At 47.3% G+C, this 269,461-nt stretch overlaps 7 protein-coding genes across 19 annotated transcripts; 3 read left to right on the forward strand and 4 right to left on the reverse strand.

Annotated features, from left to right (window-relative positions):
* Positions 1-18,351: 18,351 nt before the first annotated feature.
* On the reverse strand, positions 18,352-29,619 carry LOC144178739 (uncharacterized). The gene is made up of 3 exons (XM_077706819.1): positions 29,484-29,619; positions 25,934-26,422; positions 18,352-20,514 (listed from the first exon to the last, which is right to left on the reverse strand). The coding sequence occupies exons 2-3, from the start codon at positions 26,322-26,324 to the stop codon at positions 20,072-20,074; spliced, it is 834 nt and encodes a 277-aa protein (XP_077562945.1). The 5' UTR covers positions 26,325-26,422; positions 29,484-29,619; the 3' UTR covers positions 18,352-20,071.
* LOC144179852 (uncharacterized) lies at positions 29,530-84,468 on the reverse strand. Its single transcript, XM_077708279.1, has 7 exons — positions 83,850-84,468; positions 75,393-75,777; positions 74,960-75,047; positions 72,415-72,842; positions 52,987-53,190; positions 39,203-39,414; positions 29,530-30,632 (listed from the first exon to the last, which is right to left on the reverse strand). Exons 1-7 carry the CDS (start codon positions 83,914-83,916, stop codon positions 30,229-30,231), a joined length of 1,788 nt encoding a protein of 595 aa, XP_077564405.1. The 5' UTR covers positions 83,917-84,468; the 3' UTR covers positions 29,530-30,228.
* LOC144179105 (zinc finger and BTB domain-containing protein 8A-like) lies at positions 46,845-67,910 on the forward strand. 5 transcript variants are annotated; one of them, XR_013324146.1, is made up of 3 exons: positions 46,845-46,936; positions 62,638-63,005; positions 66,504-67,910. XR_013324146.1 is itself a non-coding variant. In XM_077707328.1 (3 exons), the coding sequence occupies exons 1-3, from the start codon at positions 47,477-47,479 to the stop codon at positions 66,784-66,786; spliced, it is 936 nt and encodes a 311-aa protein (XP_077563454.1). In that variant the 5' UTR covers positions 46,950-47,476; the 3' UTR covers positions 66,787-67,910. The 5 variants fall into 5 exon arrangements, 3 of the variants coding, with proteins under 3 accessions (XP_077563454.1, XP_077563455.1, XP_077563456.1); XR_013324145.1 differs by having other exon boundaries at positions 46,851-46,936; positions 61,444-63,005; XM_077707328.1 differs by lacking the exon at positions 46,845-46,936 and adding an exon at positions 46,950-47,785 and having other exon boundaries at positions 62,638-62,981.
* A 6-nt stretch (positions 84,469-84,474) lies between the features above and the next one.
* On the forward strand, positions 84,475-110,790 carry LOC144179109 (uncharacterized). Of its 6 annotated transcripts, none has more exons than XM_077707334.1 (6): positions 84,475-85,075; positions 85,888-85,979; positions 95,616-95,801; positions 106,240-106,293; positions 107,051-107,153; positions 110,665-110,790. In XM_077707334.1, the coding sequence occupies exons 3-5, from the start codon at positions 95,746-95,748 to the stop codon at positions 107,148-107,150; spliced, it is 210 nt and encodes a 69-aa protein (XP_077563460.1). In that variant the 5' UTR covers positions 84,475-85,075; positions 85,888-85,979; positions 95,616-95,745; the 3' UTR covers positions 107,151-107,153; positions 110,665-110,790. The 6 variants fall into 6 exon arrangements, 4 of the variants coding, with proteins under 4 accessions (XP_077563460.1, XP_077563463.1, XP_077563461.1 ...); XM_077707337.1 differs by lacking the exon at positions 110,665-110,790 and adding an exon at positions 108,159-110,653; XM_077707335.1 differs by lacking the exon at positions 110,665-110,790 and adding an exon at positions 107,834-108,143.
* A 193-nt stretch (positions 110,791-110,983) lies between these two features.
* On the forward strand, positions 110,984-176,639 carry LOC144179853 (uncharacterized). The gene is made up of 9 exons (XM_077708280.1): positions 110,984-111,640; positions 116,332-116,748; positions 122,076-122,294; positions 125,687-126,007; positions 128,740-128,939; positions 131,765-132,164; positions 135,712-136,037; positions 156,851-157,313; positions 159,920-176,639. The coding sequence occupies exons 1-9, from the start codon at positions 111,523-111,525 to the stop codon at positions 160,318-160,320; spliced, it is 2,865 nt and encodes a 954-aa protein (XP_077564406.1). The 5' UTR covers positions 110,984-111,522; the 3' UTR covers positions 160,321-176,639.
* Positions 150,684-156,169, reverse strand: LOC144179117 (uncharacterized). 2 transcript variants are annotated; one of them, XM_077707346.1, is made up of 4 exons: positions 156,020-156,169; positions 155,537-155,626; positions 154,522-154,645; positions 150,684-150,803 (listed from the first exon to the last, which is right to left on the reverse strand). In XM_077707346.1, the coding sequence occupies exons 1-4, from the start codon at positions 156,065-156,067 to the stop codon at positions 150,754-150,756; spliced, it is 312 nt and encodes a 103-aa protein (XP_077563472.1). In that variant the 5' UTR covers positions 156,068-156,169; the 3' UTR covers positions 150,684-150,753. The 2 variants fall into 2 exon arrangements, with proteins under 2 accessions (XP_077563472.1, XP_077563474.1); XM_077707348.1 differs by having other exon boundaries at positions 150,684-152,583.
* A 38,106-nt stretch (positions 176,640-214,745) lies between the features above and the next one.
* LOC144179121 (ornithine decarboxylase-like) lies at positions 214,746-250,263 on the reverse strand. Of its 3 annotated transcripts, XM_077707351.1 has the most exons (11): positions 250,060-250,250; positions 247,378-247,444; positions 239,628-239,736; positions 236,611-236,707; positions 235,256-235,332; positions 233,795-233,961; positions 226,674-226,808; positions 220,443-220,608; positions 217,873-218,026; positions 216,668-216,771; positions 214,746-215,336 (listed from the first exon to the last, which is right to left on the reverse strand). In XM_077707351.1, the coding sequence occupies exons 3-11, from the start codon at positions 239,709-239,711 to the stop codon at positions 215,016-215,018; spliced, it is 1,305 nt and encodes a 434-aa protein (XP_077563477.1). In that variant the 5' UTR covers positions 239,712-239,736; positions 247,378-247,444; positions 250,060-250,250; the 3' UTR covers positions 214,746-215,015. The 3 variants fall into 3 exon arrangements, with proteins under 3 accessions (XP_077563477.1, XP_077563476.1, XP_077563478.1); XM_077707350.1 differs by lacking the exon at positions 247,378-247,444 and having other exon boundaries at positions 250,060-250,263; XM_077707352.1 differs by lacking the exons at positions 247,378-247,444; positions 250,060-250,250 and adding an exon at positions 241,875-242,144.
* Between the last annotated feature and the right edge of the window lie 19,198 nt (positions 250,264-269,461).

Raw genomic sequence — 269,461 nt, forward strand, 5'->3', positions numbered from 1 at the left:
CCCGAGCCATCTGAAGATCCACAAGCGCATCCATACGGGTGAGCGTCCCCACCAGTGCAGTCACTGTGGCATGGCCTTCGTGTACAATTGCAGCCTTGTCTCCCACCTGCGCATCCATACAGGAGAGCGTCCCTACCGGTGCCACCTGTGCCCCAGGGACTTCGCCCGTAAGAACACCCTGGACATCCACCTGCGCACCCATACGGGCGAGCGTCCCTACCGGTGCCACCTGTGCCCCATGGAATTCACCACGAAGATGTCGCTGGACATCCACGTGCGTGTCCACACGGGCGAGAGGCCCTTCTGCTGCCGCTTCTGCCCCGAGGCCTTTACACACCGCATGCAGCTCACAAGACACGAGGAAAAGGCGCACAGCCACTGCCAGTAGTGCGGGGGAGGGGGGAGCGGGAGGAGGATAAGGGTCCGGACAGGTGTGTGCACCGACACGCATTCCGACGAGACCAGAAGAAGGCGATTTGTTTTTGCGGATTGTTACGAAGCAGTGTTTAGGCCATCTCTGTGCACTCAAAGCCACTGAAGAAGTGGGGTACAAAGCTGCCGGTGTTGGAAGGAAATGGCTGTTCACTGGATATCTCTCCAAGCTGGATATCGTCACCAGCCACCTGGCGAGCAGCACACGAACACTCCTGTCCATTTTCGAGGACATGCGGAAGGAACAAAACAGCAACGCTACCCCGAAAAAACAAGCATGGAAGTAGAAAGACCGGATTGGCTGCAGCCTCAATATGTGCTGCTTTGCTTTTGGTGATGTGATGGCCAATACCGGCCGCTTGCAATCCAGCTCTGAATGGACATTTTTTTTACAGCCAATGCCCCCGCAGCCTCTGGCGGGCATCGCTCGTCACTTCTTCGCTGGTCTTTTGCTGCATGCAGGGTGGCCTTTATGCAGCGTGCCAAAAGGTGGGGGGCCTCAGATTGAGAGCCCATCTTATTGTAGAATGTTATGCTTCGTGTGAAAGCTTCCTCGTTTGCCATTGCCATCATCCTCATATCGTGGCTTACCATCCGGGTGGCTATCACTTCTCGCTAGTGTGGCAGGGTCACTGTGTGTGGGACCTGTGGCGTCCTGTGTCGGTCACCGACATCTCGGCATAAGTGCCTGCTTGAATGTGTGTTGCAACTTTCCAGCTCTGTGCAAGCAAGAAAACACTGCACTTTTTTAAATTTTGCAGTCATCATGCCCCACCATTCCAACGCGTGCGAGCGCACACACTGTGCGTATTTCCCTCTTTGATTGTTCTTTTTGTGTGTAAATAGCAGATAATGTCCAGTAATTGTCACATACTCTTCTTCTATGGATATTTTTGAGGGGAAGTTAGAAACGCTGAAAGAGTGAGGAACCGATACCGTACGCTGGTTTTACAAATCGGCTGAAGATGACGTCACCTCTTGCTTTTTCACTGTTTTGTTTCAATTGGTAATATATTTGCTGTATAGCAGTTGGCGTCAGTTTGTGGCTATGTGTTTTTCCAAAGTCGAAATTTTCTACTTAAGTGTTTTCTTTGTAAAGTGAATCACAAACGAAAAACCTCAGTGGCCACAAGTGTAACTCCTTTCAAAAGTAGAGGAGACAAAACGCCTGCCTGTAGCTGCCTCCCTGACACAGTGTAACCGTCTGTAAACAGGTGTCCCTCTCATGGTGTATTTGTTTGGTAAAAAAAATTGCCGCCACTGCAAAGAGTCAATAAAGAACACATTTGAGCTCAGATGGGTATCGATCGTGCATCCCAAGAATAGCCAGGAGCCAAGTGTTTTAACACCATGCAACATAGCACATTGCTGGCAGCGAAACAAGTGTTAGCCTAGTGCGTGTGGTGCTGACGTATCACGTGATAGGTGGGCGTAATGTCACGTGAGTAGAACAGGTGCACTACAGCCACTGTGAAGAACTTTGGTTGTGGGAAAGCCGTGGGGTGAAGTGCCGCGAGTCTGCTTTTCGAAGTAATTTGTGCCAAAAGACAACTTAACAAAAGCGAAAAAAGAGATTTAAACCCTTCCCAGCTGTGAAGTTTTTGATAAGTAGTGCCAGGCTATCGGCTTCAGAGCACGTTAGTTAAGTGCCCCAAGAAGCCTTTCAACCAGTTTTTTTTTTGTTTAGCAAGGGGTGTCTGTATGAAACTGGCATGAGGCTCAGGCAGGAACAGCCACAGTGAACTGACGTGAACTTGCTTAGAAAAGAATGGCCGAATTGAATTCCTGCCTGTTGAGTGATGTTTTTTGTGACTGGAGCAACGTGGCCCAACACTGGCCCATGTTGTGCAGTACGGAATGCAATGACCAAAATAGCAAATTTACTTGTGTACACTCTGTGCATTTATCTATGCTTTGTTTTGTATAGTAAACCTCCTGTTGTTTGAAGTTGCATATCTTGGAGCTAGACAAAAATTCCCAGTTGGTTAGTTGTTCGCCTTGCCATGATCCCGATTTCTCGGAAGAATTCGAGAAAAAAAGGGTTCTGTTTTGTAATCATTCTTCAAAAGAAGGTTGGTCATTCTGTCAAATGACAGACATTCGATGGCTAAGGGCGGTTCAATAAGAAGGTTGGTCATTCTGTCAAATAGACAGACATTCGATGGCTAGGGGCGGTTCAATGTGGTTATAATTCCCGGCTATCAAGCACTTGGAAGGACACAGAAAAAGTTGCTTTTGGAGCTTAATACCACCGTTTAATTAAAAAATAACTCTTTTAGCTAGTCAAAATTTTATGGAGGTGGCTACTGTAAACAATTTTGGGCTTTTCAATAATGGAATGTGACGTCTGTGTAATTTGGTAATCGTATTTTTAAAATTCGAACCTAGCAAAAGAAATCCCTTTGAAGACAACAAATTAACCGAGCACAGCAGCAATCTCACCCGTAGTTGCCATTGCTGCCTGGTAATGTTTTAAATATCGTATGGCTTAAAGAAACATCGAACCCGGTCATTTAACTTTGTCTAACCACGTACCAGATTGTATTTCGAAATGCATAAGCCATTAGAGAGTTCTTGTCAATTCGCATGCATTTCTTTTAGTATTAGATACACGTATAAAAGTGTTTTTTTTTTTATACCATCCTTGCTTATGCCTGACAACACCGGCAAGTCGTCAGGGGCAATATTAATGGGTCTCGAGCATGTCTGCCATCTGTGCATCAACTAACACAAAACTATGAGGGCACACTACAATGTAGTCAATGTGGAAGCACTATTGTTAGGTTGCCGTACGTGTCCTCTCATCGTCATTTTCTCTTTTTTTTCTTTTCCTGTGTTTTCAGCGCTCATGCCCAATTTGTTGGGACAGTACTATCTGACCGGAAGTTCTACTAAATGGCACAACTGCTTCCTACCGAGCCAAGCAGATATTTTGCTGAACCGCACTTTTCACATTCTGGGGGCTTTGGAACCGACATAGTACCGGTTTGTACTGAAAATTGTGCAATTCTTCTTTTTCAGCTGAATTACGTTCCTTTGTTTGTGAAGGTTCATCTGAGAAATGTGGTGTTAATCTTAGCATTCCTTGGAATGTTTTTATTTCGTTTTTTGAGGCAGTGGATATTTTCTTAATTTTTGGTGGGTCGTTCGTCAGTTGTGTTATGTGCTACCTCTTGGACATGACAGCGCGTGATTCTTGACGTTCCGTGTTAATGAATGCTTTTGCACTCAGGAGTAAATAATAACAAAGCAGGGAAAAGTAGAAATTTTGGAGCCCGAAACAGCACAAAAAACCGCTGCAATTTATAATATGTTACTGAGGTTGTTATAGGGTCGCCGTGCTCAGTGTATGGGATTTCCTCTCCTGCCACCTGCTACAAATAACATGAGACTATAGGCATTTGCTAAACAACCAATTAATTATGCGGAAGAAACTCCTGGGGTAGAATTCTTATTCGGGTCTGTTTCGAACATGCCCATTTAGTGTTCATTTCAGCAATGACGCAATTGTATAATTGCAAGGCCTCTGACCAATATTATTGCCTTGCTTGCGCTGTGTCACATACGGTCGTCTGTCTTCAGCCAATCAGGGCTCGCTTGAAGTGGAAACATTGAAACGGACATGAAACAGAAAAAAGTGAAAATCCGCCCGTGGAGTAATTTCGTTCAGTGTCCCTTTCTGTTCATTCAGCAGGCAACTGCTTCAAAGTCACTTATTCCTGGTATTGCTGACATGGACAGTACATTAGCTGGTTCACTTGCTTAAAGTAGATTAGTGTTTTCTCTGTTAGACTCCGAAACAGGCTGCATAAAAAAAGAATGATATCTAGCATGCAGCATTTAGTCTGAGAAAGTAGGTTGCTGGTGCCAGTAAAAGGGTGAAGTTATTGTTGGCTGAATTTGACAGTTAATGGTTGGAGGAACATGTTCATTTTGTCAGTCATTTTACCAAGCCCTGGCTTGGTGCCACTGTACACGTGCATGTGTATCCCCCATAGAGCACATCCAACTGGGCTGCACATCAACTTGACGTTCGTGAGCAGCCACTTGGCACTGCCGTGCCAGCTGATGCAGATGTTTTGTCACCGGCAAAGCACCTCCAGTGAATAACAGCCCCATGCCTCCCTAGGACAGGCATGAGCTTAGCAGCTGTGACTGCAAAGCACCAAAACAGAGGACACCCATTTTTGTACGAGAGCACTGTAGACACGGTGTTCCTGAACAAGCCTTGAATGTGAAGTTTTGGAACCCTCACGCGTGGAAGACTGCAGAGCCAGCGAGAAAAAAGAGTGCTTGCCTGCGTGGCTACAGAGTGCCCAGGGCATTAGGCAATTACAGAATAACTCGCTTGGCAACAGTGGAGATGCTCCTTCCGCTTTCGTGCTGGTTCTTTCCTGTTCGGCTGGTTCACTGACACCGTCGTCTTCGTTGGGAGGGTTCTCAGTGTTTCCCCTCCCTCTATCGCACGCCCTTCCCCCTCCTCGAATGGGTGCAGGTAGCGGCACAGCCCCACCCTGCATTGTCAGCCGCAGCTGCGCTTCTAGCAATGTAGCTTTGTGACATCGCACCCGAGCCATGTGAAGATCTACCAGCGCATCCACATGGGCAAGCGCCCCTACCAGCGCAGCCACTGTGGCAACGCGTTTGTGCTCAAGTGCAACCTGATGACCCACTTGTGCATTCACATGGACGAGTGTCCCTACCAGTGCCACCTGTGCCACAACGCCTTTGCCTGGCAGAGCAACCTGGCCAGCCATGAGCGCAGCCACAAAGCTGGGCGTGTTTTCCTCTGAGCCTTGTGCCCTGTGGCCTTTGCTCATCACCTCGAGCGGAAGGCTGACGAGGAAAGGAGCACAAACTTTGTTCAAGGGCGAATGAACCCTCACCCAAAGTGATCGAAAGAGTGCAAGCTCTTGAGATGCCGAGCGGAATGTTCCTTGAGAACAAACGAAGCTCGCTCTCCTAGCGCAACTGACAACCGCAGCACCGTGGTGGTGAGAATCTTGGCAGGACGCCTTCTCTCCATGGCCGCAGCGGGGAGATAGGGAACTGCAAAAAGTATCCATAAACTTTGCGCAGTATCAAAGAGACATTTTTAGTGCGAGGGTAGTAGACGTGCTTGATCTATCCTCTGCACATAAACAAGACCGATGGAGCCTTCGGATACAGTGAACTATTATAGTTCCCCTCACACCTTACAACGGGTCATCGTTTGAAAGGTTCTAACATGCCTGGGTTGCGAAATTTGCACTTCTCAACCTGACCGAGCAAATGAAACCACGACCAGCGAGGTGCTGGCTAGAGCGCTACAAGAGTAATAGCCTTATTCTGGACAACAGAGTGAAAAAAGATGTGGACAAAGGGAACGGACACGACGAGCGCTCATCGTGTCCGTTCCCTTCGTCCACGTCTTTTTTCATGCTGTTGTCCAGAATGACGCTATGCAAACTTGCCCAGCTCACCACTCTGTTACAGTAATAGCCTGTCTGGTATGCCATATTACTGGTAATCTCTCCAGCATCATTTTGGGGTTAGCAGCGTAAAAAAGCGTCTGTGCTCTCTGTAGCCAGTGCTCTCATATCAGGTGTCACGATTCAGTTGGCAGTCACGCTCCAAAAAAAAAAACACAGCGTGTCGAGCTGGTCATTGCAGTTGTGAATTGCCGAAAGCAAAAACGATCTGTCAAGCCGTTGTGAATGTACCCTTGGCCTGCTCAGTGGCTTGTAGAATGAGCTTTGTGACTTCGCGGAACTGAAGCGACTTGATATGTGTTGCGTCACATTTGCAGGCAAGAGTCACGCCTGTAAGCTGCTGATCTGCTGGGAGGGAAAGATCGTGCTGAAGAGGCCCATCGTCTGCATTCTGACATGTCCATGATCTTCAAGCTCATTACACCCGATCAAGCAGTCAAATCGTTTCCTACCCCATAGTCCACTGGAGTTCCACCTTGTGCCTGAACTTAGTCATACCATTTGCTAACAAGGACTGTGTCAGCTGTTTAAAGGCCAACTGCACTCGAAATTTCGACCGTGCGAAATCACTCTTCCTGCATAGCATGACTAAAAAGACCGCGATGTACAACGTATGATGCCTAAAATGTGCGTAATTACGCCGCAAGCGACCAGCAAAAATCGACGATTTTGAAACCGAAACTGGGCAAAACGTGGCCATTACGGGGAAGCGGAAGTGACGTATCAGCCGTCTGCGCGAGCGGCCAGACGGCCTGGCCTGACGGCTGACGGCGCGAGCTGTGCGGACCGGCCGACGCGGCCCGCTCGGCCAGCCAGGATGGCCAGGAGGAGAGTGTGAGCGCATGCGTGCGGGGGTGTGGGAGGCGCGCGGAAAAGTGAGCGCTTGTCCCGCAAGCACGACACTATTCATGCACTCCAACAGCAGCACACCGCGTAGGCATGATGTCGCGACGACACTCGAACAGGAGAGAACCGTACATAGTGTATACTGTAAGAAACTCTATGGAACCGTACGGCTAACGAAGCCTCTTCGGAGCCATGAAAGGCAGTCGTACCGGCGCGAAATACGAGTTTCCTGGATTCTGCCGCTGCGAGGCAGGCCGATCGGCCTGGATGGCTGTCATGTCACTTCCGCTAAATGGCTGTTTGCGCGACACTCCGGCAGGTGCTTTGTCGTCTGCAAGGGCGTTATTTTGAGTGCCTGAAACTGAATAACCATGCATTGCACAGAGCTACCGGTCCCGTCGCAGTAGTTCGCATGGTACCTACTACACATTTCGAAGGCATTTAGCCAGGGTGAAATTTGAGTGCAGTTGGCCTTTAAACCAGAAAGGCTTTGCATTGAATGTGGTTGTTTGGTTACAAGTGACAGTTCTGGCAACATTTTTTTACTGTTAAAGGCTGCATATTCCATTGCTGCTACCTTTAACACTGCTTGAGCTTGTCGCGCATGTGTTACAGACTGCGTTATTTCCCATTGTTGGTCACTCATGTCTGTTCAGTGCCCTTCATTTGCCACCTGATATGGCTGCGGTTGTGATGGTAAAGTCTGGTGTGCTCAGCCATGTAGGTGGACTTGTTGAAATGAAGCACTTGGGTGTTGTACAAAGAATGCCATGCATCAATTAAAGTTTTTTTTATATGATACTTAATCATCAAGCATTGCAGCAAGTTCACCCGTGTTTTCTATCTAATCTCTTATAGCTTAAAGGAACTCTTAAATCACCCTTAAACATCACTTTTTTTAATTCATAAGCGCAGGTGTCAGGTTTTGCTGGCAGATTTACATGCATTTTAATGGATGGAGTATAGTCGGAAATGCTGTTTTTCTCTTACTATCCTGCTTACTGAATTGCTGACATTGGCTCTAATGACATTCTGGTAAACACTAAGTGGTAAATTTGATGGATTTATAGTTTAATATGCGCTGGATAAACGCAGAATTATAAGGGCACCATATATGTAGTGAACATGAGTGCATTAATGCACCATTGCCAATCATGTCCTCTCATTATCATTTCCCCCTTGCAACTTTCTCTTTTCCCCTGTTCGTACTGCTCGTGCACAATCTGTTGGGAGAGTACCCTACGATTTCAGGTTTCAATAGATGCCACATGATAGCAGTGTAGTTGAACCCCGAGCAAAGCAGGCATTTTGCGGAAACAAACGTTGTTACTTGTTTCACTGCTAATTCTATGATTAGCATGCCCAAACTAAAAATGTAGGCCTTGGTACGCGTGTTTTTCCAAGTCAAAGACCACAATGCATTGAGAAGATTCTCTGTGAGTGAGCTGGAGCTACTGTAGTGGTGGGGGTGCCTGCTTGTTTTGCATTTCAGAGGTGCCGGGTTTGATTACAACCCACATCCATATTTGCTCAATTCTTTTTTCGGCTCAGTTGCTTTACTCTGCTTCTGGGAGCTTTGCTGAGAGTATGCCGTCAATGTGAGCATTCTTTAATACCTCGGCCTTTTTTTGTCTATGAAGCATTCGTCCACCATGTTGTGTGCTATCTCTTCACCGTTGTGATGCCATGTCTTTCTACTACTGGGTTGACTATTTCTTTTATATTAAGCGGTCCTCTCTAACAAACAATAAAAAAAGCTAAAGTTTTTGAAGGATCGCATTGCACAAAAACAAATAGCAAACTAGTACCGCTTCGTTGAAGTAGTCGAGAGGGTGGGTCGCTGTGGTCGGTGTACGGGGTTTTGTGTTCTGCCGAGGTCGTTAAACACAATTATTCACGTGGGAGATACTTTGTAATGCAGCCACAAATAGGACCCTGACTAATTTGCTTCAATGTCTCCTTAAGCAGACAACAGCTTTGGGTTCTTTGAATCCTTGCATGACTGCAGCAGGCAGTACTTTGGTTCATTTGTTAAAGGTGAATCGTGGACAATTTATTCTGGTGCGCTCTAACACAGGCTGTAGTAATTGGTTGCATATGTGCTTGTTTCACTGCAAATGTCAAAAGACAATAGTCTGCCTTTTCTGCCTCATAACTCCTTCTCTGCTCTCCGCTCCCGCCCCTTGCACTATTCCCTCCCCTGTCGCTTCTGCTACAATGGGTTGAATGAAGGTTTGTTTGGTGCAATTCAATTTTCTCACCTTTGCACCGCTTTTGCTCATTCGTTGGTACACCTCATGGCTGTTTATTTTTTGTTTTGCCTAGAACAGCATGACTGTGAGTGCTGTTCTTGTCAAGCTTGCTTTTACCTTGCTTGTGCTGGAGTTTTTCTGCACCATTTTTAATGCACAGTAAGAACCAATCCAAGGTGTATTCGTGCCTAAAAGAATCCAGGACGTACCTCTAAACACCTTACTGCTCATGCATTGCCACCATGTTCATCGCTGGAAGTTCATCCCTCAGTGTTTCTCCCTCCCTCCCTCTTGCAGGTTCCTGTGCTTCGCCCTCCCCATACGCCCACAGGCATCAGCATCGCCCCAAGACAGCTCGTCGGCTGGTGCAGTGCCAGCAGTGCAGCTTCACGACACCGCACGCAAGCACCCTGAAGAGGCACCGGTGGACGCACACGGGCGAGCACCCCCACCAGTGCAGCCACTGCGGCAAGGCCTTTGTGCAGAAGGGAAATCTGGATGCCCACCTGCGCATCCACACAGGCGAGCGCCCGCACCAGTGCCACCACTGCGGCAAAGCCTTCTGCCATAAGCACCACCTGATCGACCACCTGCGCGTCCACACGGGCGAGCCACCCTTCCACTGCCACCTGTGTCCCATGGCATTTAAGCAGAAGGCCAAGCTGGTCAGCCATGTGCTCACGCACACGTCCGGGCGTTCCTTCCGCTGACTCTTCGGCCCTGTGGCCTTCGCATGCACCTCTTGCAAAGGACGCGCAAGGGGGAATGTAACAGCCACCACCAGTAGTGTAAAGGGAGAGGAGGACCAGGTCTCAGCCTGGTGTGTGCGCAGGCACTAGCTCCATTTAGATCAGCGGGGAGCGGCCGCTTTGTGTAGATTATTACGCAGTGTTGTTCTGCATGCCAAGGAACGGGGGGTGGGGGAGCTTAGAGAGAGGATCCCGTTTTATCCTGCAACGACACCTGTCTCTAAGAGAAAAATTTTGTTGTCGCATCTTGCCTTCACCAGCAAGGTGGAAGTTGCTTTCGCTAGTGTGAAAAGTGTGATTGTGGGTGAGTGGGTGGGTGTGATGGCAGACTGTTGCATCTTCTGTTGGTATGAAGCAACCACCGTAGAGTGTCCATTTGAACATGCTGTGCAGCTTTGTAAACACAAGCAAAATGATGTACTTCTCTTAAAAAGGGGCAGTCTCAATGCCTCACCCTGGATGTGCATGCTAGTGCACATGCTTAGTATGTCCATCAAGCAATTTTGCACTGTGATGGTGCGTTCTGTTGGTAAACAAGTTTACGCCCAGTGCCTGTCCCATTTGTTCCTGGTACAGTTAATAACATGTGCAGAATGATGAAACAGGGCAAAGTGACTCAAACTTTCCAAGTCTGCTTCCACCATTTATATATTGGAAAAACGAGCACACACTGCCATGATAAAAATAGAGACAAGGAGGTGTCTCTGTTCTCAGTCTTTTTAGGAATTGTACGCAGTGATATGTAACGCTGGTTTGTATCTAGATAATAATTCCCCCCTCGCTTTTTCGGTATGATTGGGTTTCTTTTTTCTTTACTCGTTAAAAGACAAATGTAGACTTCAATGGGAAGTTGCCTTCAGTATATATCTGTGTGTGTGTGTATCCCAACAGGAAATGCTAGCTGGTCCCATCTGGGAATTTAACCATAAACGGTCCGGATCCAGCCACATTTTCTCTTGGGAAGCCTCTTCAATGTTTCTACTTGATGCAGATATTTTTGTGATTGTATTATCCAGCAACCTTAGTACCCGCACATTTAGTCTTCAGGGACGAAAGACCTGGGCAATCTCGTAAATGAAAGCTGTTGAGGAACAACTGATTACAGCAAATATAACAGTGTGTCTTGGAGGCAGCTACTGGGATATCAAGCTTGAAAAGGTTAAGGACACAGCGGCTCTTGGTAGCTACCTCCCATGACAGTGTCATCGTTGCTCTGAACAGCTGTCCTCGCCATTTAAAACCTTCCTCAAGTCTCTTATTTCCATCTTGGTATTTTCTTGCTATGCTTCCTCTGTGTCACGGAATGATTTGAATGCATTAAAGTTCAGCTGGCTTTCGTTTCTGAAAAACATTGACGCTGCAATGTTGCATCATATCAAGGTGAAATGTACAGTTCCAGAACTGAAAATAGAAATGTAAAGCAATCGAATAAGCTTGTGGGTCAATACAGGTTCTAACATTGAAATGTTTTGTTGCATTTTTCAGTAAACGTGAACAAATGCTCTGTTCTGGCTGATGAAAGTGTGAGCTGTCATGCTTTTATCCCACCAATCTTCCATGTCTGACATGCATGGAAGTGCGCACAACACCAAAAAAATATGCACAATAAAATTTACTGTGGAGCTGCACAGTTTAAGGAGTGACACTGGGCATCTGCAGTGCCTTCCGAATTTCCCATGAGGTTCAGCATGTAGTTCCCACGGCAACTGTATACGCTTACTTTGCAGAGGAGATTGAACGCTCCTGAAAGTTCACTCTTTTGCGAGGAAATGACACCTGCATGCTATGCGCAGTCATGTGCAAAAAGAGGCAGATGCCCTAGTAAAGTTTGTATCGCCTGATGAATGTAATCCTGTGTTTATTTGACTATACATCACACCGAAATATGCCCTTCCTCATTGTTATAAGCCACACGAGGGCAACAAATGCCAAATCAAATGTATATTCGAGGTCGAGTGTGGTGATTTCATTCAGGCCGCGACCTTCTTTGGTCATGACAGCAGCCTGACTTCCCTGCTGGCTGTGGTATGTTTGAAAAAGCAGTCAACCTACGACTGAATGAATGAGCTATTCATTTTTCAGGTTTTAAAGATTTGTGCCAATAATCAAACTACAATTGTTATCATGGTGCGAAAATGAATGTTTTAACTTTATTGTACATGCTTTGCAGTTAAGGGGTGTACAGAAAGTTGAAAGCTAGGCACTCTGTGCTAGTGGGTTGGCCCACTAGCACACAGTGCCTACATAAACACGCACTACTGCTCTGAACACAAACAAGCAAAACGGCGCTTATTTTTAAGAAAGGCTGCATCTTTTCAGGGGCTATTGTGACACGTCACCATTTGTACGCATGCTAACACAGACAGTGTTTTGCACATAATGTTTCCCACCAAGATGGTGCCTTCTCTTGGTAAACAGCCATTGATGTCCAGTGCTTGTGCAGTTGTGGTCCTTGTACAGATACTTTAGGTGAGCTGAAAACATTTATAAAGTGAGGGAATGCGACAGGTGCAATGTGGCGTTAACTTCCTAATGAACTTTGTTTCCACCGTTGGTCAAATGCATTGAACAAATGAGCGTAAACCGTAATAGAAAGACACAGGATAGGAGGTGTGCTTGATTGGAACAGTGCGAAATTTAGCTTTTTCAAAAACAAAGTCGAAGCAAGAAACACAAGACAATGTGCTTCATCTTGTGTTTCTTCGTCTTTGTTTTTGAATAGTGCCATTCCAATCATGAAACGTATAGCAGCATGCCAAACTGGCAGTTCTTCCAAGTAGAGGTGTCATTACTTTTAAATAACGGATACCAAACATTGGTTTGATATATTATGTCCGGGAAAGTCATGTTCCCTGCCAACACTATTGCGATATGGTTTGTTTCCATTTGTTTAGTATATTTGGTAAAAGGCAGAAGCAGCCTTCAGTGGCCAGCTGGCATCGGCTTATGCTTTGCATGGCAGTGTATTCTCAGGAAGTCCTAAGCATCCCTTGACAAGTTTTCTTTTAAATGCAGACATTTCAGTAACTCACGATGTCACCCGCGTTGACGTCCGTAGTCGTAGTCCGCATCGCTCCCCGTCCGTCTGTCATTGGATTGGATTCGCTTGGATTGGCGTGGCTTGGATTGCATTCGTTTGGATTTGGATTGGATGAAAGTGGATTGTGTTGCGTCATAGCCGCGGCTGGGGGTTCACGGCACGTTTCACCATCTTCCTGCCTCTCGCGTGCTGTTTTAAATGCAGAGCATTTCAGTAACTCACGATGTCACCCGTCTTGACGTCCGTGGTCGTAGTCCGCACCCCTCCCCCTACACTATATCAAAAAAATACTATCCCGCGCCTGGTTTCGATCCCTCGACCCTGCGGGCGGAACGCAATGTACATGGTGTTCTACCCACTGCGCCACAAAGCCGACACAGAATGGGAGGCTACGAACGCGCCTTATATCCTTGACTCATTCAAATTACTGCTGACGAGCGCTCTCTCAGCAGTTGCCACAAGTGCAACAACATTACCGTAACGCAAACTACTTAACGTCGTGCGCCCCCAGAAATGCTCTGCATTTGATCGTGCCCCTCGCGAGGGGGATGTTCCAAGCTCTCACGTGCGCATATACATTTTCCTTCGATATCGCTCTCATTTCCTCCTTTCGTTCGTTCCAGCAGGTTAGAGCTTATTGTTGGCTACTCTCATCCATATTGTGTGCTATCTCTTGGCCAGGACGATGCCTGATTTTTGACCTCCCGTGTTAATTAATGCTCTCGCACTAAAGAGTCAATATAATAACAAAAGAAAATAGAACTTTAAGGGCTGACATATCGGCATAGAACGCTGCAAATTAGTACATTGTCGTTGCAGTAATTGGTGAGGTAGCTATGTAAGTGTGGTGTGCTCACATCTGCTACCCATACTACCTGTCGATCAATTTTCTTCTGTTACCTTTTATTTGCCTTTATTTAGCAGACAGGTGAAGACCTATTTGGCTGAAAACAGTTTGCTGTCATTATGAGGCCAATTGGCATGTCTTACGAGCACACAAAAAACGTCCTCCCTTTACATTGAACAGTTAAATATAATTCTTTTTGAATGTAGGTACACGTGAACCAAAATTTTATTGTGCAGGTGTAAAATCTTTAGACTTCTTTCTCATGCATTAGATTTTAATAATATTTTATATCACTCGGAGCTAGATGAGCTGGCCTTTCAAATCATTTCTATGTGCCTGGTGCAAAGTGACACCCCACTTAATTAAGCCCTGCATTGTCCAAATGTGGCTGCACACCCTGAGGGAATGTGACTGCCACCTTAATGGTTTTCAGTAACTTTCTGTGCACTAAAGTGCATTTCCTGCATCTAGAGGTGAGACAGCTGAATCAGATTTGGAAGAAGTTTTTGGAGCAGCGAAATCTCAATTTTGGAGCAGAAGTACCTTGATTTGGAGCGGAAGAACGACATTTATCATGTCACCTTAAAAGCCTAAAAAATCAAATTTTTGGCAACTCGGGAGGAAAAGTGAAAGTTTTGGCCGGTTTTGAACGTACATAACACCGAAACAGCCTTTCAATAGTTTTTTTCTACCAGAGTATCACAAGGTACGAACTGCACTACCTTACAATCCATTTTTAAATTCTTACGCTATATGCATAGATAGCGTGGAGTGCCGCTGAAAATATAGAATTGAAAAACTAAGCAATCGTAAAGCATTTTTATTGTCATGTGAATGCCGAAATTATTATTTTTGTAATCCCAGAATCGGCTTTACATACAAGTGTGGAGCCATGGCAAAAGTTGCGCAAAGCGAGGTTACAGTCATCGCACCCCACCAGCCCTCCCATTTCAACCCCCCGGTGAACGTTCACTACAATCGTAATTTGAGTAATGTTAGTGTGTTCAGCCACCTCCCTTTTGGCATTAAATTTCGCTTCAGATAGATAAAGATAGATAAACCATTATTACTAGCGTGAAATAATTCGCCGTCCTGCTATTGGGCACTGTTGGAACATTTTGCGGGAATGTAGCCTGCGCCGCCACTTCTGCAGTGTCGCTCGTTGCATTGCCTCCGCTTGCAAGCTCCTTGTCAAAGGCAGCAATAACTCAGTGTTTTATAACACCACAATGAGTCCAACATTTCACTTCAAGCATGCACTGCGTTTTACACTCAAGGCCGAAACACGGTGAATTCACGGGCACCACATTGTTTTTGATGAACTCCCATCTATCGAGTCGCATAACTTCCTGCAACAGATCAAATGACTAAATGTAAACCCAGCCACCCCCATAACCAAAACCACGGTAGAAATCAGTGAACAGCACTCTGCCTGAACCATGAGCGGTCGTGTTTTCCAATCTTCACCACACCAAGATGGCGGCGGTTGTTCGAGAGATGTAGCGCTCCGAAAATTGCCGTCTTTTCATCAACTCGCACAAGCAGTTTGTCGCCTCAGTACACATAAAAAATTTTCTACAGGACTTTGCAATGGTTTTCATTGGGAAAACTTTAAAAACTTGCAGAATATAACATGTGCAACCCAACATTGCAACTTCCGAAAAAAACTATCTCGGGGACAATTTTATGCGGGTTTGTTATTGAATGATCAACCAATTAAACCTTTACCAACAGTATCACCTCGGGGGTGCTGGAAAATTATGCCATCAGTAAGCATTTTCCCCCACTGAAACTGGTGGGAGCATTAAAATCCTTGGCTCTCAGACTGTTCTGGAGCAGTTTGGCGCAGTTTTTGCAATTTTCAAGCTTTTGGAGCACCCCGGTGCAGGAAAACAAATTTGTATCAAAACTGCACAATATGAGCAGCTGTCTCACCCCTGTAGCATCATAAAATGCGTTTCACATATTCGTGTTTGAGAAGGTACAGCAATGTCAGACCTCACTCTTCATGCCATAACTTGCATAGAATTTAGGCTTCCCGTATTCGTAAATGAATTATTCAGATGCATGCCTAATTTCTGATGTAAAAGAGATAATTCCTAACTTGTGCAAATAACTTGTGCTACCTTTGAGTTTTTTCGTGTGAAATTTCAAGTCTGCTTCCGCTAGTGAAATTTATTGTCAGAAACAGAAGTATAAGTCCTGCATGAAGCTATAAAGAACTTTTATTTGTGGTATCACAAGTGCATTGTGCACCTTTTATGTGGTGCATGATTTTGCCTCTGGAGGCTGTTTTGTATGAAATTCGTTCAATAAAAAGGTTGTGCAAGGTTTTGCACAAAGTTCTAATTGTGCAGCTGAGTGACTAAAAAGCTCCATTTCAATAAAATGCTGAGTTAAATCCACATAAATTAAACATGCCTTGATAAGATCCAAGCACCTGTCTGGAACATCCCGACAATATCCTTTCTTTGTTGTAGATTGGGTGTTAGGCCTCCCAGCAAAGTCCTAATCTGGGACAGCTGGGTAAAGCACAGGTGGCAACGGTAAGGTCTCTTGCCAGTGTGGATGCGCAGGTGGGTGACTAGAGGCTGCCCTTCTCCATGAAGACCTTGCTGCATTGGCTGCACTGGAACGGGCACTCGCCCGTGTGGCCACCTGACCACGTGACTCGCCGTGTGCAGGCGAGCTTGGCCATAGATGACAGCGAGGCCACGCCATCTTCTCTGAGCGTTGCGCAAGAGCACGAGGATTTGTGCCATCATCGGCCAGTGATATCTGACCACCCCACGAATATCACCCGGTGGGCTGCTTCACTAGAGAGGGTCCAAAATGCCAAGTGATCAAAGCTAGCATCTGTTATGATTTAGCCCTGCGTACGTGAACCTGGGAGGGCAGGGGTACCCTCCAGCCGAGAGACGACATGCAGCGTGCTGGTGGCGACGGTGACTGACCGCGAGCAGCCGTGCTCAGCGGTGTTTATTTGCCGGCCACCCACAATGTTGCCCACCGAGCCTGGTGGGGCCACTGAACTTAGCGGCCAACGAATATCAGGGTTGGGGGGCGCCACACACTTGTCACACCCCTCACCCCCAAGTTTGTTTGTCCTACACAAACACGAAACAACACTTGTCACTCTGGCGAGTAATGGTCTGGCGGTCTCCGTAGTCTCGCACTCCGCCTGGGCACAGGTGTCGATGCAAGTGTGGCAGCATCGGGTGCTACCTGTGTCACTCTCGCACCAGCTGTCAGCCTTTCTGGTGTCGCAGGACTTGCACGTGGCGCCACAGTGGCGCGAGTACCACCAGCCCCTGGTGCTGTGCTGGCAGCGGTCGGTGAAGCTGCCAGCACAGAGTCAGACATTCGGCTCGGAAAGCGCCACCAGCGGGACCATAACCGTAGAAAAAGGCAGGCTGTGGACGAATAGTACAACAGCTACAGCTAAATCGAAGGTTAACCTAGTGAAACGAAGATCTTTTAACTAGGCTAAGTGAAGCTTTCGCTTTGCATATCCAAGGTTAGATGAGCTAGGCTGCAGCCATTTTTTGTCCCTCATCTCGCCCCTCAGGAAGACGGGGAAAGAGGTGAGAATCCTCCATGTCTAAGGCGTGCTGCTGAGCCCGAGGATGCGGGTTGAATTTTCATCTGTGGTGGCCGCTTTTCTGATGGAGGCAATGTCTAAGGCGTGCTGCTGAGCCCAAGGATGCAGGTTGAATTCTCATCTGTGGTGGCCGCTTTTCTGATGGAGGCAAAAAGCGAAAACACCTGTGTGTTTGAGATTTCTGCGCATGTTAGAGATCCCCAGGTGGCCAAAATAAATCCGGAGCCTTCCACTATGGCCCGCCTCATCGCCTACCCCACAATCAATCAATCAATTGGTTTCAGCAGCTCGTCTACCCGTGCATCTCCACCCCCATAGCAACTGCTTTTCAGAACATCCGGTGTGAGCAGACATGGCTGCTTCATGAAACAGCAGGTGTGTGAATTCGCTGCACAACACACTTTCCCAAGGTCCGTGCACCTCTGTAGACATGTCCAAGAAAGAGCAAGGAGAAAGGAGAAGTTGACTCCTTCTCCTACTCATACCACAAAAAACTACAAGTTGCAGCCACACTTAGTTTGCTGAATATTTCTGCGTAAATTCTAAGGTTTAACAAGAAACATTAGGGAATTGAAGAAACACATAGGCATCCACTGCTTCCAGCTGACCACTACTGCCATAAGCAAAATATAAAAAATAGGAACAAATCATACTGCAAAAGTGTGGCTGGGAACATCAGTTTCCCTTGCACATAAAACCAGTCTTTGGTAACCATATTGAAAAGTAACGACACGTGCCCACCTCTGTCTTTGTTTTAACAGCGCTGTTGCAACTGGTCGCAATGCGTGGCGCATAGTAAATTAAAAATAGCAAGAAAATGCCAAGCGCTCATGAACACGTGCCTCGCGACGACTGCCCAGCGTTCCGGCACACACAGCGCCTGCAGCAAAAAAAGAAAGGCGAGAACCCCCAGGAGCGCCTTGCATTACCTAGCAAGCAGCAATGCCACAGCTGGCACAACATCTGCTCGATGGAACTTTGAAGCGACTCCAGGAACGCCACACACACATGCGTTGTGCATGTACGCGCCACCACTGAACCCCAGCTGTCGTTTTGTGCCACCATGCATGATGTAAATAAAAAATTTCAAACTTGCACAAATACGTGGTAATGTGTCCTTCAGTGCTCATGTAGGAAGAAATCTTGCAAGTTCGCTATGGTTCAAGCCTTGCGCAACTTAGTGCAAGCTCCACCAGTTTTTTCATTATGGTCTGTGCTTCTTCGTTCAATGCATTTGAGAAACAGTAGAAACAAACGTTATCAAGCAGTTGGCATCAGTTTGTGTCTGTCGTGTTCCCTCACTATTTCAATGTTTCCACCTGACCCTTACAACTGCAGTTAAACCCTTTTATAAGAGACACCGGGGAGCAGATTCTGTCTGTTATATGAGAGGTCTCACTAAACGATCTGCCCCTAGTTCAGTGTGGGCACCGTATGACTAAAATAAGCTCAAAAGAACAACACTACAGCATGTTGCAAAAGGTTTATTCTAATTTATGTTTTGCCCCCAGAAGTCATGAAATTTCTTGATCTGTTTGCTTCATGACTATATTTCAACTATTTTTCACATCGGCTTCTATGAGCTTTCTCTTCCGGTGTTTACGGAAGATGAATTGTGGATGTTGAGTTCACAAGCCTGATGACAGCCAGAGCACACAGCTTCTTCTGCTGTGTGCTATGGCTATTTATCACGCTTGCAGAGCTCAACATCTGCGATGCTTCTGTATTGGGAGCTACGCCATTGGGAGAGCCCACTGTGCACTCCCAATATTCTCGGCTTGGACAGAAGCCCGCTTGCGCTCGTACGCATGGCGCTAAGTTTTAACCACTTCTGTATGTCACATTTCCACTGGCAGTGCTTCTCGTTATCGTCTCACAGCTGACTGAACCACCGTGCCTTTGCTGAAGTTATAATAACTCGCGACTGTGGCCACTGCGTGTTTGCTGAAGTCATCATAAATAGCAAGTGTGGGCGTATGTCCTCCCCTTTGATTCCACAGCATACGCAACTGCAGTTAGTGAATGGTGGCAACGCATCTAATGATAAAATGTTTGTTACAAGTGAGATTGTTGACCAAAATTCAAGGATAATTTGTCCTTTATAACCAACTATCTTCTACTTCTGATGTCTCATATAGAAGAGGTCAATTTAATGGGAAAGATAGGGCCGCCATCTATGTGGGTGAATAATGCCTCTTATACCCAACTGTCTCTTACAACCATTCCTCTTGTAACGACATTCAACTGTATTTGCAGAAAAGCACACATGACAAGCACTGGTGGTTTGCAGACAGAAGGCACCATTACAGTGGGAAATTACAAGCAACACATGCGAATAATGTGAGCTTGCACACATATGAATGGTGACACATTGATTCCCAGTCCTTAATAATTTGCGTATCTTCTTGCCTGTATTGAAGTGCAAAGCTGCCGCACGAGTTCAAATAGGCGCTTGCAATAAGATGCCAATCACTGATACAAGCAGCACTGCCTGCAACAGGTCCCTCCAACAACTACATTTTCCACAGTAGTGAGGTACAATTTTCACCCAGCTGGGGAGGCACTGACATGATGACAAACGTAATTTCCGCTCAAAGTGAAGTCTCAACGAAAAATAAAACGGGCTCTTTCTATAAGTTCCTCACCCCCGCACTTGCTGCATAACACTGCTTCATAAGGATCTGCGAACAGGAGCTTGCTTCCGTGCAGTGCCATTGTGCAACACATCTGGACCATTCTCCTCGCCTCCTGCTGCACTAGTGGGAGTGGCTGTACCACCTTCCCCCCACGTCCTCTCCTGAAGGTAGTGTGCGAATGCCACAGGGCCGAAGAGTCACCGGAAAGAACGCCCAGCCATGTGGGTGCGCACATGGCCGGCCAGGTTGCCCCTCTGGGCGAAGGTCTTGGGGCACAGGTGGCACTGGTACGGACGCTCACCCGTGTGGATGCGCAGGTGGACGTCCAAGTTGCACTTCTGCAGAAATGCTTTGCCGCAGTGGCTGCACTCGTACGGGCGCTCGCTCGTATGTGTGCGCTGGTGCCTGTTCAGGTTGCCGGAGGACGGCGTCACGTAGCTGAACTGGTGACAGCGCAGCAGCCGACGACCTAGTGGAGGGCCGTGCTGCACCCTGTGGCCATCCGTGGAAGGACCTGTGACAGGGAGGAAGGGGGAAACAGTGAGAGCCCTTTCACTGATGAACACAGTGACTGTGCACCAGCAGAAAGGACTAGCGCAGAAGAAGGAACAGCATCTCTGTTGGTGCCACACAAGCCCCTCTGCACATTCTGATGCACCAGGCACTGCCTAGAAACGCATACAAGCCCTCCTTTTTCTTGCTGGCTTGGCAGTTGGTACCTCAGAGGGGTTCCCAAAATTTGCAATCACGGCTTACTTAGTTTAGGAACGCCGCTTCTGGAGCCCATGCAACAAATAAATCTCCTCTGACACAGTGTTTGGTCTTGAAAAATGCCCAGCTCATGCCAATGCAGGAGAGTTAAAAATTCCAGGGGTCTCCTCGAACCACATTGCTGGTATCCCAAAAAACACCACCCACTTAGCGGGGCATTGACTGCAACCAGCCTTTTCCAAGCAAGTTCATGTTGCCTCATTGCGGCTGTTCCTGCCTCAGCCACTGTGCCCGACTTCCACGCACGCACACAGAAACCCGGTGAAGGAACAAAAAACAGGTTGAAAGACCTGAAAACAACAGTGTGCGGTGTAACTTAATGCAGCACGGCTGCTCCACAATTTCCACTACACTAAATACTTGCTAGTGTTCACTAAGCTCAGCGTACATGAAATGCTCAGCTAGCAGGTTATACAATTGTCTGATATGCAGCGGAAAAGAAAAAAAGGCAGTCGTCTTCTTGTGCCCCGCCCCTCAACTGCAAACCGTGTGCTGGGATTAAGTTAAAGCAGCCATTGTTCTCCGTCTGCCACCACTCAAAGTAGCCTCCTATTACGGGCCACAAGTGCTACAACATCAACACAAAAAAGGGCAAAAACAAGCAAAAGTATGCACTATAAGGACCATACTGCAGTTTTATGACTGGCCCAAAAGTTTGAAAACTGAAAAGCATACTGTATTCATTTTATCACAGGCTGACCGCGTTTTTTTTTTTTCAATAATAATTCCCAAAGGTGGGTAATTAAGCCTGAAGTTATCCATAGTCAATCCATAGTCACGAATAAGAGCAGTTCGCATGATGTTGCCACTCCACAGAACCTTCCGTATTTAGTTGGTATTTTTTTCACCTTCATGATATTCTTGGCAATGAGGAGGAGCCCATGCGGGGCCAGCATATGTCGAATAAATTAGGAGTACGTTCTTCAGGTGACACATTCTTAAGTAGGGTACGTGCCTTCTGTAACACATGGCCATGCAGTAGCATAAAGGCATAATTTCCTAACACAGCAGACAACTTTCAACAGCGTGCAATCTTCCCAGCAAAGTAGAGAACAACAGTCAGCCTGGTGGGAAACTCGGAAGAAAATGCAAGTGCCCGGTGTCATTTTTAAATCGGCCCATTCCATAGTAAACTTTAATGTGCACGTTTTTTTCAGTGTTGCATGCACCTCCATGCATGTCAGACATGACATATTGGCTGACTGCAAGGGTAATAGCTCGCACTGCCACAAACACAGAACACAGTGTTTCCTCAAGTTTACTAAAAAAATGAAACAACACATTTCAGTATTAGAAGAACCTATATTTACACTCAAACTTGCTCATTCAAGAGCACTACATTTCAATTTTTAATTCGGGAGCTGCACATTTCACCTTCACATGTTTCACAATGCAGCTCAAATATCTTCTGGAAAAGAAAGCAGGCTGAAGTTCTGTTTTCAGACAATTTCGTTTAATTTTCAACTAAGCTCCAAGAAACTTGCCAGTCTCGTTTTTTCGCCAGATATTTCAAAGATGCCATTTTTTAGTCAGTCAATGAGTTTCCAAGATAATAAGAGAGTCTTGGAGTATTCTTGGAGTAGCAATAGACAAAATCAATAGACAAAACACAACCATTCTTGGAGTAACAATAGACAAAACAGTGTTAGTCACAAAACTGTAATCTTCACATTTTCTAATACTATGAACACTGATGACTGCACTGTAGGAAGTGGTTTTTTGATGCATTGCTTGGAACTAATGTTACAGCTCATTAAAATTCGGAGTTTGAAATGACCATTCAAAATGGTTCCTTGCCACTGGTGCCACCAAAGTTTGATCAGCTATAAATTTAGTTCCAAGCAATGCATCAAAAACCACTTCCTATAGTGCATTACAAACCAAAATGTGTAGTAGTTAACACTGAAGGCCAGCTCGCCAAATGTACGCTATGTTTCCTGTGTGAAATATGTTTCGACAGGATAACAACTGGTACCAAAGCGGAACCCATCACTCTGCACCACCATACCACCAACCAAGTTCGAAGGCTGAGGCTCCATGGGACTTGTTCACGTGGAAAGAAGAGAGATCCATATGTAAACTGACACTATTCTGCCAAATAAATAGCATTGGACTAGCCCGTCACTGCGACGACATGTTGCTAGCAATGTTGGCAATGACCTACCCCAGCTTAGAGTTTCGTGCGCTAAATGGACCCAACCCAGCTGTTTCTACAGCACCATCACTGATTCTCTAATTATTCAAGAGACCGAAAAATATTACCCACCCAATCCTCTCATCCACTCATACTGACCACCTCCGACGAAAAAGTACAACCGTTCGTACCGACTGCCTGCGGTGGGAATCAGGCCACATGCAGTGCAGCCCAGGAGAGTTTAAACACTGCCACTCCACTGTTTCCCACAGAAAAACGGTGGAAAGAAAGCTTGAAAGAGGCCCCGATTGCTACCAGCGCATTGGAAAATGAGTGCACGAAGCCACGTAAGCTTTGCATGTCCAGCGAAGGGCACTAGAAACTGCGTCCTAGCAACGGCGGCGAAGGCCGCCGATAGCCATTCATCGGCAGGCAGAGACAAAGCAGACAACAGTAAAGCGAGCAAAGGCAGTTTGCCTTCACAAATTCAAATTTGCGAAGGAAAATACAAACCAATGAACAGGAAGCTATGAACAAGCAAATAAGGGTGGGCTACAAAAATTTCATTTCCAGCTTCAGTAGAAGTGATGGCAGGGACTCTCCTAAACTCTTCTTTTCTCCATACACGGTACACCTGCCACGCTAGCCCCAGCCTTGTGTCTTATATCCACTACAAAATGCCAAAAAGTAACAACACCAATATGTCACCCCTTCAGATGTATTACCGGGCCTTCATGTAGCCCCACGTTCCAGAGAGATATTGCTAAATTCTAATATGCCACCACAGCCTACACCCCTGATACTCTTCGAAAGTGTCTTTTACCCCACAAGCTTCTACCAAGATACCCATACAGCAAGCTTTCTACACAACCCGACCTCCGCCATTTTGTTTAGAACAGCCCGATTTTCACCCCGTGTCGAACATCCATCCTAGCCAATCCCACACAAAACGGATTGCACTTCATTAGACAAAAAGAAGCCACTACATTCTCTTGGATTTTATTCTATCAAGAGCAGCCTGGCATTGAGTGTAATCAAGATCAGCACTGCAATTACCCTACATCTCATAAGACCAAACAATAAAATTTTAGTCAAACGTTAGCAACCTCAAGCCTGTACGGCGTGGCGATGACCCCACATCTCATATGAAGACTAAACAGTCAAATGCTTGTCAAACATTAGCAACCTCAAGCCCACATCGGGTGTGCTCCACAGCTCTTCACGCGTGCACTCCACTTGGAGTTGCCCAAAGAGGTTCACCTTGGGCCTTGAACTCCGAATATGCCTGAACTTTTACGAAAGCCTTCGTGGGATTGAAGCAAGTATGCGACTGCTCTGCGACCAAGTTGCCGCACATTTAGGCAATGCAGGAATTGGCTGGAAGTTCAGTCCCTAATGCCCCATGCTGGAGTGGTTAGTGGTTGTGGTTAACTAAAACATTAGTAAGCACTCATAAAGGTATTGGAATGAGTTGAACTTGGGTTTGAAGAACTGGCTACGGTGTTCAAGGTATGAGCAGTCAGTACTCAAGACCTCCTTTCATCAAAGTGAACACCTGTGTGCTCTGACTCCTGCCAATCTACGTTGTCACAAATTCAAGCATATATGCTGGGTTGGAATAAAGACTTGAAAAATGCCCCAACTACCCTTGTGCTCCATTCAAAAGAAAATTTTTTACAAGGTGGATGGAAGAATACCTATTGAACCTTTTGTAGGCCCACTTCGAAAATAAAACAACCAGTGAAGTTGGAGTAAGGTATGGGGTGCTAGTTTACCAATAGACACCCTAGCAAATGCGGAAAATAACTAGTCAAGGAAGCCTACAAAAGCAACAATGGTTTTATTCCTTCTGCCAGGACCAAGATACAGAATGGATTTGGTAACAATCAGAGCCACACGATGGTGACTTATCCTTTCGAAATTTCTGCTTCGCGATTTTCCTGCAACATGGAATGTGTAAAATCAACCGTTGTCGTACTCATTTGGAGCACGTTACCATTGACAGAAATTACCATTTTCATGTTTCTCCACTTCCAAGCTCGCCCTTTCCGCAGTCCAGCACTAAGTACCTGACCTGGGCAACACACAATAAGTTCCTTTCTTTTTTTGATTAGCCCACTAGCTTCATTTTTCGGTCCCTCATACACAAGTTTGCACAACACAGACGTAAACTGATGCTAACTACCCAGTGAAGTTTCTTTTTGCCACTAAACTTTTGCCACTTGCTAAAAAATAGAAGACATGAAGGGAGTCATGGCAGCTGCCCAGTTTTTCCTTTTTCATAATACAGCTAAAGCTCGTTAAATCAAACTTCAATATTTCGAATTTACGGATAATTCACACTGCACAATTTGGTTCGGCAGAGTCTCTATAGAAGCTTATGTACTGAAAAGCCCATCAATTCGAACACGAAGTGCCCGAGCCTTTGGGGCCTGGCGCACAGCCAGGGAAACAGCCCCGCTGCTTACGCACAAGGCTACGTCCCCTCCTGAAAGGAGAGGAAAGTTCGATCAAGTAAAAGCAATCTCAATCCCCCATGGTGGACGTTTTGGGATGGAGTTCCTTTGCAGACTACGTCGATATAGACAGGAGTTCAGTGTGTTGGGCACGTTGACGAAAGGCATCATTTCAGAGGTGGGCAGTGCAGAACCTAGCTGTCGCTGCTCATTACCACGAAAAGGTGACGGATGAAGCGCTAGTGTGGCCATCACTTGGAAGCATTAACTGGATGGAATGCCGCTCATCTCTTCAGTTGTCGAGTATGTGAAAAAGAGGCCTTCGCTACGTTGGCTCACCAGAGCAAAAAGTAGTGGCATGTGCCATCAAGAATAAAAGGCGTGCTTCAGTCGCATCTTTTTTCAAGCATTCGATTGCTTACATGAACATTGCCACAAGACTGAACATCTCATCTGGTGGCAGAATGAACATTGCCACCAGATTTAATAGTTTGTAAATGTTTTGCCTATATAAATGTCTCCTTCTAGGAAATTTTCACAGAGGCAAGTTTCATCTCTCGATAAAATTAAAAATAATGGGCCCTCTTTATGCACCGCCAAGCTCCCCGCATGTTGGCTACATCGCTTGCATCATAACAGTTGCCACAGTCCCCTCGCTCCCCTCCAGTCACATTGGCCAAGTGTTCACACACACGAACGGTTGCAGTGCTCCCTCTCCTCGTGTGCCTTCTTCTCAAGGCGGTATGTGAAGGCTGTGGGGCAGAAGCGGCAGCGGAAGGGCTTCTCACCCCTGTGGATGCGCACGTGCCTGTCCAGTGTGTTCTTCTTGGCAAAGGCGCTCGGGCACAGGTGGCACTGGTGGGGGCGCTCGCCCGTGTGGATGCGCAGGTGGACATCCAGGTGACCCTTCCGCACAAAGGCCTTTCCGCAGTGGCTGCACTGGAAGGGGCGCTCGCCCGTGTGCACGCGAAGGTGGTCGACCAGGTGGCTTTTCCGCACAAACGCCTTGCCGCAGTGGCTGCATTGGTGGGTGCAATCGCCCGTATGTCTGCGCTGGTGCCTCTTCAGCAGGCTTGGATGCAATGTCATAAAGCTGCACTGCGGGCAGTGCAGCAGATGACGACCCGCAGGTGGGCCATGCTGCTCCCTGAGGTCACCCGCGGAGGAGGCAGAACAGCACGAAGGACCTGCATGGGGGGAGAGAGGGAAGCACTGATAGACCATACCCCGGGACATGTGGTGGCAGCGCATCAACAGCGAGTTAGAAGTGGAAACTAAAAACAAACGCGACTGATTGAATGATTGTAGGGTTTAACAAGCCGATGCAACGCAGGCAATGAGTCGCGCCATAGAGGACGCCAGATTAATTTTGACCACCAGCAGATGTTTAACATGCGCCGAAATCTCGTAGACGTGGGCGTTTTTGCTTTTCACCTCCATCAGAAAAGCAGCCACCATGGTCAGGAAAAACAAGCGCGAAGGACGAGGGCGCGTTTTCATTGGGAACAGGCTAGTGGCTGTGCACGTGCCACAAAACGGGCCCTGCCCTTTTTCGATGGCTCAGCAGTATGTCAATCAAGAGGCTTCACAGGCTTCAGTCTCACAGCCTGCTCAGGAATGGCACATCTAGTGCTTTCGCACTAAAGCAATCTCACCTGGCAACACACTTTGGCAAGATTCCCTTCCCCTGTGTGGACACGCAGTGCCATTTGCCAGTTCACTTCGAATGCGCCCTCTGTTGTGAGCAACTGCTAAAGGTGCTCTGCTGTTTGGACTGAGTACCCTCGGGAATTCTTAGAATCATGGGTTTAATGCACAGCCTGTCTGCGAGCCTCAGTGCCAAAGTTTGTGAAAGGCCCACGATGTTTGCTTATGATTGCTCTCAAAACTCGATTCTATAGACTGCCTTCATAAATAAAGGTGGCGTGGTATCCTTCAGGTCAGTTTAAGAATGAAGCACAGCACATCAACACATTTCCTCAATGTCCGGAAGTGCATGGGAATAGCCTGGCTTTAACCTATCTCAAAATGAAATATCGCCATGCTTTGCCTTGACAGTTACTAAGCTCATGCCCGCCCAAAAATTAATAATTCTCGGTATTTTCAGCCCACACTGCTGCGGCCACGAAAGCATCTCCGACCAAAAGAATGCTGAATACATCCAGCCCTGTTTAAGACACCTTGTCGTAGCTGTTCCTCCCACAAACCGCATGCCAGTCTTTCACGCACACACACCTGATTAAACAAAACAGAGCCAGTTGTAAAGACTTAAAACCAAATGTATGCTGCAACAGAACAAAACACAGCCACTGTAATGCTATGGCTAGGCTGAGTGCCTCAGCAAAGTTGCCCATGTTCCATGTAGATAACATGCACTGTGCACAGCTATCAGGTCATCCTACAGCCTGAGATGACAGTGAGTGGAAGGAAAGGGAAAACAGCTGTCGTCTTCCTGTGCACTGCTTCATAACAGCAAAGCATGCGGTAGCATTAGACTGAAACAGTTACGGTTCTTTAATGCTAACACAGAGTTGCCTGTTACAAGAGGCAATAAATACTTCAACGGCAATATAAAAAACAGGCAAAAACAAGCAAAGCAACATGTTTGCACCATGTATAAAATTATGGTTTGATACTGACCCAACAGTTTAAAACCTGAATAAAAATACCATATGCATGTTTAAAGGTTGACCTGACTGCTTTTGTGGAAAATACCACCCAATGCAAGAGTTAAGCCTCCAATGATGAGCGAAAAAAGTCGACCCATAGTCGCAACCAAAGGACGCCCACATGAAGTTATCAAACCTGGCATGTCCAGTTGGTATTTCTCGCCCTCATGTGGCTCCACACAAGGAGCAGGCGGCCAAGGTACATTCGAAAAAAATAGGAATATATTCTTCAGGTGGCACATGGTTAAGAACCGTCCTTGCAAAAACTATAGCTTTCGGCAGCAGCCAAGCTTCCAGATGAAGTAAGTTTATATAATTACCAATGGAACAACACATGATAAGCCACATGGGAAAATCAGGAGAAAGCAGGTGCCAGGTGTCGTTTTAAACCAGCTCGTTCCACAGTAAACTTTAACGTGGCTATTTTTATGGTGTGTGCTTGTCCATGGATGTCAGACACAGATACTTGGCCGGCTTCTAACGTGACAGCTCACACTTCCACAAACCAGAACAGTGCACGACCTCAGGTTTACTAGAAAAAACCCAACAAATCGTTTTTATGCTAATAGAACCTGCATCAAACTCTGCATTAAGTGCTGCCTTCAGGACCTGCACATTTCTGCATTAGGCAACAACACAGTTCAGGTGTCTTTTTGAGAAGAAAGCCAGCTGCAGTTAAAAATTCATTTAACTCATCGCATATATGACACAGATATCGCATAACATGAAGATATGAAGGTGGAAATGGAGGACTTAAAGGGGGGGGGTGGAAACTGAGCAACGATGACACTGTATCTTAACATGCAGCTACAAAGAGGCCCTCTTCTGCCCCCTTAACTCTGTTCAGGCAATATTTATGAAAGGAAAAAAACAAACACTAGCGGCCATTAAGGTTCTTGGAAATGCATTATACAAAAAAATACAAGGGTCAACAAGAAAAACCAAGGGATTGAAAAACAAGACTCAGAGATGAGTGGCAGCTTAGCATGTCTTGATACAATATGCTGTCTCTTAGAAGGGCCAATCAGGGACAGGTGTATGCAAGGCTAAGGCTGCCTCAGCAAACAATACTGCTCACTACCACTATGCAGGCACACAATGATGCCAACTGCCCCTGATGTGTATTTTTGCCATTTGCCAAATGTGTCAAGGAAATGGAATCAAACCATATCGAAAAAGGGTGGGGGGAGAACATGACTTTTTTTTATCCCTACAGCAAGTGCTTGGTATTTTTAGCATGCACTTAGCGCCCCTTCTCTCTTTTTCTTTTTCATTATGGTTAGCACTGGCTTGTCCGATTCATTTGCGAAAGGCTGGGAACAAACTTCAGTGGGTAGTTGGTCGCCAGTTTGTCTCGTCACTTCTTTATTCCTCAATGTTTCTAGCTGCCCTTCAAAATTATCTTTACAAGTTGCGCACAGCCAGGAGTGAACATCAGCTGCTGTTTACCAACAGAAGGCCCCATCACAATGGGATCATGTCTATCGAGTTCCCTCACTCTGAGTCTGTGTAGCTGCCCCTTAAAAGTATCTGTACAAGCAGCACAAAGAACAAGTACTGGACGCCAGCTGCTGCTTACCGACAGAAGGTCCAGAGGGAAATTACACGAGTCACATACGCATGCACTTATATGCGTATGATTCTCGACTTATCACAATTTCCACCACCTTGCTCGTTTCTTTCTGCAGAAAGGAAGCACCTGTTCAAGTTGGCACTCAGCGCTAGTGGGCCAGCCGCCATCCTGACATGCTTGTGAAGGACACACGATGCCACTGTCTGCCACAGTTCCCACCCACAATCACACTCCCGCACTGGCATGGACCAGTGCATGGCCACCTGGCTGGTGAGGCCACGATGTGATGACAAACGTGGAAATCTTCAGTCGGAGCAAGGTGCTGTATAGACTGGTGACTCATCACAACTCCCATATTATTGCTCAATTGATTGTGCAGAGCAGTAGTGTGTGTTCAAGTAGGCAATCAGCCCTAGAGGGCCAGCCCCCGTCATGAGACACTTATGACCAACACAGGGTGCCGCTGTCTGCCACAGTTCCAACCCACAATCACACTTCCTGCACTAGCATGGACCAGTGCATGGCCACCTGGCTGGTGAGGCAACGATGTGATGACAAATGTGGAAATCTTCACTTTGGAGTCAGGTGCCGTAGTAAGACGAAACAGGCTGTCTTCCTGTGATCCCCCTTCGGTGTGCTGCACAACCCTTCTCTGTAACGACCGGCAAAAAAGGGCTCACTTCCCTCTGACCTCGTTGGAGGAGCAAGTGTCTGCGAACACACCCCACGGGGCCCTTCCCCTCCTGCTTCACTACGGGCGGTGGCTGTGCTCTTTCTCCTCGTGTGACTTCTGCTGGAGGCGGAATGTGAAGGTTTCGGGGCAGAAGCGGCACTGGAAGGGCCTCTCCCCCGTGTGGGTGCGCACATGGTCCAGCAGTGTGGCCCTCAGGGCGAATGCCTTGGGGCAAAGGTGGCACTGGTAGGGGCGCTCGCCTGTGTGGATGCGCACGTGCCTCGCCAGGTCGCTGTTCTTTACGAAGGCCTTGCCGCATTGGCTGCATGGGAAGGGGCGCTCGCCCATGTGCTTGCGCCAGTGCCTGTTCAGATCACCCAGGTTCAGTGTCCTGTACCTGCACTGTTGGCAGTGCAGCAGGCGACTGCTCAGTTGAGGGCCACGCTGCACCCTGTGACCACCTGGGGAGGGAGAAGAGGAACCTGCAATAGGGAAAGAGAGGGAAACACTTAGGGCCTTTCCTTGGGCAAACGCAGTAGGGGTGCACCAGAAGAAGGTCGCAGGGGAAAGGACCAGCACAAAAGAGGAGGGAGCGTCTCTGCTTAAGCCAGCCAAGCCGCTTTCCTCAGACCTAACGTGCCTGGGCGATGCCTAGCAATGCAGGCAAGCCTTCCTCTTTCAGACTGGCTTGGCAGTCTTTCACTCGGGAGTATTTTTAAAATCTAGAAATCGTGGTTCGTTCAGGAATGGTACATTGAGCGCTCGCAATAAAATTTTTCCAATATCACTCTTTGTGCTGAAAGCTGCAAAGTTGGAGACCCGAAAATTCCAAAAGTTCTACGCATTTTCTTGCCACACAACTAGTGTCCCAAAATGCATACCTCACCAAGCAGACACTCAATTCAACAGGCTCTTTCTAAGCAAGTTCACGTCACTTCATTGATATGTTCCTGTCTCAACCTCTACTCCCGACTTCCGCGTAAAATACCTCTCAAACAAAAAAAAGTTTTCAAAGACTTACAAACAGCAGTTGTGACAAAACTGAGGGAAGCATGGCTGCTCTACTAGTTCCACCAAAGTTAGAATTTTGGCAGTGTTCACCAAGTTCGGCGAGGATAACATGCCCATGTATCAGGTTATCCTATAGCGTGGAATGACAGCAAGTAGCAAGAAAGAAGCACAGCTGTTGCCTTCGTGTGCGCTGCTTCTCAAGAGCAAAGCATGCAATACGATGAAGTTGGAACAGTCATTTTTGCCCAATGATCACAATTCTAGTTTGAACATTGCCACAAATGTTTAAAACATGAAAAATGTGTGCCATGTTCATCCAGTTATATGTCGACTGCTTTTCTCAAAGGTACCACAGATAGTAGAGAAGTCAGACTGCTGTCATGACCAAAAAAGTTGACCCACACGAGCAACTAAGAGTGGCCCGCATGAAGTTATTACAACACAGCCCGTCATGTCCAGACGATAATCGTTTACCTTCGTGTGGCTCCTAGCAATGACAAAAGGCCTACTTGGGGGTGATCTATATTTGAATTATACAGGCATACATTAACTGGGGCACATGCCATCTTTCACACATTGTTGCACACACTTTCGCACAGTAGCGTGTAGGCACAGTTTCTTTGGTGTTGCAAAAGAGACTGCTTTCAAGAGCATGCAATCTTCCTAGCAAAATAAGTGTATACAGTTGTCATGGGAACAACAGACAATAACCTACATGGGACACTCAAAGGGAATGCAGGTGCCTGATGTCATTTTTGAACCAGACCATTCCACAGTAAACTTAAATATATGTCTTTTTTCAGTTTTATGTGCACATAAATGCATGTCAGGCATGGAAGAGTGGCACGTTCCAAACATAACAGCTGGCACTTCCATAAACCAGACCAGTGCGAGACCTCAGGTTTCCTAAACATGTGACAAATTGCATTATACTGGACAAAGCTAGATGAACCCACAAATTTACTTCAAGAGTGCTCGCTTCAGCAGCCATACATTTCTACATGTTGCCGTTCAAATGTCCTTTAAAGAAGCAAGCTGGCTGAAGTTCATTGACTATCATTCATGGCATTAATGATGCAGAGGCTGCATAACGTGAATATATGGAGGTGGAAACAGCATAACTGATGGATCTTGTAAATGGTGTAGGAAACAACTGTTTACAGCAATGACAACACTGCGTCTGGGGGGTAGCTACAAAAGACCACTTTGCTACCTTTACTCATTTCAGGCGTTTCATTTATGAAACTAAAATATTTGTGGTCATTGAGTTTCTTGGTTGGTAAATTACTGTACATAGAATTTTAAGAGTAAACTAGAAACATTCAGTGAGCGAAACAACACGACTTTGCTATGAGTGGTGACTTTTCATGTCTTTGAACAAGGACAACCAGCAACAGGAAACAAGAGCAGTTCGTAACAAATGAACAACAAGCTCAACTAATGATGATGGCAGCAATGACACATGCAACATACAAAGTCCTAACAAAATATGCTAGGCAACCGTCAATTGTAACCACTAAACTACATTTCAAGCATGGCCTATTGTCTGTGTTGAACGGTCGATACAGCCCTCATTCGCAAATAGTATGGCTAAGCTCAGACACTTGGTAAAAGTCGAGATGACTATGGGGAGGAGACGATTTGATTGCTAGGTCATGCGAAATGAACTCGAAGATCATGAGCATGTCGGTTGCAGATGTTGGGCCTCTCTAGCCCTGTCCTTTCGTCTCAGCAGAGCAGGGTCTTGCAGATGACACTGATGCCTGCAAACATAGAGAATGACGCACCAAGCCACTTCAGTTTCGCAAAGCCAGAGAGCCTATTCTACAAGTCACTCAGAGGGCAAACATGCATTTACGATGGCTTGTTGAAGCCTTTCGGCTTCCTGCAATAAACAATTGCAGCATGCAGCTCGACATCCCATTCCCTCTGCGCTTTATCCTTTGGGAGCTCGACTGTGAACTGAATCATCGTGACACCTGGAGATAGCACGGTTACGGACAACACAGTCACTTTCTCATTCTTATAGGGCTCCTGCGCTGCCCAGGGGGCACTGCAAAATTTCGACACTCCCGATTGTTTTGCGACACGGTCACCAGCCCATCCCCGACGCGTCCGATCTCTTCCGGAGATGAACTTGGCTTTAGAAAAAAAGCTTTGGAGCGTTAATGATGATGATGAATAAATCTGTCAAGCTGGTGCAGATGTTAGGGCACCCGCTTGGTGGGGGGCTTCCCTATTCCGGGATACCCTGAGCTTGGCTGGCAGTCCAGGCCTTCACCAGCCCACGCTGGATCCCAAGGTCTGGGCTCATCAGGCGGTTTGCCCACTGCTTGTAGAAGGGGGGGGGGTCATTGGGGCAAAGCCTGGGGTCTTCTGGCACTCCCAAATCTGGTGGTACAGTGTACAGGGCGTTGGACAGAAATTGCAAGTAGACGAGTATTTGGTGCCGTAAATCGCATGGAGTAGGGTCCCGTGGGGGTACGTTTACAGCGTCAACAAAAAGTGCTGGGATGGTGACGGCACTTCGCCACTTGCAGGCTCACCGATCAATGGCCGCATGAAATGAAATTTGAAGTAAAAGCTTCTTGTTCAAACTGATACACTTGGAGACAAGGACGTTTCAACAGCATCAAAAAAAAGAAGTAACGGAATAGGCGATTATCGTGCATAAAAGTTTGTGAGTCGGGCGAACTGCAGGCTCATCAGCAGCGGTGCCCCGCGCTTTTGCGTACGTGCATGCGCACTACGCGTGTACTTTCATTAAATGCTGCTGGTTTTCGTCACCGTTATGTCTACATGGTGCAGCGCTAGCTTGCCATTTCATTGCGTGGCTCAGTGAAAAAATGCAGCGAGCGTCAGAAGCGTGAAATCTGTTTTGTGATTCCGAAAGTAGTAGCCGTAAAACAAAGTGGTCGGGAGAACTGAGTGGATATTCCATTTCTTTGTTTGCTCTCACTTTATTTAATTGCGCTCTTGCATCCTATATACCCAATTCACACTTAACAGACTAGAATAAGGGTCGGCAACGTATTCAGGTGCAGTGCTGAGTTGCATGAAGTCGACACGGCGGAGGGCTGGATGGCACATCAGGTGGGAGGGGAGGGGGGCTTTGAAGGCAAACAGAAAAAAATCAGTGGATTGCCAATAAGATTTGACAATAATCTGGAAAAGTGCGAACATGGGGAACAATGCAGATGGAAGCGAACAATTTTCTGCCCTTGTCTCCCCGTCAAACACTATTTCAAGTCCAAACTGGCGTGTCGGATTGTTAGTGACAGGGGAAGGGGTGGGGCACGGAGCAAGAATTATTGAAGAGGCACAACAGGGCTTGCTCCAGCGGCGCGATGAAGTCACGGCGCCGGGCACGGCTCTGGCGTGCCCTATGTCGCAAGGCACCAAATGGTAAAGTCCACCGGTTAAAGATCAGTCAGAGCAACGTGGGCAGGCGACGCCGACGAATGCCTCCCACGACTGGGTTTTCATTGGAGTCAGTTTGCGGCCGAAGAAATCTTTGCATTTCAAACATTGTTGTTGCAAGACGAAGAGGCTTTGATTTTTTAGAACACGAAACCAAGAATAAAAAACTTGTGGTTGAGAATCTGGGTATCATTAGTTCCAGTTATTGATGGTTCTTATCCTCTATATGCCATTAGTTAATATTTAAACTGTCTTAACATCGCCACCCTATCTGTGCAACATGAAAAGCGCGCAGAAATCTGAGAAGCCCGCGAGAGGCGCGAGTGAACCACTCTTGGTGGAAAGGCGGTGTCGGCAGGCATCGTCTGCTCCGGGGTTCCTTCTAGTGCTTCGTTTCAAGCGCGGTACGGCCTGTACCTAAGGCAGTATTTATGAATAAATGCTGCTAAAATGTCTAGCACTTATATTTATTTATTTTATAGAAGGAAATCTGTCAATTTTCGCAATATATTCGATGATATTACGATTTTTATGTGTCACGTCCTTAGAAGAACATGCAAACTATGGGAACGCGCTTGACGCGCCATCTGTTGTGCTGCTCCTCAAGCTGGATTTCCTCCTCGCCAGACAGTGACATTGCCGCGCCACCTGCCCGCACTGTCCCAGCCCAGCAGATTCTCCTCCTCAAATACTTCTTCCTCCGCGGTGTGAGGGTTCTGGCGACGTGCTGGGGGCTGCATAACACCGCCCCCCAGGCCACATTCGGCCCGCTGGCTGTAGGTGTCCGGCTCCTGCAGCAGATATAACCAACACCGTCAGTGACGATCGCATGTAAATAGTTCGGCCGCGCACCACGTATGTGGCTATCTATGTTGTGACCCGCCGCGGTGGCTCAGTGGCTAAGGCGTTGCGCTGCTTAGCACGAGGTAGCGGGTTCGATTCCCGGCCGCGGCGGCCGCTTTTCTGATGGAGGGGAAAAGCAAAAACGCCCGTGTGTACGAGATTTCGGCGCACGTTAAAGATCCCCAGGTGGTCAAAATTAATCCGGAGCCCTCCACTACGGCGCGCCTCATCGCCTGCGTTGCGTCGGCGCGTTAAACCCTACAATCAATCAATTATCTATGTTGTGTTATGTAAATATAGAATTACACATCTCTGCAATAGTTGACATGCAATTTGGTGGTTGTTTTGCGTCCTTTATTGCGCTTAATTTTTTTATTTGACGCTATACATTTTACGGCATCCGATTTACGAACGGCAGGCTACATGTATACAGTCATGTATACAGTCATATAGTCGGGTATTATTCTCCGTCCAATTTATTGACGGGAAGCCGACAAAAATCAACTCGACACCTATGCTGCAGCTCAGGTACGCGAAATAGTGTCATGGTGGTGGAGCACACCCGGTCGTGCTGGTAAATCGCTGTTCGCGGTTCCCACCTGCCGTTGAAACTGAAATGTTTTTTTGAGCAAGCAAACGGCCGTGATATCTTGGTGTACCTAATATGTTGCCCCTACTACGTTGGTAGCAGAAAATAGTGTTATGGGGTGGCAAATATGTCTCCTGTGAATGCCTCCTACGTACGCTCAGAAGTCAGTTGGTTGACAGATTCAGGGAGTGCCTCTGGTTGCGCAGCAGGGCAATTTGCTAAGCATGGCCTCCTGCAGCCAGTGCGTGCGAATAGGAGTTGGTTCTTTAACCATTCCCTGGTATATTCGGTTTAGCTGTGCAGGTCATATACGTCACATGCTCATAAAAGTAAAATATGTTTAGCAATATTTGCCGCCGCATAACACTATTTCCTGCTACCAAAACAGAAGCAATGTATCAGGTACACCAAGATTTCATGGCCGTTTGTTAGCTCGAGAGAACTTTTGCGTTGGCAGGTGGGAACCGCGAACGGCGATTTATCGACACGACCAGGTGTGCTCCGCCACCGCGACACTACTATATCGCTTCCGACTCTCCTTTTTCGCATACCTGAGCTGCAGCATAGGTGTCGGGTTGATTGTTGTTGGCTTCCAGTCGATGAAATGAGCAAAGAATACCTCCAGAGAACAGCAACTTGCGATACGTATTGAGCATGAGGGTGAAAGAGCGCTTCCAACTTAAGCAGTGTACGATCGCGCTTACTCTCGCAAATTTGCTAGGTTCAAAGTCTCTGATTCGGTGCGACAACCCAATCCCAGTGGCCCTCAAGCGACGCTGGAAATTTGTGCAGCGAATATACTCCACACAAGCAGGCACTTTTGTCGTGGTGCACTTTGCACGTTTCTTGTATGAGCACTTTGCGTTTACGCTGATTGTTGGTGCAGCCAACAACAGCGTCATTGCATTGCAGCGTCATTGTACATTGCAAGTAAAGGCAATGACGATCACCCGCCCATAATTAAGAAAATAAAGATCAATTGATGATAAAAAAAGTCGTACGTCTTGCCATGCAACTCCCATCAGAAGAAAGCGCGTGTCAGGTGGCCCACCGCCTTCGCGGGTTGGAAACAGAATTTATGGGCAAACCTGACAGCTTTCGGACGCTTTGAACATTCCTATTAAAGCACTGACAAACTTTGCGCTGCTGACATACCAAATAAATGACACTTTATTTTACGTATTATTTAAATTTTACATATTATTTAAAATACGTTTCTATGGATGCGCAAGAGTATTTAGGGGGGATTTTTCGGCAAAATTAAGCAGTTGTGAGTTTGCGTCTGTCATGGGGCATTTCGTGTGTCATTTTCATATGTATCATTTTCAAATCCGACATGAATCACCTTGTCCAGAAACGTGTCTCACTCAGCATAACCAAATGCCTAATATGATCACGTCTTAACCTCTTAAGGTGGACCTAAGTTTAAAGAAAGAGGAGAAAACACGTAATATAATGCATGTTGTTGCCCACATGTGTGAGGGGTGTGTGCCATGACCCGCTGTTTTTTTTTAATTTTTTCCCACAATGCTTGCTTTCAATACAATTTTGAAAAAGGCGAGCCATAATTCCTGGACAATCCCAGACCAAAGGGGGGTTAATCAGTTTTGAAAATACGTACTGCTTTTTCACCCCTACAGAACACGACGCCTAGTATAGTTTCGATTGTAAGTAATACTGATCACCATAGTTTGGCATTTCGCGTTACATGCGTTCTCTTCTCGCTGCTCCTGCAATGTTGGTAGTACCCCCCCCCCGTTCCCCCCTTTCCGAAAAAAAAACAAAACAGAATTTAATTTTTTGACCAATCCCCAAGAATTAAATGCCAAGGCAAAGGCGATGTTCAGTTTACAAAACAAAGTAGTTACCGGGAACCCGTTGCGCTGATTCGCAATGAGAAATAAAAAGGAAACGTTTCACTACATCTGCAACAGCGCAACTTCATTTATTGCCATCTTTAGGGTTCGTAAGCGACCTTATACGCAAGAATGCAAACACATCTCGCTGTTGCAGGCACCTGTTAGATTTTAAAAGGAACGCAAATAGTCAACAGAGCAGCCGTAACAGAAAATTCATGCTCATTGTGAGGTCCCAGAAGCTTGGTTTGCACACTGTAAACCTGCTTGTCACTTTGCGAAAACCTAGCTAAACATGAGATGTTGATTGTACTGCGTGCATTGACAATTCAATTCGCAAGTTAACTTGGAACGCAAGCCGTAAATAAGTGATCCGAAACCGTTATTCATCAAACCTTCCTTCAGAATCGTTAAAATTTCACTTAAAAGACCCGTAAGAGCAGTTACATTTATATCTCTGCGCTGATCAAAATTCAGTAATTTTATGTTGCCTTTTGAACACAAAAAAAAATATTGTAAGTTATTAGAAAGAATTTCGGGGCAGTTAAGTAGCGTTACCATTTCAGGGCATCCCACAAATGCAAGAATGCGTCATGCTACCAGTGAAAGCGATTGAGATTGCCGTTGTAAACTGACTTTCAGAGATCGAGGCTTCCTGATTTGTTTCTATTAAAGCTTTTATTGATGGCTCAAAGCCATAGTCTGGAAAGATCGAGCTTGCTACGAGCCACAGCGTACAAGTTCATTGTCACAATTATGGCCGTTCTGAGATTCCCGATGAGTCGTCGCTTTTTTGACGTAGTAATGAAAACTGACTGCCACTTCCATGCTATACATTGAACGTTGAGGAACCGAACTACAGCATACCACTCTTGTTTGCACCTTTCGTGCGCACATACGGCGGGAAAAAGGCACGAAGCGCGCCCACAGTGTGCATTCTTACGGGCCGCTCAGCAGAGTATCCACACTAGCAGCGCGACGCTGTCGCCACCTACATGTCGAGCTCGCGGCGAATAGCTCAGAAATGACGCTGGAGAGATTGGTCGCTACAGACACGCCATCACACTTGTTTCGCTCGTACCAGCAACTCACTGCCGGCAGTTTCCTCTGCGCGGTCGTGTTAAGAAGTGCGCATTTCGCATACAAGGCGTTCACATTAACCGTGGTCGAACTTCCCTAAATAAGATTCGCTGTTCGGCGCTAGGTAAAAAAGTCTGCGCCAATGTGAGTCACGGCGATTTGGGCGATTATTAGCGGAAGATTATTAGCTCCACTGTACTGGCGTGACCACCCACGTGCAAAATGAAGGACCCGAAACGTGGGCTGAGCTTACCGACACTCGCAAACTGCGCTGACCAGTGCATCATCTCGCGTAGCCAAATCACCCGAACGGTCGGCACACACACCGCCTGGAGCGCAAACAACTTTCTCGCACGCGTCGAGAACTCGATGAGACCTATCTCCATTGTGTTTGTTGTTTCACCATTCACAGTGTCAATGAAGCGCAGAATGAAACTCCCGTTGCGGCCGGGTAGGACTCGCCGTCATTCTCATGGAGTGCACGCTAATGCACTGCTGGGCTGCTCGGTGCGAGCACGCGGCTTTTTGCTTCCCTGGGTACTTGACCCGCAAACACCGTACGCAAAAAAGAACTCAGGAGTCATGAAACTGTACGAGTTGTCAAACACCGTCAAAACCACCTTTTGTGTCGAAAACCATAGAGTTTCTCACTAGTATATTGAGAAACTCTGTCCAAAACAAACGACTGGGCGCCGCCATTGGTGATGCCATCGTGATATGACCAATACGACTTTGAAAAGAATAAAGAAGACCTTACAATGGATAGTTTGCTAAAATAATAATATATTCTTTACTTTGAACGCGTTTCCAAAAAATAGTAATTGGTACCAAAGTGGAACGACTGCTTTGCGAGGTTCCAATGATATGTATGGTACGAGTCTCTCCACGTAAACGAGACGGTTAAGTCTCCTGCCACGCGCGTGGCACGAGCTGCGCCCCCCTGGCAACAGCTGCTGCCACGCAGAAGTGACGTGAAGCTAAAGTAATCACGTGACTTCCTGTGACGTCACAAAGTAAACGTCATATTTACGTCCTTTGATCATGCCACTTTTTTGTGTTAACGACGACGGCAGCTTCGCGTCTTGTGTCCCGATGTTCTCCGCCCGTGGTTCGAATGGCAGGCCTGACGCATCGTTACGTCCTTATCTCCCTGTAGAGCGGCTGCCTCGCGGCAGTTGTTTCTTGTTGGGAGGTGTGCTTGTAATTATTTAGATTGGGTATTTTTTGTGAACTTGCTGTTGCACGTCTTGGTAAGCCTAACGCATTGTTTTCTGCACGCTGCTTCGCCCCGCTTTTTACATGCTCCTAGAACTGTACTGTTGTCGTTTAATATTTTGTAAGCTTCACGTTGTTATGCCGTTCGCGTGCTATCGGCTTTACGCGCCTGCACTTGTGCCTCGCTTCTTCCATGCCAAGCCTTCTGTTCTGATTCTGGAGTGGTGGCTCAATTATAAAACGTAGGGATCAGTATTTTCCATCGCGCCGTGGCGAGCGACGTAGGTCATGTCAGCGTGTGCACGAATCAAGTGTCGTCAGGTAGCGCACGGCGTCATCGAACGCAATCCGATCTCGCATGTAGCTTCTACAATTTTTCCCCCGGGGCAGTAGTACTGTCGCCGAGAAATGTATCCTGACTATTCCGCAGAAACGATCTGTGCACGTGGCGCTGCAGAATCCGTGCAGGGAGCGCAGTTTCACTTCCGTGGGTGGAGCCCAACTGCCCGTCCAAAGATATATCTATTCAAGATACCACTGAACCCATTCGCTGACTGGCTGGCTTCTTGTGCAAGGAGGCTCAAGCTCCAACTGTGCAAGCATGGGAGAAGTGCAGCCGATAAGATCGCCGTGTGAGCCAAGTTTGGAACTTCTGCTAATAGTCCTTTAAAAGTCTGGTGTGCATAAGGTTAACAAGTGACAGTTCAGTTATTGTTCATCAATGCTCAGATTTGTTGCTTAGTACATTGTGCTTTCAACTTAGGAAGTCTTAATGAAATGATAGGCAAGGCTTAAAATTACTGCTTGGCTTTTATTTCCCTTTCCTTCGCTCCAGTACATTTCGCCTCCTCTAATCTGGTTAGGCAACAGAACTTCCTCCTGCATCTGCTTTGAGTATGTATTTTGATAGGCTCGTTCCTTCTTTACTCTTGTGTTTGGCTTGGTTGGAATTGAACATAACCAGCCACAATACTTTCATTCACTCTCAGCAGGATGGGCTAATGATGATGAGAGCTTATCTCGGAGGCTTGCATTCTATGCACAAATTCCAAGTGGCTGTGACATCTATATGCCCATCCCAAGCACTCTGCAGAGTTCAACTTGACACTAATGCTTGTATTCGCAACTGGTGAAGCGTGCTTAAGCGTCTACTGTCAAAGCCTTTGGGGTAGTGAACAGGAAGAGTTTCCAATTGTGAGGGGGCGTTTCACATTCTATTGCTTTTTAACTCCGCACTGTGTAGACTGTTTTGGAAAATTGCTCAAGTGAATTTACTTAGTGGTAAGGGGCATTATAAAATGTCCCACATTTCGTTCACAATGATGCAAGTCTCGTCAGAAGCCAGCTGCTAGAAAACACATTCACGGGTTGTGTGTTGTGTGCCCATTAGCTGTTTCTTTTTCTTCCACAAAATGTGCACTTAAACAATCCTTTAAGCCAACAGGCTTAAAAAATAGTTCATCAAGTACAACTTTGGGGTAATGGTTGGTGTCGAGCGTGACATTGCCCACTCCCGAGAGTACTTCTTAATACCTTGTACAAGAACTGGAGCCAAGGCCACGTGCGTGGATGTGAATGTCTGTCGGTGTTTGTGAAAGTTGCAGTACAGCTGGAAGGTGTATGGATCATGGGTGGCTTTAACAATAAAATGACTGCTGAACGTACTTTTGCTCTACTATCAATGAGCAGCATGTGAGCATTGATAAGTGCTTCACTGTTGACATTTTTGTTACACAAAAGCAGGCCATGTTAAGGCCCCCTGGCAAATATTCATGAAAAACACTGGACCAAAAAGCTGCCAACACATGGAAACCATGTTGATCACGGCACCTTTCCTAGTACTTCAGTACTGTTTATCAACACTGCGCTTTTTTCCCCCCAACTAGTAAACTATCCCAGCGTTGCACCTTAAGCCAGAAATCAAACACTTGCTTGTCAATGACAAGTGATCTGCCAAACTTGCGTGTCTATGCAAAAAGTGACTGAGTAGCTCTACTTTCTCTGCACAGCCTGTGGGGTGAAGCTCCATTTCCAAACAAAATGCCAGGGTTCTTCTGGAAGATGTACAGCATTAAAACCTCAACAAAAAAGGAATAAGCAAGCGATACTCTCTTGCACTATAGTCACTAGAGTCCTGCGGGAAAGCCAAACCAGCAAGTGATCTTTTTCTACAAAGCGCTGCAGACGAGCCAAGAAAAAGATTCCTTTTTGCGGACACCAAAGCTACGCTGGAAAGCCAAAATGTGTCGTGTCTGTTACTGCAGATTAGCTGCAAGACAAGCATGTTCACGCAAAGATTTATGAACCAGGCTGGCGGGGTAACAAAATCATTGAATGAGGTTACAACAAAATGTGTTATGAAAAATGATACAATACTGTTTGCTACAAATAGCAATTAAAGGTATAAAATGGTTTTGACACTAGTTAAGTGGCCTGTTGGAAATCATTGGCAAAACCTAAAGAACAACATTTCATACAGCTGCAAATGTGAAATAGCAAAGCGTGGTTGGGGCCTGAATCCAGCAGGCATGCTCCAGCTGAGAATGTATAATTGCAGAGCAAAATAATTATAAAGGCCTAGGGAAAAGGTGAGCTTAGTTGAGTTACCACCAAGGTATATGGTAGAGAGAATAAATACAAAAATAAAGAAGCAACATGGGAAGCTTTATTTTCCCTGATTTAAGTTTATCAGCACTGAGCTACATGTTCTGCATGTCCCATTGAAGAATGTTACACCTGCATGCACACGGCACATCACATTTTACGGTATAACACAGTTTACTTCGAACATAGATAAATAAGAGAATATTGCATAAGCAATTCATTTATACGTGAAATAGAAACAGCAGGGTTTTTAAAACGAAGCCCGTAAGTGCTGAATGAAAGGGACCAATGATGAGTTTATGTTGTTACTAATAACAAATTTCAATGACCTTGTCTGAAACAAACCCCTTCTATGGAGGGACTGTGTGTAATCGTACGATTTTTTTTTATAAAAGGTTGTAAATGCTCTGTAAATGTATGTCAAAAGGTATTTTAACGCCCTAGTTGTGGCCTGTGAGTCATCGGCACTTTTTTCTGGTGTTTAGATGATCAAGGGCTGTTGTACGGGATGCACCTTCTCTTCTCACTTTGGTCACCATCTTTCTTCATTCATGTGCTTGGTCAGGGAGCTAGCAAGCGAGGACGAAAATCGGCACCAACTATCAGCCGACTTCCTTCAGGCTGGGACAATTGCTGGAGAGGCTAAACAATGTTTTTAAAATCCCTAACTGAGAGCTTTCACTTTTTGTTTTGTTAATAAAGAACATTTAGGACACCCTTCAAGAACTGTCCGAAATAACAAAAATGACTATTGTGCCCATTAAATAGTTAATCTACGCACAGTGAACGATGGCATAAAATCTATCAATGCGAACCTACCCTTTAACCTGCTTAATATTTAGCCAAGACTCACTCCATTCATTAGCTGTTTTATGGCACTGTGTGGGTGGGCTACTGGTTTCCACCTATGCAGCCTGTGGGCCGCGCTAGTTTCCAGTCGTCCTGCCAAATGTTTTTGGAGACTAGCACTACCCTGCAGTGTACGAGCCATGGATTCCTTGGGTTGGCCATGTGAAATTCTAGTGAATCGTTACAAGCCACCAAAGAAAGTGAGCATTTGTTTATCGACCACTGTTTTGTGGCCACGAAAAGTTTCGTTCATTAATTAAAAAGACTAACAAATGAGATCAATTTTATTGCAAACTTCAAACAAATAACTGGTATTACAGAAAATGTGTAAAGCAGCTGGAGCTCCATAGCCACTTTCCAGCTATTTCTCCAAGAGAATCTTGTTTGTGCGACTAACAGATACCGACCTATTCCACTGCAAAGAAACATAACTGGGCGATTATAGTGGGGCCTCTAGTTCCGTTTGATCATATCACTTGAGTGTTCACGTACAGTTAACATACTGATGACTGTGTTTATAGTGCATGCACATATAACATCAATGTAGTTTGAAATTGGGATCTTTTTCACCATTTCTTTTTGTTAAATTCGCCCCATGACAGCCTTGACATTTGCCTATCAATTACATTTGCACCATGCTCACTGCTTATACCTGTTTACACAAACAATCCGTAGATGCTTTCACGTTCCAGGCACATCTTAAGATTCTCTTTGACGTTGCTTATTGAGCCTGTGCAGAACCCATAGGTTTTCATATGCTGGAGTGCATGTAGGTGTATTAGACATGATGGCCGGCCAAGCGTACACCCTTCCTATTACCGTCTGTACAGCCTCTTCTCTGACCCTATCGTCTGGGTGTGTGCCCTGAATTAACTTCCTTTGCATGAGGGACTCAGTCAAGTCTGGCCAACATAGCGTACACCATGGTACAGTGAGACGTGAAAGTTATACCAGTGCAGTGGCTATGAGATGAAGTGTCTAGCTAGTCCACCTTTTGAAGGTCGCAGGTCCTAAACTGTCATAGAATCATGTATTCTACTACGAAATCTTTGGTTTCTACTAGGAAATCTTTTTAAGCGCTGAATATCACGCAATTATGATCCTTGTGGCGCATGCTCACAAGACTTTTCTGCTCATAAAACGTATCCTGGGTGTAAAACAAATTTCAAGCTACAATTTCGCTCACTAGAAAATAAGAACTTCCCTATTTTCGGAAGTTTTCCTTGCTAATATTTCAGAAGAGGAGATCTACTGTAGTGGTACGTACGTGGTACATGTGTGGGGACACCAAAGATTACCTTTCCTATTCTTGGCGCAATTGTCTGTAATTGTAATGCGCACATGTGCCTAGTAAAAAACGGTTGCCGCCACTACCCTTCGTCCTCGGCACTGTACATTCTGATTATCTTTTGGCGCTGCTAAGTTGTCTTCATTTCGAGAACACACACCGCGATTTCAGGTCGCCCATTTAAGCATTCTGGACTTGCCGTGGTGCAAAATGTTGTTAGCAGATGCCGCCGCGCCGACATGCGTCGGAAGGTTCACAGAATTACGCTCGGACGGTGTCTTTTCTTGTGTGGCACGTAGCTTGTTCGAACGGGGCCAGTCGGCTGTGCGATGTCGTCTCACGTACGCTGAAACTGTACGCAGGTACCATCGGCGTACACCAAGCATAACCAAGCGGTCACAGGTCAACATTACTCGAGAGCGGCTATTTTGCTGCGGTCTGGAAAGGCTGGCTGGGTCCCCACGCAATACATAATCACAAGCAACTTTCTCACGTTTTCAGATAGTGCTTCTAACAGTATGAACTCCGGTTCATCTACGTTGTCGGCCCGAGAAAATCGGAGCTTCGTCACGCTTTCGGATACGCGACTCCATGTACGCCAGTGATGCCAACCTGAGGCAACGCTTTATCCCTAGAATGACCCCTCAAAAATCCCTAGATAGCAAACAAAATCCCCAGATTGCATTTAAAAAATTTTTTTTTTAGTCACAACTGCACTTTCACTCGCGAAGCCAAGTAGTCACTCGTGAAGACACGTTTGGAAAAGTTCCTTTGAGTGTACAGCACACCTCAGAGTTTCCACAGTTGCACTGTAGTTGCACTTCACTTGCGAAGACAAGTTGTCACTCACGACAACAAGTTCGGACAAGTTCCTTCGACAGCACACCTCAGAGGTTGTTACTGCGAGAACCTCGCGTTACAGAACCACAGTCGGCCTCTCTCGGCTTGCACAACACCAATGCTGTTTTAAATGAAAAAAATAGAAATAGCGAAGGAAAGTTAGAAATGAAAAATAGAAATTAGCAAAAAATTACATTCTTTGCAGTCACTTATTGTTGAAAACGCGTGGTTACTCAGCAACACCAGTCACTAAGCTGCATAGCGTTTCATTTCAACAGACTCTAAAAAATCCCTAGATTTCACAAAAAGACGCCAAATCTTTAAAAGAGACAAAAAACCCCTAGATCTAGGGATAAATCCCTAGGGTTGGCATCACTGATGTACGCGATACGGCAGCCGCAGCTGGCAGCAGCAGCAGCAGCATCGCCGGCTGCTCCCGCAAGAACAAAAATTGTTTGTTTAGAAAAGTTTTAGCAGTTCAATGGTGCGTTATTTTGTACTGCAAATATAAAAAAATGTGTATTTTGGACTACACTACACAAAATAATTGGTCTCCTCGATTCGGCTACACTTTCTGCACTAGTTCACAAAAGTGCCGTGCAAGTGCAGCGCCAGTTCTTTCGCAAGCTACACCTTGCACGAGACGAGAACTCGCACAGGGGCTAGTGCAGAAGTGTAGAAGAACTGGTGCAGCACGGCGTCAAATCGAGGGCCGAAGTGCAGGTGGCGCAAGGTGCACTGGCAAATCGAGTGCGCGAGTGCTACACCGCCTGAACTGGTGCAGAAAGTGTAGCCAAATCGAGGAGACCAAATGAGAATTATAAATGCTATGACGTCATTATGACGTCACGCGTGGCAGCAGCCGTTGCCAGGGGGGCGTGGCTGGTGCCACGCGCGTGGCAGAAGACGCTGCCAAACGAGACCGGTGGAGGGCAGAGTAACAAGCTTTGCTTCAGTATCTGGTACTATTTTGGGAAAAAAACATTATCAACAGCGAGAATATTATATTTTTAGCGAGCGTGCCTCAGAGTTCAAGGCTGGACTTTTTGGTTTGTAATGTTTTTTTTTTTTTTTTTTTTAAGTCGCATCACGGTGGCATCAGCAATGGCGGCGCCCGGTCTGTTCTGTGGCCCGGTCGTTTGTTTTGACAATGCCTCTTAAAGGACTGTTTTGACCATGGTTTTGACTAAGGTGGCTGTGTTTGGCAAACCGTATAGTTTCCAACTGTTATAAAGTGGCAACTGGATCCTGATTTTTTTAAGCGTGCAAAGTGTGCGCGTCAAGTACCGAGAGAAACAAAAAGTCGCGTGCTCGCGCAGTGCATCTCAGCTGTAGATCAGCTTGCACTTGAGAATAACCGCAGCGGGTGTTTAATTCCACGCTTCATTGACTCACTGTGAATGATAAAGCAACAAATATTATGACGGCCGGTTAGATTGAGGTGTGGACGCGTACAAGAAAGTTGTTTTCGCTCCAGGCGGTGTGTGTGCCGACCCTTCGGGTACAGAAACAGTAATGCAGTCACTTACCTTGCCCAGCGACACGCGCATGACGTTTGGTGCATGGCGCAATGCGCGTGGCAAGAGCGATACACGTGCGAGTGTAGCAGCGCTTCAGCTGGACGTGGCACAAGTCACGTTGCGTTCTGCGTTGGGTTTGGCCAGGCATCGGTGCTTTGCTGCAGTGTTATCTGTTTTGTTTAATATCTCCGTTAGCTGATAGGCAGTTCCCATGTCTACCTCTTCTCCCGGCCAGGGGTCCTCTCCCTGGTCGGCTAGTCTCTTGGCGCAGGACCTGCCTCTGGATTCCTTCCTGCAGAATGGCGTGACGGCTGTCCCGGTGGCGATGGTCCCGACCAATGGTGGGGCAATCAGGTTAAAAAATTTCAAGACCATCCAAAAAGACCTGCAAGCCGCAAGTGAGCACTTCAGGAGTGTTAAGGAGGTGCGACCGTACGGGAAGGGCGGAATTATCTGCAAGTCATCAGATAAGGCCTGCTTGGTTGATCTGCTGAAGGTCTCGTCGTTTGCTTCTTTCCCGGTAAGGCCTTTTGTCCCCTCTCATCTTGCGTGTACTAAAGGGATTGTCCGCGGAGTTGACGTGGACATTTCCCCAAGTGAGCTCCTCGAGCAGTTTCTGGATGCCGGTGTGATTGCGGTGTACCGCTGCTCTCGTGTGGTGGACAATGTCCGCACCCCTACAGAATCAGTGATCGCCACATTTGCGGGCTCCTCATGCCCTTCAGAAATCAAAGTCTGGCCACTGATCTACAGAGTTGAGCCTTTGTCCCCCCGTCCTCGCCAATGTCAGAACTGCTGGCGCCGTGGTCACACTGCAGGATCTTGTAAATCATCCACTCGCTGCTGCAATTGCGGAGCCGATCATTCCGCTAGCCAGTGTACTGCGGATGAAGTTACATGTTGCCTCTGTCGAGCTGCTCATCCAGCGGACTACTCGAACTGCCCAGCCCGCGCAACGGAAGTCAGGGTCTTGGAGGTCCTGGAAAAGCACCATTGTTCCCGCTCAGAAGCGGTAAATATAGTCAAAGAGAGAGCTTATGGGTATGCAGGTGCTACCGCCCGCCACACCCCAACCAATGAGGCTTCTCTTGCCAAGGCAATAGCGATGGCACTAAAAGAGGTGTTGCCTGAGGTTTCATGGTCTTGTCGGTGACGGAACAGGTTTCGAACCTTTTGTCTGCTCAGACACAAGAAATTGTGCAAGTCCTGTCTTTGCCTGCGCCGGTTTCCCAGGAGCAGGTCTGCTCGCAGCCTTTGTCCACGACTAACAGGGGTCAAACATCCCAGGCTTCAGCGGTGCGAGGGGAGAACCTCGCGAGGAACCCTTCACCGATAATCTCCCTCCATACAGCTACTTCCAACGAGGCTATTAGCCCGGCTCTGATGACCGCCTCAACACACCAGGTTCTGGCTCCTTCGTCTCCTGTGGTTTCACAGGGTCAGGTTTCCTCCCCAGTTCTGGAGTCAGATTGTAAACTTGAAATGGAATTAGAGCTTCCAGCTACTTCGACAAGTAAACGGGCAACTTCATCGCTTTCGCAACAACCTACTTCCCCCACAGAATTGAAATCCAAAAAAGCTAAAAAGGGTCAAAGAGAAATTAAGCTTAAAGAAAGCATCTTGGAGGCAGCCATGGCTGCTATTCACTCCCCCTAATGTCCCTTCGGGTTCTTCAGTGGAATTGTCGTTCGATAATTGCGGCTCTCACAGATCTTAAATGTCTCATTAACAGTCAATGTCCTGATATTATTCTCCTTCAAGAAACTTAGCTGTCCAAGGATAAGCCATTCACTCTTCCGGATTTTCGTGTGTTTAGATTAGATAGGGAGACCCGAGGAGGTGGATTATTGATTCTTGTATCTTCCAAATTTTGCCACAAAGCCAAACTGTATTTTCAGTCCTTGTCACCGGACTGCGAACTGCTGGCGACTCATATGTGCCTCCCTGGATGCGTTTCTTTTTCTTTAGTTAATGCATATTTCCCTAATGGAGTGACTACCACAGGTCCCCTAGATCTTGCTCTTTCGTCGAGTAAGCAACACCTCGTGATCGCCGGTGACTTCAACTCACATCACGTCAGTTGGGGTTTTAAAACAGATACCTGTGGCTGGCGATTATTAGACTGGATGTCCACCAACAATCTTCTTTGTTATAACACGGGTAGTGCGACATTTTTCCGGAGCCGAATGCGATCTGTCTTGGATTTAACATTTGCAAAGGGCGTGTCAGTCTCTTCGTGGAGTACTGTCGATTGCCCGACAAATAGCGACCACATACCGGTAGTTTTTCATGTAGCTGTCTCTCCAAGTACACCGGAACGGGTATTGCGGACGTTGGTAAATTATGAAGTTATGAAAAAGAAATTGCATTCGGCTGTCATATCGCTCCCGAATGAGTCTGAGGAAAATAGGGCTAAGAAGGTAACAGCCGCATTGAAAAACTCACTAAAGAAGTCTGAATTCATTGTTGCTTCTGCAAAGAGAGAGGGTATAAGCCCCTGGTGGGATCAGGACTGTTCTAGAGATTATCGGCGTAGGAAGGCAGCGTGGAAGAAGTTCATTCATAATCAGAGTCCCGATAAGTGGTCAAATTTTAAATATTATTCGGCTATTTTCCGCCGGACAATCTCTACGGCCAAGCAACTGCATCATTCGCATTGTTTCTCAGCACTTTCAGATACAAAAAACAGACGTGCTCTCTTTGCTTTCTTGCGTAACCGCAAGAGTGTAGACAATCGCAGTAACGATGTTTCAGTCGGGGAAACGTCCGATGAAATCGTGAATTCGATCGAAAAGGTCGCCCAGGACTTACAAATCAGGTTCTCATCTACACTATCACCAATTGTCGTAGAAAGTATACCAGTTGTAGACTTCTCCCCTGTCACGATGGGAGAGATGGGGGATGTTATGCAACTGCTGGGAGCCTCCCCGGGGCCAGATGGGGTTTCTACTCCCGCGATAAAACTTTTGTTTGAGGAATCTCCTGATGATCTATTGAATGTTATAAATACTTCATTGGAAAAATCATGGATTCCTGCAGATTGGAAAATCGCAAAAATTGTCCCCCTTCTAAAGAACCCCAACCTAGGTGTTATTCCGGACAATATTCGACCAATTGCACTAACTAGCAACCTAGGCAAATTGATAGAGAGAATTTTGTATGGCCGATTAGCCCAGTTTTTGTCCAATAAAAATATTCTGAGTCCGCATCAAATTGGCTTCCGTCCGGGATGCTCCATTTGGTCCGCCCATGTTGACCTGGAGAGCCGTATTCAGTTTGCGCGCAGAAACAAACAGGTATGCGCACTCGTCACACTGGATGTTGCTAAAGCGTATGACAGCGTGGAATATAGCGTACTGCTAGCCAAACTTAAAGAATGTGGGGTACCCAAGTACATTCTTTCATGGATCCAACAATTTTTAATTGGACGCAAGTTCTTTTGTTCGAAAAATGGCTTTAAATCATCGACTTTATATCAGACAAGGGGCGTCCCCCAAGCCTCGGTGCTTTCCCCCATCCTATTTAATGTACTAATGAGCTCAATTCCAATAAATCAGGCAGTCTGTACTTGTGTTTACGCTGACGACATAGCCTTTTTCTCTGCTGCCCAGGACATTCATGTTCCTTATGAAATGCTACAGGCATATTTGTTTTCCATCGAAAGGTGGTTAACATACATAAATTTGAAACTTAACGTCAATAAGTGTGCTGTCATTGTTTTTCCGGTATCTGCTCCTGTTACCCTCTGCCTGACGTATCGGGAGGCGACTATTCCTCAGGTGGCGTCTTTGAAGTATTTGGGTGTAATATATGATCAGACAATGGACTGGCGCCTTCATATAAACCATATTGCGACCAAAGGGGAGCGGGCACTTGGACTGTTGAGGAGACTCAGCAATAGGAGTTTTGGAATGAGAAGGGACACTTTACTTTTTATTTACAGGGGGTACATGCGTCCCATTTTAGAGTTTGGCTGCGCCCTCTTTTCCGGTTCACCAGATTACAAACTCAGAAAGCTTATTATGTTGGAGCATCGTGCACTGAGATTGTGCCTCGGCCTCCCTAGGTGCGTGGCCAATAATATCTTGTATTTGGAGGCCCGCATTCTGCGCCTGGAGTCTCGGTTTCGGCTACTAACAGCACTGACGGTTATCAGGATTTTTTAATCTCCACAGAGCAGATATTTTTCATTGATGGTTGCTCAGCCAGCACTCTTTTTCAGCTCTTGGTGGCCTCGGTACATTCGACCACAGTGTGTTTATGCCCAGACGTTACTCTCACCATTGAGTATCAATATTCCCACAGTACTGACAATGCCCTGTGACGTTCCTCCTGTGCCTTTAACTTTCCATAATATTTTCCCCAGCAACGCTAAAATGCTTACTTCGCGATTTTTAACAGGAATACTCCACGACCATTTGTCAAGCTTTAAGGATTATGCAATAGTTGCAACAGATGCATCCCAGCGTGAGGAGCGAGCAGGTGTGGGAATTCTTAGTCCACACCTTAACTGGTCAGTCTCGCTGCGTTTACCTGACTTCACACCTATATTTCAAGCCGAATTCCTAGCGATAGTTCTGGCCTTAAAAGACGTACCTCCGCAGCACTTTAACGTAGCAATATTTACTGACTCCTTATCGGTTTGTTCTGCTCTGTCTTCATCCGAAAATTCCGCTCTTAATCGTACATTCAACTTCCTTGTGCCTTCCCATTTGCGGGACATCTGCCTCATTTGGGTTCCAGGTCACAAAGGGTTACAGCTTAATGAACAAGCGGATTCCTTGGCGCGATCGTCGTTATGGCCCTCCAGTTGACCTATGCCCTATTCCCTTCATTGTAGCAGGAGCAAGGTTTCGTACCTACCAATGCCTAGCAGGAGTGCAGGAAGGAATCATCACTAATTTTGAAGATTATGTCCATTTAAAACATAATTGGAATACCCGTTTTTGTGAATCTCGACAATGCGAGGTCACATTGACTACCTTCAGATGTCGAGTCCCCCAACTCAACTTTTATATGCACCGGGCTGGTCTAGCCTCCTCCTCCCGATGTGCTGTCTGTGGTGATCAGGAGACTTTAGAGCACTTTCTATTGCATTGCCGCGGTTTTTCAATGATGAGGCAACGTCATCTTGCCACGCCATTACGACGAATTGGCCTGCCTATTTCCATGCCCGTTCTACTATCTTTTGGGGCCACATCACTGGGATATTGTCACCGAGGGGTGGCTGCAGCCATTCATGCATACGTTTCCGAGACCAGGCGCCTGCCCTGTTAGCGTTGATTCTGGCATGTAGTTTTTCCGGTCCAAAAAGCTCAGTTGTTCTAATCAAAAATCCACCTATAACTTTCAACCAATTCCATTTTTTTCTCTTTCTGCGTATAAATAGAGAGGTGTATTAGTTTCCGGTGTTTTAAGCGGGCGCATTAGCCCTTCTCACACCCGATTCCTGGCCAATCCCCCACGTGGGTATGAGCCAAATCGCCAGGAACAACAACAACAACAACAGATTGTCCCACATCCTCCCCTTTCAAGGAAGGCTAGGCTTGGAGTCCGACGGAGCCGCCTGTCTGGGCCGACTCGCCGCTGCACGGTTCCAGCTCTGCCGCCTCGGGTGCAGCGATGGGGTCGTGCTACTGCTCGTCCGTGTCGCCCTGGTGAAAGCTGTCGCCTCCGCTCGTGTCGTCGCTACTTTTTCTGCGAGCGCCTCCTCGCTGCTACTGCTTGGCCGTCGCTGCGGGTTCCGACAGGGGCGACTCGTTGCTCGGGGTGTAGTCTGAGAACTGGCTCATACGCGATGGTCTGTGCTGCTGCGCTGTGGATGCTCCTCCCATGGCGGCGAGGGCCTCTTCATTATGTTCCAGCATCGTCTCCGTACCCGCCGCGGGTTGCCACTCCAGTGCGCTGGTGGTTCGAAGGAACTCGCTGTCAGGCAGCCAGGAGACCGAAGGTTCGAGAAGCAATTCGCCCCTGCCATTGGCGAAGTTGTACCACGGCTCGCTCGTCGCCCCGGGAGGGTGTCACGGGCGCCTGTCAGCAGGGCTGCCTCGCGGTTTCGTGGTCGCTGGGTGCGGCGGGCGCTGCACCGGTTGGTTGTGGCACGCAAGCTGCTGGAGGAGGTTGCGGAGATTTCCAGCGCTCGGGCGTTGCTTGCCGCGAGGGTAGGAAGGGGCCGCCACGAGGAATCCAGGGCGGCGTCGATAGCTGAAACAGAAACGGGTCCGGCATGTGCTTGATGTCCTGCTTCGACGGTGGGTTTTGACTGTAGGTGTAGCTCATTTCTTCAGGACTCTGAAAGCGCTCTCGAATCAGCTCTGAGAAGGTTTCCAAGCACATTGTCTGAAACTCTGCCTTGGTCTCCTCGTAGAGTGGAAGTGGTACCAACACATTGTTCGTGATGGCTGGTTTTCCTAGTATGGCTGTGCGTAGACCAGGTAAGATGTTGACGTTTTGCACGCTTTCTCGGCCGTTGAGCTTGAAATGAAGCCTTGCTAGCCCCGAGATGCGCAGAGTTTTATTTTATTTCTTTCAGAGTTCTTTCATTCGGACCCTGAAGGCCGGTGGGATTTCGAGCAACATGCTTGAAGGGCTGTCGGAACTTTCGCTCTTGGGTAACAGTCTCGTCCGCTCCCATGTCGATATGGAAGACGAGGGTCTGTGACTCGACGAGGGGAGAGGCCTCCCACCTGGATGAGGCCCAGTAAACGTGGCTCCTGCTCCATGTTTCGTAGGGCATTTGATGAGCGGCAAACGGTTGAGAAGTGGCCCTTTTTCCTGCATTTCTGGCAGATGCCATCTTTAGCAGGACATGTGGCCCTCACGTGACGTTTGTTGCTACACCACCCACACGATGGGATGTTTCCCTTGGAGCCTCTCGTGTGGCGTGCGGTTGGAGGTGGCGTTGCAGCAGGGTCTTTAGCAGGTCTGTTCCGTTGTACTTTTAGAGCATCGAGGTTGACTGTTTCTTTTGGCGTAGCTGAAAAGAGTTCTGCCTGCTGCTGTTGTTCTGCCTCATTCTGACGAGCGATGGTTAAAGCCTTCATGAGGTCTAAGCTGGGGTCAAGCTGCAGAGTTCGGGACAGTTTGTGGTTCATGAGGGCCATGACTAGTCTGTCACGGATTAACTCTTCGCGGAGCTCCCCATATTTTCAAGTCTCTGCTAGTGCATGCAAGGCAGTGGCGAAATCTTCCACAGACTCGCCATCCATCTGAACTCGGGTGTTGAATTTGGCCCGCTTTTAGATGATTTTTCGGCCAGGTATGAAGTAGTCCTCGAAGCCCTTTAACATGGCGCTGAAGGTTTTTTGCTCATCTGGGGAGTGACGTTCTTGAAGGCCTCGATGGAGTTGCATGTCACGTGGACGACATCCTCATCTGGGGTTCGGCCAAGTAGGAACATCACAAGCGACTCCGACGTACTCTCGAGCAGATTCGACACACCGGAGTGTAGTCTGGGCTTGCGAGAAATTCCATGACTACGTTTTTGGGATTAAGTTTTGCCTTGAGACCGATCACAAGCCCCTAGTTGAGCTTTTCGGCTCAAAGCCCCTCGACTACGACGCCTTGTCTAGAGATGATGCGGATGCACTTAATGCGTTATGCATACGAGGTCGTTTATATCCCCGGCAAAGAACTGACCGCAGCAGATGCCCTATCAAGATCTTCTATAAACCACGAGACGAATGAGCTCGAAAAAGAGATCGAAGGACACGTGGGTCAGCTGTTATCGACGCTCCCAATTTCACCACCCTCCTTAGAAGAATTAAATCAGGAGCAACAACGCGACGAACTTTGCCACCAGTTCTGTGCATTCCATGCAGAAGGGTTGGCCGAGCCATCGTGACCTCCAGCCAAACCTAAAGGAATTCTGGCCGCATAAAGACAGCATCACCGAAGTCAACGACGCCCTGATGCATGGCTTTAGGATATTCGTGCCCAAAGCGCTACAAGAGTCAGCTCTCTGTGTACTGCACGAAGACCATTTCAGCATCACCCGCCGCGGTGGCTCAGTGGCTAAGGCGTTGCGCTGCTGAGCACGAGGTCGCGGGTTCGATTCCCGGCCGCGGCGGCCGCTTTTCTGATGGAGGCGAAAACAAAAACGCCCGTGTGCACGAGATTTCGGCGCACGATAAAGATCCCCAGGTGGTCAAAATTAATCCGGAGCCCTCCACTACGGCGCGCCTCATCGCCTGCGTTGCGTCGGCGCGTTAAACCCCACAATCAATCAATCAATCCATTTCAGCATCGACAAGTGCTGTGCTACAGCAAGTACTGCTGTCTGGTGGCCTGCAATTGACACTGACATCGAGGATCTCATGAAGTCCTACCGGATCTGCCTCCAGCACAAGCCTAACCGGAAGATGCCGCTGCAGCCGACACAATTTCCCAAACGGCCTTGGCAGCGAGTCGGCATGGACCTCTTCATTGGAGGAGCATGGTGGCTACATAATCGTTACCGACTACTACTCGAGGTACCCCGAGTTGGCCAACTCGCGAGCCTGACTGGGAAAGCTGTAGTAAATCACTGCAAGTCAGTTTTTGCAAGGCATGGTGTCCCCGAAGTAGTCGTCGCTGACTACGGCCCACAATTTTCAAAGGGACCTGACTCTCCGCGTGCAGCCTTTACCAAAGAATACGACTTTAAACATGTCACTCTGAGTCCCCGGTACCCTCAAAGCAACGGGCTTGTGGAAGCAGCCGTAAAAGTTATCAAGGGCTTCCTCGAGAAGATGGGCGATGCCTACAAAATGCTGTTGGCGTACAGGACGAGCCCGTTCAAGAACGGATACTCTCCCGCTGAACTCCTAATGGGTGGAAGACTCCGCACTACTTTGCAGTTTCTGCGGACAACCTGGCCCCCTGCCTCCCAGACAAATACAAGTTGAGGACATACGAGGCTAATAGCAGGAAGAAGCAACAGTGCCACTTCAACATCCGGCACAGGGTACGGGACCTTCACGACTTGGACCCCGATACAGACGTCTGGATCGTGGACCTTGGAAAATTCTGCATGGTCCAAGGGCATGCTGAGGAGCCGAGGTCCTACTGGGTGTTCGTTCGCCACAACAAAACTCATCTGGTCGCAATCAGTCATGGGCACGTTACCGAAAAAAAGTAACAGTGTTACAGTTACAGTTACCTAACCCAAAAAAGTAACTCTGTTACAGTTACAGTTACGAATTTTCCAAAAGTAACTAGTTACAGTTACTGCAAAAAAGAAATGTCGTTACTTTTCCGTTACTATATAAAACTAAGTAATAGCCAAAAAGATTTGGCTTATTTTATAGAAATGTACGAAGGCATGCAGGTAGTAAAAATTACACGTAGTAAAGCCTACACGAGGGGAACCTACAATGATGCACTCTCATGCCCAAACCAACAATCGTTGTGTACGCCTGATTTTTTTTATTACGGAAGTTTTGCTATCCACCATAAAGAACTTTATTTTTTTTTGTTGCAGCACTCTCGCTGCAAGAAATTCATTAGATGCGACGCATCTGTTGCTCTGAGGCATGTCCCTCCTGCGTCGTCGCGCCGTCCGTCCGCATCCCTCCTGCGTTCTTCTCTCCCACAGCTGTGTGCAACACTCTCACTCCGGCTCATTAGCATACCACAGCTGGCGCGCTTGTTTGGGCGCGCTTCGCTGCGTAACGCTGCATTAACAACTGCTCCGGCGCACGCAAGTGCGCGAATGCACGACTCTCCTCCATTGCCTCCTCTCCTTCAAGCGCTGTGAATATAAAGCGGGTATCGCGCTGCGGCGGTTCAGTCAAGCGCTCGCTCTCGTACTTGACGTGACCTTGCTTGACTACTTCGTGCTTGACTTGATTCTTCCGATGAAGAGGTGATGGAAGCAACGGTGCCTTCAGTGAGTGGTGTGACACAGCAATTACGCCCATCGTCCCGCGTATAGGAACACCCGCATGTGATGGAAATGCATCATACGCGTTCACAACACGTTTCACGCGATTTAGAGAGTCGACCCAACGGAAACACCAATTGAACCCCCCGATGCGTTGCATCACACCAGGGTTCCCTCGCGGGAAGATGGGCGTAATTTTTGCAAACATCATTGTAGCATAGAATTAGTTGTTTTTCAAAGTTGGAATCGGAGAGGCCAAACTTTTACTATACTGAGCTGGAGGACAACACCGCCGAAACAATATTTCAATGTCAACTTTATTTATTTTCGCCTACATTGCCGTCGCTTGGCCGCCCCGCGTAGTGAGAGAGAATCGGAAAAAGGGGGCGGAGGTGGCAGATCGACGGAAGGCCCTTGGAGGAAAAGGGAAACGGACGTGGGAGTACATCGGTTGTCGAGGTGTTTTTGAAAGATACTAAAAAAAAAGCCCTTCGTTAACTTTTTATTTCATACTTGTGGTCGGAGACGGAGACCAATTTGAGCCATTGCCGAAGCGACGTTTGTCCGTGGGCCCTCAGAGTCGTTCTCCCGCCCCAACCCCCAGCCACACCCAACACAGGAATGAGACAAGATATTTCCAAAGTTAATAGAAACTGAAATGAACGCTTTACTGTTTTCCCCCTCCCCCTCCTCCCCCCTGTCCTCACAAAGGCGGATTTTGCGGTCTCTACAGGAAAAAACTGCTCTCACAATCCCACCCTTCCACAACAATCACGTCGCCGATCCCAGGAACCCCTCCTTTCGTTTGCTTTGAGGCGTAGGCCGAACGAAGCTCGCCCAAGTATTCCTTGCACCCAACATTCAAAAGCAGATGTAGCTACTGTTTTCGTTTCGGCCACAGCCCTCGAAACCAAGTCGCGAGGCTTTCCAAGAACATTTCTTCGTGCAGTAGCAGTGTGGTCAGACGTCTGCCGACCAAGATGCTAGCTTTTGTGAGGGCACTCAGGAGCCACCATTGTTGGGGTCATCGTATGTGTGGAGGGGCATGAAATTTATTACTTCCTGGACCTCGTTCGAGCACTTGGTACAGCTCGATGAAGCCTCTAGACCAGGGGCCCAAACGCGTGGTCCCAAATACGGCCAGGGGCCTCTAAATCGCACAATGCTCGCAAGCAACTGTGACTTGTGAATTGAACACTCTACAGTGCGCACAGGGCTGGACGAGCGCGAGGCCGCCGAGAGACTCTTCGCGGCGTTTTATGGCCCTGCAAACGGGGCTGAACGTCGCTAATGAGAAAGCGACGCCCTGACCAGAGTTTTCCAGGCTTCCGCGAAAGTGTAAAGGTTTCAGTGCGTTGTGCGGCGTTTGTGGGTGTTTGTTTTCCTGTTCGCCTTTGTGTCAGACACTTTTACTGCACTCCAGATGTGGCGAAAATGGTGCAGACGCGCGTCGGAATATAGGTTGTGGCGCGTCAACATGCATCCACGTGCGCTTAGGCGCGTGCCGCAGCGTTATTTATGGCCTGGGTGAGAGCGATGTCGCGCTGCTGCGGAAAATACTGCAGCTTAGACTTATAAACGTCGAGCGCTTGTAGACCGCGTGGAACACCATGCACACGTGCACAACTAAACATTTCTAGTCCAGATGTTTTTAACCCATGAGAAGAGCGTGTGCTGGCATAGATGAAGTAGACGAAGGTTCTGCGAAGAAAGGCCGAAAAAGTGAAACGCGCAAACTGTACATCGGTCGTTGATGAGTGTTGCTGTTGGATAATTTTTTTATAGAAATAAAGTAACTGTAACGCTATTTCTCGTTACAGTTACTCCACAAAAAGTAAGTGTTACAGTTACAAGTTCCTCTAACTTAAAAGTAACTAGTTACAGTTACAAGTTACTGAAAAAAGTAACTAGTTATTGGTAACGCGTTACTAGTAACTAGTTACTGCCCAAGACTGGTCGCAATGCCTGAGCCGGCCAATGAGTCGCAGCAACAAGACAGTCCCGCGGAACTTATTGTGCACAAACAGTGGCCATCCTCGCAGCAAGAGTGGCTGGTGCGTAATTCCCAGTCGGAACCGTAACCTTCCTAGAAAGGGGAGGATGTGGGACAATCTGGTGCACCCGCACGTGTAGCAGAGTGAAGAGAATAAAGCGCTCTTGCCACGTGCCTCACGCCCTGCAGCTGACGTCATGCGCGTGTCACTGGGAAAGCAATCCATCTGACATGACCAAGTCAAAGAAAGTATAAAGACGTTTCAGAACCCATATGGGTTCCTTGTTCACAATGCGGCTTAAATGGACGGTTGCGGTGTAAAACTTGAGAGGACTTGTTCTTCCAGAGCTTCCATGACAATAGACACCCCTAGGACGCCACTCTTGCTGACCACACGCCATTTCACGTCCCCCATCTATGCACTCTAATTCAGTCCTGCCTCAGCAACACCTGCTTCACTTACTGCCCGTAGTTCTACTCGCAGACGCACGGGACAGCCATGGGCACTTCCATCAGTAACGACTGCAAATCTTGTCATGGAAGCTATGGAAGAACAAGTCCTCTCAGGTTTTACACCGCAAGCGAAGCTATTCTACTGCTACGTGGATTATTGATTTTGCATCCTGTGGAAAGACGACTCATCCTGGCTTTTACAGCTCTGAATGCCGTCGAGCCAGAACTTATATTCACAGTCGAGTACGAAAAAGCTTATCGTCTGCCATTCCCAGGTGTCTCAATGGAACGCAAGTACATTGAGCTCTCCAGTGTGTACCGCAAGCCAACACACACTGGGAAGTACTTGGACTTCCAATCAAACCACCCGTTCGCTCGCAAAAGCTGTCATTCCATCGCTGGTGACCCGTGTGAGAAATATCTGTAAAGACGGGAACAATCTACAAATAGAACTTAAAATAGTACGCTGGGAACTTTCTGGCAACGGCTACTCTCGATACTTGGTGAAAAGAATGGAGAAGCAAATACTGCAACCAAAGGCTGCCAATCGTAAGGTCCTCACCGCTACTGCCGGCATTCCGTATGTACGTGGTACATGTGAAGCTTTGGCCTGTATTTTTACAGATTTTGACCTATGCATTTTGCACGTGCCGCCCAGCAAGCTTTGGATTGAGCTCGTGGACGTCAAGGACCCGCTGCACGATAATCTTTTCTCCAGCATTGTCGATCGCATCCGCTCGCCGATTGCAACCAGATTTACATCGGCGAAACAGGAAAGTTCCCCAGAAGAATCAAAGAGCACCAATGCGACATGAAAAACCAAAAAGTGACCTCGTATGCGATTGCCGAGCTTGCGCACAAGCAGCAGCACAATATTGACTGGGACAACACTGCAGTTCTGCCGAAAGAACGAAACGTGACATGATGTCTTTTACTGGGGGTCATAGTTCATACAAACGCACTCTGATACGATAAATTGAAATGAAGGGACGTTGCCATTGATATACATGCAGTCGTTGCGTCACAAACTTCACCTTTAAATTCAGCAACTCGTCCATTTTTGTCGCATTGTGAACAAGAAACCTGTACCGGTTCTAAAACTTCTTTATACTTTCCTTGAATTGGTGAGGGACTGCATTACTGTTTTTTCATACAATCCTTACCAGTGCATTTCATCGAACCCTTGACTACGACCCTTCGGGTCATTCGGTAATGCGAAATAACTGGCATATAATGCACTGGTCAGCACTGTTTGTAAGTGCTCGCCCACTGCATTGGTGAGCTCAGATAATTTATTAGCCCATGTTTCGTGACCTTCATTTTGCACGTTGGTTGTCATGTTAGTAGAGTGAGGCTGACACCCGCTAGTAATCGTCCGAATCACCGTGACTTTTTTTTGGCGCAAGCGTTCTTACCTCATGCCTAACAAAGAGTCTGATTTAGGAAAGTTCAAACACAGTTCATTTTAACGCCTGTGTTGCGAAATGTGCACTGCTCAACTTACCCGAGCAGACGAAACTGTCGGCGGCGAGTTGCTGGCAAGAGCGAAAGAAGAGTAATGGCCTTTCTTTGCGTCCTAGTATTGTCGATCTCTCCAGCGCCATTTCTAAGTTGGCAAGTTAACACATCCTGTGTCACCGTATGCTCTCTCAGTAGGCGTCGGGATTCAGTTGACAGTCGCGTTCCAGAAGAAAACACGTCTAACGCGAATGGTGCATTGAGCTGCTTGTTGCAGTTGTGAATTGTCGAAAGCAAAACGCTCAAATAAGCTGTCGTAAATGCGTACTTGGCGCACACAGCGGCCTGTTGATTAAGTTTTGTAACTTTGCAAAACTGAAGCGGCGTGGTTTGTCTTGTTTCATATTTGCAGGCATCAGTCTCGTCATCCAACCTCTGAGCTACTGGGACGAATGAAGAGGCTTACTGTCTGCGTTCTGACGTGGCCATGATCTTCGAGTTCATTTTGCACGACCAAGCAATCAAATTGACTCCTCCCCATAGTCACCTTGAGTTCTTCCAAGTGCCTTAACGTAGCTGTACCATTCGCTGACAACGAATATGCAAGCTGTTGAGCCCATAGAAAAGGCCATACTTGAAGTGTAGTTGCTGGAGTACAAGTGACGGTTCCAGCAACATTTGCTTACAATGCTTAGTGGCGGACAAGTCATTGGTGCCTCCATCAGTCCTTCAGCTTGTCGCTCATTTGTTACAGACCACTTTGTTACTTGCCATTGTTGGTTGTCCTTGCTCAGTGCCCTCCATTTTCCACCTGAAGCTGCTGTGGTCGTCGTTTTGCTGTAGTCTGGTGTTCTAAGTGTGCACATTTACGCAAAGCACTTGTGTGGTGTACGAAGAATGCTTGCGTCATTCAAAATGTTTTTTCCTGGTATGATACTTGATCTTGAATTGTGGCAGTAATTTCAGCCATATTTGCCACAACGTAGCTGTGTATATGCCAGGTGCTTGTGTATTTAACATCTTAACCGTGCTGTTTAACATCTTTGTTGCTTAACATATTTACCATGTTACGGACAATGTTGTAAACATTGTCCATTTTGCATGCATTCCTAAGGGACTACAAAGAAAGGCTCTAACTCTTTTGTTATCGAACAAATCCTGATCCATATTAATGACAGAAAAATAGAGCACGACTTGGACGACACAAATTAATGATTGGACAAGCGCTCCTGTCGTTCTTCATTTGTGTCGTCCAAATCGCGCTCTATTTTTCAATCATCATGCGCCAACTTGCCCAACAGCTGTGTTTAATGAAGTAATGACCATTAGCCAATAGGGCAACTCTACCATTAGGGTGAGTTTCGTTTACTTGTCATAATTTGTTCACAGTGCAGTTGCAAGCGCTACAGGTTCACTGTGTGCTGTCAATGCATGCCCATCTAGAGAGCAAGTATGGTTATAAAAAACGGCTCTAGCAGTGTTATTGGAACTATATGGAAACAAATTATATGAGGATTACCTGCTAAGAACATTACGCACCACACCTTCGCTGGTCATTCTTCTTCACAGAGTGGAAGGGCACTAAAGTTTTTCCCCTCTCTCCCAGATGCAGGCTCTTTCTCCTCACCGAATGGCCACAGGGTGCAGCACGACCCCCAGGCGTGTCGCCAGCTGCTGTGCTGCCAGCAGTGCAGCTTCACGACACTGCGCCCAAGCCACCTGGAGAGGCACCAGCGCATACACACGGGCGAGCGCCCCTACCGATGCTACCTGTGCCCCAAGGCCTTTGCCCAGAAGAGCAGCCTGGTCAGCCATGTGCACACACACACGGGCGAGAGGCCCTTCCGCTGCCACTTCTGCCCCGAGGCCTTCACACACCGCATCCAGAGGAAAGCCCACGAGCAGAAGGAGCACAGCCGCCACCAGTAGTGCCGAGGGAGGAAGGGCCAGGTAGTCAGACACTCACTCCAACGAGTAAGCCCCTTTGTGCGCATCGTTAGGGAGAACGGTTGTGCAGCACACCAAAAGGGGAGGTCTCAGAGGGGGAGCCCATCTTATTCCAAGGGACCTGGCTCAGACCGAAAGTTTTGTCATCACATATTGTGGCTTCACCAGCATGAGCACAATGGGTCCCTGCTAGTGTGGGAAGTGTTAGTGTGGGTGGGACCCTCGCAGACAGGGGTTTCTTGCATTGGTCACAGGTGGCCTATAGCGATGCTAGGCTCACCACCCTAAACTGCGCACTTGAACATGCACTACAGCTTCGTGCACCCCTCTTGAAATGTGGGGCATGCTATGCGTCCCTATTATACATGTGCAAAACGGCCGCACTGTTTCTATGGGAGTCCCGCAATTTCCCACTGCAGTGGTGGCTTCGGTTGGTCAACAGCTGCTGATTTCCGGCGCTTATCCCGTGCGCTTGTACAGGTACTTTATGGGTGCACCTATGAACATCCAGAAAGTAAGGAAACAGGAGAAGACGTAAACTTACGCCAGCTTCCCATTGAACTTTCTTTCCACTCTATCTGAGAAATGAGTTTCGCAAACGAGTGCAAACCATAATAAACAAAGAGAAAGGAGGGGAGCAAATTATGATATTTTAAATAGCTAGGACCGTGCAGCTGGTCTACATCTTACAATAATAACATGTGCCCCCCCCCCGCCCCAATTTTTCGTTATATGCTTTGTTTGAGTGATATGTTTGCTCGATGGCAAAAGTGCTTTGCGTCTGCTTCTATGCTTTGAAGGTGAAAGCATTATGCCTTATCCTGGCAATATTTATCGAAGACTTCTTTTCTGCTCCACCTTGTCTGCACCTCTTTCTTTGCTTTATTTTCTTGGGAATTTGGGGCAATCGCCTCGACAGGCACACTGGTTGCACTTCTGACACCAGTCTAAACTGAAACATCTGAGCCGCAATATTGCGTCATGCAGAAATGTCTGGCTTCTGGGTAAACCTTTGGGGTGAAACTGTTGATGAAGTAACCTTTTGGAATGATGCAGGTTTTTCTAGTTTTAGAACAGTTATTTTGTTGCGTCTTTTAGTAAACCAGTGGTCACGCACTGTTCTGGTTTACAGAAGTGTGAGCTGTTCTATTTGGATTCCGCCAGGTCTCAATGTCAGACATCCATGGACACGCACACGCCAGAACACTATGCAAGTTAAAGGAGTACTGACACGAAATTTCAAAGCTGAGATAACTATGTAAAACGCTTCCTTTTTATCAGGAGATATCTCCCAGCAAGTTTCAACAGCAACCGTTCAGCGAAACATATTTAAAATCCATTTTAATCTTCGCCCGCACGAGAAAGCCCAGAGCGGGCCGACGTGACATCATCTGCTACGTGCCCCTAACTGCCGACGTCGGGGCTCCCGTGACGAAGCCGACGCGCTGGCTGTGGTTGGAGCGCACTGCTCGGGCGTGTGTACACGTCATGGTTTTGGGACTGACGTCATGCTGCCCGGGCCTGTGGAGACGGCGAAGACCTCGGCCGGTCTGGGCGCGTGCGTGCGCTCGCTCGCGCGCGCTTCCAGAGAGGCAGCGATACGGCAAGAATGGTGACGCCATGTAATACATGCTGTCATGGCGGCCGCTCTGCGTTTTTTGTCGAAACCGAAACTGGCACGAATAAACGACGCCGTAAATGAATGTTTACGCTGCGCTCGACCGCCTAATCTGTCATTCTATGATTAGTGGGCTGGTAGGCACGCATAGCAGCGAAAAAAACGTAACATAAAAATTTCGTGTCAGTACTCCTTTAAAGTTTACTACTAGAACAAGCTGGTTTCAAAATGACACCGGCCACCTGCGTTCCCTTCAGAGCTATTAGAGTTATTCAGAGGATTATCGTCTGTTGATTTTGAGGCAACTGTATTAAACACTTTACCAGGAACATTGTGTGCTGTTGAAACTTTTCTGTTTTGCAAGGGAAGTACGCCTGCTTGCTATTGCATGACCATTCACATGGGAATTGTGTTGCCATGTTTATTCAAATGTACGTTGCCCCCCAATAGGCCCGTTCTCATTGTTGAAAGCGGCATGAAGGAAACAAAATGCTATCTGTTTCTGCCAGGTGTGTGGTGACAATTTCATGTGGATGTCCTTAGTTGTGACTATGGGTCAACTTTCTTTTGTCATCATTGCAGGCTGACCTTTCTTGTGTTGGGTGCTATTTTCTCAAATGCAGTCAACTTGTAACCAAACGAATAAACCATATTTTTGCGATTCTAAGCACCCTCACCCACCTGTGGAAAAAAAATTGAAGAGTTTGCTTGCAAATCTAACCCCCCCCCCCCCCCCCCCCCCCGTTCAAGGAAGCAGCAGTTGCCGGACCGCCTAGTGCACTTGGTTTAGTGATATTGTACCCCATGCTTTGCTGTTATGAAGCAGTGCATAGGAAGGGGAGAGCTGTTTTTTTCTTTCCTGCCACTCACTGTCATCTCAGGCTGGCAAATGACCTGATAGCTGTGCATGTTATCTACACAGAACAGGGGCTGAGGCGATCAGCCTAGCCATAGCAGTACAGTGGCCGTGTTTTGTTCTGTTGCGCCACACACTGCTGGTTTTAAGTCTTTACAATGGTGTTTTGTTTAGTTTAATGAGGTGTGTGTACGTAAAATTCGGGCATGCAGTTTGTGGCAGGAACAGCCACGATGAGGTGTCAGGAACTGCTTAAACAGGGCTGGATGTATTCAGCATTTTTTGGTGGGTGATGCTTTTGCGGCCGCAGCAGTGTGGGCTGAAAATACCGAGATTTATATAGTAAAAATTTGGGGTGGGCGGGAGCTTAGTTGCTGTCAAGGCAAAGCGTGGCGATGTTTCATACGGAGACAGGTACAAGCCAGGCTGTTCCTGTGCACTGCTGGACGTTGAGGAAATGTGTTGATGTGCTGTGCTTTATTATTAAACCGACCTAAAGGATACCACACCACCAAAGGATACCACACCACCAGTTAGGAGAACAACGGTAAGAAAACATTGTGGGCCTTTGGCAAACTTTGGCACTGCTGGGGCTCACATCCAGGCTATGTGCATTAAGGCTGCGATGCTCTCCCAAGGGTACTGAGTCCAAATTGCAGAGCACTGTTAGCAGTTGCTCAAAAGAGTAGGAGTGTCCGAATTGGATTGGTACATGGCACTGGGTGTACCCAGAAAGTGGCACTCTTGCATCCACAGAGGAAGGGAATCTTGCCAAAGCGTGTTACCTGGTGAGATCTCTTTAGAGCGAAAGCACTACATGTGCCATTCCTGAACAGGCTGCTGAGTCATCAGGGAGGAGGAGCTCTTGTCTGCGTTGCTAGGGTTTGCCCAGGCATGTTAGACCTGCGCAGAGCAGCTTGGCTTGCACCAGTAGAGATGTGCCCTCTTCCTTCGTGTTTGTTCTTCTTTCCCCTTTTGCCTTGCTTGTGGTGTACTGCCACCCCATGTTCCGGACAAAGGGCTCTCAGTTTTCCCGCTCTTCCCATTGCAGGACCTGCCCCTATTCTTTCGTGGGTGACCGCAGGCAGCAGCACGGGCCCCTGCCAGGTCGTCAGCTGCTGCGCTGCCCACAGTGCAGCTTCATGACACTGCTTCCAATCCTGCCGAAGAGCTACCAGCGCAGACATACGGGCGAGTGCACACACCAGTGCAGCCATGGGGCAAGGCTTTCAAGCAGAAGATCCACCTGGACACCCACCTGTGCATCCACACGGGCAAGTGCCCCTTCTGCTGCCACCTGTGCCACAACGGCTTCACCCGGAGGACCGCACTGACTGGCTATGTGTGCACTCGCACGTCCTAGCATTCCTTCCGCTGACTCACCCCATGTCCTTTGCATGCAGTCTCCAGCAGAGGACGTATGAGGAGGAGGCCCAGGGCTACCCTCAGTAGTACAGCAAGAGAGCAGAAGGGCTGAATTGTGCGTGCGCAAACACCCCAACACAGTCAAGAGATAGCAAGCACTTGATCGTCACAAAGCTGTTAAGGCCAACATCCAAGCAGCGAAATACCGGTGAAGAGAGGGTGAATGACGCTCAGTGGTGACCTCTTTACCGTATGCATTGTCAGAACAGCTACTTGCCGATGATCTGCTTGAGAAAAGCCTACCTCCTTGCAGCAGAAAACTAGCAAGTAAGTGGTGATTGAAGCCATCCGAGTGGAAAAAAACAGCTGTTCACCACCATGAATCTATGCCAGCTGGAGAGAGAGAAACAGCCATGTCATTTTTCGAAACTGGGTTTTAGAGCGGAAGGATGGGCGAGGCCCAGACGGCTTCAGCAACTGCAAATACCCGTGCGGTTAGAGTTTCCCGAACCGTGACGTGCGAGCTCCGCAAGGCCAGTTCCCAGTGGTGGGGGTTGGGGAAGCGGGGAAACGGTCATGTGGGCACTCGCAGAGCGAATGAAAGTGAGTCCGTTTGTGGCAATGTGGTGTTGAAAACTTGTGTGGGTGCGAGCGTGGTTGTGTGGGGGAAGCGGTGCGTTTGTAGGAGGTGCCACATGTTGGAACCTCCTACAGAAGTTCAAACTGTGCTAGTCAAAGTCCCAACTTGGATTGCAACCAATGCATCCGTTACAAGAAAGCTTTGCATTCAACTTCTGTCGTTGGTTGTGTGGGGGAAGCGGTGCGTTTGTAGGAGGTGCCACATGTTGGAACCTCCTACAGAAGTTCAAACTGTGCTAGTCAAAGTCCCAACTTGGATTGCAACCAATGCATCCGTTACAAGAAAGCTTTGCATTCAACTTCTGTCGTTAGATGGAGGGGTGCATGATTTTTAGTTCATAGCAATGAGAGCATGGTTTTTGTTGGGCCTCACCAATTTGTTCATATCTGGTGCAATGCAATAAATACTCTTGTCCTCCATGCGATGATCTCGTAATGGTGGAGCACCTCATCAGCTATGCCCCTTTCTGATCTCTTGCATGCCACAATGACGCACAAATTCATTGCCCTGGCAGACATATTTTTATGGCATTCAGGAAACCTTCCGTATCAGAAACTTGGCATCTTAATCAAAGTTCGACGATCCGATTGCTTGTAGCTGGGTTACTTTTGGTAGTGGCAAGCGATGTTTTATAATAAATCCAGGGCTTTGCTCCTTGGGGTACTTACAATACGCTCACTGACTGCCACTGTTGCTAACTGCAAAGCCACAAAAAGTTTGCAGGAGCATGCGGCACTTGTATTTTCTTCTCCTGGCTTGTTTCCTACGGGTTCAGACTTCCAAGACTGCGTTTATTGCTTTTGATTGGGTTGAAGATGCTTGATGCGTGCCTACTAGGGAAAGTAGTGTAGGTGATCCTCCAGTAACAGTTTGGTGCTCGGTGTACTTTCATCGTGTTCCAGAAGCATTGCGCATCCTTTGACAAAACTTTTTTTTTCTCCAAACAACACTCAGTGAGGCAACATTTGGACTTGCAAATTGCAAAATACACGTCTCACCAGACCTTGCTGAATTGCTGTGGAGCACAAATGGTGTGGATTTCGGGTCGCTAACGCGTGACAATTTTTGACTGGCCAGTCTTCATACGACACGTGGGGTTATTCCGGATCTCGATAACTCTCTTACTGAGAGGCCATATGCGCTCCAATAAAATATAGGAGGTTTTTGTAAGTCTAATGAAGTGCAACTATGATTGAGCGTGGGTCAGACGGTTTTTTGTTTGCTAGGATGGATGTTTGATATTGGGTGAAACTCGGGCTTAGGTATACTCGAGCAGTTCAGAACAAGATTGTGGAGGTTGGGTTGTGTATAACGTATTGCTGTATGGGCATTGTGGTAGAAGCTTGTGAGGGGATCCCACTATTGAGGATATTAGGGACGAAGGTTGTGTTGGCATTTTGCTTTTTTTTTTCGAGGCCTCCACAGAACATAGGACTACAGGCCTGATAGAAAATATGAAGGGGTGAAGACTTGGTCACGTTGCTTTTTGGCTTTCCTTTAGGGGATACGAGACTCAGACCTGTGGGTATTTTGGGAGCTAGGTGTCGCTTCCGTGGGAACCAGTGGAAGGCCGGCATTTAAACTCTCCTGTGCTGCAATGTGTGCATCCTGATTCCTAGTGTGGACACTCGCGTCTCAGCTCGCAGTCGATATGAGCGGCTGTACTTTCTTGTCAGAGGTGGTCAGCATGGTTTGCGCCAGAGATGGCAAAATTACTTTTACAAAGTAATTAAATTACATTACTTATTACTTTTATATAATTGTTTAAAATGTAATTAAATTATGTTGGAAATTACAGGTGGCCGAAAGTAAAGACATTACATTGCTATTACTTTTCAAAAGTAATGAAATTACTTTGAAATTACGTTAACAAAAATTCATCACTCATACTCTACCAACTCAATATATACACTTTATTTACACTCATGAAAAAAACGCACCTTCCTAGCAGAGGGCTCACACCAGTGACCAGTGTAATGAAGCCTTAAATACAATCTGCACGTGTTTATTTAACCCGACTGACTCTCGCCACGGCATTCCCGGAACGCATGAAAAGGGAACGAAGAGGCACGAGAAAGCAGGCAGGGCTCCCATAGAAGCGTTGTTTCCTTTGCGTTCATAGAGTTCCAATGCCCAGAGACCCTCTTGGCATTGGAACTCTATTTGGTCAACTTTTCTTGGTCAACTTTTTGCTCTGCAACCGAAGCGGACAGGCTAATATTAGTCAAAAGTAATTGGGAAAGTAATGAGTAATTTTCATGAAACTACTGGCCTGAAGTAATTTATTACATTACTAAATTACCAAAACTCAAAAGTAATTCATTACATTACTCATTGCAGCAAAAAGTAATTAAATTACTGTAGTCAAATTACTGTAATTTCATTACTGCCAAGTCTGGTTTGCACTTGTTTGTTCGACACATTTCACAAACAAACTCCATTGGGTAGTCGGCATCAGTTTATCTCGTGTTTTTGCACTCTACATGTTTCTAGCTGCCCGTTAAGGCTATCTGTATAAAAAGCACACGGGACAACCAGTGGATGTCAACTGCTGCTGAAGGCATCATCACAGCAGGAAATTTTGACATACACACACTGTGCGTGCTTGCATGCACGTGAATGGTGATACATTGTGATTCCCACTTGCTAAAACATGATGCGTCTTCTTGCTTGATTCGAACTGCAAAGCTGCATCATGTGTTGAAGTAGGCACTGGTCACGAGATGTTGGTGACCAACACAGGATGCCATGGTCTGGCACCGTTGCTTGACTGGGCTATGCTTGAATATACGCCTGCAAGAGCATCGAAGTTCTGTTAAGTCGAAGGATGGCTGTAACTTGGCGAAACACTGTTCTGCGTGTGGATGTACACCGTTTTTTTGCGAGGCTTCAGTTTTATCAAAATTTCGGGACAAAACCCCGAGAGAAGTTATTGAATCATTCCACATTAAAAGGTGTGGGAAACGCTGTGTCAGCGCCCCCTCCCTCAATTTGACCGACAAGGAATACTCCTATCTGTGTCACACATTGCGGAACTAATGCTTTGGTCTATCTAAGGTTGTGGCGCTGTTTTCAGGGTTTGCGTACTTTAGGTTTGGCGTGTGTTGTATCTTATATTTTTTTTTTTCTGCCGCATGTGCCTCGACCGCTGTTAAGTCTTGTAATGGTGTGTATAATGGGGGAGGGAATCCGACCACGTGTACTCTGGATGGTATATATTTGTATGTTTTTCAATAAACGAGTAGTTGCGAGTAAGCGCCGTGTTGTCTACTTCTTCCTTCGTCCTTGTTTTTTTGAGCGCTTCTGTATTCCACCACGATGAACACATACCAACTAGCCCAACTTTCCGTTCTTCTGCCATGGTCTGGCACCGGTCCCAACTGAAATGCTAGTTATGTTAGTGAGCAGCAATAGTCACACAGCTATTGAGGCCACTATGTAAAGGCGACAGGTACGTAGAATAGCAAAATTTTCTCATAATGCCTGGTGTATCATACGATCAGACAGGGTTTTGTTCTGAACACTCCCCCTTTTTCGCGTGCTGTGGAAAGGCCAACCCCCGTACACCAAAAATCCGGCAAAGTGGTGAATGACATCCGGTAGCAGTTACGTGGCCATTGGTTACAAATAATACTCTCAGAAATTCAGCGAATTGTCTACTAATTGTCTACATAGCATGCTAATGCCACTTGTCTAGAGTGCGAGTTATTTACAGCCAAATTTTTGAGTTATTTTAAATTCTGTTTACCAGTTATCTTCACTAACACTATTATGATTACAGGTGGAATTCCTGCCAAATCTGCATTTTTGCGGAAATGCAGGGCATTGCACGGTTCACGAGTTTTCGCTGTTTTTTCTATTGTTTTTTTTAAATTCTGTTTGACCAATTATCTTCACTTACGCTATTATAACGATTACAAGTGAGACTTCCACAAGATCTGCATTTTTGTGGAAATGCGGGCGTTAAACGGCTCCCCCCTTTTTGCGATTTTGTTTCGTTTTTCAAAATTTTTTGACCAATTATCTTCATTTACGCTATTATAACGATTACAGGTGAGACTTCCGCCAAATCTGCATTTTTGTGGAAATGCAGGGAGTTAACGGTTCACCACTTTTCGCTTTTTTTCTACTTTTCTTATTTTTCGGTTTTTCAAAATTCTGCTTCACTGATTGTCTCCATTTACGCCATTAAACGATCACAGTTTGACTTTTGCCAAATCTGAATTTTTCTTGATATGCACGGTGTTACACACTTCGCCACTTTTCGTTATTTTTTCTATTTTTAGGATTTTAAAAATCCTCTAATTATCTCCATTTACGCTACTACAACGATGCCACGTGAAGCTTTACCAAAACCTGCATTTTTGTGGAAATGCAATGTGTTACACGGTCCGAGGGTACTCGGCAAAGAATGGTACACACAAACATGCCATTCAGTGACTACCCATCCAAGTGGATTTCAGGTGGTCAGTGTTCATTGCTGCCACAAGTGGCCAGCTGTACCTTGAGGCTGCAGCTAGCTTATCACCGATTTTTACTTGCGCTTGATCTGCACCCTAGGCTCCAAGCAGACAATCATTTCGCTCTTCTTTTTTCTGGAAAAACAATTTTATTTTCCTTTTTCAACTCCACAAAAATGAACAGGAATGTTTGTCTGCTGTTCTTTGGGCGGGCGGCAGCAAATGACGGCCACCTCACATCTCGCTCAGAGAGACACCCAGTGAACAGCTGTAATTTATTTGACAGCATCGTTCCCACTTCGCTCCTTTTTTACTGCTGGAAGGAGGCTTTTCTCAGGCAGATCGTTGCAGAACAGCTGGCACTTTTTCGCCGCACGGAGTTAGTCTTGACACCACACCTTCGTAGTGATCCACAAAAAAAAGTTGCTCCTTTCCAATTTCTTGAGTGAGTGTCTGCACCCACACACGTCTGGGCTCTTCCCCTCTCCCTGCACTACTGGTGGTGGTTGTGTGCCTTCTGCTCATGTGCCTTCTGCTGAAGGCGGTACGTGAAGGCCTCGGGGCAGAAGCGGCACTGGAAGGGCCTCTCGCCCGTGTGGATGCGCACGTGGGTGACCAGGTTGCTTTTATCCATGTAGGCCTTGCCACAGTGGCTGCATTGGAAAGGGCGCTCGCCCGTGTGTGTGCGTATATGTTTCTTCAGGTTGCCCGAGAACTGCGTTGTGTAGCTGCACTCCTGGCAGCGGAACAGTTTACGACCCAGTGGGGGGCCCTGCGGCACCCCATGTCCGCTCGGGAAGCGAAGAGGGCCTGCAATGGGAGAAAAAGAGGAAAAAATGAGAGTGCTTCCATCAATAAACGCGTTGACAGCAAGGCAGAAGAAGAAACAACAAACACGAAAGATGAGGAAGCGTCTTTGTTGATGCTAGGCGAACTTTTGTGCATGGGCATTATGCACCTGGGCACTTGCCTAGCAACACAGACAAGCAGCCCTTTCTTGCTGGCTAGGCAGCTGATCCCGCAGAACGCTTCACAAAATTTGGAACCGCAGCTTGTTCAGGGATTACCTATGTGGTGCTCTCGCACTGAAGATATCCCCTATCATACCACAAGCTTTGTGTCAAATACTGCCAAGTTCATGCCATTCGAAAATTTCAAATTTATGGGTTTTTTCGGACCGTACCCACATCACCCACCAAGTGGGCAATCGGCTCAATCAGACATTTCTAAGAAAGTTCATGTCAACTCATTGTGATGGTTCCTGCCTCAGCCTCTCTGCCTGACTTCCAAGCATACATGCCGTGTCGAACAACAACAGAAACAGTTCAAAAAGTGTGCTACGTAACAGAGCAGAGCACAGCTGCTCTACTAGTTACACTATACTAAGCACCTTGTTAATGTTTGCTAAGTTCATTGTACATGACATGCCCTGCGATCAGATTATGCGTCAGCCTGAGATGATGGCAATTAGCAGGAAACAAAAAGACCTGTTACATTACTGTGCATTGCGTCACAACTGTAAAGCATGCGGCTAGGTCAGGTTATAACACTCGTGCTTCTTCGCCCGCTATTACTCAAAGATACAGTGGTGAGCTCGCTTAGGGTGAACATGGGAGTGCATGGTCGCCGGTACTATCAGAGCAGCCTACTGCAGGCTGCGCGAAGCATCACGCATGCACTGTGAATGTCGAGCCAGAATTTCCTTTGAGTGCGTGCATAGCGTCATCGGAGTGTCTGTTCGTATTCTGCTGTGTTGCGCGTCATCTCCAAATGGTGTCTCACTTTGAACCTTGAATCCGCGATCGTTGTATGAACATACATAATAAAAATTAGAAAGGTGCTTTTCCACCGTAAATTGAATCAAGGTTGTAGTGGCCGAGCAAACTTCAAGATCTCAATTTATTTCTGATAAACATTGTGCACATGTGCTTTTTCAGTTTCAATGGAAACCATTTAAAAAATAGAGTGCTGTTAAAATGGGTGTCATCTTTTTCGAGTCTGCTTGAAGCAAGCTGTTGAGTTGCGATGTGACGAACCGATTGCATTGCATTCAAGCTAATGAACAAATAACCGCTGACTCGGGAACATTTTTCTTGCCGATTCCAGCTTCCAGTTATTTATACAGCGGACGCTTGCTCCACAGCTACATGCAAGATGAAGTTAGTAGCAGATGACGCTCAGACGCTCCGATGACGCAATGCGCGCGCTGAAAGCATAGCCTAGCTCGACACGCACAGTGCATGCCTGCTGCTTCGCACATCACATGGTAGGCTGCTCTGATAGTACCTACGGCCACGTGCTCCCGTGTTCACCCTAAGCAAGCTCACCACTGCACCTCCTACTACACACAACAAATGCTACAACAGCAACGCCACAAAAATAAGAGCAATAACAAGCAAAAATATTTAGGCACTGTGAGCACCACAGTGGCTCGACTGATGGCCCAGAAGTTTGGTCTGCCATTTAGCAGATATATCAAAGAAATGAACCCCACTATATCATTACATGGGGATGGAAACAACTATCTTGATATATAATACCTGCTTTAGGTATCAGCCATTACAAAAAAGGAAAATCATGCACCTCTCCGTATAACAACAAAGATGGTTGAACGCGAAGCTTTCTCATTACAGATTCTTTGGTTGTTAATAGGACTGAGTTTCATCCATGCCGAAATAGTGATCGGATGGACACCGGATTCATATGGTTCAATTCCGGCCAATAAAGCGTGTTTCTTTTACTTCACCCACGATCATTCATCATTGTCAGAGAAAGACGCCAACAGTGAGAACACTAAAGCTTCGCTTAATAGTGACACTTTTCTCCTTCCACTTTTTCATTATGGTCTGTGCTATCTTCTTCAATACATTTGCCAAATGAAGAAAACATTGAGTGGGTAGCTGGCATCAGTTTTCTCACTCTCTGAGAGTTCGTAGGTGCACCTGTAAATTACCTGTACAAGGAACACGAGACAAGCACTGAACGTGAACTGTTTTTTACCGACAGAAGGAACCATCAGTGGGAATTACATGAGAGACGTACACGCGGCATGTGAATTTGCATGCATATCAATGGCGACACAGTTTTTCCATGGGGGCTGTGTTTTTGCTTCTGCTGGTGCACAACGCTGCTGCGCATGTTCATGTGGGCACTCAATAAGAGTCGCTTAAGGCCAACACAGTACGGCACTGTCTGCCACAAGTCCCACTCACAATCACACTTTCTGCAGTACCGTGGAGCAATTGTCACCTGGCCAGTGAGGCCACAATGTGACGACGGAAGAAAATTTTGCTCAGAACCACATCTCATAGGATGATAAACTAGGCTTTCCCTCTGAGCTTTGCAACTCTTGGTGTGCTACACGACCCTTCTCAATAACGATCCACAAAGAGGGGCTTGCTGCCCTCCGATCTCGTTGGAGCGAGTGTCTGGGTGCACACAAGACTGGGCCCTTCTCTTCTCCCCTCTGCACTACTTGTGGTGGCTGTGCGCCTTCTCGTGCTTTTTTTGTTCGGTGGCGCGTATGAAGGTCTCGGGACAGAAGCCGCAGCGGAAGAGCTTCTCCCCTGTGTGGTGGCGCACGTGGTTGACCAGCGTGTTCCTGTGGCTGAAGGCACTGGGGCACAGGTGGCACTGGTAGGGACGCTCGCCCGTGTGGATGCGCACGTGGTCGACCAGGTGGGCCTTCTGCACAAATGCCTTGCTGCAGCGGCTGCACTGGTGGGGGCGCTCGCCCGTATGTATGCGCTGGTGCCTCTTCAGGTGGCACAGGTACGGTGTCACGAAGCTGCACTGCTGGCAGCGCAGCAGCGGACGACTCTGCAAAGGGTCGTGCCGCCTGTGGCCATCTGGGGAAGGGCCTGCAACAAGAAGGGAGGGGAAAAAAGGGCCATAAAGACAAAATAAGCGTTTGTTTTAGCCAAAAGACTTCATGTTCCATAGTGTCCCCAGCAGCAAACAATGCTTTGTTCACTGAGAAATTTAACTGTTTTGAGCCAAATTTTCGTTCTCCCACTAAATCATGTGTTTTGCGACGTTAGTGATGACATACTAAGGGAAAGTGTCTGAAAAATGAATTTTAGTATATCGACTAAAGCTGCTGCGAATGTTAAAGCATCTTTTGTTTCCTTCTTTAACCTTTGCCTTTATAGATGGCGCAATGCTGCTCAAGTACCGCTGTCCACATTTGCTTTGTTTCTGACTGAATTTGTACCTGGTTTACTTTTGTTACGGTTCACAGTAACCAATCGTTCAAAACGTGTGCTCGACAAACAGGGTCACATAAGTGGTAATGCCACTTATGCCAGTTAGCGTCGTGTCACAAAAGCCCGTGTCCAAGGGGTGTGCATCGTCGGCAAGCATACTGTGCACCATAAGCACTGGTACTTTTACTTTTACATGTTCGCTTGTAACTCGCATTGTTTACTCTACCATTCTTACTGCTACAAAAAGAACGTGCACTAAATTTAAGTGTAATAAGCTCAACCTGCAAGTTTACATTTCTCATTCAATTTGCATTGGATTTTGCTAGCCTCAGCGAATTCCAGCGTAATGCCCATAATACATCATAAATATAGTGCAGAAAGGTAGTATGGTGCCGCATGCCTATTCTGCTTTTAAATGCAGAGCATTTCTTAGCCTCGCCTCTTCCTGCGTCGGACGGTGTCAACAGCTCCGCGTCTGCAGCAGGTGCGCCTCTCCTTCCCTCCTCTCTCTCAACAGCAGCTGGCGCGCGCATGCGTCGTAGTCAGCCCGTTCGCTCCGTCGCGGTCTCGGCGTAACAGGTGCGTGATAGCAGCGCGGTGGGGCATGGAAGGGCGCGCGCTGCTTGCGCATGCGCGCTCTCCCCCCCGTACTGCTCTCCCTCTACTGCGCGCGCTGCAAATATAGCGGCTAGCGGTCGCTCGTGTTTCAGTCACTGCGTTGCTCCTTCCTTCCTTGGTTGACGCTCGTGCCCACGTTTACCCGTGTCTGCTACTCCAGCATCACGGAAGAAGCGATGGAAGCAACACTGCCTTCAATCAGTACTGAGGCCCCAATGCTTTGCATTTACTTGTGTTCCCCTCGCGAGAAGGCGCAGGAATTTTTTTTTTTCACTATACAGCTTATTTCAGTAAAGTTTGCATTGAAAGTGCTGTCCGTGTATTTTAACGAGGCAACTCTAAGAATGAACCAAAACTTGCATTTTGCTTCATGGCCCCTTTAAAGGCAAAAGCCTTTCTTGGGATACTCAAACAAAAAATTGTGGTCTGCCTGTCTCTACGCCGAATCTGCATTCCAGTCAAAACAATTCATTGAACTATTCACAAAACAGAAATATATGTCACCAGAACCATTCCAAACAACAACCTGTGGGCATAAGTCATATATGCCCTCATTATTCACAGCAAAGGAAACCTTAGGCACATTTGAGTCGCAATGTAAATACTTAAGTGGCAGAGCCCATGTTCTTCAAATTAAGAATCGACCTCGGGTTGGTTTTTACGAAATCAAGGAAAAAAAACAGCATCAAAAATGATGCAGAAAGGCTTCAGCACGTGCAAGATAAAAGTACTACAAAAGAACAGATCACGTGTTTGTGCTATTTTAGGCACGGCAAGAAACAAAAGATAAAGAAAAGGGTGCCCGCTGCCTCACCAGATGGGCGCGAGCAGTCTGAAGGTGGGAAAATCGAATTGCAGTAAAAAACAGTTCAACTCATAGCAAGAGCAGAGAAGGAGTTACAGTACAGGCCTGACAGACAACGATCGCGTTCCGACGACATTTGCAGGGAACCAACCAGCAGTAGGGCTAACTTTTCAAACACTGCTAAGGAGACTACCAGAAACAATCGTGTCTCCGATTCACCCTTAACAAGGAAACCCGAATAGTTTCCATCCTCGGCAGTCGTGCCATAATTTAGCAAGCACAAAGCTGTTGTTTGCAAAATGAACGTAAAGGAACAATGAAGCAGGCCTAGGTCCTATTTGTGGCTGCATTATAAGTGTTTTCCACCTGATTAATTGATTATTTAGGGGCCTCTAGAGTCTCCATTTGTAGCAGGTGGCAGAACAGACAACCTCATACGCTGACCACAGCGACCCTATCAACTACCCCAATGACGCCATACTAGTTTGAAATATGTCCCCATGCTATGTCCCCCTTCAGGAGTTTAGCCTTTTCCTTGTGCGTTAGCATGAACTGTTTAATACAAAGGCATCAGTCAGCCCAATAGGTCACAAATCTGGGGTTGCTGCCGCAGAGCGACAGTGCACAACATGGCTGACGGATGGTTCACACACACACCAAAGAAAGGCCGGCTTCTCGGAGAATACCAAAAGTGAAAGAATGCTTGAATTGACGGCATGTTTCACAGCAAAACTCCCGCAGGCGAAGTAAAGGAATTGAGTTGGGAAGAAAATTGAGCAAATAAGAACCTTGGGGCGAATCAATCCTGCAGCCTTTGAAATGCGAGGCAAGCAGGCATCTCCAACACCACGTGGCTCAATGGCTCCAGCTAACTTAAGATGAACCCACTGAGCGCGTTGTGACATTTGACTTGTAATCATATGTTAGAGGAATATCAAAATTTTCTAGGCCAATCCTAAGCCTTCTGGACCACAAAGAATTCAAAGGGGAGCTTTACCTTAAGGTGTGACAAAATTGTTTCATGACATTAAGAAAGGTGTTTTGTCTAACTTTCTGGCACAACACATTTCAGCCTCAGTCGTGACATTACATTGAATTTTTGCGGGCTGTGCACTTTCAGCGTGGCCTAGAAAAATTTGACAGACTGTACGAAGGCCCACATTTCTAGCTCAGGAATGCTAATTACAAAACTAACAATCAAGCAACATTAGCGCACGTTTCTCCAAATGTCGGCTTTCCTTTCGTGTTCAACATTGCCACCATGCGCCACCTACTGAAACCCGCATTCATATGGAATTGTCCCAATCGATGGTAGCAAGCAGTGCAAATTTGAAAAAAAAAGGAGGCAGGTGCAGGGGGAAATGACAATGAGCGGACATGTTTGGCAACATTCTTATGGGACTTGTAACCCATGGGCTTAGAAAGCATCGCGTACCGATATAAGAGGTTTTACAATTCCATGAAAACGTTCCTAACAGCTTAGTTTGCTTCTCTCAGAAATATATCATATATTTACTGAAATAAATGGTTTATCTAGTTTTCAATAGATGGCGCTAAGTGTCTGGCAAGTGAGTCAAGCTAGGCTGCTTGGAGCATTTTCATGGATCTGCAATACTTTTTGTATTGGTGCACTATGGTTTTTATACCCATAGGTTGTGAAGTGGCGAGTCCCACAGGAATGTGAACAGGCGGGTGCCTTTTAATTCACTGCATCATCAGGCGTCCTCTTAATTTCTCATTTGTTCGCTGCGTGTTAAGCACGCTAGCAATCCGTTAGATTTTGCCCTGAGGTCTTGCTAGTGTGTCTTCAAAGTTAAGGTCAGCCATTTGGCAGGAAGGATGGTACAACGGAAGCAGCACTTTTGAGTGCACTGTGCTCGTTAAAAAATGTGCGTAAGTCACCCATAAAAGCTTAAAACCTAGCTTATAAATTGAAAAAGATTATTTTTAAGTGACCCTTTAAACTATAAGGAATTCGAGACTAGCACCTGGATTAAAATAGCTGTGCATTGGCACATACAGGTTAAATTGCTGCCATGCTTGGTGATAAATTATCATACCACACAAAACATTTTGATTGATGCATTGCGTTCTTTGTAGACCACCCACGTGCTACATTTCCCCTTAGCAAGAGCTGAGCACATCAGACATAATGACAACTGTAGCATGAGATGGCAAATGAAGGACACTGAACAAGGACGACCAACAATGGAAAACAGCACAGCAGTTCGTAACAAATGAGCGACCAGCTCAAGCACTGATGAATGTAGCATCAGTGACACGTGCAGCACTTATTGGTGCGACCAAACGTCACTAGGACCGTAACTCGTAACCAAACAACAACGTTCCAAGCACAGCCTTCTGTCTGGGCTGAACAGCTGGCACGTTCCTTCTTAGCAGATGGTACAGCTACACTCGGGCACTTGGTAGGACTAGAGGAGACTGCAGGGAGGGGACGATTTGACTGCTCGATCATGCATAATGAAGTCGAAGATCACGGCCATGTCAGAATGAAGACGGCGGGCCTTTTCAGCACGATTTTCGCCCCAGCAGCTCAAGTGTTCGCTGGCAAGACTGATGCCTGCAAATATGAAGCATGACATACCAAGCCACTTCAGTTTTGTGTAGTCACAAAGCTTATCGTAGAAGCTGCCGTGCGGCCCAGGGGTGCTTTCACGACTGCTTGACAATTCACAATGGCGACATGCGACTCGATACGAAATTGGTGCTTTAGTCATGTGCTTTAGTCATTTGGAGGTTCACTCTCAAATAAATCGCGACACCTAATGAGAGAGCACACTGTTTTGCAGAGCACAGTAGCTTTCTCGTGTTGCTCACTCAGAAATGGCGCTGGAGACCGCTGGACATGTTTCGCTCTTACCAGCAGCTCGACAACAGTTTTGTTTGCACTTTCAGGATTGAGAAGCGAGTATTTTGCAACTAAGTGGGTAAAATTAACTGCATTGAAACTTCCCTTGCATAAAACGCTAGCAACAAAGACAAGGCATGAGAGTCACGGCGATTTGAACGATTATTTTAGCAGGTGTCATTCCCATTGTCTCAGCGTAGCCACCGACATGCAAAATGAACACGGAATGTGCGCTCATGATTTCGGTAAGCTTATGTATGTATGTATTTATCAATCACTAGGAAGAGAGGAAGGTTCCACCAGCAGCCGTAAATTGTCTCGCCTAGAGGCAGACACCGGAACGCCTGCTGGTGTAGGGGAAGGGGGATAGGGAGGAAAGACTACATCAGAATTGAGAGGTTAACAAGGTACAGTGCGCAACACCCTTGTCTATAACACTGAGTTTAGCTTGAACTGGTTATCTCCCAAAACTGCGGACTCAAACTTGCCACAAAAAACGTTGAGGTCAAAATATATGGTCAATACTTCAGAATGACACAATAGTTTTCTTCAAATGTTTTTCAGCCAAGGCAAGATAAGGCTATAAGTACGAAACCTGTGTTATAGACAAGGGTGTTGCCCTCTGTACATATATACAACACATAGGGAATGTTAACAAGGACCACATATAGAACATAAAAGGGAAAAAAGTTAAGCAATTGTGCAAATCGGCAATAGAGAGAGAAATACCATACATATAAACTAAACATGAATGTACGCAAGACAATGGTGTGACATACATGAAAAAGGGACACACATACATGCACCCACACACACACACACACATGCACGCACACACACACAGAAGAGCTACATCAGCAGCAGCACTCCACTACAACCTGGGCGGCTAGATGGTGTTGTAGTGGAGTACACATTGCAGCCCCAAGGCACTCAGGTATGCACCCAGGGCCTCAAGCACGTGGTCCCACTCCCTGGCACTGCTTGGGGGCCAAAGCAGTTCCTTAAGTGGCCGCACTCCTTAAAGCGCGGCCAGCAGCTCTGCCCGCCCTGCCGCAAACTTGGGGCACTCGCACAGTACGCGCGGCAAGGACTGCACAAGGGCTCCAGCTTCAGTAGAAGGTCCAGGCCAAGGCTTACACCCACCATTTCGGCCGTGGCGGATGATGTGGCATAATGCAGCTGGTCCTGCCTGGTGGCCTCCCCCAGCACTGCCACCGTCGTGGCCGAGCCCTGCCGCTGCCGCAAAGAGCCATCCATGTATACCAGGGTGTGGACCTCCAGGTCACCCAACACGACGCCCCGGGCCAGCTGCAGCTGCTCACAGTGCAACGTCCGCCGCTTGCTGCGCAGGCCCGGGATGTCCACGTGCACCTCGGCCTCCAGGGCAGAGGGGTGGCTGGAGTGGGGGGCCTGCTTCCATGGGGGCCACCACCTCCTTGTACAGGTCCAACATGCGCCCCATGCGCGAGTGGCGGTGTGTGCGCAGCCGCTGCAGCAGGTCAATGTGGCCCAGGGTGTGCTGGTCCGCTGTCATTTGGAGCGTCCATGCCCACGCCTCAGCCAGTGTCTTTGCACACTGGGAGTCTCGAGGAAGGCCAAGGCAGGTGCAGACGCCCCTGTGGTGGTCGCCCACCAGCAGCTGCCAGCTACGCTTGTGCAGGGTGACCAGTGGTAGCAGTCCCACAGCCGCAGGGCCATTTGCTGCGAGCAGCCGCGGTCCCAGGCGGCCATCTTTCGCACGGCCGTGGTGGTCATTTGTGCCCTGGCTCGGAGCTCCCTGGTGGCCTGCCGGAAGTTGACGCAGTGGTCCAGTGTGAGCTCCAGGTAGCGCACACTGGTCTTCCAGTTGAGCTCCTCGCCATCGATGTGCAGGCACCTGGCCCTGCGATGGGACTGGCATCCGAGTGCACCAGCATCGCCTCCGTCTTGCTTGTTGATAGCTGTAGGCTAACATTGACCAGCTTGGCACGCATCGCGTCCAGGGCCGCCTGCAGCTGCAGCACGACGCTTCGGCAGCTCCCCTTGGGGCCCAGCACCCATAGGGCAAAGTCGTTGGCGTACACAGACATGTACACCCTGTGTGCCCCTCCTCTCGGCAGGCAGTCTGGTAGTGCCGCCATGACCAGTTTGAAGAGGAAGGGGCTGTTGACAGAGCCCTGTGGGGTGCCCTTGTCCACCGGCCAGGGGGCCAACAGGGCGTCCCCCGCTTGCACCTGCACCGTGTGGCTCGTCAGGAATGCCTCGACAAAGCCCCGCAGCTTGCCTGCAGTGCCAGCCTCCTCCACAGCCAGGGAGATGGCGTGATGCTGAAGGTTGTCAAAGGCGCCCTTTACGTCCAGCAGCACCACAGGTGCCACCTGCTTGGAGGCCCTGGAGTGTTTGAGGGCCACCACCACGTTAGCGATGAAGTCGGCGGCTGTTCAATGCCTCCGGAAGCCCATTAGCTGCTCGGAGATGGCCTCTTCCATCGGCTTCAATCCTCTGCAGCGCCACCCATTCGAGCAGCTTGCAGCCGCAGGATGTGAGGGCCACGGGCCGGTACGCCGTGACTGCCACGAGGCCCTTGCATGGCTTTGGGATGGGCTGCAAGATGACTAGCAGCCACTCAGTTGGCGGCCAGCCCGTGTCCTATGTAATGTTATAGGCGACCAGGAGCCGGCCGAACCCCATCTCATCCATATCTGGTAGGTGAGGCCGTCCGCTCCTGGCACTGACTTATGCCTGCAGCTGCGGAGGGCACTGCGAAGCTCCGTCTCCATGATGGGAGTGTTGTTGAGGGGGTGATGCACTTTCCTCATCCCAGCAACAGCAGCAGCACGCCCTGGTTCCGCCTGGTGTGGCGGCAGGAAGGGTGCCGCGACGAGGTCGGCCAACTCCGCAAAGGTGACCTGCTTGCGGAAGGCCATGGCAGCCAGGGGATTGCAGTTGAAGATGCCCCAAAGGCGGCGGCAGCGTGGGTCAGTTTCCGAGCTGACGCATAGCTCGGCCCAGCGCTGCCGGCTCAGGTGGTTGGCATGACGGCGGCAAGTCGCCTGTACGCCATCTAGTCCGCCCGCTCCCCCGAACACTGGGCCTTCCTCTCCACACGGTTGCGCACCGCCCGCAGCTGCAGCAGCCTCAGGTCTGGCGTGGTGGCCCCCTCGGCTACTGTGAAGCTCTGTGTGGCTTTCCTGACGCAGCAAACGAGGCAGCGGAACAGTTCGGCTCCTTCCCCCAGGTCCTGCTCGGCAAGGCAGCGCCTGAACCGGTCCCAGTGGGTGAAGTGGTGCAGTACGGCTCGCTTGGCTGACCTGTCGGGTGGTGCGATGTGCAGCGGGTAGTGGTCGAAGGCCCACGTGCTGGGCTCCCTCCTCCAGGTGGCCTCAACCCAGGCTAACACTAGGGTAAGATCAATGACGGTGGCTGCGCAATTGCCACGCCGGAAAGTTCTCTCACCAGTGTTCTGCGCACACAGGTTGAGGCGCAGCATGGCGTCCCACAGATGCTCTCCGCGAGGGTCCATCCGGCCATCTCCCCACGCAGTGTGGTGTGCGTTGAAGTCACCACCGGGGAGATGGCGGGCTGCGCACACGGACACCAGCCGATCCAGGAGGCACGCGCTCCAGGGCTGACCAGGGCGCACATACACACTGCACACTGTAATGTCTGTACCACCCGCGCTGAGCCTCAACGTCACTGCCGCGCACTCCTGCACCACTGTCGTCACCGCACTGGTATCCAGCTTTGCGTGCTGCACATCGTTCCGCACAAACAGTGAGGCACGCGAGGTTCCTGGGGGGTGGGAGGGTCGCCACACACCACCACCGAGCACTGGGCACTGTCACACGCCGTGGGCTGTGATAGTCCTAGCTTATCGACGCGTTCAGCAGATTTGCACGCTGCGCTAAGCACGGTGTTATGGTTATCAACGGTCGGCTCTTAAAAATACTGAACTGGTACGCGCCAAAAACTAAATCATATCACTGTTCTTGTTGTCTTGTCGTTCACAGAAAGTCGGTGAAACCTGAAATAAAACAACCATGACGACAGGCGACCGGGATTGACAGCCCGTAATCCTCACCATTCCTCACTAACTGCACGCCTCGCCAGTGCTAGACTGCGCAAGCATACGGATTTTCATTTCCTTGCCCATACGGCCAGCGAACGTCACACCAAACAGTCCTTCAATTTTTTTCGCAAGACTGGTGCACGCAAAAACAGATCGGAATCTACGTCGAACCAAGCGGCCGCCTGGACGCCGCCATCATTGATGCCATCTCGATACGACTTTGAAAAGCGAGACACCACAAAACAAAAAGGAAAGTTTTTTACGCAAAAGGGCACTCACGTATTCGTATGAAACGCACACATTTTCGTCACCTACTTGGATCGCTTGGATTACGATACAAGTTGAGCCAGCGAGAAACCGACTATTCTGTAGAAACGCATCCGCGTTATTTTTTGTTTTGTTTGCTTGAAAAGTTCCATCAATAATGGCGGCGCCCAGCCGTCTATTGTGACAGTTCGCACAACTCGTAGAGTTTCATACAGATAAATAGTGACGACTGGCTCCAGATTACTTTTTTGTGTGTAGCGTTTGCGGGTCGAGTACCAAGGGAAATGGAAAGCCGCGTCCTCGCCGAGCTCAGCACTGAAGAAGCGTGCACTTAGTGCAAATAACGGTGTGTTATACCCGGACGCCGGCCGCAGTCGGTGTTTCATTCCATGCTTCATTGACTTACTTCGAACGAAAAAAAACAGTGAAGACAATGAATAGCGGTTTTATCGAGTTCTGGAGGCGTACGAGTTCAGTTTTTTTCGCTGCCGGCAGTGTATATGTGCCGACCGTTCGGATTATGACAGCCGCAGTGCAGATCAGCGGTACTTTGCAAATGTTTGCCCAAGGTGTCGGTAAGCTCGGAGAATTTATTAGCGCACATGTTCTTTAGTTTGCATATCTGTGGTCATGTTCTGCCTCGCGCCTTACAGCAAGGCTAACATGGTAAGTTTGAACATGGTTCATTTTAGTCTGGGTTGCGAAATACGCACTTATCCACCTTACCGCACAGCGAAACTGCCGCGGCTGTTTCGCTTGCCGGGCAACGAGCTGCTGGTATGAGCGGAACAATAGTAGTGAACTGTCTAGTGCATCCCATTACTGGCAAACTCTCCAGCGTGATTTCCGACCTAGCAGCACGATAAATCTACTCCGCTTTCCGTAACTTATTTATCTCATCAAATATCGAGATCATGATGATAGATCGAGATTCAGTAAACAAGCAAAGCCGAAAGGACTAAAGCAAACGCAACGGGAATCCTGTTCGCAGCGCTGCTTGTTGCAATTCTCAACGCTTCAACAAGTCGTTTTGGAAACACCCTGAGCCCGCTCAACGGCTTTGTTGATTATGCCTTCTGACTTTGCAAAGCTAAAGTGGCTTCGTGTGGCCCCCCCTCCCCCCCCCCCCCTTTTCCCCCTTTTCATATATACTTGCAGGCGTCAGCATCGTCATCAGACCAAATGCAGCTGGGGCGAAGAAAGTGATACTGAAGAGGCCGCTGTCTGCGTTCTGACAATGCCATGAAAAAGTAAGTCCATAGGGCATGACCGTCCTCTTCGTCGTGACCTCTATTTAGTTTAACCAATCTTAGCTTAGTGATACGTCTGTTCAGTGCTGAAGGCAATATTTGAAATGTAGCAGTTGGGTTACAAGTGATGGTTCGAGCAACATTTGGTTACAAGGTTAAGTGCTGCATTCGTCATTGTTGCTGTCTTCGTTAGTGTTTGAGCTTGCTGCTCACTTGTTACAGACTGCTCTGTTGTTTCTCGTTGTTGGTCGTCCTTGTTCAGTGTGCTTCATTTGGCATCTGATGCTCCTCGTGAGAGTTTTGAGTGGATGGTGTTGAACCACGGTCGGCAACCAGTGGCCTGCGAAGCGGTATTATGCGGCCTCCAGCACGTCGTCAGAGTTGCGCCCCTCCCATAGCTCCCCCTGTCACTTCCTATCTGAAGGCTGACACACCAGTTTTGACTGCAAATGGCATTAGACGGGAGGTAAGAACGGAGAATTGATCACTCCCATTTGGCATTGATTTCCATCTTCACACTTAGCCAGATTTTTGTCAATTATTGTCAAATATTATTTTCAATTCTCTAAATTTTTTGTCTGTTTGCAAAGCCCCCCACCTGATTTGCCATCCGGCCCTCCACTATGTCGGCTTCGTGCAACTCAGCCCTCCACCTCCAAAGGTTTCCGACCCCTGGTGTAGAAGAAGTGAAGGAGAAAGAGAAAGTGGTGGCAGTTCAGAATGGCGGCTCTTGTCTCGCTTCCCTTCACCTGGTCGGGTTTGACATTTGGTGTCGAAATCCCGTGTGGCAATGATTGACTTTCAACGGATTGACTTTCAATCGTTCAACGGAGTGGCCCTGGACTATGATGGGAAGGGCGGCAATCAGCTGTCGCCTGCAACGCAATGGAGTGCCTCAAGAGCAAGCTCTCCGTGAAGAGCCAAGAACACGAGGCATGTAAGTGAAGCTCGCTTATTGGTCGAATCTGGATGCGAAGACATCACCAAGCTCACTGGCTTGTAAGATCAGCTTGTCGCCAAGCACGCCAAGCTTTTGAAGATCAGTGAGGAGCTTGAGAACTTCCTCACGGTGGATAAACTCGACATCGAGTTTCAAGCGGCCGAGGAATAGAATGATCAGACCCTGACCACATAGGCACAAATTTACCGCAAGATTGACCTTCGTGAACGAGCCGCTCAAAATGCCCCACAAGCACCAGGCGCCAATGAAGTAGTCCTATGCAGACAGGAAAGGGACCCCGGCGTCCACAGCTGGACATAGCTGTCTTTCAAGGCGAGTCCCAGTGTTGGTCAGCCTTTTAGGAGCAGTTTGAGCAGACCATCCCCAACAATAGCGCCCTTACGCCAACTGCAAATTTTTATTACGCTGTTACGTTACGGGGGAGGCGGCTGCAGCAATTGCACGCTTACCAACCACAGAGTCATGCTATGTGGGTGCTGTACGACTTCTCAAGCAGCAATACGGGAATAAGAGAATCCAGTGTCATCATCTGTCTGTGCTGAGCCATCTTCTGTCAGTAAAACCATCCATCTACTTATCTGTAGGGAGGCTCAGGAGGCTTTGTGATGCGGCTCAGTTAACCCTCTGCTGCTTGAACTCTCTGAACGTCCCAACTTGCAGGTTCACTGCAGTGCCCGTCGATATACTGCATCATGCGCTCCCACACTACATCGTGTTGAGTTTCATTAAAGCGAAACAACATCAAGAGCGAAACTCCTCACCAACTGACAATTGGCTTCCAGCCAGCGGCGGCTGACTCGGAGGACGAACTCAGTCAACTGCTCACCTTTGTAAGGATTGAGTTGGAAAGTTGGAAGCAGTGCGGGGGGTTGCCCCATCAACATTCCTTTGGCGACCAACCAGAAAACAAATGAACGTACTCTCCCACGGCTTCTGATGACCGCAGTGTGTTTAATAAGACTTCGACTGGTGTATGCAGAGGCGAACAGACGGGTGACTCCAGCTACAGCAAACACGGTTTATTCCCACTCAGTGTTTTTTTCTTTCTCCAGGCGCGCGGTAGCAGCGCCGCGGCGGCCGGCCGTACAACATCTCCTTCTGAAAGAAACGAGGCTATGTGGGTTCTCCTTCCGAAAGAACAGAGGCTATGTAGGTTTTCGGCGGGATGCTGCAGCGACCGCTTCGGGTGTGGCCATGCGATGTGTCTTGGCACTGCGTCACTGCACCGGCTTCTTCTTGTGCTTTCTCCGCAGGTGGCGTAAACTCTTGCATTCGTGGCAAGGGTACCAAGTAAGTGCGGTTGTGACGCACAACGCTGTCCCCAGTGTCCACAATGTAAGACCTTGGTTCAGAGGTGGTGTCCACTACCTTGCCTTTCTTCTGCATGTCACTCACCCAAACTTCTTCGCCGTTCAGAAGATCAACTAGATCCCGGACACCGTGACGACTGTTGTAATATTCGCATTGGTTATCCTGGCTTTCTGTTTCAAACTTACGGACTGCGAGGGTATAGGGCGTTGCAGGAAGTAATGCTCTGGTTGCCTGAGATAACTTGGTGCACAAGCGGCGACCCATGAGGAGCTGGGAAGGGCTGTATCCGTTCTTTAATGGTGTTGTCCTGTAGGCCAGCAAGGTAATTTACGGGTCCTGCGTCTTGGACATAGATGTCTTGATGATCTTGATGGCAGCTTCTGCCAATCCATTGCTCTGTGGGTAGTGGGAACTGGAGGTTATGTGTTGAAAACTATAGTCTCGCGCTAAGTCTGCAAACTCGGATCCTCTTACGCAGGAAAACTGCGGGCCGTTCTCTGAAACAACTACCTCAGGAATCCCATGGCGTGCAAAGACTGACTTGCAATGGTTGCTCACCTCAGCTGCAGTAAGCTTGTTCAGCAGCGCGATTTTGGGGTACCTGGAGTAGTAGTCGATGATTATCAACCACCATTTGTTACTTTGGTAGAACAGGTTCATAGCCACCCGCTGCAAGGGCCTTTCGGGAAAAGGTGTAGGTTGAAGCGGCATTTTCCGGTTTGTTGTTGTCTCCACGCATTTCCAACAAGTATGGACAGTTTGTTCGATGTCCCTTGATATGCCCGGCCACCAAACCATATCGTTGGCCTTTGCAAGGGTTTTTGATATTCCGAAGTGTCCGTCGTGTAGCAGACGCAAAATGTGAGGCTGGCAGGCGACTGGGACTACTACTCTTGTTCCATGCAAGAGGAGGTCATTTTCAACATTTAGTTGATGGCAAACTTGATAGAATGGCTGCACCTCTTGGTGTAGGTATCGCTGGGAAGGCCATTCCTTGCTGCAGAATTTCCGCAGTTGACAGCACAGTTGGTCGGCTTTCTGACTATTCCGAAGCAGCTCAAGACAGACTGGCTTGATTGGAACGTTTGCCATGAGCTGGCTGACAAAGGCTGCATCTATTTTCTCAGCCAGTTCATGGGATTCTGCGGATGGGACGGTCAATCGGGGCGGTGGGCAAGAGAGAGCATCAGCAGCTAAAAGCTCCTTGCCAGGTACGTAGGTCACGATGTAACTGTAACGCATCATGCGCATGCGAAGTCTTTGTAACCTTAGTGTGAGGTCATGAAGATTCTTCGAGTTGAAAATAGGCATGAGGGGCTTGTGGTCAGTTTCTAGGAGAAATTGCTTTCCAACGAGGTAGTCAGGGAATTTCTCGCATCCCCACACAAGTGCAAGTGCCTCTTTCTCGATCTGTGCGTATCACTTTTCAGTGTCTGTCAAAAGGCGAGATTCATAAGTGATTACTGCATAGTTCCCTTTTGTTCACCGCTGGCAAAGGACAGCGCCGAGTCCGAAAGAGGAAGCATCTGCCGTGACTATTGTCTCTTTTGCGGGGTCGTAGACGGCAAGAACTGGTCTACTAGACAGAAGCTTCTTCCACTTGTCGAACGCTACTTGTTGTGGCGCACCCCACACAAACTCCTGTTTTTTCGACAGCAGCAGCGTGAGGGGCTGCAAGATGTCTGCGAGGTTCGGAACGAACCGAGCAAGATATGTGGCCATGCCAAGTATCCTTTGTAGCTCTGTTCTGTTTGTGGGTGGGGCCATTTCCGTAACTGCTGAGATTTTAGGTGCGACGGCATCTCATTCACTCGCCTTGTCCCTCCATACGGCGTTGTTGTCCGTCCACACCCCTCCCCCATTCTCCTCGCCGCGCGAGCTGCGCTCTCCGCCGCTCACCCCCTCTCCTCTCCGATAGCGAACACTCTCTCGCGAGTGGCATTGGATTGGATTGGATTAAAGTGGATTGTGTTGCGTCATAGCCGCACCACGTTGCGTCATAGCCGCGGTCGTTCCAGCACCGGCCAAAGAAATAAAGAATACATCATACGCGTTCCTCACACGTTTCACGCAATTAGAGAAGCAACACAACGGAAACACCAAGTGAACCTCCAAGATGCGTCGCATCTCCACAGGGTTCCCCTCACGGGAAGGTGGGGTAATTTTTGGACTCATCAGGCCTGATACCTTGCTGTCCAATCTTGTGTCCCAGGTATGTCAATTCTGTAGCACAGAACGTGCATTTGCTCTCGTTGAGTGTGACGCCAGCTTCCGCGAGCCTCCGCAGTACTTGACGAAGAGACTCGTTGTGCTCCTCTTGTGTGGCTCCCCATACAAGGACGTCGTCCATGTGACATATGACACGGCTCATACCTTGCAGGATGGTAGCCATCTGCCTCTGGAACAGTTCTGGCGCCGAGGCGATACCAAATGGGAGTCGGTTAAACTTGAACCTTCCAAATGGCGTTATGAACGTCGTAAACTTCTTGCTCTCTTCCGCGAGCTGAATTTGCCAAAATCCTGAGTTGGCATCCAGCTTTGAAAACACTTTCGCCCCAGAGAGAAGCCCAAGTGTGTGTTCAACAGATGGAATCGGATGCCATTCTAGGAGAACAAAGCGGTTGAGCTCTGTAAAGTCAAAGCAAATTCGCACGTCTCCTGAGGGCTTGGGCACGACCACCATTGGCGCGCACCATTTGGTTGGATCTTCGAATGGAGAGATGATTCCTATTTTCTCCATCCATTGGAGTTCTCGTTTGGTCTTCTCATACAACGGAATGGGAACCCGTCGGGGCGAGCCCAACGCAAATGGCTTCGCTCTGTCTTGAAGACAAACTAGGTGTTCTCTCTGGATATCTCCGAGACTGGCAAAGAGGGACAGAAATTCTTGTTTAGGCTTGATGGCACGCTGAACGTTATTGATGCAGGTAACTAGCTACAGTTCTTCAATAGCAGGCTTTCCAAGAAGTGGACAACGCACTTCAAGAACGTAGATATCTTGAGTTGTCTGGCGACCTTGATACGATAGCTGTAATCGAGCGACTTCCTGTATTGCCAATGGTCTCCTATCAATCCCGTGGAGCTGTTGGCGTGGTTTAGGCAGAACTGGCTTTCACTCAAGTTGTCTAAACGTTTCAGGTGGTATCACCGTCTCGTCAGCACCCGTGTCAATCTTGAATTTCAGGGTACGCCCTTGCACTATTAGTACCATATTTATTTGAATCTAGGCCAGCCCCGATTTTAAGCCGACCCCCGGAAGTCCGAAGCCACGAAAAAAAAAAAAACTTACCTCGAATGTAGGCCGAACAAAAAGGTGAGGTCAGCGTTCACAAAAAGAAAACACATTTATTGAACATGAAGATGCGGTGTTGTAACTCAATCAGTTTCTCTTCAAAATCACCGGGCAACTTCTGGGCGATTGAGGTTCGACGACGAAGGCTAAAGCCGAAGCGTTTCATGAATTTCTGTAGCCAGCCCCGACTAGCTTTGAAGTGTGCCCGCGATAAGCCTCATTCCCTTGAAAGCTCCCTTGCTTTTGCCTGGAGCATTTCCGTCGTTACTGGAAGGGCAGCTGCTCGCTGCGTCCGAACGAAGTCAGCCAATGCCATCTCCATTTCGTGGGGACGGCCTTCTCGTGGTCCGGTGAATGCCATCCTCGTTGCAGCGCACGCAAATATCCTCTCCCAATGCGTGCTCCAACGACGGACATTTTTTTTCATCCACGCCGAAGTCCTGCCCGGCTTGAACATTTGACGACAACGCCGCGGCTAAAACAACTTTTCTTTAAAAAGCGGCACTATAATGGCACCGCTTGTTTGGTGCTATTGTGCTGTCAAAACCAAACGCCACACCGCACGCAGGCCACTATCCGCACAGTTCAAAATGGCGGCATCGCCCCCAGCTATGGCCCCTTAAGTGGCTACTGGCTCGTCTAGTAATGGCTACAATACTTTCTTTGCTGGGTGTCGCTAGCTGCACGCCACTTCCCTCAATTTCACTTGGAAATTGGCGCGTGTTTCAAAATCCTCGAATCCAAGCCGACCTTGGAGTTTGATATATCAGTATTTCAAAAAAACTATCGGCTTGGATTCGAATAAATACGGTACTGTTGCTTCCCAGTTTTTTGTCGATGAAGAGCTGACCGTGTCCAGGAATCTACTTTCAGTTCCAGCATCTTGAGCTTGAACTGCGTCTACGCGTTTGGAAAGACAAACAGTTGCGTAGTGGCCTTTCTTCAGGCACGACTTGCATTTCTCATTCCATGCTGGGCAAGCAGATCGTGGGTGACTTTCTCGCCTGCACCAATGGCAAAACATATTCACATGCTTCTTAACAAGTGGAGAGGATAATCTAGTATTCTTACTACTAGAGCCAGAGAAGGGCTTCCGAGAGCCTTGAGACTTCTGCTGGTGGGCAAAGCTTACCTTGTTGACGCTTGGTTGGGCATGATTCAGCTCTGCCTGTTGCTGTCACACCGTTTCGACTTGCCGCATTGCGTTTAGGGCTTTCTGTAACGTCAGATCTGGGTCAAGTTGCAACTTCGCGGACAGCTGTCTGTCTCTGATGCCGACGACTAACCGATCACGGATAAACTCTTCTTGCAGGCTGCCGTACTCGCAGTGTTTGGAAAGAGCGTGAAGGGCTGTGGCGAATTCTTCTACAGACTGTCTCCTGTTGTACCCCAGTGTTGAAGCACGCTCTTTCAAAGATGACGTTGCGACACGGAATGAAGTATTTGTCAAATCGTTCCATCACAACGCTGAACGTTTTGGAGTCCTCACCTGTGAGGTTGAAGGTGCCAAAGATGTCCTCAGCCTGGTCACCCATGATGTACAGCAGGGTGTCGACTTGGTGCTCTTCAGGCTGGGCACTGAGACCAGAAGAGGTACGAAAACGCTCGAAGCGCTTCTTCCATTTCGGCCACTCGTTGGGCGACGAGAAGCAAAAGGCTTCCGGAGGTTGTATCGTGAACGAAGCCATGGGCGCTGCTGCTGAGGTGGGTGGCGTGCAGTCGGAGTGGCAGCCGTTATGTTTGCTGCGTTGTCCATGTTTGATGCCATTCCAGGCGGATTCCTCCAAGCAAATTGGCTTACGGATGATCGCGCACCACTTCTGACACCATGTTTAATACGACTTCGACTGGTGTACGCAGAGGCGAACAGACGGGTGACTCCAGCTACAGTGAACACGGTTTATTCCCACTCAGTGTTTTCTTCTTTCTCCAAACGCGCGTAGCAGCGCCGCGGCGGCCGGTCGTACAACAGTGTACCTTGCTTCTTTTGCTGTTCTCAGAAGCACAGCATGCGCTTATGCACCGCCGACATCTCTCTAGCCACTAAGAAAGAGCACCTCACGAGGGACAGAAAATGTTTTAGGTGCCGTCCAAAGGTCATCAAGAGAGAGAGACTGCAGTGCCAGATTGAGTTATGTGCCATGTTAAGGGAGGCATGCAACCAGCATATGCGACCCTTCGTTTAAGAACAGCAGTGCAAGAGAAGGTTTGCCGGGAACTACAGCCTGCATATCAGCCACGGCTCGAGCGTCTGGAGGGAGTGAACAGCCAAACGGTTGGGCTAAGGACAACGGGTTGTACCTGCAGATGTTCCAAGCATAGTTGAGCCACAACTAAAGAAGCCGACTAGTTCGAGGTATACTCAACGGCGGAAACCAACATAGTTCAAGTTTCTCTTCGCACCCAGCACACTACAGATGCCTTCACGATCGAAATGATAGTGGTACTTATCATCTGCCATGATGAATCTTCCCTATCTGTTAATAAAAATGATAGTGGTACTTATCATCTGCCATGATGAATCTTCCCTATCTGTTAATATATCCTTTGTACACAATCTGCGTAAGCAGGGCAAAGTATTCACTAATGAACGGAGACAAAACGTATTCTATGATGAACAAAGACATTTAGGTGGTGATTCGGAGCCCAGACTAAGTCTCCTCATCGGATCGGACTACATCTGGTGCTTACTTACGGGATAAGTTATATGGAGCACTGAAGTTGAAGGACTCGCAGCAGCGAGCACTATGTACAGGTGGGTACTTTTCAAGGACCCACTCGACAGAAGTCGTTCCTAGAGTGTGCAACTCATACTATGGTTTGTGTTTTGCAAGCAAACGGTGTCATAGAAGTCAAATCGGAGTCAGAGAAAGCCACACCCGGTTCCGAGAAACAGTCCAAGCATTTACCCAACGGCACTGTTACTGTGCCACGGGTGAAGAAAAAGCCAAGTGCTTCAATTAACATGGCTATTTGTGCAAAGCTTTCCAGTATATGGCTAGACACACAGTCTTTAAAACTGCTGAAGAATTGGCACCGGTTCATGCGCCCTCGCAGGCAGAGTGAGCAAGCTCTTCAACTGAAACAGCCAGGACTCTAAGCTCACCTTTAGTCGTAAACAGTGTTGGACGTCCTCTTGTCAAGCCTTAGACCTCAATAAGCATCAAAAACGAGACAGTATGAACACATACTTCTTTAAAGAATGAAACAATGTTTGAAGTGAACTCTGGGGAATAAGCTGGACTGTCTGCAGGAGTGAGGGTACCAGGATGCGGTGAAACCTCTCATGTCTTACTAAAGCAGAGTGTTGAGCCGTGAGGAGGACTTGGAATGCTTGAAAAGTTGCAACACAGTTCGTCCGACGGTAGCAGACTAACCAGCACTGCATACATTTCAGCCAAGTTTCCGTACATCACAAAGCTCGCTCTCCAAATGTCAAAGACTGCAGAATTTGACTGGTCAAGCACCTCCATGCTCACTGAAAGCATCAGGCGGAGCATGTCTACAAACATTACGGCTGTATGAAAGGACCTTGTGACAGAAATGTTGTGACACTGTGACGTAAATAATCGACGCATGTAGACAGTAAGGGGCCTGGACATTAAACTTTCGGCAGATAAGACCTGCATCTTCCCAGGGAAGGTTGTGGGAGTCAGGTTTGCACCTTCCCGGGGGGGGGGGGTGAGGGTAGAATAGAAGAATTGAAGAAGGAAAAGGAAGTGGTGGCAGTGTTCGGAATGGTGGCTCTTGTCTTTCTTCCCTTGATCGGGTTTAACAGACGGATTGCACTGGTGACCGCTGTAAACCCTTGGGCGGCTGTACAGAAAGGGGTATACGAAGCCTCCTGAGAGACAGACTGCTTCGCCAGCAACCCTGTTTCTAGGCAATTTCAGCTATGTTGGGCATGTGCAGAGTGGCTTGCCTCGTGCCTACGGAGGCATCCCTTCGTCTTTCATACTCATCCTTTCCTCTTTCGGTTGCTTCGTTTGGCTGTCTGTGCTCGCTGCTAGTACACTATGAACGGGTTTGCTGGTGGAAGGACTGTCAATTGTTCCCCTCCTGCCGCTCGCAGGTCCTTCCTCTTCCCTGAATGGCCACAGGGTGCAGGAGGGCCCCCCACTGGGTCACCGGCTCCTGCACATTAGCAGTGCAACTATGTGACACCGTCTTCGAGCAAGCTGAAGAGGCACCCGCGCATCCGCATGGGCGAGCGTCCCTTCCACTGTGCCCTGGGGCCTTTGCCCAAAAGGTCTACCTGGTCAGTCGTGTGCTCACCCACATTGCTGGGCTTTCAATCCGTGGACTTTTTGGCCCTGTGGTCTTCGCTTGCATCTCCAGCAGAGGGTGCATTCGTCGGGGTGGACGACGGACGTGTGTTCCCAGGGCGGCAGCAACGGCCTAGACGACGAAAGCGATAAGACTGATTTTTTTCCTTTTTCTCTTAGAGGGATAATGCTTTAGAGCGAATAGAAGTAGGTTTAGTTAATTGTAGTAGGAAAGGAGTAGGCCGGTTATATTTAAGTGAACAAACTAGATGTAGCAAGTAGTAACTTAACATGTGGTAGTAGTGAGTTCGGTACATTGTTGATACCGCACCAATAAGGAGAGATGCTGTAGGCAAGCGTCGCACTGTGTTTGTCCTTTCTTTTCAAGTGTAGCGCGTGCGGAGATAGCGGCAGTAATACTTAATAGAAGGCAGTGAGGTAGCTCCGGAACATGCCGCCGAAGAAGCTGAGCGATGCGTGCATGAGGTGCGAGCAGGAGTACCCAGTCCAGGAGACTAGGTTCAGTTTAGTCGAGGAGGCGGAAGGGCAGGACTTCATGTGTAGGATGTGTGTATTGGAGTCGCGCCTTGATCGGCTAGAGGAGGAGAAGCAGCAGCTTAAAATACATGTTGACAAGTTGGTGGAGGAGTTAAAAACCGAAAAGTAACAGTGAGAGGTACTAGAAGGAAGGCTAGCACAGGTAGAGAGTGAGCGTGTGAAGAGGGATGCCATTCCGGAAGGAAATGGCGTACGCCACGGGGCAAGTGCACTGAGTGTGCCTAGCTCTGAGGAGGGAAAACGGGAGATGGACAGGGTTGCCACATGTGAGGGCAATGGTGGTCATGACAGCGTCGGTCACGGAGAGGGGCCTAACGTCGTGGAAGAAGGGAAGGGGTCGTCGCCGGGCAAGAGGTACGCAGAGACAATCAGCGTGGAAGCCAAGGCAGCAAAAACACCTGTCAGCTAAAGGAGCCAAAGGAGCATCCAGTCACCATTGTGGGCGATTGGAACATGCGCAAGGCAGAGACAGTGATACAAAGAGGGTAGGGGAGGACCAGAGAGTTAAGGCTAGCTCACTCCCCGGGAAGAAGGTTGGTTAATGTAGTGATGACAAAGGCGAAAGAGCAGGTGTGGGAGACAATGACGGACAGGCACTTAGTGGGGATAATGGGGGCAGTAAACGATGTGTTTCAGGGATAAGGATGAGGTATAGCAAAGCAGGTGGCGAAGGGAGTCGGTGAACTGAGGGCGATTTCGTACGACGTCCAAATCAGGGTCTCTACGGTGCTGAAGGTTGAAGGTAAAGGAGGCAACATAGAAAGGGCAGTGGTAGAAGCGAACCGGGAAATTTGGACGCTTGCTAAAGCAGTGAACTTTAAGGTGGTGGACCTCAATCAGGAATCGCGCCATGCAGGCCGGGAGCAGGTGTTGGAGACGGTATACATTTCAGTGAGCGTCGAGCAGAGCAGGTGGGGTGGCGACTAGCTGCTCAGGTGGTAGCTTTTTTAGGGGACCACGAGCATCCCAGAAGCTGAACTAGAAAACAGGCACAGTGAAAATGCGGCAGGAGTAAGCGATAGCAATCGAGGTCAAAAGTATAGCGCGAAGGAAAGTGCCGAAGTTAGCATACGAGTGCACAAAAGCTTAGAAAGGGGCATGAGATAGCAATGCAGGCGAGTGAAGAGGTAGGCGACGTTCTCCCGGTGAATGATGCTTACCCAAAACAACGGAAAAGAATTAACCGAAAGAAAAGAAGAGGAGTGGCTAAGATTAACCGCATGAACATGCACGGGGGCAGAGCACGGGAAAAAGGGTTAGAGGTTCAGAGTCAACTTGAAAAAGAAAAAACTGAAGTGTATGGCTTTTCAGAAACTCTTGTTCGAGATTTTAGAAGAGCCACCAGTAATGCATGAATATATGTGGCAAGGCTGTAACAGAACAATAGGTACTAGGAAAGGGGGAGGGGTCGGCATGCTTATTCAACAGGGAACCAATTGGCACACAGTAAATGAAAACTGCGAAGAACATGTGGGTAAGGGCACGATGGTAGGAAGAGAAACGCTGTTGGAAGTCGCCTATCTGTAGTCAGGGGATGATACTGAGGTTAGAGAAAAGAATGAAAAACTGGTAAGCTTCATTAGGTTGGGACCTTGGTCAATCGGGAGAGGTGACTATAGTGGGAAACATGAATGCCCACATTGAGGACCTGTACAGATACACAGACGACAATGGTAAACTTGTACTAGATATTTGTGAAGAACATAATCTTACCGTTGCGCTGCTGAGCACGAGGTCGCGGGTTCGATTCCCGGCCGCGGCGGCCGCTTTTCTGATAGAGGCGAAAAGCAAAAACGCCCGTGTGTACGAGATTTCGGCGCACGTTAAAGATCCCCAGGTGGTCAAAATTAATCCGGCGCCCTCCACTACGGCGCGCCTCATCGCCTTCGTAGCGTCGTCGCGTTAAATCCTACAATCAATCAATCAACATAATCTTACTGTAGTAAACAGAGAGAATAAATGTGAGGGACAAATTACTTGGGAACAAGGGGAAAAGCAGTCCAGTATAGACTACAGCCTCCTATCGGAAAAAGTGTATGAAAGGTTGACTCTAATGGAAATACCGTATTTACTCGCGTAATCCTCGCACTCGCGTAATCCTCGCACCCCTAATGTGAGCCAGCAAAACTTGAATTTTTTGGTTCCTCGCATAATCCTCGCACCCCCAACTTTGCAGCGGCGAAAGTTGCCTGCTCGCGAAACCCGCATGGTGCACACGCTCTCCAACGCGCGCCCTCCCCCGCTGCCTCTCCGTTCGGCGGAGAGCGCTGTGTATCCAAGGCCATCCAGGCGCCCTAACAACCTGCATGGCTACTCCCTAACAGGTGCCCTAACACGTTACTCACACTGTCCTTGAGCCGGTTTCCCGCATGTTTCGCGTGCGCGAAACTAGATGACTAGACGGTGTTCGCACAGCCCGCTGTCGTGTCGTCGTGTCGCCGTCGTGGTCCCGCCGTTGAGCGGCAGCAGTCAGTGAGTCACGCGCGTCAGTGGTGGATAGCTCGCTGCCGTTTTGAGAACTTTTTGATCTAATTGTTTTGTGCTTGGTGCCACTTCGCCATGGGGAGGAACGCCAGCTACACTGCCGCTTTCAAATGGACTTCTCCCTGTATGTAAACAACGTGACGTCACTAAGCGCACGTACACGACGGGTGGCACCTGCTGGCGGCCGCGAAGTGAGGTGGCGGTTGGCAGAAAGCGCCTGCGCTGACGGCACGGCCTGGCCGCGCGGCGCCCGAAAGGAACGATGTGCCGTTGGTTCGGGCCGTCACTGGCTTCCCACATTGCAGGTGGGGGTCTAGCTATCCTAGCTGTGGCCGTCGCACCTCCATGTAGCTTTCCACATCTACAACCTCCGCAACACTCTCGTTTACCGTACGGTCAACTGAACGGCGGCACTTTCGGATAATCAGTGCGCGGCAGAACAGCCTAAACGAGTCATTCTGAAGGTTGGTGCTGTTGCGACGCATCCCAAAATGTTTTTTTTAAGATTCTTTGTGTTCGGACACATACCAAGGAAAGCTAATTTATTGCTGTTTTCGAGGTCCGCTTAAGCTAAGCGCGGTGCCTCAGGCAGCTAAACGCTCCCTGTTCTTGGTCTCTTTGCGTCGCCCGGAGACAGTGGCGTACACACGATTTCACGTCGAGGGGAAAAAGGAAAGGTAAAGCATGAAAGAATTAAATAGTAAAATAAGCAGCAACGAAACAAAAATATGAAGAGCAAAAGGCAAAAATTATTCCAATAAAAATATCGCGATGATGTCGTTCTCTACGAGATTGACCGATTGTGTTCTTACCTTTACCCCAGTGAAATCTCGAAATGGTTCATTGTCATTGTGAGAGTAACATAGCAGCCACATATGGTTAGTGCGTATATCTTGCGACAGTGCACCGAAATATTTTCGGTAGTCATTATTTCATGATAGTTAAAGTTAGTGTCCATGTACGCCCGCTGCATACGCCAGCGTCGGGAGGCCGCAACAAATGAATACATTCACTGAGTCTGTTTGCTAAGGGCAAACACATTTTTCCAGTCGCGTGAGCGGCCCATCTCGCCCCGAAGGCACAATGCTACATGTGAGCACGGCAAGCATCTCAGTTTTCCGGCATCCTCAAGGCAGAATATAATTGATCAAGGTAAAAATTTATTGTACTTACAAGCAATGAATTTCGTTCGTCTTGAACAGATCCCCCCCATAACAAAAGACCAAACTTGACGTTGTCGATCAGGGGGCAGGCGGCTATCGCGGATCCCTCGTCGAAACATTTATTTCACGTCGCCTAAGCAGGTTAGGCATTCATTGTGTTTTTAATACAGTGCTCTACCTCCTCAAAACATGACAATATTTCGCAGCAAGAAAATTTCCGTCTGCCCCCTCCTCCTCCTCCCCCCCCCCCCCCTATTTCACTTGAGCAAATTTCTGCTGGTGCTGCATGATAGCAGATGGTTTATAAACAGTATCATTTCATTGCACGAATCAGCGCGGACTGCCAATGTAGACGGTATGGCTGCGCTTTGGAGAACAGCTGAAGTTCGAGAATGCGAAATGTTGCTACGAGTAAGAGCAGACTATGTCGCTGCTTTCGCTGCCAGCCTCTTCGGCACATTGCGCGCATCCACAATACACGCCGAATTTACCTCTGTGGGGACTCCGAAAAGTCTGATGCCGCTGATTTTGCTCGCAAAATTTGGGTAGCCGAGAGCACAGCAGCCCACCGGCATCAGAAAAGCCAACACGTAAACAAAAATTTCACTTTTGCGCGCGTCTAATGCAGCCTCACTGCATACGCGCCACGCGCCGGTCTCGGGAGGGTTCCCGACCACACCCAGCACGTGCGATTTCCGTGACGTCACGGCCGCCGCGTGACGTACCCCGGGAGAGGTCCATTGAAAACGAAAGAGTTTGCGATCGAACACGGCAACCGTGCCGCAGGCAGGCGCTTCAGCGTCACCGACTTCAACGTGCGTTACTGGAGTAGGGCACGCACATACGACGACGAGATAAGGCGCGCGCCAGAAAGCAAAGGCGGCAATTTCATGATCGCTGATCGACGGGAGACTGTTTACGTTGTAAATAATAAAATAAAAAGAAATAGCTGCTGTTGGCAACACTGAGCTTACCTATACAAAAAACGACCGCTACATTTAGCGGGATCGGCATAAGGGGAATTGGCAACACTGTGCACCGGATTTTTTTTTCCCCGCATAATTCTGGCACCCCTAACTTTGCATTGATTTTTCCGAAAAAAAAGTGCGAGGATTATGCGAGTAAATACGGTAGATGAAATAGGAGCCGACAGCTTAGGAAGCGACCATATACGGATAACTTTGACTTTTGTAAAAATGAAAGGTCAAAACCCGAAAACGGTGGTTCACGACTTGAAATTAAATCATAAGCAGATGGTTAATACAGTCTACGCTCGTTACAACGGACTGTCAACGGACTTTCGGTTACAACAGACCATTTCTCTCGGTTTGTCTGTTCCCCATGCATTTTAAATGGAGTCCACTCACTCCGTTCATAATGGACCCGGCTAGAGCAGACTATCGGCTACAACAGACTAAATTTTAGGCGAAAATTGTGTCGACTGAATGTTTTTGCGGACTTCCGCGGGGCCAGCACGCGATCTGCTTTTTTTTGTTTAGTTTGGCAAGAAAATTGTTATGTCTGGCAACGTTGCTGCCAGCCGGGTCGTTGGCGCAGCCAAGCCAAGTCAGTGCCAGTGGGCCCTTTTTTTGTGCCACCAGCGGTATGAGCGGCAGGGTAGCTGATTTTGCTGTCATATAAATTAAGTGTAATTAACGCTGTTGAACATGGGAAAAAATAGGCCGACGTCGCCAGAAGTACAAACCTGTCTAAGCAGACGGTACACTCTATCGTCAAGAACAAGGCCGCTGCCGACAAACACGACTCCGGTGAGATTGAAAACAGTGCTATACTCGGTGACAACTTAAGAACGGCACCGGAAGTTGCCACTGTGCCTTATCACCGTAGCCGGATGTTTCTCCGCGCGGCGCAAGTGGGGCGTTACTGGGAATATTTTGAACATGGCGTGAGTCGCTCCCGTGATTTTTTGGACTTCATATGCTTATAAACGACTCCAATGACGACAAACAAACTGCGTGAGACAAGGCAGACGATATCACGCATTCATAGCAAACCCCTTTCAAAACGCGCGCGCAGCTGACGTCACGGGTCCGGCGCTTTGGCGGAGTGATACATACAGTACATGAGGTGGTGCTGTTCTTGAGTTGTAACCGAGTATATCAAATACGCAAACTGGTGCACTCGGAGGCGGGTCTGCCCTCGTCAGTTTTTTTTTATGTAATAAAAAACTCTGGTTCAGTGGAGTTCGGTCTTTTGTTCCCAAGCGTGCATCGTTCTCATTCTGTTCGCTGTAAAAGGTAAGAAATGCCTCAAGTAGGGGGGGGTTGGTTCCCATCCATTGTGTGCAATCTGCCGGTAACCGCGCGCAGTCTAACTGGTCTAGCTTTCAATTTCACAGCTTCTCGTCATCAGATTATTTCATAACAACTGTTGGAATGACCAAACTAAAATCGTTAAAAATGTGGAAGCTGCCTTGGAGTAACGTCAGGCAGCGATCCGATTTGTTTGACGAACGGTTTCAGGAAAACCTGCCTCGTCGTGAAGGGATTTAAAAGAGCCTAGCTGATTCTGATGGCCACGGCTGATGTTTTATAGCTGGTTAATAATTGCGCCTAGTTATATACTTGCTTTATTTGCTCAGATTATTATGCGTCTTTACACGCTTGACCTCATGCGCTAGGCCTTTTCCAAGTGCCGGTGCTAAGCTTTGGAAACGGCGTTTATGCGATTCTTTGCCATCGTGCGAACAGTGTGCGGAGGTGCTGCGGGCGTGTAGAATGAACGAAGTCTATGCGTCTATGCATTATGTATATGCAATATCAGTTGAAGTATCCACTTTACACTTTAGGGCTCATACTCCTCCCTTCCGTCGGATACTGCATACTTTGGCTACAGCAGACGGTTTCTTCAGGATTAAGAGGGTCCGTTGTAACGGGCTTTGACTGTATTGCCGAAAGCCTGGAGATGTAAATCGAGAGACAGCTTGCGAAAAATTGGGCAGTGAGTTATTTAGTTTTATTCAAGGAAAGATACAGAACGCAAAAAAACACAGCTACTGGAAAAGAAAAGAAAAGCCAAGAAGCTGATGGAACAAGGAAATTAAGGAAGCTGTAACACCAAGACAGCAAGCATTGAGCGAGCACAGGGAGGCCAAGTGAGTGGGAATGCAAACAGAGGTAACTTTGAAGTGGAATTGGTATCGCCTAAAGAAACTAAAAGTGCAAAAACTTGTACAGTGAAAACTTAAATGAGAAAGTGAGCAGTGGGTCTCAAATATACGGGAAAAGGATAAAGGCATGCCGAGAAAGTTTTGGAACAATGTAAAGCAACTAAGGAAAAACACCAAAGTACAAATCAAAATCGTTGTCATAAACGGTGAAGGCCAGGTATTAAAATGGGAACGGGCACCACATGACATTCGTTTATTCATACAAGTGAAGTTCAGAAGAGCGGAGAGTAGATTACAGCATTTAGAGCCCCGACTGAGTTTCGTACAGATAGAAAACTGTAGAGCAGGATGAAGCTGATCTATAAACGTAAAGGAGACAGGGCTGATTCCAACTCGTACAGGCCTACTAGTTACCTCAGTGGCATACAAGCTGGCAATGCAAGCTATAAAGCGGAACTACAGGCCACGGAGCAAGATAAACAGGAGCGCCGACTTCGCTCTCTCCGGCGGGCCCTTAATGTCCATCACTCGCGGAGCACAATGTAGATGGTGCAGCAAATGGGCGGCCGGCTAAGCGGCCGGCGTTCCTCGTGCGCTGGCGGGCGCGTCGGCGGAACGCATTCTGTCGGCTCTGTCGTCTGCTTCGGCGATGGTTGTTTTGGGCACAGACTGCTTTGGGCCTGCTTTGGCACCGCTTCGCGTTCATTGCACGCCTTCTTCGCACAGTTGATTAACTTGTTCGACAGCACCCTCTGGGTAACCCGGACCAGAAGGAACTGAGTGGCCGTACGGCAAAGATACGTTAAGGATTGGTTCGCATGGTGGGAAAACAAAATGTAGAGACCACATACAAACATATGGCTGCTATGCAAACACTACCTTTTGCGCAGTGCTTGCCGAAAATGTGACTTCGTTTTGTAAATTTGTGAATACCAATTGGGCTGTGTTTTAGCAGGTTTTACAAAAGGCGAAAGGAGCAGCTGGTTCTTATATCACTAGCGATTATAAAAGTTCCCTCAGCTTTCTCACAGTTCTCCAACTTATGTCCAAAACAGAGTGTGCCTAGAACACGGGCCGGCACTTACACGCTCATCAGAAAAGAACAGAAATGCAATAACATCATCCGCGACTGCCTGCGACGTAGCAATCTGCTCAAGATGAAGTCCCTGACAGTGCGGTCTTTTCACAAGCCTTCATTTTGCGATATTTGAATTCGTCTGGACCCTATATCTCTGTGGTGATGACTCACCGAAAGAAAAGGTTTAACGAGCCGGTTGTTTTGCTTGTCAGCCGTTAAAAAAAAAAAAAACGCCGGGAACCCTGGTAGGCCAAAAAATGGCAGCCATACAAATCGCAGCATTTTATTTGGAGTTTGCGGCGTTATCGATGAGATAACACGACCGTAGAGCGACAGTGAACATCGGGCGGTAAGTTGCGGCATGAGTTACAATGAAGATTGCGTTTGATATTCTTGGGTGCCTTATCAAGATGGCAGTGTTTTTGTACACTTATTAGAACTGGGCAGCCGTCCAATTCAGTCATTGGCACAGAAATGTGTGTCTCATTGCCGTTTGCCGATGGAGACCCCGGGCGACCCTTGTAAGCGTTGTTTGTGCGCAGAAGCAGCATAAATAATTAAGCACGCGGCCGGAGAGCGGGCTAACAACAGAGGGTAATCTTTGTGCTGCATCGATTCGTCGTAAGCATAATCACGCTAGACTGTATGTTGTGGCGTTCCATATTACTCTTGCTCATTCTTTGGTGCTTCTGAAGTCGTCGTCGTTCAGTTGCGTCTTACATCTGCTGGGTTAGTACAATATTTTTAGTGGGTCTTTATAATGTCAGAATAAACGTTCCCTTATAGGGAAGAAGCGATTGCCATGTATGCGGTGGCGTGCGATTATCTGCGCCGTCCATTGCGGCCGTGCATGGGTGTTTAAATTCCGCGCGTGCACGCATGCCTCCTGCATAGTAGGACAGGCATAAGACAGACGTCGCTACGAAAGAAGAGATGCCTCTGGGGAGAGTGAAGAAGTGAAGAGCCATGTACAGAGGCACAGCGACGAGAGGGCGAACGAAGGAGGAAGAGAGCAAAGGGAAAGCTGGGCGGCCGACGGCGCGGGGACATTATCAGCCTGAGCAAGAGATTTTTTCTCGGCGACAATCGCCGCTCCTCTTTATATCTTGCTCCGTGCTGCAAGCATGGATAGAGGAGAACGGCATACTCACCGAACTACAAAATGGGTTCAGACGAGGCAGGCACTTAGAGGACAATTTATTTATCCTAAATCAACGTATAGAGGTGTCAACAGCTCAAAGGCGATCATTATGGATAGCATTTCTGGATATAAAGGGAACCTACGACAATGTAGACAGAACTTCTATGGAGCCCACTTGAGCGGGAGGGATGAGGCCAGGACTTTATACTCACTTCACTGGGAAGGTTGTGCACTGTAAAAAGTTGACTCTCTTGCGAGGAAATTATGTGTGCATGCTACTGCATAGCCATGCGTGAGAGAAAACCCTAATAACTTTGTGCACCTGAAAACTGTATTGCTGTATTTATTCGAATATGCGTGAAAACCAAATATTCTTTCCTCATTATTAGAGGACACATGAGGGCAAAAAATACCAACTGAATATGCGAGGTTGTGTATGGTGCAGGCTGCTCTTTGCAGCTACTGTAGGTCGGTTTTTTTTGGTCATGATAGCAGGTTGACTTCCGTACTGCCTGTGTGCATTTAAAAAAACAGTTATCCTATAACTGAATGAATATGGTATTCATTTTTCAGTTTTAAACTCTTTTGTGTCAATAATCAAACCACAGTCATCATCATGGTGACCATTTTAACTTCATCTTACTGCATGTTTTGCAGTTGAGAAGCAGCGCACGGGGAAGTGATAGCTTTTTTTTTCCCTCCTGCTACTCACTGTCACCTGGCTGCCAGATAACCTGATAGCTGTTCATGTTATTTAGTGAACACTGCCGAGATTGTCAGTGTGATGGAACCAGTAAAGCAGCCATGCTGGCCTCAGTTATGTTGCACACTGTTGTTTCTGGGTGTTTCAAACTGTTCTTTTGTTGTTGTTTGACAGGTGCTTGTACATAGAAGTTGGGCATAGAAGCCGAGGCAGAAAAAACTCAATGAGGTGACGTGAACTTGCTTATAAAGCTGCTGTTGAAATGAGTGTTCGTTTGGTGGGAGATGCATTTTGGGATGCCAGCAATGCGGTCACAAAAAAAGCAGAATTTTTGAAACTCCTGTGGAGGCATAAGCTTGGCAGATTTCAGGATCAAGCACAGTATCAGAGGCACATCAAAGACATAAAAAGTGGGCATTCATCATTTAGTCAAATGTTTTCACTCCCTGAATGTTTCTAGCTCAACCTTAAAATTTTTTGTACAATGAATTTTAGCCTAAATTGTTGCAAGTTCTGCTCATTTCAGGCACAAAATGCCTCAAAACAGTAAAGGAGACAAACAGGCTTTTTAGGTACTACACCCTGACACAAAAACATCGTCGTCACCGTGTAGCAAGAAAACCCGTAGAGTTCTTATCATTTTAGGGCTGGCATGAACTTGGCAGCTTTCAGCACACAGAGCGATATCGGAGGTTTTATATGCGAGCACTAGATGCGTTGTTATGAACAAACCATGACCATGAAATTTTCACAGCTTCCTGAGCAAAAGACTGCCGCGCGAGCAAAAAAAAGTGAGGGCTTCTCTGAATTGCTTAGCAATGCCCGGGCACGTTAGGCCTGTGCAGAGCAACCCGGCTGGCTCCAGTGAAGATGCTCCCTTTTCTTTCCTGCTCATTCTTGCCTCTTCTGCCTCCCTGCTGGCGCACTGCTATCTCAGTTGCTGAAGGAACGGCTCTCAATTTTTTTCCCTATGTCCCTTTTGCAGGCTGCTCCTTTTCCTGCCCGGGTGGCCACAGGGTGAAGCAGGGTTCCCAGCTGAGCAGTCAGTTGCTGCAGTCAACGCCGCCTGTATAATCATGGCCTAACGCGTGAGCGAAACATGTCCAAACAGCCACTCTCCTGTTGCTCTCTCCTACCCTTCTCTGCTCCGTAGCCTTCCTGCATGCTTTCATGTCCGCCGGCCAGCGCCGCTTCTCGGAAACTATGCAAAATAGTTTAAAGTTTGTTTAGCGTTCCGCAGGCGGCGCTCCTACGCCTTGTTTTTCACCATGCCTGTCTGTCTTGGTCTGTCCCTGATAAAACCACCTTTGCCTCTGAGCAAAATCGCTTGTGCTGCTGCAGGCTGATGCCGGCTTTGCGGGCTTATCTACTTGAATCGCGGGCCCCTAAATTTTCTCAGTGGAGCATCCCCCCCTCTGTCCCCTCCGCATTTCGGTCTTGTTTTGTCCCTGCTGTTTGCACTCCGCATCGGTACGCACTTTTAAAATTGAAAACTGTACTGTAGAGGCATCCGGACAGCGTGGCAGAACCTTTAGCTGCTTATCCTTATTTTTTCTATAATCTTCTAAACTTTACAAGCACGGAATATTTTTCGAAAGTAATGGTGGAACCGACCGCCTGAATGAAAAATGTGCACGCAATTTTTCCTCCCTAAATCCTCCAGAGATAAAAAAACATCAGTGAAATAATGGTTGCACCATCCTAAAATATCATTTTTCTGTTCACTATTTGTCTGCCCGACAGTTAATATGTTCTTACACTATTTCAGTTCCTCCTCCGTCAGTTATCTTTGGAAAAATGCAGCAAGTATAAAGCGAGCGACACGTTGAACGAGATCCCCAGTGCATCCCAGAACTATCGCCCCATCGCGGCTAAGATGTGAGCGAAACGGCTTTTGAAACCCAACAGGCAAGTCGACAGACACACGTCATAGAAGTGAGTGCAGCGTTCGCGACTCCAGAGCAGTGATGTAAGGCGAAATGTCCATCAGCATGCACCACATAGTGGATGAGTGCCTGAACTAAGCGTCCGTACCCTTCCCATTGCAAAGCGCAACGCGTCAGGCAATGTTTATACAGGCAGCGTTGCTGCAGTGCATGCAGGGCAGGTACAAGACAGCGCACGAGCGATTAAAGAGGCACCGGCGCAAGCACATGGGCAAGGGCCTTTACCAGTGCAGAAACTGTGGCAATGCCTTCATGGAGAAGGGTCACCTGGCAACCCACCTGCACAGCCCAACATGCGAACACACCCACCAGTGCAGCCACTGCAGCAAGGTCTTCATGCAGCAGGACAACCTGCCCACCTACCTGTACGAGCACATTGGCAAGCGCCCCCACCGTGTGCCCCCAGTGCAGCGAGCACCCCCAGTGCAGCCACTGCGAGAAGGCCTTCATTCGGGACAACCTGGCTACCCACCTGCACATCCACACAGGCGAGCACCCCTTCCAGTGCAGCCACTGTGGCAAGGCCTTCATGGAGAAGGGCCACCTGCACGTTCACATGGCGAGAGCTGCTTCCAGTGCAGCCACTGCGGCACGGCCTTTATGAAGAAGGGCCACCCACCTGCACATCCACACGGGAAAGCGCCCCCACCCGCGCAGCCACTACAGCAAGCCCTTCGTTGAGGGCAACCTGGCCACCCACTTGCACATCCACGTGGGCGAGCAACCCTTCCAGTGCAGCACTGTGGCAAGGCCTTCCTGGAAAAGGGCTACCTGGCCACCCACCTGCACATGCACACATGCGAGCACCCCTTCCATTGCAGCCACTGTGGCAAGGCCTTCATGGAGAAGGGCCACTTACCCACACATCCAGTGCTGCTTCTGTCCCATGGCCTTCACATAGTGCCTCCAGCTGAAGGCACACGAGGGGAAGGGGCACAACCACCACCAGTAGTGCAACAGGAGGAGAAGGGCCGTGCTGGGTTTGGTTGCGCAGACACTCACTTCTATGAGATGAGAGGAAAGCAAGCCCCTTTTTGTGGAGTGTTATGATGCAGTTCTGTGCAGCAAGCCAAGCAGTGGGGGCACAGAGAGAGAGCCCATTTTACCCTTCAGTGAGACCTGGCTCCGAGTGAAAATATCCATGTTCGTCGTCGCATCAAAACCTCATCAGCTGGGTGACAGTTGCTGTCTACGTCTTCCCTTGTCCTTGTTTTTTGAGCGCTTTTGTTTTCCACCAAGATGACAGTTGCTCCCCACTAGCCCAGAATGTGTGATATTGGATGGGACCTGTGGCAGACAGTGGCAGCCTGTGTTGGTCGTGTAGTTTGCGCCGAGGGCTGGCCCACCACCGCAGGGTGCCCATTTGAACCCACACTGTAGCTTTCCATACTGACATGAGCAAAAAAGGCACACATCTCTTGAAAAGGGGGAGTAACGATGCATTACCAAGAATATACATGCAAACACGAATACTGTGTGTATATCTTTTGTGTAATTTCTCCCTGTGATAATGCCTTCTGCAGGTAATCAGCAGGTGCCTAGTGCTCTTCCTGTTTGTTTGCATGTTTTGTTGCAAGGTAAAAGAAGTGCGAGATGAGGGAAGTGACTGAGGGAGAGTTGGTTTGAATAACGACGGCTATAGTGAAGCCATCTATGTGTCGGGGCTTTGTGGCACATATGTACGTGCCAAAGAGGGACATGCATATTTACCGGTAAGTGCATGGGCAGGCTGGTACCTACACTCCGCAAAGTGTATGGGGTGTATTTTGTGTGGAAAGGGACGTATGAGGTGGCAGTCTCGGGGGTCCTGAAATAGGAAAGCTTCGCTTTCTACCATTGCCGGGATGCCTATTTGGAAGCAGTGAACAAGCAGTGAACATCTGCACAAGAAAAGCAGTGACTTGTACAAGTACCAACTCAGATTCGTATGCCCATTTTTATTGCTTTTATCAATGCCTAATGCCCGAACAGTATTGAAACAGCTCTTAAAATACTTGAGTGCACGATAATTACTAATAATGGCCTGAAAATCGTCACTTTTAGTTTACATATCTTTATTCCTGGTGGGCGCGTATAGGAGAACCGTGTCATGACCTCTCCATTTTGTGCTGTAACGCTGCGAAGCCTGACGAAGTGTTGTTTCTGCCAAAGCTGTGCCGCCTGAAGGTGTTTGGCCTACTATTGCGGGGTGTATTTGATGACCACTTCCAAGACAGGCGTGAACGACAAAATTTATTGCGATTCTCGGTTATATTTTTAGCCCTTTCTGTGGATGGCAAAGCAACACCAATGATTAACACTTCCGTGGCCTATTTCAAGAGCTTAGCAGTTATTAGCAAAAGCATGGTATCGGGAAAGATGTTCTTTAAAGCAAGAGCACTAAACATGTCGGTCCTAAACACACCATGCTACAAAAATTTTTGCAGCTTTTTAAGTGAGTGACTGCTGAGCCAGCAACAAAAAGGAGTGGTTGTCTACATTTTCAGGCAGTGCTCAGGTGCGTCATTCCTGTGCAGAACGGCTCACCTGGCACCAGCTGAGATGCTAATTCCTCTCTCGTGTTTGCTTTTTCCTCTTCTTCCTTGCTGTTCGTGCACTGTCACTGTTCCTCGGTGGAAGGGCTCTCAATTTTTCCCTTTCCACCTTGTTGCAGGCCCTCCCTCTTGAATGGCCACAAGGTGCAGCGTGGCCCCCCATGGGGTCATTGGCTGTTCCGCTGCCAGCAGTGCAGCTATGTGACGCCGATCTCGAGCCATCTGAAAAGGCACTGCTTCATGCACACAGGCGAGCACCCCTACCAGTGCAGCCACTGTGGCAAGGCCTTTTTGCAAAAGAGCAACCTGGTCACCCACCTACGCATCCATACGGGCGAGCATCCCTACAGGTGTGGCCTGTGCTTCAGGGCCTTCACCCAGAAGAGCACGCCGAACTACCACGTGCACACCCACACAGCCGGGTGTTCCTTCTGCTGACTCTTCTGCCCACGTGGTCTTCGCTCGCCCTCTCCAGCAGAGGACGCACAAGGGGGAAGCACACCGCCACCACCAGTAGTGCAGGGAGAGAGAAGGGCCCAGCCGTGTTGTGTGCGCGGACACTCGGCCCAGTGTGATCTGAGGGGAGCAAGGTCGTTTTGGGGGTCTATACGAATCAGAGTTAGGGCCAACTCCACGTGGCCAAGAACCGGCGAGGGAGCGGTGCACAGTGCTCAGCAGTGGTGTGAAAACAGCTGTTCGCCGACAATTTGCCTGAGGAAAGCATAACTCTTAGCAACCAAAAACTAGCAAAGAGTGGGAAACGCTCGCTTTAAAAAAAATGAACCTTTGCCTTTAGGAAACAGGTGTGCACGAAGCTTGACCTCCAGTGAAAACAAAAATGGATCCCTTCTGTGAAAATCAAAACGCAAGACTATTGGAATCAAAATGCAAAACCATTGACCAGCCGCAACAAAACCATTTCCTTTTGCTGTGCTTTACCTGAACACACATTGGAGCGAATCAAGCGCGGCCTACGCATGCCGGAGCTGACGTTGACCTGGCTGATGTGCCTTCTCCGGATTACACCTGTGAAGTGGCGTGATGTGCTTCGCCTAGTGTGTGTGCTCCAGTTGCGCGGAAAAGCAACAGCTGCAGGCAAGTACGTAGAGAGAGGGGAATCCCAAGGAGATGATTTTGCACTGGTTTGTGAATGAGGGGTGACAGCTGTGGGTGAGGAAGAGGAGAGAGAAAGGAATCTCCAAGTGGGATTAGGCAAACAGCGATGGCGCAAGTCAGCAAATAGAAACTTCTCTGGAAACTGCTGTTCACCACGTATCTCTCCAAGCTGAATATCTGGCTGCTGGGGTTTGTTGTTAGACATGTGGCAAGCAGCAGACGAACATTCCTGTCCATCTCCATGGACGTGAAGGAGAAAAGAATCAGCACCACTTGGGAGAAAATAATGCAGAGCGAAACTTTTTGTGCAATGAATTACAACAAGCAACCAAAGTGGCTGCAAGTGTTACTCTTTTCAGGTACGAGATAAGTGAAAAGTAAAGGAGACAAAGTGGCTCCCACTGCTAGCTGTTTCCCTGACACACTGCCATGAAAATGGCTGCCATTGTAACGAGTCAGAATGAAACATTTCAGTTCCTATGGGCATCGAACCTGCATCTCCAGAGCACAGGCCGATTGTGTTACCACCATGGTACATCAGGACATCGTCAAGGGGGGAATCAGTGCTAGTGAAAATGGCTGCCATTGTAACGAGTCAGTATGAAACACATTTCAGTTCCTATGGGCATCAAACCCGCATCTCCAGAGCACAGGCCGATTGTGTTACCACCATGGTACATCAGGACATCGTCAAGGGGGGAATTAGTGCTAGCCTGGTGCGTGTGCTGCTGACGTCGTACAGGTGGACGTCATGTCACGTGATTGTGGGGAAGCTGTGACGTGAAGTGCCACCAGTCTGTTTGTCGAAGTGATGCGTGCCAAAAGACAACGAAACAAAACCTACAAAACACCTGAAAACCCTGTGTAGGTGTGAAGTTTTTTATAAGTATTGCCAGGTTATCGGCGTCAAAGCACGTTAGAAGACCCAAGTGCCCCAAGAAATTTTTTAAGCCTTTGTACCACTTTTTTTGTTTTTGTTTAGCAAGGTGTGCGTGCATAAAAGTCTGGAACGAAGGCTCAGGGAGGAGCAGCCACAGTGAACTGATGTGAACTTGCCTGGAAAAGACTGGTCGATTTCAGTGCCTGCTTGTTGGGTGATGTTTTTTCTGATTCCCGCAACAGGGCCACTACAACACTTCCCCATGTTGTGCAGTATGGCGTATGACAGCATGCTATGATTGAAATAACGCATTTACTTGTGTACACTTTGTGCATTTTTCTATATTGTGTTACATGTCTTAAGGAGGGAGACTGGTCCTTGGGTTTTTTCTTCATTTACTAACCAGTTTGACTGAAACTGTAAAGCATTATGGAATTTTTTTGTGCTGATTTCAAATCTGCAATTAGATGTATTGCAAGTTGATTTTATTTCAGATTATTATTTGGGGTCACAATTACAAAATAACCACTTCATACAGTATGGCAATTACCACAGGGCTAGGCAGACAAATGACTAAAGAATGCAACGTTGGAGGAACTTTTTTGATTAGCTATTTTTGGTTGTTTTGCAATACACTGAACTTCACTCCTCTGGCTCACAGGTGGTGTCAATTGAGCACAATAATTTATATAGCTTCGATTTGAAAATTTGTTTTGAACATCGTATTCTCTACACATTTAGGTATCAGAAGCAAAAAAAATCCTGGGCTATCTCCACTAATCGGAAACATGGGGAAGGGCAAAGCATCCGGTGTATAAGTGTAGTCTTGGTGCTTTGGCGTTTTTGCCAACGGAGATGAAACCGTTGGGGGGTAGAGGTGTGCAGCTTTGCTGTAAAAATCTCGTCTTTGAAGCACGAAGCTCTCTAGCGTGAGGCGTAAATGAGTGTCTCGGTGTTTTTAAGTATGCGTTTTGAAGTGCTCCAGCACGAGGGGTAAACGAGTGTCCGATGTTTTTTTTAGTATGCGTTACGTTCTAGCACGAGGCATAAACGAGTTGCCTGGTGTTTAAGTACCGTGGCTAGAGGAGATGATGGTTACGATAACAACAGGAGACGCTAACAGCCCCAGCCCCTAAGGGGCTTCACCACTAAAAAAACTGGGTGCCGAGATATCCGTCGGCAAAACGCTAGCTTCGCATTGCAAGAAAAGTGCCGTTTTACCATCCAAATCTGCACGAACTGAGCTGTAGAGTGGACTTTAAAATGCTATTTACGATGAGATACGGAGCCTTTTGGTGAGAAAATTTGCAGGCTGTGGATGCTGAAAATGCCATTTTTCGGAAAATGATTTTTTGACCGTTTTTGTGCCCCAGAGACCCATGTATACCCCTTTAGACCTCCTGTAGTTTAAAACCGCATAACTTGGAGCCAGAAAAAAATCCCAGTTTATTAGTTGTTGGCCTTGCCATGATCCTGATTTCTTGGAAAGATTCAAGAAGAATAGGGTTCCATTTTCTTATCATTCTTCAGGAGAGTGTTGGTTGTTCTATCAGGTAGCGAAACACTTGATACCTAAGGGTAGTTCAACATACTTTTAATTCGCAGCTATTAAGCCCTTGGAAAGACATAAAAGAAGTTACTTTTGCCACTTAAATACCACCATTTAACTGAATAATAATTGCTTTAAGCTTGTTGTAATTTTGCACAGGTGGCTGCTGTAAATCAATGTATGCCTTTTCAATAACATTGAGGAAGGCACGTGACGGCTGCGTAATTTCGTGATTGCATTTTTGAAATTCAAAGTTCTATAGGGAATCATTCTGCAAGTGTCTTGAACACAAGTGTTATCAAGTGCTGCAGGAATTTCACTCATACTAGCTAACCATTGCCAGCTGCTGGTGTGTCTAATACTGTATGGCTTAACGAAACACCCAAGTTTGTTGCAAACACTGTCTAACAATTTCACCAGGTGAAATTTTCGAATGCATAAGCCATGTGTTGACTTTTTCTAGCTGATTTGCACTTTTTTTTAGTAAGAAAAGAGTGTTCAAGAGGGCTGTCTTCCTTATACCATCTTTGCCCGCTGAATTGATGACCTTGCCCCTGACGACACAGTGGCAAGTTTCAGGGCTACATTTAATGGACTGCTAGCATGTGCACTATCTGGGCACGAACAAACACGAAATTATGAGGACACCTTACAATGTAGTGAATGTGAAAACACTATCGTGAGGCTGCCGAACATGTCCCCTCATAACCATTATCTTCATTTAATTCCTCTTTGTGCCTTTTTTTTCCGTGCTTGTACTGCTTTCACGTCATTTGTTGTTACAGCTCCGCATGACTGCAGGTTTCAGTGAATGGTGCTACTATTTCATTTTGAGCAAAGCACATGTCTTGCAGAAACACACTCGGCTTTCTGCCTAATTGCCGCGTGTGTAATATTAACATGCCCAAATTATTGATGTAGGCGTCAATACGTCTCTAACAAAAATTGGCACTCGCATCCGGACACCTTGGATTCAATATAATTCCAACCAGGCCAACAATTGGCGAAGTTTTTTTAACTGTGTTACTTTCCTTTGTGCATGAAAACTTCTCCGAGAAATTTAGTATCAATTTGAGTGTTCTTTCACCTGTGTTGTTTTTCTTTGAAACGGCCTTTTTTTTTTTGTATACCGTCTGTCAGCCATGTTAAAAGCCGTGTCTTGGTCACACGGCTGCAGGATTTTCGACCTATTGCATTAAATAATGATTTTGCACTAATGAGTAAATAATAAATGAAAAAGTAAAAATTTTGAAAACTGACATAGCGCGAATTCATGCTGCAAACTTGTATAACGTCATTGCCGTAGTTGGCGGGGTCAGAGTGTTCAGTTAACCAGATGTTTGCTTTACTGTCAGATATTTATGTGGAAAAAGCTTTACAATGCAGCCACAAATAGGACTTGGATTAATTTACTTCACCTTTGCTAGGTTTATTTACTAAAGTTAATTTACTAATTTACCTTTTTCAGTTCATTGGATGGACAACAGCTTTGTGTTTGCCGATTCCTTATGAAAGTGCCATGGGTAGACCTTCATATGGTGCATTTGTTAAAAGTAAATGGTGATTTTTCTCTTATACGCTTCAGGACGGTCTGCCTAAATGTGAATGAGGTAACAATGTTTAGCGTGCAACATTTAGCCTACTGGTCCTGCCCAGGAAAACAGGTTGCTGTGGTGCCAGTAAAGGGTGAACTTATTGTTGAATGAATTTGATGGTAACTGGTTGAAAGTGTAACGCGTATTCATTTTATCAAGCGCTGATGGATTCCCCTCCTGTAGTACCCGCCACTCTATGCGTGCATGTACAGCAACAGGGCTGTACTTGATTTTCATGACCACTGTGCACATGCACCGGTACGGCCACCTGACACCTCGAGTCGGTTGATGCCAATGTACTGTGGACAGCGAAACACCTCCAGTGATTAACACTACCATGGCTCCCCAGGACAGGCGTGAGCTGAGTACACTTTTGAGGACAAAGAGTGGTAACAAAGACCTTTTTCGTGTGAGAGCACTACACATGCTTCTCCTGAACGAGCCTGAATTGTAGTTTTCGAAGCCACCTGAGCGAAATATCGCGTCAGCAAGAAAAAGGAGGCGTCGCCTGGGCACAGGCTTGTGTGGCTCGCCTGGAACCAATAGAGACTCCCTCCTCCTTCATGCTGGTACTTTTCCCTTGTGCCTGCTACCACCGTGTTCTTTGGTGGTACAGCTCAATTTTTCTTTTTCCTCCCTGTTCCAGGCTCTTCTCCCTTTCCCACCTCCTTAGGTGGTGGCCACAGGGGGCAGCAAGGCTTTCCCGTGGGTCATCAGCTGTTGCGCTGTCAGCAGTGCAGCTTCACTGCACCGAGGCCAAGCCTGCTGGAGATCCACCAGCGCATCCATACTGGCGAGCGCCCCCACCAGTGCAGCCACTGCGGCAAGGCCTTTGTGCAGAAGGGCCACCTGGTCGCCCACCTGCGCATCCACACGGGCGAGCGCCCCTTCCGCTGCCACCTGTGCCCCAGGGCCTTCGCCCAGCAGGCCACCTTGGACGGCCACCTGCGCATCCACACGGGCGAGAGGCCCTTCCGCTGCCACTTCTGCCCCGAAGCCTTCACGTACCGCCTCCAGAGGAAGGCACACGAGGAGAAGGAGCACAGGAATCTTGAGTGTGTGTGAACACTCACCCATTGCGACTGCTGGGGAGGAAGGTCTCTCTGACGATTGTTACAAAGCGAGCACTGTACACAGCATGCCAAGAGCTGGGGGGGCTCATAAAGAGGGGCCATTTTTATCTTGGAATGAAACTTGGCCCTGGGTGAAAATTTCCTCCTTCATTGTCACATCATGGCCTCACCAGCTGGGTGACAATCGCACGTCGCCAGCACAGAAAATGCGATCGCGGGTGGGGCCTGTGGCAGGCAGTTGTTGCCCTAGTGAGTTGCGACGAGGGCTGGCCCACTAGCTTGAACAGCAGCTGCAGCTCTGCGGACCGACACGAGGAACACACCCCTCTTGGAAGGGGAGACACGCGATATGTCACCATTAATGCATGTGCAAATGCTCGCACTGTGTGTGCATACCTGTCTGTTATGTAATTTCCAACTGCAATTGTGCCTTCTGTCAGTAAACAACAATTGATTCCAGTCCAGTGCTTGTCCCGTGTGCTTCTTGTACAGGTAACTGTAAGGTAAAGCTAGAATACATTCAGAGAATGGAGCAGCATGAGAGCCAAACTGATGCCAGCTTCCCACTGATGTTTGCTTTCATTACTTGGCAAATGTATTGGGGCACCTAAAGTTCCTTCATTAGCGTTTCGAGAAAAGAGCGCAATCTACGGTGAAAAAAAGAAAAAGTGCACGTGGGTCACGAGTCTCCATCCTTTTATTTTGATGCGGCTCGATTACGTGTCTTATATTTTTACTAAATGGCAAGAATTAACCTCGGTGGGTAGTTACCATCAATTTATGTGTGAACCGAAAGAGTAAAATTTATTTGCATTTAAGGATGATGAGAATAAGACCTGAAGACAGGAAACGAGCTTCCTGGATCAGGGTACAAACTTGAGAAGAAGATATTGTAGGGAAAAAAATGGGACAATATTACAACTGGTAGACCGCCAGGGTAAGAGCTTGGGTACTGAGAGATGAGTCTCAAAGAAAGGACAGGCCGTTAACTTGATGGAGGTGCAGAATAAGGAAATTCGGAGGTGTAGAGTAGACTTGGGCCTGGGGGGAACAGTGAAGAATTATGGGAAGCACCTTTGTACTTCAGTGGATGTAAATAGGCTGTTGATGATGATGACGTCCAGGTATGATTCTTGATCTTGTACTGCATGAAAAACGATCCGTGGTGTGGCAACGGCAAGAAACATGCTCCGGGGACACATGACAATGGAGGTTTATACACGTTTCAGGCAGTGGAAAAATATCCAGGCACCCGAGAGATAAATGCCCACAGAGCAGATGCCGCGGCATTTGATTCGCCGACACTCACCTGCGCACGTCACTTTGTCGACTGCTGCTTCGCTGCCTCTTTATTCTTTTAGTTGTTAGGGAAGCACAAGTTTGCTCCAATAAACTTGTTTTTTCCTTCAAGACCACTGCGTCATCTTTGGCTTCGTGACAATATAGGGATCGGGCAGCCATTGTATGCCACCATTATCGCTTTAGTGAACAGTGCTGCCCGTGGCCAAGTGCTCGTCAGTGGAATGCCGGTGGCGGTCAGCATGGTGTGCTTGTGCGTGACTGTTGTTCTGCTACGGTGTGGCTTGCAAAGCCTAGATAATTACACGGGCTTTTTTAGATAGGCAAATGTTGAGAGTGGAGGCGACCTTCACGAGGCTTGCCATGTGTATTAATTACCCCCATACTCGGTAATTGCACATCGCAGACGACGCTGTATGCGTGAAGCTGGAAATTGAGCTAAAAGTGGAAGCCTGTTCCTTTGTGCGAACTTTTTATGTACTATATTTCGCTGCGTGCAATTCAGCGTATTGAGGAATATATTGCAACTAATTGCTCCTGAAAGCCAAGTATGCTGCGGTGCTGGCCGTTGGAAGTTTATGAAGAAACGGCGTCATGTACGAGCGAAAGACAAAGTTAATGAGTACCTTTCAAGTTTACGCAAAAGAAAAAGTCTGAGGGACGACGCTATGTAGCTTCGTTACTTACAAAATCTGGTTAATTTCACGGAAATACATTTACAACAACGACTGGAAATCGTTTTCAGAATAAAGACCGCAGGACTGTAGAAAGTTATTGCTTGACGTGAAACAGGGTTTCTTCACGTCTGTTACAGAACTTGGTTCCTGGGTAGCTGGCTCATGATTTTTCAAAAACATAATTGCGTGGCTTAACGATAAGACAGGAGGGTGCCCAAAACCACCCTTCATTTTCACGACTGAAGGCTGCGGTCCCGTTTTAGCACCAGCTGCCACCTACACTTGAATAAACAAACTGCACCGCTTGCGCTGCACTGAAACCACTGTCACAAGTTGTAGGACCAAACAAAACCCACGACATAAACAAAATTTCCAGAAATTTTGAGAATGGTCGATTAATGCGTAAAAATTATTCTTTCGCGGTTTTTCCGTTTCACCAACCTTGCGTTTTCTCAGAGGAAATAAATGCCTCAATCCAGGCAGCTAATCACCCAAGAGCATGGAATCGGAATACAGGTTAATTTGTCAGTTCATTCTCAGTTCTTTTTTCTCTTTTCAGACACGCATGTAAGTGCAGGGTCAAGCAGTACTGCAATTCATAAATTAATTTTCATTATGTTGTTATTTTAACAGCAAAGCTGTTTAGCAAATTGTTAGTTTCGTGTCTGCAGTTAAAAATACCAAGAATATTTCGAGCACGTGAGTGGGCGCCTTGTGGCGACCACCCGGCAGTTAAAAATACCAAGAAAATGCTGAGCGCTCGTGTGTGCGTGCGACCCCCCAGTGTCCCCGGCGCGAGTTTGTCAAGCCAAGTATACCCACTTAGGGAGATTGGCCAAGATTGCAGCGACCTCCCGGCAGTTAAAAGAACCACGAAAATGCCAAGCTCGTGTGCGTGTCTTGCGGCAACCGCCCAGCGTTGCAAGTTTGTCTAGCTAAGAATACCCCCTTTGGGAAATTAGCCAAAAACAAACTCCAGCGTGCCAGTGTTTGCCGTAATCATGGAAACGCTTGAAATGGGAACGACCGTAATCTTGACAACATTTGCTTGGGACAAGAAAGACACGTCATAGCATACGCCCCTTCAAGGTGACTAAAACATAAAAAAAAAGAGGGAAGCTTACACTTATAGCAACATCGATGGAGTAAAGGTCGTTGTGGCAGTGAAGAAGTAGCAAATTTGCTGCAATTGTGGACTTAAACCGTCGTGATGGTTGCGAAGGTTGCGTGCAGCTTCACTACCATCAAGACTTGCACGTTAGTGCGAGCTCCTTCATTTTTTTGTGCGTTTCCTGCAATGGACAATGGGTGCCAGATTTGGCTGTCACTATCCCATTTGGGTGGTGACCTTTGTTTTGTTGGGTATCAATCTTTGTTTTATTTCTTTTAATAATTTACATTTGCTCTTATAACTTTATATGTATTGAGAAGGCACTATACTATACACGTTGAGGTATTCGGTTGAGATAATGCTTGCGCATTAAAAACAGTTCAACGTTAACACTGCCGCATTTTTTAACACCTTGGTCATCCATCAGTGCGAGGCTTCATTTCACAGTAGTGCTAAAATGAGAAGGCAAGAGGGAGGGTTTGCAACTTGGGCTGTTGGCTAGTTGAATTACTTTTTGATAAAATGATGACTGCAAATGCAGGAGTTCCTCTTCAGCTTTCAGGTTATCATGCTGTCACACATGGAAGCAGAAGGCACAAAGCTTACGGTTACAGAAAAAAAAATCATACACTCCCACGTTTTCACGGCCACGTGGTAAAAAAACTTATATGTAAGCGCCTTTCTTTTCGAAGTGGTGCGGAAAACGTAGTGATTGAAACCAGCGGAAATGATTTAAACTGGAAGACAAAAAATAAATGGTAATAATTTAATTCGTATTCAAATCAGGTGGAGGCAGGCATACAGCGCCGCGAAAAGTGCCCATATTAATCAGGCCAGTACGCAAACTCAGAAGCATTTGACGAGTTTATGTAGCGGCTAGTGCATCTAAGAACCCCTCACAAATGCCTAGCGTTCGTTGCACTATACGCTCACAACACCACCTAAACATTAAAAGCACTAAAGAAAACGACACAAACAGCGGAAGGCTGCGTAGTCTAATGCGCCGGAACATTCCAGTAACTAGGGCAGTGGCGAGTGATGGCGCCACCCGTTTAGATTCCCGGTCCTATCGAGACATGGGAGGCAGCCCTTACCAGCTCATCTCTCGAAGATCAGCTACGTCTGATCCAGAGAGCCAAGGTGGGAGCCGTTGCATCTGGAGCCCTCGACGTTGGGCCTCACCCATGAACTCCCTTTCAACTTTTCACCCCTGCCCCCTTCCCCTTTCTTCTCACAATAAAAGTTCTACAACAACAACAACCCGGTCCCTATAACGATGAAGAAACATAACAATCGTTGTGGTAAATTGTCGTAATGAGAGTAACACAAAGTAATACTATGTCTCACGCATAGACTGCATACTAATGTAACAAATATATTAGTATGAAATGCACAAATTTGCGTCACCTCCCACATCACATCACTCTTCTTGTCTTGTGGTTCGCAGAAAGTCGGTGAAACCTGGAATAAAACAACCATGCCGGCAGGCGACCGGTCAGCCCGTAATCCTCACTAGCTGCACGCCTCGCCAGTGCTACACGGCACAAGCATGCGGATTTTCATTTTTTTGCCCATACGGCCAGCGAACGCCACACCAAAGACTCCTTCAATTTTTTCCGCAAGACTGGCGCACGCAAAAAGAAATCGGGGTCTACTTTCCAAAGCGTCGAAAGACTCGAAACAAGTGCCCGCCTGGACGCCGCCATCATTGATGCCACCTCGATACGACTTTGAAAAGCCAGACATCACAATAAAAAAGAAAAGTTTTTGATGCAAAAAGTCACCCACGTATTCGTATGACACGCACACATTTTCGTCACCTGCTTGGATCGCTTGGATTACGATACAAGTTGAGCCAGCGAGAGACTGGCGGTAATATCTGTAGAAACGCGTTCGTGTTATTTTTTGTTTTGTTTGCTTGAAAAGTTGCATAAACAATGGCGGCGCCCAGCCGTGTATTGCGACAGTTGGCACAACTCGTAGAGTTTTATACTGATAAATAGTGACAACTGGCCCCATATTTCTTTTTTGCGTGTGTCGTTTGTGGGTCGAGTACCGAGGGAAATGGAAAGTCGCGTCCCCGTGCAGCTTAGCTCTGGAGAAGCGTGGACTCAGTGAGAATAACGGTGTCATACCGGTCCGCCGGACGCAATGGGTGTTTCATTCCATGCTTCATTGACTTACTATGGACGAGAAAACAATGAAGTCAACGGATAGCGGTGTTATTGAGTTTTGGACGCGTACGAGTTCAGCTGTTTTTGCTCTCGGCGGTGTATGCACCGACCGTTCGTGTACTTCGGTAACGCGCTAGTGACAGCCGCAATAGCGGTAGTTTGCAAATGTTTGCCCAAGGTGTCGGTAAGCTCGGAGAATTTATTCGTGCACGTGTTCTTTATTTTGGACGTGTGGTCATGTTTTGCCTCGCGCCTAACAACAAGTATTGCCAAAGGTAAGTTCGAACACGGTTCATTTTACCGCCTGGGGTGCGAAATACGACCTTTTATACTCGACCGTGCAAACGGAGGTGTCGGCAGCGAGCTACTGGTACCAGCGGAACAAGTGTAAAAAACTGTCTAGTGCAGCCTATGACTGGCGAACTCACCAGCGTCACTTCCGAGCTAGCAGCACGATAAAGCTACTGTGCTCTCTGTTACTGTGCTATCTCCTCAGATATCGAGATTCAGTGGACAGGCAAATTCCAAAAGACTAAAGCAAACACAACGCGAATCCTGTTCGCAGTGCTGTTTGTTGCGATTCTCAACGCTTCAACAAGTCGTTCTGGAAACACCCTTAGTCAGCACAGTGGCTTGTTTGAACATGCTTTGTGGCTTCACAAAACACAGGTGGCGTCGTGTGTCCCCTTTTATATTTGCAGGCATCGGTCTCATTGTCCAGACCATATGCAGCTGGAGTAAAAAAAGGGATACTGAAGAGGCCGCCGTCTGTGTTCTGACAATGCCATAAGTCTATATTGCTTGACCACCTCCTTTTCATCATCACCTCTATTCCTATCAAGTTCCTGTGCCTAGCCATATGTCTGTCCAATGGTGAAGGCCATATCTGACATGTAGCAGTTTGGTTACAAGTGATGGTTCGAGCAGCATTTGGTTACGTGGCTAAGTGCTGCATGTGTCATTGCTGCCATCTTTGTTAGTGTTTGAGCTTGCTGCTCACTTGTTCCGGACCGCTCCATTGTTTCCCGTCAGTGGTCATCCTTGTTCCATGTGCTTCATTTGCCACCTAATGCTGTTGTGGTTGTCATCTTGCTAATGTTTGACGCACTGAACTGTTGCAAAGTGGACATGTTTGGATGAAACAGTCGGGTGGTGTAAACAAGCACCATCAATCACTGAAAAAGTTCTTGTTGATGTGACCCAGTGATTGCATTGCACGACGTGTACGATAATTGTCACTTTTGCAAGGAAATCACCCGAGCATGCTATTGTTTGATTATATGCAAAAGAAGCCCCGTGTCATACTTTGAGGGGCATTGAACTGTAGGTGCAAGTTGGCCTATATTGGTAGATCAGAGTGTCGCGAATACAAATATACCACGTGCAGCCGCAGTTGTTGCCTATTAACACAGAAAATGCCAAATGCATGAAAGCACGTATCAACATTTCATACATTTTCCTGCAGTACAGTTTGTGACATTATTCGCAAATGCACGATGAAACAGGATTGGTGGATTTCGTATAAGCTTTCTTCTAAACCTGACACTGGTACAACACGTACAAATGCAAAATAATGTATGCAGGAGCTTTTGCAGAGCATGTGCTCAGAATAGACAAACTTCAAGTAGCAAATATTACGACGGATACAAAACCGGAGGTCTTATTTCAGCTTATTTCATTGAAACATTTCGCCTTGTGGTACATGCTGGGTTGAAAAATGCATGCAGGTGATTGTGAGAGCCTACCGTACCTGCTTACTACTGGTGCATATATGTATTTGCATACAACAGCCAGCGTCAAAAGTCAGAAAATATTAGTGGGATCAGCTAGCTACAGAGAAGCAGTGGCCACAAATTTGTGACTGAGACGGTAATCGTGAAAATGTGACAGCCATTGAGTAGAACATGTGCTCGTTAGGCGTGGACAACTTTGATTCCAAGGAAGCCACTGTGGGATATGTCATCACTCTGCCTGTCGAAGTATTGCATGCCAAAAGATGAAAAAAAAATGGAAGTGAAGGTGATGCAAATACGATGTAGCATGAGTAGTGTCAGGGGATTCGATAATGCTTTCGCCTTCAAAACTAGTAAGCAAAAATAAGTTGTCCGAGGAACTTTTTAGAACCAGGCGAAAAAACTGCAGTTGGTCAGGTTGTCATGGCTGTTTACTCTACTGTGACACTAGTTTTCCAAAGGGTTCAAAAAAAAGGTTTCCTCCTCCTTACCGTTTCTCAAGAATCAGCTAGGTACAGAAGCGTTTGATTTTATGTGGTTTCAATTCTGTAGCTATCGAGCACTTGAAAAGACACAAAGTAAGTCCTTGCAACTGTAATGCCATCATTTATACCCCTGTCACACGGGCACTTTCAATCCAGATTGAAGTGAAGCAAGATTGAGTTTTCGAGCTCGCTCGACGCACCACCGCTGCTACACGGCACTTTTCGATTCGGATCGAGAAGTTGCACCGGTTGCACTGACGTACGCCAGATGGCGCTAAAAATGTACTTCGCAGCCAGTGTCTGGTAACTTTGCATGGTCGTAGTTATATATAGAACTATATAAATGTTATTTCACGTTTATTTGGGTAAATTTATTTCGTACAATTTGTGGCGTTGGTTGAAGTTGCCACCTTCTGTGCCATTACTCACAGGGGTTGAGAGTATCACCGCTTTCGCCCAATCGCGCTTGAGAAACTAGCCCTAAATTCGGGTGAGATCGGGTTCGATTGCGGTTAAAACTGCCGTGTAGCAGCGCCCGATCCGGATCGACTCAATGGCGATTGAAAGTGGCAGTGGGACAGGGGTATTAATTTAAGGGACAGGCGACCGAATTTTGTTGAGTACATGTTCTTAATCCCAAATGAAAGGGCATCACTTGAAACACCTTAACCTGAAACGGTTTTGCTGATAGCGCCCTAGAACTTCTGGAATCATAATTTTTAGGTCTATAGTACATACGCAGCTTGCCAAAAGGATTGCTGGCAACTGTGATGGGGAGCCTTGCGACAGCATACTTTTATCTGCAAAGGAGATTAAAACAAGTATTTGAAAACTTCTTCCCGGCTAAAACAACAATGTGCAAGCTTTCCTGTTCCATCATGCAATTTTTGAGTCGCGTGTTGAAATCGACAAAATTGTTTGCATGTGTAACGTAGTGTCACGTTTATACACTACATGGTGCCCCCTTTCACACTTCAGAAATTTTAGTGCAAAAAAATTATTCCCGCTTGTTGATTTGGAAATTTTTTGCGGTCACCCTAGTAGGTAAAAACGCTGGCTTTCTTGTGAGCCAGAGCACTCCTCAAAATCGGTTGTCTGCCCCTTTAAAAGCTCGTGAGATTTCTGAGTTGATAGATTGCACGAGGTAACTGTTGTAAGCCCTTGGGTGGCTAACCACACAGGGATATACGAAGCCTCTTGAACGACCGACTGACCCACCAGCAAGAAAGCGGAGGGTTTGTCTCTGTTGCTAGGCAGCTTCGGCCATGTTGGGCATGCGCAGAGTGGCTTGCCTCGTGCCCACAGAGGCATCCCCTCGTCTTTCGGGTTCGTTCTGTCCTCTTTCTGTTGCTTCGTTTGGCTGTCTGAGCTCGCTGCTGTGATCGGGTTTACGGTAAACGGGTTTACTGGTGGAAGGGCTTTCAATTGTTCCCCTCCTGCCCCTTGCAGGGCCTTCCTCTTCCCCGAATGGCCACATGGTGCAGGAGGACCCCCCATCGGGTTATGGACTGCTGCGGTGCCAGCAGTGCAGCTACGTGACTCCGTCTTCGAACAAGCTGATGAGGCACCGGCGCACGCACACGGGCGAGCGCCCTCACCAGTGCAGCCACTGCGGCAAGGCCTTTGTGCAGAAGGCCCACCTGGTCACCCACCTGCGCATCCACACGGGCGAGCGTCCCCACCAGTGCCACTTGTGCCCTAGTGCCTTCACCCAGAAGGCCCACTTGGTCAGCCACGTGCGGAGCCACACAACCGGGCGTTCCATCCACTGACTCTCATGCCCCGTGGCCTTTGCTGGAATCTGTAACGGAGAACGCTGAGGAGGACACAGGCACCACCAGTAGTGCAGGGGTAGAGGAGAGGGGCCGAGTTTTTCCTGTGCACAGACACTCACTCTAACAGGATTGGAGGGGAGCAATGTTTTACAGTACCCAATGTTTTACAAGCGATTTCTATAATCCACAATAAAAGTTAGTGAGGAACAAATCCGGTCAGAAAAGGCGAGTTTGGACAGCGGTCCTTAGTGGGTCGCAACGCCATCTAGGAGGACTGATGATAAATAAGGTGTTGCACCATTTGCTCCAGCCTGAGTCGGCATACTTAGGTTTGCTTAAGTACCTGCCCTGGATACATCATTGTAGACGTCATGAAGCACGATTCAGCGGGAGAACAAAAATTTTGGCTCAAATTGTTTGATTTCTCAGTAAATGCAGCATCGTTTGCTGCCAGACAAGTACCAGGGAGCCCTATAATACAGAAAATCTTTTGAATGAAACGAACCTGTATTTGGTCTTCATGGCTCCTTTAAAGTTTACTGTAGAGTGGGCTAGTTTAAAGAGTGGCACCAAGCACCCGCATTCTCTTCCAAGTTTCCCACGAGGCTTACCGTGTGTTGTTCCTATTGTGATTGTATATGCTTACTTCACTGGGGAAGTTTACTCTTTTTCATGAAAATTATGACTGTATGCTATTGCACGGCAATGTGTGAGAGTAGGTGCACGCCCTACTAAACTTTGTGTTACCAGAAGAATGCATTTTTGTATTTATTCAACTATACATCGCACCCAAGTGTGTCGTTCCTCATTGTTAGAGGCCATTTGAGGGTGAAAAATACCAACTGAAGATTCGAGGTTGTGTGTGGTGACAACTTCATGCATATCGCTCTTAGTTGCAACTGTGAGTCGTCTTTCTTTGGTCATGACAGCAGGCTGACTTCCCTACTGCCTGTGATATCTTTCAGGATAGCGGCCAATCTATAAATTAATAAATATTGTCACGGGAAGAAGATGAAAGCTGTGTGCCCAATCCCCACTGCAGAAGTGGAAGAGTCAGCTGTTTGAGCACTATCATGGTCGACGTTTTGTATACAGTGTAAATACATCACTCGCATCTTCCACGGTTTGTTTCCTGTGTACTGCCGCCATGTAACACGTTTTAGTGGAGGTTGCGGAGTTTATCCCCATCCTGGTTCTGGCTTCGCTTCGTCTCGGCTACTGAACATGGCTCAAATTCTCTTGGATGGCGTCGGCCTACCCCAGCCCCAGTGAGCCATGGATGCACCATTCCCCAGCCCCGTGTCCCCAGACTATAACCTGCCGAGACCAATGTGACCAGCCGCAACGTGACCAGATAAGATATTCCCCTGACCAGATTCCCGGCACGTATCTAGTGGCTTAGGACGTTTCTTTGTGGTGTAGACAGCATCACTGTTTTGGGCCAGTCTTCAGCCAGCTTATCATCGTCATCGGTGGCGGCAAGGACTTCACTGTCGATTATCTCATCTCATCTTCATCGCACCCATCAATTGCATGCGGCATCAACCGGGACAGTCATCATCATCACGGGGGCTGTATTACAAAATGGAAGAAGACGTGACGTATGGTACCAGATACGATCCCAGAGGAAGAAGCAGTGCGTCGCACGAAGCCAGCAAGACTATTTTAAATGCCTTCGTTAAATGTATTTCTTTAATTACTGAGTATACAGTTTCTCTCAGTGAGCACCCCTTTCCTGGCCAATCCCCCTGAGTGGGTATTATGTGCCATATCTTCTGGCACCACCACCACCATCACTGCTGTCACAGCCATGGCCACCATTATGTAAATACAGCGCTTCATGATCAACCATCGTTCGCCTAATTTCTCCTGCCAGCATGTAACAATATGGTATTCATTTGAAAGGTTTTAAACTTTTCTGTCACTAGTCAAACCACAATTGGCATCATGGTGCAAATATGACCGTTGTTTTTAATCATACCGCACGCTTTGCAGTTGAGAAGCAGTGTAGAGGGAGGTGACAGCTTTGCTTTCTTTCCTGATACTGTCATCTGAGGCGGGTGGATAACCTGATAGCTGGGCATGTTATCTACGCCAATCTTGGTGAACACTGCTGATATCCCCAGTCTAGTGGAACTAGTAGAGCAGCCATTCTGGCCTCAGTTACGTCAAAACTGTTGTTATTAGGCCTTTCAAACTGTTTTGTTGTTGTTTGACGGGTGCTTGTACATAGAAGTTGGGCACAAAGGCTGGTGCAAGAAAAGCTCAAGGAGGTGACATGAGCTTGCTTAGAAAGATTCCATCTAAATGAGTGTCTGCTTAGTGAGGGATGTAATTTAGGACTCCAGCAGTGTGGCTAGAAAACTTGTATAGTTAAAATTTTTGGGTAGCATGAAAATTGAAATTTTTAGGACAAAGAGCGATACTGGATGAGATTTAGTGTGAGAGCACTAGACCTGCCGTTCTTGATCAAACGGTGATTTCAAAATTTTCAAAGCCTGTTGAGCAAAAGTTTGCTGAGCCAGCAAGAAAGCCAAGGGCTTGTCTGTATTGCTAAGCGACACCCAGGCATGTTAGGCCTGCTCAGAGTGGCTCACCTGGCACCAGGTGAAACGCTCCCTCCTCTTTTGTGCTCATTCTCTCCCCTTCCACCTTGCTCCTGATGCACTGCTACTGATTTTGCAAAAGGAAAGGCTCTAAGTTTGTTCTGCTGCCTCTCTGTTGCAGGCTCGTCTTTCCCATTCTCAGGTGGCCACAGGGTGGAACACGGCCCCCAGCCGAGCCGTCGGCTGTTGCGTTGCCAGCAGTGCAGCTTTGTGACATTCCTCCTGAGCAATCTGGAGAGGCACCAGCGCACTCATACGGGCGAGCGTCCCTACCAGTGCAGCCACTGCGGCAAGGCCTTTATGCGGAAGGACCACCTGGACGTCCACCTGCGCATCCACACGGGCGAGCGCCCGCACCAGTGCCACCTGTGCCCCAGCACCTTCACCCAAAAGGCCCACCTGGTCAGCCACGTGCGGAGCCACACGACCGGGCGTTACATCCACTGACTCTCCTGCCCCATGGCTGTTGCTGGCATCTTCAGCATGGAGCGTAAAAGAGGAAGCAAACACAGGCAAGTGTTCCAGTGGGAAAGGAGAAGGGCCGAGTTGTTTCTGTGCACAGACTCCAACAAGTTTGGAGGGGAGCAAGGTGCTTTGTATAGATTGTTACAAAGCAGGGTTGTGTGGCATGACCAGTAGGTGGGGAGCTTAGAGAAAAAGCCTTTTTCATCCTTCAATGAGACCTGGCTCCAAGCAAAAAAAAAAAAAAAAAAAATTTCAATTGCAGCACGCTACTGCGAAAAGTGTGATTGTGGGCGGGACCTGTGGCAGAGAGTGGCGTCCTGTGTTGGTCTCCTGCGTCCACTTTAGAACTTCTGTTTGAACATGGGCTGCAGTTTTGCAGGCCGACACAAGCAAGAACACACACCCCTCTTGAAAAGGGAAACCACAATGCATTGCTACTGATATGTATGCAAACGCATGTACCGTGTGTGTGCCTCGTGTCATTTCCAATTGCCTTCTTTCAGTAAACATTTGATGTCCAGTGCTTTCCTGGTGTGTTCCTTTTGCAGGTAATTTATAGGTGCAGCTATTATCTTCCAGAAGAACAAACATAAGTGGGATAAACTGATGCAAACTAAACATTCAAGTTTGTTTCCGCTATTTGGCAAATATAGTGAACAAACAAGTACATGCCGAAAGGAAAAAGCAAAAGGAAGGGGGTGCAACATTTTCTGTCGGTATGATACCTAACACTGGTGCTATACGTCAGAATAGTCATTACCCCTCCCCCCCCCCCCCCCCACATTACTTTTTCGGAATGGTTGAGTATTATTTTTCTGGTATACTTTTTAACCGGCAAAAATAAACCTCATTGAGAGTTGGCATCAGTGTACATCAGTATGGTAGTATACGCCTTAGATATTTCTACTTAAAGCTGAAGTTTCTTTGCCAATGAATTATCAACAACCTCAGTGTCTAAATGTGTTAACCTTTGGGAATGAAAGACCTGAAGGATCTCTTAAATAGAGGGTGGGGGGAACAGCTGATTACAGCAAAGATTGCAATATGTCTTGGAGGCAGCTACCATTATTATTTGCCTGAAAAATTTGAAGGAGACAAAGTGGCTGCCTCTCAGACATAGTGTTACCTATACAGTTGTTCCCAGTATGTAAAAGATCCCTCAAGTCTTCCATTTCTGCGTTCATATTTGCATGCGATGTGACGTGTGTCACAGACACAAATTAACTGCATTGAACTTCAGTCGGCTTTCTTCTCCAAATGATATTGGAGCTGCAATGTGCACCATATCAATGTGAAATTTACAGCTTCTGAATTTAAGAGAAGTGTAGTGCTCTTGATAAGTTAATTTATGCGTCAGTGTATTTTATCTACTATATTGAAATGTTTTGTTGCATATTTTTAAGTAAACCCAGGGAAACGCTTTGTTCTGGTTTATAAAAGTGGGAAGTGGGAACTTGCATGTTTGCACCCTGCCCATCTTCCATGGAAGAGAGAACCGAAAAAAATGCGCACTTTAAAGTTTACTGTAGATTGGGCTGGTTTAAAAGCGACACTGGGCACTTGCATTCTTTTTGAAGTTTTCCATGAGGGCTACCGTGTGTTGTTCCCTACTTTGCGAGGAAGATTGTACAATGTGGAAAGTTGATTTTTTTTTTTAGAAAATCGCCTTCATGCTACTGCTCTGTCATGTGTGAAAGAAGAAGGCACGTGCCCTACTTAACACCATGTCACCTGAAGAATTTATTCCTAATTTATTTGAACATATGTTGGTGCAAAATAGGACATCGGCATTGCCAGGAGCCACTAGAAAATCCAAGAATACCTACTCAATATCTCAGATTGCGTATGGTAACATCATGCGAAATGGTTTTGTTTGTGTCTATGGATCAACTTTTGTCATCATTGCAGGCTGATTTCCCCACCTTCGGGCAGTATTGTTGAAAAAAAGGAACGCGGTAATCCTGTAATCAAATGAATACAGTATGCTTTTTCAGGTTTCAAACTTTTGGGTCAATCTTCAAACTGCAGTGGTCCTCATTATACATAAATACTTCTTTGCTTGTTTTTGTCCCTTTCCTGGTGTTACTGTTGCAGTAATTGTTGCCTGTTGTAAAAGGCTACTTTGAGTGGTGAGACAGTGAACCGCAGTGCCTTTAAGTGAATCCGGGCGAATGCTTTGCTGTTGACAAGCAGTGCACAAGAAGGCGACAGCTTTTTTTCTTTCTTCTTCATCTTGGACTATTGGATAATCTGTTAGCTGTGTATGTCATGCCGAACTTCGCGAGCACTAGCAAGGTGCTTAGTGTTCTGGATATAATATAGCAGCTGTGCTGCGCTTAGTTAAGCCACACACTGTTGTTTTTAAGTCTTTTGAACTGTTTTTGTGTTTTGACGTGCATATGATGAAAGTGGGGCTTAGAGACTGAGTTGACGTGAACTTCTTTGAAAATGGCAGGCCAAACCGATTATCCTCTCGGTAGTTCATTTTTTGGGGGTGACACCAACAATGTGGCCAGAAGACCCCTGGAATTTTAAACTCCTTTGTCGGCATGACCTTGGCATCTTTCAGGACCAAGCACTAGGAGAGTTACTTATTGCATAAGCACTGCATATCCGTGATTCCAAATTTTGTGGAACTTTTGAGGTACCAGCTGCCTAGACAGTAAAAAGGCAGTTTCTAGGCAGTGCCCGGGCACATCAGACCTCTGCAGAAGGGCTTGCCTGACACCAACGGAGATGCTAACTCCTCTTTCGTGTTGGCCCTTTCCTCTTCTGCCTTGCTCCTGATGCACTGCCACTATGTTCACCGGTGCATGGGCTCTCAGTATTCTCGCTCCCTCACTCTTGCAGGTCCATCCCCAAATGGCCACGTGGTGCAGCACGTGCCCCCACTGTGTTGTCAGCTGCTTCGTTGCCAGCAGTGCAGCTACGGGACACTGTCCCCTAGCAAACTGAAAAGGCACTGGCGCACGCACACTGGCGAGCGCCCCCCGTCAGTACAGCTACTGCGCCAAGGCCTTCAAGCGGAAGGAACACCTGTGCCCCAGGGCTTTCACCCAGAAGATAGGCCTGGACATCCCTGTGCGCACCCACAGTGCTGGCCGTTCTCTCCATTGACTCTTCTGTCTCATGGTCTTAGCACACCATGTCTTTCAGAGGACTCACGAAGAGGCACACGGCCACTGCCAGTCGTGCATGCAGCCGGAGGAGAGGCGAAGGGCCCAGCTGAGTGTGTGCAACGCAACGTGATTGGAGAGGAGCAAGTCTTTTCTCATGATCTTTGCGCAGTGTGAAGGCCAATTCCATGTGGGGAAAAACCGCAAAGAAGTGGTGAACACTCGGCAGTGGCCTAAAAACAGTTGGTTGACAATCTGTCTGAGGAAAGCATACTTCCCAGCAGCAAAGAACCACCAAAGTGGGAAACACGCTGTTGGCATTAGACCAACAAACCCCTTTCTTTCAAAAACGGGTTCCCGCAAGGCAATTGACCTCCAGTGGAAATGAATCCCTTCTGCGACAGTCGAAACTCAAAGCTATTGACCAGCCACAGCAAAACCATTTCCTTTCACTGAGCTTTACCTGAACGCATGGCGGAGCGAACCAAGCGCAGCCTGCCCATGCCGGAACCGACAGTGAACTTGCTGGTGCACCTTTTCCGAATTGCCGATGTGGCATCATGCGTCACGCATAGTGTGCATGCGCTAGCTGCGGCCAAGAATGGAGAGAAGGGAATCCTAAGGAGCTGGGTTTTGCACAATGACACTCACAGTGCATGCCATTGTGGCGTGATCTGGTGCGCACTCGCAGGCCAGCTGCAAATGAGGAGCAACAGCTGCGGGCAAAAAGGAAAGGAGAGGGACGAATCTCCAAGCGGGGTTTAGGTGAACGTCGCCACTAGCGCAAGTCAGTCAACACAAACTTCGCGTGAAAACGGCGGTTTTTTTATTAGCAGGATGCGTGCATGTCAAAGTTTGGCATGGAGGCTCAAACAGGAACAGCTCACAATAAGCTCATGCAAACTTGCTTAGAAAGTTTGAAAGAGTTGGTCGAATTGAGTGAGTACACTCTTATTGTGTGATACTTTTTGTGACTCCAGCAACGTAGCAACAATGCTGGGCCATGTTGTGCTGCCCGACATGTGATGGCATGCAATGACTGAAATGATCCATTCACTTGCACACTTTGTTAGCCATGTGTCTCGAGCCTCCTGTTGTTTAAAACTGCATTAGAGCCAGTAAAAATTCCCAGTTGGTTAGTTGTTTGCTTTGCTGGGATCCTGAATTCTTGGGAGGATTCGAGAAAGAAATAGTTCTGTTTTGTTATTCTTAAGGCAGCATTGGTCATTCTGACAGGTAGACACATTAAATAGCTTAGGGAGGTTCAGTGAAGTCGGAAGGACTTGGAAGGACACAAAGAAGGTTGCTTTTGCAGCTTAATGTCACCATTTAATTAAAAATAACTGCTGTAAGCTCGTCAGAATTTGGTGCAGGTGACTGCGGTAAACCATTGATTGCCTTTTCGATACAAGTGGAGAAGAGATGTGACGGTTGTGCAATTTCATGATCATTATTTTGTAACTCGAAGTTCTGTGACAATGCCACAAGTGTCTTGGAGACAACGAAGTAGTAATCAAGTGCAGCAGCAGCCATTTCACCTGCCTTGGCCATTGCCAGCTGCTACTGTCTTTAATATCGTAGAGCTTAACGAAGCACTAAAGTTGTAAACATTGCCTAACCGTCTAACCACCTTACCAGATTAAATTTCTGAATGAATAAGGCATGTTTTCACTTTGTCTGGTCGATTTAGTCATGTTTTTAGTAAGAAAAGTGTTCAAAAGAGCTGTTTTCCTCATACCATCCTTGCCGGCCGAATTGCTGTCAGTGTGCTTGACAACAGAGTGAGAAGTTGTGAGGGATAAATATAACGGATTGCTAGGATGTGTACTATACCTGTGCTCTGACAAACACAAAGTTATGAGAACATTTTTATGATGCGGTGAATGTGAAAGCACTACTGTCAGATTGTCAAACACGTTCTCTAAGTGCTATCATCACTCCTTTATGTGACTTTTTTCTTTTACCGTGTTTACGCTGTTACACTGCTCACACACCATTTGTTGGGATAGCGCTGTATGATTGCAGGTTTCACTGAATGGTACGTGCCACTATTCCGTACCAAAAAAGCAGAAATTTTGCAGAAATGCACTTGGTTATTTGCTAATTGCTACTTCTGTGATTAGTGTGCTTAATAACTGATGTAAGCGTCATTACATGTCTAACAGAAATTTCAACTCTCGCATTCCAGACACCCTGGGTTCGATAAACCAGACCAAAAAAGTTCCCAATTTTTTTAAACTCAATTACTTTCCTTTGTGTATGAAAGCTTCTCTGAGAGAAATTTAGTGTCAATCTGAGTGTCAGTAACCAGTTTTTTTTTTTTGTTCTTTGAGGTGTTGGCCTTTTTTATTTTTTTTGTGGCCATCCATCGATTGTGTTGTAAGCTATCTCTTGGCCACGACACTGCCAGATTTTTTACTTGCTGCATCAAATAATGCTTTTGAACTAACAAGTAAATAATAAACAACGAAAAAGTAACAATGTTGAAGGCTGGCATAGCACAAAAACACACTGCAGACTACTACTATAACGTCATTGTGGTAGTTGGTGGGGTCACCAAATGTTTGCTGTACTGTCAAATATTTAATTATGTGGATGAAACTTAACAATTCAGCCACAAATAGAGCCTAGATAAATTCAGTTCAGTTTAGCTACTTTTGTTTACTAAAAATAATATACTTATTTACTTTTTCAGTTCACTGGACAGACAACCTTTGTGTTCTACCGTGGCTAGCTGCCATGGGCGGAACTTTATCTGGTTCATTTGTTGAAAGTAAATCGTGATTTTTCTCAAGTGGGCTCCAGAACAGTCTGCTTAAGTGCGAATGAGTTAACAATACCTGGCGTGCAGCATGTAGCCTGCTGCTTATGTCCAGGAAAGCAGGTTGTTGGTACCAGTATAGGGTGAAGTCATTGTTGATTGAATTTGCCAGTAACTGGTTAAAAGAGGGTGTAGAGTATTCATTCTATCAGCCATTTTAGTAAGATTTGGCCGATTCCCCTTTGTGGGTCACTACGCGTGCATGTATGTGTCCCCCCGTGGGGCACATCCAACTGGTCTGTACCTCTACTTGATCTTCGTAAGCACTGTTCGCATGTACCGGTACAGCCGCCTAGCATCGCCGAATCAGTTGATGCAAATGTTCGGTGAAAGAATGACACTGATTACTACTTCTGTGGCTCGCCAAAATAGGCATGAGCTTAGCATGCTTCTATCACAGAGTTTGGTAACAGAGGAGGCCTTTTTTTTTTTTGTGCGAGAGCACTGAACTGTTCTTGAACAAGCCTCGATTGCTAAGTACCACAATCCTCCTGAGCAAGACTGCCGAGCCAGCAAGAAAAAGGAGGGCTCGTCTGCATTGCTTGGAAACGCCCAGGCCCATTAGGCTTGTGCCGAGCAGCTTGCAATGCACCAATAGAGATGCCCACGCTGGTTCTTTCATCTCCTTCCTCGCTGTCACTGCGTTCATTTGTGAAAGGGCTCTCAATCGTCTCTTTCCTCCCTGTTGCAGGCCCTTCCCCCTCCTCACGTGGTGGCCACAGGGTGCAGCACAGCCAGCGCCCGGGTCGTCGGCTGTTTTGCTGCCAGCAGTGCAGTTTCACTGCATCGCGGCCAAGCCTCCTGAAGGTCCACCAGCGCATCCATACTGGCGAGCGCCCCTACCAGTGCAGCCACTGCGGCAACGCCTTTGTGCAGAAGGGCCACCTTGACACCCACCTGCGCATCCACACGGGTGAGCGCCGCCCCTTCTGCTGCCACCTGTGCCGTGGGACCTTTGCCACGAAGAACACGTTGGTCAGACATTTGCGCACCCACACAGACAAGAGGCCCTTCCGCTGATGCTTGTGCCCCGAGACCTTCACTCAGCACTTCCAGAGGAAAGCGCGCGAGAAGAAAGAGCACAATCATCGTGTATGCGAACACTCGCCCAGCATGATCAAAAGAGAGCAAGAGGCCTCTAACAATTGTTACGACTCAAGCAAAGCACTGTACACGGCGTGCCAAGAGTTTGGGGTCTTGTAAAGAGAGACCATTTTATAAAATCCGTGGAATGAAACCTGGCTCTGAGTGAAAATTTCCTCCCTAATTTATTGTCACATCATGGCAGCTCGCTAACTAGGTGACAATTGCCCCTTGCTAATGTAGAAAGTGGGATTGTGGGTGAGACCTGTGGCAGGCAGTTGGCACCTTGTGTTGGTCGCAAGTGGCTTGTGACAAGGGCTGGCCCACTAGCTTATAGAGTGCGTACTTGAACATGAGCTGTAGCTCTGCAGACCGACTTAAGGAACACACCCCACTTAGAAAGGGGGCATTGCGGTATGTCACGATTCATTCATGTGGAAATGCTTGTTCTGTGGTATGTCTGTTATGTAATTCCCCACTATGATTGTGCCTTCTGTTGGTAAGCAACAGTTGACATCCAGTGCTTGTCCCGCGTGCTCCTTGTACAGGCAATTTTACGAAACATTCAGAGAATGGAGAAACATGAGAGCCAAACTGATGCCAACTGCCATCTGACGTTTGCTTCCCTCATTTGGCGAAGGTATTGGAGAAACGAGCGCTATAGTGAAAAAAGAAAAATGGGCAGGGGTCTCTTTCCTTTTTTGATGCAGTTTGATTACATGGTTAATATTTCTACTAAGTGGCGAGAATATACTTTACTGGGTAGTTAGGATAAGTTTCTCTGTGTTGAACAAGGCAAAACAGGAACTGACAAATGAAGCTGGTTGGGGAACCAAAGGGAAAAATGTTGTATTTGCGAGTAACAAGGACAGTAGTAACACTTCAGCACAGGAAACAAGCTCTCTGAATAAAGGAGCAAACCCGATTAGAAACTAACATAGTTCATATTAGGAAAAAGAAATTGACTTGCAGCTGGCCATGTAGTGAGATGAAACAGCAACCGGTGGGCCACCAGGTATTGAAGCGAGTCTCAAAGAAGAGGGATGCCATAAACTCGATGAAGGGACAAAATAAGGCAATTCAGAAGCATATAATGGACTCTAACCACGCAGGACAGGAGCGGGTGATGATCAATAGGAAGCACCGTTGTCCTGCAGTGGACCTAAGTAGGCTGTAGATGATGATGATGATTCCCAGGTAGGGCGCTCAATGCTGGACGGCACAAGGAGAGATCCCCAAAGCAAACAAACATGATGATAGAAATTTCTACACACTCAGGCCATGGGAAAATGGCTAGGCAGAAATTTAAGAATGCGAAGCCCCTGTACGGCTCTGGTTGATACCAAGTCCATCCTGCAGCTGGATCTTGCGAGAACAAATGAAATCAGTGTTTTTGTGGACCTCCTGGACTCTAGCTAGTTTCCACATTCGGTGGCATGTCTTGGTGAACTAGCACCTTATTCTTAAAAACTCTGGCTTCGGTGGCTGTTTTCTTCCTTGCGAAGTGCGCAAATTACCGAAGCTTCAATGGGTGTACTCGTTAGGATTTAGAACCAAGAGTCTCAGGAGTGTAGGCTGTGCTTGCAATACACTTATTAACAAAAATCTCCGCAGAGCATGGGTACCTGATAGAAATCCTGAAAGCGGGCATCTGGGTAATGTTGCTTTTCTGTTTTCTTAATAATTGTAGTGGATGAGACGAGCTGCAGGGCTGGTCGTAATGTGGGAGGAGCCTCTTCGATGAAAATCAGTTCAGGGGTGAGGCTTGTTTAAACTCTTTTTTGCTGAAACGTGTCCAGCCTTCTTAATATTCCCAGTGCAGGTGTCCTTGTGTCCCGGTAACCAGTGGATACACTTGGTTGTACCAATTTGTTGGAGAGAGGTCGGTTTAAGTAACGATCTGGTGGATGAGAGGATTGGTTTAGGAACATTTTCGAAGATCCTGAATGGTTTAAAGGGCATCTGCGAGGGAGCCAATTTTTGATGTAAAGTTTATGAGAGACGATGAACTAATGAAGCTGAAGGCACATAGTAGCTTGTAAAAATTCCGTGACTGTGTTAATCAGAAATGAGATTATGCTAAAGATAGGTAGGATAGGTCATTGCAATGTCGGGCTAGTGCAGTTTTACTGTCGCAACAGACAGTAACAGTAAATATCGATCTCTCCATATGACCAATGGGGATTTTGGAAGAGTTGAGTTTGGTTCGGCGTTAGTACCAGGAACTTCCTGTCAGACTTTCCTTTTGGTTGCATGGGGCTGTTGGCATAACGATGAAGAAACATAGCGATAGTGTTAAATTGTCACACTTAGACCTCGATATAATGTAACAAGATATAGTGAAATGATGAATATAATGACGTAAATAAAATTCCCCTGGAAATCTTTATAGAAAACCATGCGTTTGAAACCTCATTGTAACGAAGTAAAATTGACCTGTCAGTGGATATGATGAACTATATTAGCCTCCTCTCCCCCCCTCCCTCCTAAAAAAAAATACCTGACCACAGTGCGTGAAGATTTCTGCGGAGTTCGACACCTTGGTCTCCATGCACACACACGCTTGACGTGTCAACGTATTCTCAGGCAGACGATGCGGTTGACCTCCTACATCGTATCTTCGGTGCCTATGGCAACGGCAAAAATGCCATAAATGCGTTGGAAACCGCTTAAAGGAAGTATTTCGCTTGCAATGTCTGAAACAAAGGAGCATCACGAACTTTTTTCAAGCTATATAGCGAACAATAAAATAGGCTCTACCTGAACACACGTCGGAGCTCACCAAGCGCAGCCTACCCATGCCGGAGCTGACGATGAACTGGCTGACGCACCTTCTCTGGATTGCACCTGCCACGTGGCGAGGTGCGCCACGCATAGCGTGAGTGCGCCAGCTGCGCCAAGGAGCGACAGCTGCAGGCAAGGATGGGGAGAGAGAAAAGTCCCAATTAAGAAGCTGGGTTCTGCGCGGTAACACTGATGACGCATGCCATTGTGGCTTGACCTGGTGCACTACTTGTGCGCACGTATGTGCCAGCTGTGAATGAGGAGTGATAGCTGTGGGGGAGGAGGAACAGAGAGGGAGAAATCTCCAAGCATGGTTAGGCGAACAGTGATGGCGCAAGTCAGCCAATAGGAACCTCGCTTGAAAATGGTTGTTCACAAGCTATCTTTCCAAGTTGGATATCTGGCTGCTGGCATTCGTCATCAGACATGTAACAAGCAACAGACAAACATTCCTGTCCATCTCTATGGACACGATCGCGAGGGACAAGAAAACCACTGCAACTTTGGGGGGAAAAAATGCAGAACGAAACTCTTTGTACAGTGAATTGCCAACAAACAACCTAACAGGCTGCAAGTGTTAGTACTGTTATAAGGTATGAAATAAGTGAAAAGTAAAGGAGACAAAGTTGCTCCCTGCCTCCGTGAGAGACTGCCATGAAAATGGCTACCATATTGTACTGAGTCAATATGAAACACATTTGAGCTCCTATGAGCATCGAACCCGCATCTCCAGAGTGGAGGCCGAGTGTGTTACCACCATGGTACATCAGGAAATCTTCACGGGGAGAATGAGTCCTAGCGTGCATGTGCTGCTGACGTCATATCGCGTTACATGTGATGTCGTGTGTAGAACAGGTGCTCGCCAGCCACGGAGAACTCTGATTGTGGCCAAGCTGTGAAGTGAAATGTCACCCGTCTGCCTGTCTAAGTGATTCGCGCCAGAAAATGATGGTACAAAAACTAAGAGATGCAAGCCCTGTGTAGAGAAGTTTTTTATCTCTCTTATTGACAGGTTATCGGCTTCAAAGCGCATTAGCAGGCTTCAATCGCCAAAAATTTGCAAGCCTTTCGACCACTTTTTTGTTTTTGTTTAGAAGGGGGTGTGCACATGAAAGTCAGGCGGGAACAGCCACGAAGAACTGATGTGAACTTGCTTAGTGATGTGCGCATGCTTATTTGGTGATGTTCTTTGTGACTCCAGTCAGTGGCCACAACACTGGCCCATGTTGAGCATAACACATTTACTTGTATACACTTTGTGCATTTATCTATGCTTTGTTGCGTATCTTAAGCCTCCTGTTTAAAAAGTGCATATCTTGGAGCCAGACAAAATTTCCCAATTCGTTACTTGTTTGCCTTGGCATGATCCTGATTTCTTGGAAGGTTTCGAGAAGAATAGGGTTTCGTTTTGTTATCATTCTTCAAGAGATCATTGGTCATTCTGCCAGGTAGAAAAACATTCGGTAGCCAAGGGCGGTTCAACTTGATTTTAATTCATGGCTATCAAGCATTTGGAAGGACACAAAGAAATTGCTTCTGCAGCTTAATACCATCATTTATTTGAAAAATAACTGCTTTAAGCTTGTCAGAATTTTGCAAAGGGGACTGCTGTAAACCATTGGATGTCTTTTCAATAACAATGAGGAAGGGATGTGACAGCAATGTTATTTTGTAATCATAGTTTGAAATTTGAAGTTTTATCGACAATTATCCTGCAAGTCTCTTGAACTACAGCAATTTCACCTGTACGTATTAGTCATTTCCAGCTGCTAGTGTCTCTAATGCTGTATGGCGTAACGAAACTCTGAAGTTTGTTGTAAACATTGTCTAACTACTTCACAAGATGAAGTTTCTGAATTTATAAGGCTAGTTCAGACTTTTTCTGGCGTATTTACATGTCTTTTTTTTTTAATTCAGAAGAAACATGTTAGAAAGGGCTGATTTTCTCATACCATCTTTACCTGCCGAATTGATAATGTGGCCTCTGACGGCACAAGGTCAAGTTTTGATTGTTTGATTATGAAGTTTTATGCACCGACGCTACACTGGCAATGAGGTGCGCCGTAGGGGAGGACTCCGGATTAATTTTGACCACCTGGGGATCTTTAACGTGAGCCGAAATCTCGAACACACGGGCGTTTTTGCATTTCGCCTACATCAGAAAAGCGGCTGCCGCGGCCGGGAATCGAACCCGCATCCTGTGCTCAGCTGCACAACACCTTAGCAGCAAGTTTTCGTAACGGACTGCCAGCATGCATAGTATCTGTCCGTGAAAAAACACAAAATTCGGAGAACAGCTTGGGATGTTGTGAATGGGGAAGCACTGTGAGGTTGCCGAACAGATCATTAATTTCCTTTTGTGCCTTTTGATTTTCCTGTGTTTGCACTGCTTGCGCACCATTTGTTGTTACAGTGCCATATGTTTGCAGGTTTCAGTGAATGGTGCTACTATTTCGTACCAGCATAGCAGATATTTTGCAGAAGCACACTCGATTATCTCCTTAATTGCAACTTCTGTGATTAACATGCCCAAACGATAGGCCTCAGTGCACATCTCTAAAACCAATTTCCTCTCGCATTCTGGACACTCTGTGTTCGTGTTTTCACTCGATTACTGTCCTTTGTGTGTGAAAACTTCCCCGAGAAATTTAGCACCAGTCTGGGCATCATTTCACCTGTACTTTTTTTAGGTTCTCTAGGCTTTTTTTTTTTCTTTTTTTGTGGGACATGTCCTTCAGGCATGTTGTAAGCCATCCCTTGCCCACTACTACGCTGGATTTTTTACTTATTGCACTAAATAATGCTTTTGTACTAAAAAGTAAATAGCAAACAAAACAAAATGAAAAAGTAAAAATCTTGACGGCTGACATAGCACAAAAACGCGCCGCAAACTAATTGGAATACGCCATTGGGATAGTTGGTGGGGTTGCTATGTTCAATTACATAGAAGTTGAGGCACCAGGTGTTTGCTGCACTGTCAAATATTTAATTACGCATATTAAACACAACAATGGGGCCACAAATAGGACCTAGAATAATTTACATCACCTTTGGTAGGTTTATTTACTTAAAATGATTAAATAATTAACCTTTTCAGTTCATTGGACATGTAGGCAGCAGCTTTGTCTCTGCTGATTCCTTATGAGGCTGCCATTGCGCACACTTTTATCTGGTGCACTTGTGAAAAGTAAATCGTGGTTTTTCATGTTAGGCTCCAGAACAGTCTGCTTAAGTGCGAATAAGTTAATTAAGAACATGTAGCTTGCAGCATTTAGCCTACTGGTTAAGCCCAGGAAAGCAGGTTGCTGGCATCAGTGAAGGATGAACCCAAGCAGCAAAAAGTGCCAAGCCCAAGTATGGCAAATCATCAATGGCCAGTGTGTCCGAGCTTGGCTATACCTTGGCTGCCATTATTGGCTGGTATTTGGTAAAGGTGACGAGTCAGCAATTGGCCAAGCTCTGGAAGGCCAATATTGGACATATTCCCGTGATATGGCCTATGCATGGTCTCTATGCTACGTTCATGCACATTTCTGGCTTTCTGGCCAGTCCTTGTGGCCAATATGCCTATTCTATGAGTTGCCTCGAGGCCCGATTTTGCTTTATATGTGCCATTATACAGAAAATAGTTTAATGCGCACCCATTAAATAATTGTCTGTACAGTGACCTGTACAAAACAGAAGTCAAGCCGCAAGGCACAATAAACGAACTGCATCAACCTGGGGAAGCAATTACGTGACTTCCCAAAAACAATTGAGCAACATAACGCAGCAGATCTCTTTGCTTACTTTTTTATTATGCTCATCAAATTTACAACAACAAACCTGCCTTAACAGTGGAAAAAATACGAAGTAAGGTTGTTCAAAACTTAAAAACGAAAGCAAAACACAAAGACAATAGTAGACACAAAATGAAAAAGCTCCTGAAGCGCGCACCAATCCATGTTTCATCTAGCTGCATGAGATGCCTACAAAACAAGCATTCACACCATGTAGTTCAACAACAATATTGTAGAATAGTTCAGCTTGGAAGACTAGTTCTCTCTGCTGCATCCACCACTTGTCTACAGGAAACACCTTTACGTTGTAGCAACTGTAATAAACGCAAAAAAAAGTTGTTCGCTATAATGGTAAATGCACGCTGCTTCCTAAATACAGCACCTATCACCATTCTTAACGCATGCACGTGGGAAAATATTCAGCCCAAACTTTTAGCTTGTTAACAGTACTCGCACTTAAATATAAAACGTACATAGTGCACTTACTGCTATTTATTTTTCAATACCGTCCTTTGCGATAGCAGTTACTTGGCTCGTTCTTGAGAAAACAGCCCGGAATTTCACCGAAAATAGGCTTCTCACTATGGCAGTCGCACAAGGTAATAAAAAAGTTTTGGAGACAAAGCAACATGCCAGTGGTTGCTTGAAGTCTTGTTGTGCCTACCGTACGTAGTCACACAAGCGATTAATTGCGACAGACAGAAATGTCGTGCCGTCAACGTTTTATTACTGCAATGTTTTTGTTTTCTAACAACGTGGAGTCTGAGACTACAAGGCAACGCACTACACAATGGGTTGGAAACGCATAAACTTTCACATGTTTCTCGCAAGACATTGCCAGTCAACCTGTAGCTGGGAGAGCGTTTTCGGCACCGTTTGAATCTTTGATGTCGCAATGGCACATGACGTCACTTAGTGGCGTTACGTGACATTGTGACAGCGATGGTCGAGTGGTAAAACACTCGTATCGTAAGCAGGAGGTACCAGGTTAGAATCATGGGCTGCCGGATATCCACCGGTTTCTTTAAAGGGTATACAAGCGTCCCCGTAGCGTAACTCGTCTCGACGGTGGAACAAGCGCTGGGAGCTTGACCACAAGCATGCCATGGGAGGCCATGTGGTAGGTCCTTCGAACCCCTTCGGGTGGGGTCTGGGACTGCTGGGCACCCACCAGTTCAAAGGGTACAAGCGCCCCCTGTCTCAGCAGGGGATGAAGGGCTTGGACACACACCACCACTGTGGCAGACATGGTAGGCTTGTCTGGAGCCGCTGGTCACCCACCAGAATAAAAATTGGGACAGGCACCTGCCGTAGGGGGGATCCCGTGTACTGGAAACCATTCCACCAGGTCGGTTTGTACCATGGGGTACGAGAATGTGGGAGGTATTTCGGTACCGCTGGGCCCCAACAAGTAAAAATTGATACAAGCACCCCCCGCACAGGGGATTTCATGCTTGGGAAGTTACCCGACTTTGCCGTGAAATGCCCCGGTGGAAGGGGTCGTAATTTTTGTATGCGGGAGGTACCGGGTTCAAATCCACGTACCGTCGGGCACCCACCGGTTTCTTTAATAGATACAGGCGTCCCTCGTCGAGTGCGGTCCCTTGAGAGGGGAGTTCACGTCTGGAAAGCTGCCTTTACCCTTGCAAAGGGACCCCTGACCCTCCATTTGACGGGGTCCCCCGGACTCCATGCCACATATTGCTGGGGGTGAAAGACTCTGGCGGCATGTCCTTCCACAAGTGGTTACAAGTTGAGCGTCCACTGTGACTGCGGAAGGCACTATGTGCATTCGTGTGCCTTGGTGGCACCGGGCACCTACCGGTAGAATAGGTACAAGCGACTCCCCGCGCTCGGCCCTCATGTGGTACTACAATGCTTGGGAAGTTCACCCGGCTTGCACGGGAAATCACCCCTATGGAATGGGGCGGCTGCAAAGATGCAGGAACTTTTTCTTTGGTGACCTTGGTGACGTCACTTAGTAGCGCCAAGTTTCACGCTTTCAAAGATCTGCCTTCGTGGCTTTCTTGCATGACAACAATGCTGTGCAAAGAAGCCTCGTTTGATTGCTAAAATAGAAAACACATTGTTTGAACGCAATAAAACGGTACTGAAATAAACTGCCCCTTCGATTTTAACTTATGCAGTAGTAGTTAATTTAGCATATTGGAACATCACTTCTTTTGCAACACAACATGCACAAATATAAAGAACTTAGCGATGCTCAATATAACCTAGGTTCAATTTCGATCATTTCTCTCTCAAGCTTTTATAAAACCATTAGTCAGCCCCAGTAGCAGGCTACTTGTGTTTTAACCAAAGGTTAAAACTTCGGAGAAAGGAAAAAACAAGACTTAATATCCCATAAATAAAAGAAGTAGTAGTATCCACTCTTTTAGGGGCGAAACCCCTGTTAGGGGCTGGGGCTGTTGGCGTCTCCTGTCGTCGTCATAAAAGTCGTCTCATGTAATCGCGGTACTAATTAAAACATCAGGAAACTCGTTTATGCGTCGCGCTGGAACGTAACACGTACTAAAAAAACACCGGGACACTCGTTTACGCCTCGCGCTAGAAAGCTTCGTGCTTCAAAGACAAGAGACTTATACAGCAATGCTGTATACCACTACCCCCAAACGGTTTCATCTCCGTTGGCAAAAACGCCAAGGCGCCAAGAATACAAGTGCTGCATGCTTCGCACCTCCTCAGTTTCACGTTAGTCTAGATGGCCTGGGATTTTTTTTTTTCATATATTAACTTTAAAAAAAGAAGTTAAAATTACTATGTAAAGCACAACTTAAGACTAAAAAAAAACTAGACTCTCTCAAGCACCAAAAGTACATTTTTCTTGTAGTACATATGCTTGTCCTGTTGTGGAACATCAATAGCTTGAGTTCTCCCTGAAGTGGCTATATTAACATGCATTAGCACTCTGGTCAAGAAAATTTACCTTGCACGTTCAGGGAAAATCTCAAGTGAGGGAATTGGAAAAAAAGTCATTCAGCAGACACCTGGTTCTGCGCCCCCACACAACAACTTTACAGTGATGACAAGAGTCCTGCGTACTACAGCCTCCGTACCAGTGCTCACCTACAACTGTATGAGAAAATAAACAGTCCCGCTTGTTCTTCATCCACATAAATCAAGCAGCCTAAAATATAGAATCCAATTCGCGAATCAAACAGAAAGGCAAACCAGATTTCGCTCAAATTCCAAATCAAATAACTACCCGCTCTTCATTTAAAATATGAGTTAGAAACAGGCCAGAAAATATTTTGAAGCTGGAAAGACTGGGATCAGGGGAGATTTGAACTAAGACACAGTTTGTGTGGCTGGGGCCCCTATGTGTACACCGTGCTATGAATGCGAATTCTTAGTGTAAGGAAAAATGTAAATTTGTGGACATCCTAGTGATATCGTGTAATGATGTTATAATAACACACCTAGCAGTGATATCGCATGGATGTCCACAAGCAGATGATCTTGGGTGAAACATTGTATGGACATCACATGAATGTCCTGAAATGACATTGGATATTGTGACCATTTGTGGATATCCTATGGACTTTCGTGGCTTGCTGGGTAATGGCGTCTGAGGTATTACCAAGCTCGGACACATTGGCCACTGATGATTTGCCGTGCTTGGGCTTGGCAATTTCTGCTGCTTGGGAACGTCTTTTACACATTGAGGTTCGTATGTCTTCTAGTCATCTTAGTAAAGATGACTTATCAACATCTCACGGAGCTCAAGACGTCTGAAGTCTTGCACAGGTGTCCTGTAGATATCTCTCTTAATACATCTTGAGACATAAAAAATAGACGTCTCATATCTAACTCGCATAGCGCAAGATGTCTAAAACCTTGCAAGACCATGGTAGACATCTATAAGATGTTTTGTGTTCAGTGGGCAAGGGGCATCACCAGGTGCTGTCAGGTGACATTATGATGCAAGACGTTCTAACGGTGCCGAAAATATGCTCTCCCCAATGGGACAGTCGAAGCACCGTAAAAAAGATGTGCCTTGTGGTATGACGTTGCATTGCATCTTGAGTTGTTCTGGCTTATCTGAAGTTTATGTTTTTCTCAAACATCATCACAATCGTGAGAGTACAACGTAATATTTGTTTTAAGGTTTGGAGTGTTTTATTGGTGCTCGTAAGCTCTATCTTATATGCATGCGTAATCCTACAAATGGCTTTTTTTTTTTTTTGTTTCTGTACGAGTATTTTCCGTACTACACTACGCCCGATGTGTCCATATGCTTTCTTCCTTTTCTTTTTACTTAAGTAAATTTGTCAATTAATGTATCAGTAAAGAGACTAAACAAGTCGCCTGAGTATATGCATCGGAGTATGCACTCTGCCTTCACAGTGGCTTCAGAAAAAAGGCGAGCCCCGGCCTACCACGTCATTTGCATATTTTTTTAAATACAAATTCAACTCTTTTTCTCTACCCCTCTCTCTCAAATATACCCTTTCATACCCCTTAATACCCTTTCATACCTTACCTGTGACCCCCCCCCCCCCTTTTCGTTAAGGTGGCGAGAATGTGGGGTTTTGGCGGTTTTGGTTCACACTAGAGCACTGCACGGGCCGCAATTTCTAGCCCGACCCGGCCCGACAGAGACTCGGCCCGGGCCCGGCCCGGGCCCGGCAAATTTTTAAAATATAAGCCCGAGCCCGGCCCGAACGCGACAGAATTCAACAAAATGAAAAAGGCCCCCCTTTCCTGTCAGTTTTCCTTCCTCCAGTGGCGCCTGGCGCATATTCTGTTTACATGATGAAGTACCAACTAGCTCGCATCGACACATTATAAACATAAACTCGAAGAAGTTTTCTGTTACGCGCAAAAAGCCAATACGCTACTTTGGATTTAATTTTTATTTAAAGTTGAACTGAACTTTGTACAACACAAATATTCTCACTTACAAGCTGTATTTACGGTAGTTGTTTAACTTCATTTGTCACTTCATTTGCCAGTCTTCGAAATCAAGGCACACCGAGGATACCTTAAATGATTTAGAGCAAAAGGATAATTTTTAGTGTGTCAATTCTTCAACAGATATTGCGCCTTTGGTTTTTGAGCAGACGATGCGTCAGGTTTGAGCACTTCTTTTTTGTTTTTTCCTCTAGTTAACTTGGCTGCATTATTTCATCTGCACTTCTGTTCTTTCTTGCCTTTAATCATGGTTTTAAAATTATTCTTAACCGAAAAATTCTGGGCTTTGCTTCGAAAATGGGTCCTTCAAACTCTGCACACAGTGCGAAGTCCAGGTCACGTTTTTTCTGTTTTGTTTTAGTTTGAAAAGCAGAGGCAAGAGACCGTCATGTTGCAGTCTGTGGTCGAGTGCCCATGTTTTCTGGCCCGTTTTCTCCCACTTATGCTGATGGGGCCAAAACATTTTTTTATTGATGTGGAGGCTTTCTAAGCGCAATAGCCTTTTTATAACGTCTTTTAATGTCGCCGTAGTGAATTGGCCTTTCGCTTTTTTAGATGCGACGCTGAGAGGAGCATCTCTTGCCGGCGGCCCTGTCCTGCGTCCGTCATCGTCGTCCGCGTCCGCACAGCTGCGTCTCTCCTCCGCTCACCCCCTCTCCTCTCTCCGATAGCGAACACTCTCGCCCAACATCTGCGGGCGCTTGGCGCAGCGCACTCTCACTCCGCCGGTGGGCGGCGCTGCGCGCTCTACGCATGTGCAATACTCTCTCTCTCCGCGGTCTCCTCTCCTTCGGGTACTGCGCATATCCGTCTAAACGACAACAACAACAACGTCTCTCGTTATTCTCAAAATTACGCCCGCATCCCCTCGCGTGGAACCCAATGATGTGATTGAAACGCAATTCACGTTCACTACGCGCTTCACGCAATTCGACTAATCGACCCAACGGAAACACCCAACGGAACCCACTTCAGCGTCGCATCACACCAGGGTTCCCGCGAGGGGAGGTGGGCGTAATTTTTTTGTTTTCACTTAATCTGAGAGATCAACTAGAAAACTTTTTGTTGTCAAGAATTTAGAATTCGCGGCACAGGATCGCCGAGCCAGAGGGTCTGCCCGGGCCAGCTAGGGCCGACACGGCCCGAACAAATTTCGGTTCAAGCCCGAGCCCGGCCCGGGCCCGAGAAACTGCGTGCTACCCGGCCCGAGCCGCGGGCCGGGCCGGGCTCGGGCTTTCGGGTTCGCCCGAGCCCGTGCAGTGCACTAGTTCACACGCCGCCGCCGGACCGCCGCCGGCGATTTCTGACCGGCGCACAGGTACAGCGGAAATAAGTTGGAAATAATGGCGGCCACCTTTATGCCTGTATTTCTCATAGAGTATGAAACTTAAATTTATGGTATTTCTTGCACACTGTACCTGTATTGTGGAGGAAATGGCCTGTAATCAGATCGCTTCGGTTACGGAGCAAGTTATTATAAACGCGTTCTAAACGGAAATAATATCGTGATTTTATGGTGCTAGCATATTGCGTTAACTACTGCACATTTTGGTTTGTGGTGTGTGCTTTTTTTTTTTGGAAAGGGGGTGGGGGGGGGGGGGGGGGTACTTGGAAGTCGCATCTGGTCGCATCACGATGGCATCAATGATGGCGGCGCCCAGCTGTTTGGCATGCGGCTAAAAGGAGGAAATTATTCCACGTTTTGATTGGCTCCTGAAACCACTGTCAGTTGGGGACAAAAGTTAGGGACATTTAGGGAATTTGTTGTTGCAGTGAGCAGGCTTGATGTGGCTTCGCGCGTCGCCTCCTAGGGAATTCCCTGTAAGTAGCTGAGAGGAGGCGATGGCCAGTGTCTAGCAGCAGACGACGCAAGAAACGGCTGGAACTGACGCTTCCTTTTGTAATTACTTCAATTTTTACGGGTGTCTTGCTGAACGATTTTTTTAATGCGGAGCGTGCCTGCCTGACCGTGTCCATGGTGTCGCCCCGAGTTTGTCCTGCGCTGGTTCCTTTATTCTTAAAAAAACTTCAAAATTTCTTTCTCCTCTGTGTGGCCCTAATATATTACTGCTGGCCCGCGCCAACCAATAATCAGATTTGGAGGACGTCTTCTTCATCATTTCTCCGACACCTCTGCGTTTAAGTTTCTGCTTCTTTCAAGAACGATGAGAAAATCATCCGTTCACGGCTGCGAGATTTACTACATCCGCGCGTGCACCCGGGAGAACAGTTATCGCAATAGCAGTTTTACTTGTGCAGTGTGCCACATTTAAACTAAAAAGAAACGTAGGATAAGATACTGCCTTCTCTAGTCAGTTTCCAGATGTGGTCATTCCAAAATGCATATTTATTGGCAATAGATGGTAGCGTAGCTTATTTAGTGGATCTAAGTCTAAACAAATTTGTGTTATTGCAGGATGCTTGATTGCTGACACTAGCCCTTTGTAGTAACCGATGTAAAGCAAGCATTAGATTGCTTCCAACTTACAGGCTTCAAGAGCAGATGTGAAGGCCAGTATTAAAATATGCAAAATCTTGAGAACCTGCTGTTGTAAGAGAACCTGCAGTGTAGCATCTCAATCTTAATGTCTTCTTGTGAAGACCTTTAACATGTTCCTCGGACAAATGTCTTATAACTTTTCAGCTTGAGAGGTAGTAGTAGTAGTATGTATTGTTGAATAAGGCGGACTTAGCCTTGCATAGCTGCCGGCAATTGCTCCGCCTAATCGTCCCCAATACCATATCAAATCTCTCAAAGTCATAACACCTCACTTAGTCCTAAAATAACAGACACGCAATGTCACCACACCTCACTTAGTCCTGTGGACTGCAAGAATCCGAGTAGGAGATGAGACACATCTCTTCGCACAATCCAGTGGTCCCTAGAAAAAATAATGTCCTCCGATGTAGCATGGGCACTCCTACTACTTGAATTGGTTGTGAATGTTGGCTACCTGGCAGTTCGTTTAAACTGCAGCATAAATACCAATAAGTGACCAGGGGACGATGACGTGCAAGTGCTTGGGTATTGTCCTCCATGTTATTTCCACGTTCCTGAACAATGTAAAAGGAATATACCAAATGAAGGAGACAGTTTTTAGTTTTATTTATTCCCAGTTTCACGGCCATAGAAGACGACATATCAGAGGTGCTCAGCACAAACATTGTAGGTGCATCCAGATGCTTGTTGAGACCCCTGTCACTGAAAAGTAAAAAAGAAATAGCATTTTGAAAACTGGTCAAGCACTACATATATTTCCTTAGGAGCCTCCCATTCACAATTCAAATGAACAAACAGCTTAAACACAGTACACTATTATTGTGTTGCTTGCGTGTATGTTTTTTAGTATGCGTGTGGACACTGACGTTTCTGCTGTATCTTTTTTCCTTTATTTTTTTTCTTGTACGCACGTGGCAGAATTCTCTTATGTTATTATTCTTCGTTTAATCTGCTCAGGTACCACACCCCTCATTAATGTCAGTGGGGCCATAAGGGTATCTTGAATAAATAAACATAGAACACCAAATACATGGTGCTACATCTACAAATTAACGTTCCTGTAGCAGTTAAAAATTTATAAAATAAATAATAAAATGGCACATTTCCACACATTTCCTAATACAAATAAAAACACGGCCAACTCCAGCTTTCTTCAAAATTTTGTACTATACCAGTCTCTTTGAACCAGGCAAAAAAACTGTAAGCATCTTGAAAACAATTTTATTTGCACGTAAATTGCAGACAGCTTAAAGGAGCCATGAAGAGAAAACACAAGTTTGGTTCATTCAAAAGATTGTCTCGTTAGAATCATACTGACACCACTTTTAACGTAAACTTCGCTCAAATAAGCTACATAATTACGAAAAACGGGAATGGTCATGCGACCCACCAGCTCATTCCCCGCAACAGAACCTATGATGTCACATGAGCTAAGCTCTGCGATTGGCGGAGGCTGGCAGAAGCAGACACAAATTAGGTAGAGCTGTAATTACAAACTAGACGAACGAGCGATTTGCGCTTAAATTTAGGGCACATTCTTTACAAAGCAATAAGAATGATGGGACAAACAGTGGAAATTATGAAAGCACATGTAAACATAGAAGTACTGATGCATTCTGCTGTTCGTACTGCGCACAGCATGCTTGGTTTAGCAGCACAGCACTACGGGGCTTGGGGCTGTCTCAGAAGACACTGGCCGATTGACGCAAGCAACGGTGTTTTACGTGACCCCATTTGTCGAGCGAGCACTGTTTCAGGGAACGAATATTTTCTCCCAGAACAAAAACAAGCCAGGTTTAAATGCGGGCAAACACAAACCAAACGCTTGCCACGGTATGGTGGCGCCATCTAGGTTACGGAACGTAAAAAAACGCGGGAACAAACCAACACCGCTGTACAGGGGGAGACAACCTTTGAACGGTCCCGTGCCCCCGCAATTGGGCCAACGGGCTCAACGCGTTATTCTTTTCGTTTCCCACGAGACCTAGCAACGCGAAACAGACAATATGATTCAAACTTCTTCAGTAAACCGCGTTGCGGCGATAATTTTAGCGCGGTTTTGACACAATGACTTGCTTCGGCGGCGAGCGAGCAACCGAAAATGGCGGCGCCAGCGTATACGTGTCTCTACCCTGTACGGCGGATGCGTGAATGAAGGTACTCTAGGCTGCAGAGCGGTCGGTTCCAGTGATGTCACTTGGGACCACGAAAACGCACGATTGAGCGGGAAAATAAAATTTTAACCTAAATTGTTTATTTCTCAGTGAATAAAGCACCGTTTGTATCCGGACAAGCGCTGGGGGCACTATAAAACACGAAATCTTTCGAATAAAACCAACTTGCATTTTCTCTTCATGGCTCCTTTAACTTAGGTGTCGCAGAAGCTGTAGTACAACAATGACTTACTTGCTCGTCTCTGTTTTTCTGATTTTGCCCTTCTACGAACAAGTCACATCCTACAGTCGCAATGAGGTTGGTCGACCTGTTAACAGTTACAAAATAGAAAGCTATTGTATTGTGCTTATTTCTAACATTATTTTAAAGTTCTTACTCTCACTCCTGTGACACCTAAGGCTGATTCAGCTGGAGAGCACCCCTATGTTGGCAGCAAATTCTATAGTGGTATGAAGTGGCAAAGATTTGGCAAAACAAAGCTTTTTTTGTGATGTAAGGATGATGCTCTACCAGGTGAGCGCAAGGGTGGAGATTGCTTCACCTTTGCACGATAATGCATTAATCACGACTAAGTTCAGTTAGGTGTCCTCGACATTTCAGAGAAGTGCCGAGCAAAAACTGTTTTGAAGAACAACTCAGAAATACTAATGGCCAGAAATGGGCGGCTGGGCGGCCAGAATGTTACGGTCTCTCTTAACTCCAAACTAAAAACAAGTCAGCTTAAAACAAGTAAAAAATACCTTAAAGGAGTAGCACCACTATTAAACGTTCATAGCATGATTAGGCTCTACTTAAAAGGAGTACTTGAAATATCAAAGCTGAGATAACTATGCAAAAAGTTTCCTTTGTAGCTGCAGATTTTAGTAGCAACCATTCAGTATAACATATTTTAAATCAATTTTAATATTTGCATGCACAAGAAAGCTCCGAATGAATACCCTTTCGACACTGGCATAAGCAAGATACGTGGAGTGCCTCGCCATGCAGTTCGCCCCAAACTGCCGACATTAGGGCTCCAGTGACTCAGCCAACACACTGGCTGCTGATGGTGCACGCTGCACTGCCTTGTGAATCATGTCACAGTTTTGGGACTGATATCGTGTGGCCCAGACGTGTGCGGCCGTGGCCAGCTTGGGCCACTCTAGGGCACGCATCTAGTCTGACCATGATGCAATGAGAACAGCGACATCAAGAGTGCCATTCTCTCATGGCGGCCGCCTTGGTGTTCGTTCTGTCCAAGCCAAAACTGACACGAATAAACAAGGCTCAAAATAATTATATATACTGAGGTTGACTATCTAATGTTCCAATCTATGATTCCTGGGCTGGTAGGCACCCATAGAAATGGGAAAAATGTAACACGAGAATTTCATACCAGTACTTTTTTAGAATATTTATATAGACAAATGAACTGCAAGCTAATGACCCTTTCTGCCAGTTGTTGCCCCCATCTGTCCACCATTCCTCAGCTGAGCATGAAAGACTGGTACAATAAAGTGTCAAGTTTAGATCTGACAAGTTTGCAAGCTCAGTGATTCACATTGAACTTTTTGTGTCCTTTCTTTACAAGGATTTAACCTATAACCACTCCTCCCTGGCTTGGCTCATGTACAATGCTTAAGCTTCACGCACATACTGTACTTGGTACAGTTTCATTTACTAAAGTGAAGCCTCCAGCCTCTCGCTGATATGTCTGTAGTCCACCCAAAATGCACTGCAGAAAGCCAACTTTTTCTAATGATGACGATCGTGGGTGAAGTGAACGCTTCCCGTGATCTGAATTGAACCTGGGTCCCTCATGTTATGAAGCTGACATCTATCCCATTGCGTCATTCCAGCACAGTCGAAGCAATCTGGATTTGCATAGAAGTGGAAAATTACAAAGGAAATGTACACCTCCATCTAACGACAATGGTTGTACACTACAGAAGGTCATGGATTGCCTGCATCAGTAAAGCTCTAGAGAGCACAACTGCAGCGCAACAGACCGTCCCAATAAGAAACAGGTGTTCAGTACTGGGCTGGTTAATTTGGTGTTGGACTTGGTTTCGGAAAGCTTCACATCCCCCATTTTTGTCGTTTCAACAGATGGGCAGTTGATTTTTTGTTAAGTCTTCCCGTCAGTAACTAGGACACAGCTACATATTTGGTTGTCATACTACCAGGGTGGTCTGCGAGCAGACACAGTCTGTCTGCGGCTAATTTCGAGTGTACCACAAAACGACCCACTTGTGGAGGCATTCACCTGCTTTCCATGGGTACCCAGAAAGGATGTAGACCAAGCCTTGCTCTCCAGGCCCTGCACCAACATCGTAGGGGCCAAGTCCAAGCACTTCTTTTTTTCCACTGGAAGCCCTCCTATGCAGATGCTGCAGGAACAGGATTAAATGCTGTGTCAGCACAACTGAAAGTTGGGTAGGCTAATAATACATCTTTGAAAAACAAAATGCGTAAAAGATGGCGACGTGGAATAAGACCACACAGGACAACTGACTACAAGAAAAAGAACACACATACAGCACATTGTCCTGTGTTGTCTGCAAAAGCAGAAGTGGGCAATCTCTGCCGCATTGTTAATAACAAGGATTATTGAAGTAAAGGGAGGAACGAGTGCAGTGTTAACCTTGCGCAGCATTTAGTTCATTGTACGATTGGCATGCTTTACAGAATTCCGTTGTCATGTAAGTCCGTGTATGTGGGCCAGACAGGACGCCGTCTAAGCGTCCATCTCGGAGAGCACTTGTTTACGGTAACGAAATCAACGGGTGCAAATCTTCCTGCACATGATAAAAAGTGTGGGTGCCACCCTTTGTTTGACGAGGCTGTGGTGTGTCCCTCCTGCCTGTACGCATTATTTGTGTGCTTTCAAATTTTCAGTGGCTTTATGCCCTGCCACATCCTATTTGTCCCATATGCAGCTTCTTCCATTCACCTTCAATGTACACTTTACTGACAGTTGCTCCTGGTGCCTCCTCATAAAGGGCCCAAAATGCCGCTTAACCTTCACAGCCCCTTGGACGATCTGATTCTGCCGCTGTCATTTGGTCTATCCTTTCTCTCTCCCTCTTCCGTCTTTTTTGGCTCACGATTTCACGCTTTTGTTTTTCCCTTTGGCCGCGATATCCTTACGTTCTCTGCACAGAAGCGACGTTTTCCATTCATCTCCCGCAACGCAACTTAACTGCCCGAAGAGCTAGAACGTTGATGCGTGCACACGGCATACTCGCGAGATTAACGCTATCAAACACATGCATACTTACGATCGAGGCACTGCACTTCAAACATCCAGGACAGCGCTTCGGGGAGTGCACGCCACCGGTTCGATCAAACTTGAGCAATGTTATGGGCTCCTACACAAAAGGAAAAATGAAACGCTTGAAACTGCGGCCGGAGTGTGAAAGGACATAGCATCGTAATTTGAATTTAGCGTGTGCTGCATATACTTGGGCGAGAAACAGGGAGCGGGAAAAGAATCCACACGTACTACGTTGGATACACGAAGCAGGTGTTGGTTTGCGCGCCAACGTCTGGTTTGTCGTTTTCCATTGTGTCTGTTCCTCGCCCAAGTATGCAGCGCACGCTAAATTTGATTCAAGATTATACAAAAATCGTTAACATCACAATACAGCTAGGAGGCCGAGCTAGGCGGCCACGTAAGCAAGAATTCACGCAGCTTTAGGGTACACAGTACAGTGGTATAAACACAAAAACTACAACAAACATAAAATAGCGATGTTACTGACCTTGCTGGGAAAATGAGCGCATCGATGCCCTCTTTTCCGCTCTTCCATGTCTGTGACTGCAAACGCCGGAGACCGCCATGGCTGATCTACGCTGAGCTCAGGTACAGGAGGCGATGGGCTGCAAGTCTCTGTTGAAATGTCGCACTTGGCAGCAATCAACACTAACACACGCTGGGTACTCAAATCGTTCACTCGGGGGACCCAGGGAAATGCTGCGCCTACTTCGGTGTTGTCCCTAGGCGCTCAAAAACAAGCCCAGTGACGTCACGTTTTGATCACGTGACCCAAGGATTTCTTTCCTCCTTTTAGCCGCTCCGAGCTGTTTGTTTCATGTTTTGACCACGACCGGCTTTGTTTTGACCACAACCGACCAAACTCTGTGGTTTTGACAGTTTGACAACTCGTAGAGTTGGCAACTGGCCCCGTATTTCTTTTTTGCGTGCAACGTTTGTGGGTCGAGTTCCAAGGGAAACGAAAAGTCGCGTCCTCGCGGAGCGTAGCACCGAAGAAGCGTGAACTGAGTGCGACTAACGGTGTATCATACCCGGACGCCGGCCGCAATCGGTGTTTCATTCCATGCTACATAGACTTACTGTTGACGAGGAAACAACGAATGATGGATAGCGGTTTTATCGAGTTCTGGACGCGTACGAGTTCATTTTTTTTTTTCGCTCACGTAACAGCCGCAGTGCAGATCAGCGGTAGTTTGCAAATGTTTGCCCAAGGTGTCGGTAGCTCTGAGAATTAGCGCACGTGTTCTTTATTTTGAACATCTCTGGTCATGTTTTACCTCGCGCCTTACAACAAGGCTAACAACAAATTTTACTAAAGGTAAGTTCGAACGCGGTTCATATCAGGCTTATGACACGCTTGAAAAATTCCTGCTGCCGGCGAAGGGCCCGTTCGTTTCACCTGCACCGCGAGAGCTCGTTCAGGCGGTGCAGCACTTCGCCATTCGTTTCAGTGGTGCGGTTCGCGGCACCTGCACCGCGCCGTTCGATTCATCTGTGGTGCCCCGAGGGGTGCAGGGCGAGTTCATGGCTTTGCCTGCACTCACTGCCGAGGGGATGCAGAAGCCGTGCAGAAGCAGACGAAAACAGTGCAGGTTTCGCCGATTCTGCGGGATGGCGGCCGGAACCGACTTTGCACTGCTGTGAATTGGTTCAGGAGGTGCAGGGTGAATCGAACGGACCGCAAATATCCAATTCCTTCATTTTAAAGGCTAGCTGGGTTGCGAAATACGCACTTGTGTACACTCGACTGTGCAAACGAAACTGCCGTTATCGAGCTGCTGGTAAGTGCGAAACGAAAGTTATGAACTGTCTGGTGTATTCTGTATGCTGGCGAACTCTGCAGCGTCATTCCCGAGCTAGCAGCACGATAAAGCTACTGTGCTAGCTCCCCAGGTGTCGAGATTCAGTGGACAGCGAAAATTCAAAAGTCTAAAGCAAACACAACGCGAAACCTGTATGCAGCCCTTCTTGTTGCTATTTTCAACGCTCCATAGCCCGCACAGTGGCTTGTTGATCATGCTTTGTGACTTCTCAAAACTAAAGTGGTTGTTGTGCCACCTTTCATATTTGCATGCAGGCATCAGTATCGTCATCAGACCAAGTGGAGCTTGGGTGAAAAAAGAGACACTGAAGAGGCCACCGTCTGCGTTCTGACAATGCCAGGAACAAGTCCATAGTGCATGAGCATCTCCCCTTCGTCGTCACCTCTAGTGCTATCAAGTGCCTGAGCTTAGCCATACGTCACTTCAGTGCTGAAGGCCATATTCGAGATGTAGTTGATGGGTTACGAGTGATGGTTGAAGTAACATTTGGTTGCAAGGTGAAGTGCTGCACGTGTCCTTGTTGCCGTCTTCGTTAGTGTTTGAGCCTGTCGCTCATTTGTTACACGGACCACTCTGCTGTTTCCCGTCACTGGCCACCCTTGTTCAGTGTGCTTCATTTGCCGCCTGATGCTGTTGTGGTTGTCATCTTGCTAATGTTTGATGCACTGGACAGTTGCAAAGTGGACACGCTGGGCTGAAACAGTTTAGTGACCATCAGTCACTAAAAAGTTCTTGCTCCTGTGACCCAGTGACTTGACTTGCGTGATGTGCGGGATAGTTGTCACTTTTGCAAAGAAATGACGCCTGCATGCTAATGTTTGACCATACGTGAAAGAAGCCCCGTGTTGTACTTTGAGGGAAACTAAAGTTAACTGTTGCAGAGCATGTGCTTTTCAAAATGGACAAACTTCGGCTAGCAAACCTTTTAATGTTAAAGGCCAACTGCACTCAAATTTTACCTTGGCCAAATTGACCTTGAACATACAGTACGAACCACCAAATCAGCTGGGACATGACTGGTAGCCCCGTTAAATGCGTTGTTAATTAGTTATAAACGTTTAAAATAGCTCTGTCACAGGCGACGGTGCTCCTGTTGGCGGATCACACAAACAGCCATGAAGTGAAAGGGACATTGCGGCCAGCGAGGAGAACCGGCCGAGCTCTGCTGGGCGTGCTTCTCCCAGGACTGCAGTGAGAGCGAAGCATTGCGCACAGGTTTGCCGCGGCCGATCGGCCACGTGCCGCCGCTCACTTGCCGGCTAGGCCGGCTGGAACATTACTTCAGCCTGGCCATAATGGCTGCACTCTCCTCAATTTCGCTTTCAAAATCTCCTATTTTTGAAGGTCGTTTACACTGTGGATACTTCGATTTCATCTGTCATATTAAGTCTTTTTAGGCAGACTATACGGAAATGATGTTTTCAAGAGGTGGAAATTTGAGTGCAGTTGGCCTTTTAATGCAAAATATTTTAGGATGCGTAGCCAGAGGTTTTTGTTTCAGCTTCACTTTCATTGACATGTTTTGCCTCTTGGTACAAGCTGGGTTGAAAGGTGCATGTTGATGATGGCGAGAGCCTGCCGTACCTTCTTAATACTAGTAGATATAAATATTTGCATACAGCAGCCAGCGGAAAAAGTCAAAGTATTAGCACGATCAGCTAGCTAGTGAGTGAGAAGCAGTGGCCACGAAATTGTGACTGGGAGGGTAATTGTGAAAATGTGACAGCACTTGGTAGAACGCATGCTCATTAGACGTGGACAACTTTGATTCTGGGGAAGCCATGGCGGGATATGTCACCAGTTTGCCTGTCGAAATATTTTCTACCAAAAGACGAAGAGAGGAAAGGAAAGAAGGAGATGCAAAAACGCTGTATCGGTAAAAAAATCTTTTGATGAGTAGTGTTGGGAAGCCATAATGCTTTCGCCTTTAAAGCTCGTGAGCAAACCTAAGTTCCCCGAGAAATTCTTTCAGAACAGCAACAAAAAAAATTCCAGTTAGTCGGTTTAGCGGGGCTGTTTATTTTGCTGTGACCCTGACTTTCCAAAAGGATTAAAGAAAGAGAAGAGGAGGCATCCTACTTCTTATCATTCAAAATTCAATCAGGTACAAAAGCATTTGATGTGTATGGGTGGTTTTATGTGGTCTCGATTTTGTGGCTATTGAGCACCTGAAAAGCCACAAAGTAAGTTGCCTTTGCAGCGGTGATAGCATAATTTAATCTAAAGGTCACGGCTTTATGCTTCTGGGAGTTTTTAGTTGATGGATTGCACTGGTGAGTGCTGTAAACCCTCGGGTGGCTAACCAGACAGGGATATACGAAGCCTCCTGAGCGACCGACTGCCTCGCCAGCAAGAAAGGGGAGGGTTTGTTTCTGGGTAGTTTCGGCCACATTGGGAATGCGCAGAGTGGTTTGCCTGGTGCTTATGGAGGCATCCCCTCGTCTTTCATGCTCGTTCTATCCTCGTTCTGTTGCTTCGTTTGGCTGTCTGAGCTCACTGCTGTACACTGTGAACGGGTTTGCTGGTGGAAGGGCTCCCAATTGTTCTCCTCCTGCCCCTTGCAGGTCCTTCCTCTTCCCCGAATGGCCACATGGTGCAGGAGGGCCCCCCAACGGGTCGTGGACTGCTGCGTTGCCAGCAGTGCAGCTACGTGACACCTTCTTCGAGCAAGCTGATGAGGCACCGGCGCACGCACACGGGCGAGCGCCCCCACCAGTGCAGCCACTGCGGCAAGGCCTTTGTGCAGAAGAACAACCTGGTGACCCACCTGCGCATCCACACGGGCGAGCGTCCCTACCAGTGCCACCTGTGCCCCAGAGCCTTCACCCAGAAGATCACCCTGGTGGGCCACGTGCGCACCCATACGGGCGAGAGGCCCTTTCGCTGCCTCTTCTGCCCAATGACCTTCACGTACCGCCTTCAGCAGAAGGTGCACGAGGAGGAGGAGCACAGCCACCGGCTGTGAGCGAGCACTCGTTGAAAGGTGATTGAAAGAACGCTATGTCTGTGACAATTGTTACGAAGCGAGGGAAGTGCGCAGCATGCCAAGAGGGGGGGTGCTCAAATGGAAGGCGAATTCCTTCTTAGAATTGGACTTTGCTCCGAGCTTGAGTTTCTTCATTGATCATCATATCGTGGTCTCACCAGGTGGGCAACAGTTGCCCCTCGCTAGAGGGAAGTGTGATTGTGAGTAGGACCGGTGGCAGGCAGTGGCTTCTTGCGTTAGGTGCATGCGGCTCGGGACAAGGGCCGGCCCACTAGCGTATGTAGAGTGACTATTTAATTGCGAGCTGCAGCTCTGTAAACCGATATGATCGAAGCGACACGCCCTTCTTGAAAAGGGGCAATTGCAGTGCGTCACCATTCATACATGTGCAGATTCACGCTCCTTGTATGTCTGTTATGCAGTAATTTCTCATTGTGGCGGTGCCTGCTCTAGAGAAACAGAATCCAGTGTTTGCCCCTTGCACACAGTTACAGTGAAGCCGGGTATGTCTAATCCACCAGGTTCTTGCAATTGTGTGTGGACGCTTTGCTTGGTGGTATCTGTTCAGTGTGTGGAAAAATTCATAAAATCAAAACCCCCTTTTTAAGACAAAAGGTGGTTAAAATGCGGAGCTTTCTGCCATGCAGCCCGAGTCAAAGTTGAAGTCTAAAATCTAAACTGCTTCAACTGTGTCAGAATAGAGCAATGGGATAGATGTCGGCTTCGCAAAGCGAAGCACCCAGGTTTGATTACTACCACGAGAAGCATTTTTTTTAACACTTAATGTGCCTTCGCTGGTCATCATCACGATGTGAAACCCATTCTCTCTAAAATTGGCTTTCCTGCAGTGCATTTTGGCGTGACATCGAATGCCATGAGTGAGGCGTAGAAAGCTTTGCCTTAAAAAAAAAAAAAAAAAAAAACGGCCCTTCGGTCGTTGTATTTTCACGCGAGATGGCTCATATTGTCCCTGCAAAAACGTCTTCCCTGCAATTGATACACGTGTGTAGGTGCAGCCAACTTTAGTGAACCGATAAGCTTGTTCTTCAAAAGTTGGGTTTCCCACATTGCGTGCTGCACAGGGAAGCACGGCCATCTACGGAGGGAGTATGGGGACAGCCCGACTTTATGGCCGTCTTTACTGCCACTACTTCTTTCTTGAGCCTTGTATAGGTGGTATTCATTGGGAGGTTTGGCTGTCAATGCCCACAGACATGGCTGAAGCGCCACAGACATGGCGCAGCTGGTGCCACTGCGCCCGCACGCTGAAGAAAAGAAAAACACCAACGTGCGACGTCTTCTCCGTTTCAACCCGATTCTCAGCAGTGGTGTCAACAGAGATGTTATTAATCGCACTCACATTGGTCTCGAGGCATTCCTTTGCGTTTGGTGGGGTAGAGTTTGGAACGTCCATCACACGTCATGTGTATAGCGCGGATAAGTACCGCCATCCCGCGGAGGGCAACATAGCCAATGACGGCGCACTCATATGGTCTCCTGCATGCATGCCTCGCCAAAGAATACAAGCTATACTCCTTGCCGTGCATGGCGTGTAGCTACCCCCTGCCATTCTGCGATTCCGCCCGCTCCTCAGTGACCACCTGTGCGGCGCACTAGAGCCTGTGCCGTGATTGGCCTAGCCACACTCCGGTAAAATGTCATTGTCTCTGCCCGCCAGCCGTGTGTGTCCTTAGCCTGGGACGTAGAGATCACGCCACTGTGGCTACAATTCAGCACAACAAATCCCCAGTACAGCTGAATCCCAAGCTGCGTTAGTACGCTGGTTTGGGCTAGCTGGTGCATACTTGACTGAATTCAAAACAGCGCTCACTGGCTCACTGAATTCAAAAGGTGCTGACCAATTGCTAGTCTGCGGCTTGTGTTGCAGTTCCTCGTCCCGTCCTTTAGCCAGGGCTGGAACAGCTGCGCCATTTGCGTCATTGAGCGCCAAACTTGTTTACTGCGCCATCTTGCGCCGAACCGCCCCTGTTGCGCCAAACTCGTTTATCAGCGCTGCCGTGCGCTGCAGCGCCTGAATTGAGCCGCAAGATGCAACCACCGTAGGCATGTGCGAATAGTGATTTTTAAGTTCGAAGCGAATTCGAAGCAAATCGTAAAAAAAAAAAAATCTGCTTCGAATATTTTCGAATCGAATAATTTGAATAGTTGCGAGAAAAATTACTAGCAAAATTTATGCAGCCGCCACATCAAGTTCATTTATTAATTCAGTACAAAAGAAAGGTCAGTGACGGTTTTCATGCAGGAACACGAGCTGCTGCACGTGGTCAGGGAGGAGAAGCTCCCTCTTGCAGCTCACAATGCTTCCTGCACTTGAAAAGAGCCTTTCACTCCTGGTCTGGGTTGCAGGGATCGAGAGGTATCTCCGGGCAACAGAGACCAGGTATGAGTACAGATGTTTTCCCCGGCACCTCCATCATGCCAAGGGGTCTTCTGTGCGTGCGATGAGAGGGGTCTTTAGGTACTCAATACACTTGGTAGCGTATTCATGGCCTGGCTTTTGGAGCGTGTCAGCACTAAGAGTGGAAAAGACATCCCACAGGGTGTCTCCCAAAGAGTCTCCTAGGCCTCTGCTGGTTGCTCGTCCACTGATGCGCTCTCCTCTACAGCCTTTGTGAGGAGTGTGCGTGCCCATCTTTTTTCTGCTTCTCCAGTGTAGCACCCGTCCTTGTACCTGGGGTCCACCAACATTGCCAAGGCTAGAAGGCGACACATCTTCTCATCTGGAAAGTGTATCTTGATGCTTCGTATGAGGCTTGAGGCAACTGATCCAGCTTCATCGGTAGAGTGTCGACCGAGAACAACCTTTTGCACTCTAATAAGGGAATCACTTGGGAGAGGGTCGGGTAGCAGTCTCCTGACAGCTCAGCTGTGGCTTGCTCCAGGGGCTGCAACACCTGTACTGCTGCAGTCATGAGCCTCCACTCACTTGCGCTGAGAGGCTCCACTGTGTCACATTCCGACATCTCTACGCTGACAGGCACGCGAAGCTTCACAAGCCTCTTCATCATAGCGTGTTCACTGTTCCAGCGTGTTGGAACATCCTGCACAACTTCAAGTGGCTCAAGATCCATGTTCTTTTGGATGTCCATGAGACGGCCACGGGCCTTTGTACTCCTTTTTTAGCGAGCCACAATGACTCTGGCTTTCACACACAGCTGCGAAAAGCCTGCCACTTCTTTTTTAGCATCACTGATGCAAAGCTGGAGTGTGTGTCCGAAGCACTGCACACCAGTCCAGGGTGACTGTGCGAATGCAGAGGTGAAATTCCTTGCGTTGTCCGTGACGACGTAAATTGGCACGGTGCCTGGTGCTAGTAGTTCCCAGTTCTCAATAACACTTTTGATGAACTGCCCCAGGTTTTCAGCCGTGTGGGAGACCGTCATGTTTGTGCAAGCTAAAGCGTGCACGTGCTGTTCAAATTCTTTGTCCATCACGTGGCAAGTCACACAGACGTAGCTATCGTTCGAGCACGATGACCAGCCATCCGTCGTGATGGAATAGCATTCTGCTCCGCAACTGAAAATGTCTCGCAGACTCTTCCTCAGTTCGTTTTGTTTTGACTCGTACATATCTGGGATGATAGCCCATGAGAAGGTCGTCCGCAATGGCATGGGGTAGTCGGGCATGGCAAGCTTCATCATTTCAACGAAACCGTCCTCTTCTACAATGCTGTACGAATGCATTCCTTTCGCAATGAAGTTCGCTATCATTGCCGTCATTTGTTTGGCTTTGGGTGCAGTCGGTTTCAATTCGGGCTTGAAACTGTCAGCTACTGACGGCCGATGACTCGGTTTACTCCCGTTCTTCTGCTTGACGGCGCTCCCGCGTGCTTGACGCTCACCTGCGAATGCCTTGTACGAATCGGGGTGCCTTTTCAGGTGTGTTGCGAGGGTCGTGGTTGTGCCCGGTGGAGTTTTCAGCACTGCCTTGCATTTGAGGCACCGAGCTTCATTTCCGGGTGGCACTTTCAAGAAGTAGTTTCATAGTTTCATATCGGATTTCGATGAACACCGGCTTCACTTTCATCATACCCGGCTGTCGATGACCCGTCTGCCATACGCACGAACGCAGAGCTCCTAGAAAGAGCAGTTTCAGTCACACTTTAAAGGGGCCCTGAAAGGCATTTTGAGCACACTAAATTGACTAGCGTAATCGTTAGATTGGGTCGTCAACATCATCTGTGCCAAGTATTACTCTTTTACGCGCAGCGGAAAGCTCACACTTTTGTTGCAAAGTTTGTCGCTTTTTTCTCACCCCTTCCTTCGTGTTTTTGGACGCCGCCATCTTCACATGTCTACATCATCGATTCCCAGATGTTCGTCATGAGCTAGACATCCTGCTATTGGGCGGCTTTTTCACGCACGGCAAAGAGATGAGTCGTCTGCTCAGCGTCGGCTCACCGGCTGATCTGCCAGCGGAGTGCCGGAGTGCTTGGACATTTTACGACAAACGCTTAACCGTTTGTATTGAATGCAACAGGGCCATAACACGACATGAATATTCTCTTACTTGAGTACGTTCCATAAAGAAAGCGTTGAAGCCCCGTGGCACTTCTTTCTTGCAATCGCAGAGAACGCCCTGAGCCGAATGCCCGGGTTTGACGCATACATTTTATTCACCTTCCAAACAATCCAGAAATGCGTTTCGAACGAACACAACGTCACAACATGCGTTGCAAGTCCGAACCGCGATTGACTGACAATGGGTTGCCTCCTCCTGCCCCTCGTAAATTCGGCACTCACCTCGCGCGCGGTTTGCGGGGACGAACAGCAAGTCACTTAACTCTGGCGCACAAGCCGAGATGGCTTTTAGCCACGCACACTGCACATACCCCATGCGAGGTTGAGTCGTACGCCGCTTGAGAAAGATAATCCAGACCATGGGAAGCACTATCCACCCGCAGAAGCACAACGTCGCATTTCATCGCGAAACAAAGGCGTCCACAACACACACACCATCGCCTCCTGTAATGCCAAACGCATATCGCACTTCCAAATGGGAGTGAGTAGTATGCCTGCAGTGCCCATATGCCACGAGGTGGGGCCCCAAGCTGAACCAGGATCACGCAACCGTAACTGACTTCTAGAGCGGTTTGTGCCTTGTTGCCAGGACAACCGATGTTTGATATTGTCAAAGAAATGGTGCTCGCTCCAGTGCGAGGAAGCTCAGAGCCGTGGCGGAGCATGTTTTGCCAACGTTGCCGCTCTCCACCACGCGCCGCCCCAAGCTGAACTGGCGTTTTGTGCACGGGTTCTGTATCGCCGCCGGCAGGAATTACCACCGCCACAAAATAAGACCCGGCACCAGCGGTGCCACGTCTGATACGGCGCTTTTTGGATAAACAGTGCGCTGTGCATCCAAGAGAACGAGCGCAGGATCCTCCCCATGCGGCTGCGAGTTCGCCGCCGATACAAAGTCACGCGCCGCCGATATGAACTTCAGTAACGTACACCGCGAAGGGGCAAGGCCAGGCCGCCGCACACATGGGGCCAGATTTTTCGTTCGCTTTTCCAGCCTTGAGCGGTGTGCGGGATTCATGGTGTCAACAAAGCTTGCCCGTAGCAGACGGCTGTGTGAGCAGCGCGATAGCGGAAGTACGTCACCGCCGAGGAGCGCAGCATCATGGGAGGGAAGGCTCGCTCGCTGTCAACAGCGGAGAGTAAGCTGAACGGAGGAGGAAACGCGGCGCGACGATAATGCGCGGTTTTTGATTTACGATTTCTCAGCTAATACTCATCGCTTCAACAAAATTCTTGCGGGAGGAGATTGCTAATACATTGCTTTATTTGGTTACATGTACATCCACGCATCGGCGGAAGGTATTTCAGGACCCCTTTAAAGCTTTGAGCTTCAACGCACGATTCCCTGGAACTGTTTCGGGTGCGTTGGAGACGGTTGGAGATCAGATTAGATTGTCTTTCTTTTTTCTTACGCCGATGTCGATGCGGCTGTTGTTACGCGACAGAGGACGTACTGGCTACGGCTTGACCTCGTTCAGCCTAGTCAATCCGGCAGCAAGCCACTTTCGTTTGTTAATCTGATGGGCTTGCAAGACCCGCAAGACACATGACTCTCGACTAGTGCCATGCTTCCTGTGCTTCTAGTGCCGTGACAAATCTTCGTCGCCGAACATTGCCAACCAACAAACAATCGTCAACCAGTGCGAAGTGACACTGATTCCGCATCGCAGTCTCCGCCGGTGGGCCAACGGCGAAAGTGTCAGACCACTGGTCAGGCAACGGCAATGAAAGCCGCTCTCATTCGTCTCGTAGAAAGCGACCGACCTCAGTACGGGTTTCCTAGGAAGTTCTCCATTTCCAAGCAAACAGTCTCCGACTATGTAACAAACAACGTGAAGAAAGTACGCCGTGGACGTGCTCTCGGCCATCATCATCCCGTCAGAAACTTGGAAAGAGGTGTCGTCGGACGCGATCCGGAACTGCTTTCGCCGCGCAAGATTTGTCTTTGATGACCACATTGTCCGTCAAATTCTTTACGCGCCGAACGCAGACTCCGAAGACGATGAGCTGTCTGCGCCGCGGTTGTCCGATGCGGAATCGGTGGGAGCACTGATCGTACTTTTGATGTCGTTTAACAATAGAATGACACCCCGTAAAATACAGGCTTTTTGCTGGATATCGATGCGCTTACCGGCCTTTTGCTGCAATGCGGAATAAAGGTACTTATTTTCTTGTGAATCTATTTTTTCGGACTTTTACATGATCCCCATCGAGTTGGAATAATCGGGCGGCGACTATTCGTAAGTCTTGAATACTTCGAATTTTTTGAATATCGAAATTTGGATCGAAGCAAATATCGAATAATGTACTATTCGATCGAATATTCGAAAAAATCGAATATTCGCACATGCCTAGACCACCGTGATGCCCCGTGTCTGAAAACTTGGCTGAAACATTGTGTTTTCGGTCTCATCAAGGCAGTTATGGTTTCGGTTTCATCAAAGCCGGGACCAGCTATGAAAGTTGTCTTTGGCTTAGCCAAAAGGCCGCAGGCTCTAAGCGCCTTCTCCTCCTTTTGCCGGCGTCGGCCGCTGAGCCACAATCAGTGGAAAATGACCAAAAGCAAAATATTTTTGTGGCTTATCGCAAACAGGTAGAATAATATTCACATGAAAGGTTGTAGTTTATTAGAAGTAAATTTTGTCACCCATTTTTGACGATCCTGGCTTTGCTGCCTGCAACTTTCCTTAGTAGCATGTATTGAACAAACAGGTTCTTGGATACTTTGTCCTCACTTTTTAATTCAGTCCGCTTTTATTGCCGCTTTTACTCATTTTGGCCGGTAAACTTTGGGGTTAGCTTTGCTTAGCGGGGGATGGTCCAACATCAGTTGTGCCTCGGTCTATTTCACATAGTCCATGCCGTAAGTTCATGGACTTTCACGACCCTGTGAAAGGAGAGGACAAAACTATATTCAGCATCACACGCACTAAAACCGCTGTTCGATAGAAAAAATGCAACCAAACGCTTTGTTTTACGGGTCTGTTACTTGATCCCCTTTGGCTCTGCACATGACGTTTGACCTTTGAACAATAATAATGAGGCATGCTCGCTGGGGCCGAAGGTAGATAGCTCCGCGTGTTGTAAACCTCCAGGTGTAGTACAAGAACTGCATTTCCGGGCCGGTGTAGGTTCTAGTGGATGGTAGAACGCCTGAGTAGTGGATAGATGAAACGTAACTTGGATGGGGCTGGCACAGAGGCCAGCAGGGAGGTTAGGGAGGCACCATAATGCTGTGAAATGGTGTTACATCTGCTTCAAATTGCATTTCTCGCTGCTCCAAACCTGCTACAAAAGGCACTTTTGCCTGCTCCCAGGACTGCTCCCAAACCCATTTACCCTGTTCCACCTGTCTTCACTGGGTAGACGGGCTCTGATATTTATATACAATTAACGTGCCACTTTGGCCCTGCAAAAGTGGATGACAAGCGAAGCTTTTGTGCTTCTTGTTTTAAGAGGAAACATTCTGAATGTTAAGAAACACAGAGGTACAACTGAAGCCCACTAGGCACTGAAGTTTGTTTCCGTGTGGCAAATGTGTTTAAGAAACAAGTGCAAAGCATGATGAGCGAGTGTGTGAACTTGAAAGGTGCTGATGGTTGGGCGCCTGCCCCGTGAAGGGTCTCCCCTAGTCCGGGAAACCATGGTCCATGCTGGCTGCTTAGGCCCTCTCCACCAGGCTACACTGGACTGAGAAGTCGGTGCTGGCCAGCTGGCCCGCCACTGCCCACAGGTTGGGTGAGGAATGGGGATAAGGGATGGGGTTTTCTGACACTCCCATACCACGTGGTGCAGGATTTCCATCTCTGGTGAAGGTGGATCACCAACCGAGCCGTTTGGGGGTTATTTGTTAGCCACAAACGCCCACTCAAACTGCTCCGTCACGCCGGTGAAGCATTTTGCGGGGTTGGGAGTAGGCTTCACTGGGTGACACGTAGCGTGGGAAAGCTAGCTTACAAAGACCAAGCTTATACCTCGGCCAAAAGGCAAATTTATGGTCATTCCCATCGAATGTCATTCGTTCGACTTGTGGACATCATCCTATCCTTAATCCTTGGCATTAAGGAATAATAGAATGAAATAATAGAATAACGCGCCGTCGTTATTCTCACTGCTCTCGCGCAGCACCGAACTGCCCTGCCGAGAGACTCTGCCCACAACGGGTTCCAGAGCGAGCCACAACTCTCGCCGCGCATGTACATTGTCAGTCACTTCACAAGGAAGCAATACCTTCCATAGTACAGGGGTTTATTACGCGGACAACCACGATACAAACACTACACTGCACTACGCACCTAGCCCCTGGGGCATACACCCGTCAGCGTGTGCCCAGCCCATAGTCGGGCAGCAGTTAGCGTCCGCTATCGTTGGCCGGCCGCAACGCTCACTGACATAGGGGAAGGGGGCTCTCTGTGGCCGCTACACATTTCAAGCTACTAGACTCGACCGGGCGGCATCGGCGCTCGCTTGCTGACCTTAGACGGCGCAAGCTGTCACAGCGCAGACGCGGGGCAACCCACCAAGGAGTGGAATATGCCCGCGGAGACTCGCCGGACATCCTAGATAAACGCACTGACGCAAATCAAGGCATGCGCAAAGCGACACGGCGGGTGCCGTGACCCACGGAAGTGGGAAACAACGGCCAATGCAAGAAACGGCCAAAAGTGGCCGAAGGGCATTTACGTACCGTGCGATCGCTGCGTGTCCCAAGGGCGGTCTCCCCCGGGGAGTCTCCCATGCGCATTCCTCCGTCGCCTCGTAGGGAGAAGAGGGAGGTGCGCGAGGATCGCCCTCGCCCCACCAAGGAGGAGGACGTCGCCGCCTCCTCGCCCCGATTGTAGTTTGGCCCCCACAGACTTAATTCCATTTTTATGATGCGCTGCTACTTGGCCAAAATTAAAGGGAGCCTGCAACACTGGCTATCTACTACTCGGAATGTATTTTAGGGTAAAGTCTATTGTCCCAGCAATCTCCTCCCGCAAGAATTATGAAAATCCGTTCACTATCTCCGAAACTATGCGCGATGAGAAATTGTGCATAATTGTTTCCTCTCAACTCTACCGTGGTCAACGCGGCGAAATCTGCACGCTCTCTCCCGGAGAGGGGGGCGGCCTGCGTCGTTCTCTTCGGCGGCCTTCGACATATCACATGCCGGGGAGTTTTCTCCTTTTCTCCGCAACGTGGAGGCGTCTATTTCCGGTCTGGTGCCACAAAAAAACCAAGCATGGGTGCCTGCTCGCAAGCATGCGCTCAGGCTGGTAGGGCGTTTTCGAAGCAATAATTGTTTGTTGCCAGCTGGCCTCGTGGAAAGGGGAGTATTGAGTCCGTCACTCAAACTCTGCACTCAAAACACAAAAGAAATGTCAAAACTGTGTGTACAGGTTCAGACATAGAAGAGCTTGCTACACAGCGCCGACGATGGTGGATGGTCGCAGGAAATCCCAGAAAAAAGCCGCGAAATGCACCAGCGACAGCCGATAGGACAGCCATGGCCCAAATGACGTCGTTTAGGCCGTGCCAGGGGTGCATAATGAAGAGAATTGAAGAGAGCGCGATTGGTTTTTCCGCGCCCTTCACAGTGATTTGTGCACTTACCGCTTCACGTACACTTGTAGTATTGGCTCAGATATTCCTGGCAGTGTAACCTAAACGTCGCGCAGGGTTACTTGCACTGCACAAAGAGTGTTGCGGGTCCCTTTGTGTCATTTGGAAATGGTGGCAGTTGTGATGGGTAAAAACTTGCATAGAGAAAATATTTTATAGGCGCTTCAATATTTGCGGCAACTGAGCTAAAAGAGCTTAAACACCTTTTGAATGCACTTTAAGTACAGTTACAACAACTTATTGAACACGTATGAGCATCATATAAACAGACATGGCCGCAGGCACCCACCACACTGGCTGAGGCTGGCCTGGTAGCGAGACTCGCAGTTTTTTTTACAACTATATTCTGCATGTTTCATATGAATAAATAGATGGTTAAAAATTATATGCATGTAAAAATATTATAACGCTACCGACGCTTTAGTAATTTGTTTTGGGTGGGCATTCCCACCGTGTCTCTGGTGTCGAGATGATACATTTGCTGGCAGAACGCAGTTGAATGGGTTCTGCAAACTCATTCAGCTCCTAATGTCATTTGGATCAAATGCCATTACATTTTCTCGTGTGGCAGCAAACAAATGTCATTTTGAACGAATGACAATCGATGGGAATGACATTAAATTTGCCATGTGGCAGGGGTATTACTCTGCTTTCTTTAATGTCGGCTCCACTTCTAAGCACACATGCTTTGCTGGGAAGTAATTTTTTCGGGGGGAGCAGTAGTGGACTGTTGGGGGGCCATCTTGTGTCAGAATGTGAAGTGCCGGAAGCAAACTGGTGGCCTAATTGGGAAGGCAGTCCCAGGTGAAGAGGGATGAGTAGACTTCACTGTGCAACACACAACCTGGAAAAGTTAGCTTACAAAAACCAAGCTTACACCAATCTTAAAGTCGGCTTCACCTATAGCACAAGTGCATTGCTGGGAAGACATTTCTGAGGGGCGATATATGCCATGTTATATCAAAATATGAAGCACTGGAGGCGAACAGGTGACCAAAGGGATGGGGTGTGCCGGGGTGATGAGCACTTGAGTGTCTTTTCTTGTCCTACCGATGGGGAAAAAAAAAGAAACAGTGGAGTTAGCCTGTAACAGCCCCGCTGTAAAAAGCAAAAGTAAGCAGAGGTCATGACCTTCAATAACAAATACCAAGCACTAGTCTTATGTGTCAAAAAAGTCGTGTGATGCCCCCTTCTTTCCTCTTTATCGGTATTGTTTGCTGGTTTGCTTTCATTTCTTTGATTTCTTTAGCTAAATAACAAACAATTCTTCAGATAACTTAAGAGTTTTCTTACGTGCTTTGAAGGCAAATACATTATGGCTTCCCCAGTCTATACATGTTAGCAACTTCTCTACTGCTATGTTGTGTTCACGCCTCTTCCTTTCCATTCCTTTGTCTTTGGGGCAAATTACCTCGACAGGCAGCAGACTGGTGTCGCTTGCTATTACAGCTTCTCCAGGATCGGGGAAGCATTGGCGTAGTAGAAGCAGTTGGTGTGGAGCTATGCCAGCCGATGGTGCTTAACAGCCACCAGGTGTGTTGGGCTTGTCCGGAACGACACTGGTCAGCTGGCATAAGCGACGCTGCCAGTGGCAGCAATTTTTTTCATCGGGCAGCGACAGCGCATGTGTTTCACACGATGAGGCATTTAACTCCTTCGTGACCGCGCCTATTCAAAATCGCTCAATTTGAACGATGCCTTGGGAGCCCATCTTCACAGCATTCCAGGTGTTGCTGGAAGAAGTAAAGTTATTTGGAGTTAGCTCAGAAAATGCCCTTTCAAAATGAGTTTTGTTTTTAGTTTTGCAACAAAAACCTGATTTTTGACACGCGTTTGCACCAGCTGGATGTGGAAAAGGGGCGTGGTCATCACGCGTCACTGCTACCAACGAAGAATGCGTTCCACTCATAATTACTCTGCATCAGTGTTTGGTTTTTGCTATCAGGGCACAAATGGTGAATCAGCAAATGATTTTCAATCGTCAGGTTTGCACTCTGACAGTAATATTTTCTGAAATCGGCCGAAAATATCAAGCAGTGCCTGTTTGCAAAGCTACTTTATGATTTCAGGCCGTTTTATTGCCTTTGCGCATGTTGTTCTAAGTTGTGTTGTAGTTCTACTTACCACAGGACCACTCACGAACAGTTTACAGCAGTTTCGGTTTTGTTTCTGCATCGCGAAATTCATATTTGGCGCTACTACGCAGTTACCCAACTTCAAGCCTACCTGCCATGGCGCCTTGAGTGTCCACGACTGGTCCTTGAAAAAAGCATGCCACTCCTGATTTCACCCAACCCTACCCCGATTTCTGTGATAGAACTTCCAATGAACTTCCAATGCAAGTCAAAAGATAACGCCCAGTTGCCAGATACCAGTTCTGACGAGGAGAGCGCTTCAAACCGGCCTTACACTTACACACCGCCAGCTGTTCGCCTTCCAATTTCGTTTGCATACGAGGGTATCTCCGGGAGCCTAGCGTTGCTCCTTAGTTGAACTGTCTATCCGGACGGAGTCTCCAACAGGTTTGGTATCGTTTCTTTTTGAAAATGTTAGGTGGCGCTGCAATGGAGGAAGCTCGTTGTGCTGATCCTTTTTATCGCGCAACAGCTACTTGGCCAAAGTTTGCAGGACACAATTCTAGCGTATTGCACCTCATTCCTGCAAGCAAGGCTACAGTAGTGAGTCGGAAGATAATAAAGTGCAACTTTATGTTTTGAGAGGTAACTGACAGTGAACGTCAACAAGTATCAACCACGGAGTTTCATTTTCAACTTCATGCTGTTTTTCCGCATCGTGTGCTTGTCCCAAATACTGTGCTGGCCGTAAATGTGAAGTCAATCATTGACAAGATGTTTCTACATTACATGGTGGCAAATTCGTGCCTCTAATAATGTCAAACCGCCAGATTTCTTTAGGGAACCACCTGAAATTGCACATTTTTAAATGGAGGTTGCGCTTCACCACATAGCACGAGTACCACGCGTGCTAACATTTTTTTTATATCTGACAAACTGTTCCGCGCAAGTTGAAATTTTTTCTAGGTCATGTTTTTGATATGTTTCTCTGCAAAATGTCTATATTCTAATTTTTTTCTTGTACCGGTGGTTTGTTATATACAACTCCTTTTTTATAATCCACTTCGACAACTGGACAAAAATTTCGATTTTGGTATTTTTTTTCATAACTATGATGTGTGAAAACATTTGAAAAACTAAAGGCCGTTAAATAATCTGAATTTTTTGTTCCTGTAATTAGTGCCTAACTAATTTCTTTTAGCAGAAAAAATGTTTTCTTGGACCCCTAAAAAATAGGTCCATTCTCCAACGGTCATGAAAGAGTTAAGTCTTTCGCCTTAAAGTCAAGTTGGTAGTTGTCAGTTCATGTCTGTGTGGTTCTGCACCCTCTCAATGTTCCTAGCTGAACGAGAAAAATCTTTTTACAGTGAATTAACAACCAACAGCCTCAGTGGCTGAAAGTTTCACTCTTTTCAGGCATGAATTATGTGTAAAAAGAGAGTAAAGTGGCTCCCAGTAGTGGCCTCCCAGACAGAGTGTCGTCATTGCTGTAAACATTTGTCCCACCCCCACCCCAGAATTCTTCGTTTAAAAGATCTTCAGGTCCCCCATACCCCCACCCCTCCTCACCTCGAAAATGTCCTGTTTAAGTTTTGTCACCAGCGCCTGGGCATGCCTGGCAATCTTATCCTTTTGCGGCATTGGGCAGTCTTGTTTGATAGTGAGGGTGTTTCACCAGGGGTTGTCATTTTAGACTAGACTGCTCTTTTTTGATCGACAGTGTTCTCAATGTAATTCGATGGTTCCGGAAAGAATAGTGCTGGGAGACAAATACGCGCAGGGCAAACACTGCAGCATTCGATTCACCGATGCTCGACCATGCAAGTCGCCTTGTTGACTGCTTCCTTGCCGCTAGTGTACTTTTCGAGTTCATTGCGAAGTGCAAGTGCACTTTAATAAATTTTTTTTCTTTCAACAACCCGGTGTCATCTTCGGTTACGTGACAATGTCTTCAATGTCATGCAAACTCTGCTTGCGCGCACCTTACAGCCATAAAAAGTGCACCTCAATAATGTTGCATTCAGAACAGGCGAGCCAAGAGAGAGGTCTGCAAGTTGGAATGCCTGCTCTGAGTTTTAAGTGCATCTTGGTATTTGTCAGTGGATCTGGCTTTTTGGATGGGCTGCATGGTAGTATGTAGCATTGTGCAGCACCATTGCTCCCCAGGTAGGACCTGTAGCACACACGATGGCCCACACTACTGAGGCACATATACTCCGCAATTTAGGGCACAGATCCTCAGGTTTTTGGACTCCAACAGCTACAAAAACAGCTCACTGACAAAAGAAAATGTAGGAGTATTGAAACTGTTTGAATATTGAGAAAAATAAAAATTCACATAGTGCTATTAGGAACCTTAAGTTCCCTGGTAACGTGGTCACACTCCGGCTGCCCTGCTCAACGTTGGATAAGAAAGCCTAGCTACATACTGACATTGTTCCAAAGTCCCCGACTTTCTGGTTAATTGATTCACAAAATTGATCGTTTTAAGACTGTAGTGTTCCTTTTTTTTTTTCTGTGGGGGACATTGCATAAACAGCTAACTTGTCTAACTTCATGCTTGTAGACATAAAAATAAAGGCTTATTAACAAGGATGCGTTGATACCACAGCACTTGAAAAGTTTGTTACCGCGCTCGTGCTAATTTTGGTCTTCACTTTTTTTGAACGTTTATATTAGGCATGAGAGGAAGGTCCTTTGCAGAACCTATTTTTAAGATTTTAGTACCTGCGGGGACATCCGCGGTGGGGGTGTTTTTTTTTTCTTCAATAAAAATCTCACGTCATCAACGGCAAAGGAGCTCGTGAGTAAGTGCAAAGTGGGGATTGTACCAGCATGTCATGAAGGCATGGTGGCAAGGATTCAAATGTGAATTTAATGTATTTTCATGCCTTGTGTTGCTTTGTATGCAGAGTTTACTTTCTAGAATGGCATGAAAGGCCCTGAAACTGTCGTTCAGTATTTAAAAAAAGAGTAATGTGTTCATCTCAGCTTGTCAGAATACCTATGTACCTTGGCTTCATTAATACTGAAGCACTTTGTGGTTGAGGTCAGCACATGCGATTAAAGCTTGCAGCAGCAGTGTCATGTGTCAAGGGCACCCCCCGGAGAGGGCAGGCATCAAAATCCCCCGAAAAAGGAACAAAGAAACGGCCATTTCAAGTGCGCGCCAGGAGCGCACCATTGAGCTAACCTAAACACCGAGGCATCGTGGTCAAATATGCTCAGCCAATCAGAGAATGCCGCGCAGGAGACAAGTGGCTTGATGCCCATATATGGACATAAAAAGGCAAGGAGCCAATCAGAGTATGCCGCGATCAAGCCCAGAGGGATTAAAAGTGGGGTGCACAAGGAGAAGGGGGGGAGGCAAGAAACCAGGAGGCGGTAGGAGCACGTGACCTTCAAGGAACGAGCCAGGGGGACGTGGCCAGGCCATCGACCATGCCTACCGAGCCTGGGCGAGAGCGGGCCAACTTTGCATCGGCTACAGCATCGTAGGCGCACCACGAACCTGTGTCTTCGTGGCCCCAGCGGTGGCGTAGGTCAGGCACCTGCAGCCAACGTCCATGCTCCGTCGACCATCGCTTCGACGGCCCCAAAGGGCTGTGTTCGTGCCGCGACCTACCTGGGACCTCCAGCGGCAGCGGCTACCAGGGGGTAGCCACAGAGGAAACGTCAGGACGCGCGGAGCCCACGCCGTCTAAGAAACGACCGAGCACATCGAAAGCCGGCATCGAAGCAAGACGAGGACGGCTACCACCGAGTTGCGGCCACGCAACGGGTGCGACATGTCAGCGCCGACGACAGCGGGGTAGGCCAGTTCATTAGGGACACAGTCGTAGGACACAACTTGGGAGTTGTGGTAGGAAAGACAATAACTAGGACTCGATGTAAGGAGTGTATATGAACTGATTGTGTAGAACTTTATTGTAGATACTTTTGGGTTTTGCTCTGAATTGTATTTCAGGATATTTAGTTTGAGGTTTGATTGCTATCCGGTTTGTTGAGTGGGTTTATTAAGTGGTTTGCGCTAGGGTTTTTGAGTGTGTATTAAATGTGTGTTTTGTCAAACCCGTCAGCGGCTTTCCTGCGTCCATCTCTCTGAGCTGCTCGAGACAACCTCACCATCCGTTCACGTGGCAAGCAGGATAGCTGCTGTATGTTTGTTTTATATGCCATGGAAAAATTTCTGAAACCTTTTTAAGTGAACAGTTTATTTTTTGACAGGAATTACTGAAGCGTGCTGGAGAAATTGGAAATTATCCTCTTCAGTTCGTCAATATTTGCTACACTGAGCACTTCGTTTAAGTTCTGACGTCCCTGTGTTTCACTCCGGTGTCGTCTGACATAGCTGTGGCACTCGATGTATCCATCAACAGAGGGAACGGTTCAAGTTTATAAAATGTGTTGGAGATACGCAAAGGAAAGAAAAAGTGCAAGACTGACTCGCATTCTTCAAGACTTCTTCCGACTGGCTGTAGCCCGAGGAGAGCTTTGAGGCCTGTAGAAGTTAAAAGTCTCGGCCCATCAGAGTTAGTCCTGTAGTAAACTGTTGGGAAACCAGTGCTGTTGAAACTGCAGCTTTTGACTGCACCATAGGCACCTACCTACATTGTCCATAAGTATCCACTTGCCCACGGATATGCTGAGATATGGCACACCATCCTTGAACATGTTGGGGGGGTGACATGTTATGCCCAACAGAGTTGTCAACTCATCTTGGGGCATCTCATAAAGTGGCTGCGAGGTCGAATATTCGTCGGTGGTTAATCACGGGTCATGATGGTGAGAGCAGTTTACTGTTTTTTTTTTCACTATGTAAGAAGTGCTTGTATTAGTGCTACTACTGTATGCTTGCTACTTGTGCTACGAATAGTGCTATTATATATATTGCTAGTTTAGCAAAAAATTCTTGCACGACACATGCATCTCAACTACACATTCACTGCTACTAGCACCACCACTGGCTTGAATTCTTTACCCCCTTTCGTAAACTTGGAAATTTGTCAAGAAGAAAGTTGACCAGTGCTTGCATGAAAAGAAGACGAAACCTTTAAACGCTACAGGCTTGATCAGCCATGTTTGCTGCTCTAGGGAAAAAAATGTAACTAGTTTGTTTTAAATTTGTCCACAATTTGTCCTTTAAAAGAACCATGAAGACAAAATGCCAGTTTAGTTCATTCAAAAGATTTCCTCGTTAGAATAACGCTGACTTTACTTTAACACAAAATTCACTAAAATAAGCCATATTATGAGGAAAACAGGAATCGGTGTGCGACACCTTAGCTACTTTTCGGCACTGAACCATCCATGACATATTACGGGCAGCGTGTTGCGATTGGCTGAGGCCGTTCAAATTTGCCAATGAGACCAAATTGGCTGAGGCAAGAATCGAAGTTCAATCTGTGCGTGTTTTATTTCCAAATAAAATGCATCTATGTACTACTTATAGATGGTTAAACAGCGAAATTGGGACGTGTGGCCGGTGTTTGCCATTGCCATGTTGATGCTGCTCTGCCCGTACTGCCGCCGCCCTTTCCCGCTGTTGTTGCTTGAGCCATGCATTGCTCAGTGGCTGACTGTGCTCGCGCTCTGCTGCGATAAACCCAGCCAATCGCTCTCCCCTTAAAGAAGCCATGCAAACAAAGCATAAGTTTGGTTCATTCGAAAGATTGCCTCGTTAGGATCATACCGACATTACTTTTACCGTACACTTCACTCTAGTAAGCTATTTAATCAGGAAAAAAGGAAATGGTTATGCGACCCACTAGCTTATTTCTCGCAACAGAACCCATGATGTTATACGCGCTAACTCTGCTATCAGCTGAGGCCGGCAAAAACAAACGCAACAAATTAGGTAGGGCTTATAAGCTTGCCGAGCGAGCTATTTGCGCTTAAATTAAGGGCACATTATTTTTATAGCAGTAAGAATGGTGGGACAAAGAGTGGAAGTTACGAAAGCACCCGTGAACATAGAAGTACCGATGCGTATTGCTGTTGGTACTGTGCGCGCACTATGCTTGTTCTAGCTGCACAGCACTGTGGGGCTTTGGGGTTGTCTCAGACGACACTGGTTGATTAGCGTAAGCTACTGTGTCTTACGTGACCATATTTGTTGAACACCATGTTTCACGAAATGGTTATTTTCTACCTTTTAACAAAAACAAGCCAGGTACAAATACGGTCAAAAACAAAGCAAAGGCAGAAAATGGCCCAACGCGGTATACTGGTGCCATCTACATTGACTAACGGTAAACAAGGCTCCGAATCGGCTGCAGATCGGTTCCTGTGATGTCATTGCAGATGTGAGAAAACACAGGATCTGGCGGGAGAATCAAAATTTTAAGTTAAAGTGGTTAATTTTTCAGTGAATAAAGCATCGGTTCCTTCCGGACAAGCGCTGGGGGCACCACAAAACACGAAATCTTTTGATTAAAACGGAGTTGTATTTTGTCGGCATGGTCCCTTTAATGTCCTCTCCAACCTGGTTTTTTCGTGCATGCGCATGGGGTTGCAGCGGAGGAGCTTCGTGCAAACATAGGACCGCCAGACTTTCCTTTTGCCTACCTATATAGAGCGTCACTTAAAAATTCGCGACAAAACCCGGTAGTGGATTTCTTCAATTGCGTGAGCAGCTCATCCCTCTCCTTCGCACACTAGGGGTGTGGCCCAATGTGCATACCTCACTCCGGCTGCAGGAGCCGACAACAAAACCGGGAAATATTTCGAGATACGCAGATTTTCGAGATAAGCAAAGTTGCGTGAGTTGCCATGAAATATCCAGTTCTTTGCAAAAAAAGCCGCTACTACTTACCAGCTCTTCAACAGCAGCTTCAAATCTTGCTTTTCATAAAGGTTTGAAAGAGAAAAAAACGTACAAAAGATGTTCACTGGCTGGGTTTTGGGGCACTGCAATTTTACTTAGCAGAAAAGAACTGCGTTATGCTTGTCTGCTTTGCGATCGCCCTCGGGCCTAGTGAGGAGTCCTCTAGCCCCAGGTGAAAAAAGCAATTGGAGGCCCAGTTGGACCTGTCGAAAACACAATTGGGCCAAATGGAACCATTCGCATTTTCAAATGGTTCCATTTGAACCAGTTGTGTTTTCAGCAGGTCCAAATGGTCCTCCAATTATTTTTTTTGCCTAGGGCTGCTTGACGCATTGCATGAGCCGATCATCCCGCCGCTGCACTCAACCTTATTTCGCCTGCGCTCCATACAATTTTTTTCATCACAATAGGGACCCGCACTCTCCATCGGCTTTTTCACCGCACGACACACCTCTATCCTCTACTACACTGCACCTCTGCACATGTCTCTACCGTCACATGACGTGCCACAGGGTTGCATGATGAAGTTGATATGCCTCTAGGCTCAGACTTCACCTTCGAGGAAAACATCGGCTTTGTGGTTGGCGTGGCTAAACGAAAAAAAAAAAAAAAATCGAGGGACTTAGGCGCGGCAGTATCGTGTGAATCTTGTGAAACAGTCCGCGGCAGCGAAATTTTCGTTCCACTCTCAGTCAAGATATTGAGATATCTTCAGTTTGGTCCAAAAATACTTCAAAATAAAGGGCAACAAATACATGGGACGTATAGGAAATTGTTCAGTGCCGTGGAAAATTTCGACTTAGCCGAATTTTCGAGATATGCGAGTTCGCCTGTACTGTACGCCGATTACTGTACGCCGTACGATGTGCCAACCATGCTTTGCCCTGTAATCGTCTTGGTGGTCAACGTTTCCTCACTTTCGCAGTTGCACTAGCTGCCTGTACCTCATTTTGCCGTTCACCATATTGGCATTTCTTTGCTGTCACACCCATTACAATTTTTGGACCTGAACATAAGACCGTCTACTTCAGCCCGGCCTGGATTACACGCTTCATTATACCCAACTCCACAACTCGACATTTCTGCGCCGACAGTTCCTTCCCCCACGAATAACTTGTGGTTACTATACGGACTGTTTAGGTTAGGTTTGCCTTTTGACTGCAGTTACCTACCACCCATGAACCCTAATTGACAGTGACTAGTATTCCATCTGCAATATTTAGAATAGTTCTTGGAGAACTGCTAAAGCAGGGGGTAATGTGGTGGGGTATCAGTCAAGTGCAGCTGCCAATCCACCGAAATGATGGAGGGTAATCTACGCACGAGGAATCCCCGCCAAAGAAGGCAAAAGAGGAGGAGGAAGATGACACTTGGGTCGGAATAGGAATATTCAGCCACATTTATCCCAAACTCCGTGCAAGTGGTGCACCCAGCGAGCCGCACTCACTCACACGATTTGGGTTTGTTACGCTTAGCCACGAACTCTTATGAGTACACTTACACATTACCAGTGCGGAGCAGTGGGAGATTTTTGGGCTTAGCTACGACCCCAAAACAGATCAAGGTCGTCCAACTGGTCCAAGATGCCACTTGTGCCCAAGGGCTGCCGCTGCCATCTGAGGGGGAGGAATCCAGGAAGACTTCCCCTTCCTCCTTTCAGTTTCAGTTTTGGGCAAAACAAAGTTATCATCATTACTGCCCGGGGGACTCCCTGCTGACAGGTAAGCCGAGTGGTTCTGTGGCCATGTTGTAGGATATCCAAGAACCCCGTGTTCTGCAGCTGATCAGCTGGCGACCTAATGACCTCACAATGCCGGTGCCTCCCTCACGCCTTTGACGTCCTGCCCTCGCCTAGCCGCTGCTCCTCCAACTGCCAGATCTCCTATTACTAATTGCTGTACTAACTTTTACTTACATCACCATTAAATTTGACTTGATTTCGTGTTGGGAACGGCACTTATGCCACCTATTCTGCTACCCAGACGGCGTTGCCCAGTCGATAAAGTTTCAACTTCACCCACACATTTTCACCATCTACGCCCCTGCTTTGTTATCCTTTCAGGCATCGCTATAAAACCCTAAACTTGACCCTTGATCCCCGTTGCCTCGCCCTGAGTCACCCGTAACGGCATATCACACCTTCCCCTTTTGCCACCCTGCGCTGACTGTGCACTCCATTTTTACGCCTATGCAAGGGGTGAGGGGAAGAGTCACCGTTGAGGTGTGCGAAGAGCCCGTCAAATTACTTTCCCGGTGGGGTTGTTGGGAGGTGAAGGAAGAGGAAGTGAAAGTCTCAATTAGAGTCTTATGAAAACCATTGCCTGCTGTATGTTTGTAGGACCTACTAGGTGTGTCAGACCGCTCTAATAATAATAAAAAAATCCCTGGCCCTCTCCACTAACGTGGAAACCTGGGGAGGGGCGAAGCATGCTTGGCGCCTTGGCGTTTTTGCCCGCGGAGATGAAACCATCTTTGAAAGCGTTTTTGCGCGAAATGGCGGAAAAATCAGTGTCCCGGTGGGTTTTTTTTAGCACGAGTTACGTTCTAGCGCGAGGCGTAAACGAGCGGCCCGGTGTTTTAGTACCATGACTACATGAGACTACGACATGAGACGCCTACAGCCCGAGCCCATAAGGCACTTTGCTGCCCATAAAAGCACCCACGCGTAAACAACTACCTGCAATACAGTGAACTGGATCTCGTCACCCACGATTCGCGAACCGTCGCCGGTTTGGGTTCCGGTTTTGTTATTACAACAAAAATTGAGCCAGTGAGCAACTGACAATATCGGAATCACGTGGAAACAAGGTACAAAAAGAAAGCATGTCGTTTTAGTCATTTTGTTAGTGTGCTGGAATTTTGCGTCTGCTACTTCACTTTTTGGTTGTTTTACATTTTTTTGCTTTGAAAAGTCGTATCACGATGGCATCAACAATGGCGGCGCCCAGCCGTTTGTTTTGATCATGGAGGAAGGTTTTGATTGTATTTGACAACTGGCTCCCAGATTCTTTTTTGCGTGCTACGCTCGCTAGCCAGAACCCAGGGAAATGGAAAATCGCGTGCTTGATCCGCTCAGCACTAGTGGGGCGTGTAGTTTGTGTGGATTACGGCGTGTCAATGCCAGCCGCCTGCCGCAGTGGTTGTGCCGCAGCACTGTGTGAACGAGAAGACAGCGAAGATAGTGGACGGCAGTACGATCGAGTTTTTGACTTGCAGCAGTTTTTTTTTAGTTTTCACTCCTGGTAGTGTGTGTGCCGACCGTTTGGTCTTCTTTCTAACGCGCAAGTGCCAGCCGTAGTGTTCTGTTCAGTGCAGTTTGCAAGTGTTTGCCCAAGGCGTCAATACGATTACAGGATCTGTTGGCTGTCATTTTGCACGTCGGCGGTAACGCTGGTACACCGGGGCTTGCACCCGGGAATAATCGTTCAAATCGCCGTGACTCACTGGTGCTGTTTTTGCCGCAAGCGTTTTTACCTCGCGCCTAACAACGAGTCGTGCTTATAAAAGTTCGATCATAGTTCATTTTAACGCCTAAATTGCGCTTGACGACCCGACCGCGCAAACGGAACTGCCGGCAGTGAGCTGCTGGTGAGGTTAACACAAGTAATAACCTTTCTGATGCAACCTATAACTGGTGGTCATGTTAAATAAGCTTTGTGACTTCGCAGAACTGAGGTAGCTTTGGTATGCCGTGCTTCATATTTGCAGTCATCAGTCGGTGAGCCCATGAGCTGCCGGAACGAAAATATCGTGCTGAAGAGGCCACCGTCTCCATTCTGACGTGGCCATAATGTTCAAGTTCATAGTGCGTGACCCAGCAGCTTAATCGCCATCTCTGTAGTCACCTGTACTACCAAAGGACTGAGCATAGCCATACCATTTGGTTGCAGGAAATTCGCCGGCTGTTCAACTTGATGAAAGGTCTCTACTCATGTTGGAAACGTAGTGTCACCAGTGACGTTCCTAGAACCATTTGGGTACGAGGTTAAGTGCTGTACGTGTCGTTGCTTCTGCTTCCACCTTCATCAGTGCTTGAGCTCGTTACTCGTTGTGCATCACTGTTTGTCATCCTTGTTCAGTGCCCTCCAGTTGTCACTCAATGTTGCTGTGGTTGTCATCTTGCTAATAGAGAGTTATAGCAGAGCAGAGAACAGGGCCGGTATTCTCGAGTTTTGTCTCTTTTGCGTCCCTTGCAAAAGTGTCCCTTTTGGCGAGCACTGATTGGCTAAAAGCAAACAACCGGAAGTGACGTAACGCAAGCGCGGCAAACCTACTGCCATAGAGATAATATACTGCCTACTGCCAACGCCCACTGCTTAAACGGAAGTACGTCACGATGAAAGGGACGCAAAAGAGACGTTTTCAAAAGGGACAGTTACAAGAATACCGCCCCTGGTTTCGGTCCAGTACCCGGTAGGCAACCGCTGCTACGGTGCGCATGTCCAAGTGTGACAGGTACTGCACAGAGACTGGTTCTTCGCTCTAATATAACTCTTTAATGTCTGATGGGCTGAGCTGTTGCAAATCGGAAATGTTTGGGTGAAGCACTCACATTGTGTACAAAGAATGCCATGTGTCAGTTTCTTGTTTCCTGGTAGTCTTTCTTGAGACTTTCTTGATGGGGCGTGGGGAATGAGCTGGCATAAGCTGTAGGAAAGTTGTCACTTTTGCAAAGAATTGACGCTTATGTGCTATTGTACGACCATGTGGGAAGGATGGTGCGTGCCCTGATTTACGTGTAGCTGAGAAATGCCCTGTATTTATTTGAATAGGACCCTCTTGTTATGAGCCACATGATGGTAAGGAATACTACCTGAATATAATTCTGCCGAGTGGTGTGTGGCGATGATTTTATGTAAACCTTCTTTTTTTGTCTCTGTGGGTCAACTTGCTTTGGTCACAATTGCAGGCTGACCTCCCCAGTGTTCAGTGGTAGGCTTGAAAACAGCAACAACAAAACCCAGTCAACCTTTCTTAGGTTTGAAACACTTATGTCAATAATCAAACCACAATGGTCATCATAGTGCAGAAATATTGCTTTGCTTGCTCTTGCCTGTTTTTTGTGTGTGTGTGTGTGTGTGTATTGCTGTTATACCATTTGCTGCCTGCTGTAAAAAGCAAATCAGAGTTGTAGCAGACAGAAAACCACGATTGTTTTAATTTAACCCTACCAGATGCTTTGATAATGATAATCACAAGCAGTGCTCCAGAAAGCAACTTTCTTTTTTTCATTTATACTTAATCAGGGGCCGTCGGATAACCTCATAGCTAGGCATGTTATCTCCACTGAACTTGGTGACCACTGCTGAGATGCTCAGTCTAGTGGAACTAGCAGATCAGCTACGGTTGTTTAAGTTATACCATGCACTGTTGTTCTAAGTCTTCTGACTTGCTTTCTGTTCTTTGTTGTTGTTTAATAAGGTGTGTGGAAGTTGTTCATAAAGGCAAACGGAGTAACAATAATGAGGTGGTGTGAATTTGCTTAGGATGATCTGGTGAAATTGAGTGCCCGCTTGGTGGGTGACATTTTTTGGGACACCAGTAATGTGGCCAGAAAACCCCTAGTACTGTTGAAATTCCTGGGTGGGCATCAGCTTGACAGCTTTCAGAATTTGAAAGCGCGGTTACAGAGGAGCTTTCCTTAGTGCACAGAACATGTGCCGTTCGTAACAAGCCGTGAATACAAAGTTTATAGAGCCTCCCCAGTGAAAGACTGCCAAGCCAGCAACAATGGGGAGAGCACGTCTCTGTTGCTAGGCAAAACCCGGCAGTATTGGGTGAGCGTAGACTGGCTTGCCTGGGGCCAATGGAGAGTTGCCCTCCTCTTTTGTGTTTGTGTTTTCCTCTTCCTTCCACCTCGCTGCTGGCATGCTATCACCAATTTGCCGGTGGAAAAGCTCTCAGTTTTAAGTGCAGAGCACTTTAGGGGCTCGCCTTGTTGTTGTAGCTTGCTCGCTGGACCCAAGTACAGCCACACGGCGTTCTGTTGTCGGGGTGTAACCCAGAGCCTTCGAAAGCCAAGCGGATTATATAGTCATAAGCATTTGAAACTCATGAACCGCTGGCGCTTGTCATACATCTCCCCGTTGCTTGGCGCAGAGAAAACTGGAAGCACATTTGAGGCAAAATATGCGTAATTAACCGGCAGCACCCACGTTCGTTTAGGTAGGAATGCTCGTTGGGTTAGTTTTTATGAGAGTAATTGACGAGAAGTGGCAGTGCAATGCCAGCACGTGCGGGAGGAAAAGCATGCACAAAAAAAACAGCACTCCCGCTGGCGCAGTTTCAGGCAGGGGGTGCGTGAGCAGTGCGAAGGCGGGAAATTTGAATTGCATTGGCTGGTAGCAGTGAGCAGATAACGTCGCCACAGCCCATTATGGTGAATCACTGCTCTGCACTTCCGACAGCTTTCACGCTGAGTGGAATGGCTCTCAGTTTTTCCCATTCTTTCTCTCTCCTTGTTGCAGGCTTGTCTTCCCTCTCCCATGGCAGCCGTGGGGGGCAGCCTGGTCCCCCGCCAGGTGGTCAGCTGCTGCACTGCCACCAGTGCAGCTACTGCGGCAAGGCCTTTGTGCAGAAGAGCAACCTGGTGACCCACCTGCGCATCCACACGGGCGAGCGCCCCTTCCAGTGCCACCTGTGCTCCAGGGCCTTTGCCCAGAAGACCAGCCTGGTCAGCCACGTGCGCACTCACACGGGCGAGAGGCCCTTCCACTGCCGCTTCTGCCCCCTGGCCTTCCCACGCCGCTTCCAGCAGAGAGTGCACGAGGAGGATGCGCACAACCAGTATCGCAGGAGGAGGGGAGAATCGGGGCCCAGCCCCGCGTGAGCGAACACTCACCCCAGTGGAATTGAAAGAGAGCAGGCTCTCTTGGGTGATGGTTGCGAGGCAGTGTACACAGCACGCCGAGAGGTAGAGGGCTCAGAGAGAGAGAGAGCCCACTTTATTGTAGACTGACACTTGGCTCCAAGTGAAAGTTTCCTCGTTCGTCATCACGTTGTGGCCTTGGTGTTCGAGTGACAATTGCTCCACGCTACTGCGGGAAGTGTGATTGCAGGTGGGAACTGTGGCAGACAGTGGCAGCCCGTGTTGGTCACGAATGGCTTGTGCTGAGGGCCAGCCCACCGGCGTGAAGTGTCTACGTGAATGCACGCTGCGTCTTTGCAGTCGACGCAAGTGAAGAAATGCACCTGTCTTGCAAAGGTGGAATCAGAATGTGTCACCATTCATACACGTGCAAATGCGCAAACTGTGTGTAAGTCTCTTAAGAGTAACTACCCTTCTATCAGTAAACAACAGTTCATGCCTAGTGCTTGGCCCACCGCGTGCTCCCTGTGCAGATAATTTTACGGCGCAGCTAGAAACATCGAAAGGCAGAGACATAAACTGATGCCAACTGCCCTCTGAAGGTTGTATCAGACATTCGGCAAATGTACTGGAGAAATGAGCACAACCCACACATAACCAAGAAAGAAAGAGGAGGAACATGTTTCTCGTTAAAGCTCAAAGTCTTTTGAACTTCAATGGTCTGAAGCGCAAGTTCTTTTGAAAATTCTCCTTTTTGAAAATTTTGAAACTTCTTCTTTTAAGCTCAAAAAATGGCGCAGCTCGCACTAGTGGTGTAAGGCTTAAGAAACAGCATAGCTGGGTGAACTGTTCTGCTGTGACCTGAGGCTTACACCTTTTTGTAAGCTGTTTTTAATTTTTTAATCGCATGCTTGGCAAAGAGGTTGACGTAAACAAGGTATTTGCTGAGCGGTAATCTCAGCACGGTGCTTGGGGTTGGCTCGGCGTCGACGATCACATTCCCGCCTAGCAGCACGCCTCGATTCTCCGTACTCGGCTTCTTCCTCGGCAGTGCGAACCTTCTTTGTTCTACCCGTGTGTGCGTCTGGCGCGCCGCCACTGTCACGCACCGGCTTTATACGAAACAGAGGAGCACATGTGCAGTGGCTTTCACGTCTCTCCCTAAGTGGACCACGTTAGCACACACCGGTCAAAGTCCAAAGCCAGTGCTACGAATAACCCAGAGGAAATGCTGTGTGCCTGGAATGTGCGGATAGCTCAATTGGATAGACGCTGGTTGTATAGCATGAGGGACCCCGGTTCGATGCTCACCACAGGAAGCAGTTTCTTCATTCCAATTGGAAATTTTCTGTTCGCATTGGGCAACTTATGGCCGGGTTAAACAGCTCTGCTGTAGAAACAACTAACATCGGTTGCTGCAATCATGCTTGAAAAGAGTTGGTGCCAATCATCTCATGTAGAGCTCGTAATAATGTTTCACATACTGCTTGAGTTCACTGGCGAGGCGTGCATGCAGGCAACCATGTGAGTGAGCCGTCACTCGTAACGTCAAGCTCCGCGGGATGGTGGTACTTGTCCGTGCTAAGCACATGACTGTGTTGCACATTAACAAACTCTACCTCAACAAACGCAAAGTAATGCCTCGAGTCCAATGTGAGTGCGATTAATAACGTCTCTGTTGGCACCCCCGTTGAGAATTGGATTGAAACGGAGCAGACGACGCACGCCAGCGTTTTTTTCTTCAGCAAGCAGGCGCAGTGGCTCAAGCCGCGCCATGTCTGTGGCCGTTTCCAGTGTTGCCAAGCGAAGAAATTGACTGCTAAACTTTTCAACGAATACCACCTATAGGCTGCCCGCTTCTTGACAACTGAACACCATTCTATTTGTAGCAGGTGTAGGGTTTGTGTCCCTGTTAAATGCATGATTAAGACCAACACGGACATAGCAAAAGCTTGTTCTTTTGTGAAGCAGTGCTTGCTTGTGGGAAACTTTACTAAAACCGTGTTCACAGCATTTATGAGATACCGACAATCCTTGGTCTCAATCAAGTGGCCTTTCTGCAGAAGGCAACGGTAGTGCCGCAGAAACCATTGTGTTCAAGTTCCTGTAACTCTTGGGCAAGAAGGACACAGTGACAGTAGTGCGGCCACCTGAAGGCAGTGCGCACGCTTTCAGACTAGTAAGCAATTCACAACTGACACTTTGGCATCAGCTGGCCTGGTCGATGGGTCACACATGAAATATCTGCAACTCCATTAGCGGGCATGGAGTGAGCACATAGGCTGTGATTAAGCCTTTGAAGCGATAGCAACAAAACAAACTGTTGTAAATAGGTCCAATGCTGGCTTTATGCACTGCTTGCTACCATCAGGTACTCCAAAGAATAGCAGTGCTGGCTACGAACCGCTCATTTCTGACGTTATTCACAGCGGACAAGTAGCACAATTTTATTGCTGCATAAAATAATGTGTAATTACTTAGTAGCATGGTGTACCAGCCTTTACAGAGCAGATGACTGCTGAAAAATTCAATTACAAGTGCACAGTGGTTGAAAAATCACTTTGATTTGAGCTATATATCGAAATAGAAAAACTGCAATGCAAACATGACTGAACCAAAAGGAGGAGCCCTAGTGTATCTGCTTTTGGGTCCTAGCTTTGTCTTGGTCTTGTTTGTGGTGCAGTTTGTCTAGCCAAACCGTAATTGAATAGCTGTTGTGTGGAAGGGCTATTCAAAAGGGCTGTGTAGAGGTACACAGAAGGGCTACTTGAAAAACACACTGAAAGTCCTAAAGTTGGGACATTGGTTGTGTGCATTTTTCATAGATATGAACGTTGAGTCACAAGCTTTGTTAAAAAAAAGGTAGTAAGAAAAGCAACTGAACTATCAAATGCTGTTACTGTTGCAGTGAGTGTGTTTGAACATGAGCTTTTGCATCGGGCAACTGTGACTTCCAGCAGTAATACTTCGAGCAGCACCCATGTATGTATTTATTCAGTGGAAACTTCAGTGCAGTGAAGATGTGTCTACAAGTACAAAAATGAACAAAGGCATTTCCACGAAATGCATCCTCCAGATATCTTCAATACGTAAAATAAAGAGAAAAAAATCTCCCTTGCCCGACATGCGTCAGCGCATGTCACGTTGCAGTTGTCACTTTTCACAAAGTTCTCACTGCTGCATAGGATCGATAACGATGGAACTGCGTGAGCTTGGCGGTGCAAAGAGAAGACAAGACAGCACTCTCTTTGCGGTCTTCTCTTTGTCCCGTCAAGTTTGCGCGGTTCCGTCGTTAAGAATGTACACCAACTGACCTAGTTCTCAACCCTTTCGCTGCGTAGGATGTAGCACAAATGTGTCATCGTCTGTTGCAATATTTAGAGAACCACTGAAAGGAAGTTGTGATCTGAAGAAGCTCTGCACTATGCAAGTTGTACGGAACCATTGCTTACTACATCAGCAAAGGCACAGGGAATGGAGCTGCCCTCATGTTTTCTCGCCCACTGTATAATAACTTTTTGCCTGCATAATAACTCGTACATGTTGTGGTGTCTCCTTTTAAACCTGTTTATTTAACCTGCGCCAAAGAAACGAAGTGATATTAAAAGTCATGTTTGTGTCAAGGGCCACCAGTGCCTTTTCAATATGACAAGTGCTGTGTCTCACTGCCACGAAAATTCTGCCAGCATCCGCTGTAGCCACACTTGTCATTTTCTTCAAGACTTTTCCTCCAGGGTGTACGGTGGCAACCACACAAGAATTCTGGACCCATGTGATGTGCATACAAATGCTTCTCCTTCTCTTTCCACGCAGCACCAGTTAGAAGATGTCCTGATTAAGGTCAAACCTAGATGTAACGAACTTCAATGTAACGAAACCCCCGATGTAACAAACCACGTAATTTTTTTTTAGCTTCAAGTGTATACACACCATAGGTATTTTCACCCTGTGTGTAACGAAGTTATGTTTGCCGAAATTTCAATGTGACGAAGTTTCATGGACACTTAGGCACTAAATTATGGTTTTAGAAGTAGATTTTGGGAGACGCAAGCGCTGAAACGGGGTCACATCTACGACGACTCGGGCCGCCCGATGCCGCAGATACAGCGAGCCACAGAGTCCGTGAGCGAGCTCCTTGCCTACGAGCTCCTTGCCTAAAGGCTGCGTATGGCACCGCTGCCACCGCACACTACCACTTTGCCCTTCGTTCGAGTTCGCTCATGCTTGTTGGGTTTCATCGTTCCAGAAAGTGCACATCAAAGCATTTATAAGGCTCGCGCACGCATTTTTTTCTGGCCCGCATCCGCAATTGCACGCTGCCGCCGGCTTCTGTTTAGACCAGAAAACGACTTGCACCGTGCACGGTAGTGGGAGGAGCCTGACGACTTTCGGCAATGGGGAGGTGCGCACCTTATGGCAGGGGGATGCCGGCACTCGGGGATGCCGGCTGGCCTCGCAGAGACCATGAGGCTTAGCGCCGCAGAGGATATTTGATGGGCGCTTTTTTAAGTGGCGCATATGACATTTTACAGTGCTAATTTCATTTGCAGGAACTGCTTCCCACAGTTAACACTTCATTTTTAATGCGCTTTTCAGTGTAGCGAAATTTCAATGTAACGAAGTACATTATGAATTTTACCGACTTCCTTACTTCGAGGTTTGACTGTATTACCCCTCAATTCCACACCCAGTTCTCATAGGCAAACTTGACGCACCTCACAATGGTACAAGACCATGATGACAGGCCAGGTGTGGCTGTTTTTGTGCCTTCCTGCTAGGGACTGGGCTAATCAATGGAGACAGCCATGACCTTGCTTACTTGGTTCCTTGCCTGCTGCACTTCCGCCAGTTGTGTGATTTGAAGTGTAGTAAAGACCAATGTGACCGGTGGTGTTGTGATGCAGGAGTGATGGTGGGCCGGAGGAATCTTTGCAGCGATAATCATACGATACCAGAGTGGGCTTTAGCTGTGGCTGGATAATTCTGAGCATCGCATGTGCATAACTTTGTTGTAGTCATCTGCACACCTCATTCTGTGATGAAGAAATGGCTGCGCGGTCCGTAAACACGTGCAGTACGTGGAGCACTCGGAGCTGTTGAAGAAGTGAAGTTGGGAATTGTGGGGGAAGGGATCTTGCATAATGACGTGTAATAAAGTATGTCAGTAAATGGGAAGCTAGTTTTATTAGAAGCGATACTTCATTGAAAGCAGGTGGGGTGTGCCCTCAACACACTGCAGTGCAAACCATGAAACACTTTGAATAAAGCGAAATTTCGAACAAAATTTAAGTGATTTCGTTTTAACGGAAGGTTTAGTGTGCCTACATGGTGGGGCTTCATAACATTAGATGCTCGTGAGAGATGTGCTACATGTGCCCCACAGATGGCAGGCATTGGTGCACTGCACTGGTGCACTGCACTGCATTGGAGGCTGCACTGAGTGGTGGTCCGAAACTATCTGTGAACGTAGCATCGGTGCTCTTTGAGCATGAGATCTATTTCCGGCATACAATTTAGCCAGGCAACAGCAGCACTGCGAGGCCCCAGTATGTGTGGTAACGTAACTTAAAAAAAGCGTAGGTGTAGATGAACCGTGGTGTGTAAGCACAGTGTAGGCAACACTAATTAACCACGTCGTTGATATGCCAACGGGTAGAAGACAATGGAAGGGTTGCTGCACTTGTGTGTGATCAGAGGCGGGTGAGACAAAGTGGCCAATGGCAAAGTTTCTGCTTTGTGAGGCGCAGAGGCTGGGGTTACATGTAAAACTTGAAGAAAGGATGGTGGGTATTCGAAATAGCAAGTGCGGAAAAGAGGTGGCAAACTTATGAATTAAAAGGCAATGGTTAGCTCCCGAAAACACATACTCAGCTCAGCTGCCATTTAACATATGACGTCGTGGTTGTGTGAGTTTCTGAACAGTGTTCGAAACGTGTTTCAGGACCACTTAAATTTTTCTTGGAAAAATAATATTTTGGTTAAAGCAAAAAAAAAAAAATTTGCTTTGCAGGGCATGCCGAGTGCGCAGACAGTTGTTTTAAGTTTTCTGAGGTTGTGCAGCTAAATTTGTTACCGTACTTCAACCAGTGGCCATTACATGTGTTCACAGGGTGCACGAGTTGTGGCCAAGTATTGCTCATTGCACTTTTTAGCTACTGTGCCATACTTCAGTTTACGGCAACTTCCTCCCGTAGCACAAAAGCGGGTGTCCGGTGTCTGTAACAGAAAAATGGCTCCTTCACAAGTTGTTTCATTTCACGAGGCGCTCCGCAGCGCGAGCTTGGAAGGAAAAGCTGGCGCCCTGTGTCGGCTTTCATAATAAAAGAAACAGAGAAACAGCTTTTCGAAAATGTCACATACCACGAGCCGCTGAACAGCGTCAACTTAAACTAGGCAGTAGCAAAAGGTGGTCGTACAAGCCAGTACACTGCAGGTGGAGGGAGCGGCAGAATGGGCATCAGAATTCACCACCGTCATCTCTGGCTGCAGGTATGAGCAGCTGTACGTACACCCCATAGGTGGCAGATGGAAGTCATTCAGAAGTGTTCTGGTGGATAGTCAAGCAAAGCCTCTTAAGCAGCAAAATCACAAGGCCCTTCGACAACGTCAGGCAGAAGCAAGGCTAGCAAGGCGTGTCAGGAGTTCAACCGCAGATTCACGCGTTTGCCTTCACAACCCCTACGATGTGCACGCTTAAATGTCTTTTTTTTTTTCAGTTAATAAAAGATGAGTAGCGTGCGAATATTGAATTATTTTGAATGTCGAAGCAAATAATGCAACTCGATTCGGCTTCGATTCGAACGACACTATTTTAAAATGTCGTATAAACGTTCCAAGTAGTTTGGCATTCGGCGTTCTCCGCTGGCGGCGGCGGGCTTCTCTGCACTGCTCTGGTGACGTGCGGCCAAAATGTTCCAAGTATTTTGGCGTTCGGCGTTCCCCGCTTGCGGCGGCGGGCTTCTCCGCACTGCTCTGGTGACGTGCGGCCAAACAGCAGGAAAATGGGGCTTTTGGGGAGCGCCTCATCTCCTTGGCATTAGGCCAACTACTCCCTACCTTTTGGCATCGTGATAATGTGTTCGCGCTCAAGCGTTCTCGTTCAACACTCTGTAGATAAGAAAGCCTATCTATGTGCTGAAAGGAGCCATGAAGAGAAAACAAAAGTTTGTTTTATTCGAAAGATTAGGTGTTTCATAGTACCCCAAGCGCTTTCCCGGAAGCAAATGATGCTTTATTCACTGAGAAATAAGGCAATTTAAGCCAAAATTTTAAATCTCCCGCTAAATTGCACATTTCGGGACGTGAACAATGGCGTCATACGAGCCGGTCCATGAAACAGATACTTAAGGGACCATACTTAGTATGTCGACTCCATATAGCACCCACACGCGAGAGTCAGACAGGAACCGGAACTCGTGCCGAAACCGAGACGGCGGCAGTTTTAAAAATACTAGTAAAACCTAGTGCACCCGCAGCCCCATAGTCATAGAATCGCCTGATCCGGACAGCAAAGCTCTCGCCGAGGAGCTCGGGCTTGCATTTAACAACCTTACACCACTTGAACGCTCAATACTTCTAAGTGCACGAGCGGCAGGACTTGTGGGATACGCGGATAGACATTTATTGCGGTTAATAATAGTTCAATTTCAGTAGCAGTATCGCTTATGCCAGTTGGCCGGTGTCGTGTATGGAAAGCCGTTCGCGCGAGCTCTCTGCTCCTACCAGAAAGATACGAGCGTCAATGCGCGGTGTGTACGGTATTTTTTTAAGTGCGAATGCACTTCTTAAGCGAGCCTGAATCGTCCGCCGCCGTCGTACGCATAGCAACAGCTGCGGGTGCGCGCGCTCCTCGTCTTCCCTAGCAACGGGGGGAGATGGGCGCGCGCTACTCTCCTCCTCCTCTCTCCGCTCAGTGACTGCGGGTGTTGGGCGCCTCTTCTCCACTTCGGGCGGGAGAGCTCTCGCTCGCGTAGCGGGCGCTCCGCATTCCGACGCGTGAGGGCGCTCGTGTAGCCCTCGCCGTAACGGCGGGCGCTACTCTCCTCCTCCTCTCTCCGCTCAGTGACTGCGGGTGTTGGGCGCCTTCTCTCCACTCCAAGATCACGATATCCACCGTAATCGCGCAATCAACAACCGTGCATTCGCACTTACACACTCTCCCCCCCGGGGAAGTGCGAGGGAATTTTTTTTTCCAAGCTCAGAGCGCTTTGACGGCGATTTGACGAAGTCGGCGACGAGCGCCAGCATGTCCCAGGAGTGAGCTAATGTAAGGGTCCTTGCCGTAATCACTTCGTCGGAAATGAAGCGAGCACACTCGTACTTTCTTTAGCTTCCTTTCTCCTCCGTTTGCAAAGTTGACAAAACGTAGCCACTTGCTTCGCCGAGGTTCGTCGTTGGGCAGCATGCACATGAAAGGACATCTCTTCACCGGCGGGGATGTCACACTCCCTCGACGATTTGCCCGTACTACATGGGCATTTCAAAACGCAGCAACGAAATTTCATTGTAAAGTACTCGAACAAACTGAAGTTTTCAGTGGTTGTAAACTGGAAACGAGATCGTAACGACAGCAGCAAGCCAAAACCATTCCGAAACTTCTGCGACGACTGGCACCTTCTCGTCGCTGCTTGCTGTTCCTTACTTACTCGCCTCGTTTCTATTTTTACCTTTGCTGGTTGGCGATATGACGGCCAACCTCCTGTCAAGGGATTAAGATACCAAGCAATGTCGCGGCTGTACGTGCTAGAACGGTTCGTTGGCCCCGAAGAGCCTCGAGCCCGAAAATTCGCCTGCGCGACGGCGAAATGTCGAGATCGGCCGGCGGTAGTTTAGTACGCATTGGCGTACACGTTTGCGTGTTTGTTCGGAACTTCAACCGTTTACTCCACCGTTCCTAGTATCATAAAAGGCATGTGCTGTTTAACGGGCATATAGTTCACTATGCAAACTGGTAAGCCCCGCCTAACTTGCGTTTGCTTTTGCCGGCCTCCGCCAATCGCAGAGCATTCTAGTGTGACATCATAGGTTCTGTTGAGGGAAATGAGCTGGTGGGTCGCATGGTCAGTCCCTTTTTTCGTAATTATGTAGCTTATTTGAGCGAAGTTTGTGTTACAAGTGGTGTCAGTATGGTTCTAACGAGGCAATCTTTCGAATGAACCAAACTTGTGTTTTCTCTTCATGGCTCCTTGAAGTTGACTTTTTTTTTAATCTGTAATTGTGTTTGTTTCTGCTAGCTATAGGACGTAAGAAAAAACTTGCCTAGCTTCGCCCTCTAGTCACCGAGATAAAGCTTTCTTTAAAAAAAAAACATCTATTGACACTGCGGCACTCTAGAGGGTGCCGACTGACCCTGCACATTTATTACGCACTTGTTGCGACTTTCGGTGTCACCTTTTAGATGCGAAGGCATCTCATTCACCCGCCTTGTCCCTGCATCCGGCGTCGGTGTCGTCGTCGTTGGCGTCCGCCCCTCCCCCATTCTCCTCGCCGCGCGAGCTGCGCTCTCCGCCGCTCACCCCCTCTCCTCTCCGATAGCGAACACTCTCTCGCGAGGGGCATTGGATTGGATTCGATTGGATTGGCTTGGCTTGGATTTGGATTAAAGTGGATTGTGTTGCATCATAGCCGCGGCAGGCGCACTGGCGCCGGCGCGTCCCCTCACCGTTATGCGCGCTATAAAACGCGGTGCCTGCGGCGCTCCGCTCCGTCGTTCCAGCGCCGTTCCTCCGTGGTCCAACGCTGCAACGTGAACCCCCTATGCGTCGCATCTACACAGGGGTTCCCGCGAGGGGAGGTGGGAGTTTTTTTTTGCAACCTTTCCCCGAAATCCATATTTAAGTTTCTTGTTCATGCCGGGATTTGAGCAATTGGGAAGTGCTTTTTAAAAATACAATTCAGGCATTGTTAGTTCTGGGAAAGGGCCCTCCGCACGTGCAAAGCGGGCATAATTTGACCATGCCGTGAAGGTATGCAGACGAGGGTTTAAAAATTGACCTCCCTAAAACTGGTGTGAACGTACAAGAATTTAACCGCGTTTTTCCAAGAAAATGTGTTAATTTCAGCTTGTAAGAATATATACACGAATATCAAAACGCTTTTGATTGAGATCACCACATGAGAAAGTTGACACGTGTAATATTGTAGCGACAGTTTTCGTCCAACCCCGCAACTGTTGCATGTTGAGTCCGGCGATGGACTACTGGAGAGCCTTTTGAAGCTCGAGGTTAATTTGTTTAGTTTACAGGTGACGACGTTCTCTTACACCCAAGGCATATATGATTTCAAACGTCACATTTATTACATCGAAGCAGGAAGAATGCTCAAAGGCATCTATAACGGTACATATTGTTGCGACCGGGCGGGGGCACCCGATCCGAGCTCCGTGGCCTCCGACATACGAGTGGTAGCGTGTATGATGCGAGCGGCCAGCCGCTGTTGCAGCCGTGAAGAAGTCCAGAAGCCGTAGGCTAACGTAACTGTTTACTTCATAGCGAGAGGTGAGCCGAAGCCAAAGAACAATGCCCCGACGGGCGAGGTTACAATACAGGACTCGAGCAGAGCGACAACCTCGATTCGCTGCTCTAACAGGAATGGTTTACAACGCTTGGGCAGCTCTATTTATACCCAAAAGCGATAATGGTCAAACGCAACAAGCGGGAACACGCACGAACGTCACAGACACACACAACACTCTTTCCAGAGTTCGTAAGCCGTTAGCCTCGGGCACGTTGAGTCCGAGAGAGGGGAGAGAGGAGGACTCCGTTGCGATCGACGGGGCCTCTGTGTCCTTGAAGAGCGTGGAGACGAGCCTCGCAGGCAGCCGCCGAAGTTCTGAAATGCGCGAGAGCAAAGCGTCTGACGCGGCTTGTCGCAACTTGTTGCCGACATGGTGGCGCGTGTTTTCAAAGGCGCACGAGTGGCTTCGCTGCACAGCCGAGGAGTGATGCGGGACAGTACGGCGGCGCTGGCCGATTCGTAACAGCTTCTCCGCCGGGGGTCCGAGATCCCGATGGATAAGGGTCTTCAACCGTTGTCCGGAGGGATGCCGTCGAAGTGAAGTGCTCGGCAGACGCTCGACTCCAGGCCTGGGCTGTACGACACTGTGCTGGAGCTTCACCGGGCCGGTCACGGGACGAGTAGTGGCTCCCCAAGAACATCTCTGGCTTGGTCAGGCAAGCAACAGAACAACACAGGAAGACACAACCGCATCGCCGGCAAGTGCGAAGACAAATCCACACTGAAGCTCTACCAGGCTTTTAGTTGCGAAAAAGTACGCGAATAACTAACTACTCTAGTTATATTTTTGCCCAGCAATACTTTAGACAAGTGACAAACTTGAAAGGTGACATTTCGCGTGATTGGAAATGTCCCACACACACAAAAAAAATGTAATCGTAAAGGGCGAAACCTGCGTCAGGAAAAATAATGAAATTGAGAAAGTCAGGCTTCTACAGGCCATTTCTTGCCTTAAGGACTCCGACTTAAGCCGTCAGCATTGCCATTCAGTTTCCCCTTTTTGTACCGCACTTCAAACGTATACTGCTGCAGAGCCAGACTCCAGCGTAGGAGGCGACCGTTCTTTGAGGACATCGTGTGCAGCCACGCGAGAGGGCAGTGGTCGGTCTCTACTATAAACTTCGAGCCGGCGAGGTAGCAGGCCAGTTTTTGCACCGCCCAGACGAGACACGCACACTCCTTTTCGGAGGCGCTGTACGCTTCTTCACGAATCGTCAGCTTACGACTTGCGTACAATACTGGGTGCTCCTCATTGTCGTCAGCTTTCTGACACAAAACTACGCCCATCCCACGGTCACTAGCATCACACTGGACCACGAAGGGCTTTGTGTAGTCTGGCGAGTTCAGTACAGGGTGGCTAGTTAGTGCATTTTTCAGGTCGGCGAACGCCTGCTCTTTTGTTTCGTCCCATGCGACTGTTAGCGGTTCGTTATTACGAAGCGCGTCGGTTAGAGCGCTAGCCAGCTCAGAGTACCTCGGAATGTACCTCTGATAGTAACCTGCGATTCCCAAGAACGACCTAATGTCTGTCTTGGTTCGGGGCTGCGGGAAGTCTCGGATTGCCGCTACCTTAACTTCAGAAGGTCGGCGATGACCCCTACCTATAACGTGACCAAGGTAAGTGACTTTCGCGCAGGCCATTTGACATTTAGGTGCCTTGATCGTTAAGCCAGCTTCACGCAAACGTGAAAGCACGGAGCGCAGGTGTTCCAGATGCTCCGGCCACGAGGCGGAATAGATAGCCACGTCGTCTAAATAGGGCAACGCAAAGTCTTCGAACCCCCGTAGCACTTTGTTCATGAGACTTGAAAAACAGTATGGCGCGTTTTTCAGCCCAAAACTCAAAACCTTTGGTCGGAAGGTCCCCATGGGTGAAATAAACGCCGCGTAACGGCTAGCTTCCTTCGTCAGCGGAACCTGCCAGTATCCCCGCACTAAGTCAAAAGTGGAAATGAAGCAAGCGCTGCTTACTTTCTCGATACGTTCCTCTATGTTCGGTATCGGGTAGGTTTGGTCTCTGGTGATAAGGTTTAACTTCCTATAGTCTACACATGGTCGCGGCTCCTTGCCAGGAACTTCAACCAGTATCAGGGGTGAAGTATAGTCGCTTTCGCAAGCCTCTATCACATCCAGAGCCAACATTTTCTGGATTTCAGTTTCCAGAATTTCGCGCTGTCGCGGCGACACTCGATACGCCTTTGAACGCACGGGCTGGGGAGACGTAAGCTCGATGTCATGCGTTAAAGGGAAGCTGAAGCGCTTTCCAAAAAAATTGAGTTAGATTAACAGGTATATAGTTTCTTGCGCGCTGATTCCGAATATCACATTGAAATTTATCGTACATGAGTCCAAGTGGCATTTATCTTGCAAAAAGCGCGGCCCCGTTTGAAAGACGCGCGCTTTTCGTCTTTTGACGCCCCTGATTGGTTGCGCTCGTCATGACGTCAAAGGAGGACACCCTTCGGCCGCGCGGGTTGTCGGAAGCATTGCGAACGATCGCACGGTTGCCTTTGCGGCAATTTAGCTTGCAGTTTAATTTCCGCGCATGACTGGAAGTTTGTTTTATAATTTCCCGTGCTGTTGGTTCAATTATCTTGGAGCTTAAATTTGCTTTACACGACAGAGAACCCCAAAGCAGTGACTGTGACGTCGACTAGTGGGTTCCATCAAAATATTTTTGAATTAGGCAACCAGCATAGGGGGATTTTATACCTTATGTTAATATTAGGTACTGCCTTAACTGTTTCTTTACACTAAACCATTTATGCCGAAGATTAATGGGCGTTTTATAAACAATCTACCAGCGAAAAGCACGTACGTGCACTGCGCGAAAAAATAGCGTTCATGCGCTGTAAACGTATATGCGAGACACATCTTGCCGGTACACGCATAAACCAACAAGCAGACTCTGCTTCCGCACTTCCTTTGTTCGTTGTCGCCCACCCCAGCCCCGTTACTCATCCCCGTACACAGACCCACACGAGCGCGCCTTTTCGGCAGCGGCGCTACGGCGCCTCCGCGATTGCTAGCTGCACTTCGATGAGTGGCGACTTACTGCTCCACATGCATTTATTCTGAAAACACTGCAGCATAATAGTGCCTGCTAAGCATTATTGGCTGTAGTAGGGCTTGATTTTCGCTTGTGCGTTGCGCATTCTGCTACAATATTACGGCCACCTCGTTATAATTAACAGACCAGTCGGACAAGGCAGTTACGTTGTAGTTACGTTACTTTAGGTAACAATCACCAAACGTTTGTGATAATGAATCGTTGGCCTGTTTCAGCATTTCTAGATTTAAGCATTTACCGCGCTAGTCGGACAGAGGCCGTATATTTACTCTTCGCTCCTAATTTTTTTAGTATCATCATTATATATATCACCGACTATCACTGGAGCACACTTGAGGTTCAGTGATAACAAGTGCTTGTGAGGTTATAATATGCAGCCATACGGAATCTTGGGCAAAAAATTAGGCCCCCGCAGTCAACACAAATTATGGCACGGTGGTGGTTCGGAGTGGTGTTTTTTTTTTTTTTTAATTCCAGACAAACATCACCTTATCGTGACATGTATACTTGCAAAATAAGTAATCTGGTTGTCTTGGTTCTTTTACTTTGTAGTAATACTGTTTACCTCTTAGCCGGGAGAGAACTTCTATCAGGATTGGCCCCTTGTTTTAGTTTCGCCAAAAAATTGTTTTTTTGAACACTGTCCTGAGCCCATAGGGAAAGAAAACCGACGAGTTTAACGAAACAAGTATTTCCTGAACAAATGTGACTTGGTTTCTGGAATGGAACGAAACATCCCCGGTCAAAGTACAGCAGTATTCCCCATCCTTCCTAAATCTAGAATCTAATGTGAACATTCACGTCCGTCGCATCAAAAAAAAAAAAAAAAAAACGCATTGGAGTGCTTTACAAAGTATTTAACGTAGTGTAGTATATTCTCTGTCATCAAGCACAGCCACCTCGGCTGTCGCTTCCTTATGTTATCAAGCATCCCGGCGTGGCATTATTCTGCTTAGGAATACGGCATGATAACGTATGCCTCGTTTGGCGTTCGTGCATACTTTTTGAACACGAAAATTGTACAAATGAGTGCTATCAACCACAACAACAACAAGTATCATTCACAAGGAAACACGGCGAAAAGAGCATGGCCGAGGCGGCCGATCCGGCCGGAAGTCCAGGTATGACGTTTTTCAGCCTGTTTATGCCCGCGCTCTTCGGTCTTCCGGCACCGCGCGGCGAGATGGGGGCGGGGCATCGGGCCACTTTTGTTTGCTCGTTGCGCCGCTTCTATTGCGTGTATGGCGAAAATATTTCGTACACATGAACTATTCAATGTGTACTTGCTGCTAGTCAACTTTTCTTTTAATTCTAAAACCGCTTCACCTTCCCTTTAAGAGGGAAGTTCTGCCGGGCTTATCCGAAAACCGGTCCGAGAACTCTTCTAACAGTGCCTCCAACTCACGTTTTTGGTCAGGCCGCGTTCGTTACTAGGTCGTTAACGAGTCTATTCGTGCCGTCATGGGTAAGCGGACCCAATTCCGCTTACCCATGACGGCACCCACCTCAGTTTTATTATTACGAAAACAACGCTTCCTGAAAGGACGTCACAACAGAGTGAGGACGGCCTACTCACATTAGGCCGCCGATCGTGCACAACGATTAACAAGCAATCGTACGTGCGTGAACAAATAGTCATATACCCCACACTCCCTGTCATGTATATGAGTACTCAGACCTTTCTCGAACGCACGTTAACAAACAACCAACAAAAAAAAAAACGGAACTGACGAACTCTTTTAACATTCTACAACACACTTTCAAAGCGGTCCAACACTCCTAGGCGGAACGAATCGAAGCACACCTAGCTTGAGCGTGCATATATCTGCGGCAGACTCATGTCGTGTTTCCCAGTGCTTCCACACCTTTGACCCCCAAGTGACCTCGCAGTTTTACGATCGAAGCTCCTGAGGGGCCCAGGCCAGGGCTGTTGGCGTCTCCTGTCGTCGTCGCCGTCGTCGTAATCGTCGTTCGTATCATGTAGCCACGGTACTAAAATACCGGGACACTCGTTTACGCCTTACGCTAGAACGTATACGCGTACTAAAAAAGTTAAAGCCGTTTCACTCGATGTGAAAGCTGTTGGAAGAAGTGCTGAGCAGTGATTCTCCATAATGGGCTGTAGCGCCGTTATCCGCTCACTGCTATCACCCAATGCAATTCAAATTTCCCGCTGCTGCTGCTGATGATGGTGATCGTTGTGGCCAGAAACCGTTTGTATCGGGTGGACCCCGAAATTTCCAAGCCAAGTGAAAAAGTTAACAGAATGCATATAAAAAAAGGAAAAAAGAACGGCTGAATGCCTAAAGTCACTGCACCGTCCGTCCCCACCAGCGAGAAGACTAAAGGTAGCAGTTGTCCTGCAGTGTTGTGCATATGGTACACTGCATGCGTATGTACGTCCACTGCACTGTCACCATTCAATGCAGTTCAGTCGTGCGTTCACTGCACTGTCACCACAGCCGCACCCGGCCGAACCGATCGCTGCCAGAGTTGCAGTCGTTCTTTCGTCGTGCGTACGTCCATGACATTGTCGATGCCGTCCTCGAACCCTAGCGCCTGTATACAGTGGCGTTGACTCTGGCGGGTGGGCGCAGCTTGTGGCAGTGCAGCACCAGGTGCTCCATGCTTTCCTCGTGGTCGCCGCATGCCCTGCACTTTGCTGCTTGTACCTTCGGTGTGCTGTCGTAGCGCCGGCAGCACCGCAGCGTGCGCAGTGCCCCCGCACGGGCCTCGAAGAGGAGCGTGCTGCCGCTGCTGTACTACACACTGTTGTCCGAAGACCAAGAAGCCGGGAATATGGCTACACATGAGTGAGTACGTAAGAAACAAAGCATCGTTAAGCGACGTAAAGGAATGCATGTTTTTAGACACGCATCCGGCCTATATCTTGCCTGTGGCGGCGGTATAGTTCCACGGTAGACTTTTGGTGCATTGCGGTCCGCCAGTGAGCGCATTCCTCCTCTCTCACTCTGTAGCGCACCTTCTCCGTGATCTTGTGCGGCGGGCCCACCTCAATCGGGTTGGTAGTGAAGCCGAATTTTCGACGCAGGTGGTAGAGGTGGTTGCACCGCTGTGTGCGTACACCCTTAAATGCCGTGTAGCGGAACAGTCGCTGCCCCCAGCGTTGATCGTTCATGACTCGGAGTCGCTCTTCGAATGCAATCTTGCTGGTGGCCCCGCGAGCCTCAAACGTTGACCATCCCAAGTCACCTTGTATGGCTTCCACAGCCACTCGACCATGGCAGCCCAAGGCAAGGCGGCCCACCTCTCGCTAACCACACTCGAGCCACCCCCGTGTTGGCGCCGACACACACACCACAGCGTTTGCGAAGGGGAGACCTGGGACGTGCACCGACTTCCACAGGTCACGGACCAACAGGTATACCGGTTGCACCCCCGTCTGCGCAGGATACAGCTGGCGCGTCTCGACTTTTCTTTCAGCAGTGCCTCGTGCGTAGCATACTTGTCGCCAGTGGTGCTGAAAGTGATGCCAAGGTAACAATAGCTGTGCATCGATGGAACCTCTTCACCGCCAGGCAGCAGCACAGTGCGAGCTTTGTCCTCTGGGTCGGAGAAGCACAGGACTGCTGACTTGCGCGTGTTGAAGGCCAGTCCCAGTGTTGACAGAAGCTCAGCCGAGGCGGTGACAAGTCCCTGTAGCTCAGCCACACTTCCAGCGAGCGGGACAAGGTCATCGGCGAAGACCAGCCCCGGAAGCGTCCACATTTGCGGGAGTCCATCTTCAGAATAGGGCAGCGTGAAACCAAGTCCCGACGCAATAAGGGCTTTCTCTAGTCCCGCTACGTACAGCATGTAAAGCAGCGGGGAAAGCGGGCACCCCTGCTTCAGTCCTCGGTGTATTGCCACTGGCTCAGTGTGCACCTCTCTGAAGCATGCCACTGCCTTGTTGCCGGTGTATAAGCGCCGCAGAAGGTCAAATCATTTGGATGGCATAGCCAGCTCGCTCATGTGTTGCAGCATAAGGTCATGTGGGACATTGTCATATGCCCTAGTGACGTCGAGAAAGCGTGTTACCAGGCCGCAGGATTCCCTCCGTGCAATTTCTATGCACTGGGAGAGTGCAAACAGGTTGTCCTCCACCCGACGACCCCGTCTAAATCCATTTTGCAGCTCCGTCCAGTGACCACTTTGCTCTGCCCATGCGCTCAAGTACGCTGGTGACTGTGAGTGGCCTGTGATCCCTGAGAAGGCTGCTGTCACCGCCTTTCTTTGGTATTAATGGCTTTTCCCAGTTGCCATGCCTCTGGGATGGGGTCGCTGTGGATTATGCCGGTGAGGATTGCTGCAAGGTGTGCTTGCGCCACTTCCCCCAGACACTTGGCCAGTTCCTCAGGGATGAAATCGAGCCCGCTTGCCGTGTGAACCCCAATGTGAGCAAGAGCACGTTTGAGGGCCAGCGGTGCCACTTCCCAATGGCAGTCAGCCATGTACGAGTCCTGTTCGCTTGGCGGCTCTCCTACCTGGCTGGCTCTGTGTTGGACGTCATTTTGGTTGGGTATACCGTGTATGGTCAAATATTCTGTCAAGCTGCGTTGTGAGGTGCCGACGTAGATCAAGCACTGTGTCACCCGTCATTTCATCTCGGAGCGTTGGCAGTGGCGGTTTGCGGTCGAGTGAACAAACATAGGTCCAAAACTTCCGGGTGCTGCTGCGGCCTGCTGTAGTGATCTCCTCCAGTTGCCTTTGGTCGTTTTCTGCGATTTTGCATTGGACCAGCTGTTGCACTGCTCGTTTACAGCGCAGATACCCTTCCCACGCTAGGAGGCATTCACTGGCTGTGAGATTTTTCACTGCATACCTGTGTGCCCGGTTCGTCGCACTTCGCTTTTCAAGGGCCTCTTTGATTTCACTGTCCCACCACCACTTTCGTTGAGGACCTCCACGAGATCCTGTGCGAACCTCATACTTGCGCATGATTCTCTTGAGCTCATCAACAAACTCTGAGTACGTTGCCTTCCTTGCGTGGATGGGGCTGCACTCGAATTCGTTGGCAACTGTTTTGTATGCAGGTGCCGGCAGGTAGCACTTTGCAGGTTTTAGAAACAACAAAGCGCCGCCTGGAACGCTGGTGTGTGACGGCAGCCCAGGGACGTTAATTGTACATTCTCAGACTCTTCGTTCTTTTATGGTGTTTTTTTGTATTTTTTGTTTTTTTGGTTTGTTTCTCGTATGTGCGTGAGTGTTGTCAAGTGTTCCCTTTTGGTGTGCCATATGTTTTTGTCTCGTTCGTGCCACGTTATTGTCGTTATGTTTGTCATGCATTTATCGTTCTGTTTGTCCTGGCTATAGTGTGTGCGCGGCACACCCACCCGATTCAAAGGGTACAGCCCAAATATCATCATCATCAGGTGGTCGCACACGTTTTTGGTGGGGCGATGAGAATGACAGCTTGATGCGATTGTGGTCATTCCTCAGGCTGAAGAGGCCGCCTTCGTCGATGTGGACCTGTCTGATGTGTGCTGCCAGTGAGGACGATATCAGTGCGCAGTCAATGCAGCTACGACTGTTGCGAGCACACCACGTAAAGTCACCTTCACAGTCTCCTCGCAGGTTGGCTATCTCAAGAGAGAGCTTCTCAGTCAGGCCTTAACCATAAGGTTACCATTATAGTCCTGGAACCCATCGATGGCCTGAATGTGCCCATTGAAGTCTCCCACCAGGAGCACTTGTTTGTTGGTTCCCCATCGTGCCACATGCTGTTCTATATAGTTGCCGTCGTGTGGCCCTTGGGTGACAGCTATAGGTACACAACACCGATTATCGTGGGCTTACCAGAGATGTTTCCGGTGATCCATAGATGTTCCCGGCACGATCCTTCCAATCTCGCCCATGCATAACCGTGTCGCCACAGCACGCCCACCCCTCCACCTCTGCAGTCAGCTTCCCGGTTGCAACCCGCCCAATGCCTATTTCCATGTATCGGAGGTTCCTCGGAGCCGCGAAGGTGCGTCTCAGCTACTGAGTAGATTGCAATGGCCTCCCGGTCAAATGTTGCATACAAAACTCTTCCCTTTTTGAGGCTTTCCCTGCCCCGTGCATGTTTAGGAAGCCGATGTTTACTGTTCCTGCCCGCTTTGTGCGGTGTCGACAGGAACGCTTTCTTCTTTGTTGGGCACTTTTCCGGGGGTCAGAAGGAGCTGCTCTCTGCACGTTCACCAGTTCGTTCGGGGGAGGACCCGCTCAAACAACCTGTGCCAGAGCGCTTTTAATTGAATAAACTGCTATTTTATATAATAGTTGTGCATCAGTTTGTTGTGGATCGGGATGGGGTTTGGGAGATTTGAATGTACGGTGCGTGGCGAAAGCTGGGCACCACCAAACTAGGTGTGTGAGGTCTGATGGAGTAGTGGTATGGCAGTAAGGACATCGAGGGGGCAGGTGAGGGGTATACTACTTGCGAAGTGTTTGCAATCCCCATGAACTGGCCCATGAATTGCAGGTTCCAAGAACTGGCCCAGTTATTGAGTCTACTGAGAACGACCAGCATTAATTTGTTTATTTTCTCTTACCCTCCCTTCCCATTCCTTTCCCCCATCGTGACCAGTGATCATCCTTTTCTATTAAAGGTTGTCTCTCTCTATCTCTCTCCCCGCCCCCCTCTCCCTCCCTCTACGGGATGTATCTGGTCTGTTGGGTTGGGGGCTTCACGGTGGTGGCTGTGGCTTGCTGAAGAGATGGATGTGGTGGTGGTGGGCTCCCTGGGCCATTGGTGTTGTTGCAGGTGTCTCCTACTGGGTGGGCCATTTCTTGGCCAGGATGTTTTCCAGGGACTGTGCGATGAGCTGAACCAATTCCATTTGCTGCTGATTTGTCCTGCTCTTGCGTCTCTGCTGGTTTTGGTTCATCGGCCTTTTTTGGGTATGGTGCATCACCCCTGTACGTTGTTTTGGGCCTCCATGCTTTTGCCCATGTTGTACAAGCATCTGGCCCTCCTTGGACAGCATCCTTGTCAGTGGTTTCGGTTTCCCAAGTCGGGGTGGGCCTCCCCGATCTAAAAAACGCACCAAGGACTGTCCAATGAGTCGGCTGATGAGGCGTGTGCTGTCCTCGCTGTAATGGAAGCCACCTTTGCGGTAGCCGATAGGGAGCTCTATCTTGTTCATGTCGATGAAACGTTGCCCGGTCTTCCGACAACACTTTTTGAGCTTCGCATTGGCAAGCACAATTGCAGCGCGCACCTCTCCGCCTCTGCTGGTAATCTCTCGGATGGAGCACACAGTGAGCACAATGCTGGTAATCTCTGGGATGGAGCACACAGTGGAGCACACGGCTTTGCAGCGCTCGCGCGCCCCCTGCCTGAAGCTGCGCCAGCGAGAGTTCTGTTCTTTTTGCTTGCTTTTCCACCCGCACGTGCCGGCGTTGCACTGCTAATTTTTCGCTTACTATCGTAAAAACCGACTCAACGAGAAGAGAGAATTGCTTTATTGAGGTAAGGAGGCCAGATGCCTTGAGGGGAGAGAGGTAAAAAGGTAGGGGAAAGAGCAGTTCAGCCGATGCTCCCTGTTTACACAGTTATCTTCATATTAATGCAAAGGCTCGCTATTCATATGGGGTTCGCAGTTCACTAGCTTTTTTTCTTCTCACTTTTCGCACATAAACCGGGCAGATGGAGCGTGTTTGCTGTACTCTAGGGGAGTCGGGCAAGCTGCTACACCATTTTAAAGAGACCATTCTCAAGATTACATTCAGTAATCATTTCAAGGGTTGGTGGATCCTCCCGCACCCGGCGTATGTGTTCGGATTCGGATGTAGGTACCGGGCCAATGGCTGAAAGCTGCGCACGGCCTCTGTCGAAGGTGGGACAGAGCCAGATTAGATGAAATAAATTTGGTGTGCCATCACAACCACAGTGTGGGCAGTGGTGGAGCTCGGACCCTGCAGGGGCTGTCCATTTGTAAACGATGTGAGGGGTGTAGGCCGCATTTGCGTAGACTTTGTTCGCGAATATTTCCCCCGGGCGTGAAAGAGGCTTGAGAAGGAGCTCAACGAGCGTTCCCTTCTAAATGACGCGGGCGCTGCCGGTTAATTACGTATATTTTGCTTCAAATGTACCTAGAGTTTTTTTTTTTTTTCGCTAAACAACGGGGAGGTGCATGACAAGCGCCAGCGGCTCACGAGTTTCGAATGCTTATGACTATTGGCCGCGAGGCCCACCACTGGAGAGGCCGGCGCTGCGATCGTTTTGACGTCACTTGTAGGATCACCGTTCCTATCTTGCTGCGTAGTTGGCCCGCAGCGCGTGACGCTTCGCTTAGGAAGCGCGTTCTAAAAGTATTTTCGTGTTAATTTCCTACGTTTGAAGTTAATTCTCAGTGCGTCAAGCGCAGTTCGACATAATGGTGACTGTATAACCGGATCAACTGTGGTAGATTATCCGCAAACACCATGAGCGTGGTGGTGTATTACGCATGCGACCGAAGCGTAAGGTGCGCGGCTCGTTTCCCCGATCAACAATGTGGATTAAGACGATCGCCGAGTGAAGTTTCTAGATTTCCCTTGTTTGCAAGAAATGTATAAAGCAGGAAATCGTGAAGCGTTTACTACTCGCAGAAGCACACACACCCGCCGTGCCTGTCCGCACAGCCGACGGTGCGGCTCGAACCGACGCAGGTCGCGGCAGCAACAACTTGTCACCGCATTTTTAAATCACACAAGTTGTGGAGAAGAAGTTCCAGATTGGTGAAAGTGGATGTTAGTGTGATGAAAAATTCCGATAGGTAGTGTCATCAGCAGTGGTTTTCAAAGCGATGCTCAAGTATCTGCCGCGATTTACGCCGACCGGCCGCGGAGGTCGGTCCCGGCAGCGCCGGCCCGTTCACGCGCGGTGCGGCGAGTGGCCGAAGGATGGCTATGCTTGCGCGCAAGAATCGGCCGAGGCCGTGCAGGCATCTTGATCGTCGATCGCTTCAACGGAAATCACCGCGCTTACAGAGTTCCCAGCGCGGTGAAACGTTCTGTTAGGGACTGTCACTCGCAACTCTAACGGCGATGAAACATCTGCTGCGACGCCAAGCCTAAAGTTCCCAGCATCCGATTACGTGCATCCGAAGCCGGGTGCGAGCTGTTGGCGAAGGTCCTCCCGTCGCGCACGCGCGTGTTGCGTCTGGGCTCCTCTTTCTTGGGGGCCCCAACGCTCGGTTCTTCTATTCTAAATATCCCCATTACCCGAAATCATTAACGGCGTGTTCCGCCTCGTACGCAGCCTCGCCTTATGTGATAAGTCGTAAGTTTCGAAATTGATGCTTGAGAAATGCCGGCTTACTGTAAACATACAAAACACGCTGCAATTATAAATTACTCCGCCGAGCACCCAATGAAAACTAAATATAGCCTTGTCCAAATCCGCTCGAAGGCGTTAAAAACTCGCGTTCATACCGTTCATATATACATTGCGGACAAGTCGCGAAAAGTAAACATCAGCCGTGCAGAGTACAGGCTGCGGCAGTGATCGTTAATAAAATTTGGGCATGATTATAAAAAACTCGTAGGGGAAATAGGCACTGATTAAGCCAAACTGCAAACCATAGCAATACTTTTAAGCGTTTGCGGCGAAGCAATCTGATCACCGTTCTCGCGCCATTCATTTACCAGTCAGTACGAGCACTTCTCGCGGTGAGATCATGAGTGAGCGACGCGTTTCCGTCGCTGTTACAAGGTGTTTGCTTGCACACACATTTCCCGTCACTAGTATTTCGTAATAAATTTACAGCGTACTTTTCTCGGCATCGTTGCATCGTCCTTGGCATTAGCTGGCTGCGTATGTAAGAGCTGTGGGTCGCGATGGTAGCAACTACCTAAACGCGGCGGTGTCGCCGGGAACAAGCCAGTCGCTGATTGCTTGCCCGAATTATTTGGTTTACAGACAACTTTTTCGGTAATTTGCATCAAATCCACAAGGAGCGGGCGAGACGGTGGCCACAAAAACAAACAAAAAAAAACACGCTTCCGCATACGCACGGGAAATGTGCTGTAGTAGACGACAACACGATTCGGCGTCCTACAAGTGACGTCACTCGTAGGTGGCGCCACGGTATGTCCTCGAGGCCAATATAAACTGCTTGGCCTTCGAACCATCTGGGTTACGCCGTGACGACAGCCACTACGACTGAACGCCGTGTGGCTCCACTTGGGTCCAGCGAGTGAGCTACGACGACAAGCGAGCCCCTGAAGTGCTCTCCACTTAAAAAAACACCGTGACACTCGTTTACGCCTCGCGCTATATATATATATATATATATATATATATATATATATATATATATATATATATATATATATATATATATATATATAGAGAGAGAGAGAGAGAGAGAGAGAGAGAGAGAGGGAGGGAGGGAGAGAGAGAGAGACTATATTCAAATCGGGGACCCTTGGCGGGGTGGGTGGCCAGCAGCCCGCAGCTGCTCAACGACCTTGGCTGCCGTCAGGGCTTATTTGTTGCGTCGTCAGGTCAGAGCAGCCCAGCTGGCCCATCGCCGCCTCCCATAGCTCTGGAGGGGTGATTGGGGGTAGCGGGTCGTCGGGGCAGGCCCACATGTGGTGCTGTTCGGTGGCCTTTGTGCCGCATGATGTGCAGTTGGGAGAGGAGAATAGGGACGGGTGAATACGGTGAAGGAGAGCTCTGTTAGGTAAAAATTCTGTTCGTAGGAGTCTCCAGAGCCGTTCTTCCGTGTAGCTGAAGGAAGGGTTGGCGGGGGGTGGGGGGAAGGGAGGGGGGAGGGGGGAGGGTATCGGAGGCGAGAGAGGCGGCAATACGTGGTGATGTCGTGGTAGCCCAAGAGGCTGCCGCGAGCTGGCCTGGCTCCGTGGGAAGCAATGGGGCTGGGGTATGCCCGGGTGGTGAGCGATCGGGCCGTTGCATGAGCTGCCTAATTCCGTCGCAGGTTCCGAGGCACGAATTGTGAGTGACTTGATTGGGGGGGGGGGGGGGGGGGGGCGTTAATAATTGCGAGTGCGAAAGAATTCTTGTGACGGTACTCAGCGGCATCTGTAGACACCGTGGGGGGCCGTATGGGTTGGCGTTCTGCTAAGGCTTTGGCTCGTTGCTCTCTGCGGCGCTGGTGAATATGAGGGAGCATATTGCGGGGTATAGGGGACGCACTTTGAGGCCGGCGTGGGTTTCGATAGATATAAGGAGTTTTGGATCTGCAATAATAGGCGCATTGCGTTGTCGGCGTTGAAGGAGGTGTTTGCCGGGGGTAGTTTTCGCGAGGCGGCTCAATTGGCTCATGCGGTGTGCCTCTATCAACTCTTGGGCCGTGTTGTACACCGCTGTTCCTTCTAGTCTGGCAGCGGAGGTGCCGGGAGAGAGTTGCAGAGCAGCTTTGTATATTGTGAGAATGAGGCAATGGCCAGTTCTGAATTAGAGGGGAGGAGGTACGCGAGCATAGGTGATTTGCTAACAACGAATTCTTGAATGAGGAAGAGCCTGTCTGCTTCCTTAAGCACATGCATATGGAAGCGATGGCGCGAAGGAGTACGATGGTTTGGGGAACATATGAAGAAAGGCGTTTGATGTACTCTGTGTTTGAACGATTATGGTTTGTGACTAGTGCGGGGATTTTGAGTTGTGGGACGACTGGCACAGGCTTTGCATCCATGTAGATTTGGATGTTGGGAGTTGTGCGGTTTGCGCGCTTCCGAGGTAGGAAAAGTAGTTCTGATTCAGATGGGGAGCATTGGAGGCTGTGAGATGTTTGAGTGGTGCCCCTAGCTCTGATGTCAGCTTAGGGACTAGCGGCCCTGTCGTCTGCTACACTCGCCCCTTTGTCGTCCGCTTTTGAGGAGCAGCAGTGCCTGTGCTAGAAATCGCCCGTTTTGATGCTTTGGGGCATTAAAAAGCATATTTCTACTAATTCAGTTATTTTACTAGCTTCTGACACATCTGAATAATTTCAAGCTATATCGCGCACAAGTTTGCCATTGACGAGGAAAGATAGAACAACTTTCTTAGAGCATCGCTCAGAAGATCATGTGTAACTCGCCCTTTCTTGCATGTTTGCGAAGTTCAGTGTTCAGAGCTGCTTGATAAGTATTCAAAATGCGAAAGCTTCCATAAAGTATTTTTGAGATGCCCTTATGATGATTCTACAGTCGAATGCTACGCACCAAGCAACGACTCCCTACACGCGCATCGCACAGCAGGAAATACAAATATCTTTCGTTGTTGTTGACTTGCATCCGATGAATGTTTTTTCTATGCCCAACGCAGTAATTTTTGTGCGCCGTCGGCGTCTTATTAGGAGGTGTTGCGGGACGTTTGGAAGGCTCACAAAGTTCGTGTGGATATTTTCTTCGGGCTCTAAGCCATACAGTACCTTCTCCAGAAATTGGCTTTCGTTATGGCGGTGTACAAGAAGGTGCATGTGCATATCCGCAGCGTGCGTTATTTATTCACATGCAAATTCAATGAAACGGGTCGTGTTACGCAACCGCGAAACGACGCAGACAACGTTGTCCAGAGTACTCGAAAGCGGCTTTTGTGCCCCGACTTTCTATCATACTCATCGTTATCGTAACGATTTGAATCTAACCTCAAACATTTCTGACATGATTACGGTGTTGAAGGCTTGATATACTCGCTAACGAATGCAATAAATGGTATACGTGCCGGCTTTCAGTACAACAACAATGAAAACCGATGAATATGTCCAAGCAGCTCTTTATTGCTTATTTACAACCCCTTCAGGCGTAAAGAACAAATCCTAGCCTACTCGGGGTGACGTACGATGAATTGAAAAAAAAAAATACTGTTACCCTTGAACTACGAAGCCATCTCAGTAAGCAGCTCGATTTTACTGCTAAATAAAGTTTTCTCCTCCTCATCCTGCTCCTCCTCTTGAGTACACTTTTACTGCAACGCATATCTAAATATTGGGAAGATATATGTGGGAAATCTACCGAAATATCCCTCCAGGTCTGAACAAATATAGAGTTACTGTACTTTCACCATACACATGACTCGTTTTGCTCAATGCGCCTCCATACTGGTTAGAAGCCTTGTATAAAACCAGCACACTGCTAGTAGGTTATTGGAACTCGACCTACATTTTTTGTGCCACATGGTGCCTGTCGGAATACGTTGATGCCATAACAACGTAAAGTGATGTGATGCGATACTTTCGAGTGTTCGGTAAGGTTGCAAAAGCTGTTTTACCCTACATATGGCGCTGACGACTTGGGTTTGAGCCCCTTTTTATTAGTTCGCTTTATTGCCTACCATGTTTTCTAAACCTTTTTCTTTTTTTTTTCAGAAGACAAATCTGCGAGTTGTTTATGTTAATAATAGTGATTTTGTATGTTTTAGGTCGCTTTAGGTTTGGGGCACAGCCAATGACGTAATTTAATTACCGTCGTTCATCGCGCGAACATACATGTCACGTGGGTGCTCTGTGCAGAGAAATATGGAAATACGCGGCCCGGCAGCTAAAAACCAAGGAAATGCCGAGCGCTCGTGTGTGTGTGCCTCGCGGCTGTAGAGTTTCCTACTAGAGTTAAACCCGGATATAACGAAGCTGACAGAAATTCGCATTTTTTCGTTACATCCCCGTCTTCGTTACGTGCAGGTTTCGACTCGAGCTAAAGATCGCGGGAACGAAGCAGAAATGAAACCAATATGCTATCAATGATGCGGAACTCACCCTTGTTCAAGGATATATTTTACACTGAAAAACTGGGTGATTTGCGCCTGCTGTTACTACACGGCCCCCGAATTCACAAACGTAACTAAGTATCACTTTCGCTTCTTGAGATTTCCGGTGCCTTAACGTGTTTCAAGAACCAAGCTTGCGCTGAAACGGCGCCTTTTCGCGAACTTCGTGTTCTTTTCTTTAGTCAAAATTCTTGAAGGGATGCTAGCTGGGACACTGTACCGGGCGGTGACGTTCTTCTTTCTCGCCGGCGCAGCAGACGGCATTTAAAATTGCGAGCTTACATGTCTTGAAAAGACAAATCTTCTCGTATTCAAGCAGCACAACTCATCATCCACGAACCCATACCGCAGATATCAGTGGACACACGCGACTACACGCCGACAAGTAGGCCTAGCACCTAACCGATACCTCACTCATCCCTGGAAACGCACGAGAGATTGCGGCGCGGGCGAAATTCGCTAAATTAGTGCATTTCGGCAGCCGATTTTTCAGAAAAAGGACAAGGAACCTTGACTCATCAGCGTAGAGAATTCGTCACATCCAGGTTAATCGTCGCAACTCCTTTTTTTACATGAAGGTCGCAAACACGTGGGCATCAGTGAAGGTGTAAATGAGGAATTGAAGAACTTCGTTAAATGGAGGAATTTGTTACATAGGGGTTCGTTACATCCAGATTTTAGCAATATGTCGCTGTAGTCGCGGGCCGCCGGGGGCGGCGCCATTGCCGCTAGCGACGTTTCTCGCCTACTTGGCTTAGCTAGTCCTATGGCGTCTTTTTTGTCTCGAAAACAAAATCAACAAAAGAAGGCAAATTCTTTTTCTTGTTCATCGTGCATGAAGCTCTACATAATTACTGACAAATTATTCTTTTTTGAGGTTCAATTTTATAATAACAAAACAAATTTGAAGAACCTTCTACTGTAATATTGTTGCTTTTTTGCAACCAGAGCCAACTTTTCAGCCTGTTCATGAGCCATGCCAAGAACAAGTGGAACGGGCCTGCCCGGTACATGACGGAACGCTCGGCGAAGCACGGCTCCCTTAGACAGTGGCGCAAGATTTCCTTCTAGTATATATTAAACTCTATGCTCGTGGTGACTGGCTGGCCAAAAGAACTTCTGCGTTTGCCGTACTCGGGGCAACACTTGGTCGGAACGAGAAAGACACGACAAAGCGTAGGTAACTCCAAGATGACCTCTAATGACTATCCCTTCCAAAAAAATGAAGGAAGCTGACACTTGTACCAAAAAATATGAAGTAAACGTCGTTGCTGCAGCGAAGAAGAAGCAAAGCTGCAATCGTGGCCTTAAACCTTCGTCAGGGTCGGGAAGGTGGCGTGCAGCTTCGCTACCTGCAAATCTTCCGTGTTAGTGTGAGTTTCCTTCATTTTCTGTTTTCTAACAAAACGAATAATTGGTGCAAAGAGTGCAAAATGAAAGCATAAAACATAATTTCTTCTTCGAGGCTAGAGCAACATTATCCCAGCATTACACGGCAGACTTCAAAAGAAGGCTGCCAGATGCACGTTTATTTTTCTGGCGCCATGGTGGTCGCTTTCTTCAAGACTTCCTCGGGCTGTCTTCCTCGGCTGTCTTCAAGACTTTGTCGGGCTGGCTGTAGCCCGGGGAGAGCTTCGAGGCCTGGAGAAGTCGAGAGACTCGACCCACGTCCTCGGGGTCGGTCCTGTAGTGGACTGGCGGGAAGCCAATGCCGTTGAAGCCGCAGGCGTTGACCAGACCATAGGCGCCCACATTGTCCATGAGTAGCCACTCGCCCACGGACACGTCGAAATACGGCACGCCGTCCTCGAACGCGTCGCGGGGGTGGCACGTCGCACCCCAAAGAGTTGTCAGCTCATTTCGACGCCGTTCGTAGGGTGGCTGCAAGGTCGAATATTTATTTTTCGGTGGTTGCTCGTGAGTCAAGGCGATGAGAGCAGTTCCATTTCTTCTACTAAAGCTGGTGAGACTGACACTGCGTGACAACTATTGGTACTAAAAGTAGGACTATTGTATATGCTGCTACATTACTGAAAATGTTTTACACAGCACGTACATTACAACTGCTACTTTACTACCGCAACTCCTGCTAGTGGCACCACCACATTCCAAATTAATCTGACCTCCTGTTCCCCTCCTTAGTGTTGAAATTCGTCAAGAAGAGACATTGGTGCGTTGATGCACCATACAAACAAGAAATTTCTAACAGCGCTAACAGCTGCAGGCTTGACCACCCATGTTTGCGGCTCCAGGGGAAAATTAGCCCAGCTTCATTGGCTTAACGTCGTGAACGCTGGTGTTAATTCAGTGAAGATGCCCGGTGTTCCTTCATCACAAGGTATTTTTTTTTCTAAATTGTTTCTGATGGTTTAACGATACCCCAATAGTACAGGCAAAATAATTGTTAGAGATTTCTCCTCGCAACAAATGCTAAACCACTCTGACCCCGGGGATCACAGCGCTCATTCAGCGTTGAACATCCTTGTCGTGGCTCCTATAGGTTTGATAGTAATAATACATGCACAGACAGCTATAAGGAATACAAGTTAATACCAATACAGACAAAAAGCGATAACAAAACTTGAAACTATGGCGTGTATTGGCAATATAGGACGGATTTGGAAATTGGTTTGATTTTCGGTTTCGTAAAGTGAGGGCGAAGGTTGGAAAACTCGCTGCAACTCGCAAACTAACCATAGTAGGAACGTAATGTTTATTTTAACTTGTTTCTGAATGCTTAGGTATATTTCAAAACCGTACAAAATAAAATAAATGCTGACTTCAGCCCCTGCCAAACCTGCAACGTGATGCCCAACCAACGCAAAAAAAAATTTTGAGCATGTGGTTATTTAGATTTCGTAAGACTAATGATTGCGCAGACAAGAATAGACATACCTGTTAAGAACGATACAGACTAACGGCAATCAAAAATACTGGAAATAGTAATGTATAAATAAAAAATCCTTGGTTTCTAGAAAAAGAATAATTTAGTTTCGGTTTCTCAATACCAGGGTGAGGGATAAAAAGCTCGCTGTAGGTCCATTAATAATCGTGGTAGGAACACGATGTTTTTGTACCGTGTTTATGAGTGAGGGTGCTGAAAGTGTAAAAACAAAAAAAAATAGAATAAAAAAACTTGACTTTTGAGAGTGGCCTACCAACTTAATACTTAAGCATTAGTAATTTTTTTGTTAAAGAAAGCCCTTCCTTACACTTAGAGGTGCATGCTTGATATCCATTAGTGCGTACAGGGCTCTCGGTACGCAGTTTAGTTGGCTCTCGTTGACGTAGACATCGTGTTTCTTTCGCAGAGTACCTGCGTAGGTATGGTAAAAGAAATTCTTTGATTCGGATTGTTTTGACGGGACAAAAAACTCGTATATTTTAGAAAGTAGGACAATAATGGATTTAAAAAGCACGCAGTACACCGGCTTCATGGTATAAGCTTACAGATTTCTAGTTGCTTAAGCCTTCCAGTCTTAAATAAACGTGTTCGGTTTCGGGAATTTGGGGGCTAAAACAGAGTAAACAACCAGTTAAAATGTTCGCTAGGAAATTATGGGGTAAAACAGTGTAAACAACAGCTTAATATAATCTCTAAGGAATTTGGGAGCTAAAACCGAGTAAACAACAAGTTAAAACAATGTCTAGGAAATTGGGGGGCTAAAACTGGGTAAACCACAAGTTAAAACAATCTCCAGGAAATTGGGAGGCTAAGACAAAGTAAACAAGTTAAAATTATCTCTAGAGATTTTGAGGCTAAACCCGAGTAAATAAGGAGTTAAAATAATCTCTAGGAAATTTGGGGGCTAAAACAGAGTAAGCAACAAGTCGAAATATTCTCTAGGAAATTTGCGGACTAAAACAAAGTAAACAACAAGTTAAAATAATGTATAGGGAATTTGGGGGCTAATACAGAGTAAGCAACGAGTTGAAATATTCTGTAGGAAATTTGGGGGCTAAAACAGAGTAAACAACAAGGTAAAATATTCTATAGGTAACTTGGGGGCTAAAACAGAGTAAGCAACAAGTTACAAAAACCTCTCTTAACATTGTTTTACAGCTAAACAGTTTGTTGCAGTTTTCACAAGGTTTCGCAAGGACAAAAACACTGACAGGAAAATTTAGGGTGGACAAATTTTTATTTTACACGAAATACCACTGCGCTTGTTTATTGTTCAGCAGCGTTTTGACGCCACATGATGTTAAGTATGCTCGGAAATAAATAATTAGAGCCGATAGTCTGCTCTCCGCAAACTGGGGTGACTGAGCGACTAAGAAGCAGGCAGGTCATGCGGTGATGCCGGTGGAAAATACCCTGCACTTTACCAGTGGGTCGATCAGTAAAACTGACGAACATTACGGAATCACCACAACCTTCTGTGCACGGCTAAAGATAGTTGTTAAATTAATTTACCATCAATGCTAGTTAACCGGGTCCTCTTGGCGACAACCTTGACTGCCAATGCGTACGACGACGCTGCAAAAAACCTTCCGGGCTCGGCAATGACGTTAGTGCCACACGACTCGGGAAAATGTGTATCCAGCGCTGACCGAACAGCGGCACAAACCTGCGCAGAAAAATCCAGTGAATTTCAAACTTCTGTACTCAGCGACCTGTTAACAAATAGTCGCATGTTTTCGAGGTCAGAAGTTTATATGGGATTTAGATTTTCGCAGAACAAGAAGGCGGCCATTTTTTTTCTATAAAGGGAGAGAGTATACGTACCGCGGTCAATATAGTAACATACACTTGTTAGTTGTGTATATGATGCTGTGAAAATCCATAAAATACTCAGAAATGTAGCACTTCGGTGAGGAATAATTTATTTATTTATTTATTTATTTAAACATACTGCCAATCCCATCAGGGATTTTCGCAGGAAGGGCTTGAAACATAAAGTTACAGAGTAGGTATAAAATAAGACACACACATTAACAATTGAAATCTAGTAACAGAACCGGATTAACAGAACAAAATCAGAACAGGATTCAAACATGTGGGTTACTAATAACGTGCAAGTACAAAGCAAATTCACATACTGGAAAATTGTATGAACTATTGATAAATGTAACGCAAACAATGATAAGCAAAAGTACAGCATGGGTAAAGAATTTAGTAAGAGAAATGTAATATAAGTACAAAGAACATGATCTGAAAACAGAGTATTTGAGCTCAGGAATAATTTTTTAAGTGCAACGTACAATACTGAAGGGTATTTCATCTTAAGCGTAAGTTAAGAGCACATAATCAGTGGGGTAAAATATACACACAAATACACAAACGAATATCACTTAACTGTTTCCCCTTGCATTTTGATAAGTTCGTTTTCAACCAGTGTTAAAATTTATCTAATTGGGTACGGCTCGAGATTTTCGGATCTAGTTGATTCCATTCAGGAATTGCTCACGGAAAAAAAGAGCACTTAAAGCAATTTGTGTTAAATGAATATTCGTTTAGTCTCATTGAATGTTTTAGGCGTGTCGTTCTACTTTGATCAAACGTGATGTAGGCAGATAAATAAATGTTGAAATGACCGTAATAAATGACCGTACTTTAACAAATAAATGACTAAAATAAAATAAATAAAGAAATAAAATAAATGACTGTACTTTAATAAAATTAAAGTACCGAGTAAGCCGTTATTTTAATTTTGAAGCTAAACTTGTACGTGTATCCCTAGACTGCACGATGGTGATGCAGGCAACGGGAAGGGCACACTTGACAGAACCCCCGTTTAACAGCGATGCTGTTAAAGCTAGTGTTGGGCCTGCTACTCTCGACCTTCGGGAACACTCTGCCCAGAATTAGTGGCGTGATCTCTCGCGTACTCTTCTCGTCGCCACTTCACGTGCGTTCGCGCCTGAAGGGGGAAGCACAGACAAGCGTGCTCTACAGACGCCGAGTTCACGAAGCCGGTTGCCGTCGGTTCAATAGCGCGTGCTTACGTGATACAGTTTGGCAGAGACGGGAAAGCCTGATGTAAAAAACGAATCGGGCCTGCCAGTATTAGAGAGCTTTCAGAGGCTAGTTTTGCATTCCATGTGAGGTGCAACAGCCGGGTCTCCGACGAAGGGAGAGACGGGTTAACAGACGAGGAGCGATCACTGCCGAAGAGGAGGAAGTGAGGCGCGAAGGCTGCTGCGCTGCTACTCGAGAACGTATGTGCCGACTTCGCTCCAATCCCGAATATCACGCAGGTGAATAAGCGGCGTCGAAACGCAAGCGAGTTGCAGAAGATGCGGAGTTACGAGCTCGCGTACATTGTACATACTTTAATGACCGAGTGTTCATTGCTTTTTGAAGGGCTAACGACGACAATGTGCAGAAACCTTAAGTCTCGAAGCATAACCACGCAGAAAACTTGGCCGAGTCTCCAAGCATAAGCACGCATAAACTCAGCCGAACTAAGAATAAGCTCGGTGGGGCTAGCAGCTTCGCTGTTGGCCCAGTCTTCACGGCACTAGTACAAATGGGCCCCATTTTTTTGTGCATCCAAAACACACACTTCCGCTATCGAGATAACGCCGGTGGTATTGACGGCATCGCCGCTGTCATCGCAGGAGAGCCTACAAGGCCTACATGCATTGCATGTTCCTTATTCTTCCGATATAACCAAAGGCGTGGGCTATCATGCATATGCATATGTTATGCATGCGAGCAAGCGCGTGCGTTTAATACGTAATGCTTGCACCTACGTTCTGTTCCCCAGTCTCACCAAATTCTTCTGGGTAATCCTTGTAAGCTAATCCTTGTAGAAGCCAAAAAAATAGTGTTGACTTCTAGCCCCGTTCATTTGTTTTATATTGGCATTAAACCTGCCATAGCTTTGCTGAAGCGGGTACTGTTCCCAACTTTGTTTTTCTTTTTCTTTGGGGGAGGGGGGGGGGGGGAGAAGAGAGAGAACATGGATTTGTAAAAGGTTTAAAAGGTCTGACCATATCCTTCTGGGTTGGAGTAAATCTTTTATTTTTTTCACTTCTTACCTTAGCAAAGAAGTCCAGCTTTCGGAGACCGCCTGGAAACCCTCCACCAATATTAAGCGTAGTCATTTGGATCCCGAGTCGGGCGCCCATGTCAAAGAGCTGCCTAGATTGCTGAATTGCAACCCGCATGCCATCGGGGCCGCAGGAAACGCTGCCAAGCTGGAAGCTGCCAGAAGGGAAAAGATTGAAAAAGGAAATCGATGTAACATGTATATATGCCCCAAATTCAACGAAGACAAAAAACAAATTTGTTCATTTAGAAAGAACTAGCCCTTGGTAACACATTCAGCACCATGCCATCCACGGAAGACGTTTTTAAAGACGATATTCGTTCTTGCGGTAAACGGTCAAACTGAAACAGAAGCTGCGCAATTGGTTTATATACCCACAGCCAAATCTAAACGCCTAAGCCCGGTGGCAATGTTCATACTTGTCAACATTGTTGAACAAGAACAAAGAATTACGTAAATGGAAGGCAGAAAATCAATGCATAAATGATATCTGCAGTGTTCCTTTATACAAAACTCATGAATGCTTGATGTTTGGGATAGCAAATGAAATACTACATCAACTGCAGAAAAAAGTCGTCTGCTGTTGCCCGCGCCACCATAGCTCCTGGCGGCATTCAAGAAATCAAACGGCAGCAGCAACGAAAGGTTCCACTAGGTAGGTTCCACGATCCGCTTAGAACGCCCGTGGAGTAGGGCAACGTGGTTCTATAAATGTTGTAGTAGGGTGCCTCAATTTAGGCGCGTCCCAGCCGTACGGCAGCGCTGGCATGAAGGCACCCCACTTGGCGCAGTGGAAAGCGGTAAATTTAAATTGGCTTGAGCAAATGTCTAGCGTGTTCATTTTGGGAGGAACGAGACTGGAGAGGAACAGCATGAGAGGTGAGCGGGAAAAAGAAAGGAAGCGTTTACATGGCATGGGCGCCAGTCGACTATCGTCTTTCGTCGACATTTGCAACGAAAGGAGTATATACGGGGCCAATTTTTTTAAGCGAAGAAACGCGATAACTATCAAATAACTGGCGCAATGTGGGGAGGAGTGACTTATTACGGGGAAGCATTAAAACATGGTTATCACTCTGTTTACTGCACGTAAACATTCAAGTGGTGCTATCAAACGACACTAGAGACCTCGCTAAAATCGCTCAGGCCTGTTTCTTGGCGGTTCATAGGTGAGCACCTGCCAACCGCGCAAACCAGACTCTGTGACGTCATAGAGAATTCGCCGGAAAGTGGCTAGGGAGTCACCCCGGCTTCTTATGTTTTCTTTATTTCTTTCTATTTATTTATATTTATATAAAATATTTATATTTCTTTTCGGTATTTCTTTATATTATCTCGATTAATTGGCTGAAGCTCTCGGTAAAATCGGCACCAATGTTAGCGGAACCAAGCAGCCTTCTTAATAAACCAAACATTTATTTTGTCTTCATTGTCCCTTCAATCGCATTTAGGTATCGTAAGCGCGAAGCCCTGCAGAGCAACACGCTGAGTAAATAACCTTTTTCAATGTAAACATAGCAAGTTTAATTCCGCTCGTTTGTGTTCGAAGGACTCGGTGAAAAGATACACGGTGTCGCTGCACTAGGAGCCTGTCGCGAGCGCTCCCCAAGGGCATTGAGGCTAGCCTCCGTGTAGAGGTCACTCGTGGGTAAGCGATTCGGGACGCCAAGCGCTATTTTATTTCCAAAGACTTCCACACTGGCCAATTCACTCCTTATAAGGGAGAGAGAAGGCGAGGCGTAAGGCGGCCATGACTGAATAAGGCCTTGGCGAGGAATCTGGAGTATGCGTAACGGCCCCCGTCAAGTCCTGCGCACCACTTTCTTACCTCAAGTCGTGAGCATTTACAGCGGATTTCTTGGACATCACTGTAGTTACGCACAATGGCAATCAAAACGAGGGGAAGGACGCGTGCCTGAAGAAGTGTTAAAAGCATGTATCAAGGCTAAATTATATGTTGGCGACCTCCAGCGCGGACCCATATGTAGTTATCGCACCATGCACTCCGTACATGTGCTTCACCAGCGAAGCTGTAACGCGCTGCCGTTGTTTTGCCATTGCCAAGTTCACGCAGCTCCGCCCTCCTCCCCTGACCATCGCTGTCGCTTCAGCCGTGCTTTACGCAGTAGCGAGTCGCTGCGAGCGCGCTCTGCTGCGAGAAAGAGCCCTTTTCTCTCACTGGCCCTTACTTATAAATCCTTTTCGCGCATGCGCATGGGGTTGAGACGGAGGAGTTTTCTGCGTACACAAGACAGCCGTATTTTCCTCGCTCCTGGCCACATAAACCTTCGCTTTAAAAAGCCAATTGTTAAAAAGCTGGCACCCCTGGTTTGCGGGGTGTGTGAACCGGGTAAGCTGTAAGCTCCCATTAGCCGCTACCGCCGCGCTTCGTCGCGAGATTGAAGCCATTTCACAGTCCTTGTCGAGCATCGCCTGCTGGACGCAGCGGGTCGCTTACCAACGAAGCATGGTGTTGTGCGTGGTGGTTTAGGCACTACAAATTGGTCTCTTTGCCTGTCCAACCTCATTGAGATTTAATTCCTCTCCGTCCCATTTTCTTACCCACCGATACTTCCATCAATTCACTACGGCAGCTCAGCTCCCGCGCCTGCCTCCGGGCGAGGAAAATGGCGCCTGCCGGGGGACCTTCCCCATTCATGTTCGTGCAACACGACGAATACGAAATGGGGACCGAACTTTCCTATCAGGGAATTGTCTTATATATAATGCGTAGCATTCATGGCTGAATCGTCCTTGTCACGCTTTCTTTCCGGTGACCGGGCGGAGTTGACGGGATCTGTTCGCTCTAAACGAAACGCATGCAGTTGTACAGCAAATCCCGCTTATATCGAACACGGATATATCGAACTATTGCCTATATCGAACCCTTGTGTAATTCTGATAAAAATTACATGCATTTTATACTTTTTATATCGAACGCGATTTTTCTCACAATGGATATATCGAACTCTCCCGCCCCGGATTTTGCGCTCTCCTTAGTGGCATGGGCCAGGCTTTCGCGCAATACATCGGCGCACAGAGTTGGCGCGGGTGTCGCTTGCGACTTCCGCGCGAGCTGGAGCGCGTCCAAACCGGCCGTGGCAGAGTGGGCCAACTACGCATATACTCGTATCCAGAGTTACTTATATCCAGTAACTCTGGACCAGCTATACGAATGCATGCCGTTGGCGCCGAAAGCGCCCCGTTGGGCGCTGCGAGCTGCGGTGTTACCGATCTTCAGTCCGCGCCCCTCGTTGGGCGCACACGCACGCTTCGCTGGGTGTGCCGTTATCCGCTTGCATCCATGCTTGTCTCCACTCTGTCGGAGACGCCGAGGACTCCGTATCGCTTCCGAGCATGAGCGAAGCCGTCGCTGCCGTGGCCCTGCTAAGGCGATACTGCAGTGTCATTAAGGGCAGCGGTCTTGTTCCTGTCGACTGTTTAGATACCGTAGGACGAGCAGCCATCAGCAACTCGTTGCGCTCCAAGAATCACGTGGCTACACTCACGCAGTTCTTCCTCCCCAATAAATGATTGTTTTCTTTCCGAGAAAGTGTCGTATCAACGTTAGCTCGCGACTGCGTCGGAAGGATTGCTCTGATGTCAGTTTTTTTTTTTTGCTTCCCTTTGTATATAGAATTTTCGCTATATCGAACTATAATACAATCCTCGCGCTGTTCGATATAAGCGGGCTTTACTGTATGTCTTGTTTTTGTTGTGTCTTGGGCCGCCCAAAGCAGCGAGGAGAAGCACCTCTTATTTCATCTTTTGTTTTTGTTCTACTTTGTTCTCGTCCCTTTCCAGCGCAGTTTTTAGCCCCGACAAGGTCGTTGCATTTTGTTTTCTTTCTGTTGTGCTTGGGTCGCTGGCGATAACACGAGACTGAGCATTTCTCGTTGTCTTGTTTTTTTCGGCTTCCATATGTTGCCTCTGTGCGACGCCGTTTTTCAGCAAGCTTTTAAAATTTATTTTTGTAAATACCAATCCGGCCTTATTATTTACTCATAAGTATGCTGTAATTTTTTATTGGTGTACTTGTGTTCTGCACTGAACCTACCCAAGGATACTGTGCCCTAAGCAGTGTTGACATGCATGAACTGAGCCATCCGTAGTCTTAGGTAGGTAGTCATACATATATTCCGTATTTAGGTTCCCTGCTCCAGGTACACAGATGATGCTAGAGATGTTTAGGGCCCCGAAAAAACTTGCAGAATGAATAGTGAGGTGATAACTTGATCCAAATCCTCCAAAACGCCGGGTTCCAAGCCATATAGATTGCTATGTGTTACTATCGAGTTTATGCTGTCTAAAAACGGGAAGCGGTCCCCAGTTTACGGCTGAGATGCGAGATATTCTTCAGGGCCATGCATTTCTTATCTTCCAAGGGGATTGATAACAAGCAGTAGCACGCATTTAAACTCATCGACTTAAGCGAAGCAGATGAAATTTTGAAACGATGTGCCACGTGCTACGCCATTCCGTTTCATTATATGTTTATATTTGCTTCTTAACATTACGTCTGCTTTTTTATTTTTTATTTTTTAATTGCCTATTTTATAACAATTTATTTTACCCTTGCTTTCCATCTCCGTACGGTTTCCTTCGTTGAGCGCCCCTTTTCGGCCGATCCCGCTAACTGTGTATGAGCCAACTGCTTTTATTTATTTATTTATTTATTTATTTATTTATTTATTTATTTATTTATTTATTTATTTATTTATTTATTTATTTATTTATTTATTTATTTATTTATTTATTTATTTATTTATTTATTTATTTATTTATTTATTTATTTATTTATTTATTTATTTATTTATTTATTTATTTATTTATTTATTTATTTATTTATTTATTTATTTATTTATTTATTTATTTATTTATTTATTTGCTTGCTTGTACCTCAGGGCCCTTCTGGGGCATTACATCAGGGGTGGGCAAGAAAAAAGAAGGCAGGCAGAATACAGTGCAAGGACGTAAACAAAATGGTTACAGATCATGATACAATTCTTCCATCGCAGATCTAACGACTGCTACCGGTAATAACGGCGATGTTGGCAGAAAGATTGTTCCAGTCTTGAGCTGTATGAGCAGCACCACTGGCGCCTGAACGTCAGCCAGGAAAGAAAATTGGTTGAAGGTACAATGTTTACCACGCTCAGCTCGAAGCTCATATGAGGCTCTGATATAACTCCAAAACGTAAATAAAAAGTGGAGGAAACTAGAACCCCAACCTATGCAGCTTATAGCAATAAAATGGCAACCAGAACTGTTACCTCGCAAGCTACAGCCCCTCACGCGAGTGGCGCCTTTGCATGAGTTATGTACACCAGCGAATACCCGTGAATGTAAAACTAAGACCAAATAGCAATATTTCTTCGAGATTTTTTTGTCTAACCAGCATACTTTGTCCTGTAAGCACGTGGTGTGGTAATTCCTGTAGCTCATTGTCACAGTAATATTATTGTTATTGGTAGTTAATACGTTATGAATCCATTACCAACCCACTGCAATGTAAGGAGGAAAGTTTTCAAAGTTTCTAAGTTTGCAAGTTCAAAAAATGCAAGAATGTGCGATTACACAATGTAAGTATACCAGAGGAGGTCCCAAAGTAAGAAGCCGCGGGTGGGACATTCTCGGGCGGGACATCGAGGTGGCTTGTCACCTATTTCATGTACCTGTACTTCATTTAAATAGGCGCTTTCTGATTTCATATTAGCAAGCTCTTTTGTTCGCGTACACAGGATAACACTGTCGCGTGCACACATGTCTTTATTTTATTTTCGCACTTGCATAGCTCATGCCACGTGGTCGGGATTCTGCCGATATTGTTTCTTTCCTACATTCAGAATTTCTTACTCCTTAAAACTGAGCTACAGAAGGCCCACTTGTGAGCCTAGGCATGGGGCGGCGTTTCACCCGTATACGATAAATAAACAAAAAAATTTCTGCTGAATCTCTGCTCCTACATCGCCACTGAGACTCGACAATTCAGCGTGGCTTGCATCTTTTCTCCAATTACATCAAACTTGGCTACACCAATAATTCCATATCTTTAAGGTTGCAGGTCTTGTGGAGGCCTAATGCAAAGTGAAAGTGCAACTAACCACGCATTTTTGTTTTTCCGAAGTGAAACAGGGATCAGTAACCCTGCAAAAAATAGTCGTGAGAGCACAAGTCACAGGATTTGAAACGCGGGTCCAAGGTTACGACATAAACTTACGCAACACCAACAACGCTGATCCCTAGTTTGATGGCAGTCTTCAGAACATGTTCAGCTTCGGACAAGCGGCAGCCAAATTTTTGGGCTGTTTTTATTCCCTGTTCTTTTCCATCCACTGCGAACCTCAGCAGAAGCCTGCAAGCGGGGCGTTTGATAGTTTTAGCTGTGGCGATTGACTGCACAGAAACGATAAGCGACGACAATATATTGAGATACTGAGTACTGAGTCCGTAATACCACAACTCAGTCAGCAATTCCGGGAGCGTGATTCCATGAGCCGTATGGGCGATGGAATCGATAAAGATACCAAAAGATGACATAAGCCATGAATACATGTGTACATGCGTGCAGACACACGCAAATTCGCGTACAAACACGCTCGCGGTGAAAATATCTCTAAAAAATACGTAAAACAATGACATTTTTTCCGACAATCTTACGAGGATGTTTCACCCTCCCCCTCTCAACTGCACCCTAATTTCGAGTTTGATTGGGTTGACGTAAAACACAATTAATGCAGGATATAGTTTAGAACGAGCTTTCCAGAAAAAAAAAAACCTGCTTGCTCAAAGAACGGGCATTGCACTCCTGTAACCTGGACGCACGTACATACAGACATTTTCACTGGGATAAGGAATGCATAAGTGTTTATACAGCAGAAACACCACTAGCCAGATATGAAAAAAATGACAGTTACAGCGACTTGTTTCGTTAATTCAAGCTTGGCGTCAGCGGCCACGAGCAACGTAGGCGGAACTATACTGTATAGGGCTGCATTGGCATTTCGATCGACACCCCTGGTGCAACTTGTATTGTTCTCTCGAGCTAGTATCGAAGTGGTAGCACACGTTTCAGGACACAGAAGATGTAGGTTTGAACTCCAGTGGAAGGCGAGCTCTTGAACGTCGAAACGCAAAAAATCATGCACCCCTCCGTCTAACGACGCGATGGTTGAACGCGGATCTTTTTCGTGACGGATTCTTTGGTTGTCGTCTAATCTTGCACTGAGTTTCGACTATATTCGAAATGCAGCAATCGGACAAACGACGTCTTCATAACGCGAGGGACGCAGGTTGTCATTCCGGCCGCGGTAAGCGTTTTTTTCTTTCACTTCACCCACGATAACTTATCATCATCAGCGTCAGGGAAAGTTGGCTTTTGTGCAATGCGGTTTTCCGTTACAGACGCCATCAGTCAGGACTACAAAGTTTCAGTCAAAGCTTCGCTTTAAAAAGGTCTCATAAGTGACTGGTTTGCGGTCGTCGAGGCTACTCTTCCCCTAGAGGAAGAGAACACGTTCGCCGCGCATGCACGGCGCCACCCGTCGCACAGAGAAAGCCCCATTGGTGGTGATCGTCACTGCAGGGAATGCATCCCACTTGCCCTTGCTGACTTTGAAATACGTCACCGGCGTCACATTGCCATGACACTGCATAGAGCCTATGCTTCTACTTTTTAACACGAAGGTGTCTTATGCCCGGGTACACCAAAATCTGACCGGCGTCATATCCATCACGGAAAAAAGTCCCAAGGCCCTCCATTTTTTTTATATAAAAAGGCTTGCTTAGCCACTGAAAAAATGTGTTCTCATCAATAAATTTCTCTTTAGATGTGAAGCCGACTATAAGGTGATCGATGTAAGCTTTGTAAGCTGGCTTCTCCACATTCTTTGCTGCACAACGAAGCATGGCCGCTTACGGAGGGTGTATGATTACCGCCCCACTTAAAGGGACACGAAGTGAATTTGTCAAGCTCCCGTTTTTGCTTGCACTGCGTAGACTGGCTCAAATTAGCACACTTTTCATCGTTTATACGGTTGACAAATCGGTAATTATTTTACAAAGCGAGAAAGAAGAAAAACTACCATGCGCGGTTTGCGGCGGCCGCACCAACTAAGGCTGTGACGTTGAGAGGAGGGGCGCCGTGATTGGACGATGCCCAAGGTTAGCAATCACACAAGTTTCGGTTTCGGTTTCGGTTCTGTAAAACATAACCAATGGTTTTGTTGGATGGGCATTCTCAATATCTCAGTAATCATCGTACCGCGCTTCTGCCATGTTGTCGGCTGTAAAATGCACAAGATAAGCCTCCCAGGACGGCTTGTAGTCGTAGCATTCACTAGCCCAGACCTACGCAGTGCATGAACGCCCTCCGCGTACCCGCAGACGCCCAAATGTCATGCGCTTTTCCCCCATATTTGGAGCTTGCCTCCCTCATGCCTGTATCGTAAAAAGCGTGTTCGCACCAGGCCAAGGGTCTGTTCATTCTGGCCTGTGCCCACTGCCTGCAAGCAGTCGGTGCTTATGGCAACAGCACGCCAACGAGAACTCGCTAGCGCGCCAGTGCCAGCCTGCGCGTGTTTTGTGAACTAGTTCGTGTAGCCATGAACGTTGCGGCCCCCAAAAAAGGTGAACTCAATATAGAAAACATCGGCGGAAAACAAAAAAGTTAACATAAAAAAAAAAAGCACGTACCCGCGGGGATTCGAACTCGTCACTCGCAAAACATTCGCCGTGTATTCCTAGCGCCTCAGACCGCTAGGCCACGGAGCGGGGCGCAAATTCCTTGCTAATATAGGGTATATATTGTACAACCAGTTTACACTTTTATTTAGTTTTGGCATTTCAAGCCGCTTAGGTGACTATTTGTTGTACTGCGATCGTGCAGTAAGCGTCGCCCGAGTTTCCACAGCAGCTCACGTCTAGCAATTGCATTTCGTAGACGGAAAAGCGTTCGCAGATGCGTAGTCGTGCTGCTGACCGCTGTGCTTGTTCGCCCAGCGCAAAAACGTGCTTCCCGCGCCCTAGTTTTACGCTGTACAGTAAAAATATCAGTTGATTTTATTTGCTTAGTACCTATATTGACTTCGCTGACTCTTGTCCCGCCTTCAAGAGGCCTTATATTTTCCTACTGGCGTACCAGTCAGCGAAGCGTCGCATGTGCGCTTGTGCAGCGCTTGTGTGAAGCGACCTTGACTTGGAGCTAGATACAGTGTACAAACAAACCAAGTAAAGAAAGGCACATTCTTCCATTCACAAACGTGTCCTGGCTTCGTTTCAACTAAGCGAACGAATTGCGACCAAGCAATTTTTTTTAACCTCCTTGATTGCGACGACCCGCCGGCGGCCGGCGGACGAAACGCTGGGCCGACTGGCTCTGTCGGCCGGGGAGCCGTGCAGTAGCGCAGCCGTGGCGCAGCCAATTGCCAGCTCATCCCCTCCTGACGTCACACGAAAACGCCACAGAAAATGGGCGAGCGTAAAGAGAGGAGGACAGCGTTTTCGAATTAGTTTTTCTACTAAATAAAATCGCGTAAACGCGCCTAGAGTGGTCGAAACATGGCCTGGGGACTCCGGACTACAATTTGCGCAAGTAATCCCGCAATGTTTACATATCACTTCAGTGTCCCTTTAACACTCCCCTCCACCGCCATCGCGTCTTTTCCGAGTCATGTGTACTACGCGCCACGCGTGGCTTCTCTCCTCCCCCCTGTCATTGCACAATGCCACTCGCTCCTTGAAGGACCCCTGTGCAGCGCACCAGAGCCTGCACTGTGATTGTCGTAGCTGCTCTATAAGAAAACGCCATTGCCTCTGCCCACCAATCATGGGAGCGCTTAGATCCCCAATTTAGCCTATTCAAAACATAACAACCCCTCCAGAACGCCAGTTTGGCTGGATTACCCCTATAACCGGGTGGAAGGGATCTGATTCTTTAGCCCCTTGTGGTTTACTGCTTTTAGCCCGTTGATCTTTTTTCCACAGTATTGTTTTGCTTTTCGAGAATGCTTGTCTCGTTTCTCAATGTAATTTTTCTACTTTTAGATCATGTTCCTACTTTCCAACCTAGTTTTACTGTTCTGTGCCACTGCAGGGTTGTTTTCCGAAAATGTAACATTTTATTTGTAGGCTTCGGAGAGCTTTATTTTCGGCTGCTTCGTAATTTGTATGTTATTTTTTCCCTGATCATTATCGATTTTTTTTTTGTATTTTTTGCTGCTTTATATACCCTAATGGAAAGCTCGGCTTTGTCTTTGTACTCCGATCCTTTGTGCCTCATTTCTCTGCGTGAATAATTATAGTGGGAATATCAAGTAAAAGAAAGTAAATGGATTATAGTGCGCACGAAAAGAATTAGAAACGATATATGCCATATTGAGGAAGCCATGCAATACTCAGCTACATTTGAAATGTGTTTGCTTCTTTGCCCTTTGAGTTAAAAAAGACCAAACCCCTTTCTCAAAGGCACCGACAACCGATTTTTGTGGAGTGCATGTCGCCTAGCTCACATGAAAGCTAGCGTTTTATATACTGTTGTCCACGCAAGGAAATTCTAAATAAACAAGCGTAAATACTTTAAAATTTGCGCTAAAATTCCTGAAGTCTGAACGGTGGCGACACGTAGTGCCTTAACGTGACAATACGTTACGCATCCAAAACACTCAGTCCATTTCAACGTGTAATTCAAGAACCGCATGAAGCAGCAGGTGGTGATGGTGGTGGTTGTTGTATGGGATCAGGCGGGGTTTACCTGGCTGGATATGCCGGCAATTGCTCCGCCCAAGCTCCTCCTAATTAGTGAATGGTAGTGTGGTTTCACCACGAGTTTGCCAGTTCCGTCTCCTGAAGGACGCTTAATAGAAGGTGCGACACGTCTCTGCGCAGCATCCAATGTCCCCTTGGAAAAACGATGTGGTCCAGAGTGCTGTGTGGGGCTGCCAGCTTTCGAATCGCTGAGAGCATTGCACTCTGGGCAACACATTACGTAGTGGTGTAAATCCCCTATCACTGCACATGACGAACATAGAGGCGATCGCGCGAGGCTCACCTTGAAAAGCCATGCTGTGGTCTTCGCTGAGCCCGCTCGGATGCTGTTTAGCAATGTTGCCTCCGATCTAGTAAGTCGCTTTGTGACGCAAGGCTTGTGATAGGGATTTCACAAGGACTTGAAATGTTCGACTACTGTTCGCCTGAAGCCGTTCAAGTGATTGGCGGAAACTTTAACAGTCTGTGCAAATTGCAACGCACTCCGTGCCATCTGATTAGCGGTGTCATTGCCCTTGACGCCAACATGGGATGAAATCCATTGAAACCGCACATTGAAACCCTTGCTGCTCAGTTCTTGCAGAAGCCGTAACGAACACTGACAGTTCCTTTTCGTGGGGATCTCATGCTGCAAAAGCTGTAGAGCTGCTTTTGAGTCAGTCAGAATTACAACCTCCTGCGTCTTATATGACTTAAGTTTCCTCAAACCAGTCGCGATGGCAATGCATTCGGATTCGGTGGAGGACACCACATGATCCAGGCGTGCTGCCCAGGAAACCTGGGCAGCAGGAATGACATACGCCGCTGCACTAACCCCTCTGTGCGGATCGACTGAGCCATCCGTAAAAATTTGAAGGAGATTGAGATAAGTGTTCTCCAAATGTTCAAGAACCAAAAATCTGGCTGCTTCCACTGGCGTGTTTCGCTTGACTCTCATGTGAGGAACATGTCGCTGACAGTGAAGGTTCTCGTAAGACCATGGCGGCATTGAGATGGGAAGTTTCCCCGGTCACTGATGGCACAATATTCTGAGACTGTTAAGAGCAGTGTGCTCATGAGAGGCCGTCCTTGTTCGAAGCGCAATAGGAAAAATTGCACATTATTGTTGTTTTAGCCGGGAACAAGTTTCTAAATACCTCTTTGAGTCTCACGTGCAGTCAAAAGTGTGTTGTTGCACGGCTGACTGCATGGATGCCAGTATTCCTCAGGCCAGGACACGTATGGCGGGTAGATCTAAAAATTCCGATTTAAAAAGTCCTAGAACGCTATCAGCAAAACAGTTTTGGGTCAAGGTCTTTTAAGTGATGCCCCTTCATTTGGGATAAAGAAAATAGGCTCGACAAAAAGTGGTTGCTTGTCCCTTTAAGAGAAATATGGTTAAAACACGACGCTTTCTCTCATACAGCCTGAGTCAAAGTGGAAGTCTAAAATGTACACTGCTTCGACCGTGTTGGAATGGCACTATCAGGTAGACGTCGGTTTCATAAGGCCACGGACCCAAGTTCGAGTCTCACGACAGAAAGGGCTTTTTAGGGGCGAAGCCCCTTAGAGGCTCGGGCTGTCGGCGTCTCATGTCGTCGTCATCTCATGTTGTCGAAGAATCAACTAGTCCCGGTGCTAAAACACCGGGACACGCATTTTCAACGGCTCGCGCTAGAACGTTTCGTCTCCTTGGTAAAAACGCGTACTAAGAGAACACTCCGGGACACTCGTTTTCCAACGCCTCGCGCTAGAACAATTCAAAAGGCACACTTTACTACCCGGAAGTGCATAAAACCCTCAACAAGCAACAGGCCACAGCTTGGAGACGGATTAAAGCTGGGACGTACGAAAACCCAGTCTTACGAAGCAGAGAGCGGATTTAAACACACCATCTGGTTCTGCTCCAAAATGCATAAACCGTATCAGGGAACACTCATAACAAGCACACCCGAGCAGTGGGAGACAGCCTTGCTCAGCTCGGAAGCTGACATTCAGCTACAAGTAGTCCGGATGACTGAAGGCGCCGCAGGGATCAAGGACTGCTGGCTGATGGCTGAGGGTGAATGGGCGGGGGCTCCCACCTCTCCTGCGGGAGTCCCCACCAGGATACCTCTTACCGGGCAACAATAGAAGTTTTCTCTCGCTCTCTTAAAGACACGAGACTAACAGGAAAGCCGTATACTTCTACCCCTCAACAGTTTCATCTCCGTGGGCAAAAACGCCAATGCGCCGAGAATACACTTTTACGCTGCAAGCTTCGGCCCTCCTCCGATTTCACGTTAGTGTAGACGGCCTGGGAATTTTAATGATTGAGGCGCTTGATGTGCCTTTGTGGAAACCCATTGCGTAATTTGGCTTTCCTGCAGTGCGTCTTGGGCGTAGCAATTTGGATTTTGGACAGTGACTTTCAAATTAGAATACATTGGCTTTCGTCCAGAGAAAACTTCGCCTTTCTACCATCTACTACTTTACTCACTATCATCATCATATTAATTGAAAGTTGGCTTTCCTGAAGCGCGTTTTGGGACAGGCATAGAAAGCTCCGTTGTAATACACAATTTCTGCTGAGAATTGTATGCAGATGCGCAATACGACCTTGCATTCCTGTCCGAAATCTTCTCCAATTCTTCCACGCAGTCGAACGTCATTAAGGTGACTCCGACATTTTTGGCGTAGTCTAGATGTGAAGCTTGCTTCGCAGGATTTGCGTACACAATTCGGCTGGCATCCACGCCAGACTTAAGAACCCGCTGAATTTCGTTCTGTTTTGACAAAAAAGAGGGAAAGAAACGAAAGGATACCGACAAATATAGACTGCAGAAACAAAATTTCGGGTTAATTTCACTGTAGAAGAAATTGATTAGGAACACACGCAGAATTGGGGAGGCCTATCTATACAGCGTATTTAATAAAAAACCGGGATCAACACCTCAACGGGGAGCATGACTTGTGGCTCTACTCAAATTATCCTGCACCATCGGCTCGTAAAGAGTGGGATGTCACCTTTGCGGGACTCCGCGCTTGATTGTTGGTGATTTAGCCGCCGCTCTTATCCCCGGTTTGGCAAGTTTTACGTCGTAATGACGCCTTTGACGATGGATGCGCTGTGACGTACAAGTATGAGCAGAAAGTTGTCCTCAGAACAAGGAGCACACCATATTCTTAGATAAAACAATCCCTTTGAGGAGCATGTGTGTGAATGGCACGATCGAGATCTATAACATGCTATTGCAGCACTGTATAACTCATTGACAGTTTCCAATGTTTTTTTTTCTTAGCTGACACTCTTTTGCTGCGGTATTTAATAAGCAAGCAAATTGAGGGAGGAATGATTTCGACCCGTACGCTAATAGATAAGGGGGACGTTTCTTTTTCCTGCAGACGCATACATCGCAATTTGAGAAAAAAAAATGGCCTTGCTGAGTCCGAGAAGTCCCTACCGACGTTTAAGATCGTTGCTTATACAAGCAATGATCTTCACCGCTACGTAGGGCTAAGAAAATCTGAGGCTCAGTCTATATTTGTTAAATCTGTCTTTCAAGTCATATAATTTCATCAAGTGCATAGATAACATACAACTGAAGATAAAAATGAATTAATTGGTGCATCGCTAGGTGCTTATGCTTCCGAATAAGGTCACATGAGCATTTGTTGACTTTGGTGGGCATTCGCACGCAGACAGCTCAAACAATGCACATTTGTACAAAAATATTATAGCTTAAACACCCACTAAGTAACATAACCGTGCTGAGAATCACACTGCAAAGGAATTGATTAAATTTTGTAACGTCTGCGGTTAGAGCCGCAGGTTCACGATTCCACATGGCTATGCAATTTCGCAATAACCTAATTCTTCATGATGCACATCTTTACGGCGACGGTCAGTTTCTGGGGTGTGAGTATATAGTCGTACGAAACTTTAATGAGCCATAAAGCAGGGGTGGTTCATCTAGTACCGGAACCCAAGTGATGACCGGGCGACCGATTGCCTTGCATGGGCATGCCCGTTCGCCAGCTTTGTTTCAATCGTAATGTTTCCTCGGAATTCTTGCTTACCTTGTTTGAACAGTCGAAATTAAATCCTTCCATTGCCAGGGTATCTATAACCACCGGATCGGAGCAAGCTTTTACAGCTGAAAAAGGCATACAAGGCGATTTTTGTGCAACATTAGATATTGATACTGAAGTGGGTTTCTACATATGGCATCAAAAGATCACCTACTCACGTTTTATTTGTCTATTCCGTCAGTTATGAGCGCTGGCTAACGAAAGTGCATGATCTCTTCTTGCTCGTACGTGGTGTTCTTGTTTTCCAAACCAGCACCTTTCCCCACCCAATCTAGAGCCCACATTCTGGCCCCCACCCTCTACTCATCAGAATGCCGCTTCTGTGAGGCTCCGGGCACGCTTTACCATATTGTGTGGGGCTGCGATAAAAACCCCGACCTACTCCCTTTGCTGAGTGGTGCGTTGGGAGCGTGCTGCGTACCAGATACAAATGTCGTCTGCGTAAATCGTGATGTTAACTCCCCGAGGTAGGCACCGTTTCAGCTGTATGAGAGTCAAGGTAAAAATGTGGGTCACTAGAATTTTTTTCTGACCTGACCTATATGTCCTTTTACCTAAGTTTGTTGGCCCTCTCGAAGGTTGTATAACTCTTTTCTTCCCTCCTCTCGCCTGGGTCTTTCTTCCTTTTCCCCCTCCCATAACAGAGTAGCATGAAGGCGATTTTGCACGCCGGCTAAACACCCTGTTTCTAATAAAGAGCTTCTCTCTCTCTCTCTCTCTCTCTCTCTCTCTCTCTACCCCCCTGTTCTTCCACTCCCCTGAGCACTGGGAGAGAGCACTGTCCAGCCCGGACACTGACGACCAGCTTAAGGCTCAAGAAGCCGGACGGTCTCAAGGGGTCCTGGGACGTTTATTTCTATTCCACCTCCTCTTCTTGCTCGTGATCTCATATAACAGACGTATGCTGCATTTCTCAACTGTTCACATGTAACACCATACTACGGCATATTATTATATGTCACGGATCAATAGTATAATTAAGAGGCGGAACATTCATTCATCGGGCACGGGAGAGGGTGCTATAGCGGACTCCGAAGCTTTGTAGCTGCGAGGGGGAAGGTGATAGCGGCAGTTGGTGGACGAGATGATAGCGTGGCCTCATGTACTCCTTGCCCACGCCCGTTTCGGCAGCGCGGCGCAAAGCCCGGAAAGCAGGTCACAGTGTTTGCGCATTTTCAATTCTCCCGCAATAGATGCCGCTAGTTTAACCTGCGCCAAGTGCTTGTAACTTTATATACGCGCCCCAAAAGCAAACTTTTCCCAAACCCCCCTGTCATGTTAAAACAATATTGGATTTGAATGTCTGTTGCCTCCCTGGGAGTAATACAGCCGAGACCTCTTACCGTAGTAAGGCACGACGCCCGGCAGCTCTTGGCGCCACACTTGAGCGCGAGCCTTGAGCTCTCGCAAGTCGCACACGTAGAAAGCGTTATCTTCTTCCTGCAAGAAAAGTAAATTTTCTTGAATGCACTTGCACCAAGCTGCCTACGTGACATACATGTTGTACTGATTGATTAATTGAATAAACTTCAGTGAAACAGCGAGCATAATTTTGGGCACTCTCGCGGTGAGAGGTGGGCTCAGTCCTGATACCTTGGTGCTTGCTGGCGAGGTGTGCCCGTCGCCATGGATAGTAAGGGCCGAGCTAGTCAGTATCTCTAATTACGGCCATGTAGTAAAGATAGAGGGTACAAAGAAGTTGGTTTGTGTAGGCATGCAGCTATTATGTGATAGCGAGTGTCTAATTGTGGGTGGTGTTTATTGCGAATCGTTTTGAGAAACGTGGCGTAGAGAACGGTGTTGTGAGGGTATACGCTGGTCTGCATATTTCTGAGTACGGTAGTTTTCTGAGTAGTTTTCGGAGTTCGGAGTGGGGTACTCTGCAGTTTCCGGAGGGGCGACTTTTGCCGAAAAAATCGGTAGATTAGCAGCCTTACGGGATGAGTAAAAAAATTCAGGGAAGCTTGCACTAAGGCGCAATACCTTAATGGCGGAGCTGTTGTAGATGAGCATTGCCGGACTTATGGTTAAGTTTCAGTATCATTGTTTATTTGCAATGTTGCGGTGCTAGTAAACGTCGTCATATGCATCGAAGAGGTCGTCGCCTTCTTCGCAGTGAGTGGTCAATGGAAAGTCATGCTCAACATTGTAGACTTCCACCAGCTTTTCATCATCGACTCGAGGCAGCGGTGGTTCGGTTCCCGGCCGCGGCGGTCGCTTTTCTGATGGAGGCGAAAAGCAAAAACGCCCGTGTGTACGAGATTTCGGCGCACGATAAAGATCCCCAGGTGGTCAAAATTAATCCGGAGCCCTCCACTACGGCGCGCCTCATCGCCTGCGTTGCGTCGGCGAGTTAAACCCTACAATCAATCAATCAATCAATCGAGGCAGCGGTGGCGGCATCAGGAAGTCGTCTCGGGAAGGCTTGGCACACTCGTAAATATGTGTCCATAATGGCTCCTAGAGAATGGGGCGTCCACGGTTGACTTTTTTTTTACATGCGAGGTAGCGCTTGAAAAGAACGCTGGAGTTCTTTTTTTTTTCTTTTCTTTTTTGCTAAAGCCACTGCGCGTGCCGAGGACGCTCGGCGGTCGCCGCGAAGCACGCGCTTACCAGCGCTCGGCATTTTCGGGGTATTTTTTTCCTGCAACGGCGAACGTACGGCCAGTAACAACAGATCCGCTGTTAGAAGCACCGTGGCCGAGGTGGTTCTGCCATCTGTCCTTTCTTTACAGATGCTTTCTTCCCACTTTCGCGACAGAGGAGACCCGTGAGCGTAGTCTTTATGATGCTATGATCATGCTACCAGGACGGCACCGGCAGCCACAAGGTTTGAACGAGCATTCGCCACATGACGCTTTTGATGAACCGGGTCACCATTTTGCAGTACGGGACACTAAGAACATCTTGATCAGGACTTTCTCATGGCCTCATTCCGTCATCGCGCCCCATTATATTTTACTATCCGCTCATATTTGCCACAGTTTTTCATCGTGCACGGGATCCTGCTTCCACTTTATTTCTGCATCTAAGATGGGCGAGTAACAATGCTGATAATGACGATCGTGGCGGAGGGAGTGGCGTCACACGTTCTCACGGGAATATTTTTGTTCTGAGCCAAGCACGCATCGTTTTCTAAGGCAAAAACAACTGCTTCTTTAGAGGCACGAATAACTAGCACTGATGTTCCTCCAAGCGCTCGTCCAGCAGTAGGACAAAGCCAGAAGAGTTGGTGTCACTTGCGAGTGTCTATTATCGCCTCGCCAAGGCTTTCCTTGGAGGGCTCCATTCATCTTTCGTGCTTCTCTGGAAATGTACATCACTATTTCGTTGTCGCGAGTAAAAATCGGGGGCAGGAAGGGCGTTTGAATTTGTGAGTACCATGACTCCCGGGCTCACATTTTCAGATGTTTCTTGCTGGAAGCGAAACGGTCTTTTTTGTTTTTCCTGGGAGAAAATAACAGCCTCCGATGCTATTTGAAGCAGGTTTTGTTATCTGATATATATGCTCAAAAACAATTATTAAAAAATCAGAGTGAGCTTTGTTATCGACATGAGATAGTTTGGTTGTTTTGTTTTCTGACGGTCGCCGCTAGGCGCACGTGTACTCGTAGCAAAATAACAACATGACTTTGCCTTGCCCACTGTTTTTAGGTTGTTTAAATTAAAGACAAAACACACATGCTGTATATCTTTTTTTTCTTCGTTGTACAGAACAACTGATCATGTTGTGAAACCTGAAACTCTACATTACGTTATCCAAAATTTCTCTTTGTTATTTCCTGGCTATACCATTAAGACCAATAGTGAATCGCAGCTGGTACCATGATTTAATTTGATATAAATAAAATAAGTCATATGCGCAATTGTGGTCGCGCAAAAAATGCTTCGGGGTCGATAAAAAAAAGGCGGACAACCGTGGCTGCGGTGTTCGAAGCGTTGCGTTCGTGACGTTATGCTTACGCACGAAGGCGAAATGAAGGGGGGAGAATGCGAGAAGTTTCGGGAATGGCTTTTCCGCTAAACCACTTCACGAGAAACGTTACTGCTGACGTATAAATGAACCGGAGTAATGCTTGTGTTAACGACATGCTAGCATTCAAGCACTGAACCAAACGGAGTCACACGGTCTTTTAGCAAAAAACACTTGTCCCTATGACATCACACAGGCACTGCAAGAAGTATGTAACGTGTAGCGGCTCTTTCAACTGTTTTCCTTATGGTTTATCTTCGTTGGTAAAAGTTTAAATTAAATTGACGTTAATTTTCCTTCTGATGTGGCAGTTTTTTTTAATTATACAAACTTATATTTCTCGTATTTAATTTCAAAACTCCTCGTACGGCTTACGCAATGGCTTACCTGTGTTTCCACGACATTTCTGGCGACTTCCTGGACAGTACCTTTATCGTGAACAAAGAAGCTACGAGTCTTGCCGTGTACCATAGCTGCGCTGGCTGCAAAGATAGCACTGCAAATAAGGAAATGACGCAGAACACAACCCGTTATAAAGCTGCCCGACATAGTCTGACAATTAAGAATAGCAAACAAAGGCAGGACCTACAGAACGACGCTTAACCATGGAGTTTCGTACAGGATGAATCACAAGTTCTCTTGTCAACCTTTAAAGTTACCGTAATTTTATTGTAGATCTTCTCATTTAATGACCGTGATACCTGTGTAAAAAATCCCGTATTTTATTTCTGCAGCTTACAACCTTTATCATCGGATTGTGCTACACAGTTTTAAGAGTTGCCCAATTGCCTAATTATTTGAAATTCTTTGAGACCAGCGCATATTTTTATGTGCTTCGCAAATTTTTTACATTTCTTTCCGCCAAATTTTTCTCACATTGATTTCTGCCAATACTATTCCTTGACCATCTTCCAATATGAAATGTTAGCCCGTCTTAGCCAATCCGCCTAAGTGGGTAGGCGTCGTTGATATCTTGGCTCAAACCAACCATTTTAGTTAATTAAGTCACCTACAGCAATAATTACCTCCTATTGATATGTACCCCTGGGCGCGTAACCTCACTGTAGAGGTCTTCTTCGTGGAAATCTAAGGGCCTATTTCTAAAGAAACCTGTCGACTTAACTTTGATCACCCTGTATAAATGTCTCATTTGAAAATTCCTTGAAGTTTTGGCCGTGTGGCTGAAACGAGGCACATACATACATACATACATACATACATACATACATACATACATACATACATACATACATACATACATACATACATACATACATACATACATACATACATACATACATACATACATACATACATACATACATACATACATACATACATACATACATACATACATACATACATACATACATGTAGCGAATCAGAATAGGAAATGAAGGGCTCGTTGAAAATAACACAGAAATAGGAGATGGCAGTCAAGAAAACTTCGGAAAGCAAAGAGGAGGATGTGGTAGGTCATTGAAACAGAAGAATTTGGAAAAAAAGAAAGTGGAGAAAAAATTCCCGCCAGGTGGGATCCGAATCCACGACCTCCAGAATACCGGTCTGGTGCGATAACCACTACGCTACAGGCGGGGCGATTTTCCCCTCCACTTTCTGGGGTATTTATGTTTAGGTATTTTAGTTTCCTGTGCTTGGGGGTGGTAGCCAGTGCCACTCGGACTACTCGGGGTGAAGGGGACCTTCTTTTGAACCCCCGGGCCGTGACTCGAGTGTCTACGACATGTCGAGAGTGGTCGACCAGCGTTGAACCCTCTTAAGCTTCCAATGGCACCAAGACTGCCAGAACAGAGGCTCTCGCTAACTAAAAGAACTAGTGTTGTCCTTGCCTGGGATGTAGCTGTTTTTTCCACGTGCTGTCATGTGCCACGCGATGTCTCGTTAGCACCCCGCGAATTCTTGTGGCTTTTACAGTGCCGGCCATTTTCCGTAGCTCGCAACGACAACGCAGTTGTTTCCCGCAATGGAGCACCTAATGCTTTATCGTAAAAATTGATATAATTGCTGTGTCTCAAACACGGATCGTTAGGGTCAGAATCCGGACTGTAATCGTCGGAAACGGAGCCCGAAAGAGATCCTGCAACACTATTTTTCACTTTTTTCTAAACCTTCAAAATCTGAAACGCTTGCTGAACGCAGTCAACCAACACATCCAGTACTAAGGCTAGGTGTCCCGAAGTACCTCAGCCAAAAGTTATCGCTCTGTCCCCATCACATAACTTAGAAACTTGCTAACAAGATTTCTCTCTCTTTCCCTGGTCTTGGCGTTCTTTGGTCGCTCGAATTACGTCATTGCAGCGGTGTATCAGCTTTGGCCGGCCTTTCTTCCGTTACAGCAACAAACTAATTCGATATCCACTTTAAAAAGAAAGCCACAAAGGCAATGCAGAAACGCAAGGCGAACAGTTCTGCTGCGACGCGCAAATCAGGCACGCCGCTTAGTGCTGGCGATCACTATAGCTTTCGCAGTGCTTCCAGAGGGCGACCGAAAAGTGAAAGCGTTTGTCAGAAGTGTTGCAGGGTCCCTTGAACAGCGGGTTTCTTTTAGCATTTGCTCAAACGAATAGCGGGAGTGTGCAGAACGAACAACTGAAAGGCGCTAGATGTACTTACACAAGAAACGGCGGGCTTGTACAGGGTACCCCTTAAGCGGGATTCACACGACGGAGGAACAGGCGCGCGGAGGCGGACGGATATGTGACGTCAACAGCACGTGACCGGATTATCCGGCCTGGCGGCGCATCCACACGTGCGGAGCTACGCGGAGTGACTAGCAGACGACAGCGCCGAGGAACAGGTTCCATTCCCCGCCGAGGGCCACCGCCGTCGAGCGAAAACATGCGGAGGCATTATCTTTCGCGGAGCCTCCGCGGGCTATCCCCACCGAGGGGCAGAGGCTAAAACCGGTCACGTGAGCGGGTCCCGCGGGCCAAAAAGAGAGGGTTTCTCCGTCGTGTCAATCCCGCTTTACGGGTGACGGGCTGTTAGTTACCACGCTCTCAGCTGATGTGCTATCACTGATTCCGTTAAGCTCTTCTTCACTTCTACACGTGCCTGTGACTCCCTCTTTGTCGCTTCCGTGACGTCTTCTAGCGGAAATGTCACCGCGGAGGCGCAGCTGCAACCATGCCGAGCCCATCCCGGTTTGTGTGCCTTCATACGTCGGGAAACTCGGCGCGTGGTGCTTGTAGAACAGCTGTACGTCAAAGCGATATTGTTTTCCGGGCATTTCATGTTCGAGCAGGACAAATACGATTGCGGCCCAAATTTACCGCAGTGTTGTATGCATGGAGCCCCCCGATATTTACACGAATTGCTTGATAATTACGGTGCAATTACAAGCACAAGACATATTATATTCTTGGCGTAGTTTTGCCTTGAGGATTACACCCTCCTCCGCCGAGCTTGCAAACTTTATACCGTCTCGAAATTAGAAATTGCCATGCGTAGCTGAATACGCTGTGACGGCGATGATTACATTGGATCGAAAGTCTCGCGCGGAGGCAGAGTTTTAAGCGCGGTAACCAGAAGAAAACGGAGGTACCAGATTCGGAGAATACGGGTGTGACGAACAAGTACAATGGTTTCATTTCGGCGGTCGGTTTCAGCGACGCTGCGTTGTCTTGGAGAGCGATCACTTTCGCGTACGCCACTCTCGTTTTTTTTTAAACGATAGTCTGTCTGTCTGTCTGTCTGTCTGTCTGTCTGTCTGTCTGTCTGTCTGTCTGTCTGTCTGTCTGTCTGTCTGTCTGTCTGTCTGTCTGTCTGTCTTGGGTGGGATACGACTGTCAGCCTGCAAGTGCCCCCCCACTCTACCGGCAGACTGGACGGTGGTGGTTTCGACTGCCAAGCTTTAGTCCGTCGAAATGGCAGCGGTATTCAACGATCATGGAACTCTGAGGGCAGGTTCCTTCCAGGAACACCAATGCGTCATACCCAGCTTTCTCGCTCAGAATTCCCACCTCTCAGGACCCTAGCAAAACCACTTCACGAAAGTGATATTTGGCATAAAGCAAGGCGTCGACGTGAACATCAAAATACTAAAAGAATATTCCAGGATTCTGAATATTTTGTGTGTAATTCTATGTCAAATCTTACTCCCCATGCATTTCTATGGGACAGTTTTCATGGCTCAGGAACCTAGTCGCGCAATGTGCCAGACTTGAAACTGCGCACAAAGCAAGTTTTTATCCCCCAATGTTAGCTGCGCAAAAAGACTTTACATGTCGCTGAAGAACTACGGAGTAATCGCTGCTGAAAGGACTGCCATGAGCGGGAAAGCTGCACATGGATGCGGACGCAGGCCCGGAAAGCCTGGGTGGCTACCGCGGTTGGTGCTTGGGAAGGTAATTCGATGATAATTGCGGTGAAAACTTCCTCGTGAATTCGAGGAAGCCGCACCCTCCTGCGCGGGAAGCCTGCGCCTGGCTGCCGACGAGAAGGTTCCTGGTCCGCAGAAAAAGTCCTACGCGGTGGGGGCTCATGGTGGCCAGGCCTCAACCTGACACTTGGGGACGCAGTGGTCGGTGCGGAAAGACTGGTCTTGATCTTTTTCGGGAAACGAGAAAATGGGAGGGTAGTATGCCGATTGGGGAAACTCTCCTTGTTTAGCAACGGCTAGTAGAGCCGGACTGATCTAAGTCTCGGTCCTCAAGGCCAGACTAGCTCCTTTGTTTAAGACCCATGGCCTTCTTGAAGACTTCTGTCCGATACGTGTGGACGAGAGTTGGAGAAAGGAGGACATAAAGCTTGTCATGCGGGTCGATGAGTGGTTTGAGTTCTTTATACAAGTTCGAACACAAAATACCGGTACTCGGAGACCATGAAAAGATTGATTGTGGGGTTTAACGCGCCGACGCAGCGCAGGCGATGAGGCGCGCCGTAGTGGAAGGCTTCGGATTAATTTTGACCACCTGGGAATCTTTAACATGCGCCGAGATCTCGTACACACGGGTGGGAGACCATGAAAAGCAGGAGTTGCAAGTACCCAAGTTTAGTGGAAAACTTCCTCGCTGAATCGTCAGTTCCACTGATCAGGGCCCCCTATAAGCACGAGATGTGGACCCGAGTGTTGCAAAAGGGCAAGTGCTGTCACCCCCCTGTTAGGTTTTCTGTGTCTCTGGCGGCCGGAGCTCAGCAACCGACCCTATGAGCGAGCGGTAACCCCATTGCAGGGACTGAAACATTTGCAAATTGGCGCTGTCTGATGCCCTCTCTGAAGTAAGAGCTCAGTCCTGAAAAGGAGTCAGACATCTTGGATCAGATCAGAAACCCGCTGCACCCATTCCGTTCCCATTTCCCGTAACCCATTTCCTTATCCATTTTCCCTTTCCCTTTAACACAACCCTTTCCGATACATGCCAGATGTGACCAGAGGTCTCCCCGAACCCGTAACCCTGGCTGTGGGTCGCTGAGTAGCTTTTTTCCCTTCACACTCGGGTGACCAGAATTCCACTTGCGATTTTTGGCCTATTCATTTATGTTACGATTGGGTGTTAACCGGTTGTACTTGGTGTGGTACCGGGAAGCACTGGCCTCATTTGCTTGATTGATTGTAGGGTTTAACGCGCCGACGCAACGCCGGCGATGAAGCGCGCCGTAGTGGAGGGCTCCGGATTAATTTCGAACACCTGGGGATCTTTAACGTGCGCCAAAATCTCGTACACACGGGCGTTTTTGCTTTTCGCCTCCATCAGAAAAGCGGCCGCTGCGGCCGTGAATCGAACCCGCGACCTCGTGCTCAGCAGCGCAACGCCTTAGCCAGCCTCATTTACTCAATGTCTGTCTGTCTGTCTGTCTGTCTGTCTGTCTGTCTGTCTGTCTGTCTGTCTGTCTGTCTGTCTGTCTGTCTGTCTGTCTCTCTGTCTGTCTGTCTGCTCAGTCACCCGGCGAAAATTTGGAGATTATTCTTGAACAAGAAGTATACATATGGGCAAAACCTTTCCAACCTATGAAATCTGGTAGTATACTTCGCTCTTGTTTACATCACGTATTTCAGCTTAGCCTACCCCACAGTATACTTAACGTGTCCCCGTTATATGCAGGTCATGGATCCTGCCCGATTAATTATCTTGCTTCGACGTGTGCATGGCCACTACTCTGTCTGCCTGCGCGGTCATATGCCCACTGATCACAGAAACCAAGCTATGAATTCTGCCGGCATTTTGTGCTGCCTGAAAACTTTACCCTAAACAAAGTACAGGCTTCCTTCAAGTACAAGTGGTGAGAAGGAGTTAATATTGAGGCATAGTAAGTACTAACAGATAGGCTTTGGAAGGAAGATGCTTCTTTTTTACAAATACATGTTCTCCGCGTAACAGTGATGGCACTCAGACCTGAACACATGAGCTGGACGCTCACCTGCAAACTACCAATTAAAATTGTATTGCAAATTGAATGACAAATGTGCTTTGTGTTGCTACTCGACAATACTTCATTTATTGGACCCGTTCATTTCTATTCACCGAGCATAGTACCAATGAGGGCTCAAATCAAAACAGAAATGCTTTTAATTTACCATTTGAAACTTTTCGAAATTAATTGGCTCAAGAAAACTTGGAAGGACAAGGGTTTTGTCCTAGGAAGCAATCTCAATTTGCGGGCGTTCCACGGTGCCTTCGTGATTCGGCTTGAATGCGGCTGGAATGTCAGAGTTGGGGTGCGGCTGAACCATTATTTATCATTTCATTTCATTTCATTTCATTTCCTGAAAGACCCGTGAGGGGGTATTACTCAAGGGGTGGGTAATCAAAGTGGCAAACATAGAAGCCAGGGATTAAACAAAGAAAAAACTTATTGACGTTTTCTATGAAGGATAATGGGCAGGTAATGGTTGCGATTTCGCTGGGAAGGCCTTTCCAGCCTGGTGCTGTATGCTGAAAAAACGAGGCAGAAAAAGTAGAGGTCCGGGAACGTGGCCGAGCAACTTGAAGCAAATGGCTCGTGCGGTGAGATATGCGTGTTGCGGAAACGATATAAGGTGGGGCATGCAAGGGACTATGAAAAATTTTGTAAGGGACTAACAAGGTAAGGGACATGCAAGGGACTATGAAAAAAAAAGAAAGGCTGGCAATACGACGGTGAATTGCTAGATCCGTTAAACCAGATTCCGCGTTCAATCTAGATACGCTGAGAGTGGATGAGTATGAACAGTGAATAAATCTAGCGGCCCGGTTTTGAAGTGATCCGATGGCATGTATAAGATAAGATTGTCGAGGGTCCCAAACGGGCGATACGTATTCTAGTTTCGGTCGAACAAGGGGTTTGTATGCTTGTAATTTTGCGTGTTGTGTAGCGAGGCGTAAATGGTGTTTAAGGAAACCCCATGTTTAATTTGCAGATGAAATGATGTTATTAACGTGTATGTTCCATGAAAGATCGCTACAAAGAGTGACGCCCAAATACTTGTATGACTGAACATTTTCTAAGGGGATGGTATGAACTGTGTACGGATACACAAGCGGCATACGGCGGCGGTGTAACGAAACGACTTTACATTTACTGGGGTTAAGTTCTATGAGCCAGCACTCACACCATTCCTGCAGGCAGTTTAGGTTGGCTTGTAGGGATGACTGTTTTGAAATGTCAGTTACAGTGTCATATATAACGCAGTCATCAGCGAACAGGCGGGTTTTACAGGTTAGGTTTGAGGGCAAGTCATTTATGCATATCATGAATAAAAGGGGACCAAGAACCGAACCTTGGGGTACACCGGATCTTACCGGTAGAGGATTAGAGGTAAGGTTGTTGATATTAACAGACTGGAAGCGGTTTGTGACGAATTCTTTAATCCAATTTAATATGTTAGGGTGAATATTTAACTGGGAAAGTTTTAATAACAGTTGATAATGGGGTACTTTGTCGAACGCTTTGGCAAATTCTAAGAATACGGCATCGGTTTGTAAGTTACAGTCCAGGTTAGCATGCAAATCATGAACAAATAAGGCCGGTAGCGTTTCACAAGAGAAACCTCTGCGGAACCCGTGCTGTGCGGGATGAAAAAAGCTGTTTGAAACAAGAAAGTTTATGATATGGGTGTAGATGACGCGATCCATGATTTTACAGGGCACGCTGGTTAGGGATACAGGACCATAGTTTAATGGCGAGTTTTTGTTACCTGACTTGAAAATTGGAACGACCTTCCCGTTCTTCCAGTCCTCTGGTAGATGTTCTGTTAAAAGTGACTGTGAGAAGAGCAAGCATAGAAAAGATGCACAGATATATTTTCTATCCTTAAGGAACTTAGAGCTGATTTCGTCAATCCCGGAAGAGGGGGAAAGTTTTAACTTGTCGATTAAGCACAAAATTCTATTAGTAGTATACGATACGGGTGGCATAGCACATTCTATAATAGTGGGTGGTATTGTGAATGACCCTTCACTTTTTTTTGGTAAACACGGATGAGAAAGCAATGTTGAACATGTTAGCGCATTCATCATCGTTGATTACGTCACCCGATTCACTGGTAAGAGTAGGCGGTATGCGGGGGGTTCAAATCCTGCCAAAATTTTTTTGGGTTATTAGTCAGCATGTTTGGTAGGTCAACGTTGACAAAAGAATTCTTTGCGTCTTGAACTGCACATCACTATGTTTTTTCGGCTGCGTAGTATTTCTGCCACTTTTGCGGGTCTTGTAGTCTTTTTATCAATCTAAAGAGGCGTTTTTTCTTGTTTTCTATTGTTTTAAGAGTTTTAGAGAACCATGGCTTTAAGCAGTTTGCGCGGAAATGGGATTTCGGAATAAAACTGTCAGTCAATTCATTGATCTTGTCCTTAAACCGTGTCCAGTTTTCTTCGACAGACCGGGAATAGAAATTAATTTCCAAACTGGATAAGAATGCGTTAAGCTCCGAATTTCTTGCTTCATAATTTCCCTTGTCGTAAAGCCGAATGGTTTTCTGGGTGGTTTGACGAATTAAAGGTTTAAATCAAAGTCGGTATGGATAACCTTGTGGTTCCTTATTTCGGGGAGATAAGTATTCGGGACCATGCTTTCAGGATGGCTGGTTAATATTAAGTCCAAAATATTTTCACACTCTTGAGTTACGCGGGTTCGTGCAGTTACCATTAGTGAAACGTTAAAATTTAAACAAATGTCCAGGGAAGCCCCCCTTCACCTAGGGCCTCTGACGGCGTGGTTTGGTTAAGCCAAATAATGCCCGCAAAATTAAAATCACTCAACAAAACTACAGGGGCATTGGGATACTTTTCTGTAACCTCGTTTAATACGAAATTAAGGTTGTTAGGAAAGTCAGGACAGCTATTCGGCTGCCTGTAACAGACGCCACATAATATTGACTGGGGCTTCGCAGAACAAAGGTTCCAAATTATTTCAAGTTAAGATGACAGGTTAACTAACGAGCAGGATAATTTCTGGTTTATGGCAATAAGAACCCCTCCTCCCTTCTTATCTTTCAGATCCTTCCCAAATAGTTGAGAATTAGGCAAATTGGCCAAGACCTTAAACTTAACCATGTTTCGGTTATTATAAGCAAGTCGCTGTTGGATGACAAAACCAGATTAGAAATGTGTTCCCGCTTCGAAATGATACTTCTAATGTTAGTAAAGATCACGGAAAATGAGACAGATGATTTGGGGACAATTTGGGGGGAGATTAGCTTTGGTCGAGGACGGGATTATTGCTATTTTAATTCTTTCACTGCCTGCGATGACTCGTCAAAGATGTAGCGTTTAGTTCCGAGAAAAAGGGTTTTGAAACGCACAGTGAAAGCTGTTGACTTCGTTCTTGAAAAATCAATTAGGTGTTTGCGGGCATGACGTACGGCAGGGGAGAAGTCTTCGCCCACGCTGAAGTCTGTGTCCTTAAATTTGCGGCCGTTAGAAAGGATAAGTTCTTTGGTATTGGATGATTGAAACTTTACAATTATGGGTCGAATGCGGTCTTCTGAAAAGCTCCTGAGGGGGTGCGCACGCTCAATCTCTGAGGGAGGAATTGTTAGGTTGAGTGTGTCACAGCAGTGACAAATGATTATTCCTTCCGAGTCCGAAAACGTTTCAGTTCTAGTAGTGTCCGGAATGCCATAAAATATAAGATTGTTTCGTCGCGAGCGGTTCTCGCTGTCGTCTACACTGAATTCCAGACTACAGATTTTGTCAGTCATTTCGATTGTGAGTGTGATCTTGTCAGTCATTTCGATTTGGTGTAATCCTAGGAATAACCCCAAGCAGAGTCCTTCAATGCTTAAAGCATTCCCCAAGTAATTGCGCTAAAAAGGGGGGGGGGGGGGGCACGGACGAAGTGACGTCCTCCTCCCTCCGTCCGTGTTGCCCCTCTTTTGCGCATTTGTTTGGTGTAATTATGGAGTACCAACGATCTCAGAATGCTACCATTGTCTTAAAGTGCGAGTGATAGCCATTTATGATACCTGGTGAGGTATAAACTTCCCACGGTTATGCAGTCGTCTGAGTAGTGCAACATCTCCAGCCATGCTCTCGCCAAAGAAGCCGCAGTGCTGAAGGATAATTTGCAGCTGTTTAAGAGCGCACGGTGAACTAATTACGACAGGTAGATGAAACTAAGTCTAATAAAAGCGTCTTCGTAGCCGCCAGTTGTACTGCAATTGTTTCAAAGATATCTATATTAGATTTAGAGCTGCAGATCATTTACGAAAAATCTGGCTTTGGCGCAAAACGTACTCTGCTTAGAGACCACGACACGAAAAAAATCCCAAGGGATACAGTCGTGCTTTGGGAGCTAACCTGAAGAATGAACGAGATTTCCAACATTACAATACGAATTTGCACGAAGACTATAGCAATATTCATTTCTTAAAGCATACCTTGCTATGGCCTCTGTGGTTTCTTTCCCGATCGTTCGAACGCCGTTCCCCAAGTCGCGACACCTTCTGTGGTCTATAGTCGGTGCTGTTTCACTACACACAACCGAGTTGGGCCACGGCGAGCTTGCAGTAGTGTCAGCCATCGGTGCAGTCTTTATTGCAGTCATGGCTGCAGATGTTTTTTGCTCAATCCGATCATTGCTTGAATCCGGTGTACCGCCGTTCAAGCAGGCAGCAGGTGTTTCGTTGGAAAAGAAAAAAAAAAGTTAGAGGACGGCAAAAAAATAAATTATGATACAGTAAAAAAATGGCAGAATCTCCACTCCGTGGATGAAGGCGAGGGTGCGGAGTACGGTGACTCAAAATGACATCCAAGGTGCGCCCCGAGTGACATCCGATTTGCGCCCCGACCGTCATTCGATTTGAACCGTGAGTTGCACCTTAATTATACCCTAAATGAAACTTCAACTTACGGCTCAAATCGAATGACGCTCTCGGCGGAAATCGGGTGGTGTGCGCACGGATGGACGCGGACGGACATTGGTAGGTCCTAATGTATGTCGCACCGTTACAGGCGAGGGAGCGAGCCGTTTGACCCACGGGTACTCACTGTCGTAGCCCAGTGGGTAAGACGACTGACACTAAAACTCTGTCTGGTCTACCAGACACACGCTCGAATCCAGCCGGTGCCTGTGTGATTTTTTGCGATTGTAAATGCTATGCGCACGGACGCGGACGGACATTGTGAGGACCTATAAGGTGCTCTGCACCTAAAAATGCATCTGTGCACGCGCCCGAGAACACGTGTTCCTCGTTTAGTTTACTGTAGAGATTGTTGCACGGTAACAGCCGTTGTTGAAGGGTGGGGAGGAAGCTGCACTTTTGTGGGTCGGGCCGTCGCATACACTCCACGGTGCGCCTGGTTTCATCGTAGTCACGTGTTGTTCGTCACTGAATGGTCTAGATAGCTTGGCTTTTGTTGTTGGTTATTTTACCTGCCAGGTGTACCTTCTTTGCATCAGCAAAAACACTGCTTGTTACCGCATACATCAAAATGTTCTCATGGCTCAAAGGCCAACTGCACTCAATTTTTTTTTTGTCCAAATAAGTAGTCTATGCTCTTAAAATCACCATGGCGAAATCCTTAGCTTTGTAATCACAGAGAGCGCCAGGTACCGCCGTTCAAAGTACCTCCGAGCAGACGACGTTTGCACCTGGCGGAGAGTCGCCGTAACAAGTTCCGAGCGGCCTGTGACGGAGGTTGGGGAACCTGTCCCGTGAAGCTCGCACTTCTCCGGCGACTTGCAGGGCGCTCCGCCGGGCGCAGGGATGCGTTCGCCCGGGGTTTCTCTGCTACACCAGCGCGCTGTACCGGCGTCGCCATCAAACGTTTAAACTAACTGCATAGGCAGTAATATCCCCCATTTTTCTCAATGCAAAAAAAAATTGATTAGAAGCCTAAACCTATTCAGGCGCTTGCGAACGTGTTGGAGTTAGCAAAACTCTTTTTACTTGAAAATAATATTTTTACTCAAAGAAAAAAAATGCGCGAAAGGAGCACTTGCCTTACATTTGTCATTCCTATTGCATTTACCACAGAAGAAAAAAGATATTATAAATTATTGACCACTTGCACTTCCGCGTCCAATATTGGCCTCATTTGGGCTGGCCCAACACCACCTCTATCCTTTAGACATTTCCAAACGTTTTACGACCCAAATAGAGTTTTTGTACACGCGTCTATAAACATTTGTGCGACTTTTGTCTCCCTAGCTAAGTGAACTAAAATCAGCCTTTCTCGTAGTAACAAATACACCCGCACAAATATTGGCCGTCGTATTTGGGAAGTGCGAAAACTAAACTGCTCCTCTCCTAAACAATAGATTTTATTTTTCTTCGATTCCCAAGTGAAGTATTTACTTTGAGCGTTAGATTTAGTTTATTTGAAAGTACAACGTTTTCAACAGTACCTGTCTCTGGTTAAAGAATAAAACAGCGGTAGATAGGAAGTGTTTTCGTGTTTTAGTGAGTCATTTAGCTCTGGGGGCGGGCTTATAGTTTCAGATCCCTTTTATAATCCGATTCTCGATGTGCACACAGGGGAAAAAATACTGGGCTGATATTCGCGAAGCTGTTTGCATGTAATGTATAGTAGAAATAGTGATTTATCTCCGCCCGCGGGCGATTTGTTCCCTTCAGAGAGTGCGACGTGATAGCCGAGGGGTCGGCTATAATAAAAGCTGCTTTTCGATATCGTATACGAGCAAATAGCTTTGTAAATCAGGGTCCGTTTTTTACTTGCAATGCCAAAAATTGCTATTCCGGCAGTTATTATGATGGAAAAAATTACTGTCGGGCGGTCTACTTCATCTCGATTGATAGCAACGGGATGCCGGAATTGCGCCCAACTCCATTATCATGGGCAAACGTTAGTGGAAGTTCTTCTGTGGAAATAAAAAAGGGAAATGCGGCGCTACCACGCGCATTTGAAGGCGGCTCTGAGCGGCCGCCGGCTCTGGCGCGGTCACTTCCGTTCCCTCACGTACGTCACGTCCGGCCGCCGCTATGGCCGCCTTTTCTATTCAGTTTCGGTTCCGAAAACGCCCAATTCGGGAGCCGTTTGCGTCGCGCGCGTTTATGTTTGAAGCGCAGTATTTTGCATTTAGCACCCTTTTTATATGAACTGTTAGGTGACATTATTTTTGCGTTGTCGAAACTTTGAGTGCAGTTGGCCTTTAATGCTGATTCCAAACTTCCTCAAGTACATTGAACTTGCAGGGAACACTAATGGTTTCCGTTGTTCTGTATATATTGGCCGGTTGCTCTTTCTGGCGGCCTCCTGTACCCGCACACATTATTGTGTGCGGGATCACAATAAGCGTACCAACATCATCATCAACAGCCAATTTGTGACCCCTACGTGACGACGGCGAGCTCTGATGCGGATGATAAGAGGTATACATCGATGAAAAATGGTTTGCAGGTTGCTTGTCTGTTTCGTTTGCAAACAATGGTTTGCAAACAATGGTTTGTCTCTGCAAACCATCGTTTGCACAATGGTTTGCAGAGACTTCCAAGCTCGCGTGAGCCTACGCACGTGAGCCTAAACCTGGGGTCATGATACTGCGTGTGCCTCAGTCCGTACCAGACACGTCTTATGTACACTGGGCGAGCAAGCGTGGAAAAGGATGACGATAAGCGTAGTATGTAATTCGAAGTTCATTGACTCCCAGTCCGTGCACTTGTGAGCTAGAGCTAATTTGAGTGCGCGTGAATCTCAGCCACAGTGGTTGTGGGACCACACGCTGTCTTAGACCGAATGAGCCACTTGATTATTAACGCAGTGCCTAGAGTTACGTCCGACGTAACCCAAAATCAAAAGCTACAGTTACGTGCGACGGAACTTTAAGCCAGTGTCTAGAGCTACGTCCGACGGAACCCAAAATTGAAAACAAAAGGTACGTCCGACGGAACCTTGGGCCAGTGTTTAGAGTTACGTTCGACTTAACCTGCAAATGATATTGAAGTTACGTCCGACGGAAACGAAAATTAAAGGTACGCCGGGCATATCTCGACCCCAGCAGTTAAAGATACGTCGGGTGTACGCCACCCCCAAAAATCTTACGGTACGTCAATATGAAGTCCATCCTCCTTTGTAGGGACTTTACGTCGGACATAATCGATGCCCAGATGCTAAAGAAAGGTACGGCGGACTGACAGTGCAGGCCCGTCCGACACACCCTCAGGTGTATCCTGAGGTTGTGCCATGTGGTTGCCTTGGTCGCTCGATTGTTCGTCTTGTTCGACGCCTGTTGGTGCGACCCCGCCTGTCTTCGTGGCGGCGAGGAACCACCTCGCGCTCGTGAACACAAGTCCTAGTGTCGAATCCCCCTGGTTTCCTTTCCTTTTTCTTTTTTTTGAGACAACGACCCTTGCCATGCATTTTTCTATAATTTTTATAAGATGAACCTTCCTGGGTGCCTCTTCTTTTCGCACGCGGCGCGAAAAGAAGAGGACCCATCTGTAGCTTGTGATCGATGTCTGTGTGTTGCTTTAATGAAGTCTGTCCTTCCTAGACCAGCCGATACAGTGTTTCATCGACAACCCACAACTGTGAAACGTTCACTCTCTGTGCACTGTAACAAATTTAACTTTCGTTCCTCTTTCGTAACGAGTTTATGGTGAGCCTGTCCTAAGTTCCCGAAATTTAAACCATGTTTTTTACGCTGTGTGGACCGTAAGCGAGATGGTACCACTCCACATCAGCTTCCGAAAATCGAGTGATCGTTGAAGTGCTTTGTGTAATGAAAACAGCGCAATACGTACCACTGCCGTCCATTTTCTAAACCTGATGTAGAAATGCATAGCAATGGTCATTGTCTCAAAAAAAAAAGGAGAGGAAAGAAAGTTCCGGGGCTGGGGGATTCGAACCTAGGACTTCCGTTCATGAGCGCGAGGCGGTACCTTGTCGCCACAAAGCCATACTGGGTCGCATCTTGAACAGAGGCTTAACAAGAAGAACACTCGAGCGACCAATATCCCAGCGGTAATCTCGCACGATGTAAATCGCATGAGATCACACAGGAGGCTTTTCCTCCATGGCACCGGATTTGCATTTCCAGCGGGCACCACGTAGCACAACCTCAGGTTACACCTGCGGGCGCATCCGACGTGCCTGTACAGTCATCCACAGGCTAAGTCTGCCGTGCCTTTCTTTAGCCTCTGGGCATCGGGTACGTCCGACGTAAAGTCCTTTCATCGGAGAAGAGACTTTATTTCAACTTGTCGTAAGATTTTCGATGTCGTCGAACGTCCGACGTACTTTTCTTTAATTTTCTCTTACGTCGCACGTAACTTCTATCATTTACGGGTTAAGCCGGGCGTAACTCAAGACACTGGCTTAAAGTTCGCCGGACGTAACTTTAGCTTTTAATTCTATGTTCCGGCGGACGTAACTCAGGAGGCTGGTTAAAAGTTCCGCCGGTCGTAACTTTAGTTTTCAACTTCGGATTACGTCGGACGTAACTGGCTTAAAGTTCTGTCGGACGTAACTTTACTTTTCGATTTTGGGTTACGTCGAACGCAACTCTAGACACTGCGAAATGTTAAAGGCGATATTCGGCGTGGGGACAAGGCTAGCTATTGATTTGACTGATTTGAAGCGAAGGCAAGAGATAAGATAAGATAAAATTTATTTAAGTCATAAATGTGTAGCAATATAGTCGCGGGCAAGCCTAAGCCCAGAGCAGGCTTGTGTGACGACGCCATATATAGCAGCGATGGTTTCACAGGCTGGTTGCGTATAATATGCAGTTATCACACGTCGGTGAAGGTATCAAACGAGAACATCGGAGGAAGGTTTAGAGAAAACACATCTACAAAAGACAGAACAAAAACAACCAACAAAAAACAAAGGTGCAACAACATTAAACATTGCTGAGCCCTTGAGCTCTGCCGTCATCAAAAGAAAGTGTGGGAGCTCTCAGCTTACATCGCTAAGTTATCCAAAACACATCATGTGGAAGCTCATTAAAATACGCTGTGACATACCACGATCGTATGGCGCTACCGTGATGTCGTTGAATTCTTGGTATCACGTAACGCGACACACGTCGTAGAGGTAAGTATGTTGTGTTAGAAACCTTGTAATCACTTTCCCCAACATATCTTAAAATGACCCATTGTTGAAATGCGGTGTCAAAACTATGCTTTCCTGCCTATTTATAGGCACTAATTGATTCATATAGAGTAACTATATAAACAACACTTTTTGCAGTAGGTTTCAGAATTGGATTAACCCTGCTTTTCCATGTTGAAGAACAATTGAAAAAAAAAAAAAAAGACGGAAGCTCATACTAAGCCCTCATTCACACAGCCGTCACCTTCTCCGTCACGGCACCGTCACGTCAAGAAACCGCGAAGGAGACGTAAACGGAGTAGCGTTCGTAATGGAGCTCTCCGTCAGTATACAGGGCCGTCTGCCTAGTGATCCGTTTAGCCTAGAATTGAGCGTGCTTAATCGGAAAAGTAGCCGTAAAAATGTGTTTTCTGATTGGCTGGATTACCACGGAGCGTGGTCCCGTCGCGTTGACGGAACGGAAACGGGAAAGTAGAGCTCAGCTTCCCGTCACCGTCGCACCTTTTTCGGGAGAAATCGCCCGAGAAACCGTCGCCCATAACGAGGTTGTCGTAGCCAGTTTCAGAGTCATTATTCATAATAAAAGCCGCCAGTCATAGCAGGTCACTGTGATCCGAAATACCGTTGTAAGCGAAGGCGTGGCTTACTTCGCGATTAGAACTCGACCTGTCTATTGAAATCTGGGAATGCTGCTGTAAAATGTAGTTATGATACGCGGCAAACTGCTGTGCTATGGCGACTGAATGTGGATTTTCTCTACTCATACATTTCTGGATTCTAGCAATATACTGTTGTACTGGGCTCGCAACCACGACGACTAGGAATGCACACAAGTCTCACGTTACTTTCCTGGGCTGTGTGCTTGTTCAGAATATGTATCCGTCCGCTTGGAAGAAGCTGCGGCAGGTGGTTTCCTGCTTCATTTTAGGCTTGGTATATTAGGACCACTAGCAGCGACATCCGCTTTTTAGTTGACATTGTATGGCTGATACTACGAGAGATCGAACATGCTGGTTTTATTTTACGATGTATGAGTTCTCCGTTTACTCGACCGAAAATGAACTTCGTTTTCCTGGCACGTGCGTATTCTGCACACACAAAAAAGGAAAAGTTGAAATCTCGCGAGGATCACCTGCTGCTTCCGGCAGACAGGGTTGTTTACAACTTTATTGCTCTGCATAGGGCTAGGTATAAAAGTTCTGGTTAGACTTTTTGTTCTGAAATTCACAAGGGGTATTAATAAGCGTCATACTGCAGCGAACAGCAAAACAATATAACAACCCTCTGAAATCGGATTAGACGCCCGATTTTCGCTCCTTCTGACGCTCCGTATCCAAATATCGGCCGCAGGGCCGAACAATTTGTAAAGGATAAGCAATGTAGGTGAGGCATATTCCTAACTGCACCGACGTTTGCCCCTATGTAGAAAATAAACATCCCCCAAACTTGGTCACGTCGATGTTTCTCTAGATAAGGCGTGAATTTAAAAAAATTCAGAATTAAATACGCTGGTCTCTGTCTCGGCCGAATTGGGCAAGTTGAAGTGAACAAGGCAGATAATGAAACAACGGGAAAACACGTACTATTTCGTCTCTATTTAAGGTATAGGCGATTAAGCTGTCGTCCTCTGAGACACCTATCCATGTAATGCTCTGTCTTTTCGTTGCTGCTTGCTTGGCACTGCACGTTTAGAAATGAGCGTCTGTTCATGCTCTGCTGCTAGCCTCTACCAACGAGTACAATTCAAGGCCTTCCCGACAGAAATGCTATTACGCAGACTGTTTACTCGCGACGTAAATTTAGAAATGTAGGGACGCGCGTACGCTCCTGGTGCCAATAGTCGCAGGATTTCACTCTTATGTGGGCAACTCTTGCTTATAGCAAACTATCAAGATGGGTGATGAGACAGTAAAAAAAATTGGCTGCGTATATACTCACTACACGGCAAACGTCGTTGAAAAACAGTAGTTTTCTGCCGCCTGTATAACGTATAGACCTTTTTTTCTCCCCCCCCCCCCCCCTCAGCCCATGTCGCTCCGCTCCACCCAGGATAAACTCAAGTCAACTCAATTTTCCCGCGTTCCACTGCTCGCGCGCCATCTATTAGAAACTTTTTTTACTGTTGTATTTGGAATTTCGCGACGAGGTCTAGGCTTGGGACGGAGAGCTTTTTGTATTTTGGTCAGGACATTATTTTCAACGCGTGTTAATTTTTTTTGCGGTCGCTTATATCACGCGAATATCTATTCTTAATTAAAAGAACACTGGTAGCAGCAGTTATGCAGTGATGCTTTTCCTGAAATTTGCCTGTTTTCTTTTTTCTCAACAATGTTGACAAGACTCGAAAATACAACCGACATTGTAGTAGCATCACACCAAAAATAAACACCAATGCTGTCTTCAGCCATTACACACACGTCGCTCTGTCGCAGTCATATGCCTCTTCCAGAAGTATATTTACGCCTCGGCAACACCACCGTTTAATCTTCAACGCCCATCTATCATGTCACGGCGGCTGTACAACCACTACAGCTTTTCACGCATTTACGGTGCCACACATGCTTTTAACTCATCTACCCTTCCACGTGCTATACGTCTTTTGAACGATCTGCCGGACCATATCGCATCTGTGTCGTGCCATAAAACCTTTAGGCGCCTTGTGTCTGATTATTTTGTATCTAAACCTTTCACAGTCACATAGTCTGTTTGTATTATTTGCTAGTTATCTGTTTCACACCTTCAGCAAAAGATACACTCCGAAATTTCGAAGTGTATCTATAAGCTTATCGTGTCCTGTATGATACTGGTTATTTTTGATGATATGTACACGTATGTGCGGTGATCAAAACGAATTTCTGTTAATTCAACTTGATGTTTCCAGGCTGGCTCCAATTTTCGATTGTGTGTGTGTGTGTGTGTGTGTTGTTATCTGTTATTAGCTTCTTTATCTGTTTCTGTATCATTATCTGTTGTTAGTTTTGGCTAGCAGTGCCTATATTTTGTGTGTTCCCTCTGTTGATATTATGTGCTCCCCCTTACTCTATGCCCACCCCATGGGCCTGTAAGGTATATTGAATAAATAAATAAATAAAAATAAATAAATAAATAAACATATAAATGGGTATTACCAGATTTAGTGGATTGGACAGGTTTTGCCTATCTAAATTTCCCGTTTAGAATTCTTTCATCTTTTGGTCGGGTGGCCGAATCGAGGGACAGACAGACAGACAGACAGACAGACAGACAGACAGACAGACAGACAGACAGACAGACAGACAGACAGAGAGACATACGGACGGACGGACGGACAGACAGACAGACAGACAGAGAGACAGACAGACAGGCAGACAGACAGACAGACAGACAGACAGACAGACAGACAGACAGACAGACAGACAGACAGAAGGTGTTATGATCCAACGCACCGCTACCCTGTGCGCGCGTGATACAAGTTTGGTGCATTGCGATAAGCTCACTGTGTTGAGGTGAATTAAGCGCATTCAGAGGTTCGACATGCATCAACATACTCGTGTCTGGCGGCCACGCAACTGGTCCGACACTGAGCCACGGCTGTTGCTTGTTGCTGAAGCTAAAATCCGTAACGAATGGGTTCTTTCATTCGAGCCCATCTCCACATTCAACAACCGTCACTTTTTTCCCGTCCCCTCTCCGGCGCAGCGTAAGCCGGCTCCCATCACGGTGCTTGTGGAGGTTGCTTCTGCGTATTTACGTTTTTGGGTGCCGAGCGCAACCTCCGTTTCGGGGTTGGTAATTCTGGTTATGGCGTATTTACTCAATTCTATGCACCCATTTTTTCTCAGATCACAATGCCTAAAGTGAAGGGGGGGGGGGGGGGGGCTTAGATTTGAAAAACCTAAAATGACCCCCCCCCCCCACACACACACGCATGCACACACTTTTCGCTGCACTAGCTGGATGAGACAGGTACGAGGAATAATGTTTTATAAAGCAAACATTAAAAAAGTAGCCACGCACAGACAGTGAACTCCCCGCTTACGTCTCATACTCAGTCACTCTCAATACCACCCGAGTGTGCAGCACTAGCTGGTTGAGCCGCTGCTCTCAGTGTCTCACAGCATGTTGTGTTTTGTTCCCTCAAACATTTCTTTTAAGTTACTCGGGTGCAGTGAAAGGATCAAGAACAATGCAAGAAAGCGCCGTTGGCGGCCTGGGCACGTATTAAATCTATAGCCTTGGCAAAGCACGATCCATCGCAAAAAAGGGGGTGCTTAGATTCGCACACAAACTATTTTTTCACATTTTATTTCTGGAAGTGGGGGAGAGGGTGATTATAATCGGGGGTGCCTAGAATCCAGAAAACACGTTAAATAAATGTTGTCCCTTCGGCGAGCCGACAGAGTTCGCGCCGGGCTCTTGTATAAAGCGCTGCTCTGCCCGCTGCCATGGTGTAAGCACGCCAAGGTGCGCCTCCTCTATCATCGCTGCTCTCTTTTCGGTATATAATTATGTTTTGCTCTCGGCTCTTCGTCGTTCGAAACGGAGGCAAATCCCTTTCAAGCCGCTCGCCCACCACGTTACCACGGCGTTGACGAAGTCCGGTTCTGGGATGCCTTCGCCAATGTAACAGACGGAACAAATTTTCATATTTAATTAGCGCCGGAAAGCTCATCGTTTCTTTTAAAAAAAGCCGCCCGCATCTTCCCACGGGGGGAACTCGAGTAAATGCGTCGCATCTACTCGAGTCAAGCAAAGCGTCACGTCAAGCGAAAGCCAAGCAAAGATGCCCTTGACTGAATTCCGAACGCGCGCTCCGCCGCTTATATACGTTGAGGGGACTGCGTAAGCCGGTCCCAGTAGACGACGTTGGCGTACTTGTAAAGCGGCGTGGACTCTAGGTGTTTGAGCCAAGTGCGGATGTTGCTTCGCCGGAGAACGGTACACCGGTTATATGCAAAGCGCGCCCAAAGGAGAGGAAACCGCGGAAGAGAGAGTACTGCACATGCGCCGGCCCCACCGCGTCTGCCGCGGCTATGACGCAACACAATCCAACACAATCCACTTTAATCCAATCCAATCCAATCCAAATCTAATCCAATTCTCAAACCAAGCCAAGCCAAGCCAATCCAATCCAAGCCAATCCAATCGAATCCAATCCAATGCCCCTCGCGAGAGAGAGTTCGCTATCGCCTCGACTCGACGCACATGCGCAGTGAGCGTGCGGACTACGGACGTCAACGCGGGTGACATCGTGAGTTACTGAAATGCTCTGCATTTAAAAGAAAAGATTTCGCCATCTGTCTATTACCAAAACTGACTGTGTTCTCGCCTGGTGGACTGACATGCAGGCGGTTAGCATTTAAAAACAGATTGGGCGTGTTTTCCAAGGGCGTGTTTTCTCTAGGGAATGATCTGTGTGTATCAACAAACAGTTTCCCACCATTTTAATTGCAGGTACATGATACGTCGCCCGTAAAAATAGTCGAGGAGCTAGCCGACAACAACATGCAGAGCGTCCGGAAAGGGAACAGCTGCCCACGCTCGGCGTCCTACAGCGGGAGTTGGACCAGAACTGGAACACCTATCTGCGGTTCGCCGCGCGCTACTCGGGCCACGATTCCGACCAAAGAAACCTGCGAGGAAGGGCGACGAGAGAGAAGACCTCCTTCTCTAGATACAAATTCCGAGGACTGATATCTGTCTGTTCATCTAAAGCGGCTACTGACCGCGACAGTGCAGATGGTACCATTTTGAAGTTAATCATACCATTCTACCTTAATTTCTTAACGTCGGTTAAGCTATGGATGCATATCTTGTCGTTAATTGGTGGGCAAGCACTTTTGCGTCAACGCCAATATTTCCCCGCTTAGGCAATGTTCTTGTTCGCCATCCATGTGCCGCGGTATTACCTCGTGTCATTACCAGGTGTACTATACAACTTTGCAATCAAAACCTCTGGGACACCGCCATTGTGGACTGTTTCATGCGTGCGCAGAACAAAGGGCGGTGCGGATGATTTCAGAAATCAGCTAAGCATGCTCGCAACAAACCAGAAATGAGGCAGTTTATCTCTGGTCATCTATAATGGAGAGGTGTACAGTGTTACTTTAAAAGTACCCTGCAACACTTTCGATACGCGCTTTCACTCTTCCCTTCGCGTCTGGAACCAAGTGCTGCGAAAGCTATAGTTATCTCCAGCACGAAGCAGCACTGCGTGATTTCCTCGTCGCACCAGATACGCCTGCCATTTCTGCCTCGTTCTTGTGCTTTTTTTCAAGTTGCTATCGAAAACCGTTCATTGCTGCAACTGAAGGAATACCGGCCAACAGCCGCTACATGGCCTTACTGACGTAATTTGAGCCGTCGAAGAACGTCAAGACCGGGGAAGAGAGATAAACCTTTGGAACGAGTTTACATAGAGCAGTAATTTTTGGCTGAGGTACTTAGCGCCCCTCTAATCTAAGTGCTGGGTGTGTTGGGTAACTACGTTCTGCAAGAATTTAAGATTTCAAAAGCAAGTTGAAAAAAGTGTTGGAGGTCCCTTTAAGCTGTTCGAAGAAGCCGGCTGGGCCGACTACAAATGTTTAGGCATACTACCGCGGCGCGTATTTGATGGCCGCTTTCGCAAGCGGCGCAGACGACATTTATACAGTTAACACCCGACCTAACGAAGTCACCGGCAACCGCGAATTATTTTGTAAATAGTGATTCGTAAATCCGGGACTGCCATATTACAAGCAGTTGATTTCATAAATTCTATGTTTAAAGGCAGGCGCATCCCGGCAGCAATTTTTCCTTGTGCACTTGTGCTTTGACCGAAAAGCAATCCGTGCACCAGGCGCTGTTTAGGAGCTTAGATGCACGCACGTGAAGTCTGCCTGTAGAGTGAGGTTATGCGCCGAGGGGGACACAGAATGAGGTGGTAATTATTGATGTCGGTGACCCAATTAACTAAAATTGCATAATTGACTTTTTAGTGGCGGCAGTAAGAGGCATGTTTGTATTGGAAAGTTAGACGCAATCGTGTTTCTACTGCAGTTTCATTTGGCAGAATTCTTCTAGAGCATCCGTGCTACGAAATATTGAACTGCGAAGTTTAATTGCCGTTCACATGATTGTCGTTCGAAGATTAATTGCCGTTCGCAAGAAAATCGGGACGGGCCATCGTATAAAACACAGGTTAACCCTCGGAAAAGCAACGACTGCGCTCCCTAAAAGACAGGCCTCGGGTTCAGTGACTCCTCATAAAAACTCTCCTGTAGCAAAAACGTTGAACCAAACCTTCACGAGAACTGGCATGTGGCAGGATCAGGTTCATTTGAGAAAAGTTTCAAACTCTTGAGGCCACATTATACACCGATTTCGGAACGTACGAATGTACGAGGGTAGAAGTTGTCGTAGTTTACTACTTAGGCAGTCTGTAATTGGCTCTTCTACGTACAGAAGCAAATAAACGGAAGTTGGAGACATCCGCTTGGCAATCCGAATAGCAGAAGTACCGAATAGAAGCGTAAATATTATTACAGGCTCTCAAAGGGTCTGCCTTTCTGCAGGCAGAACACCTAAACGATTCTGTAAGATACTGCCTTCCACAATTCAGAATATTAATAACGTCACCTGGACGCGGAGACACAAGAGTTTGGAAGAGAACAGGGCACCGACCAAGAGCCATAGGAACTCCCACACCATGCTCCTTGCGACCACGACTACGGCGTCCCCTCCAAGAAAAACGCCAAGAATATCTCCTCATCCTACGCCTCGGAACACAATTTTCCCTCATGGGGATCTGAGTGCTGAAGAATCGCAAACTCTGTGGCGGATAAAGCAACACGAGTATCTACAAATCTATGTGGGCGAAGATGTTTGGTAGCAACATCACACATTATCTTTACTCTGCTAAAATCAGAGAAACGTCCATTCTCTTCCACGCAACCTGGCTATGTCCAAGCTCATATGGGAGAACAACTCAAACATTATAGATATTCCACGTCTATGAAGACCTGGGAGGCAACTTTTACCAGCTCGTTATCCCAAGTTCAGCGTGACCTGATGAGAAGGCAAGGCAAGGAGCTGCTGCATCTGGTGCCCTAGACTTCAGGTTCCACCCTTGAGCTCCCTACCATCTCGTTACCCCTTTTCCTAAAGCTCAACTGTTTCGTCCGTAACAAAAATCTTCATACACAAACACACTCTCTCCCACTCTCTCTCTTTGCAAAAAGAAAAAATGTTCAGTCGGCCTGAAGCATCAGAGAATAAATACTTTTAAACAGTGACACTGACACCTTTTCGCCCCAACTGACCAATAACCGATACGCAGCTGCGACTTTTTACCCTTACATCTTAAGCCACAGAAACGCAGAGGGACTTTGTCGCTTCTGGGCCATGGCGATTGAAAACTCTCGCTGCAAGTCTTTCTCTCTTCGCTGACCTCCATGCTCGTGAAGCATAGGTCGTAAATACAGCAACTGCGTTCCGAAAAGCTACCTGGCAATCGAAATAACGCTATCACGTCTTACATCTTAAGACTCATGAGCAGATGTCACCTGCAACGTTTATTATTGTCACGTGAACTGGTCTTTCCTTAGCTCCTGCGAAAGAGCACGGTTTTCGGCACATCCGATACCTCAACACAAGAAGATTCTTTACTCCAGAACCACGCTCGCAGACATGTGATCGCGTGACTCCTGTTATCTTACGTCAACGCTAGACTAAATTTACAATTCTGAAAATCTGAAATTCTGAAAAGATCTCCAGGTTCTCTGAAGTACTTTGTAGGCCTTCACCAAAGCGGGGATTCTAGCCCAATTGTAGCTTCCCTGCGTAAAATATTTCCATTTCAGGCAAAGTTCATACTGAAGCAAATTTCAATCGGGTTGTGCTCGTATCGGTCCTCAAACCATTTTACACTAACACGGGGAACAACTATCCCTACTATTTATGAATTTGACCGGAAAGGCCCAAATGGACATCGAATTGTCCTTATGCTGCCAGAATAATGGCGACAATGCTTGGGCGTTCTTCGTGATTTTTCCTCTGCTCTATCCTCATTACAATGAGATAAGTGGGCCAGGGCGTTTTCCCAACACACACCTTCCCGCACATTTGATGGCGTAGGCTATGCGCGACAGCATGGAGTAATTTGACAGGTTCGTTGGTACACCTAACCAGTACAACTGTAGATTAACAAATGAAAGCAACGCTACCCCCCAAAAAATGAAAACCGAAATTTCATTAGCTGAGATTTCAGACTACCGTGACGTCATTATTCTAGTTAATGCAGCATCCGTTAATGGTGGACACGGTGTTAGATATAGTTTTAGGTGTCTACACAGCGGTTGACAAAGCTGTCAAATACAGTTGGCGACGGCGCGCGTAAACCTTCGATTGAAAGGTCATCTGGTGGTATAACCAGTATAACTCCTAACTTTGCAGCGTCCTAGACTTCACGCGACATCACCAACGACTGCCCGAAGCAAGGTGGTTCGGAGGCACCAGCGGCAACGTTGCTTGTGGGAGCTTAACGTGGGCTTTTACCCTTATTATTAAAGCGCCAGCGAGGGTGCGGCAGTTCTAAGTTCGTTTAGACCCGCGCTGATGCTCCACTAAAAATTTGTAAAATTTGTAACGGGCAGTGACTTCGACAATATCGCTTCGTCTCCGCTGCTTCGTGCATAAACTTACCCAAATTGTGCGGTGTCATTTACGAGGAAAAAACATCAGCGTACTCACCGGTAGTTTCATACATTCCAGAAATTCAGCTACCTTCCTTCTATTTTGTGGTACTATCCCACCAGGGGACGCTTCCTTCGTGACGCTGGTGGTACTAAAGTGACTATTTGGGCTCGTTGGTTGAACATAATTAGGATACGACAGCGCAGCTGGAACACGGACACGGGCGCTGGTGGTACGCAATGGCTGGGGTGCTGTATCCAACGTCGAATCGACGGCACTGCATCGTTTGCAAGTGCGCACCTCTTCGACATTAAGTAGTGTGATCACCTCCAAGTTCACAAAATGTACTCGTTTTCCATAACCGCAGTGTCAGAGAAATGCCGGCTGCAAGTAGTAGTATCATTGTCTTCGGAGCATTGCTGCACAGCACGCATTCATTTGTTCCGGATAGCAGAGAACGTTAAATTGTGTCATGTTTTTTTGCCAGCTGCTCGCAGCGGCGTTGCAGTCCTTTATATAGCATTTGCGCCCCATTTTTTTGTTGCGCGAACATGGGATCTCACTTTCGTGAGTTCACAACTGCTACCGCGACCGACATTAACCTCGGTTTACTGTTTTATATCTTCTTTTTAATGTTACCGACTCAAAACACGTGCGCAGAACATGTTAAACACTGCGGCGCGCGCAAATGTTTTCGCCAGGCTTTCTCCAAAATCGTCTGCCACGTCGGCCAGTGGAATCTGCGGACCCGGGGCGAGCACACGACTGGTTACGCAAGCTGCCAGGAAGGCCCGACGATAAGCCGAAAAGATCCGAGCTCCTTGAATCTCAAATTAGAATTTTTACTATTTCCGTGCGGCACACCAACATGTATGTACGTCAGACTACCCAGCAAATGTTCGTCCTTTGTACAAAGTGCCATACTATGTATAGCTGAAATCATCGTATACACTCCGATTCTATGAAGGTCATTTCGGCGCTAAATGCCTCTTCGTGTTCTCCACACTACCAAGCATTTTTTTTTTTTTTTGGTTTCAACGAAGAAGTTCCGTTTCACCTTGGTTCCTGCGCTGACGGGTCTCACGAGCAATGTCAAGGCGCATAGTCCTGCTGATCTAGCTACCCGAGCTTTCGTTCAAATTCAAGGATATTTTTGCCGTTGGAGCAGATTTCGGTATCTATTCGCTACTAGTTTAGATACGGCTTTTCTGTCAAAGATAAATTTTGGTTGGAAGAATCTACTTTCTGTTTCGTGGCACAATTAAGTACGCCCACCGAGTTCTGCTTCGCAATGACGAGGCTGAATTTATTCGTATCAGGGATTTCGGCTACTGAATGATGTATACGCTTGCGCTGCTGAGCACGAGGTCAGGGGTTCGATTTCCGGCCGCGGCGGCCGCTTTCCTGATGGAGGCGAAAAGCAAAAACGCCCGTGCGTACGAGATTTTGGAGCACGTTAAAGATCCCCAGGTGGTCAAAATTAATCCGTATAGCCCTCCACTACGGCGCGCCTCATCGACTGCGTTGCGTCGGCGCGTTAAACCCTACAATAAATCAAAAATGATGTATACGCTGGGCCCTTGAGCAGTTTTTTTTTTTTTTTTTGCTGCCGCCATATCTGAGTGGCACGGAGGTTGCGTTCGGAGTAGTACCGGTTAGCAGTATAAGCTAATCTTATGTGGCTTATTTTGTGCTCTGGGGCCGCAAATCTGAGTTATGTGAACCGCAGTGTCTAGAGTGCCGTCCGACGGCACTCCATCTGGCCGCTGCAGGCATGGCTATATATAATGCCGTCCGACGACATTCGAATATTTAAGACTAGGCTAGCACCAGGCCGAAGCGGCTGTCGTTGTAGTGTAGCGAATCCGCCTTAGGTTCTTGTTCTAAAGGACGGTTCTTGAGTCCGGTTCTTGCCTCGGCTTTTTTTTTCATCTTTAAATTGAAGTATAATTTTTATGCCGTTAGTTTTGGTGTTTCAAATGATTTCTTTGTTGCGTTAGGTTATCTTATGTTATGTTTAAGTTAGGTTGCCCAGCTTTACGTTATCTAGAGCGATGTAGTGCTAGACGCGGCAATTTTGTCACAAAACGCCGGAGGACGTCGATATAGTCCACTGCTTATAATACCGTCGGACGGCACTCTAGACACGGCCTGAAAAGAGGGAGGTAATTGTGATTTTATTCAACCTTATCTTTCTCCAAACAGGTTGATTTAATTTGTAGGCAAGAATTAATTACTGGGTATAGCATTTCTATCAGTGCACTTTTTTCACAACAGGGCCTTATCTTCCTTTTAGAAAGTAATTTAAGTCTATAATCTCTGACCGGAGCACAGTCAACGCTTTAAACCTGGCACTTCCCCCTTGTGGGTACGCGCCAACCATAACGATGGCATCATCATCATCACCATCACCATCATCATCATCATCATCAGTCTACACACCTTACCTTGCCCACATAATATTTTCGAAGGCTGGCACTTTAGGCGCGTCAAGAAATATTTGGCTGGAGTAAGCACTCGCCAATCATCCCAGTCATGGATACTTACCCGAAGCTAAAGAAATCTACAAATCTTCAGCGAATCTTAATTAACGACACTACACAGTACTTTAACTCGGGCATTCCAGATTTTAGCTAGAATTGTGTAGTAGCACTTCAAACTTACCTTTTTTTGTCGCCAACATCAAAGTGAAAAATCACAATGCCGTCTGCCCTGTGACTTGAGCAAATGACGTAATTTCAAAAAGGCATGTAGAAGCAATGCAATAAACTGAACACTAATGAAATGTTGCACCTTAGCGTCGAAACATTTAACAACATGCATGGTGAACATGCGCATAAAGAAACCTTGACAAACCTATTTTGGTGGCAGAACTTGGCATTTCAGACTTATTCGAGCACCCGCGCCGCGGTGGCTCACTGGCTAAGGTATTCTGCTGTTGAGAATAACGACGCGGGTCCGATCCCGGCCGCGGCCTCCGCTTTTCTGGCAAAGGCAAAAAGAAAAACAGCCGGCGTGTGCGAGATTTCGGCGCACGGTAACGATCCCCAGGTGGTCGAAATTAATCTGGAGCCCTCCACTATGGCGTGCCTCACAACCAATATAGTTTCGGAGCGTTAAACCCCACAATCAATCAATCAATCAATCAATCAATCAATCAATCAATCAATCAATCAATCAATCAATCAATCAATCAATCAATCAATCAATCAACTTCTTCGAGCAAAACCAGTGTTATCAAAACTCACAGTACAGAACGAAAGGCTTGTGAGTGTTCAAACGAGAAAGTCATTTCCTTTGTTTCAGATGAAACCAATTCAAATTGATCCGTGTCCTGGAATGCCTTCATCACGTGATCGAAACAGTGCTAATTTACATTAACTTTAAATCTCCAAACTTAAGTAACTCTTGGTGCCGGGCTGACTGAACATCGGTTGTGGGATTGCGTTGGGGTATAACACAAATACGGAGTAGAAAGCTAGAAAGAACCCATACCGTTGGCGTAAGAACGTCGGACTTACAACTGTTTATATATATATATATATATATATATATATATATATATATATATATATATATATATATATATATATATATATATATATATATATATATATATATATATATATATATATATATATATATATATATATATATATATATATATATATATGTATATAGATATATATATATATATATATAGTTGCAAGAAACATTTTCTTGGACACCGGTGAAACTTATGAAAAAAAGGGGGACACACGTCGAAAAAGGAATGGTTTTTAACGTTTCGGCCGGAGGGCCGGCTTTCGTCAGAATCGTCGGTGCTTGCTCACCGCCTGACGACGAAACGTTAAAAACCATTCCTTTTTCGACGTGTGTCCCCCTTTTTTTCATATATATATATATATATATATATATATATATATATATATATATATATATATAACACAGAAATAAGGGTTGGCAGTCGAGAAAACCTCGGAAAGCAAAGGGGAGGATGTGGTAGATCATTGAAACAGATTAAGAATTTGGAAAGAAAGAAAGAAAGTGAAGAAAAAATGCCCGCCAGGTGGGATCCGAACCCACGACCAGACCGGTATTCTGGAGGTCGTG

Source organism: Haemaphysalis longicornis, unplaced genomic scaffold, assembly GCF_048455015.1.
Source record: "Haemaphysalis longicornis isolate Haplotype H1 unplaced genomic scaffold, Haemaphysalis longicornis Haplotype H1 scaffold_4, whole genome shotgun sequence".
Taxonomy (NCBI): domain Eukaryota; kingdom Metazoa; phylum Arthropoda; class Arachnida; order Ixodida; family Ixodidae; genus Haemaphysalis; species Haemaphysalis longicornis.

Excerpts from the sequence above, each read along its gene's own strand:
- LOC144178739 (XM_077706819.1), bottom strand. The coding sequence starts at position 26,324 with ATGACATTGCATCCAAGCCTGCTGAAGAGGCACCAGCGCAGACATACG. Across the intron at positions 20,515-25,933 it reads GGAGAGGGAGCACTGCAACC|AGGGGCTTGTGTGGCACCAA; the intron begins GTTCGTGTGTGT and ends CAGAATGTGCAG.
- LOC144179105 (XM_077707328.1), top strand. The coding sequence starts at position 47,477 with ATGTCTACCTCTTCTCCCGGCCAGGGGTCCTCTCCCTGGTCGGCTAGT. Across the intron at positions 47,786-62,637 it reads CGTCGTTTGCTTCTTTCCCG|ATGCAGGCTCTTTCTCCTCA; the intron begins GTAAGGCCTTTT and ends CCTCTCTCCCAG. Across the intron at positions 62,982-66,503 it reads GCCGAGGGAGGAAGGGCCAG|GACCTGCCCCTATTCTTTCG; the intron begins GTAGTCAGACAC and ends TTCCCATTGCAG.
- LOC144179852 (XM_077708279.1), bottom strand. The coding sequence starts at position 83,916 with ATGGACCCTCGCGGAGAGCATCTGTGGGACGCCATGCTGCGCCTCAAC. Across the intron at positions 75,048-75,392 it reads AAGGCGCACAGCCACCACAA|CAGCGTTGTGCACCAGCAGA; the intron begins GTAGTGCAGAGG and ends GAACATGCGCAG. Across the intron at positions 30,633-39,202 it reads AGCGCAGTTTGCGAGTGTCG|GTTCCTCTTCTCCCTCCCCA; the intron begins GTAAGCTCAGCC and ends TCCCTATTGCAG.
- LOC144179109 (XM_077707333.1), top strand. The coding sequence starts at position 108,162 with ATGCAGGGCAGGTACAAGACAGCGCACGAGCGATTAAAGAGGCACCGG.
- LOC144179853 (XM_077708280.1), top strand. The coding sequence starts at position 111,523 with ATGCCGGAGCTGACGTTGACCTGGCTGATGTGCCTTCTCCGGATTACA. Across the intron at positions 111,641-116,331 it reads CGGAAAAGCAACAGCTGCAG|GCTCTTCTCCCTTTCCCACC; the intron begins GCAAGTACGTAG and ends TCCCTGTTCCAG. Across the intron at positions 128,940-131,764 it reads TGCGGAAGGACCACCTGGAC|GCAGTGCCCGGGCACATCAG; the intron begins GTCCACCTGCGC and ends GGCAGTTTCTAG.
- LOC144179117 (XM_077707346.1), bottom strand. The coding sequence starts at position 156,067 with ATGGAAGAGCGGAAAAGAGGGCATCGATGCGCTCATTTTCCCAGCAAG. Across the intron at positions 155,627-156,019 it reads GCGCTCATTTTCCCAGCAAG|GAGCCCATAACATTGCTCAA; the intron begins GTCAGTAACATC and ends CCTTTTGTGTAG. Across the intron at positions 150,804-154,521 it reads TGGGTACCCATGGAAAGCAG|TGACAGGGGTCTCAACAAGC; the intron begins GTGAATGCCTCC and ends TTTACTTTTCAG.
- LOC144179121 (XM_077707350.1), bottom strand. The coding sequence starts at position 250,226 with ATGACTGCAATAAAGACTGCACCGATGGCTGACACTACTGCAAGCTCG. Across the intron at positions 226,809-233,794 it reads ATTTCGGACAGGAATGCAAG|GCTTCTGCTGAGGTTCGCAG; the intron begins GTCGTATTGCGC and ends CCCCGCTTGCAG. Across the intron at positions 220,609-226,673 it reads ATCAGCGTTGTTGGTGTTGC|CTTCCAGCTTGGCAGCGTTT; the intron begins GTAAGTTTATGT and ends CCCTTCTGGCAG.